This window comes from Pangasianodon hypophthalmus, chromosome 24 (assembly GCF_027358585.1).
Source record: "Pangasianodon hypophthalmus isolate fPanHyp1 chromosome 24, fPanHyp1.pri, whole genome shotgun sequence".
In the NCBI taxonomy this organism is placed as follows: domain Eukaryota; kingdom Metazoa; phylum Chordata; class Actinopteri; order Siluriformes; family Pangasiidae; genus Pangasianodon; species Pangasianodon hypophthalmus.
The window spans coordinates 9,984,282-10,272,639 of NC_069733.1; the positions used below are offsets into that span (position 1 = coordinate 9,984,282).

General features: G+C 37.1%; 1 protein-coding gene and 1 long non-coding RNA gene across 3 annotated transcripts; both read left to right on the forward strand.

The window, feature by feature from the left end:
- Positions 1-55,736: 55,736 nt before the first annotated feature.
- edil3a (EGF-like repeats and discoidin I-like domains 3a) lies at positions 55,737-236,940 on the forward strand. 2 transcript variants are annotated; one of them, XM_026931547.3, is made up of 10 exons: positions 55,737-56,257; positions 109,468-109,491; positions 126,110-126,238; positions 167,917-168,030; positions 185,665-185,846; positions 193,533-193,688; positions 194,216-194,360; positions 195,019-195,203; positions 218,224-218,379; positions 234,447-236,940. In XM_026931547.3, exons 1-10 carry the CDS (start codon positions 56,194-56,196, stop codon positions 234,594-234,596), a joined length of 1,305 nt encoding a protein of 434 aa, XP_026787348.2. In that variant the 5' UTR covers positions 55,737-56,193; the 3' UTR covers positions 234,597-236,940. The 2 variants fall into 2 exon arrangements, with proteins under 2 accessions (XP_026787348.2, XP_026787347.2); XM_026931546.3 differs by having other exon boundaries at positions 55,739-56,257; positions 109,465-109,491.
- Positions 236,941-253,149: 16,209 nt separating this feature from the next.
- On the forward strand, positions 253,150-253,750 carry LOC128317305 (uncharacterized). The gene is made up of 3 exons (XR_008300818.1): positions 253,150-253,418; positions 253,517-253,550; positions 253,629-253,750. It is a non-coding gene; the product is annotated as an uncharacterized LOC128317305 (long non-coding RNA).
- The last annotated feature ends 34,608 nt before the right edge of the window (positions 253,751-288,358 follow it).

Genomic DNA, 288,358 nt, shown 5'->3' on the forward strand with positions numbered 1-288,358 from the left:
CGAGCAGATCATTCATCATGATGAAACAGAAATTACATGCTACACTAAGCAATATAGTGCAGAGCAACTATTCCATCAACATTCAAGCCCAGAGATACAAAAACAGTCTGTGTGAACTTGGTAATATAGCAACATACCTTAAGCATTTTTCTAAGATATATAAGGAAATACTGTTGACCTGTCCTGAACTTTCCTAGAAGCTTCCTCGGTAGCAGAGCTCAGAGACTGAATAAAAATTGGTTTGCTCTGAGCAGAACTAATATTTCAACTTTTTCATTCTTGCATTACAACTCCAAAACAAAGTTCCTAAACTGGTCAGAACTAAAGAAAAAAAATATATTAATCCTGTTCCTTTTACATAAGATGTATGTAGGCCTAATATAATAAAATAGTAGGTTTGGAAAGACACTCAACCCAGCAGCCGTGTTTATATTAATAAGGACGTGTTCAAATATACTGTTTGTGCTCCGACATATACGCAGCTATGAAATAGCCACTGATAATTTATGAGTGTGTTATTATCAAAATAAAGACAAATGCAATGTTACCAATAGTACAATTATTAATAGTACAAATGCAAGTTGTCAATAGTACTAGCACAATTTAAAATTGCATAGACATACTAGCTAAACAGGTTTTTTCTTTGTCCTCATGAGTGCAGCACAGCAAACAGGCTCAGTTATCTGTCTAAGTCATTTTCAGCATGAGTTTTTATGTTGAGAAAACATATTGTATTGTAAGGTTAATTTCTGTATATGAGCAGATGACATGCTGCACTGTACCATGCTGCACTGCACATGTAATATAATACATTGAATAAAATTAAGCAAGACATGACAACCCAAAAATATTTCAAAGGTTGGCGGTAAAACATAAATAATGAACTAATGGTCTACAATAACATTATTAATTACATGTCGAACTGATGGAAACATCCAAATCTATAGGTCAACAAGCACAAGATCAAAACAGTTAGGACCATGAACTATAACACAAGGCTTAGAAATGCCCAATAATATTCAATGAGATTTTGCAAAGAGGAATGGAGAAAATAGGGCATAAATAACCAAACTAATTAAGAGCTGAACACAGAACATGTGTACACCACGGCGATGAAACCAATGATGAGACAGGAGTGGAGACAGGACTGGAACAAAAACAAATGCACATGGAGGAAAAAAAACAAAGGCAAGCAGAGGTCGTTGTGCTGAACTCACAGAGAGGGTGAGTTTGTGACATTTAAGGATGTCTGTGTTTTCTGTTGCATTTTTTTCCTAGCAAAATAATGGTTGATTCTGGTTTTCGTTTCATTCCTTGAACTGGTTCAGAAATCTACTTGGTAGAGAGAGGTAGATTGTGGTTTATGTAGGAATTTGGTTCAATTTTTCCATTTCAAGTTTCAATAATTCTGTGTGTTCAGTACAAAGCTTTTATACAAACTCAATTACAGTAAAATGCCTGCCAGGTTTTGAGTATTAATTAAGATATTACCAAAAATGAAGCAAATGGTTTGTAGACAGGATATTCTTGTAGGTTTACAATTTTATATAATTATTTCACAAATAATAGGATAATTATGATTACTTAATGAAGATGAATGAGTGATGAACTGTGACAGTCAAATTCGACAATATGGTTCTTCAGGTTAATAACTGATCTTATATGCTTTTATTATGAAATGAAAAACTTTATTTGGCCCATACGATTATGAAGTAGAGTATTTGGAATACAAGCTAAATACAGTTTTTCAAATTGTTTTTAACACAAATCAATATTTTTTTTTACACTTACAAATTTTGCTCAAGGGCCCTCCAGTGGATCACAGAATAAAAATGTAATTGTTGAGGTTCAGCTTCCCCTGCTAAGCAAATAAAGACATTTAAAGGAACAATTTAGAGCAGCGAGTAAAGTCTTCCATCATACATCATGTTATAACAGTATCCATTCCTTCCGTATCTAATGGGAAATTGTTCCAAATCCACTTGTCATGGTGGGATTCAACAAACTGTTGACTGAGTGTGAATAAAAAGGCCAGAAGACAAGAATCTAATCACAGTGTCAGTTTATGTTCCAGGATCAATATGTTATTGACCACTGTAGAGCTTTTGGCCAATATTTTAATGCGCATCCATGGCTCTGACTACAAAACCCCATGCTCTAGTTAATAATGTATCGCCTCCTCATTTACAGATAGGTCACAATTATGAAGCTCACAAGCACATAAAAGACAGAGTAAAACGTTCGTTCAGCGCTTAACACTGCCAGTGGGAAAGCCAGTAAATAATTAAAATGCTTCTCTAATGTGCAGAGGATGTTTTGCTGTGAATTCCAATAAAAGAATGCTACATGAGCATGATTGCTTATTGTATTTTTTTGGACTGCTTAGATAGCACAGCACATTTTGGATGGTATAATGGGGACAAAAAGTAAAACAAGTAAAACTGCAAAATTCAGAAGAAAAGAAGTTTAAGAAAAAAACACACACAAAAAAAAACCAAAATACATTTCTAGATGTAGACTTCTCACTTGCATCCACTGGGTCCATATATATTAAATTCAATTCAATTTTATTTGTGTCACTCCTTTTTAGCAATCGATATTGTCATAAAGCAGCTTTACAGGAATCTGGATGTAGATCTAGATCCTTAATGAGAAACTCAAAGGTGAGAGATACACGAAAAATCTCCTATAAGAAGAAACCTTGAGAGGAACCATCCTCTTCTGGGTGATAGTGCCATTCTAAACCACTGTGTACTTAAAGGGCAAACAGTAGTGAGTGTGCTGAAAGGATATTCACTATGAGCATACTATAGGTCCTGGGTGGAGCACAGGACAGTCTTTAAGATTATAGAAGAACAAATCTTCAGTATCCAGGTGAGATTATCAATGTAAGCATGACATTCGGGCATTCAAGTACAAATCTTGACCACTAACAAAAACTATATATATATATATATATATATATATATATATATATATATATATATGTATCATGGTATGCGTTTTGTGTATTGATATTCCATTAAGCAGTTTGATAAACGTTTTGTTATCCTATCCAGCCCACCCAAGCATAGAATAAATACATATTGAAATATTTTTTCACATTATTTTGAAATTCACAACCGACCCATACTGTAGCGACCGCCTGCAGAGAGTGACTCACGTCTCACAGAGCTGAAATGCTGGGTAAAATTGACCGCTATCTGCTGTGCTTGAAGTCAGATCCACGTCTAAAAACAGATTCAGAAACGTGTCTGGTGTTCGCCTTGAGTGTGATTCAAAAATGAATTCCAAATCCCAAAAATGTATCACCCGTGATAGAAACCTACAGATGTGATGAGAAAATATAGAGTTGGTGGAGTGCAAAGACATGAAGGTTGACAAAGGACATGTATGCAGAGATCATCCCACACAAGATTTTCTTAAATTTTTTTTAACATTATATATTTTTGATATTTTGAAAACCATCTTAATAATCACCTATTATGGCCTAATATGGGCATACAGTTTAATAGTTAGCCTTTTAGTACTTCTTTTTCCTGGAAACATCCTATTCTACTTTTAGAGCCAGTTCTTAGTATTAATTGATATAATAGATAATATTTTAAAAATAAATAGCCTTTGATTATGGCCCCCAGGGGCTAAAAAAATGGTCCGTGTTGAATTTGAGTTTGACACCACTGGGCTAAAGTAATAACAAGAATCAAGAGTTACATGTACTGTAGATGATGTGGTTTCTGCACCAGAGCTTTCTTATTATTTGACTTTTCTCCATTTAGCTTTAATACATTGGTATGCTGTATAGGTGGTTTGTGAGTGAATAGTGACTCATTGCCATCTGGCATTGCAGGGTTTTAGTGTGCTATTAGCATAACTATGGAAGTTTAAAAAAAAAATAAAGGCATCATAAACACAACAAAACAAAATGAAGCAAGACAAAATCCTTTGGCAACAAGCCATGCATACATTTTGAGTGATTATTGTGCAGTAATTATAAAAATAAAGAATAAAATGTAACATTTAGTTAGGGGAAAGGTATGAGTATTAAAATAATAATAATAATTAGTTAAACAAAATGTTCACAGTTGCACTGCAGGCAATGAAGTCCAGTTGAACCTGAATTAACCCAACTGGACACATCAATGATTTCCTGTCAGCAGATGCTTTAACGTATCTACCCAATGCAACAAAGAAACCGACCTTTTTCCAAATTCCACTCTACACTAAGAACCACTCTCAGTCTACGCTTTGAGTATACTGCTCTTTAAATAACCTTTGGATGTTATTTTGTTCAAGCTTAACTCTCTTTCATGGTACAGTATACAGGATAATCTATATGAGATATATGTCCCGGTCCCCAAGCTTGAATCCTTATAGATACATGAATTATTAAACACCATCTAGTGCATTTTCCTGCCATCACTGGCTCTGTATGTGTAGATTGCAGATAGTAAGTGTGGCTGAACAAGTGGTTGGGCAGTTCTTTCTTCCCTCTGCTTAACCCATTATGCTGCCTGAGGGAAGGTTCTGGTTTTGACATGTCACCTTCCATCTTGACTCCTCCATGTATTATTAATCATACACTCATACTAGAGATGAAAAATGTCACTGAAGAACTAAGGAAACTGGTATTAGTTTGTAGAAAGATAATATCCAGGAAGTTGGCATTTTGCACTGGGTAATAGGGCTTCAAAGATATACACTATATGGCCCAAAGTATGTGGACCCATTCCAGATTCCTTTTGTTGTTAATATACCCTCCACTATCCTGGGAAGGCTTTTCACCAGAGTTTGGAAAGTGGTTGTGCGGATTTGCCCATTTAGCCACAAGCGCATTAGTGAGATCAGGCACTGATGTCGGTCGAGGAGGCCTGACACTCAGTCGGCATTAAAGTTCATCCCAAAGGTGATCGGTGGGGTTGAGGTCAGGGCTCTGTGCAGGCCACCTTGGCAAACCATGTCTTCATGGAGCTTGCTTTGTGGACAGAGGCAGTGTCAGGCTGGAACAGGTTTGGACCTCTTAGTTCCAGTGCAAGGAAAGCTTAATGCTACAGCATACATAGACATTATATACAGTTGAGAGCTTCCAACTTTGTGGCAAAGGTTGGGGAAGAACCATTTACAAGTGATGGTCATGTGTCCACAAACCTTTGGCCATATAGTGTATTATAATTTATTTACTTTAATCCAAAGCAACATACCCTTGCACTGAGCATTGGCCTTGAGCACAAGCCAAGCATTGGTTGATTGGCAGTGCTAGAATTTGAACTCACAACCTTTTAATCAGTAGCCCGGAGCCTTAACCACTGACCCATCACTGCTGCAGGGTTAATTATTTGATTTGGCGATTCAAAGTGCTAGCAATTTGTACTTTGTTCTATTAAAATAGGCTGTCCTGTTGTAAACAGGACATGAATGTTCTGCAACATTTTTTGGCATCCTCATCTAAACACATATGCATGATTTTTACATATTTTAGGAAAGTTGTATATAAATATTTTCATGGGGCAAACTGAAGTAAAAATTTGTACCAGATTTATTAAAAGTTTTCTTAAGCTGATTTTCTTCATACTCATGTGCATGTGTTATAAATGTAAATATAAATGGGAATACCTAGTGTGTTGATGACACAGCTAATTTATATTTAGTGACCCCCCCCCCCCCCCAAAAAAAAAAAAAACTCTATTAAATATGTAAAATTTGAAACATATCATACACAAAGTCTTGTTTCTTTTTTTTTTTTTTAAACTAACTGTGTTTTCATGAATGCCCAATTTGTTGTGTAACTTCTCCAGCAAACAATTTACAAATACATTTATTCATGTCCAGCTTGATAAATAAAGCCCAATGTTGGAACTTGGCATACTATATATGACATAGACAGCCAATCTATTTTCTCCATCCACTGACTAAAACATCATTGCTACCTCAAACCAATCATTCACACCTTAAATTCATAATGGCAGAGTTAATACTGGGTTCGCCCAGGCCAAACTGAACACTAAAAAGGAATAAAGAGCAAGGTGAAAAAGGTTACTCAGCCATGATGGAAGCAATGGTGCAGGAATTTGTTCTTCAAAAAACTCACTGGCCTGAACAAGCCCTCTGGTCTCATTCTTCCTGCTCTGGCCATTAATCAGAGAATGGGCTCATCTCCAGCCCTGCCACTCACCCAAACGAGAAGTCGATTGTGAATAAGCGCTTCTGCTCCAAGTACACTCGGTGCAAATAATTACAGGTTGTCAGCATCCAACCCGTTCAGCCGAGTGACTGCTTTAACTAGCTGGAGAGAATCTTCAGTTTAAGCAGCTGGGCACTTAAGCTTCACTATGAGCATAGCACTTGTTGGGGTGAACATTTCTGTCCAAAGCATTTGCTAAGATTAATTTATCCAGAATTTAATATCATGTAGCACAGCAGTGGGCAATGTCCAGCTACATCAGTGGTTAAGGCTCTTTTCAAGCATCTGGAAGCCTGTGAGTTCAAATCCAAGGACTGCCAGAGAGCTAGGTCTTTGAAAATGACAGTTAAAGAAAGCAAATTAATAGATTAATAAATGCAGAACTCCAGTCCCAGAGATGCCACTGCCCTGTACAGTTTCACATTTGCCCTGCCCTGTACAGATTCACATGTAGACAAACTTTAAACTGTGCAGTGCAGCAAGCCTCCAGGACTGAACAGGTCTTTGAATGATGTAAGCGCAATTAACCCAAGAGCCATTAGCTAGTTCAATCACGGGCAATTTACCAAAGACAATTTGGTAGCAGAAGAGGTGATAGTACACAAATCCCTGACTCAAGTAAAAAAAGGAACTACTCTGGTTAAAAAAATACACTTGTATCTGAAAATACTGTGGTAAAATGCAGCTTTAAAATCAGTTTTAAACTGAGGTCAAAGTACAAGAGCACAAACTTAGAAATCTGCTGTCACACAACACATTGTACAAATGAAGCAAAAAAAGCTACAACTTTTACCCCTGCTATGTAACCTTACTGCAAATCGCGGCTAATCTAATGCATTATTCTGATATATTCTGCTCATTTTTCTTTTCTTTGGAGAAAATATATCAACCAAAATATCCAAAAAAATCTACTAGATTTTGTAAACTACAAAGAAGTTGTTCAGTGAGAAAAACTGCACCTGTACAAACAGTATTTACAGATTCTATAATAACTTTTGTATTAGTAATCAGACGAAGTTGGTTTTTCCAGCTCAGCTGAAGACGATCATCAAGCCTAATTTTTATGTTCAGAGATTAGAGATGTTCGAACATATATAAACAGCTTTCTAATGTATGAGGCACATCTCTTTGCTTTATTGCCTTTGACAGTCCTTGTCATTGACGTGCAAGATAGTGTTGGGTTTTCTCAGATGACTCTGAACTTGCTTATCATGTTCACAATCATTTAATTATACTACTTCAGCTGCATAATTTGCTCAGGAGACAGAAACTACCCCGAAATCTGTCACGGAAAGGAGCAGATGTAATATGTAGATTTTGTATGCAAATGAGGGGGAGATCATTATTGCTTTTCTCTTTCTGGGGCTTTATTAGATGTCTTTTGCGATAACAGATATTGCAGAAAATCACGAACCGTGCTCCCACCCCAGACTTTTTCATTAACAGTCTGTTGCTCTTATTGCATCATTTATTTCTGCCAAATGATAAGTCACTTTCCTCCCTACTGTGCATCTCTGTTCTTCTGTAAAGAAGTTGGTTGTTGGTTAAATGAAGTTCAGAAGCAATGCGATTGTAATATAGTGCCGTTAATTCTTAATATTCTGTCATGCTTTACACAATACCACAACTAAAGCTGCAAATCGTAAAAAAATAAAAAACAAAAAAATGGCTCTGTTATGCTGTTGGAGGCATTTTGCTGGCATAGTTATTTTGACTGATCACCTTTACCCTTTGATGAAACATTTCTCTTCTGATGGGAGTGACTTCTTCCTGAATTACTTCGCCCCCATCCACAGGGAACAGTTGCTCTCTGAATGTTTTGATGGGGATAAAAATGGAGCAAATCCCACGATTTCACCTTCACAGTCACCAGATCTCAATCTAATTGAACACCTATGGGAGATTCTGGACCACCGCGTTAGACAGCGCTGTCCACCAGTAACATTAAAATACCAACTGAGGGAATCTCTTATGGAAGAATGGTGTTCATTGATTCAGTACGGTTCCAGAGACTTGTAGAATCTGCACTAAGAATCTGCACTGAAGCTGTTCTGGCATTGATTTGTCTCCCATCTGTATGTTGAACGGTGGTGTTTGAGAGATGACTTCCAAACCCTCTCATTAAGAAGCAAACAGTCTTTGTGTACTTCACTTGCTTTGGGAACCAACCAGAAATTTCTTGCTATGAGAATAAGTCATTATTAAATATGGATTAGATGTATACTTAATTATTAAATACACTCTGAGCATGTGTGACAAATTTATCGTTAATTAAATGCCTCTTTATACCATTCGATAGACAACTAGATCAGATGCGAACGTTCAAAACAAACACCTTTGCCCCTCTTTGTTTTAATATACCCAGTAGAAGTAAATTGCAGAGAAGATCAACTGCACAGCAAGAGGATGAAGCTACTTTTAATCGTGTAATTTATTTGTCAAACACACTGGGAAGTAAATAACAGCTCTCTATTCCATCTGTGCTGACAACATCTCATCGGGTGAAGCAGCAATCAGTCGACATGGGGTCCAGTCAAAACACGTTAAACATCAGAGAAGCAACAACAGCACTTCACTTTCACTATCAGGTGACAAGCCCTGTAACACAGAGGTAAAAGTGTGTGTGTGTGTGTGTGTGTGTGTGTGTGTGTGTGTGTGTTGAAAATACCTATATTACCGTACTGTGTTACTAAGTGACTTGCAAGCCTGATTGTTTTTGCAGAGACGAGGAGATGTTAGGCTTAGTTTACAAGCCCAGTAAATCTAATCATATGTCATTAAAAACACAAACTTTACACATCAAGTGGACTATGCTCATTATGTTTAAAAAAGAGGTAAGATTATGTACTGCTTATCAGTCTTGTTCATATAGCGTAGTGGTAGAAGTGGGCCTGGTTAAATTACATCGGTGCAGAACGTGACATACAGAGCATTCGAGTGAAAGTTTGATATGCTAGTATGCAAAATATGCTTGTGACAGAATATTGATATTAGTGTTTTAGAAGGTGCTGCAAATAAGTTGCATGCAAACTTTTTTTTTTTCTGTGAGACTGGGTTGGGAATTCATGTAGTATGGTGAGGCAATGTAATATGGTTAATATGTGCAAGACCACTTGTGCTGCGTCTTACAGCTCAGACGTTCCTTGTAGCCTCTAATGATGGAAAAAGCCATCTGCCCCGTCTTTCAGTCATCCCTTTGTGCAAGATAAGTTGCTACGGATGTCATCTGGAGCTGAGGAGGCGTTGCTCTCAGACACTGAAGCCCAGAGGATCTTCTGGCACTGTAGCTTAGGGGCCAGCAGAAGACGAAAATGTGCAGACAGCAGCCATGTGCTTGCACTGTGATAAGCCATGTCACAGACAGATGGTCCAGGTCTACACTGTGGCTGACCAAAAAAAAAAAATGCTTGAGGTATGCCAGCTCTCATGGTGTGCAGCTTGATTATTTATAATGAATATTAAGAAATGAAAAAATAAAAACACAAGCAATCCTATTAGCATCATCCAGAGTAAACGGCAAGTGGCATTTCACCAAATGCAAAACATATAATTGTCATCCAATAGGCAGACGTCTATGTCCTATGCGTCTCCTATGATTTACAGTGTAATTTGGATTCCATGGCAGTGGGGACCTATCGATTCTGAGGAAGACCTATTTATAATTGCCTCTCATGCCAACTGTATTGATGAGCTCGTCCTGCCCAGCGTTTCTGAAAGTCAGGAACATTTATTTCAGAAGAGATAGTCCCTGTTTTATGTACATGCGTAATAGAATATGAATCACAATCCCCAACTGAGAAATGAGCGGATGTGCCGGTGACATTTCGGGAAACCTGTTTTAATGGTAATGACATAATTCAGCGCTTGATGAATGGCAGCTGGTTTAAACTGGCACAAAAAAAGGTCAGGAACAATGATGGCATCCTTACCTGTTCTTCCTGTTTAATTGTCAATGTGATTTGGATGTGATGAATGACTGATTTAGTTGCACCCCAGGGGTTCACTAATCTGCTAAGAAACAGGCTGAATTAAGCTATTTTTCGAAAGGGTGTTTTTAGAAATGTGAATTACACTGAGGAAAATTGCAGGAGAAGTGATTATGTTGCCAGTGCCACATTTTGACATTTAAAGTTCAAAATGGTTTTCATCACGCAGTAGATCATCACTGTTGCACTCTGTAATTATCATTTAATATTTCCAAAATCCTCAGACTTTTACAATAAATGTCACAGAGAGTGCATTCACAAACTTTGTGCACTATACCAAGTTTCCTCCAGGTTCTCTGGTTTCCTCTTACAGGCCAAAAACTTGCATGTAGTTGGACTGGCTATGTTAAACTGCCTGTAATTGTGAATGAGTGTCTGAATATGTGTGTGGGATCCACTGCAACCCTGACCAAGATAACCTGGTTACTGAAGTTGAATGAATGATGGATAATGCAGACTTAACTCCCTTAGCATTATGTTATATTTGCTTAATCCAGTGATGTAAAGCTGATGCAAAAAACAAACAAACAAAGAAAAAAAACAGGCACACTACATTCCACATCTAGCTTATCTGCAAGAAAGTGAATTTCAAAAGGATTTTGGGTATTACAAGCAAAAGAAAGCAGTTCATATAACATTATGGCTAGATTATGGTAATCCCCATTATCTTTTTCTCCTAAATGAGCAATTTATTCCTGTCACCAGTGAATGATAATCCCTTGGGCTCATTGTTACTTTGCCATTTTTACATTATGTTTGCTATGTTATTGTACTCTGTACATTTAGGATGCTTAAGTACAGTTCAGTGTAGCAGCTCTCTTATTGAGAGGATTGGTTTATGAAGCCTGAGGAGATACATTTAAACCCACTTGAAGGTTAATCTATGCCTCAGAGTCATTAGCTATGACTAAAAAATTACATCATGTGAAGTGAGATAATTGCAGTTTGTGTCAACTGCCACCCCTGGCCACGTTCTTGTCAAGTATAAAAGAACGTAATCAAAATCCTCTTGTAATCAGACTAATAATCCTTTAAGGGGCACTGAGAAAGCCTGTTTATGAAAAGCACTAATAACCAAGAGTGTCATTTACCGCTTCTCTTTTCTCTTTCCATCTTCTCCCCATCCATTCATTTGAAAAGTGTTTCATTAACAGTGTTTAATTATGCAACATAATTAAATCATATCCTCTTTTCTGGGGGAGTGACGTTGTTTGGGTTTCCACACTCTTGTTGAGATTGCCCTCGCTGAGGTCACAGAAAGGTTGCTAGCAATTTTTGTTCCATCTGTTTTTTTTAATCTACCAGAACTGAAGTGAATACTTTTGCTTGAGTGTCACGCAATAGTTCAAATCTCTTTAAATATACCATGTTGATATTGAGTGAACATACACGATATAGCACTATAGCAATAGATGGGGAAGCAATCATGAGCGTGTTATCATGTACAAGGCCACAGCCACGTGTGCTGCTTCTTTGAGCTTCACGCTGCCATGCCTATCATCTAAAGCTTTCTTTCTTTTTGTGAATAAATTTCCCAGTCTAGTGTGCCACTAAATACAAAAGGCGCATGTGGGTGGAACAAAACCCTTTTTCACAAGAAAGCCTTCATTTAGCCTGAGCAACATCCTTGCCTTAGCAATAATGCTGCATTTATGTGGCACATTAACTTATGAATGACTTTCCTTTCCTCACAAATAACAAACATTTTATTGATTTCATCTTGCACTCTTTATTGTGAGTATAAATTGTCATGCTGTCAGGTGCTGATTTTTAAATATGAACTCGTAATTGAAATTGAAAATTTGGCAAATATGTCACGTCCTGTCTGCTATTGAAAGTCAATTAATTAATTAATTATTGATTTCAGAGCACTGATTCTGTGCTGTGTGTACAGCAGAGGATCTTTCTCTTTGGTTTTCTTAAAGGCATACAGCAGAGGCTCATCGAGAAGGAGGAAATCACATTATAGTCAACTACAGTCAACAATTATCACGTACTTTAAGATTACTTGAAATGAAACTCTTTCAAGCTTCTCATCAGTATGAATATCATTACAATTAAGATTACATTGCCTCTGAACTTCATGTGTGTGGATTATTTTAGTGTAGTGGTAAGAGCTACCTGCACTTTTAGTGCTTTCAATCTGTTTGGCTATTCTGGAAAATATGAAGTTGATGAGCCAGAAAGTTGGGGAAAATTGAAACCCACATCTGTTGGCCCTTATCTCCGTTGTTTACTTATTATATCGAGAGTAAAACAGTATTTCCTGTGATAAATGAAATAAATAAACCAGAGTTCACACTAAGGGTACATACTTTTCCCAGAAAGCTATTTGAACATCCTCTAATGTCGATGTACTGTAATTGATTGAGTTATTTTGCATATAAAATTGTAATATTGTGCATTCTGTATAAAAAAAAAAGTTCTATTTGATGTAAAATCTTTGATTTATTACCTGACTGTGTGTGCGCTAATGTCTCTTCAAGTTTCTTAAGTGATGGATGGAATTCACCTATCAAATGTGGATCACGCTTAAAATAGGCTGTACAGCAAGGTATAAAAGGAGATGTAATAAAATTGATATGACTGTTTAAACTGGGCATCAGTCATGCAAATGGCCGTGTTTTTAAATAGATGATTATTCCATACGTCGTCATTTAGAGAAGAAGGAGAATTAATGGGAGCTACTAGGACATTCAGGTTAGGATGAGACGGAATTAGTGTGGTCTAATTTTATAAGTCATTAAGCAACTTCAGACAGAGGGGCAATTTCATAAATTCAAATGAGGTGTATGAGCCAATTTCGTATGAGAAAATATCATTTAAGCAGAGTTGAATTCAAAGTTATTCCATTCAGGTACTTTGTAAACACAAGAAAGCTATAGGTATAGATGGATTTTCACTTTTATATACAGTGAAGCCCTCACATTCAAAATGCTGTGTTTGTATTCTTGTCTGGTTGGCAGACACAAAGTGCAGGCTAAGCAAGTTGCCTTTTTCTAAACCCTCTGCTATCAAATAATATACAGTTTAATAATTGATTTTTCTCTACTGTTTACACCTTTACACCTACTGTTACACCTTTTTCTGTTCAGTTTGGTTTAATCCATGCCAACAGTAACATAAGTCAAATGTGCATGGATAAATACAGAAGGAGCAAGAACGAGGTAGAAAAAGATTTACATTCAAGTGAAGAGGAGCCATTATGCCATCTGTGTTTACATTGTGTTGCTAACACAGTTGGCTTATTTAAATTAATGTTTAATTTTTGTGCATTTCCATCCTACATATGACTTCACTGTTTATTGTGTATGACATCCAGTGGGAATACTGGACATGATATGTCTGTCGTTTTAATTCACACTGGCAAGGGATACATATTTTAGTGCGCCAGCTTTATGCATATCCATCTGGGGAATTTATTTCGTAGTGTATAATCTGATTTCCAGATTTACATAAGTGACTGTCTCAGCCATATACTTAACATGGTATATTAAAAAACAACAACCTTTAGCTTATTGACAAACTGAGGCTGGGGCAGATGATAGCTGCTCTATAGATATTTTCTTGATCTAATAATCTTGGTCTTAGTATGTTCTATAAATCAATTTGAGCAATCTATTAATGTTCATTGTACCATAGCACTGTTGAATTCTCAATTCTGATTGGTCAGAAGGTGTTGGTTAATTTTCTGTAATATATTAAAGCTCTTATTCTAATACATTATCATTTCTATAGTAACTGTTTCTATAATAAGGTACACAGGAACTTGTATGGCTGACACCTGAAATAAATGGATTCATAAAATGTGTGTGATAATTGATATGGTGATGTTTTCTTTGAGGAGACTCTTATTTAGCATTTGTAGAAGGAGTCTCCAGTGTCGGCGCTTTGTAAAAGTCAGAGGTGAGCCATTTCCTCTTCCGACGCTGGAAAGTCTTCATGACAGAGGGCTTTGAGCTTTCTTGGTAACATGGCAAACTATATTTTTCTTTGTCTTATTATGTCAAGATAGCAAATAAAGAAAGGCTGCTGAAGATATGACGTTTATACCTGCTATAACATAAGTAATAACTGGAATTAACTTCTTTTGTGGATGTTCCACAACATTAAATGTAAACCTCTATCCTGCTTTGCATCAGGCCTTATCATACCATCCCATCATCCCTATAACAGCACGGCCCAGCATCTTTTCCTTACCTAATAACCAAACCAGTTATGGTTTTTTCATGATACTGAGTACAATTACCATCATTAAAGCATGAATTCAATGGTGCCTGGATGGCATTTTGAGGGTATCTGATTTCAGAATAAGTAATTTATATTTTGACAGCCTTTATCTATTTGTTTTTCTCATCGCGTGTGTGAAACTACTCATTCAGTTGCAGTATTTATCAACTGCAATGCAACAAAGTGGTGATAAGATTGTTGATGGTTGAACATTGCAGGTTAAAAGCATTCAAATGAAAATGCTCTCCATCTTTCCTAGTGTACAGGATATAAGTTGTTTTGTGCCAGTTCATCTTTATGCCTCTAACCCTTTGTCCTAATTTTTCCATAAAGGTAAAAAGCATATAGTACATTCAAAGTAGTTTTGGGTCTTTTTTTGAAAATCTGTGCATTTATTCGAAATAGCAGCATTGTTTCCAGCCTGCTGACCTCAACTTGCTTATTTTATTGTTCATACACATAGGAAGAACTCGTTGTTTGGTGGGGCAGGGGTCCTGAGAATTTCTCTACATCACTGTATTGAAAAAGGTTCAAGCCATTAAGCAAATCATTAAAAACTTTTTGTTCTGCAAACATATTTACTCTCAATAATATAGGCAATGACATGGAATAGAAGGTGAAGGAGCATTAAAATGTGAATAGAATGCTTTGTTGTAATTAATCATTGATGTATAATGGAGAAACTAATTACAATAAGTCAGTGTAAAGAACTAGATTGCCCCAAATCACATGTTTCATGGTATATTCATATATTCAAGAAAGTTTCCAACACAAGTTAAACTGCATAAAGTAATCCCCACTATATATTGCTGGTATCTGTGCTTTATTGGCTTTCTTACTACTTAATAGTCCTACTGCATTAAATAATAATTTAGGATTCTTTTTGTTTTCTTCTATTAGAGTGAAAAGAGAAACTGATTGAACAGAATTAAGATCCTTTCTATTGTAAATTTAGAACTACCACCAGTTTAAGTTTATGCCATTCACATTCTAATTTACAAGTGTGTAAGAGAGTAATCATTGTACAAGGGTGTTAGCTTTTTCACTCTTAAAAGAAAAATTAAAAAAAAAAAGTTGTCAATGTTATCTAGCATGAGACGATAGAGACGTTGACTCTAAGCAATCAGTCACTTCCTCAAGTGCTGTGGGGTTAAAGGGTGAACTAATCAAAGTCAATAAATCAGGGAGATTTTCAGTACATCTGGATACAGTAGTCAATGGCATTGTATGTTTTAATGCAGTAGTGAGGCAGAGTCCATGTATTATGATTAAGACACATATTAAATGAAACAATGTAGTGCTCAGTGGTAACTGCACACTAGGTTTGGGTAAATATGTTTTCTATACCTATGCCAATTATCAGCATTTAATAAAGCGTTTGTCCACTGTAATATTCTGATTGACCCCTACTGAGTCTACAAACACTGCTCTCAGAAGGTCTTGAGGATTGTAGTAAAAACATGTAGATTTTAAGAATAGAGCCCTGGAGACAATACTAACTGCTGCAAATCGGTGACAGCTGCTGGTGATATTAGATGGGAGGGCTAGACTCAATAGCTTGCCAATGAAATTATTACTATTACTACACACACACACACACACACACACACACACACACACACACACACACACCATATTTGTATGCATATTTATTTACCTCTTACGCCTATGTCACTTCTTGCCTGTAATCCATTGATGATACTGTTTTTCAACCTCTTTCATATATTGTTATTTATTTCTTTACTCTTTTTATGCTTACTTGTTGTTTCAATGCTTGTCTTTGTCTATTTCATTTACTGTGCTGGATGTAACAAATAAAACTCTTGAATCTATTAGTGTTGCACAATGCATTATAGCCTGAGGTCTCATCGATGGTAATAAGAATGATGTGGGGAACACTAATACAGACACACTTAAGTTCTTAAAATAGGCGGCTACAATTGTGATTTCTAATTTTTTTTTTTTTTTTTTTTTTTTTTTTTTTTTTATGTTTCAAGTCTGTACTGCAATGCTGGGTTTGTGCCTTGTTTCCTCCAAATACCAAACATGGTACAGAGGAAAGTTGTAACCTTTTCATTCAAAAAAAAAAAAAAAAAAAAAAAAAACACTAAACTTACAGTTCTGGCGTCTGTCCATACTACACTGATTGGACAATGTGTGCTTAGCCTGTCTACATTTAGTTTCTTTTCCAAAGGCATTTGTGGGGTGTAACGATGATAAAGTAAATAATCCAGTGGAATTATCTAGTCAAGATGTAGCTCCTGGCACATGGATAATTGGCTTGTACTAAGTGGCTCCACGCTCCACTATTGCCTGATACACTGATCCAGGTTTATCTGAATGCATCTGTGTAGCTTTTGTGTGACTAGATCTGTCTTTGGTTGAGTGCCCTACAATACAATTCCAACCATTTAGCCCTTCTTTTATTGCTTTTATAAATGAAAACCTCCAACCTTATTCTTTCATTTACAGCAGAAACGCAGCCAAATTCTATACACTACAGGCTGCTGGAACGAGGGATTAATTTCAGCCTGGCTCGGTGCCAGTTGATAGCAATATGTGAAAATGAGTATGCAGCTCTGAGCCTGGAGATGCGTTGTTCGCTCTAATCCTTTCCTCCTTTCCACACGCAGAGGGGATGCTCTTATTTTCTGGCGGTTATGCTCACTTTTCAAGGCACATAAGCTGCTTTGAACAGCAAATTTGGGATCAAGTAGAGAAGCAAATTGCGATATCTTGGCTGCGTACTTGCATAACAGGGGGTTTTAGGTGGCCTCAAAGACTGTGACTGCTTTGTTATGTGGTGAGGAAGAGGAGGAGCATTTGATAACTCTTAAGCCACAGTTTAGAAAGGAAAGGTCTCTAAGGCCTCACCTACACAGAGTCCAGAAATATGGAAGAAATGCTGACTGGTCAGAAATGAGAGTTAGATATGACTTATAAGTTAATTCCATGCACTATGGGATTCATGGAGGAATTCAGTACTTTTCATTTGAGTATAACTTTATAACCTTAAACAGTTAGCATAATACAAACTGCAATAAAACTCAGTTAGGCTGCCACTCTGCACACTCATTTGCATTTATTTATTCATATTATCTTGTATATATTCATACTAATCATTTTCTCTCTCTCTCCTGCACTCTCTCTCACTTTCTGTGTGTGTGTGTGTGTGTGTGTGTGTGTGTGTGTGTGTGGTTTGAGGAAGTAAGGCACTCTAGAGAGCCTCATTGTGGATTTTTTTCGCTCACTCAGCGATATGCTGATGCAGTTTTGCTACACTGACTCGATAACGGTGCATTAAAATCGAAATATACTGCTGCTCTTAAAGTACTCAACGCACACAGCCCTCAACATTTCAAAAGTGAGAATTTGGAAACACAAAAGAAAATACATGTAATCCTTTTGAGACAGCTTGACTGTCTGTGTGAAGTAGGTGGCACATACTTCTTCCGGTAACACTTTCTATGAAGGCTATGTTTATAATGATCTACAAATACATTTATATCATGTTATAATATATTTATATCATTCTACATATTGTTGTAGTTATTATTTTTATAAATGTCAGCTCTCTTCCAGATCTCTGTAGCTTGGTTCCCAGAGCTCCCATGTCCCTGAGGAGACGTTATGTTGATGTGCAGTTGAAGCTTCGGCATATGACCTCCAAGAGACAGCCCTCCAGCCGGCCTCCCTGCACTCAAGAGCCAGCTCTGAGTACTTGGCCCTCTTCATCTCATAGGTGGTTTCCACTTCCTCCTCCCTTGGGACAGTGGAACACTCTTTTTTGTCTGAAGTGGACCACACCACTATGTCAGGCTGGAATAATGTTGGAGTGATCTCTTGGGAGAACTGGAATAGGCTGCCAAGGTTGACCTTCATCTCACTCCTTCCCAGGGAGGAGGAGCCTTGTCAGAGCTCTGGGTTTGGTGCCTTCAGCTCTCCCACTTTCCCTGGCAAAATAAATGTAGTTTTCTGATGGTGATGAAGCTCTTCTGTTTGTCTCCTGCCTGCTGATCTCCAACAATTCTACCAGCTCGCACAGGCCCTGCTTGTGTCGCCACTTCTGTCATTCCAGATAACACGATGATATGTTGATGTTTTGGGAGTGTTACACAGAATGAAACTGTCCTCGGGGCCAAACCACTGGTGGAGGTTGCAGGGATAAGGTAGAGTATCATAGGTGGATCTAATCAAGAAAGTGAGTTGGGCTTGTTGGATTCTCCAGAGGTCAGACTAACTAATTGGAGTACATGGTGTTCTGTGTAATCCATTGCCCCTGGCACCTTTGAGACAGCCTTGTACCACTACTCATTCCACCCTTGCCATCTCTGCAACAATCACTTGCTTCCTTTGTTTTTTTTGTTTTTTTGGGGGGATTTTCTGCAATTTTCTCCTTAATTTAGTCTTGGCCATTTCCCAGCCACCAGGCAGCTCACCCTTATCACATGACAGCTACCAACCAAGAAGGGCAAAGCCAGCTGACTGCATCTTTTCATGGTGTTGCTCATGCAACATCAGGGGGTGGCATAACATACACGGAGAAGAGTGCTATTTACCCACTTCCACATACATCAGCTCACAGGCGCCCATGATTGGCTATCGTCACTGTGATTAATAGGGTAGAGAGAGTATGCCACCCCACCCACCCAGAGAGCTCTCTTGGACTCCCAGCCACAGATGACTGTGGCATCGTCTGGATTGAAACTCGCACTCTCTGGGTGATAGAGAGAACGCTTTTCTCTTGTGCCGCTTGGAAGCCTCTTCCTTTGTTTTCTGTTGGCTTTGGAAGAGCTGACCCCTCCCTGAACCCTGCTGATGACTTCTGGGTGTTGGAGACTGTTGATCACCCAGTGCACATCCTCTTTAACCTTCCACTTCTTGCCAGTGAGCACCTAGGCATCTATGCACCGTACTAGCTGATCAGCTCCAGGACCAGCCTGATGTTTTCCCCAGATTGATGGAAGCTGAAGTGTATTCCTCCCAAAGAGGATTGTTTTGGAGAGGCACATCTTCTCCTGACAAGTCTTGCACATCTCATGCCAGCCTGCATGGTTAAAAAACTTCTTATATGAGATTGGCTTCTCATTTGCAGCTATTCTTGCACAATGACATGCCATGCATCCAAAAAGTGATGTTCTTAACTGCTTGAGTGTTGGCACCAAAAGAAAATAATAATAATAAAAACAAATGAACCTAGCACATGCCATTTTGCAACCTTGTGTGCATTATGAGCCCCTCCCCAAATGATCCTAATATCATTCCTTGGTGTGGACTCGGACCAATTGTGAAAATGCCTGAGTCTCAGTTTGAAAGGATGATTTGTGCTTTAGGTCAGAGAAACTGCATATTGTTGATCCCTGAAGTGCGATCAAAAATGTCATGGCCAGCCGCAGGCCAAAGCTCACAGGCCCTGTTGTATGTAACTCTCCTTGTTCTTCCATATAATTAAATTCCATAAAACACAATACATCTGCTTAGCTGAGGAGACAGACATTGAGCATGGCATAAAACTCTTCATAGGATTTAAGTTTGACCCTGCATTTGCATGGCCATTCCTCATGTTTTATTCTAAATATGATCCCAGCTGTGTTAGGGAAAGTAATCAAACTCTAAAATGATGCACTCTGCCTATTCCACTCCTTGGCAAAGTGCTTTTTTCTAAACAAATGTATTTACTTACACACGGATATGCAAAGGCGCTTAGCACTTTTTGTGCTCACTATTATATTTGTATGCAGCAGAAAACTATGGAATCCATTACAAGTGATTTTCATCTTCCCACAAGCAGGCATTGTCATTTCATTTGCTGCATGTATTTGCACTGCCGCAAGAGGGGAAATATATCTCACTGTTTGGCGGGATATGTCACTTTCCTCTAGTTTATGTCATGAACTAAGTTGTAAACATCTGAAGTACTATGAATTCTCCTAATGTAACATTGTATGTAGCTTACTATCACTGTACTTCCAGTGATCCCTTGGGAAAAGTCTGCAGATGATGCTGAGAAAATGCTAAAAAGCATCATTCTAGTGCTCTGTCCTTTCTGTAAGGCAATTAAGTAAACAAGTATATGGTGAATTTACACTAATATACTGATAGAATGAAGCACCTGAGAATCAAATACATGATTTCATAAGTTTTTAGATAGCCTTACCAGTGTGTGTAGCCTGGAGCTAAATCAATTTCCTAGAATATTATCTTGTAAAGCTGCGAACAGACCACATTTTAAGCGGTCCTAACATTGGCTAGGCTTGGGGGTAAACAATGTTTTTTTTTTTTAAAAAAAATCTATTAAGATTTAAGCCATGCATAGACTCGATCATTTTTAAAATCTTGCTCTTTGGTGACAACTTACACTGCGCGTATGAATCACCTGTCATGTTCAATTTATATGCTCACACTAGACAAAAATAATCAAATTTATTCCAATTGACATGCCACAATGTGAATGCTCACACTGTACATCAAACATGACCCATACAGACGGTTCTGTCTGTTGAAAATGTCCAACTGGTAAAAGTTCAGAGGTCTTTCTTTTGCTCTGTCAGCATGAGAGATAAAAGGTCAGCGGCTCTTCTGACAAAGATTTTCCGGTTCCTGCCAGTCATAGTAGGAAAATGAGGAAATATCATACAGGAATATACAATATGTTGATGCCTATCCTCCATGTGTTGTCCAAAATGTTCCTAAACCTGTGTAGCAGACAAACCAAAAGGCGATCAAGACTAAACAGTTAACATGAATCAGGCTAATCAAAACAGGCAGATAACAAAAGCTTGGAATCGCCACAGATGGAATGCTAGAATAAGATTACACTGTGTGTATGGATTATTTAAAGGGAGTACTGTGATTGCAAACAGGTTATTGTCATTGGTAATCAGATGGCTGAGAGCAGGGGATTGGTGCTTTACTGGAGGTCATGTGATAAGGTTCTGTGCTGAGGATCATGGCAGTTGACGGGTGCTATAGGATATATGGGTCTAACACCTATAGCTCAGAGGAAAATTGTTTGGGGAGTTGACTGGGGATAAATATACCCCCCCCCACCCACCCTTACTGCATGTTAAACAACACCCTGTTCCACTAGTATAATGCTAGGTAACTAGTACTAGCATACGTCACTCAAGTGTGGGTGTATGTTTATGGATATTATTGTGCATAAATCAACTTTATGTATAATAAATGTGCTTACTACATCTATTAAATGTGATTCTGCAGAATTTTCATTTGGCCAAATCATTTGCATTTGTTAAGAAATCTGGTGTTCCATGAGAACATGGGAAATGAATGCATTTGCTGTCTGGGAAAAAAAAAATTCTTTCACGAAAATCGATCAGTAGGTTTTTATTAACTAAATCTTGACCAGAACTAACAAGAATAAATTACTAATACTATTAGATTTTTTTTAAACAGATGACTAATTTTAAATCCAAACTAACTTTCCAAATTAACACTGATGAGAAATTTGCCAAAAACACATTTTATATGGTTCAACTCATACTGTAGCTTGTATACCTGGCACTAATGGAGCAGACAGTACAAAATCGATTCAAACAGGCAATAACCGAAAGCAGAGAAGCAAAAAAGTGAAAGCCGAGAGGAAAACAAAAGGCCCAAATTAAGCTCAGTGTCATGGAAGACAGTTCACAGGGCAAAGTACAAAACAAGCTCAGAGTGTGAAAAAGGCTCTAGTTCACACTAGGTCAAGTCTATACTAGACTGCAAAACAAAATCAACAAGACTTCAGTGAGCGTGCAGTAATCTGACATGTGGAGTAGCTGAACAGAGCAAGTGTTTTTGGTAAGCTGGTCGTGCTAAACACTGATGGCTACACAGGAAACAGTGGGCAATCCATTACTGTATTTCCAGAGCTCTTTAATTTTCTATATTTCTTTAAAGAAATTTAACTGAAACAACTCACCCATCTATAAAATCATATTTGCTGTATTAATAGATGAAGGAATACAAATTGTCATATTTAGAGCAGCTTAATAAATTTGGGCCAGGCACATTACTATTTGGAATAATAATGCATCATTATTATACAGGTCTCATGCACACTGCTCATGCAGTATAATTTTGGATCAGGCTAGCATGACAGTCAAATGGGGAGATAAATGAATTCTATGCTCATTTGCAAAATATTTTAATCCCATCTGGCAGAAATGTGCTCTAAACCTTCATTAAAATGATTAACAAGATGTTGTCCTCACAATACTGAGAATCATTACACTTCTGTCATGGATAAAACTTGACTGAATTCATACGAGACTGCAGTAAATGTTGTTACACTGTTAACATTTCTTGTATATTTACAGTAAATTACTTGCAACTAGTTGCAATGAAATGACAGCATTTTACAGTAATATTATTGCAATCAAGAACACTGTGGGTTGCATTGCAGCCGCACAGCTCCAGGGTCACCGGTTCAATCATGAGCTTGGAGTGCTGTCTATATGGGGTTTTTGTGCACATTCTCCCTGTGTACACATGGGTTTCCTCTGAGTTTTCATGTTTCCTCACACTGTCAAAAAACATGATGAACTGGTGTCCTATCTAGAGGAAATTCTCCCCTGTCCACCACCAGAAGTGCCCACAATGAGCATGTGAGCATCAGAACTGGACCATGGAGCAGTGGAAGAAGGTGGCCGGGTCTGATGAATCACGTTTTCTTTTACATTATGTGGATGGTCGGGTGTGTGTGCGTCGCTTACCTGGGGAAGAGATGGCACCAGGATGCACTATGTGAAGAAGACAAGCCCGCGGAGGCAGTGTGATGCTCTGGGCAATGTTCTGCTGGGAAACCTTGGGTCGTGGCATTCATGTGGATGTTATATTGTCACATACCACCTACCTAAACACTGTTGCAGACCAATTACACCCCTTCATGTCAGTGGTATTCCCTAATGGCACTGGCCTTTTTCAGCAGGATAATACACCCTGGCACACTGCAAAAATTGTTCAGGAATGGTTTGAGGAATATGACAAAGAGTTCAAGGTACAGTTGAGGTCAAAAGTTTACATACCCCTTTCAGAATTATTTTACCAAAATAAGAGGGATCATACAAAATGCATGTTATTGTTTATTTAGTGCTGACCTGAATAAGATATTTCACATAAAAGATGTGTACATATAGTCCACAAGAGAAAATAATAGTTGAATTTATAAAAATGGCCCAGTTCAAAAGTTTACATCCCCTTGATTCTTAATACTGTGTTGTTACCTGAATGATCTACAGCTGTGTTTTTTTGTTTACTGATAGTTGTTCAAGAGTCCCTGGTTTGTCCTGAACAGTTAAACTGCCTGCTGTTCTTCAGAAAAATCCTTCAGGTCCCACAAATTCCTTGGTTTTCCAGCATTTTTTGTGTATTTGAACCCTTTCCAACAATGACTGTATGATTTTGAGATCCATCTTTTCACACTGAGGACAACTGAGGGACTCATATGCAACTATTACAGAAGGTTCAAATGCTCACAGATGCTCCAGAAGGAAAAACCATGAGCCAGGGGATGAAAACGTTTTGAATTACTAAATGAAATTACAGTACTAAATGAAAAAATACGATATTTAGCAAAATAAGAAAAATGTACACATCTCCATTCTGTTCAAAAGTTTTCACCCCCCGTATTATGATATCGTATTTTTTCATTTAGTACTGCCCTTCAGAGGCTACAGAAGATAGTTACATGTTTCCCAGAAGACAAAATAAGTTAAATTTACCCTGATCTTCAAATTCAAAAAGTTTTCATTTTGTATGATCCCTCTTATTTTGGTAAAATAATAAACATTTTGCAGATTCTGAAAGGGGTATGTAAACTTTTGACCTCAACTGTATTCACTTGGCCTCCAAATTCCCCAGATCTCAATCTGATCGAGCATCTGTGGGATGTTCTGGACAAACAAGTCTAATCCATGGAGGCCCCATCTTGCAACTTACACATCTTAAAGACTCTGGTGCTCATGTTTTAATGCTAGTTACCACAGCGCACCTTCAGAGGTCAGTGGAGTCCATGCCTCGACAGGTCAGAGCTGTTTTGGTGATACAAGGAAGACCTACACAATATTAGGCAGGTGGTTTTAATGTTATGGCTGATCAGTGTGTATATATATATATATATATATATATATATATATATATATATATATATATATATATATATGTATATGTATATATGTATATATGTATATATGTGTATATATATATATATATATATATATATATATATATATATTAGTGTTTATCAAAGATAGCAGAAGTCTCAAAAAATGCTTTCAAGGATTTCTACACATGTTCATTTTGCCTCAAGCAGAAAAGAGATTTCATCTTAAAAGAATGACCTTTAACAAATGAGCATACCCAGAAACTATCATTTCAGACTTTTTTCTAACCCAGAAATGAATTCTGGCACATATCATGCTTTAGGGTAATTTGCTGAGAGGAGCACATCTTAAACCATGAGAATATGCTTTGGTGTGTGCATTAGGCACAGCCATTGGGGCAGTCAAGCAGAGCTGACAGTGTACAGAGGCTATTGAAGCATGGTACCAGGATCATGGCCCAGAGATTATTTTTCAGTGAGAGAGAGAGAGGGCGGTTCTTATTAATAATAAATAGCCTGTTTCCTAAACTTAAGACTAGAGCAGAGAGCCTGAGGCCTGGCAGCTTGATATGTAAATGAGAGGAGCGAGGCAACAATAAGCAATAAACATGCTAATTTAAACGTGTATAGCAACCACTCATCTGTGAGAGGGGAAAAAAATAATAAGTGTTTAGGAAACTTAGGAGGTGGAGGCTGATATCATATAGCATGAGTGGGTGGGAGAAAGAGAGAGAAGATGAGAAGGAGAGAGGCAGAGAGAGAGGAAAAGGGAAGTCATGTGCAAAAAATAAAAAGATTATGAGTTAAAAATCCCCCAAAATGTCAGTCATTCATAGCTAGGAGTCCAAGATAGCACAATTTGTCCTGCTCTCCAGCTGAGAAGGACGTCATTCCTCTCTCCCCTGTTGATCAGAGCGATGCTGGTCAATCGTGGGCATTTGTGAGCTCATGTACACAAAACAGAGCAGTTTCATGCATCTTCTTCTAAACACATTCAGCTCTGCATACTGATATGGGAATTACACGATTTTTAAAGGTTATTATTTAAAAAAAAAAAAAAAAGTGAGAATTTAAAGATTTTACAGATTTTCTTAGTTCTTAATTATATAACTTCTCTATAAGACCACACTGGGTGCCCATGGTGTTAGGTAGACTTGTTAAAAAGAAAAAAAAAATTACTATCTGACCATTTACACTGAGCTAAATGAGTCCACTCATTCAGAGTGATTCATCACTTTAGCCTTGTCTTTAATATGACCTTAATGAAAGAAACCATGGTACAGTATGTTGGGAAAGTATGCATTTGGTCCTGTAAATATAATGAAGCTACAGTATCTTAAGGTACATAAAAATACTCTGGTCAAGTGCAAAGCCAGGCCTGTGCTCAGGCATTGGGTGCCAAGTATTCACTCCTTACACACACACACACACCATTCTAACTACTCTGACCACTTATTTTCCACAACTCCATTCCTAATCCCATGCTGCTCATTTTGTTAGCCCTGTTCGAAGTTTACAGAGACAGGCGTTTTTACAGGAGGCTCAGTTTTAACATGTTTTCAGGTAATACATTTAGTCAATGTTAACTTATTTAGACCAATCCAGTCACATTACATGAGTGGTCTCTTCAAGAATCAAATGTTTCTTCAACGTGCATTTAAAGCTCACACCTTATGTGCTTTTTCTTAGTCTGTCGTGTATTTCCTCATGCTCTGCAGATTTATCCCTTTCACTTTAGCATCAATTCATACAGACATCACACAGACATTAAAATAAGATTATCTTCATTCCAAAACCAGGTTAAAAGCAAATACATATAATTCATAAAAGTGGGAGCACTTTGACCTTTTTGGTTATTATTAATCTTAATAAGATCCAAGATTCGCAGTTCCAGTCTGAAAGGCTTTCTATAAAACATGTTCTATATCATGGTGTTACACTGAAAATATAGCAGGTAGTTTAAGTATCACATTAAATAAAAAAGCCATTTCTACAATTAACCTACAATCAAATAAACTATCTGTGAATAATATTACTAGAAAGAAAGCGGATGAATGTAACATACATCATTTAACCACTTATCATGTTTGAGACACTGGCCTATACATTGGCCTTTATTTATAAGTCCTGTGTGATGAAGGAAATAATGTAGGCTAGAAAATTTCCAGAACAGGCTTTGGATCTACTGCAACCCTGACCAAGATAAAGCAGTTCATGAAGATGAATAAATGAATCAATAACTTAATTAAATTTCATCTCATCCTCAGACAGTCCACAGACAGGCTATGGAGAATCTGATACTAATTGTACTCTTTTCTGGCCACAAGCTTCACAACCAGGAAGATTGTAATCTGATTAGACTAGACATGTGCTTGTATGTGTGCTGATTTCTGACAGATAAATAAACATTTGAACTCTGTGACTCATTGAGCTTTTTGGAGCAAAATATTGTCACTGGACTGAAAACTTATTCACAGCATTCTGTCTGTAAAAAATTTAGTAAGAGTTTCATTTAAAGTGGTAAGCAGCTACGCATGACAGTCTGGCAAGTTTGCTGACAGGCTCTGGGAAAATGTTTATGATTAGTTGCTAGAAATGCCAATCAAATTGCCTCTTCCTCATTAAATATGAAGCATCACTGCCCCAGTACTACTCTAGTCATCCAAGAGTGGTAAACTTCTTAGACCCCAAACTGAGCAAACACAAGCTATATATCCTGGGAGAAGACTGAGTTACTTCACCTCATGGAAGTGGATTTTCAAAAATGGCACAGCTGAGGACATGGGACTCACAGCTACATGCTAAATGAGAGATTTTGGTCTGTGAGAGTGTGGACCACTCAGACACTGTATAAAATATAATTATTATAGAGTACATACTGGCCATGAGGGCACTTGTATGAGGCAAAAGTGCAAGGGTCTTTTTTTTTTGATGTACATAGAAATAAAATACTGATTTGGAATACATTTTGATAAAATAGTTGAAAATAGAAGCAACATGTCTACAGAAGTTGGATATCTGTAGAGAATCCATGAGGTAAAATACAACCTAAAATACAACCTATCCATAGCTGTAAATAGAACTGCTGTTGTTCTAATTGGTAAAATGTTTCAAATACATCTTGGTACAAGCTTTCTGGCTATACCAAATTATGTGTGAGCCTGTGCAACAACAATACACATATTATATACATGTTTCTTTGTTGCATGTGCTCAGGCACTGTATATGAGTGAAAATGCACATTCATAACGCACCGTCACAATTCATAAGCATCTCCCTGTTTTCTGTCTCTCCGTGACCTCCGCTGCGGGAACTGGAGCGCACATCATTACCTTCAGAATCTCTCTATAACACCTGAGAAACAATCTTGCTAAATGACTTGCCTGTACATCCACCCCCCTGTTCATTATCCTGCACCGTCTCTCTCTGATCGTTTACTGTGGGGCGTCCTGAAATGGATTCTGAAATGGATATTGAATTTTCACCCCTGGAGATTTTTGATGAAAAAGAGGCTGAAGCATTGAACAAACACTCAGTGTGGACGGTGTGTAAAATTGGTATTAAGTATGACCTATGAAGCCGGACCTCAACATCTAGCGCTGGATGAGAATGCCCAGGTGTCCAAGCCTTTTTCAGAAGTTTGGGAACATTTTTCATGTTATTTAATATTCATTGGACCACCATTATTCATTTCCTCTCTGTAAGCCTGTGGCTTGCATCTACTTTTAGCTTCTTTCATTCAAACAAAGAAGGAGGGTATATAAAGCATTAGGGACCTTTGATTTTCATCCCGTGATGTTTCTGTCATGCCTTTTAAATCAGGCATTCAGGAAGATGGCTGCTTCATGTACCCTCAGGGAGCACTTTCTATCATAAGTAATTGATGGTGATGGCCATGTCTCCAATGACACAGCCAACTAAATGCAATTAAAGTGCAATTCAACACATTTCCGTTCAGGGAGTATTAAGTTTTTGTTTGTGTATGAATGTGCATGATTGTGTGGGTGTCTTTTATTAAAACCTTTAACAAAAAAGAGTAAGGTTGTTAAAATCATGAACAACAGCCATTGTTTGTCTAAACACTGATGTGAGTGTAACATTTTTTTTTCCTTGTGCATAATTTAGACTTGTCAAAGTTGTCACTGTAAACTAATGAGTCATATTACACTGTTAAAGCTTAGAGCACAACAGTTTATTCAGTTTGGTGAGTACACTAGCACACATTTCATTGATGTTTATTTATTTATGCATCTTTTCAAAATTTCATGCCCTACCTTATCTCTTTCAAAATGATAAATGTACACATCCATGCTTTATTTCATGAGACTTCATTCTTGAGAACCCTTATCAAAACACACAGCTCCTGGACTTTAGGTTTTTTATTTTAACATGCAACCACTTTAAAAAAAAATGGGCTCTCATCCACTATCCACAAACAGTCACTAATACAAAAGATTTCAATATAATGATTAAAAATTCCCAACCACACACTGAAACAAAAATAATAGTCAGCTTGATGGCTGTTTCTCCTTGTTAAGAAGTCAGTGACACAAGACCCACTTATACTTCCATTCAGACAGGATTTTAAAATCTTTGGCGCATTGGACAGCCACTTCAACGCGTTTCAAAAACTTGCTCTGCCAAACAGAAACATCCAAACTACCCACCCATCTCCACTGTGATTGGCCAGTAGAGACATGGATGGGGTTTAAAATGCAATTCAATTTTATTTTTATAGTGTTTTTTTTGTGATTTCTCCACAATTTGTTCACCTTCCACTTCCCACCTATCAGCCAGCTCTCCCCTATCATACGATGAGGATGCAGGCTAAAAACAGGACTCCTCCAACAAAAGTGAGGCAGCAGAACTGCTGTTCATTCTGCATCACAGGGCAGCGTAACACACTTGGTGAAGAGCGATATCTACCCTCTTTGGAATACATAAGCTCTCAGATTTGCTATAATTGACAAGAGAGAGAGTAATGCCATCCCTTTCACCAAGAGCATGACCAAATTTGCTCCCTTGGCTACTGAAGACAGATCCAACAATAGTGCTTTTAACAATACATACTGTCACAAAGCAGCTTTTCAGAAATCCAGATGTAGATTTATATTTAGATCCCTAATGCAAGAGCCAGAGATGACAGTGGCAAGGAAATATTCCCTGAGAAGAAGACTCAAAAGGGAACCCATCCTCTGGGTTAAGCACATATAATATATCATTACAGTATATACGTGTAAAGTAAAATAGTACTAATTGTCTTGAAACCAGTGGGACCTCTGACAGGATGTCTCACACCCTCTCAAATGCACTTCTCAAACATAGTGAATGTACCTGCATTTCTTATAGCGAAGTGGAAGTGGAAGTGAAAATGTTTTATTAGCTGAGTAGCAGAGAGAAACCTCATACCTTTCATTTTCTCTTAACATGTTATTAATCTTATGGATGAACACAGAATATGAAGAGATGTAGTCAATAAAATAGTTCAACAAGTTAGGTTAGAGTCACTTTTCTCTTTCAAGTCAACACAGGGACTTAACTACAGTGTAAAATTAGGTTTCGCATTTCAAGTTTAAAACTAGCGTTCGGTTTTAATTGAGCTCTGAAAAAAGTTCAAAAGCCTCAAATCATGTTTTCAAACAAATGTTTACCATTGGACACTGCGATTCTGTATAATGTTCCTTATACTGTATGAGGCCTCAGCAAAACACAGCAACATAATCAGTATCAAAATTATAGTATTGGAAAAATAAAATATGTACTTTCACATATTATGCCTTGCTGGTTATTACTCACCTCTTCATTTGCTATGGTCCTCCTGCTCTTCTGAAAGACTCAGGGCTTTCTTATAAAGTATAACAAGCTTTTAAGAAAACATGTAAGACTCTGTAGCAATACATAAATTATCAATATAACAGGTGAGTCAATGCTAATAATAGCTCTGATCAGCCATTCCAAATTATCTCTATTTTTCATTTTTCATCCATAGACAGCAAATCCATGATCTGCCTGACTCTCTCTGCCATTGCAACACACTGACAGATCCATATTTCTGTTTTAATGGCAACATATTCGTATGGCTATGTGTACGTGAATGATATGATTGCATGAAATAAGACCAGCTAAAGGTTAGACTACCACTCATGCTACAGTCAGTGACATACTGCAGCCTGTCGGCAGACTTTCTTTTCACAAAATGGTTCCACCCAGTTGGAAATCACAATATGTATTACTTCATACTACTACAGTTATCTGATTGTGTTGGTTCTGAATCAAACATGTACAGCCTCCTGTCCAGCTCCTGAAGTCCTAAGTAATGGGATTATACTAAGTAATAAGTTGTGCTTGCATGCCTGTATCTGCGTAGGCACCACAGGGTTTGGAGACTCCTCATTTTGGCATTTGAAGATTTCAACCAAAGTGAGAGAGTTAGTATAATACTTGCTGAGATTAAATATAACAAACAATAATTTTACAAAATATAGAGATACAATTTTTAGTTTCAAGAAATCCTCAGGTCTTCTCTGAAGGCCAAAATGGCACTAAATATTCCTCTCTTTCCAGATCATCTGAAATTCAAGGTGTTCCTGAAAGAAATTCAATACTTTGGATTATTTAGGCAGCTTTGAATGCCACTAATTCCATCTGTTAGATATTAGGTAAATTTAAAATTGTTGATAGCTGTCAGATTACAAGGGATATGGTTGAGACCATGGTTAGATAAAATATTCTTACTGTGGCATTGCTGTAGCTAATGCATTTAGGTCTTTTAAATATGTGTTTGGAGTACAAACACAAGCAGCAGCAATATAATCACATAATATCTACCTGTAGTTGGTTAATTGCAGGTCAGTAATAGATTGCTCTAAGCTTAACACCTTTTTAGCTGTTAACATTACTGTTGCTGGCCAGCACCTATTGTTGGGAGTAAATGTTGTAATAGTCTCAGATTATGGCCTAGTCCAGGCACATGAAGTGATCTAATGCTACAGTTTCTCCCTCATGAACTCTTACTGTCAACTGAGGCCAATGAATAACAGGCACCAAACACTAGATCTATAAATACTGGCTTGCTGATGATTGGGTAGTTCCCTCATAAACAGTGTTTTACAGCACAGGATTCCCAAGAGCAAGAGCATCATTAGACTGGGAAGAGTAAAAGTGAAATCAGTTCATAAGAGTCAGGGAGGTTACCGTCGTTAACACAGACCACACAGTTAAACACAGGCTGGTGTGTGATAGCAGAGTTATAAAAGTAGAGTTAATATGCTTAATATAATAAATAGAGTTTATAAGCACAGGGATGGCAAGTACAAACAGGCTAGCAGCGAAGCTTCCCTGTCTTTCAAAGTCAAATAGACATGAATATAAGGTTATTTGCTCTTAACAAATATCTTAAAGTGGACTATTTTGTGCTTTTGTGCAACCAAGCGGAACAGCACCCCCAGTGATCATAAGAAAAATACACAGAATAGTATGAAGGTGTGAGGCTGGGGCTGAATTCTTTCTAGATATGACTGTATATTCATGCAGGCTGACAGTGACAGTTGTGTGATTACACAAAGTGAAATGCCCCCTAGATTTTGAGTGCATTTGGGCTCATGTTTTAATATTTTACACTTAAAGTTGAAACTAGAATGATACTCATACTCAAGTTTCTGTTACCACAATTAGCACTTTTTTAACTATACAGTATACAGGTATAAACAAGAAATTATTTATAATCGCAGATTTATAATCTGGTGTCACCCAGATGAGGATGAGTCCCATTAGGCAGCTCTTCCCTATCACACGACAGCTACCAACCAGGGAGGGCGAAGGCTATGACGTGCTTCCTCCGAGGCACGTGAAGCCAGCCGACCACATCTTTATGAACTTCTGCTCATGCAACTTCATGGGCGAGCCAGAGGCAACAGTGGCAAGGAAAAACTCCCTGAGACGTCATGGTTTCTTCCTCATGTCCTCTCAGGGAGTTTTCCCTTGCCACTGTTGCCTCTGGTAACATTTCTATTGTACTATATAAATAAAATTGAAATGAATTGAATGTTTTTCAGCCTGCTTAGCCGATTGTAACTCATTATCAGCAGTGTGAAATGTGAAAGAATGTCACGGGTGGAATTAACATGAACACGGTGGATCATTTACTCTAATTTTATTGGGAATAAATTATAAGTGCATAAACTACATACACATTGTCCTTAGACATAGTACATAGACTAAACACACGTTGTCCAATCAAAGTACAAATTACACAAAATGATAAATGACGGAACTGTAGGTTTTTTGTTTTTTTTTTGTTTTTTTTTTTTGGTTTAAACAAAAGGGATACAACTTTTATGTCTACCATATTTGGTATTTTGGGGAAACATTGCATGAACCTAGCAGGGCAATACCTAGCAGGGCAAATAACGAAATATTTATTATTGTGACCTTATTTTTTATTGCTCATGTTTTTTTCCATCATTGCAAATGTGTCATGATCATTTTTAAACAATACCTTTGTAATCTCTAGCATAACTTTCAAATCATGCAGTAAAAGAATAACATTTATATTTAGTTGTAATAAACAGACTTGGAGTGTGAACATCTGTTTTGTAACTAGAGCCAAATCTTTTTTGACCAAATATCAGTGGCTTGCATGTTCTCAATAAAACTACTAGTGCTAACCCTGTAACATCTATTGTCCAGAATGACTCTCCAGGATTCTAGGTAACTCTCAAGAGAATTTGCAAATTCAGGCTGGCATATATGAAAACCAAGTAAAGGCCTGGCCTCAAAAAAGGTTTTCAGTCTCAAGATCAAGCTTTCAGTCTCAAGCTACAGGTATGAGCAAAACCCTAAAGGTGTGGCGCAAACCACTAGGATTAATAAAGTCTAATCTATCTAAAAATCTGTCTAAGCTTGACTCAGTTTTGACTAATCTTGGTGTGGAGATTTGTCTTGGATTTGACAATAGCAGTCCTTTACTATAATGCTATATAATGCACAACACTTAATATTTCATTTTTAAGCTGTTGATGCATGTTAGATTTTAGCCTCCCATATCAGCACCAACCATCACTGAATTAGAACATTAAATTTTCATGTAATTATTTTTCAGTCAGGACTGAGGAAAGCCTTTTTAATACTGTAATGCTAAACAATATGATGACCAAAAAACAGTAAGTATTTTGATGTTATGTTTGACACAAGTATTAGCCAAGACCTATTTCTCTACTGTAATTATGACAGTACAATATTAATGCATACTATTGCCCTTTTGGCTGTGCTATTTCAAGGTGAAACATCCTTCAGAGTTAAAAGAGGAAGGGGACGTGGATATCTTGGAGCTAGATCAAAATGAAGCGCAAAATGAATTGAAAAATGGTGTTACAGAGCCTTTTAATAGACCGAGGACTGAGAGGCATGTGTGTCCATTTCTGCACAGGTATGAGCAAAAGCCTTCAAGGAGTGGCATGATCCACATAAACGTGTCATGGCTGAACTGCTAGAGGAAATTACATTTTCACAAGGGTGATCTTGTACAAATTACGATGGCTTGCAGCCACAAAGCTGAGTAAAGGGCTGGAGCACAATAAAAGTATTTACCATCAAAAGATTTTCATGAAACAGAGGGAACATTAACTGAAATTGGCAACACTGTCTATGAAGGTCGTATTCATATTTAACTAAGTACAATCACGACATGTTATAATGCATTCATAAGGCATTGTATAACGTGTTATATCTGTTCATGAAAATGGTATTACAGATCATAGAATATGTTTATAACAAAATTTATAATTCTGCTCGAGATTGCATATAAGTTCTTTCAGAAGTAAAGTTTTATGGTATAATTTCCCTAAAGAAATCCACTATACAAATTGCAGCTGGGATTCTTTGGTATTGGTGATATAATGTGTTATGAATACTAGTTAAAATGCAATTTACAATACATAATAAAAATATGTATATTGTGTAAGGCATTTTCGTTAATTATTATAATTATTATATTATATATTATTATAATTGTTAATTTAGAATTCCTTATAAATGCATTATAACATGATATGAAAAGTGTTTATAGTTTATTATAGATATGACAAGCATGAAAATTGATGAGACACAATTTACCTTGGTAAATAAGGATCTGGATTGAGCAGAACAATACTAATATCCTCACGTGCAGTCAGTGCACTGTACATCATGAGAGAAAATTGGTGTACTATCTAAATGGTGTATGGTATCACATCAGGCAGTGCTTGATCTAATCCCCACTGTAGCGTGCCTGTATGAGCACCATTTCTCAACGGAACTCTATTTTCTGTCTATAAAAGATGTGGTTATTCACTCCACACATGCAGTACGCATCCCAATCCAGAGACCTGCACACCAAATAGATCAATCATTTGCATATTCCATATCTCATGTTAATGCTTGCCCATTTATCATGTTAGACAACTTTATGGATGAGTTTTTCTTTCACTGTAATATTAATCAAGAGCAAATTAAATATGAGAAAAGAGGAAATCAAAATGCAGTAAATAAAGCATGCTTCTCATCCGAGCTCTTTTGAATAAATATCATACACAAGTAAACTGTCAGAGTAAGCAGAAAAAACAACAACAGAACTCACTGCCAAAAGTACGTTTCACCCCTATCAGCACTTTTGGTGTTTTTTTTTTATTTTTTATATATACTCGGAGCTGAATAAATGGTGTTTTCATAAAAGAGTGATATATCTGCGATGTCTGAGATATTACAAAGGTATATTATCAATAGGTACATATGTTTCAAAGTGCACTGGAATGCTAGAAGACTGAATGCTGGAAAAATTGGCTGCAGGCTTATTTTATATTAATTTCCTTTAAATAAAAAAAAATAAATATATATATATATATATATATATATATATATATATATATATATATATATATTATACTTATTATGCAGTGGGAGTTAAAATAATATATATATATATATATATATATATATATATTATTTTAACTCCCACTGCATAATAAGTATGATTAACACCAATTTAATCTCATAATCTCATACAAAATCTATAGAAAATCTAACGTGAAAGTGATTTCTTTGGATTCATTACAATAAAGTTGTAAGACAAGGCATTACTGCTACCCGTGCCTCTAACTGTAACTTTAAACTCTCATACTAGTTAGCTCATTTCAGATTGCAGTGTTATGCATTATGAATATGCAATGCTATTACATAACTATCATATCTACAGTCAGTCATGTTTAATGTAGAGGATCCTGTGAAGCTCTTTGCAAACCTGTGGCCCCACTGACAGAGCCATTTATCATTATGGATTATTCTGCACATCCCCGGCCACTTTGGTTTAATATCACAACCAAAAGGTCACCCACATTGTATATTTCATTTGGGTTCAGTGACTTTATTAGCGTGGCTTGATCGATAAAAAGCTCAGGAGGTGACAACATGCAAGATGTGATAACATTTATGTGGGAAAAAAGAATCAATTGAGGTGTTGGCTAGATAAAATGATCGTAATAATTAGGAATTCTGCCCCTATAATGCTGGAATAATATGTTGTCCATTAAGTAGGCATACAAGTCTAGTTTAAAAATTCTAATTCATTTCCTGCTAATGCACATATTACTTTATCTGAGTACTGAGAAGTATAATCTGGACAGGATAAGATTTCTAGACATACTGTATGTCTGTTATGTAAGTAATGTAAGTAGCACAATTACAAGCCACGTGGTTATCCTACACAAACACATGTCTTTAATACAAGCTAATTTCTGTCATCTTTATTATAAGCTTTATTATTATGACTCTGACTAGTATGAGAGTCATAGTGTATCAGTGCAAGCTGAGCATTAGTAAGCTACAAGGGCACAAGCTATATGTAGGCGATACCTGTGCTAGGATAACAGTAATTTACCTTAAGCCACCAGAAGTCCTTTTGAACATCATCTGTTTTGTTGTTCATGTTTGAAACTTGGCCAATACCTGGTTTCAGTCTGGTTTCAGTATGGTTTTGCCAGAGGACAACAGAAAAGAGCGCTTCCTTGAAGCGTGTCTTTATACTGAAGCAAAAGCACAAAACCTATTTTCCTCCACAGGATATAATGGAATTTTTACTGTACAATCTGAGACCACACTGAAAATCTGGGATTTTTTTTGTCAATTAAAATTGGAAATAAACAGAAGGTTTTAGAATTTTGAAATATTTCAAAATGCACACTGTCATTAAAGCAGAAAGAGGACATACAAATACTAAGAAACTCAGTGAAATTCATGTACATATGACAAAGATTCTACTTTTCACTCAAGGTGTTGTCAGTAATATAATTTGTACTGAAAATTGTTGTGTTAAATTAGACAAGAATGCAAAAGAGAATCATTTGCGCTAGTGGTCTCAGACATTTGGACATCACTTTACTGTTGTTTGTATCAGTCAGTGAATTGCTCATTGAGCTAATGAAAGTATAATCCTTCAGTATCAAGCTTCAGGTACTACAGATTCTCAACATTAACACTAACCTAGGAGTTAGATTTGATAACAGACAACTAGTTGAATTTACTTTTCAATTAACCACCAGTGATTACAAAATCCAGGGCCTAGATTAGGTTCTAGAGCCACATTTAAATACCCTTGGTTTATATCTTTATGTACATTCAGTAGGAGCTGGAATACCCCAAAATTTGCATATCTCAGTAAGGACTATGTTGGGAAGCTCTGTCCTAAATGTTTTGGGCAGAAAATATGTGCTGAATAATATCCCAGTCCCAATATTATCCCAATATTTTGTTTCCCAGTATGCCCCCTGTGCTCTGAATTTTGGAAGACCTGAACATTTAAAGAAAATTTTTTTAAAGAATACTTAACAGGGAAAATGGAGGTTGAATTCAGTTCACAAATGGTTAGTCATTTACAGGCGGATATGTGAGTATCCTATAAGACTCCACTTGTGGTAGCTACACATAGCAGAGGAGATAACAGGCTTTCTACTACTCAAAAACATGGCTTTTTCATCTGTTACTGACTCCAAGTCATTCTTTATCTCACATTACCATTGACTTTGACACAGGGGTAACCACCTCACAAGATAATACCCGTATTCTTGCAGTTGTTGACAAATTCTCCAAAGCTGCCCATTTTGTGCCTCTAGCTAAGCTGCCCTCTGCCAAGAAAGCAATCCCCATCCACAATCTGTTTTTGTGTAACCTTTTTTTCCCCCAAACGCTCTCAGTATAGTCTGCTTTGTACCTATTGATCTTTGTTCTACATTCTGTATTTTACATTTATGAATTATTCTCCCTTTTTGGAGTGTTTATTCATTGAAGGTTTACATTTAAACCACTCACACCAAGTCTCCAAATCAAGGAATCATGTCCGCAGCCTTCAGGCAACTCGACAAGGGCAGGCTATTGGCTGCACGGTTATCATTTATCAAATGTGTTTGACACTGAAACGTATAGTGGCATTTATCAAAAGGTTGATTGAATTGATCTCCGTTCTTCCTTTGTTCTTCTTCAAGGTTGGTGATAATAAGTGTTGGGGGAGGGACTAGTGCTAGTTGGACTAATGTGGCTTGATTAATAGATTTAGCCCTAATGTGTGATAGCTGGTTCATGGATGGTTCATATGTCAAGATCCAATGTGTTGTACAGCATACCTTTTCATGGTTGTAGGGATCAGGTAATATTCTGTCTTTTAACTTGGTGTCAGTTAACAGTGGTAAGTATGCCTAGGAATTACAGGTACATAAAAATGGACAGAGGAATGGGCGAGGGAGATTGGGGGAAAATAACACTATGAATAAATGTAGTGACAAGAAAATGGGAAATCTTTCATGTGAAAGCTCACTTTCAGTGCCAGTGATCTGAATGTAAATAGGACTATATATATTCAAAATGTATTTCTGTAATAGATGTTTACTATGTACTCAGAAATGCAAATGCCTCTATGGTATACTGTAAATAACAAGCCACTTTTTGCTCTATGAAAACATATGGAGGAATAATTCCTTGCTTGTACAATTAGCTATGACAAATATGTAGAAAAACATTTTGTTCTGGGTTTGTTTTCATCACCTATAGGTGATGAAAAAAGAGGAGAGGGAGAGGAAAATCGTTCACCTGTTCAGGTTTTAGCTCTTGGAGAAGAACATTGCACAGGCAATTGAACACACTTATGGAATTGAAATAGGAGAAGTTTCCCTCCAGGTAAAAGTGTTTCTGGCTCCTGCTGCATTGGTACAAGCACGGAACTACAACAGGAATTAATTCTTGATTAGTTTTCACCATTGTATAATTTGGAAGGCAGAGTAGGCTAGTCTGCTAGCAAAACACACTTTGAGAATGCTAATTCTATTGGCATTAGGCTCTGAGTAATCACAGTATACCAAATGTATACCAATATAATGACTGGACTTATACTGATAAATGGTATATAATAAATGGCATGTGGGGGCAGGGTGGGGTCTGTGTTGGGGCAAGGGACAGTGTTGGGTCATGTGGAGATGGGATGGGAATAATGTTGGGGCATGGGTGGTGGGGTTTGAGATGTGGATGGTGTTGGGGCATGTGGAGATGGGTTGGGGATAATTTGGGGGGATGCCGGGATGGTGTGGAAATGGTGTTGGAACATGCAGGGATGAGGTGTGGATAATGATGGAACGTGCAGAGGATGGGATGAGGACAGTGTTAGAACATGCGGCAATGGGTTGAGGATGGTGTTGGGACATGTGTGGGTAGGGTGTTGCTGGTGTTGAGTCATGTGGGAATTGGGATGGTTTGGGGGCATGTGGAGATGAGGTGAGGTCTGTATTGGGATATGTGGGGACAGGGTGGGGTTTCTGTTGGACCATGCAGGGATGTGGTGGGAATGGTGTTGGGAAATGAAGGGATACGGTGGGGACAGTGATGGGGCATGAAGGGGTGCTGGTTAGTCTTGTTGGTTAGTCAGTAGGTTTTGTCTTTATGTTAATCTGCTTATTTATACTGCAGTCTCATTAGAAACCTATGTAGCTAAAAAAAAACAACTTTCACAACATGCTATGATGAAGAAACCTGGATGTGATTGTAGTATATCTTTTATCTTTTGCACAATTGAAAAATACAATGGGATTTTGTTCACTGGGTACCTTCGTAGTTTATTTAGCAGATGTGTTAATGACCCAGTTCCTTGCATAGCTCTGACTTTCCCAATCAATGTGAAAGAGAAACAGCCCTTCAAAGACTGACACGGAAAAATGTCAAGTGTTCAAGTTTATGAGAAGACACAGGAAATTGAAAATGCTCTCTCTATCTTCTAGAATGCAGGGTTTGATATTGCATGAGATGCCCAGTTTTTTATCCTGAAGTAGTTACATTTCTGACATTGCGGTATGGACACAAGCAGCTTATTTATAGCCTATTTAATAAGAATGGGGTCTAACTTGGCAGGAAAGATGTAGCATTATTCTCGGAATGAATGTGCGGTTATGGCCCAGGGTGGAACACAGCCAATCTTGCTTCTGTGGTATTGATATATGGATCTTTCCCAGAGTCCATGCTAACTTTCACATCTGCTGTTATTTTGGTTGTTCTTTCTTTTATCGATTGCCTAATGGTTTTTGATGAGTGAGTCATTGTCACTGCTGAGACACGGCTCATAGTGTTTGCCCTTGCCTTTGCCTGGCTGAGGAACAGTCGTGACAGATTTGGCAACTGCAAAGTACCAAACTGATAAAGACAAATGTGTTATGCTGATGCCAATACCAATACTGATCTTAAGCACAGAGGGCAGCGCTTCTGTTTATCTGTCTAATGGGATAATTATGACTGATGCAAGGGAAGCAAGTCTTGCTGCCACATACCCTCTGTGCAAATACAGGAAACTGGTGACCTTGAAACCAATTGTCAGCTGAGAGACTCAGAGTTAATCACAGACAATCAGAGTCAGATGTTCCCCTTTCTTTGCAATATGTTCTCAAGATGTGGTATTTCCCTCCGCTTAGCTTTGCATATTCATGGTTGAACCACATCAAACAGTATGAGTCAAACCATTCCTCCAGCTCTGGCTATTACTGTTACTCTTTGGTATTACAAATGACCAATTCACAGAGTATGTTTGAGAACCCATTTTCTAGCCACGTCCCTTTCCACAGCATGGTTTAGCAGCAATGTCTAGACAGTGTTTGGCCTCTTTTCTGGGTTTCTATTCTTTCCTTTTGTTTTCTGAGCACATAAATCTTGCTAAGTAAGTATCAACAGAGAATTTACTGTCTTTTACACCCCTCGTAATGCAAGCATTTGTAGGAAAATCAAACAAAACATGGATAGCAAACTTGTCTCGAATTGATCTACTAAATTTCAAGTGAATGGAAAAGTCTGAACTGTCAACAGATCCATCGATTAATAAATGCAATTCTGGAAGTGGCCAAACTAAGATTTCTGCTTGTTTCACTAAGTAGAACTACAATTAACATGTGATAATAATAATAACAATAATAATAATAATAATAAAAATAAAAATAAAAATAAAAATAATAATAATAATTAGTCATTTTTAGTTAGAAAAGCAAAATGGCAAAAATCAGATTCACTTTTTAAACTTAACCTTTGTGGATATCTGATTAATCATGGAAATAAGTGCAATTGTGTATAACTTTTTTTTTTTTAATTATTTGGTTAAAAACCTTACTTAAAAAAAAAACATTTATTTGGCTGTTCCTGGAACCTGTCTAATATCATATTATCCAATAATCTTTTTCAAAAGCTCTTATTAGATATATTCCTGCTAAATAGAGGAAACTAAACCAAAATAATACATTTCATCCTTTACGACTCTTTTCGTATTTCTCATATATAAATTCAGCACTCTGGCGAGCATAAGGAGAGTTCTACCTCTTGTATTCTCGTCTGCCATATTCGCTCCACAGACCAAGGTAAGGAAGGAGCAAAGAGGAGCTGGGTGATGTGTTCATAACTCATGCCACTGTGCAGTAAATCTCACTTGCAGCTAGGTGCACGACTTATTGATCTGTGAGCTGGGAGGAATATAGCTTTCCTTTCTGGTTTCACCTCTGCTGATATATGGCCATGCAAGATTGTAAATGAGTCACAGAGGTGTCAAACATGTGCGTGTGTGTGGGTGTGGTGGGGGTGGAGGGTTATGGGGGACTATGTCTTGTTAAGGCTGTCTATAGTTGTAGTAGTATGACTTGCAGTAGGACTTGTAATCTTGAAAAGACTTTCATCAGTTTTATTGAGTATAAAGAAATTTCCTGAAATTTAAACATGGTGGGTCTGTTTTTTCTGACTCTAACCCTATGTTTCTCCACCTTTAATGTGATACAGCAAGCAACAAAATTCAAGTGAAAAACCAATAGAAATATTTTAGGGGGGGAAAAAAAAAAGGAAAAAACTGATACTTTATTAAAGCACATTTTGCTTGTAAAACAGCACTCACTTTTTGGGTAAGTACATCTTGATTTGGCAATTTTATTCCACTCTTCCTTGCAAAAATGCTCCAGATCTATCAAATTGCGAGGGGATCTCCTATGCACAGCCCTTATCAAGTCATATTACAGGTTTCTACAGTGTCCTTAACAACCTTACAAACAATTTCTCACTTTTACACTTTTATATATAGTATGTAGGCATATGTAGTTATTGGATTTTCCAGTGTTGAGATCACATTTTAAGAGACAGCCTAATTAAGCAACAAAAGAAGGTCATGCAAAACTGATATTGCTAATTAAATTTGGTATTTTAATACAGTAATGCTATTTTATACTCATAAAAGGTTTTGACTTCTGTGCTTATGCTTCACTTAAGCACATAAAAATGAATATTACAGCTGGTGTGGAATTAAATGCTGGTTTAAATAGAAGCTAAGTCATAAAACCATTGAGTATGAGATGACCTTTAGTAGCCATAACTAAGTTGTGTGTTCTTATTTTGTTTTGTTACGCATAAAAAAATTATTAATGCTCATTAATGTTTAAGTGTGATCATATAAATAATGCCATGCTGTAAGAAACAGAACAGAACTTATACGGCTGTTGTTGAAGTCAGGAAAATAGTGTCTTAATCCTGCACTAAGAGGGGATCTCGGGAGGTAGTAGAGCATGAGCATTCGTTTAAAAAAAAAAAAAAAAAAGGGTTTGAAAATCCCAATGTGTTGGTAAATTTTGAATGTCACACCCCCTTCTGTGCCACTCCACCCACATCAGTGCAGCACATTAATTTAAAACAGCACAAATAGCAACAATAATGAAGTAATAAATGTGTAAAACATCGTATGAAATGGTGGTGAGTTTTAGGGCAGGAAGAATATTGATGGAATGTAATTGCTTTTGTGATTGGAAACTTTATTATATAAGAAATTACTGTTGTTACTATTATTATTACTTTGTATTAATGTGGTGGTCACTGATGGAACGAATTCATATGGTGAGTAAGTTTGTACCAATTGATCAAAACAAGTGACAGAAAGAAAGAAAGACAAATGAACAAACAAACATAGATGCTAACAGAATTGACATATAAAGTGCTGGTCTCCATCCAACATGTGCAGTGCATGCTGGGTAACTAGGCCAAGGAAATGTAAACAGAGTACTGGGGAGACTTGAGGCAGAGGTATGTGTGTAGGCGGTCAAACCCGGTGGGACCAATAAACTAACATACTGGCAGCTGTCCAGAGGAACATCGTTTGTGCAGGGAGGAAGAGTACAAAGATCTCAAAAACAACGAACATTTTCTCATTGCCATGACATGCAGTACTGTTCCTGTCCATGTTCCTCGCCTACCTCACATGCAAAAAGTCAAGACTAGATAAATGCCATTAAAATTATTAATGATAAAATCATAACGATGCCCTTTTTGAAGGTTATAATCAAGTCAGATTATACACTTCACTGATTGAGTTAAGTAGCAAACATTATATGTAATATAATAAAAGTATAATTAGTATAATTCGATATTTAATTGAGCAGACACTTGAAGTGATGCAATTAGTCATAGTATATTCGCTAAGGGCCATTTTTCCTGAATCCTTGAAAAATGTTAGGATTTTAAAATTACACTAAAATGTAATTTTATAACACCTGGTTCAGTGCAAATGCTAAATGCCTTGTGAGGAATGTTCAAATGACAAACGGATGACATATGGTATCTATCTACTCCATCACTAAAGTAAATAAGGATTTTTTTTTAGATGCGTAAAGTGACATACACTGACATATTGATTTATACCGCGATACCAGACAACCAATCTGAATGCACCAGCAGGAGCCCAAAGAAATCAGTCAAACACGCTTTCCATCCACACTCAGAATTGAAAATGCAGCCCTCAGAATTGTGTAATTCAGGGACAAACATCCCAAGAGACCTAAAAAGACTTCATCTGGTTTATCGTATCATGAGAACAGATGGAAAGTGCAGCACAGTGGAATAGCACAGCTTCTATGGTTGTGATACTATGGAAAATTCTCTTCTTTTTTTTTTCAGTAGAGGCAGTGCAGACATGCCAAAAAGTTCCAAGCCTGTGAGAGTCTCAATACAGTAACAGAAATGTGTCACAATCTAAAATGAGTTGGAGTGGATGTGGCACGCTCATATCTGAGTATGCTTTGAGCTCAGGCATTGAAAGAAGTGTACAGACACGTTCCAGTGCCATCAGGGAAAAGGAGGGAAACTATATTAATGTTTGCTGTGAATTAATGCAGTGTCTAATTTAGTCTTGCCTAGCATTTTGTTATGCCTTGGGCTATTTGAAACATAATGAACGTGGATGCGAGCTGCCTCGAAGACTAGGAAAAACAGAGGTGAGAAATGAGAGAAAGTGAAAAGCCTACAAATAAGAAGTTACTTTTGCTTTTAGTTTTGGCTTCAGATGGCACCAAAGGGTGCATGACATTAAAAATAATAAAAATAATAATAATAATCATTGTAGACAACACTGGAAAAAAAAAAACTGAGTGAAATTTACTTAAAATTATTGAAGCAAATTTAACTACACATATTTTAGGTAAGGTTTACATGGCACCTAGGATTATTCTTGTAAAAAAAATAATAAATTTTACTAGCAAATTCCTTGTTGTATAAGTATATTTTACTCAAATTTAATTTAAGTGAACTATAAATCTCATCCCTGTAAAAAAAAAAAAAAAGTGCACATCATGTAAACATTATCATTACTGTTTAATGCTGCAAACCAGAAATAGCACAGCAATGAGTCTTTACAAAGCCTGAATTGGCAGAACCAAAGATGATTAATTAACTCAGCTGTGTGTGCACACAACATGCACCTGACTGAGAAACACAAAGAAAACCAGGAAAATTTTACCGAAACATTCGATCTTTCAAAACGTTTGATAATACCTTATGGCCTTAGGTCTTAGAGTTGACAGAAAATAAGATATATTGAAAACAACCCAATTATAATGCTCAAAATTAAATCAGTTTAAAGTTCTGTGAATGCATATGCAAAATGAGTTCAAAAACCATGCCCCACTTTAGTATGCCATCGGTTCAAGTAAACATAACTTCTGTTTTTCAAGTTTTGCGAGCACTTCCAAATTATTTGGAATTTTTAACCCAGTAAAGGAAGTCAAATAAATACTTTGGGTTTTCGCCACATATTTACATGAATTAATTTAGTACATAACTTAAAGCATTTAAGTTGTTGTTTCGCCTGCTCCGATTAGGGGTCACCACAGCAGATCATTGGTCCGCATGTTTGATTTGGCACAGGTTTGACACCAGATGCACTTCCTGACACAACCCTCCCATTTTATCTAGGCTTTGGACTGGCACTGAGGGTACACTCACAGGGGCTGGGTTGGTTCACTGCCCAGGAATCAAACCCAGGCCATGGTGGGGAGAGCACCAGATCCTTAGCCGCTAGACCACCAGGGACAAGTTAAAGCTTTGAAGTCATTATAATAATTTGCTTTTTCATGTAAAAATTTTTATTTTTGTCATATTTACTGAACCACTCAATCATTTTTTTCAGTGTATGGGCATTTTCAGTTATTCTGTGTATGAATAATAGAGTTACGGAAGTCCAGAAAGGCCATAGGGTGTTTTTTTTTTTTCCTAAAATTTGTTTTCTCAAGATTATAACTTTTTTTTTTCGTGATATCAGAATGCAAGATTGCCACAAGAGAAAATAGCCAGCATAGCGGTAGAGTTGCTGCCTTAGAGCTTGAGGGTTCTGGGCACAATCCTGAGCTCTAGTGACCATATGGAGTTTGACTTTACTCTTCCCAAATTCCACTTTGGGATCAATAAAGTATATCTATCTAACTATCCATCTGTATGTTTGTCAGTGCTAGACAATTTCCAAGTTAGTGTCTGACACTATAGTTATACTGAACGGGTGGTCAGGTTCATTGCCAGCCATTTTAAGGGACTGGGCCGTCTCCTTGGTTATCACATAATTTTTCAGAGATGCCGTGTAATTGGTTTGTGGGCCAAAACACAAATGGTGATCAAAATCTTGGGAAATAGGATGCAATTACTGCAGAATCACCATAACGCCAATATATGATGGTGTGCCACAGGCCAGAATGATGTAATGCTAGAATGCTACTACTACGTGAGCTTGGAAAATAAGTTTTTTTTTTTTTATCACAAGATCACAAGAAGAATAAGACATGATCTCGAGAAAACAACTTTTATCTCGAGATCACAAGAAAACTAAGTCATGATCTTGAGAATACAACTTTTTTTATCTTGAGATCACAAGAAACAAACAACAACAACAAAAAAACTCATGGCCTTTCTGTAGAAGACTGCATCCTAGACATATTCAGGGCTTGTTTGGTGGAGGAAGAATTCCTTCTGAACCACAATTCTATACTTCTCTTTTATGAATGCAGGTTTGCAAAATGGCAACAAAGTAAATCCGCTGTTTTTTTGTTTTTTGTTTTTGTTTTTTATTATTTTAATTTGGTACCACAGAAATAAATGCAAATGCAGAGCTGTTCTCATATAAGAAGATCTTTACTCATGCACACTGGCATGTAAAAAGTTGTAAAGTTTTTGCGATGCTCGCAGTCTAAGCACTCACACCACAAAGGTGAGCTCGTTACACTGCTCCAGTCTATGAAAGTCTGGTTTTATAAATTGTAGAGTGGTGGGGTCAGTAAGTTTCCTTGTTTCCTTATTCTTGTATTCTTGTAGTTCATAATAAACTTTATTGTGATGTATTGTGTTACATGAATGTCCAGAGATTCATGAATAATATTACAGTACATTAGACACATTTGAAAAAGACCTCTGACAAGCTAATAAAAAGGCTAATACTTGCAAGTATAAATGAAACCTCTGACAAGTAACTGAAAAGACCTTTCCTTGAAAGGTGATCAAACCTCTGAGCTAAAGGAGTAATTGCTTAGTAAATGTATATAAGTCCCTGATTCAGTAATGTCACATTCCAGTAAAAGCTTAGTATAAAGCTGGCTAGATTAAATGTATAATTGAATGCTGAGATATTACACTTCTGACACTAAAGGTTACTCTGTGGAGTCAGTTATATTAAGTTAACCTAATAAATTCTGATAGAATCAGATAATGAAGTTAACTATTATTGGAGTCAGGTCATTCATTAAATATTGGAGTCAGAAATTTAAGTAATAAAGTTAATACATGCAGCCTGCACCTATTACTGTCTTTGGTTTGAGGACTGCAGTGCATTAAGTGTTACAGTTTTACACTTAGTCCTACAATATCAGTAACCATAATAACTCTTTCCCCAATATCACAAAAATATAAACATGAAGTAATATTACCATCCGATAGCTTCCACTCGTGATGCAGACCATACCAGGGTTCGGTTGAACCAGGGTTTGATTGAAGTGAGCTCCAGAAATCCACTTTCAAGAGGACCAGGGATCACTTCTCTGGACTGCTGTTAGGCTATAAATGACCCAGAATCTGGAAAAAACAATAAAAGAAAAAGACCTATAGTACATTTGCTGCATAAAATATTGTAGACCATATTTAGAGAGTTTTAAATGTTCAGTTTTTTGCATAATGTTCAACCTTTCTGCAACTCAGTTAAAAATCTTTCCTTTTTATAAGTGTGAAAACTGACAAAAGCAGTGACGCACCAGTAAATAATCCACAAATTGTCCTATTATGCCTCTCTGTTGTTTTGAGATTGCTTGGTTGGAACTGATACAAAGCGTCTAATTCAAATCTTTCCAGAATCTTTGCTCACGCTATGATTCTGCTCATCACATGCTGCTGCATGATCTCTCTGCTATCTCTCTGGTCATCATGGATCCTTCTATGATATTTATGTGGATTTGATTATTGTTGAAAAAATTGACATGCATTGTATGTAGCACTGACACCACACATGAGAGCAGGGAGGAAAAAAAGAACTATTGTTATGGATAATAAAAATGTAAGAGAGAAAAATAGCGTGGATGCTTTTGATAAGCTGCAGTGTAGGGGCACAAACTCAGCCAAGCAGGTTGGCTTGTTTACATCAGTAAATGAGAGATGCTGGGCTCTGAGCTTCCACCTTTGTTTAAACAGCAGGAGATCCCAATACTCACTCTAATAAATCAAAGTCAATGGGAATGGGTCAGTGAGAAGGCAGGCTAGTTTCGTAGCTAACTGCTCTGCATTATGTAAACTAGGGCTAATGGGGAGGTCAGAGGTCCAGCAAAGGACAGATATGAAAGTTGTGCTTTCCATTGACAAAAGCTTTTTAAACACTTTTCTTCTACACAGTTTTCCTAAGGCACTATGCATGGTTCCACCCTTCCACTCCTCAATCTTATACAGTAACACATACAGTAACGTATACAGTAATCATTTAGTTTTTTGTTTGTCTTCTATAATTAGTGCATTGAGTGTACTAGAGCTTAAGGACATTTCATTAAACATGGATTTAGAATTATTTGCATTATTTTTAATGATAAACAGGCAAAATAATACAGGCCATATTTATAAGTCAGTTCTCCAAATGATACTTTAACACATTTGTAAATAACATGTAAGATGTACCTTAATATAAATTGTATATTTTGTCAAGTTTGTAAATACAGTGTACATTCTACAATGTAATATTTCAATTTCACGTTATTTTACCTAGTCCACAATCAAAATTAATGTAGTTAAAAAAAATCGGTTTCATGCATTACCTGCAATTATTACAAATGTTATTTTATTAATGGATGACACATTGTATGTTATCCATTTATAGTTACATCTAATGCTGTGGAATGATTATGAATCAGGTTCATGTTATCACATATGTTATAGCAGCTGTAAACATTCTTTTTTTTTCCACCAGCGTCTCTTTTTTCTCTAAAAAAAACAAGAATATACAGCTTGTCATGTTACTGAGAAACTGCAAAGCTCAAAGCCCTCTATCCTGAAGACTCTCTCACAGAGGAAAACTTACTGAGTGTAAGAAAGTGCTGACACTGGAGACTCCTTCTATACATGTTAAAGAAATGTCTTCTTACTGAAAACTTTATCATATCAACAAATATATGTTTTTATTGTTCTTTACTCGGTTTAAAGTCTTTCATTATGTAACTCATCCACCATACAAGTGCCTGTGAATTAGTTGTTACTATAGAAACAATGGATGTATGTATGTATGTATTAGGATGAGTGCATTAATTTAAACAGAAAATTAAACTCTTCTGAGCAATCAGAATCAGGAATTCAACAGCACGTTGGTATAAATATATTTAAAGCATATAAAAAAAATAGTTCGTTTTCTTTTTTGTATTGGCCTCAGTGAATGCTTTCAGGTCCTCTTGGATCAGCTATGGCATTTTCATATTTTATTCATTTGCATGTAAATACATGTTGTAAGTATCATTATTTCCATATGCAATACATTGCAACTTTCTTTTGTTTATGCATCGGGACATCATAGGTCACTGTGTTCTAAGCATAGGCTGTTGGTGGTTATGCAATCCTAACCAATAGCAATCTTTACACATGCATATTTCATACTTGTCAGCAACAGGTTATCAGGATCTGTGGGGATGATTTTTGTGTTTATTCTTTAACCCAGGACAGACAATCTCGTTGAGTCCTTTGGAAATGGAAGGGTCACAGCTGATTTCTGCTTCTTTTTGCTGAAAAAAGCTGAAAACTCTAACATACACCAACTTTGATTAGAGGTAGTGTTTAGTACCAGCCAGCAATGCAAGACACATCTCAGAACAGTGCACCAGAATGGTGTGTGGAATCAAACAAGTCTGCTGCCAGCACCACACCTATCACCTAGATGGTATCCTGCACTGCCTATGATTTATTGGTGTAGATGGTGATAGTGATGGAGGCCCTTCCGTATGATTGTATGACAATGTGCTACATTAATGCACTACGATATGAAGAGAGACAGAATGAGCAAGCAAGTACATATCTAGACACATTGAGATGCGTTGGTGTGTTTTTTTGTGTTGAGTGTTCAGACAGTTCATTTCTCAATGTAATTTTCCTTCCCTGATTCATTTGTTACCCGACAGTCTTTGCCCCTCCCTGCAGGAAGCCTATTGCTCTCCCATTAGATTTGTTCTGATGCCGACTTTGAATTGGCATCATGCAAAATGCATGACGGAATCATTACACACTTGCCTCAAACCACGTCGAGTTGTTGAATGATCTCAAATAGACTTCTGTGGTTTGTCACACTGTATGGCATGTAGAAAAATGAAGTACATTGAACAGCTGGAAAACAAAAACTATTGAAAGAGAGAGAGAGAGATAGAGGGAGAGGGAGAAAGAGAGGAAGACTGGTCATTTTCATTAGCTTTTGGCATTTCTTAATAACTTTCCAGCTTTGGTATTCTGCGATCAAAGTGAACTACAAGAGTGAAGAATATAAATCTGGACCCACTGACAGGGCCAAGGGGTTTAAGGGATTAATAGAAGTCCATATTTAACAGCCAGTGAAGAGAGCAAATTACTCACACCAAACTCCATCACAAATGCAGGGGCAGTTCAATGTCTTTCTCCCAGTGGTGTCTAATGCTTGCTTTATACTTCTGCATCCATGTACATGTCAACATGTGAGAACACCTGTGAACATATGCCTGCCATCATACTAACATCATGCATTCATGTGTTCTAAATGGAAAGGAAATGAAATCCTGAGTGAAAGTCTCAGATATCACTGTGGAAAAAAGAGAAGAAGCTCAATTCTCAATACCAATGCTATTTACATCAAAGATGACAAAGTCAAAGGCAAGTATGGATATTGCATATTAAAAGAGACTTATCTTATCAACCTTAAGAGTATCAACTTCCAGCTGTTACATTGCTTTGGATGTACAGCGGATGAAGGACATTAGTCTAAAACTTTGAGTACTCTGTATGCATTTCTTGCCCACATGGACTCTCCTTTATTTTGCTGCACAAGCTTGAAGGTTTATTATTATTATTATTATTATTATTATTATTATTATTATTATTATACCAGCACTTTCTGGATGCTTTGGACTCATTATAGGAGGAGGTTTGTAGTCATGTTGAATAATTAGATTAGACAGAAAAGGCTTTACTGCACATTATTGCTTTGTGGGATCAGGAGAGGCAGTGTGCAATTTGTAATTTGTGCTGGAATTTGGAATTGACACATGGTGAGTTGGCTTAATCTAATAAACAACCAAGATGCAGAAATGCTTTCTGGAAAAAAAAAAATAAGACATTCAGAGGACTCCCGAGTGGCACAACAGAAAAGAGATAGCCACACTTGTCTTTAACTTTGTCATCTTTGACCTAATAGCATTGGTACTGGTGATTTAGAACAGGAAGTAATAATTCACAGGATTATCACATTCAGTACTTTGCATCTAATCTTTTTTTCTATCGTGATATCTGAGACTTTAGTTCAGGTTTTCATTTTCTTTTTCATTTCCTATTGTCCGGAGATCACGAGTCTGAATCCCATTGATCTATGGCTGGGAGTCTAAGAGAGCAAAACTGGCCGTGCTCTCAGGGAGGAAAGGCGGCATACTCTCTATCAGTCACAGTGACACTAGCAAATCACGGGCGTCTGTGAGCTCATATATATAGAAGAGGGTAGACAACGCTTTTCTCCGCATGGGATACGCTGCCCCCTGATGTTGCATGAGCAGCAGTTTGAAAAGATGCAGTCGGATGGCTTCACATGGTTGGTAGCTGTCGTGTGATAGAGGAGACCTAACTGGAAGGTGGGAATTATCTGAGAATAAATCATGGAAAAATCTAATTGAAATAAAAGAAAAAAAGAAAGACATTGAGGGACAAAAAAAAGTCTGTGAAATCAAGGGTCCATACCTTCCTCCTCAGCCTACTGAGATTTTAGTGGTGTGCATGTCAGTCTGTCACACATACCCATAAACCCCTTCTCTGTGTCACAATGCAGATAAGCAGGCATGCTTCGATGCAGAAGTATAAACCAGCCTTAAGGAGGATACACAGTCAACAGCAGGGTGACCACCTAAGCTGAAAATACATGTGAGGTAGTCCTACAACCCTATGAGTCACTGCACACACACACACACACACACACAAAATCAATAAATATTAGCCTGTACAATTCTTACTCATGTATTTATTTAAAAAAAAAGAAACAATCCTGAATAAAACAATACCTCTGTTTCACTTCTATATTATTATATTCACAGCTTAGTTCATTTTAACATATAATAGATGTATCCATGTGACTGTGAGTGTTGCATGTGCTGACCTGATGTTGGACCATCTTGCTAGTTCTTTATTCACAAGCAGAGAGAAAATGCAAGAAAACTGGTTCTAGGACCTAAAATATGTAATGCTTTATGGTATCAGTAGTTAATGTTGCATTCAAGTGATGGCTGGTCATGAGAAGGCAAAAAAATTCAACCACAATGGTTGACTCCTTTAGCGCTTTAGTCCTTTAGAGTCTCATCATAAAACTATTACGCATACACGTAGGAAAGCACTGTCTGGAAGACACCATTCATGATTAATATTTTTTATGTCAAGTGTTTCAAGTCCGTAATCATGACGTGTCTCTTCCGGATAACAAGAATTGTAAACAAAAAGCTGTACTTGCTGCCAGCCACAGCAATTCCTGCTGTGTTCCATTGCACTTGGATATCGCCTGTACTCCTGACTTCCGATCTAAACGTGTTCCAGTGCTTCTTCTCATAAACCATGGATGCTATCAGCAAGTATTTTTGGTACTACAGGTACAAATTTTGTTCAATCCTCACCAAAGCTGACTCTGATGATCTTGAGACTGGATTGCACAAAAGCAAAACAATTTTCGATGTTCAGAACAGCTCATCGGTGACAGAGATGATCCCAAAGTAGATGTGAGTCAATGGGATTTTCCATCCAGCTATTTTAATGTGAATATGTGAAAAAAAAAGTTCTCATTGGAAACCAAGAAATGTTTTGGTGCTTGGCTGAAGTAGAAATTTTGATCTATCATTAAATATGAAATGCATGATATAGAGAATGTTGCCACAGAGGAAACTCTTGTGCTGTTTGAACATGGGAAGAAACAAAAGTTTTTGTTGATTTATTAAAAAAATAACATAAAATGTCACCTCAATCCTAACCAAGAAAAAAAAAGTTACTGAAGATGAATGAATAAACATCAAATGTCAAATCTATCAATTACACTGCTACTTTGGTGACCTTTTTCTTCCTTACGCAGGTGAAAAGCCACATATTGAAGTCTTCTCTCCCGAAACAGTTTTACATCCACTATCAGATTTTTGCATTGCCACAGGTGATGGAAACTGATTCATTTGCATTTTTTTTTTCAGAAATCAATTAAGTAGTGCGAAACGTTTGAATTAAAAACCCAGCTTGTATCATCACAGTGCATATTCACACCATTGACACCATGTTGTCCTCATCAGAAGCTGAGGAACTCCAAAAGTTTTAAACTAATTCAGCATTGAATAGTTTTTTAAAGACTTCTTAGTGCTCTAAAGAGAGGGGTTATAAAAAGATGTCCTACATGTACCAAGGACAAATTACATCCTTTCACTGCTAGCTTGACCTTTAATTAAACTATGAACTAAACATTTAAGCACTTTGCATACATTCATGATTCTTTGTGCTTCAGATATCTCTTGTCACGTTTTTGAGCTAGTCCTTAAACACATCATGTCCAGTCATTTTTAAAATCTGAGCCAGATGGTATTCCTATGGTGCCTGACAAAAGATATCAAAAGTGTTGTGACAATCAAAAGCATAATGCCGTAATGAATGGGGAAGATGCCAAACAGGAAGTGATGCCATATCTTAACATATCTCAGCTTATCTCTGATCTGATTCTCCCTGTTGACACTAAACCTCTGGCTTTGGCACTGTTGCCTTGCATTACCAATGAGCTTTAGCCGTTCTTGGTCACTGGGGATTTACATATTTTAGGTACCATTGGATTTACATCTCATAGAGTATTCTAACCTTATGAATTCAGTATCATAATATTTTGGCTACAAATAATGAATATCTTTAATGTAAAAATAATGTTTGCTCAATATCTCTGCTTCTACTACTACTACTGCTACTTCCACCACACTACTACTACTACCACCACTACTAGTACCATGACTACTACTACTACTACTACTACTACCACCACTACTAGTACCATGACTACTACTACTATCACTACTGCTACTACTTCTACTACCACCACCCCCACTGCTACTACTACTACTATTACTACCACTACTACCACCACCACTACTAGTACCATGACTACTACTACTACCACTACTAATACTACCACTACTACCATGACTACTACTACTACCACTACTACCACTACTAATACTACCACTTCTACCATGACTACTACTACTACCACTACTACTACTACTTCTACTACCACCACCACTACTCCCACAACCACTGCTACTACTCCTACTACTATTGCTACTTCTCCCACCACCACCACTACTACTACTACTAATACCTCTACTACTACTTCTACTACCAGCACCACTACTACCAATATTACTACCATCACCAACACTGCTACCAATACTACTACTACTACCACCACCACTACTACTATTACTACTACTACTACTTCTACTACCACCACCACTACTACTATTACTACTACTACTACTTCTACTACCACCACCACTACTACTATTACTACTACTACTACTTCTACTACCACCACCACTACTACTAGTACTAGTACTACTACTTCTACTACCACCACCACTACTACTATTACTACTACTACTACTTCTACTACCACCACCACTACTACTATTACTACTACTACTACTTCTACTACCACCACCACTACTACTAGTACTAGTACTACTACTTCTACTACCACCACCACTACTACTATTACTACTACTACTACTTCTACTACCACCACCACTACTACTATTACTACTACTACTACTTCTACTACCACCACCACTACTACTAGTACTAGTACTACTACTAGTACTACTACTAATAATAATTTCCCTTACTGGGGTGGCCAGAGGGGTGCCCATGCTTCATGCTAGGGTGGAATTGGCCACCCCTGACCATCCCTTAGCTACACCCATGCACATAATCCCTGGAGGTGTAATGCTCAGGCTTCCACATGATACGATTTAGATTCTTAATGCAATGATTCCATATTTAACAATACCACTGAATTTGCTGTGATAAGATTCTAGGAGTTTAATAGCCTCCGATCAATAGCTGACCAACTTTGTGTGAATGAAGCCCTGCGCTGGACTGGTTGAATTCTCCCAGTTCTTGTGGTTACTGAAGATGAATGAATACATTTTTACACATCACATGTCTGTCCATTATATCATCATCAATAATAATAATAATAATAATAATAATAATAATAATAAAACAATAATAGATTTATAATCAATTATACTCGATAGTAAAAACTGGTTCAGGATTGTTGCTTCCATTCATGTCAATCTTTTATTTTTATTTATTTATTTGTTTATTTGTTTATTTATTTAATGGATTTCTGGTCAATGCGACGCACCTTCACGCATCACGTGATTTCACGCAACTTCACGCATCATGTCGTTTCTCTGTAAGGTAAATAAAATCACTGCACCCTGGCCATCGGTCTACGCGTAGCTACAAAACTTCTTCGCTTTTCACCGCGAGCGCAGGAGAGAGGACTCGCACGTGAGCTGAACGACGCACTTCCTGAGCGCGCGGCAAACCGACGCCCTTCTCTAACGGTCCCACCACGCAGCTGCACGTGCGCGGAGGTGGAGCGAGGAAGAGCGCCGCCTTTTTTTTTTTCTTTCTTTTTTTTTTAAATCAGACACACAGCGCCGCTGCTCGAGCGCACCGGTGCGTCTTCTCTTCCGCTCTCGCGCTGGTTCTCAGTTTAAACCGCTCGCGTCCAGTCTCGCGCGCTCAGAGTCTCCGTTCTCGCGGAGGAGCGGGCAAGCCTCAAACAGCCCGGGCTCGTCTGTTATTTATTATTATTATTATTTTAAAAAGAGAAAATCTCCTTCTCCGCTCTTCACACCTGTTTTTTTTTCAGGAGAGAGAGAAACATAGAGAGAGAGAGAGAGAGAGAGAGAGAGAGAGGGTGGGCTTTAACGGACACCTGCCTGAGGTGATACACACTTTGAATTAGAACTCCGAGGAGGAACCGATTTAAGTTTTCTCATCTCCGTCTGTCTCGGGCTCGTGACTCTGTGGGACGTTATTTATTTGTTTATTTATCCATTTATTTATTTTTTCTTTTGGTCACTGTTAAAATGGGACCGGTTCTTGTCTCCTTCGTCCTCTGCGCGAGTCTTGTTGTCCCGCATCTCGCGAAAGGTAAGGCGCAAAGACGCACTCTTCTTCCTCAGCTCGCACGCGGCGTGAATGTTAATGTCACTCACTGTGTCACCAACACTGTGCGAGTTCAGCTAATTCAGCCCAGCACTGCCGCGCGCGCCATTTCAGCTGGGAATTGATTGCACTTTCCATCAGACACTACGTCTCTCGCGGTGCCGTGCAAAACATTAAACAAAAAAAAAGCTTTGAGGTTTTTTTTTTTTTTTTTTTTTTTTTGGAGATGATTTCATCATTGCTCCAGTGTGCTGCTGTAAGGTTAGGTTTGGCATTCATTTTCCAGGATACGGATGCTGCTGCTGCTGCTGCTGCTCCGGTTTGTTAAAGGCAGCACGCGCGCGCCTCTCCAAATTCTCCCATTAGTTTTACACATTTGCACGGAAGAAATGAAACTGCTTCGGGGAATTCATTTCCGCTGTGTTGGTGAGGATGTGGGACAGTCATGCTTTGGATGCTGGGACGGTGCGCGCGCGCTCCTGCGCTGCAAACGCCTCTCAGTGGAGTTGCATCCTGACTTCCGCTGTAACCTACAACTGCAATACTTTTTAGAGTAGTGCATGCATGCATCCGTTCATTTATCCATGCATTAACTCATTCATTCATTCATCTATTTCTCATTTATTTCCTTCCTTGCACTACATGACAAGGCTTTATTTTCTGTCTCTAAAACTGACGTCAGCTTTCTAGCTTATGATAGGTTAGACTACTTATATACTGTAGAAACATATCTCCATAGTATCTGCAGTGTTCTCACAAACTACTAATAGCTAATATATCCTTTTAGCATTTTTTAAACCACATACTTTATTACTTGTCATGCAGATGCAGTGTTGTACCAGATGATGCCATGCTCCTTTCAAATGCAAAGTTGTAAGCAGATACCGTGATATACTGAAGACTCGATTGAAGCTTGTATGGTTATCATGAATTTTTCAAGCCCTTTCACCTCCAGTGCATTAGAAATCATTAGACAGGTTTCAAACCAAATGTTAAATTATGCATAAATACAATCCATCAATCAATAGCAAGTATGATTCAGTGTATTTTCTATTTTGGATCTGTATCTGAAGAGACAGGAACATAAGCAGAACTGCTGTTGACATTTCTGTGCCTGCTGATCAGCTAGTTTGTTATTCCTTTTCATTTCCTCGTGATACTTTTTTCCCCGTGTGTAAATTTGCATCTGCCGTGTTTCTCTGAAGTGACAGAAATGCTCTTGCAGTGGAACACTGGCAGGACTTGAGTATTCGCCAAAACTGTTTTTTTCCCCTGCTTTTTTTTTTTTAATTTCCCAGCTTTGCAAGGTTGACACATCACTGATTCTAAAATGTGCCCACCTTCCCCAGGCTGCCAGTGCTAGAAGTTATAATTGCGAGAGAACTTGGCCCCCAGGCTGCTCATGTCTCTGCCGCTTGGAGCTCATTCTCTCTTAGCATAATGAAGTTTGAGCGTACGTTAGTTTGAGATGCACTCGTTTCTGGGGTCTGAGAGCAGAATGGAACAGGCAGTGAATGTTCTTCAATTAACTGCAGGATATTAGAAGACATTCAGAAGTCAAATGAATTGACATGATGTCGATGAGCTGATGTGTGAAGTGGCACAATATCATATCACAGTCTGTACTCACAAACAAGCTTAAGGTTAATTAACTGCCCCATCTACCTATAACCAGGACCACAGTACTTGTGGTAGTACAGGCAAACTACAACCACCTTCCCAGTTTGCTTTCTTATATAAAATAACCAAGAGCTTCATTTTCATCTTCATTTAGTATGGAAACATTATTATACTTATTGTCCATATTTTCCATGCAGACCTGGCAGTTGAAGTCAATCACTGGCAAAATTCATTCGTTAAACATCTCGTTATCTATAGTAATGTGGTTAAGTATGTTCTTCTCCGTATTCGTGATATTCTTTAGTAAAAGCTCCTTTCATCAGTTTTGTGAGTATGTTTGAGGAAGGAACGTTTATTTGGAGAAAGCTTAGTGAAAAGATAACATTTTTTTGTGAATCCATGTCTAGATTACTTGTATTTTGTCCTAATTACCTCCGTGTAATTCAGTACGAGTGATGTGAATCTGGCTGATGTTTTTGGATCACAGCTAATGAAAGCCTACTTGAATAATAAGACGCAGCTGCTGTCGCCTTCACTGCCATTTGGATGTGTAAGGAAGTTCGAAGTTTATTCAGCTGCAAAAAGAGACTGTTTTCAACTTGAACAGACTATCACAACCACGGCTGATTGATTTTTATGCTGAATATGAATATTAAAGCTGATTGAGGCAATGATCTTCCCTCTCGCGCTCTCTACATGAACAGGTTCATTGCCCCCCATCCTGCTATTGATGCTCACAACATAGCAACTGTTCAACTGCTGGCTTGAACAAACTGATTCCTGCCTAACATTTCAAGATAGAGCTTACTGCATTGGTTGCTTTAGCAAATGCCATTATGCAATATATCGAGAGCTCAGCTTGCCGTCTGTGCTGCTGATTCAATTGCATTGTCTTGGCTCACCAGATGCTTGAGGCAGACCATGAAATAACAATGCGTGATGACGAGACGCTTTGTTCAGAAAAAAAAAATCTATTGGTGGATGGTAATCAGGCTAGCATTTCAGGCCAAACCATATAAACAGTGTCATGGTTGAGGGATGCTGGATTTGACTTCCCACAGTGTTGCGGCAGCATTTCAGTAGCTTGAATCTGATAATTAGAACATGACTTTGATATTTAATAAGATAAAAGTTGAACCACAAGTCATTTATCCCTGTATCTTCAATACCCTTATAAACTAATATGACAGAACCTGTAAAAATAACAGTGGGTAGTTTCAATGCTATAACATTATATATTTCTTTTAATACTATCTTTATTTGGCATTATTAAGTCTCTAATGTGATATATTGTTATATAGAGAGGTTCTACATTAGAGGCTGCATGAACAGCGCTATCATATTGTCATTTAGGGCCGTATTCAGAGTAGATTTAAGAGCTGACAGTGAGGATTTAATATCGAAATTGCACACATTTGTATTCAGACCTCAGACATAACTTCAGACAGTTGTGCAAGCGTTTGCCTAAAACAGAGGTGTGTCTCAGTTACAGCTGATTCTGTCCTCTTGCACAGTATCGGCTTGAATCAGGAGCAGTATTAAGTCCATTGCCACTGACTGAGAGTTTGATCTAACCACTATATGTCACACTGAAATATAGTTTTGGACTGTAAGTACACTTAAAAAAAAACACGGAATACCACTTGAGATTTAAAAAAAAAAAAACATAAATATGAATATGAATTGGTTAAAGTTGACGAAAATTACTTTTTTTTTTACATGGAAAACAGCGGAGGAGATAGCATTTTAACTAAAGCCATTTCTTATCTTGATCAAATTATTTATGGGTAAAATTCTAAACAGCAAGGCATTATATTGGCAATATACTAGATTCCTATTAGATGGTTAATTCAATGCTTGCTATTGTCTCATTCACACATAATATTCTCATTCATCCATAATATTCTCATTCATCCTAATAGTCTGGTTTAGTTTTCAGTTTTAAATTGTCTGATGCTTTTGTTTTGCATTGCATTAGATTTGACAGCAAAGAAAAATAAAACTCTTCTTCAGTCCACATTTTCTATCCTTGATTTATCTCAAAGTGCTTGAGGTTAAAGGGCTTTTGAACTCTCAGATGCTTCTAAACAAGAAAAATCTGGCATCCTCAGAGGCGCGAACTACACACAGGTCGTTTGCATATTCTGAATAGGAAGCCCTGAAAATTGACTTAACGTAATACACATAAATATTGACGGAACTTTTGGAGTTAAGTCACCAACTCTGAATATGGCCCTTAACCATGTACTGCGATGCCACATTTTGAAAATGAAATCACTTCCAATCACACAATGTCAGATCTAGTTCTAGCACTTTCTTGTATTGATGCCAAAGCACAAAGCATAACACTTTTAATTTTTCATAATGACCTCCTGCTGATTGAGCACCATCGGCTTTGTCTTTTTTCTTTGTGCGATTGTGGTATTCACCATCTGGCCTCAGGCTGTTTAACTGTATTAGTACTAAAGAGTTTTGACAGGATAGTCTATGGTAGTCATTGTGTTCCCTTTCCTCTGGAGTGCAAAACCAGAGCTTTTCTGAATTTTATGAGACCACAAAGGAGCTAGAATTGAAGAGTGCCTGGTACATTTTGGTGGACAGGGTGTGCTGGTGGAGGTATCTGAAAATGCCACAGAGATAGACTACATAGAGTTTCTTTAATAATAGTGAGCTTAATTGTATGCAGGGAGCAAGGGTCAGAATGACCTTTCTAGCTGGGAAGAATGTAGAGTTTGTCTCAATGTGATAACTCACTGCAAGAAAATATTATAGTCGGTACTATATATCTCTGTGTGTCTTCCTTCACAGACTCCACTGGGTAAACAGTAGACTTGGCTATGTTGAATCAACAGTGCTTCAGTATGTTTTTCTAAGAGTTCAGAGAGTTTCTGAGCTGAATATGAGACTTATATTGGATGTTGTAGAAAAGCAGATTTCAAGCATAATACTATATATTCAAATGTACCATATGTGCTACAGTACATACAGTAATTGCTATTACAAGAGATATGAAATAAAAGTTCTCACTTTTCACATGAGTGTACAGTATGAGGTTTATTGCCATTATGACCTATTTTATATAAATTATAACCTCCATGAAGAAGCATATATTTCTCCAGACCTCTAGAGAAGATATTAACCTACAAGCTATGGTTAAATATTTAACAATTTAGAAAGTTAGCTACTCTGATTAGATCATTAGAAAGCTAGCTAGAGTTCATGGTCACGCTCTGTAATTTATGAAGTTAACTAGCTATCTACTATGGATTGCTTAGCTAGCACAAGCCAATTCAAAATGGTTTATTAGCATAACAAAACATGTATGCTCTGATGTGCAAACACCCACAAAAAACATGTAAACTAATTTACTAATGGGTAACGAATGACTGAGTCCTTAACCACACGTTGTCTGGTTTTACGTGTTTGCAGTATTGAATTTGCAACTTGGGGTGTTCCTACCTAAACAGAGGGTGGTGTTTATGCACATTATTCATAGGGCCTTTCGCACCGCTTTAGTTCCAGAACTAAATTTACAGTACTAAAGTACTGGGCGATTTTGCGCGAACTATTTCCCAGTACCATTTAAAGGGTTGCATTCGCACCGACAGTGGGCACTAGGAAGTGACGTAAGCCGGTCGACAGCGACGTCATTTGTGCGCAGCGTTCAACAACGGAAACAGAAGAACAACGTAAACAACCGGAGGATGGAGGACGCTGTGATCGGAGCTGTGTTTTTGTTGTATCTCGCGGGTTTCACAATAATGGACATGGAATGTCGACATATACGAAGAACTGTATGTTTACACAGCGTTTTAAATCATGGCGGGTGAGGGCGTTTTCGTACGCGTTTGGCCAATCAACGTGTACTTACATCACGTATAGTACTAGTTGTGCTAGTTAGACCCTGCTCCGGAGTTGGAGCTAATTTGGTCTCGAAAAAGGCAGTCCGGTACTAAAATCGCACCCAGTTCCGGAGGTGCGAAAAAGCCAAAAAGTGGGTAGTTCCACAATTAGTTCAGGTACTATGAAAAGGTTCACGCGGTGCGAAAGGCCCTAATGTATGCAGTTGACTAAGCATGAGTCCCATTAGGAAAAACCGAAAAGCAGATATTATTTTTGTGAAAGTTGAAGTTCATTGCTGTTATAGTTTTGATTGTACTCTTCTGGAAGTCTCTTATAGATGTGAAATCACAATATCTGGACCAGCACATGCAAAAACCTAATTTACATGTTGTTTCCTCTCCCTACTTTGCACATGAAGTCATTCATGCTATTATTCTATGTAAATCATCCACACCACTGCCACATTCATGCAATTTATCTTATTGCACACATTACTTAGTAGTGTGTGGTATAACGATTGAGCCAGTATACTGTCGGCTGTATGGAGCACTTCTCTGTGGGAAAACAAGACACTCCACATAATCCACACATCACACAGAGCAACTCCACTCTTCGCCCACTTAGCACTCACTCTGTCTCTATTTCAGCGACTTCTCTTTTGCTTGCTCTCACCTCCAAAGTGCTGTCATTGTTCGGTCAGTAGTCAAATTCATATGATGAAGTGTCACAGAGACTGAAATGTTGTCTAATGAATGTGTAGTCGTCTATGGCTGCACTGAATTTAACCTTAACTGTAAAAGCTACTGTCAGTCAGATTATTGGTTTAAATCATTACGTTTAACAACACTCAGCACCAGTTATTAGAACCTACTGATGTCTGTATCCATGACATAACAGGTGGGTCTATGAAAATGGTGGAAAACCTGTCCCCCAGATTTGCAGCTTTAAAATATCAACTTGTTAAACACTCACACATAACACACACTTCAGTATTAATTAGCATCTCCTTGAATGATTAAAAAAAGAAGGTTTGGCACCTTATGTCTGAAGTTTGTGATTTTTTTTTTTTTTACTTCACTTTTTAAAAGGAAAAGCCCTTCATACCCATGTCTTTGGTGTTATCATATTATCATTTTTTTTTTTTTTTCAAATCTTACAAAGTCCCTCAGAAGTTCCTCCTGGGTTAGAGTTAATAAAGAAGAGGGGCTATCACTATTTTTTAAATTATGTGCTTGTTCTGTCATTAGTGTTAGTCAGTTTAACTAGTGTTGCCAACTTAGCTACTTTGTCACTAGATTTGGCAATATCTTTATTTCAAAAAGGAGCCTAGGGCCAAATCTTGTGACTTTTTGAGCAGATGTTAGCAGCTGTCCTGGATTTGACACAGCTCTCCAGGTCATATATGAGTTGAGAGAGCAGGTTCACTTGACTTGTGTAAAGACTGATTGAGTTGCGCTTGCACAAGCCAGTGCTCCCAATGACCAATCACTTATCACCATTGTTCCCAAAGACCAATCACTGATCACCATTGTTTCCTAAAGTCCAATCATTGATCACCATTGTTCACACTGACCAATTACTGATCATTTTTTTCCCAGTGACCAATGGCATTGTTTGTCCCACCTACACATGTTTTTGGTTTTCTTTTTAAACTCTCTTCTAGACTATACTTATAAATAATTAAAGCAAGTTATTTCACTCAAAACTCTTTCCTTCATGTCTGTTTTCTGTCTACTCACTGCCACTGCTGCATTTTGTCTACATTCTTAACAGAAATTATGAAGTTTGTATCAATATTCTAGGGATTTTTGAGCTTCCATTAGCTAATTTCTCCTAAAAACATTTGGCAGCACTGAGTTTAAGATCTGTGAGTAAATGAATTTTGTCCAAGTAAAGGATTAATTCACAAAATGTGTTGATATTTGTGTGTTAATAAAGAGTAATTTGAGAGACACTGGAGTCCATTTTGGAAAAACGGGCATTAACACCAGTAACAATTAATGACATTAATGACACCAATTTTTGGCAAAGTAAAATGTAGCAGAAAGACAGATGAAGAAGCAGAAAGACAGAAGCAGATTAGAATAGGACAGTATATTATGTGCAGAAATAGTTCTATCTGTTTGCATGTAGACCTGCTTGATGAATCACGAGTCTGGCCTTTTAAATAGGGATTAGGATTATAGATAAAGTATAGATGAAGGAAAAGACAAAAAAGCGAAGAAATGGTACTGCCTATCTCAGGATTAAATGTCTAACCCTCAAAGCACAAGAAAGACCAGAACCACCCTGAAAAGGTGCTGTGTTTACCCACCTGGAAAAAAAAAAAATCTCAACTTTCAATTTGCTTTTCTATGGGATCTGAAAGCAAAATGCAAATCAACCAAAGAATCAAGCAAATGCATGAAATTGTGCCAGCAGTGCATTGTATTTTCATACAAAGGATGGCAAGATTAAAATGTGATCAAAATCAAGAAACAAGTTTTGCTAAAAAAAAAAAAAAAAAAAAAAAAAAGAATTGTATGAGATGATGTCAGCAGACTGACAATCCAGAAAAAAAAAAAAAAACCTACACAAATTAACAAAACAAAGGCGGCTGCTCGGCGACTCCTTGCTGAATCTCTACCAGTGTTTTATTGCAGAGAATGGAGAAGTGGTATTTTGTGCCAGTTTCTTCAGGGAGAGGTCCTTTTTGGGTTGTAGCACCAAGTGAATGTGACAGAGAAACCTGCCAATGTAAAACATGATGGCAGACAAACTACAGACTCACAGATTCCAAAAACCTGGATGCGATGGTTGAAACCACTATTTGCAGTGTGTACGAAGTGTGACTGCACAACCTACATACTTACTAAATCAGAATCAAATGCAGAAATAAATCACAGCGGTGCCTAGGAAAGAATAATCACACAAAGTTAGGTGAAGAGAAGAATCTTTTGCTTTAACAAAAAGTCTAAACATGATAGAGGAAGCGCATGTTTCCCAATTACAGGATGAAATTACATTACCTCTTTAATATCTGGTGACAGTAGAGCAGTAATTGTTAGCAGATAATCTGAGCAAAGTTAACTTCCACTGATTGCCTTATACACACAGACTTCAGTTAAAATTGGAATTCAAGCTGTGCGTTTTGTTGGTTCACATAAGTGAGTGACCCCACACAGTGAAGGATCAGCCTGCCATGTTCTTCTGCACCATCTCCCCAAACAGAAGCCATGGTCCTGCAGCAATTCAGGCAAACTTTAACCTAGACATGGTGAAACTGCAGTTTCCTGAGGTTTCCCCTGTTTTTTATTTATTTATTTATTTATTTATTTTTTTTTATATATAAATATGTTGATGGCCTAGCCACTCAATACACCCAGAAAAGGAATTATCAGAAAAGGAAGCTGATCTATGCAGAGCCCTATAAACAAGGTTTCCACAACACTACATGGAAAAGGAGCTTAGATGGGGGTAGGAGCTACCCTGAAAATGATGGCTGATACGTACAGTAGGTCAGAAGCTGTTCTACGCAATTGACCAGGATATTTGGTACAGAAAAGGGTGGAGGTACACTTTCAGTGTCTTTCCAGAATAAAGGGAACCAAGAAAATCCCACCATTATTAGAGAGCATTAGTAAACACCAATGACACCAGTGGTTTTAAGAGCCCTTACAAAATGTCCAGGCTTCAAGTTAATAAAAAGTTTTTGGTTTTAGTGTGTTTTTTTTCTTTATTTAAATTGGTTAGGCATGGCATAATTAAGTACAGACAGAGGCTGTACAGGGAGCATAAGGATGCCACCCCTGAATATCAGAATATATATATATATATCTCAGTATCAGAAATACACAGATGCTATTAATACAGGGGAAATAGAGGAAAGAAAACATGAGCTCTTTTAAAGAGGGAATAGAAATATCATTGCTGTAGATGGAGGGAAACCAGCTCGGCACAGAGAGACTTTGAGATTAAGAGCGACAGTGCTGACCCCAATATCAACTCCAGACAGTGAACATGAAGGTGAACGTGTCTGGAGGTCAGTAAATATATTCTAGGATAAAACTGCAAAAGTAAGGCCATCAGAATATGGTTTATCATGCATTTTGTTTTTCTACTGAAACAGTGGAAGTGGATTTCTTGAATGACCAGGATCCTAATCGACCTGGAGGAACTGAATCTCATCATTGTGGTCAATGGTGTGTTGTGAATAACAATGAACACACATATCCTGGCTCTATATTAGCAGTCGAAAGAGAACATAAAATTTGTCCAAGGAATGGTGTGAACAAGTTTTTCTGGCCAAATGGAAGAGAGAATGTTAACACTTGTCAATGCTGATTAGCCAGATTGTTTGTTTAATACCGTAACCACTCCCAGTGAACAAAAGATCAATTCAGATTGAACAAATTATTTATAGATTCTTGGAAAATCATCTACAAATGTGAATATGAAAGACTGCAAGAATAGATAAAAGTCTATCAATTCTTTTTACTTGTCAAAGGATATCCAGTGGTATATAGTTGAAATGCTCACTGGATTTGGGCCACTGAAACCTAACAGTCAGAACAATGACATACTATAGACGTTTCATCCATCACGCATTGGTTTAATTAAACAGTACCAATAGTGTATGGACCTCTGTGTTCAAAATTTATGTTTGACTTTCAAATGTTTTTCATTTTGCACTTGGTAATGGTATAAAGTAAAACATGACAAACAACTGAACTTTATATATTCATTATTAAAATATACATTTGCACATTTGGCAGACTCCCTTATACAGAGCGACTTACATTTATCTCATTTTATACAACTGAGCAGTTGAGAGATAAGGGCCTTGGTCAATGGGCCAGCAGTGGTAGCTTGGCAGTACTGGGATTTAAACTCACAATCTTCCAATCAGACGTCAAATGTCTTAACCACTGTGCTACCATTGCATTTTTTAAAAGAATTCCACAATGAATTTCATAATGCTAAAATATGTATATCATTTTTAAATGTGTTAAATTCATCGCATTTTTAAACTGGGTGATCTGTGAATTTTCCTGTACAGCAGCAGTAACACTATTTTAAGGTTGTAAGGTTTAAGGTTTTAAGGTATCTTAAGGTTAGGTTTAAGGTTATTTTAAGGCTATGCTGTAATTTGTGTGAATTAATATTACTTAGATGTGAATAAGAAACTGGCAGAAACTTGAGAACACAGAATACCAAATCTGAACATTTTCTACACTAAAAAGTCACCCTATTCTGAGAATGACTCATCTGTGTTTTTAGAAATATGTCATTTATAAACCATGTGGCTAGAAAAGATGTTCATTCACATAGTAAACTGCACAGCATTAGATCTGGCCTTTCAATGTTTAAGAAATGGAGAAAGTTTGCAAAATACAGCACGATGTCGCACTTGCAGGATATGCGGAGGAGGTGTTTGCCTATCACAAACAATGCAAACACACTATTTTATTTTAAAAATACAAATGTGCTATTTATTTTTATAATAACTAATTACGAAGTGTTCAGTCAGTGTTAGAGTGGTTTGCTCATTATTTGCTGTCTTTTTTTCCTGCATTTTCAAAAAAGAAATTGGATTTTAATGGATGATACAAAGTGAAGTTCAGCTTGCTTTTGTTAGATGTTCAAAGAGTACCAAAAATATCTGTCAATAAATGTGTTCCTTGTAAAATTGAAAAATCAACATTATTCCCTATATTCATGTAATTATCCAATCATGTGGCCACAGATACAGGTCAAGAGCTTCAGTTACCAGCTAGGTGGGCTGGTTTGAGTATTTCAGAAGTCTCTGATCTCCTGAGATTTTCATATACAACAGTCTCTAGACCTTACACAGAATGGTGCAGAAAACAAAAAAACATTCAGTGAGTGACAGTTCTGCAGGCAGAAATGCCTTTTTGATGAGGGAGGTAAGAGGAGAATGGCCAAACTGGTTCAAGCTGGCAGGAAGTCTAAAGTAACTCTAATACTCACTCTTTACACCTGTGATGAGCAGAAAAGCATCCCAGAATGCACAACACTCCAAACCATGAGGCGCATGAGCTACAATAACAGGAGACCATGTCAGGTTCCACTCCTGTCAGCAAAAAAAAACAAGAATCTGAGGCTATCATGGTACAGGTAAACTGAAACTGCACAGTTGAAGATTAGAAGAAAAAAACCCCACAATGTTTTCCAATCTTCAAATGTCCATAGTTGCATGAATGAGCAGGTGATCCTCTTAAAGTGGCCTGTGAGTGTATATTCACGTCATACACATACACATCAAAAATGTTTTTCATTACTACCTGCTGTTAGATCGTAGTAAATGTTTTTTTCAGCTGATTGAGAGTGAGAAAATTAGAAGTTTTGCTTAACTGTTTCATAGTGTTAAAGCCAAAACACCAATTCCACTTTGCCCTAGTCATCTGGTGCACTTCCTTGTGAGAAACTTGAATTGCAAATGTTCCATTTCTGACTTGCAGATTATATTGCAAATTGAATTGCAAATATTTAAATGCTGTTTCATTGTTTGCTTATGCTGTTGAGTTGTCACTTAATGTTGCAGTGTTGTATTTTACATAATGCCACATTTCCAGAAATATTGTACCTCTGGGCTACTATAGGGAAGCAATATAACTACTTACTTTTTTAGCAGGAACTTTTCTGCACATATTTTAGAATTCATAATATAAATTGTGCTTCCAGTGGCGAAGTAGGAAAATGCAAAAGAAAAAAAAAAAAACTCTTCTGAGGTCAGGTCTCTGTTGGGTGCAGAATTTCATATTATTGTGAAATATTTTGCTCTACTCCTCTTGGAGTTTTGAGAGAGGACAGGTCCAACACAATTTACATTGTGATTGTGTTAGCATGACCTTTGTGCGATAATGCTTTTGGGAAAACTTCAGAGATCACACTGACATTCTCGCCATCCATCTGGTTGACCTTAACACCTCACTAATCTTATGGCTCTGGGTCTAGATAGACTCTTGAATCATTTTATGAAGTCCCATGAGGAACAACAGGAGAGAGTGTTCCAGAGAAAAAGCTTGCATATATATAACACAGTCATTCAATATTTTTTTAGGTTAGGTGTTTCATTAAATAGTAAACTTTAAATAGTTTTGTGAATTTATAACAGCCTGATTTTTAGTACTGTAGTAAAAGATTGGTCTATATTCTTGCTACAGCCATTTGTTTTCTTCTGGGGTTGTAATTAAATATTATAATAATTAGGGACTATGCACACTTTTAAATTGCCATAGCAGTAAATTTTCTGCACAAGAACAAATTGCTCATGCATTAAGCATGGGAAGACTATGCCTAGTTTTGCTACACAGGCTTAATTTGTATGAAATGTCTTGGATTTTATTTATGTGAATTTCCCGCCGGGATTAGTAAAGTGATCTATCTATCTATCTATCTATCTATCGATCTATCGATCTAATTTAATAAAAACTCCACAGTCATGGGGAGATCTACAGCCAACCATTTGCAAAATTTGCCATGGGAGGGATGGCATTACTCTCTTTTCTGTCAATCACAGTGACACTAGCCAATCAGGGGCATCTGTGAGCTCACGTATGAGGAAGAGGGCAGATAGTGCTTTCCTCCCAGTGTGTTACTCTGCCAAATAAGCATGAGCAGCAATTCGAAAAGATGTGGTTGGCTGACCTCACGTGTCTAGAAGAAAGCTTGTGTTATGCTGACTTTTACGTACCTCAGAAGCGGGAAGTTGGAGCTTGGAAGGATGTCATTTCCTATGATCATTTGAGCTACAAAGTGGTTCATCTTTTTCTGGAACTTACAGTTGAGGAGAAGTGTCCTATGTTCCAGAGTAGTAATTCCAAGATTATTTGTTTTTTCCTGGTCGACGGTCAGGAATTACACGTTACAACCTCTAGCTGAATGCAGCATTAGCCTTCACAATCCCAAGCTGGTTGTTGTGTGATAGGGGAGAGCTGGATGGTGGGTGGGAATTGGCAAGTGACCAAATTGGGAAGAAAACCTGAAAAAAAATGGCCACATTTGAAACAGATATGTAATATTCCATATGTATATTTTTCCACCCCAGATAGGTTGGTGACACAAACCTGTTGCTGAATAACCAGATTTATGACTGTGTTGAGACTGAATTACAAAATGTATTGGTCAAAGGGTATTTTTTGACATTTGTGGGCCTGCAGTTTATAGCACAACTACTGTACACCTTGAAAATCGAACAGCAAATAAAAAATATAAAAACTTTGCAGAGTGCTGGTTTATAATTTAAACTGTAAAGCTGCAAGTAGATTTGCAGTCGTGTTTTTCTGCAATTTAGAGTAAGTCTCTACACCAAATAATTCCTAAATTATTAAGCAATATGTAAGACCTGATCTTTCTTGGAGTGGATTAAAACTTTAGCATACAGATCTTCTTACTTATTAAAAAATATGGTCTATTCTCTTTTGCAAGCTTTTCCATCCCTTGGAGATGCTGATGATTGGGAATTAGGAGAAGACTGCTTATCTGGTGGTGTTAGAGGTTGCTCTGACTTGACTGCAGTCTGGTTCTCGTAGGCAGATCTAAACTCAACTCAGCAATTATTGATGTTTGTGGCTGGATGTATACCTCAGTACACCTCAGTCCATGTAAGATATTGCAAAAAAACAGCCTCTGGCTTTTCAAAAAAGTACTTGGATTGCAATGTATTCATCATATGGACACCTTATTTTTCTACCATGTTTAATCTGAACACATAAACTTGCTAGCATTTTTAATATTGGGTTAAAAAACACACTTCACAAAGACACAGGTTTCTTTTTTCTGTCCCTCATGCCAGTGTGTGTGTGTGTGTGTGTGTGTGTGTGTGTGTGTGTGTGTGTTTGTGTGTGTGATTGAAATCTCAGCCTCTTGGTCTGTACCACTGCCTCATCAGCCGGAGTTCACAGCAGGACACGGTTAGGTTGTTAAGTGCATTAGACACACACAATATCCCAGCATTCAGCTCTGCCTGTCTCAGCCCATGCTTGTCCTCATCATCCTGTGGCCTGTTAACAGTACTTACCATGCTTTGTTAACTCTTAGTTAATTTACAGTTTACATGGCAATCAGATATGTGTGTGTGTGTGTGTGTGTGTGTGTGTGCGTGTGTGCATTTTCTGTACTATAAATTGCATTTGCATGCAGTGGAATGGTATTGAGCATGAGCTAGAGAATGCATCTGTCTCTGCACACTCAGGAACTTACTGTATGAAAGGTGAGCAGATGTGGAGGAGCTCGTTACAGGCTGCTGGGTCTGCCAAAGTCAAAAAGCTTTGAGAGCTAGCTAACCTAGAAATGTCATCTGATGAATAAGGACTTCTTCGCGAGTTGGGGAAAGTCTCTAAAACTTTTCCGTGCAACTTTGCCAGCCTCCAGAGCCCATGTGACATCCTCCACCCACCCACTCACTCACTCCTACCTATGAGTATAACACACTCCCTGCCTGTTTGCTGACAGCTTCACTTCTGTTTGGAGCCTCCAGTGATATCACTGTTAGAACACATTTGGGCTAGTGATGAGCATAAAACAGACAAACCATGGCTAGATTTTTATTTGCAGAAGAGAGAACCCTGATTTGGACGGCACCAAGATGGCAGTCACTCTGCGGATCACAACTCTAAATCGCACATATTCTCTGGCAAAGATCCATGATTACCATGCTTGGAGCTCTTATCGCCCTGAGGAGGAAAGTTTTAGAAAATTGGACACAAGTGCACAGTTTTCAAAAATGTCTCACTCTGTCAGGGACTCAAAAAATTCTTTTAGGTGATTTTTGATGTTAGATTTATTTATACCCATTGCCTTTTATTTAGAATGATGAAATCCTGAATGCTTACACATAAATCAGTGAACTGAGTCGATCTGATTACTCTTGACGATGCTTTGTTGCCTTTTCCCTTTCAGAAGACTTCTGTAGAAATATCTTCTAGGAAAGGGCTGGATTTTACTGCCTATTGGGTAAAGAACTCGCTACATTAAGCCACTGTTCCAGTTTAGTTTAATGACACCTAGAATACCGTTATATGAACACTTAGAAACAGCAATTATAGTTATCTTTTAACGCCAGAGAAACGTCTCTTAAATCTAGGCCACTCTGCTTCAGTGTTTGGCGCTCAATTAATCCCTAGATGAGTGTCCCCATATTGAAGACATCACATCTGCTTAATCACAAAGGCTTCTTTTCAGAAAATAAGAGACATTTTTGGTGCTCAGTATTCAGTGCAATTAGCATGCTGCATCATGTGGTATCTACTATGTAATTCATTAGATGGATTACAGTGCAATCCCAGAGTGAAATGAAGCAATGACTTAGAGGTTAACGTGCAGCATGTTGGTTTTACTACACAGATGGATACATTTATGTTGGGAATACAGATGTTTATGCACATGCCTTTTTGTCATTTGGTAGTAGTGTGTTATTTCCTGTCGCTGTGATTGATTTAAATTCACAGAAATGCTCATAGTGGCCATTTTGACTGTTTGAATTTGACGTTCAGTTAATGGGCTGATGGTGCTGATAGAGGTACTTTATTAAATAATGGACAGTAGGTTATTGTGTGAAACAGACACAAAAATGAAACAAAAATAACCAGACACAAAAATGACCAGTAGGATCATTATAGAATTTTATCAATTTAAGTGTTAGGAGTCAAAACTCTGACCATACCTGAAGACATTTAAGTGAATTACCAATTGTTAGACATATATACTATATATCAACTGAATTCCAACACCTGGCTTACTTACTTTATGGGAAACATACAGAATAATATTTCTAAGCTTTAAATGAATAAATTGGTCTTACTGACAGATTGAGGATGTAAAAAATAATGAGATACTTTATGTAGAAATAACAAGATCACTTGAAGTAAGGTATCAAGTCAAACTAACAAGCTATTAATTTAAAATAATGACATACTAAGTTGAAATAACGAAATATTAGGTCAAAATAAATGTACATTGAAAGATTAAGTCAAAATAATGACTTGACAAGTTTTTGACAGCACTGTGTGCTGAGCAGATGTTATAATTTTGCAGTGTTGCAGTAGCAGAAAACTCATTTTTAATATCATTTCTTAAAATGTTTTGCATGCATTTGAAAATATTACAATGCATTTTGCAATAGTCGCCATGTTAGAATTTAAAATAAAGTGTATAAGGTTTGGAAGAATTTGTAAAAGCAGATATGGCAACTATGTGAAACTGAACAAATATAGAAAAAATAGCAATGTGGTGAAATGAAGCATAAAAGGGGCAGAGAGAGATAACAGCTGCAGTGTCGGTTTATTTTGTAAGCAAAAATGGATGGAGAAGGTATATTTTGAGTTTTCTCTCAAATATGTTCGTGCTGCTGATTCCACAACCCCAGGCAAACAGGCAAACAGTCTTTCTTGCTCAAAAAATGCCTTGTCACATCAAACTGTGTGTGTTTTTTTTTAAAGTATACCTTCAGCTGTATCAGTAATATCAGTAATGTCATCAGAACAGTGGCACATCTATTGTATGAGCAGGCCAGAGAACCACTAGCATGGAAATACGTTGGATACTGGCGAGTTATGACACGTCCCCTTTGAATATATTCTGAATATAGTATGTTGATTTTTGGCAAGCAATGCAGATCTCGTCCTTAAGAGTGTGACAAAAGGTTCAGCACAGCTAGTGCTGAAAACTGAGGAATCAGCAGACAGAATGAGCTTTCAGCCACAGCGTTGTCATCCCCACTGTGTTAACACTGGTTAAGCTAATGATTTTACCTCATCTTACCTGAGAGATCAGACAGCGGTTCTTCTACTGAACAATCAATAGTCTCTCTGCACTCTTTCAGATTCATTATATGAATCAGTTTGTGTTTATGATGACCACCATTCAAATAATAACCTAGTGTCATCAAGTTATTATTGGGTCACACTGGGACAAGTATAAGACTGAGGCATGTTCAACCCCCTGAGACTTGTGGAGCAATTTGAGAGCAATAAGAGACGTCCCAGTGTTATTCATTACAGCAGAATCTTTGCAAAAGAAGAAAGCAGAGCTCTGAGGGAAACTGGCAAGATAGAACAAAAAAATAGAACAAGGAGGCAGTTAGTTATCTTTTGTCTTCTGAACCCCGGTGGTTTCTCTTGAAAGGCACTGCAGCTTTAACCACTTGCAGTAGTTCATGATAATTAAGGAAATCCTGGGTACTGAGAATGGTTGCTTGATATTAAGGCACTTATCCTCATCATCAATGCAAAAAGCCCCCTTTTTCTTGAGAAATAATATATTTATAGTATAAGATATAATGAGTGTTTTGAGTCCAGCAGGAGCGGATTTAGTGATTGGGGGGCCCTAGGCCCTAGGGGCCCTATTCAGTGTTTTAACATCGATATTTAAATTTTCATATGTTGTTTAGCATTAATAATTAAATATATATATAATTTCCATTTTTAGGGGCTGTTGGCTGCTAGGGGCCCAAGGCAGTTTCCCAACTTTGCCTAGTGCTAAATCCGCCCCTGGAGTCCAGGTTCCAAAGCTTCAACATTCATGCTATTGCCACCATCAACACTTATAGCTGCAATGCATTCTGGAACTTTGAGTCCAACATTTGCTGTCTCCACTACTTCTGTGTTGGATTTGTCATTAATATGACCTTAAATGTCATTTGTTGGCATCAACCAACAAATTAGCACCAGAATATTAAACACATCACAAATACTGAAAAATATAAATATATTTAATGTGTTTCGGGGGGATGTTTTCTTTAAAAACTTATTTTCCATTCCTGCATAATCATCTTACTGCTGCAAAGATTCTTTGCTCAGAGTTGCTCTTGTCTGTCCCACAAACAAAATTTTGTTTTGTTTTTTTTATGGCTCAAGCTCACCCACACCCATTATGTAGTAACATCTGTTGCATCAGGCTTTCGTGGCATATGCAGAATGAATAGTTTGGTATTTTGCTCTCTGGTTGTGGATTCTTCTATCAAGTAAAATGATATATGACTACATGGTGCTATACCAGATTCCAGGAAAGCGGCACTGTAAGCTGCAGTGCAAAAATAAAGATTATACAATCCATACACATTTAGTATTTTGCTCATAGTGTAGCTGTAAGTAGTACAGCCAGTTATAGGTCTTATAGAAGCTTCACCTTTTCAACTTTATGAAGTTGGCAATTAAAGCAAGCATGGATCTGTTATACTTAAACTCAAAAATATGCCAATAGTTGAATCAAATTAATTAAATATGCCAGACACTGAAGCTTAGAACTGCAGGCTACACACTTGCACAAATTGAAAGAATATGCCTTCAAATACAGACACTGATTTCACAATGCAAAGTTATGAGTGATTCTGTAGATACAGGTGAAGGTAAATGGAGACAGGGTGGCACAAGACCCAAACAGGAACCAAACACAAGCTGGTGATCCTCTAGTACCAAACATACACTATGGCATTTTTGGCTATTTCCCCTTCCTAGCAAAAAAATGATCAAAATTGGAGGTGACCTTCAGCTTCAGGAACTCAGTCAGAACCTTATAGGTATGGATGATCTGGTGGTGTGAGATGGTACAGTCTTTAGTCTAGCTCCAGAACGATGTGAGGCATTTCAATACTTCTATCAAAGTATTTGCCTGAACACAACCGTGAGGTGGTTAGTGATGCAACAGTATTACTAAAAACAAAATCCTCTCTTCACCTTCAGTATTTATGAACTGAGATCGGATGAGTGTCAAAGTCATATCATATGATTTACATCATTTTCATCCTCATCATAGCGTTTAGTGAGCCTTGTGGATGGGGCGGGGTCATCCTGGAAGAGACCACTCCCATCAAGATAGAAATGTTTCATCACAGGATAAAGGTGATCATTCAGAGTAACTTTATATTGATTTACAGTGACCCTTCTCTACAAGGGGACAAGTAGACTGTTCTCTAAGTGTACACTAGACATGCACTCGTCTGTTTGTGGTGAAGGATGACTATATAAATTTTTTCCATATCTCTGAACTCTATGTGCATGCATCTTTGTAATGAGGAATTTATGCCCTGCAACTCTATTATAATATCTACTATAATGTCCCTCTCTACGTATTTGTAGACAGACTGCTTAAAGTCTTGCTGAAAATATGATTGCACTGATGTTCTCCATCACCTGAAGAACACTTGCTATTTTGTTTTTATTTTAATATCGCAGTAATGCATGAGCCTCACCGTCATTGAATGTGCATTTTTGATCACTGTTCTTACTGAAACACAGCCAGTTGAGCAGTGTTTGTCACTGAAGCTCCTTTAATCCCGACCCAATCATGAACCCTGTTTCAAAGTCAATCTCTCCGTCCTCTAAAATTGAGGTCAGTTGGGCATGCTCAGCATTTTTATGCATGCCACAGAGCATGGCAGAATGTTAATTGCTTAATTGTATCATGCTGTACATCTGTCTGGAAACATCTGCACTCATTATGCTCCTCCAGTCATTTATTCAGGTTGTTCCTTTAATTTGTCATCCATCTGTGCTATGTGCATGGACACATTTAAAAGTACAAATACATATGTACAAATACAGACACATGCAGTATGTCACTGCTACTGCTATGACCAGAAATAAAAGTGCCCTTCCAAGGCGATTGACATGCAAGGATACACACATATGCAAGTCATTAGACATACGATTTCTCTCTTAAATTGCTGAATAATTGAGGGAGTGATGCATTAAGGTGTTGATGATGGTCTTCTGAACCTAATTGACACAGAAAGAAGAGTGGTATCAATGAGGCAAAATGCCTTTAGGAAAGGTGGTTTAAATCCCTGCATGGAAGGAGGTAAATGGGCAGGTAAATGGTTCAAAGGAATGTATGCATGTTAATGTATTATTCAGAGAGGATAAGATTTCCAGACCTATGTCTGCTAAGTAATGTTGCTGGAGGACCTCTGTAGTACTTATTATAAATTTACACAGGATAAGTGATCTCTCTATAAATCATGGGAGTGTCTTCACGATATACACATGGTCATCACAGTAAAAATTGCATGCATACTACATATACTTCATTTTAGTACAAACTGATCATTTGACCTTTATTATAAGCACTTGTCATAGGGCTTGTAGCCATGCAAGTTGCGCTCAAGCATTAGTAGATCACATGACTATACCATGTTGTCAGGCGGCAGAGACAATGGCAGATGCAGGTTAAGATTCTTTATTTTAAGCAAACAAATCCAAAATGTGGAGAAACAGGCAGAAGTCAGGTGATATGCAAACAGAGTTACTTAGGCAAAAGACAGGGACATAAACCAGGAACCAGAAACGTCACCATAAACACAATAACAAGAGAACGTATGGCTTGGTATAGACAGGGACGTGACACTGATCGTATACTTTGCAATGAACATGTGGAATGAGTGTCCTTATATACTGTGGCTGTGACTGTGTAATAGAGTCCAGATGTGTGCAATAAGAATGAGGGTGAACATGAGAGGATGGCTGGATGGCTGGGTGTTGTAGTCTTCAGCGGCCATTTTTGTAGGCCGCTCTGTCTTACCTGATGTCTCACCATTTCCAGTGTTGACATGACACATGTATGTAGACATTGCCTGTGCTAACTCAATAGCTTTCTCACTTTCTGTCATTTCCTTTTAAATATTTCTCACTCTGCATTTTAAACTCTTGCCAGTACTTGCTTTGATTTGTTTTAACTGGTAGATGATAGAAGAGAATGCTTCCTGGAGTCTCTTTATACTGAAGAAACCTCTTTTCCCACAGGATATAATGGTATCTTTAGCAACAGGTTAATTTGGATGGGATATATATTACCTGGGATTATTTCTACTGGTCATTTTATAGAAGGTAAATTACAGTGTAATATATTCAGATGTGTGCACGCATAAGACCATAAAAATTTCTAAAATCCCAGAAATACTCCAGTAATAATTATATTACCCCGCATCTCCATTGCAATACCCCACATCCCCAGCTAGTCTGAATAATCTGAAGAAACATAGAATAATCTTTAAGAAACATAAAGACCAGATCTCTGGTAGATAGTAAGTCACTGACAAGTAGTGTACTTAATTAATGTATGATTGGGGTTTGTATGATCAGTACTGGGAAAAATTAAACATTGAGTATTAATATACTGTATACAACCCCTGAACTAAACACATCCATGTGCTTTGAGCAAGGTGTCTTTTGGGCCAAAATATTTTTGCTCTGATGATCTCTTAACAATTACATTCATATGATGTACACAGTGCAAGTTAACGGATTTCCATTAAAAAAAAATCTCACATTTCACCATGGCTTGGCACCTCCTGATATATTGCTGGCCGGGAATAGATATTCCAGAGATTAATATGATTCACGCATGGCTAAGACTCCATCCATGTACAATTAATAACCTCTTTTCGAGAGGGGTGGAGAATAGCCAGACAGAATAGGTCAATGGAAGAACCCCCTGAAGAAGGTGAAACATAAGAGTGCTCTACTAATGGCAATTAGCCACAGTGTTTAATTGCCATAATTGGCTTTACAAGGTTAAGCGGTTCAGTTGTTTATGCGGAGAAAGAGAGAGGAAGTCAATGCCTGTTAACAGGACTGCATTTAGAAGCATAACCACCTGCAGATGCTTTAAAGATTATTGACAAGAATATGGGGCTTCATTTTTCTGGTCCCCATTAGGAAAACTGTTTTTTTTTCCCACAAAAACTATAGCCTCTATTTAAAAAAAAAAAAAAAAAAAAAACCTAACCAAAATAGTTCAATGGTTTTCTTTTGGTTACTGAGGTTAAGGTTAGAGTTAGGTTTTTATGTGTAGCATAGCATTAATTAGCTGCATTCATCACCTTGTCAGTGGAAGGTCCTCACAATCATAGTAAGACAAACATGTGTGTTTATGCTCATCTTTTTTTTTTTTTTTTTTTTTTTTTTTTTTTGGTAATGATATGTGGCTTTTCATCCTCTTCTTGTGAATTATGCTACTACTAATGTAATAATAATAATAATAATAATAATAATAATAATAATAATTTGTTAGACTAAACTGGCAAGTAAGTCAGGCATATTAGAGATACTAAGCACTGAGCTGCTCCCAACTGCTTTTGCACGTTGTGAATAATTCAGAAGCATGCTCAGTAGTTCAGTGTTCTGGCCCAGCTGCCATGGGTGTCCTCTCATATTCCCAGATCTGCCAGACTCAGACTAATCACATGCTCACTGATACATTTCTAATTATATCATATCACCTTCAAATGTGTTTCTCAGCAGGCAGTACTGTGTGCATGTCCATGTGTGTGCGTGTGTGTGTTGTGTTTTTGTGTGCGAGTTATATGTTTTAATATTAATGCTCTCTGCAGCAGAATATTTTTCTCTAAAGACTTCAGTATAACCCTCTGATTTATCTGGTTATGTCAGCTAACTGTAGAACTGTATAACTGTAATAAAGGTGTGATTACAAGCTGACGTACCAAAACTACATTTTAGTTTTAGCTACCAAAATGAACATTTCCAAACAATGAAAGATTTCTCCATTTCTGTAACAGCAGAGGTGGGCAACTCATAAATTCATTAGTTAGCCCTCTGGGCAAGTAAAAGCTCCAGTGTGCTTCTCAGCCCCATGTTTTGGTCAAAATCTGCTTGGTTCAGGGATCTGGGCTTGTGAATTGTCCATTCCTGTCTAGAAAATCTAAGTTGTTTTTGTACTAATATACACTCACTGGTCACTTTATTCAATAGGAACACCTGTGCACCTGCAAGTCCATATAATTTTCCCGTCAGCCAGTGTGCAGCACAATGTATAAAATCATGTAGAAAAAGATGTCAGAAGATGTCACCTGGTCTTTTTCTAATATTCAACTGTCGTCAGTTTTGGTGAACCTGTGCCCACTGTAGTCTCAAATTCCTGTTCTTGGGTGACAGGAGTGGACCCGATGTAGTCTTCTGTAGCAGATTTGCCTCAAGGTTTGATGAGAATGCATTTCTGAGATGCTTTTCTGCTCACCACGATTGTAAAGAGTGGTTATTTGAGTTATTTTAGCCTTCCTGTCATCTCAAACCAGTCATCTCAATCCAGTCGACCTCTCTCATGAAAAGGTATTTCTGCCCGCAGAACTGATGCTCACCCGATGTTTTTTTTGTTTGTTTTTCACACTTTTTCATTCTGTATAAACTCTAGACTGTGGTGCATGAAAATACCATAAGATTTTCTGAAATATTCAAACCAGTCGGCCTGGCACCAAAAACCATGCCACAGTTGAAGTCACTAAGATCACATTTTTCCCCATTCTGATGTTTGATGTGAGCATTAACTGAAGCTCTTGACCTGTATCTGCATGATTTTATGCATTGCACTGCTGCCACATATTTTGCTGATTTTTAATTTTTAATGTGCAAGTATACAAGTGGCCAGTGAGTGTATATGCTGTTTTACTTAATACATGGATTATAGATATTACTACTACAAAAAAAAAATCTGTAATACATGATATCTGGTGGGTTGCAAAATTTACATAGCAAAGCTTGGAACTGCATGCTCTTCAAAATGTATTATGAATTGTAGATATGCCACTCTGTGAAGTTAACATTACTGCACTGAGGTAAACTGAACTCAAAGTGCTGATTTTCCCACACATTGAAATAAAATGGTCTGAGATTTAGTGAGTTTGAATGTTGCAAATGTTCCAGAATTTCTGTTAGCACGACGGTATGCTGTAGAGTCCAGCCAAGAATGGTATCATGGGGCCGTAGACCATGTAAAAGGCTTGTTGATGGCAGCTAATCATTTTCACCCACTTCCGCCATCTGTCTGCATGTGGTGTCCCTTAACCATAACAAGTCGTGGTCTTTGCGACACTTGAGAATTATTTGTTTAGCCTCCATCATCTTACACCTTGCACTGGTGCAACAGTGAAATGTTAAAGGCCTCGGGTTCACACGTCTTCACAAGAGCAAATGTTTGTTGAGCTTGAGCCAAGGCTGACATGGTGGGTGGAGAGGAAAAGGGGAGATAGAGCTGGCAAGAGACTCCTCAGCATCTGAGACATCAATCATGCTGGCACTGAGTCCTATAGAAGGATGAGCCATCCTCAAATGCCACGTCTGGGACTGGTAGCATCCTCAGCAGTCTTTAAGTGGGTGATGGAAGGAGCTGTGATGGACAGCTGGTTGAGTGGGTCTAGATGCATCGTCTGTCATTGTAAAAAACAATGTGAAACCTGGGAAGAATGCAAAATATTAAATACATACTGTATCATGCATGGTAATATAAACTAGGTAACACTTTCTATGAAGGCCATATGTATAATAACCTATGTATATATTCATGACATGTTAATAAGGCATTTTACACTTACAATTACTTAAGACAGTGCATTACACTTTAAAGGAAAGATTAAAGTGCATTATGAATTTGTTAGTATTATATCACCATTACCAAAGAAACTTATAGTATAGTGCATTATGTTACAGACTGACTGAGACTTATCCTGCTTTTTTAAGTGACCGACTGTATATACATTTCATAATGTAGATTATTGACAGACAGATGATATTATAACCTAATTATAACACCTTGTGAGTGATTCTGTAGATACAGGTGCTAAGTTATAAGTAAAGTGAGACATAATGCAATGGAAATTGGGGTTGAGTTTGTTTCATATTGGTGAAATATTATGAAATACTCATAATGCATCAACAATCCATAATTCATTATAACCACTGTTACAAGGTGTTGTAATGCTTTATTCATAAGTAATTGAAACAGTGCCTTATACATACATCGTGATGCGTAATGCATGTATATATAGGTCACAGGAAAGTGTTACGGTTTATGTTCCCACCCATGATATGCATTCAGTATTGAAAATTTTTCCCAGGATTCACATTACTTTTAGATTCATTATAAAAGCATCATAAAGTTTGTTATATAGTGTAGTGCATTAAAAATTAATAGAAAGTGTTTATTATTAAAAGAATCTGTTTATTATTGAACTAATACTGTTTATCTCCAACTTTACTGTATTTATCTTTGGATCCAATTTATTTCTATTAAACCCAATGCTAAATGCAGAATGTGGGCTTTAGATGGGGTTTTGTATTATGTTACCTGTACTGAGCTGGTCTGGGGCAGCACGGTGGAGTTTCTTTGCATGTCCTCCTTTGCATGTCTGTGTTGTATTAAACCAGGTTCTCTGGTTTCCTCGCACCTCCGAAAAACATGCCAGTAGGTGCACTGAAAAACAAAAGCTCACTGAAATGACTTAATTCAAATGCGTACATTGGTTGAATTTCAGTTACATTAACACAACATGCTTTCGTACATCCAGCATGAGTTTGATCATGTGTTTTGAATAAAATTGAATTCCTCGCTCTCACCTGAACTGAGGATCAAGCCCACGATACTGCTACGCTATTCTACTGCATATGTTTTAATCATGCTTATTTAATTTTAGAGTTATACTTCCCATCAATGCCAATGTCCTTGTGAGATTTCATAATGTAACATAACATAATCTACATACTTCACTTTAGTAATTAGAAACTTGTTTAAATTAATTTTAGTGGCAGTTAAATCATGTTTTGACAAGAAACTTAATATTTTCAAGTAACTATACATAATACTGTATGTTCTCTTAAATCTGACTGACCACATATTCCATTTTTTTCAGTGTGGATTGGCTATGCTAAATTGCCACTAGGTATGACTGTGTCTGCTTGCTGCCCTTTGATGGACTGGCATCCCATTCAGGGTGTGTCCCCACCTCACAACTAGTGTTCCTGGGATAGGCTCTGGATCCAGGCAGAATAAAGTGGTCACTGAAGATGAATGAAATGAATAAATGACTTGCCAAGTATATTCTTGTTACCCAGACTTGTAGCTTTGGCTGGAAAAGGCCAATAAACATGGCCAAGAACAAACTACTTTCACAGTAAGAGGTGGTTTGGGGGCCAACCACATTTACTCGCAACTGATCCCCACAAACCAAACCAAAACCAACTTTTAAAGAAATGATGCTGTTAGCAGTGACTATATACTGATCCAAAAAGCTGTCATGCCAATCAGATTGCAATCTTTAATGATTTGGAAGCTTGTGCTGAGCTATGTGTTAAAAAAAGAGACTGATTTTCCGAATTTTGATGGTTTGTCTTTGTGTCTTGCTTTCTTTTTGTCAGACTTTAAAACAATGATTTAGGCCTAGATACATGTAACTCACAAAGCCCAAAGTGAGAACATTTGAAGTTAGTCTGTTTAGAGATAATTCCCTCTCCTCATTCACTAGTGACATGTAAACATCATCAGGAAGTACAAGCTAGCATAATGAGTCAGACATTAATGAGCCATGTTTCTCTAATGTCTCCATGTTCCAACCCATTCCTAATTAAATTTTTAGATCCCTGAAATGCAGCTGGATAAAAAGGAGACTTTGACATCAAACCCAATGCCTGAACATGTGTATTCAAAGCTTAGTTCATGTTTTATGGATCAGATTAAGTGGGGCACCAGGGTAAGAACTCTGCAGGATTTTCTTGTAGGGCAAATCTCTGCAGGACTGAAGGGCTTTTCATAGTTTGGGAAAGTTTTCAGAGGAACACTGTGTATTTGAATCTACAAGGTACTTTTCTTGTTTTAGCTCAGGATCTTTGTTTAGCAGTCTGGGAAGAAAAGAGCCACTTGTAAGACTGACTTCTATATTTTAGCATAGGCTATGTTCTGTCCTGGGAGAGGGGGTAGTTCTTACAATCATGGCATATTTTATATCTCGGAAGCTGAAAGTTGTTATGTAAACCTTCCACAGCATGTGCTATTACTCTCAGCTTTGAGGAGTGGTTTTAAATTAAATACAAAAAATAAAACTTCTAGGTTTAGTAATGTTTGCAAGGTAACTTTCTGTCACTTCCTGTCTAGCTTCCACTGCTGATCCAGGAGCCATGTACAATCATGTCCATTCTTTGCATAGTTTTGCCATCCTTTCAGTATGCTTTATTTCACGATTGCTTCTCTGGTTTAGACCTGCTGTGGTCTGTTTTATCCTATATTGCTCTATTTGCCTGATTGTTTGACCATTGCCTATTTTTGACCACTGCTGCCTGCTGACTTTTAAATAATAAGTTTGCACTTACATCCACCTGCCCTCAATTCTTGGCACATGGCATGAATCGAATGTCTCCACTGAGAAAAGCCCAATGTCTCCATCCCACAGTGAGCAGTTGTTCAGAATTGTTACTTGCTTGGAAGTATTTCAGGCTGAATGGAAACACTTACCAAAAAGGGAATAAAACAGTTGACAGACGTAGACAGTGGGTCTTCTGGAAAACTCTGAGGGTTGCTAAACAAGACTTTCCACATTTCTTCTTTAGATCAAACTCCCCAGCAGTGTTTATGTCTGAAACCAAGGAGGAAGTGGTACAGAGTGAAGCCACAGGCCCCACATTAACCAAAGCCAAGCCACACAGCTGTTATTAAGAGGTCGCTTTGGTGTCAAACCAGTCAATAGTGTGTCTTTTGAGGCTCTTAAGTTGAAAGACTCATGTGATGATGTGTGCAAAAGCATTCAAATTATGACTGAAGGAAATCTTGGTTTTGGAGAAAATCTGTGGTGAGACTATTTTTGAAGGTCTGAAGGTGGTTCTTTAGTCAAAAAACTAAAGAATAAAGCTGTTTCCATGTTATTGGCAAAAGGTCCCTTTGTTAATGTGTCCTGTCTTTACTTGCTGTCGTACAATATATCCAAAGCAGTTGCCATCCCATACCCTATTGCAATCTCCTTGTTTTGTCCCATTTTCACTTGGCGTTGCTGCCAATACAAGTGGACCGTCAGAAATGGTTTACCAAAAAATGCTGCTGTAATCATAATGACTATGATGCTCATACTGACCAACCTTTCAACACACTTAGTACTGTTACATTTTTTTGTATACAATTGTGAAAGAGTAATGATTTATAATCCCAATATCTGGTTTCGCACAGAAGAGGTTGGATTCCCTTTTGAGTCTGGTTCCGCTCAAGGGCTCTTCCTCGAGGGTCTCACCGAATTTATCCTTGTAATTGTTGCCTCTGGCTTGCTCATTAGGGATCCGAAACTACATTTCTGCAAAAGTGTTTGGTGACAATGGCCACTGTCAGAAGTGCTATACAAATAAAACTGGAATTAAATTAAAGTCAAATGGACTTGGATGTTCCTGGGTGCTTTACATGGTTCTGTACTTGTCACATGCCCTTACCAATGGAAATGGCTCTCATCACAGCAAACCTGCCTTTCATGATTAAATGCTCTCATTTCTTAATGTATGCCTGCTCCTTTAAGCCTCAAGCTTATCCAAGACTACATTCTCTTCATCTCCTTATTGGATTGTTTGCCTACAGCAGCAAGTCTCTCTGCATGTTTTATTTTCGCTCTATGTTCCCTCGGGCCACCAGATGCAAAATCCCTCCAGCTACTGTATCCAATTAGCAAGATGCTTCCTCCACACACTTTCCTCAATCATTTCAATGTAGTGTGATAGAAGGTTGTTCTTTTCTGCCATATGGCTTTGATGAGAACAAATAAGGCCCTAGTTGCCCAGAAGACTATTTCTGTTGCATCCAGTGTGAGATTTTCTTGTTTTAATATAGAACATATTCCCAAGTCTACAAAAAAGAAATATGACACATGACAAGACTTGCATTTTGAACCAAAACACTGGCCAAGAAACTCAGTTCAGCAAGTGAATATACACTCACTGAACACTTTATTATGAACAATATACTAATACTGGGTAGGGCCTCCCTTTGCTCAGAGCCTCAGTTCTTCATGGCGTGGTTTCCGCAAGTTGTTGGAAAAGTTCCTTTGAGATTCTGGTCCATGTTGACATGACTGCATCACACAATTCCTGCAGATTTTCAAGTGCACTTTCATGCTGTGAATCTCCTGTTTTACCACATCCCAGTAGTGTTCTGTTGGATTAAGACTGGAAAGGCCACTAAAGAACATTGAACTCATTGTCATGTTCATGAAACCAGTTTGAGACGACTTTTGCTTTGTGACATGGTGCATTATAATGCTGGAAGTATCCATTAGAAGATGGGTAAATTGTGGCCATTAAGGGATGCACATGGTCAGCAACAATACTCAAATAAGCTGAGGCATTCAAGCAATGATTGATTGTTATTAACGGGCCCAAAATGTGCCAAGAAAACATTCCCCACACCATTATACCACCTCCACCCGCCTGAACTGTCAACACAAGGCAGGTTGGGTCCATGGATTCATGCTGTTGGCACCAAATTCTGGCCCTACCATCTGTGTGCCTCAGCAGAAATTGAGATTTATTAGACCAGGCTACATTTTTCCAGTCTTCAACTGACCAGTTTTGGTGAGCTTGTGCCCACTGCAGCCTCAGGTTTCTGTTCTATGGCTGACAGGAGTGGAACTCGACATGGTCTTCTGCTGTGGTTGCCCATCTGCCTCAAGGTTTGAGATGCTTTTCTGCTCACCACAATTGTACAGAGTGGTTATCTGTGTTTCTATAGCCTTTCTGTCAGCTCGAGCCAGTCTGGCCATTCTCCATTGACCTCTCTCATCAACAAGTGTGCAGAACTGCCGCTCACTGGATGTTTTTTCTTTATTGCATAACTCTGAGTAAACTGTAGAGACTGTTGTGCATGAAAATCCCAGGAGATCAGCAGTTATAAAAATATTCAAACCAGCCTGTCTGGCACCAACAATCAAGCCATGGTCAAAATCACTGAGATCACATTTTTTCCGCATTCTGATGGTTGATGTGAACATGACCCGAAGCTGCTGGCCCACATTATTTTATGCATTGCACTGCTGCCACATCATTGGCTTAGATAATTGCATGAATGAGTAGGTGTACAGGTGTTCCTAATAAAGTGCTCGGTGAATGTATTCTGTGTAGTAAAAATTTATTCAGGACAGTAAAATGCATCCAAGTGTGAAATTCGAGCTGTTTCTGTTTGCTGCCACGTTATATATTGCTATACAAAGGGAGAGCAATGCTTCTGTCATTAGAGTCAGTTCTGAGCAAGGTACTGAACAAGTTCAAGTATATATTCAAAAAAGAATTCACCTCATTAACAATATTTTTTTTTTGTATCTGGTCAACCAGAGCAACAATTCAAGGCATTGTTCAATGCAGAGTGAATCATCTGAACATCTGTTTGCTTGTTCAAAGTGCCTTCAGCTTTGTGTAGTCATGCAGGTTTTATGTCAGAATAGACAGTCATAGCAAAAAGATGCCTGGACTCTTATTAATATTTGAGTTCATCTTTCTTTCTTTCTTGAGTTCATCATTACCTTCATGGCTCAGTAGACCAGACCCTTTCTTTACATTCAGTACTGTTCATTACTTTTTAGTTTGTCTGAAAATTTTAAAGCAATTTGTAATCCATGGTATGCAGCGAGAGGAAATAAGGTCACAGGAGGCTTTAGAGAGTAATGCTATCATTGTTAAATTTCTTTTAACTACATGGCTTTTCAGCACTTTGATTAATAAACCGAAACAATACTGTAAACAAACCTCTAAATAATGCACACACAACATTTATGTTGTCCTCTGGCTGTTCCCAAGCAATGGCATGGTTTCAGCTCTCCCTTGCAGAGTTTAAGAAAGCCAATCACTGCGATGAACACAGAGTAGAAATAGTTCATGGTTAATATCACACAGGTGTAAATACTCCATCATTTCCTGCTCATTCTCTGCCACTCATCCTCCCATTCACAGCCAGCACAGGACCACAACCACATTGCCACATAATTATTAATGCAGTGGTAAAGAACAGATTGGCAAATAAATGACAAAATTCTGGTACCAAGAACGCAGTGTTTGTTTTTCAGCCTATTGCTTCCAAGGATTTGGCCTCAGCCTTGGCTACAAATTTTCATTTTGTTGCATTCATAAATGTTAGCAGTTCACATGAGAAATGAACAGCTAACTCACATGCAACTGTTTCAGCTGTTTTAGGGCATGAATATAAGTAAATTTATAGAAATAGGAATCTAGCAGGGAATGCTGAAGTTCATGTTATTGCCTGGGAATCTCTGAAAGGGAATGTGTGTGAATAGTTCAAAAACAGAAACAGCATCTGAATTTATATTTAGCCGCTGTCAAGCAGCACAGAAAAAAATTGAAGTGCTTCTGATGAGTGCTTCTGCAAATGAGAAGAGGTGTGGAAAATATTTTAAGTTTTGCAATTTTCACCTCATTTAAAAAAATCCCAGAACTGCCCTTGTGAAAGCATTGGTATCTTAGCTAGCAAGGACGTCATATGTGATCCAGTCTTGACTAACTGTGCTAGCAATTTGGAGGTAATATGTCACCTGAAGAACAATTACTGTCAGGTCATCGGTTCACTAACCCAAAGTTAAGAACAGTATGATGCCTGCTTGGTGGGTTGCGAATGGAATGAATATGCACGTGATTGACTGATTCACTGCTGACTGTGAGCACTGTAATGTAAGCTTCACAGGCTAATACTATTTTCTTATATAATACTACTTTCTGCCACATTTTTTCACGATTAATAGAACAGAGGGCAGACGAGCACTTTAGTTATTTTAATAACATTACTAACAAAGATATGTTAAAATGTGGCAGTAAGAGGAAGTGAGGAAGTTTTTCATTGATAAAGGGATTGCAGTTTTGTAAATCTTATTTTGCTCAAATGAAGTAAAAGGATATTAGAACCCATATTCTACTGCTACAAAATAACCTGAACCAGCAATCCTCTAATTCCAAGAATGAAGCACTTCCAAAAAAGCAATTGACTTTGTAACTCAGAATTAGAGTTGTGTACAGTATTGTTTTTACCCCAATCCAACTTGTTTCCAACGGAATTCTGGCCATTCCAGCCCCCTCCAGCTGAAATCTTTACCCTTCTGCTCTTGGAGAAAGTTTTACCCTTCCTGCTCCCACAGAAAGTGTTACCATTCCTGCCTGCTCCTGCAGAAAATTTCACCATTCCTGCCCACTACCGGACAAAATTCTACCATTCCTGCCCACTCCCACAGAATATTTTACCATTCCCACCCACTCCTACAGAAAGTTTTACCATTCCTGCCTGCTCCTACAGGATGTTTCACCATTCCTGCATGCTCCTACAGAAAGTTTTACCATTCCTGCCTGCTCCTACAGGATGTGTCACCATTACTGGCTGCTCCTCCAGGATGTGTCACCATTCCTAGCTGATCTTGCAAAAAGTTTTAACAATCCTGCACACTCCCACAGAATTATTATTTTTTGCTTGTAACTGCGTTTGGTAATTTTAGAATTTTAGAACTTAGTTGGTTCTATTTTCCAAATGCAAACCAATTTGTAATTTATACCACAGTGATCCTAGCCAGGTTGAAGCATTTACTGAAGGTGAATAAATGTGGTAAATACATTATAGAGCTCCATGTGAGCACCCAGTACTCTGCTATCTTGACTAACATGGCCTTTTTTGGTCTCAAGCACGTCATATCTGACTCACATAAAAATCAAAAAAGCCTACTCCCACATCTTTTTTGTTGGGTCTCATGGGTCCCACATGTTCTCAGTCGCATGATGCACATCTCTACCCCAAATTCACACAGGACACGTCTGCCTCGCAGGAACAATACATAGTGAATGCCTGATCAACACTGCACGCATTATGTATTCACCACTGCATCTTTATTTTTAACAAGAAGACTAAAGCTCTCACGTACAACAGTGTCTATGAAACATGGGCAATGAGGACAGCCAAAGTTGGTCGAGCTGTAACTACAAAACACTGTGGAATACCACTGACATGAGACAGTGAGACATAGAATTAACAGCATATGCATGTTCTGTCATTACCGCAGTTTGTTATGGAACTACACGTCACACATTCATAACATTGTTGTAATTATGTTATGGTTTTAATTAAAGTTCACAGCATGTAGAAAGTAGAGGTGTGGGTTTTGAATGTACCTTAATACTGTTTAGGATTTACTCATGCAAACAAGTGAAAAAAAATACAGACATCACGTAAAATGTGTGTCTAACAAGTTTGTATGACTTGAACTGTTGGGTAACATTGAAGTGTATCTACTGTGTAGACACTGGAAAAAAAAGACTAAAAATGTGTGCAAATTTATTGTGGTTCTTTCTTTCTTCAGATTTCATGTAAGGATTTTAACAGGTTTTTGTTTTAATGTATTTCTTTGTATAGCTGTGGTTTTATAACCTTTATTAAGGTCAAATATTATCCTTTATTAAGGTCAAACAACTCAGCCAAACAAACTGACTTATTATCTGTACTGGACATTAAACACTGTTAAAGAATTGATGGCTCCCTTTATGGTACACTATACAGCCAAAGCTTTGTGAACACCTGGCCAGACTCCTACGTTTTTTTGAATGTCCCATTCTAGATTTAGTCCCGCTTTGCCGTTATTATAAATTCCAATCTTCTGGGAATGCGTTCCACTAGATTTTTGAATGTGGCTGTGAGGATTTTCCCATTCAGCCACAAGAGCATTAGTGCGGTTGGGTATTGATGTAGGCTATGAAGGCCTGGGGTGAAGTTGGCTTTCCAGTTCATCCCAAAGGTGTTCAGTGGGGTTGAGGTAAGGGCTCTGTGCAGGCCACTTGAGTTCTTCTACTCCAACCTTGGAAAACCATGTCTTCATGGACCTCGCTTTGTGTGCAGGAACACTGTCATGCTGGAACAGGTGTGGGCCTCTTAGTTCCAGTGAAAGGATGTTGTAATGCAACAGCATACAAAGACATCCTATACAATTGTTTGCTTCCAACTTTGTGGCAATAGTTCAACATATGGGAGTGAATAGTTCACCATCAGGTGTCTACAAGCTTTACTGGCTATACTGTGCATTTATGAGTGAGGTATAGCTTTAGTATTGTAATTAATACATTAATACATACATAATCTGCTCCCGTCTGTGTTTTCAGTACATACATTTAAACATGAATTACCCAGTTTAATATCTCAGTGTATATGGAACTCACTGCTCTGAGCCATAGTCCAAAGCAGCATTTACTTTTCTGATCTATAGTGCTGATACACCAAGATTTGATTTGTTTCAACCTTTTGTGTTTTTGATTCATATCACTGTGTATTTGAGGCTCACACATCATCATTAAAATGGATTTTACTCCTTTAAAGATTCCTGTCATGGACAGCTGTTGCATACCTTCTGTCCTGGCGCTGGTTGGAAAGTGTTAATTATTCAAAGCAGCAGGTTTATCACTCTCAGTAATGAGTAATGAGATTGAATGAAACATCAACATATTGAGTTTTTGGGAGGTAGCTAAATGTCACATCATTTATATCATCAGTCTGCTTTTTTGTTGACATTAGGATTTAGGAATTTGATATAATGGTTCAAAGTGCGTTTATAGTTTTAAGCCGTGGTCACACTGGACGTAAATAAAACCTGCCTTGTGCAAAAGCCCATTCACTTGGTTTTTAATTTCGCATTCACCTCATCCAGTTCGGCTTAGCTCCTCCTTAGCTTTAAACCCTGTGTATCCACCAATCTTGGAAGTGTAGGCCAAAAAAAACATGGAGCTGGAAGACTCAACAAGGCAGAACTGCGTATCATTACTGTTTCAGGACATCATGTTTTCTAAAAAGACAGTACATACATACATACACACATACACACATACATACATACATAGATACATACATACATACTGTATATACTTATTTTCAGCAACTGGTTAGGAACTAACACTATCACAAGCTAGCTAAATGAACCAGCTAATTCTGTTCAATTTACTGAGCTAACAAGCTAGCACTTAGAAGGTCTAAAGATTAGTTAGCATAATGTCACTTATGACTTATAAAAAAACTAAGGTAGGTGGCTAAGTTTGGGTGTTCACTGAAGCATTGCTTTCCTCCCAAACACACGAGAGAAATTAGAAAGTCTGACGTAAACTATGTCTATGTCCAGTGCTTATACAGATATTCAGCATCCTGGCCAAATTACCCAATCACCAAACCACAGCTCATTTGGATGTTTGGCTTCAATGATAAAAAGGGGGAAATTCCTTGCCTTTAAAACAGTTAATAGCTTACAGCTTGCTAAGGTTGTTTATCTCATTGAATAGTTGTGGTGACCAGACGGTTGAGCTCCTTCCTGCTGTCGCACAATAGGTTTCTGCCAGGTCGCTTGGAGCCAGATGTAGAAAACATATTGATTGCAAAGGAAACACGCCAATAGCCATGTATCTTTCAAATGTGTCCAAAGCCCAGCGTAAGCAGATAAAATAGAAGCCCACCTTTTCATCTAGGTTAACCCGAGGAATTATTAAATGGGTGATTCACTGCTTTTCAGTCCAAAGCACAGAACAACTTTTCATGTCATAGGGTAGCTTGTGTACAGCTGTAATAAAAGGAGCAACACATTATATATCTTCTTTGCGAAGCAGGCTGGAGTGATCATATTCTGTTTACACTTTCATCATATTGACCTTTTTTTGAGCATGATAAGCTTCAGTTACACACACATCTCCACATAGCAGCAGAATATTGTTTGTTTTTTCACTTTTTTTTTCTTGCTTTTGTTTAGGACCTATCCTTATGCTGTGAAATTGAGCATGCGTTGTAGTGATTGCGTTGTTGTCACTGATAATATTGATGATATGACAAGTACATGTATCGTGTAAAGATGCTATTTTGTGTAGCTTTTGTGAAATCTTGACAGAATTTCCAAGGTGATTAAAGGGGAATTTCTGTAACACAATATTACAGTTGTACTTACAGTAAAACACATCATGAGCTGCTCATAAGTTCTCAGATTTTAGGTGTCATATTCAATGACTAAACTTAAGGCTATATTTATTTATTTATTCAAATGAGTGATGGAATACAGTACAATATTTCTTTAAAAATCTTTAAAAAAAAAGCTCTACATATGAATATGAATGAAATCAATGATCATCTATACACATAAATATTATGCATTATATTTTTTTAGACTAATGAGCCATTCCAGAATAAATCTATGCCCACAAGGAGAGAATAAAGAATAAAACATGACAGAGCATGCTGTTATGGGAAATTAAGCAAGAACAGGGTGGTGTCATGTATTACCACCCTGAAGTTGATTATTTTCCAATAACAGCATGCCCTGAGGTGTTTTATGCCTCATATGTCTCTCAGTCCAGAAATTTGCCAAGGATTACTTTTTTTAATTTATTACTGAATGACACATCATACTTTTTGTTTATAGTTACATTTAATGTTGTACACTCATTTTAGAAAATATGAAGCATCTATTTCCAATGGTCCCAGTTTTTGTGTGGCAATGCACAAAGATGTAATGATATAATTCTATTTGGTGTGCACCGTTTTGGCAAACAAAGTCTTTTTCTTTTGAAGAAAACGAACAAAAATACAATAGTCACAAGCAACTTTTTAGACATGCTTCCTCTGAGCAAAGTAATATGTTCCAGCTGAGAGAAGCGAGTTCTCAAAGTGTGTTTTTGTGAGTGAGAGAAACTCTTGAAACCCACATGTCAACAGAAGAGCTTGTGGTTTTGTTGATGCCTTCACCCTGCACTCGGGATTTGCTGACCTGTCTCTAAAATGAGGCCAAAGCTAGACTCAGAAGCCAGAAGCAGAGCTGTGCTCTAAAAGCAGAGACTTGTGAAGCAGATATGTCTTCAGGTTTGTAGGGTTTGTGTATGGCTTCTTTATTTTGCACTTTGCTATTTTGCATTTATGGGATGTTCTTTGGGACATCATCCCATCACTGAGTTTGGTTTAGTTATTAAAAATAATTTTAAAAATGTATTACAAGTAAAAAAAAAAAAAAAAAAAGATTTCACAGATTGGAAATGTACATCAGATGTGAGAGGGAGGTAGAGACTGATAAGAGACTGATGCTCCCAGATGACTTTGCTCGAATGTTTTGCAGGATTTATGTTCTGTTCTGTGTTTTACTGACACTCAGTAACTCAATGTGCTATGGGGCTGACAAGCCAGCTTTCTCATTCTGAGTAACACAAAAGAGCCACGTGTCACCCAATTAGGCACTTCCTCTAAATTACGGTTCTAGGCGCACTTTTGAAGAAGTCATTAGTGTTACTCATTAGCATTATATAAAATCCAGCTGTGTATTTCAGTGAGTCAGACTTAACCAGCCTCTTCTCCAACACACACACCTCTTCACTCAAAATGCTAGCCATTAAATTACAACAGAATGATGGTGCCCAAGTTGTGTATTTTCTGCGAGTGTGTGATGGATTGAGGTTATGGACTGATAACACCACTTTTCTCCTTCCACAGAACATCTTTCTACGCCTCAGTTAAAACCCCGTTGTGGCTTTGTTTTTATCTGACTCATTAGCTTAATTAGCATGCCATTAATGGTACCCACATTTGCAACTAAGCAAATATAGTCCATTGAAACAGAGACTTATAGAAATGCTGTCTCGTAATAGGGACAGAAACTCAATAATGAGTGGCCGAAGATGTGTAATGCATGAATGTAAGTTTAGCTTGTAGAGGTGGAGAGGAAGACTTTTGGGATTTGTTTTCAGGATTAGCAGAGGATGGTCAATTTTATAACCAAGCAAAGACCAGCCTATCTAATTTAATGATCTGACTCAAATGGGAAGATTGCTACAGTATATCTGTTGAGAACAATAATAATAATATACACATTTGGAGGTACAGATGCTAATATTATTTTCATTATTTCATATAACTTTCTTTTTAAATCATATAACCTGATCAGCTTTCAGTGTTTCCACCGCTTGCCAAACTACACACTGAAACCAACATGGCAGTTGTTAGGAACTATTTTTATTGTTTTTAATGCATTAGCTAGGTATTTTAATGCACTACATGATGGAATGCCTACACAGATGACACAAGACCAGAGTTTTTCAGAATTTTTCATCAAAAACATCAATGAAACTGAGATAAATTACAGTTTTTATAAACTTACTAATTATCTAATTATGTAATTACAAAAGTACAATGCAGTAGGGCTGGGCAATATGATGATATAAGTGGTGGCTTAGTGCTTAGCACTGTTGCCCCGCGCCTCTGGCGTTGGGGGTTTGATTCCCGCCTCCTTTCTGTGTGCATGGAGATTGCATGTCCTCCCCATGCTTTGGGGATTCCTATGGGTAGTCTGGTTTCCTGTGTGATGAGTTGGGAACCTGTCCAGGGTGTCCACCACCTCATGCCCTGAGTCCCCTGGGATAGGCTCCCTGTGTAGGATAAGCAGTATAAAAAATGGATGGACTCCTTTTCTCTCAGAACTTTCTCATGTCTTATTTGTGTCTATTTTTTATTTCTCCTAAGGAATTTTAGGAGAAACATGTGGAGACAAAGTTGATACCTAAATGAGACATATAAGAGAATCACAACTTCAATAAAGAGCTCTCCCATGTTTCTCACAACACATTCTCAGTTTTGATTCCTTTTCTCTCAAAACTTTCTCATGTCTCATTTGTGTCTACTTTCATTTCTCCTAAGGAATTTTAGGAGAAACATGTGAGACACTGTTGATACTAAAATGAGAGATCTCTGAGAATCACCACTAAGTCTCCTGAGCTTAGGAAAAGTAACCTCTGGGCAATAAATTTTTCCTCTGGAAAAATTTTGAGCCACACTGTTTGAGCCACACTGTTACAAAAGCTGCATTATTTCATTTCCTGAATGCATACATATACTGCATTAGCAGTATTCGGTTATTAGAAGGTTTATCTGTTAACAATTCAGTGAATAGTCCAACAAGAATAATGAGTATATTGACTCACTATAAGGCGTGAATTCTTCCTGCTGGAGAAGACTTCTTTAGTTAAAGAAGTCGTGGGCTTTGGCAGTGTTTCAGATTAAGCAACAGATGCATTTTGCATTGCTCATTTTTTCCTACATGAAATCGTTTAATGACTAAGGCTCTAGTCAATATCTCAGCTAGAGTGATCATGTTCAAATATTATTGTTTCAGTTTGATACAACTTTGACACAGACACTCTATGGCCAAAAGTGTGTGGACACCTAACCATCACAATCATATGTGCTTGTTGAACATCCCACTGCAGAGTTTGTCCTCCCTTTGCTGCTATAACAGCCTCCACTCTTCTGGGGAGGGTTTTATGCTAGAGTTTGGAGCATAGCTGTGGGGATTTGTGCTCATTCAGCTACACGAGCGTTAGTGAAATCAGGTAGTTATGTTGAGTGAGGAGGCCTGGCATGCAGTCTGCATTTCAGTTCTTCCCAAAGGTGTTCAGTGGGGTTGAGGTCTGGGCTCTGTGCAGGACGCTCGTGTTCTTCCACTCCAAACTTGGCAAACCATGTCTTCATGGAGCTCTCTTTGTGCACACTGGCATTGTCATGCTGGAACAGGTTTGGGCCTCTTAGTTCCAGTGGAGGGAAAACTGAAAATTACAGAATACAAAAACATTCTAGACAATCGTGTGCTTCCAACTTTGTGACAACGGTTTGGGGAACAACCACATATGGGTGTGATGGTCAGGTATCCAAATACTTCTGGCCATTTAGTGCACAGATGATGATAAACACTTCCAAACAGAATCCTTCTTTACTCATTTATTCTGTTGAAATGGAAAAGATATAGTGTGGTTTATGAAGCAAGTCAAATTCAGACTTCTGATCTAGACGATTTTTATAGATAAAAAAAAAAAGAGAACAGTGAGAAAAACAAAGACAACTTGCTGTCCTTTTCTTTTAACACCATGCAAAGTCAAACCAGATTTGTCACTTCCTGGAGCTGCTGTTGTGTGTGACGTGACAGGGCCGTCGGTCTGCCACTGTGCTAAAAGTAGATTAGATCCATTAGCCAGATTGCTCCTGACCTTGTCTCGAACTGAAGAAGAAGACTTGGTACTGTCTGTGCTCTGTCTGTCCTCAGAGGCTCATGATATGCACTGACTCATTTTCTCATCACATAAAAATACCAGAATTGTGATTTAAAGAAGAATTAGTCACTAATTATAATGCTGTAAAAGTGCTATAAAGCCTGCGTGGGGAGAATATTGAGACTTCACCATTATTTCCCCCCTTTTTTAAAAAAAAAACAATAATGTGTTGGGGCCAGGACTGGGATTTTTACATCATATCATCCTTGTTCTTTTTTCATTCCATTATTTTAAAAATTTTATATCATTATTATTAAAACTCTCTCTACAGAACATAGCCAAACAGGACAAGTGTTAGTTCTGAAATATATTATCACATTTGCTTTAAAATCCATTTATTTGCAGATGTTCTCCCAGCTGGATATTCTTCTTCTTCCTTAGAGAAATATGTATGATATTTTTAAACATAGGCTAAAAGCTACATGGACAAAACCAAATTAAAAGATACAGTGAATACAGTGGCCATTCAGATTAATTACTATAACCTGCACTGTTTAGAGCAAGTAGTGCTTCTTTATTTAGAATGATACAAATGATTCACAAGGCCAGTGTAAATTCCTGCCCCCTTTAATTAATTTGAGTCTGTGGGTAATGATCACTTGTTTACCCATTTTATTTTAAATACAGATTGTTTCTATTCACACTTTGCTCCACCTGATTATCCCAAAGTCAGTTTAATTAGACTCTGACATTTTTGGATAGTGTTTACCACAGGTCATTTTCATTAAGTGGAGTGATACGTTTAGGTGTTTTTGAATTTCCATTTCCAAAATGTTCCATTTAGGTGTAGGTTAGATCAAATTTTAATTTATTTGTATCTCAAAATCCTATTCAGTGAAAAATTCATTAAAATTCAGTAAATTTAGTAAAACTATTCAAGTAAAACTATTCAGTAAAACTTACCAGTTCATGTCTACTAATTTTTTTTAAAGCAAAGAGTCGTCACACCAAATATTGACTTTGTTTCATTTATTACTGTTTAATGTTTACTATAACTTACTTTACAGTATTTTTTTATGTAGAAACATTAAATTTAATTATTTTTGAAGGCATCTTTGCTCTACAGCATTTCTTTGCATATTCCTAAGACTTTTACAAACTAGTCGTCTAATGTCCACAGGGCAGACATTTTCTGTGTTAATTATTAAAGTTGGATCTTTTTTCATTTTTTTCAAATTTTTCAGTGACATCCCTAATAAATGTACAGTTAACTTGTGCTAAATATATACAGTACTTGTCTAATGTTATCTAAGTTGAACATACATTGATAGATTTTATTTCACATTAATGATCTTTTCTGTTCACCTTGCCAGAAAGCGAGTTTGTGATGAGAGCAATGCAAGTTTAGATGAGAGCGTGTGAGATGGGGAAGTGGGCGGGGCTTCCAGGTGGTATCAGTTAATACTGGAGAGTTTAAAACACCTGCTCAAAGCCTGCTTGCCTCATCGTCATGGCAACGGTTCATTCCCAGGTCAGATTACGTTAGAATTTGTTGGAAAATCATAACACACTGCTCAGACAAAGGCTTGAACATATTCATATTCAGTGAAAACAAACACCGACCGATGCCAACAGACACTGACAGGGTTAACACACTGATCTGACAAAACCTGACAAACATGTCTGTTGGCGTTGGTCAGCATCTGTCCGTGCAGTGTGAACTAGGCTTAATGTGTATGTATGTATGCATGTACAGTATATACTAATTGTCTATTTTGCGTTATGTTAATTCTGGATTAGCCTCTGCTCCATTGTGTTTGTACTGTCTTTAGTGTGTCCACTGAGGCATCACAATAAGTACTGTGCACTTCCCTTAATTAATCCTATATATAAATTCTTCGTGACGTTAAATCACTGACTGAATCAAAGTCAAATTTTCTTACAAAAGTCCATGCACAGTTTGTTCAATTGTTTCCCATTTTCATATTCAACATCATACCACAAGCACAAACCCAAGACAGAATATGACAGTGGTGGCTGAAATCACTTACAACAAAGGTGTTTTCTGTGTTCTAGTCTGTGTTATGGCTGTTTGCTCATATGTGAGCCTCTAGGACGCATCATTCATATCGGCCTTCATCAATTTCTCGCCTCGCTGATATTCAATTTGTTTGAAGTATCACTGACACATCAGTTGTCTGATTTATGTTTAGTATGTGCTATTGAGTTGCTTGTTCTTATTTGTTGTAAAATAATGAAGTAGTAAATAATGGGTGAATATCCAGAAAGCTGGATTGTAAGAAATGGGATGGGGGTCCCAATAAGTGGTAAAGTAGGCACAGTTTTGAACCAAAGGCTACCTCTGCATTGGAAGATATAAAATGTTACACCATCTATTATACCACTCAGTCCATGTCCATGTCAGCAGTGTGCTCATATCCGACCGAGAAAATTGCAAACTGAGGGGAAAAAATGGCTCATGTGCAACCAAATTAGTAATACGCCAGTATTTATACACACATTTGCTTACTAGATTCTAGTTATTAGTAATTATGACTTGCATTCTCCCATAAAATAATTCTATATGTTAATTTTTAAAATTAGTTAGTGAATGACTATTTGAAGTTGTGTTTGATGGTGTGAGTTCATGGTACCATGCATCATTCAGAGTATACATGGTCATACTACTGTCTAGACAGGCTAGATGGGCATTTCAAAGACCCATCCATGTTCCCATAATCCTCTGCAACTTCTCCCCATGTGACATCCCCTGTGGTCCCCTATCTCCTGCAGACACCTTTAGGGTGGTATCAGCTCTCGGCCTTATTTTTGGTTATTACTTCCTGTAGGTTGTCACTCAGATTAAACCAATGTGTCCCAGGGCTTAAATTTATCACCTGACTGCTAGAATATCAATACGAATGAGAGCTCACTCAATAGTGATAAGTCATCATCGTTGTTGCAGTCTTCTCACCAACCGTTATCTAGGCATGTATAGTCAGCAGAGAAATGTGTTTCTAAGCAAGCCAATGCATTAGAGCTGTGCTATGACATAGCCCAGAAGGGAATTATTTATAATTGCACTACGCGTTGTAACCCAGATGAGGATGGGTTCCTTTTTGAGTCTGGTTCCTCTCAAGGTTTCTTCTGCATATCGTCTCAGGGAGTTTTTCCTTGCCACCATTGCCTCTGGCTTGCTCATTAGGGATAAATTCATAAATTTAAAATATATATCCTGGATTTTTATATTTCTGTAAAGCTGCTTTGTGACAGTGTCCATTGTTCAAAGCATTATACAAATAAAATTGCACTGAATCTCTGATTCATTACAACGTACATGTCTACATATATATGGCATGAGTCCACCTCATATAACAACCACTGCCCTTGTGCAGTCCCACTTCTTTACAAAAATACCACTGTCATTTTTTTTATTCTGACCAAGCACATGGTTTGAATAGAGATAAAGATGTAGGTGTTGTGGTTAGATCTTGATGTGGAACGTTTCACGAACATCTGACATTTGCAAGAGAAAATATTGATTTATCTGCCTGCAAATGAAAAGTTAGAAGTAGAAGGAAATTCTAACAGTGAAAGCGAAGAATTTTTCCATGCTATATATATATACACACACACACACACACACACACATATATATATATCATGGAAAAGCAAAAGCCTGTGGCATAAACAGCTTTAGCCAAGTCTTAAAAACAGTGGGGGGGTGCAGGGAAGAAAAATTAATCAGACGTCATGTTGTGTGAGCAGTATTATGATCTGATATGCACAAAAGCCTAATGTGATCTACTTTTGCATATTCTGCATGGAAAACATATTGCAGTAGCATCATCAGTTAAAGCCGATCTGTGAGCTTCTTTGTCTCTTAGTAAACATCTTCACATGCTGTAGGCTGTGCAAGTGACCAGATTCATGGTGTATGTCCACTGACTAGACATCTTTACAGTGCAAGACCAGACTCCTCTAATTGAATCAGAAGGGATCCTCTAGTAGAAAGGACAATATGATGTTTTTTACACATAGATTTGGAATTGAAATCTGACAAACATGGCATTTGTGGTCTTTGGCTCTAAAAACACACACATCTGGTAAATCTGCCATACAGAGCAGAACATGCTGCCCCATTCAGATATAAAGCAGTGTCCTGTCTCTACTCCAATCCGTCTCTGGTTTGAATCCAATGGAAATTAGTCCGTCATACAGAAATTGTGCAACTCTTCCTGAAAAATGGACAAACTGTATTGACCGTTTTCCAGACCACTTCTGTGTCCATAAATCTCTCCTTTTCCTTTTCACACATAAAGGACATTGCCTGATGGTCAACATTTTTTTCAGCCTGAATAAAAAAACGTTCAATTGGCATCTAACTTAGATTTGACTGTTGTCCAGTATGAGCAGTTACATCATGAGGTACTTGTACAGTGTGAGCGATTATTCATGTGATTTCTGGCATTGCATTCAGAGAACAAGTCATGCAGTGTGAGTAGCAGCACAGTGTAAACTCGGCTTACGCAATACAGCCTTTAACTGGTAATAAAATAATCATTACAAATTTCTGAAGCCAAAAATTGTTAATATGTACAGAACTATAGAATTGTTCTATTTACCTGCAAAAATCCCAATAAGCAATACTGCATATTTATTAGAAAATAAATGATGGTACTACAACTACTTCCCCATCCCACTTGTTAGACGGTTTGATTACTACCCTTAATAAATGCCCTCTATGCACTAATGCATTCATTAATTACTCTTCAGTAACCTCTTTCCTGGTCAGGGCTGCAGTAGAGTCCATCCTGAGAACACTGAATGTAAGGCAGAAATAAACCCTGGATAAGACACCACAAACATTCACACACACCTTCACATACACATTCATACCTAGGAGCAAAATTAGAGTACCAGCATGTTTTTGGGAGGTAGGAGGAAACCAGAAAACCCAGAAGAAAAAAAACCCATGCAGACACTGCGAAAACATGCACTGAGAGTTACCCAACCCAGGAGCTGTGAGGCAGCAATGCTACCTGCTGTACCACCGTGTCACACTCTGTGCACTAATGTAAACTTCAATAATAGCACTATCTTGACTCAGTTGAATACACATGCAGTGTGCTTTTCCACCCATTGCATTTTTTCCCATTTAATTATTTACAGCCAATTGTTGAATCTACTCTTTTTAAACAGAAAGATACATTTACCCAATCATACTATAAGCCCTCAGTAAAATAGCTTTTAAAAATAAATGCAAAAAATAAATAAGGACTGGCAGTGTCAAATGCACATTTCCAGCATGTTAAGCGCTCAACCTCAGCATTTTGGGTCTTACGAAACAAGCATGCATTATACCCTTTAAACCACATAGCATGAATATAACAACACAAATACTGATATCAATGAAAAAAAGACTTTCTTACCTGGTATAATCCAAATTTCTTCACAGTGCAGTCAGGAATTTTACAGTCCTCTCCTGATTTCATGATTTGCTCTGCTCGTCTGTTGCAGCTTGTGCCCTTTAGAAATCCAAGAACGCACATATGGCACAGGGTTGAATTGAAAACGGAGAAACTCTGTTTGCACTCCGCACTACAGTTTGATCAGTATAGTAATGTGCAAATTATATGTTTGGAAGAGAAGTGAAAAATAAAGAAAAATAATTTCATTACCATATTGTTTTATTATTATTATTACTTCATTTCATTTTTAATTAAAAAAAGAAAATCAGAGGTATAAAATTTACCTAAGTATTTTCCATAATGAAGGCGTAAAGTACCAGATCCTGTTTTGGCACGATCCGGTAACAAATTAAGTACTGGCTTTAGCCATTCCATATCAGTTGCACACATTTTTATATAACAATGTGTAAAAAGGATGTAATTTAATGTATTTACATATATATCATGCATCACTGACTGTTAATGAATTTGAGGACTGTAACTGTACTTCATTTGAGTTGGTGTGATGGATTTATGAGAGAATTCAGAAATGATCACCACAGCATTTGGGAAGATTAACAGCATGTAATGACAGAAAGATAATGAAGAAGCTCGCACTAAATATTAATATGATATTGAGAAATGAATTGGAGAAATGTACATATCTGATTTTCTAGGTGTGGGTTTTAGAGAAGTGACTCAACTCTGCCCTGTGACAATTTACTGCAATATTTCTCCTCAAAATATTCTGAATATGAAATTATTTCGATATGGGCAAGTATGTGGGTGCTTGTGTTTTTCTGAGCTCGACAGAGTTTGCTCATTAGTTGCATAAGGCAAAGGAAGCTGTGCTTAGAAAATAAATTATTATTCAAAACATTTGAAATGTGTAATACCATAAAATGGCTGTGTGCCTGCAAATCATAAGTACTGCAGTTTTGTTTTAGTGAAAAGGGAAAGTTTTTGGCTGCTATTTAAGCTCACGCCTTTAATCTGAGTTAAAGAAAGAAAAGAGTGCTTTGGTACTTTCATGCTTTCATTGCTATTTTCCTTATCTGTTATATATATATATATAATGGTGAAGAGCATTGTAAGAAAATGTTGTAATTTCACAGTGCTGTGTCATTTCTTTACAGTATTTTACTGTTATACATTATGTGTTGTGGGAAGGTATGCAGCATTGAGAGTGGATTGTGGAAATGTGCGATTCACATTGTGGAAATCAGCAACGTATTAATTGTGCATGTAAATGCAGTTGCACTGTTTGAACACCAGGGGCCCCGATCTGCACGACCCATGCAGTTGAAGTATATAGGAAGCATGCTGGTCATGTGATCGAGTTCTTTAATGGAGACCCTGCGAGATTTGCGCTTGCGAAGACTGATAGCCTGATAGCTCCAAATTGCAACGACCAACACGCATTACATATTATATGGGTACACAACCACGTTATAACAGTTAAAAAGAGCTCTTTCATAGCTTTCAGACTTCCAAAGGCTGCGGAAATCAGGCATTTTAGCCGACATTGGAGCTCTATTTCTGCTATGGAGCTCATTATGTTTTAGTCAATCATTTCTCCGGGTCACATTTTATTGACAATATTAAACCTCTATTCATAGCAATTTCTGATTTATTTATTTTTATGCTGGCAAAATGCACAGTGTTTTTTAATGTTTATGATTCAAAAATAAAAAGTCATATTTTTCTTCATCCAAATTTTGTTCAAAATATTCTGAGAAACAAAATGAATTGAAATTGTGATGCCAGTATCATGACAAGTATATAGTTACACTTCTACTGATTAGCCAGGTACAGCTAAATTAATTCATTTTAATGTGATATTTCCTCCAGAAGTGAGCTTTCAAATCATTTAGCCAAATTAACTGGCTAGCTTCCTTGACTCAAAGTGTTGACATTAAAAATATTACTTTACTGTGTTAGCTAGCTACCTCAGCTGACATACTGTTGTGCCTTTAATTACTGTTAGCTAAAATGGTTTTGAGGTAATGGTTGGTCTCAGGACCACAGTTTGTCTTTTCACTAGAAAAAGTTATGAATTACAGATTCTGTTTCAAAAAATCCAGGTATCAGCATCAGCTGCATCAGATCTTCAGTGTCAGTAATGCTTGTAGTGGCATGTGATTTATCAAGACAAAAGGTGATATTTTTGTTAAGTCACATCTGTTTTTTCCTCTGAAAATATAACACAAGAAAAATGATGAAAATCTTGTCATATAAAATGTATAAACATATAGAATTCTGTAGAATTTTGTAGAATATTATAGTAATCATCAGTTTCAATTGTGTAGAATTCTGTAGTAGTCAATGTACATTTTTTTAGTATTTTGGATTATTCATCTATTTAAATTTTGTAGGATTTTTTAGTAATAACATACATTTTGTACAATATTGTAGTAATCAAAGTCAATTTTATAAATATTTTTAGTAATCATTAATGTAAATCTTGTAGAATTTGATTGTAATCATCAATGAATTTAGGAAAATTTTGTAGTAATCAATGAAAAGTTTGAAAAATGTTGTAGTAATCATCAGTGTAGATCTTGTAGAATTTTTTAGTAATCATCAATGGTTTATGCAGAATTTTGTAGTAATCATTAATGTAAAAATTCCGGATTTGTGGACATTAATAGCAATAATCAGTGGACATTTTGTAAAATTCTGTTGAAATCATCTTTGTTAATGATGCTTTTCTCCAATATTTTGTCTCTGGAATCTCTGAGAGGCCACTGCTCATTGGGATGTATTCAACCATAATTACAGGTTTAGATTATTAAATATGAAATCTGCTTCTCAGTTAAAACAATGAGTTGGACAAGTTCCTCTCTGGCTTAAAGCTCCAATTAAGAATGATCAAAAACAGTTGCATGGCTGTCAAGGGGCTAGATCTGAGTCTATCAGCCAACAGTATGGTAAACATATTGAATTTTTTTTTTCATGAGTTGTTGGTGTTCAGAAATCTCTTGGTGCTGCAGAATCAAAACAGAGTTCAGTACTACCAGCTGCAGCAGCTTCTGACAGGGGATTTAAACTGGCTTTAGAAAAAGAATATCTCAATTAGCATCTGCTCCTGTCAGCAAGCCTGCTGTCTTAATGTGCAAATTCAAATTGTTCCCACAAGTGCTTTAGAAAATCCTCTTACTAGCATTATATAAGCAGAAAGAATTTGTATAGATGAATCCACTGCTGGCAAATGCACACTTTTAAAATTCAGTGTGAAATTTACAATCTATGAATGTCCTCTGTGATTGATTTAAATAAATAATAATTAAAAAAAAAAACATTGGCTCAGAGGCATCTGCATATACAGTACACACAGTTCGTGTTCATACATGATCCCTTGCCGCCATTTGCCTTAGTGACTCAATTCATGGATGATTGCATTTCATTTGCTATTCACTCTCAGACAAAAGGGTACTTAACTGTACCTTTCCTTTTGTACCTTCAGTATGTATCTTTTCCTGGAAAGGTGCTTGCAGTTTACCTTTAAAGCTTTACTCTAAAACCTAATTATATTCCATTTAGGCACCTTAACTGACACCATATCCAGGTTTCCAGGTGAAAGGTACAGAAAGTGCAAAGTTACAGGTACAGTTTGCACTTTTTTTTCTGAGAGTGTTTGATCTAGAAGTGGTTTAAGTATTAGAAGTATAAATTGCACAACATGTCACACAACAGAAGTTTTGTTTTTCCTGCATGGGTGGATAATGGCAAGCTTAGCCACGAATTAGCATTCCTATTTACCTTGCTTTTTATTTGAAGGAGAGCCCAGCAGGAACCCATGATCACAGATGCTTTTGTGTCTTTCAGTGAGTATGAGTGTGTGTAGTACCTTGCCTCACATCATTCTCATGCCTATGATGAGACACTGTGCTATAAGCCTCAATTGTAATAGTTTCTTAAAAGTGAGCTATGGCTATATATTAGCCTTAATTTGAATTTACCTGTTACATCAGATATCCAGGCAATCCATAATTGCAGACCTCGTTGTGTCACGAGCTGCTTTAGCTAGCGTGCAGGCTTCTTGAGAGAAAGCTTGTGCTAATCCGTCACCCAGATGTAGGAGAGCACCTAACATCTGCTGAGCTACAGAAATGTTTAGCACCATGCAGATGACAGCGCGTGACATTGGCACAGCACTGGAACAGCATGTGGATTGGCCACGGTATATACTGAATACGCTTCATCTATTTATGCAAGTAAGGCATCAAAATCCTCTTTGTTCTTTGTTATGTTGAAGGCAACACCAGAAGTTTTCCACAGATTTAAATGAACCACTTAGATAATGTTAAGTGTGGAGATGCAATAATGGGATGTTAGTGAGTTCTCTATTTTCTGAAAGAAAACGTGTCCTAAGCCATCAGTGTATATAAATGCAGTAGATCAGAAATTCTCAACTCTCGTCACTGGAAGTTTCAATTCTTTCCTGCTTCTTACACATCAGATCTAGAATATCAGCTCATTATGAAGGGAAGAAATTGGCCACAAATAAAAATTTACATGTTTGCTATCTGACATTTGGTTCTGCAATTTTGCACTAAAGCTTCAAGGTTAATAAGACTTTTTTTTTTTTTTTTTTTTTTTGTGGCATAGACCTCCATTACTTGCTACCAACTTTAGTCTCATAGTTCCACTGGAGATCTAAAGAAGAAAACTTCTCTATGTGAAATTCCCAAATGTTAAGCTGGAAATCTCAGATTGCTGGAAACACAAACCTCAGAAAACCAGCATGAACAGAGAGAAACCCTGCGTAGAGCTGGCCTGAACAAAGGACTGCTCTTTTTCACATAACAATGCTCCAAGGGGAGAGATAAGATGAGACACAGGATGTTAAAAAAGAAAAGAGCAACAGAATAAAAAAGACAGAGCGTAATATAATTCGCATATAATGTGCAGGCCAGAACTTAGTGCCTCTCAGGCCCAGTTCACAAGTATATGGAAATTTTTTAAAAGATCCTTTTCCAAAACATTTCACAAAGATTCCAGTTTACATGAACAGAATTAAAAAAAAAAAAAAAACGTTCTAATGAGCATGACGGCCAGTATATCATGAACCGTTATATCAAATTCCCCCAAAAATAACCCTCAGCTCCCATAAGAGGTACAAACCCTAACATTAATGTTAACAGTAACTTTTCATTTAAATCGGCTCATTTACTAATTAACATGGGAGATTACATTGCCAATGGGACAGGGACCTGATATTGTGTGTGTGTGTGTGTGTGTGTGTGTGTGTGTGTGTGTGTGTGTGTGTGGGAGGGTCATGTGTCTTGGCTGAAAGAGAATGGTCTGTGAATGTTGTCTGGCAGTAGACATATGAGTGAATCATCTGCATCTGTGTAGTGATTACAGAGGGATTTGGCAGGTTAAACCAGAGAGCTGTGAACTCCTCACAGCCGCATGCCATCTTTGTTCTCATGCTCTCACTGTTTAGTTCATTAACTCCTGTAACTGCATGAAATTGTTTTCAATGTTACCGCTACAATACCAGAGGGAACTGCTTTTCATTAGTAACTGTTGGTCATAGTTTGTAACTGTTGGTCACTGTTGGCATTTTTTGTACAATATTTCTTTTTATGATTTTTTTTTATCACTGAAACGTTTAGCTATAAAATAAATGTTTGCATCATGAACTCAGTGATGTGCCATAGTTGGTAACACTGTTATACCCAGTAGTAATTATAAGTAATATATGTAGTGTAGTAATTAAAAGTAATATATGGTGCATAGATGTATTGTTGGTTATTCAAGTACATAGTAATTTATCTGAAAACTACTAAGTACATACAGGTGTATATACTGTACATATGTAATGCAACAGTGCCTTAATTAATCTTAATAAATATATGAAAGAATATCTACACTAATAATAAACAGATTTCAGGACAGAGCACTTTGCACTTTCCAGTTTCTCACTAACATGTCCCACTGTATTTTATTGTCTTATTAACATCAAAAGAGAGAGCTGCTGAGGGAACGTTTATATATAACTGTTTCTATCAGTTGGGGGCACGGTGACTTAGTGGTTAGCACTGTTGCCTTGCACCTCCGGGGTTGGGGGTTTGGCTCCTGCCTCTGACCTGTGTGTGTGGAGTTTGCATGTTCTCCCCGTGCTCCGTGTACTCCGGTTTCCTCCCCCAGTCCAAAGACATGCGTTGTAGGCTGATTTGCATCTCTAAATTGTTCGTAGTGAGTGAATGGGTGTGTGAGTGTGTGTGAGATTGTGCCCTGTGATGGGTTGGCATTCTGTCCAGGTTGTCCCCTGCCTTGTGCCCCAAGTCCCCTGGGATAGGCTTCAGGCTCCCCAATGACCCTGTGTAGGATAAATGGTACAGAGAATGGATGGATGGATGTTTATAGCTGTTATGATCTAAGTGATAACTGGAACTAACTTTGTCTCTCAGACATTAAATGTAGCTGTGAATAGATAAAAAGTGAGCCATGTCATTCTTTAATTAATAAAAATGTAATCATAGGCTGTAGTATACGAGGAATAAAACACATCGGGATATGCTGTTATAGGAAAATCATCAGCTTTGTAGTTAAGAATAATTATTGCTTTGTCAATTATTGCACCAAATACTGTGGCACAAATCTAGTAGTTTTTGCGTTATTAAAGGTAATTATGGACTTGAGAATTTAACATGCAAATATGTACAAGTAATTACATGCTAGATACTGGCTACTTACCATACTGTAAAATAAAGTGCTGTGTAATTATTGCAGGTTAATAGCTCTATTATGCCTCATCATGACTAATGAATGTTTTTATACAGTTAGAGCTTGTATCAGCATCACACCTCAACAACAACACAGCAAGTGATCATTATTTGACCTTCACTGACCTTGACCTCATTATGGCTTGAGATGGATGATAAAGACAAAAACGAGCAAAAAAAACATGTCAAGAGCAGGAGTCATCAAATTCTACTGGCCCAGTGCTGTGCCATGTGCTTGGTATGATGGAAGGCGATGGTAATGCTACAGGACGTGTTGGGGTTCGTTCTGATATTCTGGTCCCAATGAGATGATTAAGCAGCTTGTGCTCATGCAGCTGATCTAAACATGGCCCCAGAATAATAACCCGGTGTGGAGTAAACACTGGGTGCACATGGGAAGGGCAGTGGTGTTTAGGCAATGCATTAACTCCTGGCAAGCGACATCTCTGGGAATTTAGAGGAGCACAGACTGTTATAATGGGATAGTTACGGTGTGGTGATGAATGCACTGTAACTTTTAATTGTGAGTTTGTTTTGTTTCTGTCCTTGGTACTGCCTGGATGAGGACAGCATCAGCTGTGATTATTATAATTATGTTTTCTGGTGGGAAGCGAAGGAATTGTATTTGATTATTAGCCAGTTTGATAAGCCACTGAACTTGAAAGGATGAATTATTTAAAAAAAAAAATTAAAGGAATGAATTGTGGAAAATAACTCTCTCTCTCTCTCTCTCTCTCTCTCTCTCTCTCTCCCTCCTTTTACAGCAGCAGAGGGGAAAGATCCACCTTCAGGTACGATATTTCCAGGCCTGCATCCTGTTCCATTATCCTAATTTAGCTCATACCTTCCTACCTTTCGTTTTGTCCTATCATCTATTTCTGTCGCACATGCCCTTTCTGCATGATGTCTCTCAACTCTATAATTTGCCATCTTTTAAAATTTCTTATTTTACATCAAAGTGTCTGTATTTTTTATGCTAATTTGAATCTCGTTCTCTTTTGCACTGTGCTATATTTTAAATGAACCAGTGATAATTGTTTTTTTGTCAAAATTTGTCTTGGCTGAGACTTTTGAGCATTTTAGAAAGTGCGGTGTTCTTCTCATATTGCACACACACACACACACACACACACACATTCAATAATGCTGTACCTAAATGGACACTTAACCTTAACTCCTTAATTTCATAAAGAAGAGTAGCCAAGGTCAAAATTATATTGTGTATCATCCTGGGACATTTTGTTCCCATAAACATACACACACACACACACACACACATCCTCCTCGCTGCCTCCCTCACTGATGCCCTTATTGTGCGTGGTCATCAATGCTGATCTTTCAAATCACTGCAGCTCTTCTTCCCTTTTCTTCATGCTCCAGCATTTTATTGTCTTTCAGACTTTTAGTAAAGCGTATCATTGCCCCCTTCTCCTCTCTCTCTCTCTCTCTCTCTCTCGCTCTTCTCCTCCCCCTGAGTTAAAGTGCTGCCTCCGTCACAGAGACCAGCACCCATTTGAGCATGCATGAGTTTGTTAAACACAAAGCGTTTGTCTCTTTATCACCGCAGTTTCACTGTAAAATCCCTGGCTCTGGTTTGTTGCTTGTTCTCCATCACTGATAGCAGATGTGACGCATACTGGCCCCCCTTTCTACATTGCACTCTGAGGACAAGCTGAAAATATAAAAGTGTTTCGTATCATTAAAAGGACTGTCTTGCATAAGTATTTGCCTCCTTGAACGTGTCCATATTTTGTAGTGTTACAATCCGGAACTGAAATGGGCTTAATTGAGATTATACGTAATGAATCTACACATACTAGTTCATAGTACTGGTTTCTTCTCTGACTAATGCCCTTCTTACCCAGTCACTGAATTTTGGTGCATGGGCTCTTTTAGGCAGAGTTATGGTTGTCTCATATTCTTTCCATTTTTTAATAATGGATTTAATGGTGCTCTACAGTCTGTTCAAAGTTTGGACTATATTATAACCCTGATTGATCTATATAGGTGGAATGTATTCAACTACCAGAACTAATTTACAGGTTTCACATCAATGAGTGTGAATACTAATTTACATCATTTTTTTAATTTGTAAAAATGTTTAAACTATATAGATTTTCCATTCACTTCAATGTTATGGGTTATTCTGTGTGCGTTTTCATGACATATGGTCCCAGTTAAATCCAGGTCACTTCCAGGTTCTAAAACTTGGGTACTTGGGTACACAGGAACTTATGCAAGCTACTGTAGTTTTCTGAGTAAACACAGCAGTCAGTCTTGTCAGGAATATCAGTGCTATACCATGCAAAAACCTGCTATTGCTACAATAATCTGCTGTGAAAAGCTGTTGTGAAAAGGGCCTTTTTATGTAATCTTCACTAACTCTCACTACATTACTCATAACTGATTGAGTGCCCTACAGTATATCTCCAATTGGCTCCATCCAGCTCGAAGCTCACTCTCTCCAAGGAGCTGATGATGTGGCTTGATGCATTTAGCATCCAGTACGCAACGGGGAAAGATCATCATCATGGATTATCATAAAAGCTCTCTAATGCCTCAGCTCCTATCAGCCAATTCTAAAAACCAACTTCCATTCATGCCGGTGTAATGGGAAATGTGTTCACAGTTTAGCATGAACAGATTTCATAATGGCCTAGAGTGAGATGCAAATTTCTGATTGGCAAATAGCTTGCTTTTTCGTGCCTTGTAGTCATCTCCGGCAGATAAGTGGATTTCTTTTATATTGAAGTCAATCTAATATTCTGTAGTCTTCTTTCTCAGTCTTTATCAAAGCTCCAGTAGCATACATCAGAGGTTTTTTTTTTTTTTTTTTAATTGAGTTTGGAGAGTAAAACATGGTGTTCCTAAGCTGCTGTACATCATCCAGAAAAAAAAATTACAGTATTTTCAACAGTTAGAGATTTCCAGGTAACATTTAGCAGGAAATTTTTGGATATATATTGGATTCCCCATATTTTGATTCCCCAAAATGTTGCCACATAGTTAGAGGCACACAGCTGTTTAAAATGTATTTGTATGCTGTAGCATTACAATTTCCATTCACTGGAACTAAGGAGCCACGTTCCATGGATGTTCCAGCACGACAATGCCCCTGTGCACAAAGCGAAGTCCATGAAGACATGGTTTGCTAAGGTTGGAGTGGAAGAACTTAGAGTGGCCTTCACAGAGCCCTGACCTCAACCCCACTGAGCAATCAATCAATCAATCAATCAGTAGGAAGGAGGGAAGGTTTTGGGGTGTTGCAAAAATTTTGTTGCCTTAAAGGTGGGTCACTGGGTTACAATTAGCTCATAGACTCACATATATGTGCACTCTGTTTTTCATATTAATCATATTGACAAAAGTCAAACTTGAACAGGATCAAGTTCCCACACAAATTTTCTGCTCTAGTTCTTAAACACTCAGTTTTTTTTTTCTTTCCAACATTAACTTCATGCCACTCATTGGACATTATGAAACCACGCTGAGGGAAGCCTTTGAATAGCACGTCACAACCTCACATAACTAAAACATGATGCTATACATTAAACATCGGATCCACACAAGCCGCATATGACAGTGTTGCGTATTATTCATTTTCTTTTCATTTCTTTGAAAATGAATGTTTGGGAAATGGCTCCAGTGGTGAACTGTACAAGACACAACACAAGAAAGACCAAACTAAACTAGACTAAAAAGAAAACACCATCAACTAGAGATTTAAACATACTGTAAGCAAAGGGGAAAAATGAAGAATAAAACAAAGCAGGGCATTTAGCTCCTTCATGTGGGTTAGCCATCCAGTGTTCAAATACTATACACAGTCATTCTCAATCATCTGAGAACATTTAGATTCAGATCAGTAGTATTTTTATCTAGGCTAAAGCTCAACACCAGCTATAAAAAGTTCTTCATTATTAAGAAAGACAAGAAAGAAAGAACACACACAAATGACCTAGTAATTCCTTGACATTGGGTCACAAAAGAATAATTTTATTAACACTTTTATATGGCCATCAAACATTTGGGAAACCTAACTTTTTTTTTTAATGATTTTAATAACTGACTGTATATGTTTTCTTTTTTTAATTAATGCTATATTTGAATACACTTAGAAATCAAATTAGTAAGTAAGTAAGTAGTGAGCATTTGATGTGCATCTAGATTAATGTTCTTCATGATGCTTGTTTATCCCTTTAACCCCTTTAATGCCCAGCCTTATTATTCAGTTACTGTTGAATTTTTGAATCTTATTGGTCAGAAGGTGTTGACTCATTTTCTGCAGCAGCAGTTCTCACAGTAGTTCCGGCTGTAATTCAAATCACAAATTTCAAAATTTGCCAATTTCCCCATTAGGGATGAATAAAGGATTATCTAATGCACTCACTCTAATATGGTTTTATAGTAACAGCTCATTCACAGGGACTTGTATTATGGACACGCCACGAAATCTAAAAATCCTAATAAATGGATTTAGTTAGAGAATTTGTTATTTAAAAATGAACGTAATTTTTAATTGTGAAGCTTTCGGTAAGTTTTCACATTTAACTTTAAAGGAGTCTCCACTGTCATCGCTTTGCAACTGTGTCACAGGAAATTCTTCAGACAGAGACAGAGGACTTTTTCTGGTTTCTCTGTAACATGACAAGCTGTTTTTTTTTTTTTTAAATTATTATTAATAACATACGTGATAACAGGATGTAACTTGTCTTGTGGATGTTCCACAGAAGTAAACTATATAAACTATAACTATAATGTTATGATGGAATAAAACACTTTGAGATGCCCTTTTATTAGAAAATAATCAGCTTCAGGGTGGTAACGGCATACAATCACCTCGTCATTGATTATTTTCCTATAATAGCACCTTCCGACTTACATAATTCCTAGTAATACCATGAAACTAATAAAGAAAGGTGTGTATAGTTAGGAGAGTAAGGAGTACACATCTGAAGCTGCCAGTGGGTTCTGGGAGTTTAAGAGTTAATCATGAAGTATGTGTGTCTGTCTGCTGAACAGCATTTGATTTGTCATAAATCAACCATCTGCTTGGGTTTTGGATTTCACATTTCATGGTTAATGTTGAGTGAGAATAAAAGCTCAATTTCTTGATCAGGCTGATTATTTAGGTCTGAATTTCCACCTGCTTTTGTCCAGAGACATGAAAATAAAACATTACTCAAAGTATACATTTTGTGGAGTTTGAAGGTATTCACACTACATGATAGTGTGATTTCAAAATTATGAATGATTCATCAAGGTCAGAATTTTAGGAAAATAAACAATAAATTAATTTTAACTTCAGAAATCAGAGTGTTGCATAAACATCTCACTGGTGCGTGAGATAGCATGTGAGAAAAGTGTATAGACACCAAACTGAATGTGATGGCAGCTCTCGCTCTGCAAGATGTTGTGGCTTGCCATGATTAATTTTAAACGTGAGCTGTTCCCATTCCATTAGGCATGCTGTAAACCATGACTAATTAAACCACTTTATTTAATCTGGCATAAGAGCTGCTGACAAACCTGTTACATTCTTATTATATGAAATGTACAATTTAGATTTTCTACACAGAAAGACAGCTCATTATCATTTAGCAAGCTATCACCTTAACGTTATCCCTATGTTATTTTTCAAGTAGTTTTGGAAACAAAAACACAAAGATGAACCAGTGTTATTGTAGGATGGACGAGATCACATTAGCAAGCAGCGATGATGCTTATAGAGAAATGCACCTGTTTTATAGGCTATATAGCTCTAAATTTCCAGCACAACTGCAATATAACAAGTGTGTTTATATATACCAGCAAATCGTTCTTCCCAACTTGGAAGCTAGCCCAATTTCTATGCATCCTTGCAGCAACAGACTGGCAAATATCACTGAAGAATAACCCTCACCATCTGAAAGATTCTGGACATGGGATTAGTGAACGGGGCACCCATATAGACATAATATATTAGAAGTAAAAAATGGCTTTGTTCTGAATATGGAGCTCATATAATTCCTTTCTCATTACATCAGAAAAGAGAGGTTCCCCTTGTAATTATGGTACTGCAAATATAATTGACTTGGAATGTACATATATAGGCTTTTTGTATTTATTACATTCTGTGGAGATGTATGATGTATTATTCATACACTTTTCCTGCTGTACTGAACCAGTCAGCTTTTTGGGGTAACCTGAACTGTTTCGATCTTGAGCACGGTGTACTGCCTCTGTTAGATGCTTCACGTTCTTCCCACATTCATGCTGGTTTCCTCCAGGTTATTTGGTTTCCTCTCACCTTCCAAAAACATGAGAGGAACACGTGAAGTGTTCCTGAGATAGACTCTGGCTCCTGATCAGGATAAAGCAGTTACTGAAGATGGATAGATGAATGATTGAATGAATGAATGAATGAATGAATGAATGAATGGGGAGCCCAGAAAATCAGTGTAAGCATGTGCATAACCCCACTCTGAATACAAGTAACTTTCCCTGCATTAATATTGATGTAACATTCCATCACCAACTCTGAATAAGGCCCTTAATGTCTAACCATGTTGGAGACAGTTGTAGACAGTCCTTGTCTACTCCTCTATATTCAGCATTTCTACTGTTTTTCTATTTTTTTTAAATATATTTTACAGTGTGCATTTGTGAACTGGCCTTTTCAAATCACAGGTTTTCAGTAGATTTCAGGCCTGAAGATCAAGAGGTTCAGTGCAAAACATTTGCATTCCTGAAACCATTTCTATGTTGATTTGAATGGATGTTTGGGGTTATGGTTTTATTGAAAGATCCATCTATGGATAATTCCTAAACTCCTGGTAGACACAAACAGGTTTTAGGCAAAAATTTCCTGGTACTTATTAGAACTCATAATGGCATTGATCTTGACAAGAATCATTATGATGATCTAGACACAAAATGCAATATTTGATAAAGTTATGTCTCAGAAAAATCTTAAGCTCTTGGCAAAGGCAAAGAGGTTTTGGGATAAAAAATAAAGTTCTTACAATAGTGGATTTTGAAACTTGACAAAATTTGGGAAAATCTTAATTGTTATATGTAGTATTATAAATGTAACAGTATTTGTGGCTGATTTTCCTGTGTGTTTTAACAACGTGGCCTCTCAACTGCATTTTTATTAGAAATGTGTAAGAATTTATAAGTAACATGAGATGACGTGTATAAAAAGGTTAGAGATGATTAGGACTGTGAAATCAAACAAATTTACTCTCATTTGGTAGAATTTTTTCCTAACTTGTGTTGTAGAAGGACCTCTTTCTCTGCTAGTGACTTGGTAATTGTTTTCTTCTGTGCCCTTCGCTAGAACTTCTTTTTGTTTAGCTGTGTATAATTTACATATTCACATAGCAGTGTGTGTGTGTGTGTGTGTGTGTGTGTGTGTGTGGAAGTACAGCATGGGTGAGGAACAGGTGCTGCCCTTATGCTCGCAGCTCTTCACTGCTTAATCACTGGTAATGTAATGTATTTGTGTAAACTTTGCAGGAGTGTTGACATTTTTTAACAGTTGAAAGTGCAATTAACATTTTCCCAGGAGATTACTGTGGCTACATTGTTTGTAATACTAAAAATTTACAAGTTTAATGCCTGGTAATGTTTGAACCTATATGACCACAAGTTCTCGCTGGGTCAGTGCCTTTGCAGAAAAACAAAACCACAAGTGCACTCAGAGAAGCCCACTTAGTGCTGAGTTTGCCATTTGACCCTTTTTACGCCGGTACACTGCATACCAATGGAGGATGGTGTTACCAAGTTGTCCATTCCTCTAATGAGGAAGGAAACAATTATATCTTCAGACATCCCCAGTCATGGAGGGCATATAAAACAGCTGGCACTTGAGTCTGAATCTCGGCTGTTGGCAACAGTTCTGCACTGCTGAACAATGCTTTTACTGGATGTCTCCTCAGGGAAAGATGAAACAAAAAAAAAAAATAGTAACCATAAGCCTTCTGAGTGCATGCAGCTTTCCAAATAGGATAAGTTAATCAAAGAGGTAGGGATTATAACTGTAAAACTAGCTTTAGTTCTTGGTCCCTGTTGTGCCTTTACTATACTAAAACATGCAAGCAGAAATTATGATTGAAACTACACTGATGTTACATCTCACCCTTTGTAAAAGTTTCAAGGTTACAGTTAGAGGCAGGGTTAATGTTCATACTAGTGACATAACCAAATATGAATAATATTATTTACAGATAATCTATTTTAGGCACACTGTTTTTTTTCCCCCTATGGTCACTGGTTTGCTCCAGTAACGCAACCTAACCACTGCTTTACTAAGCTCCAAAATAAAACCATTCCACCATATTTCTATACGAACTCAATTTATTTCTATTTTATTTATATAGTGCTTTTAACAATGGACAGCTTTACTGAAATCTGGATATGGATTGAAATTTATCCTTAATGAGCTGGCCAGATGCGATGGTGGCAAGGAAAAACTCCCTGAGACGACAGGATTAAGAAACCTTGAGAGGAACCAGACTCATAAGGGAACCCATCCTCATCTGGGTGAAACCAGATGTGGTGTGATTATGTAAAACATTAACTGTGTACGACGAAGTCAAACAGTGTAAAGTGCGTTGGAAGGATCTTCAGTATGAGCATCACAGTCATCTTTGATTTCATTAGTGTTTTTTTGCTTTAAATCTATAGTATCCAAGTGAAGTTATCCACTGAATAATGATTCAGACTTGAGCAGTAAGTGCAATCTTTAGGTCATCCAAGTGAGGCTGTCCACAGCTATCTTTAGGGTATCTGTGAGGCACCAGCCACAGCAATCTTACGGCAGTCGTTAGGCTATCCGTGTAGGGCCGTCCTCAGCAGCAGCAGTGAATGATTCTCTGGTGAAGGAGCCTCCAAACAGAAGTAGAGCATTGGGATGGATCAGGCAGGAATGGAGGACAGATAAATTCAGGCTCATCGGCATCTCAAACTGGTTCAAAATTCATGGAAGAAATATGCTTTTATTTTAGAGATGCTCCATATACCCCACTCAGATCAGGACATAAGGCATATAATTACTTGTGTCTCCAAAAATAACAATTGAAGTAATAAAAAAATTTTATATTATCTTGTACATTCATTGCCCATGTTTTTTTTCTCATTCTGAACTGAACATTCCCAATTACTACAAAATGAAAATCTTACTGGAAAATAATACATGTATTATAATGAAATGGTGCTTGAAGGACCCCATTTTGACTAGCAGTAGCAGTACATCTCAGCTTCTTAGTAGATTCTGATAGCAGGTCTAGCAAACTTGCAAACTTCAGATTTTTTCTGGACTGTAGCAAACCCCAAAACTTAAGAAAAAATTGGTTAAAAAAAAACTATAAAAAGTCGTTCCCTAATTTGGGAAAGACAATGTTTTGAAAGATAGTTAGCCTGCTTACTCAGTCGCATTAAAGAGAAATCTTGCCATAAAGGTCCACAGGGTCTCTGATTGAGATCCATTATGAACTCCAGTGATGTAGCTGAGGAGCTGTAAAAGCTCAGGAGTTCTGGTCTAGACCATGCCCACTTCCAGATTAAATATGAATATATGTAGATACAGCTATTTGGAGCACTAATCAGATACAGATACAGATAGTGACATTGCATTACACACCTACTTCTTTCCACTTCTTATTACTTTATTCTTATGAAATGTAATGGATTCCAGTCACATGACCCTTGCTGGTTCAAATCCGGACACAATACTCATGAGATCAGGTTGAAACCCCAGTTCAAACCTGAAACCTGTTGTCCTTTCCTCCCTCAAACTCTAGGTAAATATCCTTCTCTAACCTTTTACTTCTTGTAGATCCTTGCATATGAAAGAAAGACTTTCCAAGGTAAGCTTGAACTTTCTCCTCCATCCCTTAAGAGACGTTTCTGCCACTCTGTATGTATGGGTCACTACCGATTTACCTCCTTTAACAGGGTTTATGCTTTGTAAGTCATGGATGCCTCCTGTTTGCTGTAGTCAAATGTCACTGAATCTCATCTGTTTTATCATGGAAGAGTAGAGCCACTGTGAGAGAAATAGAATGTTTAAAGTGAACAGAGCCACTTGGGCATAAAAGCTTGTGCCTTTTCAGCTGCAGTCAGTATTGGGTTTAGAGGGCAGGAACCAGTGAACTGTTAGAGACACAATCTAAAGAGCCTAGTACAGCAGTCCACCATAAAAGAACTGAGATATAATCAGGCCATGCGCGTGCTGTGTAACCTTTTACGTAGCAAGACGCAATATCCAACTAATGGACCACCAACCTCTGTGAAACCTCCATGAAACTGTACGGCTGTATAGCTATAAAGTGCACAGTGCACAGAAATTCTCCATCCTGAATTTAGCTGATGCATTAAAATGAATGAATGTCAAGGTCAGCATGACAGGGCAGTAAGACCTCCAAAAAACCAGAAAAAATAATTAACAGAGGGAAAATCTGTAAATGCCTGTATCAGTGGAGTATGTAGGAGTAGATGGTATATTCTCAACACCAGAGTACTTCTGTATGGTATTATCTAAAGCTCAGACTCTATAAAGAAAGAAATATTGTTAAGAAACGAGTGAGAAAAATATAACCTTATAATGCTCATGAGCTCAAGTTAGTATTTCGCAAAGTTTACTGTCAGTGCATGATATAATGCAAAATACTATGATGTGCTGGATCACATGCTATTTTATAAGCAGCCAAATAATGTGGGTGGAAGCCATATTTGCAGTGTTTAATATGATAATTAGGACTATTTATGCAGCAATATATTGGCAATCTACTAGACTCCTATGAGATGTTTATTTCAATGCTTACTGTGTTCTTATTCAGTCTCTAGTTCTTTTCCATTGTTCAGCTGAGTATTGCTTTTATGTTACATCATATTACACTTTACAGCAAAGGAAAAAAAATCCACAATTGTCCTACTTTACTCAGCATTTTCTATCCCTGTTTTTTTTTGTGTTTAAAGGCAGTGGTCAAGACAAAAACCCTGTCTCAGATGCTTTTAAACAAGAAAAATCCATTAAAAACCTGTTAACTACACACATTAACTTTAACAGCTGCATAACCCATGTCTGAATACACATAACTTTCTCTACATAAATAGCACTACATGATTCAGAAAATTAGTTGGCATTGTAATAAGGTACATACAGCTTTCTATATGAATGATGTTTCTGGCATCTCAGTTTGAAATGCTTTGCACACACCATTCATAGAGTTAAGGGCATAGGTTTGCATCCGCCAGGGTTTTTGAATGGGGGAAGAACAAAACAAAATGTACCTCTACTTACGCTGCATTAAAAATGAACTGCAGATGTATTCTGCAATAACACAAGAGCCCTATACTGTGAGGATGCAAAATCTGTCTAGAGAAGAGAAAAGAATATGGAGGCACTCATAAAAACAGCTACAAGGTAACAAATATTATTTAATATTTATATCACATTCAAAAAGAAAGATGCAAATGTTTAAACTAATATGATTTTTTTTAACTAATATTAATAAACATCCACAATTTTGCCATTTTTGTTTTACTGTTAGAAATCTGTGCATCTGTGAAACCTAAAATACCAGATGTCCTATTTCTTTAAATTCTTGTCCTAATGGTGAGGAAACCTCTTTTGACTACATAGCAATTTCGATTAAGGATTTCTAGGACACTTAAAATGTATTTGACTCAGGTTTACACACTTCATCCTTTAATAGAAAATATCAACAATTTATATTATTTGATAGTAATATATAAAAGTCTTCATATATATTCATTGGAATGGTTTTCTTTCCTGTATCTGGATGTGACCTTGCCATTTGCTCTGCACTGTAAGTGCAGCACTCTGAGCTCCATTCATTTTGATTTGGGTTTGAGCTGACCTCTCAGTCTAAAGCTCCTGCCCGTCACGCTGCTGCTCTCTGAACTGTGCCGAAGCTGGCTAAGCTTCCTTTAGTCCTGCTGAACATCACTATGGAGGTCACTCAAGGTTACACTAATTACTACTCTGCCTTTTTCCTGGCCATTTTGTAGGTTATTTGTTTTATTTGGTATTCTCTGGAGACAGAAGGCCAGATGTACTAAGCTGATTGCGTGTGTTTTCTTTGCATTCTGCACAAAAAATCCTTGCATGTTATATACAAAACTGGTATAAAGCCTAAATGTGCAATTTAAGTGCCATGCAAAGTGGTTTGTAATAATATAACACCATTGTAGAACATTAGTGAAAGAACTAGTTAGGGAAACAGGGAAATGTCTTAATATTGCTTATTAGATCAGATTCTTTTGTTGCACAGATCTGGCAACCTTGGTCATAGCACATACGTCAGGAACACATCTATATCCTCCTGTCTATCAAAGAAATTCAATCCATTAAACAGGACTGCTGTGACGCTGCCAATTTTCCAAGTGTTACACAAGCCGCAGTCAACCACAAGAAAAATGGCAGAGTTTAATTGCATACTTTTATATGCATATTAATTTATTATTGCTTACAGAAATGAAATTTCCTTTTCTGCATGGAGTGTTTAGATGGCTCAGCGGTTAACCATTTCTTTGCTTGCACTTTAATAACCAGATCCTACATGGACATTTTTATCTGATCTTCTCAATTTTCAAACTAAGAATCTTTCAACCTCTCAGGGGATCTGTCAAGAAGTTTCTTTCTTCCACAGTCTTTATGCCTTAAACATGCCACTTTCCCAACAGCACTACAGCATATTGAACCCTGAGAAAGGTTACTCACTGGTATAGAATGATGACTGCTGTGCTACAATGAGTCTGGAAGAGCAAACCTTAAATACTGAACTGGGGATAGCCAACACTATATCATCTTCAGGAAACACAGAATTGGCAGATTCTGTGTTGGTCTATGGTTTTGCATTTTTGTTTCCATGGTATAAGACTGACTTGGAAACTAATGTCATCCTAATAATATTTTGACTGATCCTTGTAAGTCAAGCCTATTAGCAATGAAATGGAAGCCCTAATGGGATTTTAAAGGTAGATGGGAAGCTGACGTGTAGATAAGGGCCTCTGTTTCATGATTGATTGCTAAAGAAGACAGAGGACACTTGGTTGTGTTAAACCACTGCTCAGGTTTCACAGAGTCGCATCGTAGTGTGGCTCTGGCTGATTGATAAGGCTCTTTTTGTGACTTGTTGGTGGAAACGGTGCTGCCTGTGCTGGCCGACATCAATCACACAATGGCTGACACTCTTCGTTCCCTTATAGTACAAAAGGCAACAGGAATTGAAGACAAAGCTCTGCTTCATCAGCTACGATGGCTAGCGATGTCTCGATGGAGGGCACAATGGAAATATGTAGTGTGACTTACTTTGCTTGCTTGCTGTCTCTGTTTATCCATCCCTCTGTCTGTCTTTGGTACTGTGTGTCTCTGCTTAGATTAGCAGTGGCATGAATTCTTCATTAGGGAGCCTGTCAGTGTGCCTTTGTGGAGTTATACACTGTCATGTCAGAATTCAGGGGAAGTGCTATCACCATCTTCTCCAGGGTGCACAGATGCAGTAATGGAGTGCGGCCAACACCATTATACACGTTCCGTCCTGTTAATTAACCTCAAATCTTGTTAGGGCTGAGAATTCAGTGCCAAAGCTCTCAAATTCTAGTAGCGTTGACCAAAGGACAGCTTTTGCTTTGCATTCTATCAGATAATAAAACTCCCTGACTTATATATACGATGGCTAAACATACTTGTGGTGGTAATATAATTGTAATGTTTCCAAAGGCACTCTGCTTTCCATCTAGAGAGATGGGAATGAAATACACAGCCCGTGGGCTGGGTGTTGCCTGATGAAGGTTCTGATCTGCCCCACCAAATGAATTTACAATTTATATTTTATATTAAATCATCATGTGGACAATAATTAAATAAACGATTTGAGAAAGAGCTAGTCTTTGCTATTCCACTAGGGAGCACAATAGAGGAATCAACTCAGGGTCATGAACATAATTCAATATAAAGCTGTAGATTTCTGTTCCCAGGAAAATGATTAAAAATTTTTGATAATTCATGTCTAGTCAAAACTTTACTCTTTATTGCCCAATTAAATGCTCTCTAAAACATACATGTCCCGCCCTCAGAGGTGGGTCTTGCTCTACAGTACCAGCGCATTAGTACAAAGGCAGCTCATTAGCAGTAATCATGGTTTGGAGGTGTGTATTTGGCTGTGTGTCTTCCCACACATTATTCCCTTTTCCTGTCATTGCTTGGTTGAGAAAAGAAAAGGTTGGAGCTCATTTGGAAGATGTAGTTATGTCACAGACATTTCTCAGAGTAGTGTTTTGCAACTTGGGGCTTCTCAATGCTGGAATATGTCGCTTCCTCAGAGTGAGAATGTGATTCTGTCCTCATACTCTGTTAGTGTTTCACCATCAGTAAAAGCTCTCATTAAACTCCACTCGTCTTCATGTTTAGCTAGCTCGCTATGCTACTGTCAGGTTTGTTTAGACTTGGCAGGGGCATGGCATCTCTTAAATACTGCTGGCTGTTGTTTAAGTCAATCAAGCACTTCAACACGCCATCATTCTTACTTCCTCTTTCAGAAGGAGATACATCGAAATACGAAATTATATCACAGCTAAGGAACCATTTCATGGGGACAAGTTTATTTACCAAATAAGTCAATTTCATATATGATTCCTCTCAGTTCCAGGTTGTATCACTACAAAAGTTCATTGGGGGTGAAAACTTATGCATGGCACTGTATGATAAAATAATTTGGAAAATTTGGGTTCTTGGTAATGAATTGTAGTCTGTTCATCTGTTCTGATATACAGTATGTTCAACACGTGCATTCAGAATGTACTTTTCAGATTAATGCTGATAAGTGAATACATTTAAGAGGAGCTTTTGATGTGTTATTGTCACACAATGCATCATAATGCAAAAAAAGTGACAATGTGCACTGTGGAAATTCACGATTCACATTGTGAAAATTGTATTAATTATGCATGTAATGCATTTGCACTGTTTGAACACCAGAAGCCCCAATCTGTGCATCCCATAGAGTTAAAATATAGAGACACTGGTCATGTGATCACATGGAGATCACAAGGCTTTCATGGAGAGCCTGTGAGATCTGCACTTGTGAACTCCGATAGCCCGATAGCTCTTGATTGTAATGACAAACACATAACAAACTGTACTTCGTACAGTTACATAACCACGTTATAACAATTAAAAAAAGCTCTTCATTAGCTCTCAAACAACACAACGGTCTGGCATTTTAGCCAGCTTTGGAGCTCTAGTTCTGCTCCCAGAGCTCATTATGTTCAGTCGATCATTTTCCCCAGGTCAGCCACTTTGCTTATTCAATTCAAAATAAATACATTTATTTATTTATTTTTAAGATATGGTGAACCTAAAGAACATTTTGTTTACAATATTAAACTTCTGTTTGTAGTAATTTTTAATTTATTTAGTTTTATGCAGACAAAAAAAGAGCATTGTTTATCATTCAGAAATAATTTTCATTCAGTCAAACATAATAATTCTTCATTCAAATTTTGTTCTAAATATTCTGAGAACCCGACACCCCTATGGTATAGTAAACTGTTTGTGTTGTTGTTTTTCAATCCAGCCCACTTGCCAAGTATAATGTGTCCCATTACCCCTGATCTAGGCTATGTTTCACAAACAAACTAGACAAGTTCTTCACTCTAATGCTATATATTTGCAAGAATAGATGTTGAGTACACTGCACTATAGCCAGCTGTTGTGGTAGCTGGAGTTTAACAGATTAAAGATAAGAGTTAGGAAATTGCCCTGACATTGTTCCATCACAGTTTCACTACAACAGAGACAGCAATCATTGTCTGAGTGAAACAAAGTGATAGGCATGATGGGCTCCATTATTTGTACGGGATAGAAAGGTCAGTGCACACACAAGTAATGAAATGATATTGAGGTACTGGGTTCACTCGTCAGTGCTGTTCTCTTCTGGTTTTTGCTCATTTTGCTGTGAAAGCATTCCTGAAAATCAGGCTTCTGGACTGGGTGACGAGCACACCAGATTACATTCATTGTTCGCAATTTCATTCCATTTTACTTCTTATATTTCACATCATTCGGTGGAGGATAAATGCAATTACCACAGGACATTGTGTGATAATGCATTACTTTAAGCATCTGAGTGAATCTGGGCCCACAATATGAACATGAAGTCTTTGAGAAGACCAGGAGTCAGAAGAATCTTAGAAATTACTTTTCAATATATATTTAATACACTTTAGAACCTACTTTGGTCAATGATCATCAAGGTCTCTAATATAAAAAAAAGGAAAAAAGTTCAATTTACATTTTGTCAATGTTTTTATTTAACACATCAATTAAACGTCTGCTGCTCATCACTCTGGCTCGATAGCAGGACCTGGTAGTGGTTCTGTGAAAGATTAATCTGCTTTTGCCCAGCAGGTTTTGACAGCATGCAATCCACTGCAGGTGCCCTTATGTTTAAAACATTAGCGTTTTATTGATAGGCTATGAATTATGAGTCCCAGGTGCTCTTTAAGATCTACACTGACCTGCAATGCAGGTACAGTGGTCATGAGTGACAGTAAAGAATGAGGTTTTTTCTGAGATCTGAGGTATTATGTTGGATGGTTGGAGTTCTCTAGGCACTTCTGCATTTTGATTTGTGTGTTATTTTGAGCTGAAATATAAAGATATTGGCTCTAGAGTATTAGCGGGCAGAGAAAGCTCGTTATTTATTAAACAGACATTTGGTTTAGTCTTGGACTGGCGATGGTGTGTGTGTATGTGAAGTAAGCGAGATAAACCTATCATACATGGACAGTACACTCCGGCTTGGACACGATTTGCTGTGTTTTAGGGAGATGCTAGTTCAGCTTGGCTATATCTCAGAGAGTGCTAGAGGGAATGAACACTCTACGATCATAATAGTAGTGTTCCCTAGCCATCCCCCGATGACCTATACACTAACACTCATCTTTGTCCATCTCTTCCGCTGTCTTTTTCTGATTCTTATCTCCTGTTTGTGTCACTGCAGCTTATACTCTTACACATACCAGTGTATACCATGCAATGTTCGCAAAACAAGCGATTATTTAAGTTATAACAGCTATAAACACCTCACCTGCCTCCCTTTTATCTCTCGTGAAGTTAATACAACAAAAATGCAGCTTGTCATGTTACAAGAAACAGGAAAGCACAATGACCTTAAGACTTTCTTGTGTTGGAAAACTTAAAATTAAAGTTACAACCTTAGCTCTGACTGTTACAAAGTGCTAAATAAACGTCTTCTCGCAAAAAAAACTTAACAATATCAAAAATTACCCACCTTTGCAACGCCATGAGAACTGTGGTATCATTTAAATGACTAAGAAGCTAAAATGAAATCAACCAGTGCTTGTATTAATCTAACATTCATATTTGTGTTACAGGACCCTGCCACCCGAACCCCTGCCACAACGGAGGCACGTGTGAAATCAGCGAGACCTACAGGGGCGACACGTTCATCGGTTATGTCTGCAAGTGTGCGCCTGGCTTTAACGGCATCCACTGCCAGCACAGTAAGATCAACGATCTTTTAATGAAAATCTGTTGCATGGCTAATAATTTAGCAGATGGATAGCATAGTGGCTGTGGCACAACTATGAAATTATAACACACGCACACACACACACACAGCACAATTTTCTCTTTTTTAATATTAAGTACCTAGACAGATGTTCAGACTTAATTGATTTGTTCCTGGCCTCCAATCACACATATGGTGAAAATAACCTAGTTAAAGATGCATTAGGTAAGATTAAGATTCTTTTTTTTTTAAATCAATATTAGATCTCTAACAGTTACGTCCAGTAGGTAGGTTTGATGTTTAAATTATTATTTTTTTTTTTTTACTTTTCGAACCTACCCTCTTTCCCACCCATGTTCACAAATCTACACCCCAGGATCTACAGTGGCATGTGGGGTGTCTGTAAAATGACTGACAGCAGACTCAAAATCCAACAAACGGATTTTCTCAGAACATGAAAAAAGTCAAGCGATCAGCAAAGATCAATCTCAGGGCAAAATCCAGAATCACAAAGCAAAGATCAAGGCAAGGTCAAACCCAGAATATCAGTATGCATAAATCAAGGTTTGGCAAGTTCATGTAAGTATACACTGAGCAATACTTCACAAAGTGGATGTGGATGGAAAGTCCTCATATACTGTGTGGCTTTGATTGTGTCCAGGTGTGTGTGATTAGAAAGGCAGTGACCGCGAACGTGACAGAGTCCATGAGTGTTAGGAAGTGTAGTCCATGGCAGCCATGTTTGTAGGCAGTGGTGTGTTCTGGGAATTGGAGTTACTTGCTGATTATGGCACTGAGATGACACAAAGATGTGACAGTTTTTGTTAGAAATTGCAGGAATATTGAGAAAATATGAAATTTGTACCTTAAAAATTGTACTTCTAAATTGTTTTGATATCAATAAATTGTCCCATATTTACTGAAGAACTGAAATGTTCTTCAGTAAATATGGGTACAGTATTATACTTTATTCCATATTTACTGAAGAACATTAAAATTCATTGTTATCAAAAAGGATTTAGAGTTAGAGTACTTGGTGTGAAGAGTGTGCTTGTGTGTTAAATAATGGGAAATGTATAAAGTATAGTGAAAATGATGTACATATCTTGAATATTCTTTATAAAATAGTGCATGGTAGTACATGCTTATTGAGTGTGTCAGAAACCCTTGTTGGTTGGTGAGGTCTGATTCATGCAGCAAGACCTTTGTGCCTTATTTGAACAAAAATAAATTGTAATTAGGCACTGGTCTCTCAGTGCTTAAGGCTCTGGGCTACTGATTGGAAGGTTGAGAGTTCAAGCTACCGAGCCTGGGCCACTGGGCACAGCCTTTAACCCTCAAGTGTTAATCTCAGGGTTGCTTCAGATAAAAGCATCTGCTGAATGAATAAACGCAAATGGAATTGATGTGGTCTGGTGGCCACAACACAGCATGAAACAATTTTCTCTCAAGCACATTTAACTCACTGGTCTGGGGGATGTTGTAGTGGATTAAAGTCTTTTGTTTTTCCTGTAATGATGTAGTCTAACTTATGGTAACACTTTATTTGGATAGAAGTGTTGGGGAGGCTACTTTGCAATTGTAACCTGTCAAACTACAAGCTGCTCGTGATTAAAATAGCTAAGCTATAGCTAAACTACCACTTTGGTGAAGTAGCAAGTTATGCTCAAAGCTCCTCATGATTTAAAACAGCTAAACTATAGCCAAATGATGCTTTTAAAATAGCTTGTTACAGGAAAAAAAGTATTTAACCTCAGTAAAGCTTCTTTGTTAATCTGAGGGAAATGAACTGTGACATTTTCGTTTTATTGCAGCTAATTTATTGCACAAAATGCAATTTACATACTTTATGCAATGCTATTCCATAACTACTATTAGTAAGTCTTAGTAAATGGCAGTTAAAAATACTTAACTGTAAACCAATATAATCATAAAAAAGCAACAGATACCGAGAGGGCTCACTCCACTATTGTCTGTTAAGTTGGTTTCTAAGACTATTTATCTAGTTAACATTAATGGGTGCACTCTGGTCCCTATATCATTAAATGAAATAGCCGAATTTGCACATTTGCTACAGTATGAATACTAATTGTTTTCATCATTGCTTGTTATTTGATATTGGCTGATGCTAGTTATTAGGCTGATCACCTGATGCGCCGTCAAAACAGTTATTCGAAACAGCTATTTTGATATCCACTGCTTCATCGCAACAATTAAACAGAAAATACAAAACTAATACACACTAATTCTATCACTCCTGATCACACTTTCAAATTAACCAGCTAGTCAGGAGTTCCCAAACTTTTTGTGCAAACGACCCCAAATGGACAATATTAATTTTCTATGGTCTAGCTTTGACCAGCTTTGAGGATAGCCAAAAAGACTAAAATAGAATGCACACTTTTGATTTAAATGTGGTTTGTTTGAATGTGATTCCCAGTAACATTTCAAAATAGCAGCACCCCATAAAGATCTTAGCTTGAGCAATATCTGTAATATTCATTGTAAAATAAAAATAATAATAAAAAAAAAGAGGAAACTGTTTCTCATACAATCCCATTTATAATCAAGTGATATTAGTTTGGGAACTCCTGAGCAAGATAATAAAGAGCACTAGCAAAAAAAAAAGAGATAATGAACTGCCTACCTTTATGCATCTTTAAATTGGTGCTTTGGATGCTGTCAGTATGTTCATTTCCATTATGAATAGGTTAAGCTACAAAAACAAACGTGTATCTGCTGCCATGTGAATCTTTCACGCTCAGAAACGCTGACAAATATGGCCATGGATGTTCAATAATCTTGTTTTTATCACTAGTAGAACGCATCCGCTGTAGCTGTAGCACAATGTTATTACAGACAGGTCCCTACAGGCCGAGTCACACACACCTACACATGTTCTGCACTAATTTGAAGTATTAAACTCAGTTCCCGGGGGATGCACCTGTTTGCACATTGTGATTTGTTTGGTTCAAAAATAAGGTTGAACTGGTTATGTGAAAAGGGAAAATGGCATATGGTGTAATCCTGCAGTAGTTGAATAATTGACGGTGTTGACAAAAAAGCCTATAATTAAATGTTTACACATTATTAACTGTTCTCTACCACATAATTGTCAAATTGTCAAATATTCAGCTTCAGACAGTATCAGACACCAGCTTTATTACAATGAAAAAAGTTGGTCAATGTTATTATACTGTAATATAATATGCTGTATAATGCATCCAAAATGCATTATTCTCATTTAGAATAATTAATGATATATATAAATTACACACATTATTATGCTTTATGTATGCACGTGTCTATCATTAGAGTTACATTAATAAACTAACCAATTAGGATGCATAATTTATATTTCGTAATTTCATGCATTTTGTTTCTATGTGACATTTGTGGCTTTCCATAGTGTGTGATAGTGATACCAAGAAAATCCAAGTGTCTGACAAGTGTAGCATGACAAGGCTACACAGTTACTCTGTGAAAATGTGTCTTGTTACTGGAAAAGCTACATTATTTTGAAAATAGCTCAGCTACTGCCATGCTACTAAAAATGTAATTAAGCTAGTAGAATTACTCGTATCTAGCTACTCCCCAACTGTACAAACCCTGTATCAGTGAGCTGATGCTCAACAACGTGTCAAACGAGGTTTATTTACTGTTCAAAGTGTTTCAGAAAGGCATCAACAGAGTCCAGATGGACTGAATTAGAAAGTGTGCTAGGGGTAGGGATGTGTTGATAGTCTATAATACACATCAAGAGCTTTACTCTGGACTCCAAAGCAGATGAGACAAGCAAATAGTGTATAGATTATGGACTAAACTCAACAACCATGAACTGGGTCATGCAAATACAGTGAAAGGAAAACATGGACACCATTCTAGTCTATAGAGTGTGAATAAATTATCTTTTAAACATCAGTAATCATTGATTGATCACATATTCAACTGTTGACTATGTGATGGTGAAATTTTGATATTTTCTACTAGTCAAAACTAGTTCTACTAGTTCGAGGTGGAACTACAAACTACATGTGCTCCCGTTACAGTACTTGAGTACAAGGTTAACTAAACAGTACTCTTTTGTACAATTAAACCATAGTGCTTTTGCCTGAGTTTTTAAAAATAAGATGTTCAGCTTTGCTACATTTATTTTTCACTACAAATTATTCATAAAACATCCAAATTGACTTTTGAGCCAAATTTTGACATTGACTATGTGAGGAAATGACACTTACCTAGCAAGGTTTTAGACATCTTTAAACAGACCGACTGTTTTTACCACCACGTGTTTAACTGGCTCCTTACCCAACAAAACCTTTGCAACAATCCAGGTGAAATAATAAATCAAAACTTTTCCGTGTCATTTTGATGAAATATATTAATGGCATTGTAAAAGGCTGTGGTGTCACAGCATGCTATAGATAGAAAAAAAAATGTTTTGGCTGTTTGTCAGAATTCAGTCACAGTGACATCTGAGGGTTTTTTTTTGTTGTTGTTGTTGGTTTCTTTACAGTATGTGGAGTTTTGTCTACAGGATTATCCAAATAAAGTGTTACCCAACTGATTAACACCAGCCTGTTGTTCATTCATCACATCACACTGAGTAGTTTGCTGTCTTTGAATGTCACTTCCTGCTATTATGGATGCGTCTCTCTCTCTAAAGCATGCCTTTGTCAGCAAGTGGAATTGTATCACTCCAGTGTTTGTCAGTGAAGAATTATACAAAGTGCTGAAATTGCGCTCCTTTGTGGAGTGAACACTTAAAAAGATGCGTCTCAAGCACTTTATGCCGTTGTTTCACATAACTTGTATTGTGGGCGTTTATAGTGTGTTTGTATCTGTGTTTATAGCAGATGTATGTGATGAGACTTGCTATAGAATACAGCTCTCCTTTCTCAAGTAATTCAGTTCCTGTAGCTAATTCCAGCATAACAGGGAGCATTTGTTCAGTGTGAACATTACTGCATTTCTGTTGTATTGTGGGTAATCACCAACATTACAGGCTTTATGTTTTTGTGCTGCAGTGTTATTAGATTTTATTGATAAAATGTCACCTTTCATGGGCCTGTTTTAACAACCCGTTAAAGCTAGGTAAAAAGTTCATGTTTGTGCCATGTGGTAAAAAGAAGAAAGAAATAGGGAAAGCTAAAAGATGAACCATGGGGAATACGTATTAATTGTTTTTATTCCACCTCAACAGGATTATAAGTTGCTGGGAACTGACTGAGCGAAAATGCAGAATGTGGCCTGTGCTGCATTTCACCTACTGGGATATTGTGACAAGAAAACTATTAGGGCTGAGCAGTGCATTATGTCACAATGTCTCATCTGTGGTGTAATACAGTGGTGGCAAGTGGTTTTTAAAATATGGGAATGGACTGTCTGTTATGGGCAAATTCACGGGGCCTTGCATGGCAGACACTCTACATAATCTAAACTAATAATTAACACAGACAATCAAGAGAGCTGAAAGGACCCTTTTGACTCCCTTGTTGACTTGGACCTTTGTTTAATTTTTAGTCTTTCCTCATAAATATGAGCATCAAAAGACTTTTCTAAAATCAGGTCAGCATTAGCAGTGTCAAAACTGCTAGCTGAAGAAGGAAGTGAAAGCTAGCTAGCTAGACTTGCAAACAACAAATAAACAAATTTCAGAAATGAATGCATATAATCAAACAGAACTTTATACTTACAGTTTATTTACAATATTTACAAAATACAAAGCTAAAATTACAAGATATACTAGTCTGTAAAACTGTTTACTACAGCTCCAAGTGATTCCAACTGGTGCTGGTATGTTTGTTTGTCACCAACTTTACAGACTTTATGTTCCTGAACTGCAGTGTGATTAGATTTTATTGATAAAATGTCACCTTTCATGGACCTGTTTTAACAACATGTTAAAGCCATGTTCATTAATAATTCAATGACTGGCAGTTGTTTACCAGGTTCTGCCCCATTGAGAGGTCTACCAGTCATCATATGGAGAAGCTGTGCGTCTAATTGGGACAAATGAAGAGTGCAATGTCCAATAAATGTTGATATGTTTATCTGTGCACTACAAACGAACAATCCCATTCACCCCCTGAGACATACAGCATCCAGACGGGAACAATGAGCATTAATCTTTCATCGCATTGAAACGCATTAGGGGAAGGTGAATTTCCCATGTAATCTTCTAAAGGCAGATAGCCAGATGCCTTTGTGATTTCCAAAGTTTCTTTTTTTAAGTGTTCAAGAAAAAGGATGATAGCGTAAATAATCCACTTTGATTGCATTTATTACACTCACGACTGTATTTCACGTGCGCCTTCAATCATCTGAATCACTACTGATGATGTTATTGATGTGTCAGCAAAGCATTCACTCAGTGTAATCCCCTGACTCACCTGCCACTGATGCATGAATTTACAGTCTGGGCTAGAAAGAAATCAGCCCCAGTCTCACTTCTTCATACCATTCTGTGTATTTTTCTTATTACTGTTGGTGGTGCTGTTGTGCTTGGTTCCATAAAAGTCTAAAAGAATCCACTTCAAGAGATTAGTTAGGTAGTTATGAGCAAAAAAAAAAATCTTTTGGTGCAAAAAATGAAACCTTATATTGATATTCTATCTTTGAAAGGTGGAGGGTCTAAAGATGGAGTGGTAATAGCTCACAAAATTAAGTAATAAGGAGAACTGTAACTCCACCCAACCTAAAGCTTCATAGCTTATCATACAAATCGAATCAAGTGTGAATTGGTATGAATTTTTAAGTGAGAACATATTGTGAATTATGGTTTAACTGAAAATCATGGTGTTTACACGGATTGTTTTAGACCATATGCAAGTTTGATCATACAATAAACAGCCTCTGTATATTATGTCCACACATTACATTAATTCCTTGTGATTGCATTTGATTATTTACAGCTTTGATGGATAATGGTCATTGTACTTCGCTTGGTGTTTGTATGGTAGCTGTATTGTTCTCACTTTTGCCTGAAAGAAGAGATCTAATTATGCGTCTCAGTCAGTAAGTATTTTTCTCTAGGCTTCTCAGTGCAAAGCAGATACAGTCATTGAATAGAGGCAGTTCCAGGAAATTGAGTCAATTCCTTTGTAAGAGAGATATATTGTCCATTATAATGACAGGAACTACTCGTGATATCAGGTCTAATGGCCGGCTCTTGTTTCCTACCCCTTTCGTCAAAGTATAAGATGATTAGGTTTGCCGTTTCAATGGATTATTTTGGATATAATCCTTTCCTGTGCCTTAAAATATTTATTCTGTTTGTTCACCCACCAATGTTGGACTCCATCCAGAATACTTTGAGCATACTTTGAAAATGTGTTTTGAAAACAAGCATAAAAAAGATGAACATGTTGTCACCCCTTAGCAATTCAGTGTTTCCAGAAAGAAAGAGAACTTGGATAGTCCAGCATGTCTTACCTTTCAGACCAAATTCAGAAAAAGGCATTTTTAAACCCCCAAACTCGCCATTACTTCCAGGAGCAGTGGAAAAAAAAGTCTGAAAATGTCTGAAGCCAAAAATAAAATCATGTGTTTGCATAATTTCTGCAATTAAATGATAAAAGAAATGTGATAATTATTCTCCAAAAATGAATGACAACTAAGCAGACCAGCTGAGCTACTGATGGGGACAGAGAAAGCCGAGTTCATAGGATTCCATCAGCAGGAACAAACCCAGCTTTAAATCTGGCAGCTGTGTCATTAATGAAATTGACTTTATAACCAAACAAGCGGCAACATGAAAAAAAAAAGAGGGGCGGGGGACGGCCATGGAGTACTGGCTAAAAGAAAAATGGATTTTGTGTGCAAGTATAATCTAGAATATATACTAAATATGCATTTATTGCTTTGTGTTACATGTACATTAATGATTATTAGAGTCGATCTGATTTTTGATTATTTGATCTGATTTTGATTAATTGTTCCAGAATCATATGCTTCCAAGATTCCCAAAAGAAAAAGATACTCAACCCTGCAGTATCCAGGCAGCTATTAAGGGCACAGTTCTCTAGTATTTACCGTGTGCAACTTTCTTATGTCTGGCATCTGTAACTATTTGTACAAAGAAGCTGATAAAATATTTACATATCTCAAGTACAGGCAAGCATAGAGCTTATATACAGTTTACAGAGCCAGTGTACAAAAGTGCAGTAAACAAAGTTTAAGGGCTGGCATATAGCTTAAAATCCACAGAGTACAAAAGCTAGAGTAACACTGTATTATGTAAAGTTCAAATACTAGCATGGAGCAAAGTATGAAGCTAGAATAAAACCGGAATAGCTGTCTGCCTTATATTCTTTTAATGTAACGATGTCATTCCAAATCTGCCAATCTCCAGATATCTGGGGTATCCTAAATGTGTAGTAGAGAAATGGAGAGAGGGAGAGAGAAAGAGAGAGGGTGGAGAGAGACATACGGAATGCCACAATACTTCCTAACATGCATTATCATATTTAAATCATAATTCTAAGACACATGTGGGGTCAAAATAATCTGCAAAATGTTAAAATTTAAAAATAATAAGAGATCATCAAAATTTTATTTTTTATTTAGTGCTGCCCTGAATAAGCTATTTTACATAGCAGATATTTACATATAGTCCACAAGACAAAATTATAACTGAATTTATACAAATGAACCAGTTCAAAAGTTTACATACGCTCGATTCTTAATACTGTGTGCTGTTACCTGGATGATCAATGACTGTTTTTATGTTTTGTTATAGTTGTGCACGAGGCCCTTGTTTGTCCTGAGCAGTTAAACTGCCCACTGTTCTTCAGAAAAATTCTCCAGGTCCTGCACATTCTTTGGTTTTCCAGCATCTTCTGCATATTTGACCCCTTTCCAAAAGTGGCAATTTGATGTTGGGATCCATCATTTCACACTGAGGACAACTGAGGGACTCGTACACAACTATTACAAAAGGTGCAAACATTCACTGATGCTCAAGAAGGCAACATTAAGAGCCAGGGGGATGTAAACGTTTGAACATAATGATCAGTGTTAATTGTTATTATTTTGTTAAAAGATCTTATTTTTTCTTTTAGTACTGCCCTTCAGAAGCTACAAGATATTTAGATGTTTCCAAGAAGGCAAAATAATAACAATTTACACCCATCATCCTGTTCGAAAGTTTACATCCCCCTGCTCTTAATGTATCGAGTTGCCTTCTTGAGCATCAGTGAATGTTTGCACCTTTTGTAATAGCTGTGTACGAGTCCCTCAGTTGTCCTCAGTGTGAAGAGATGGATCTCAACATCATGTAGCCACTGTTGGAAAGGGGTCAAATATACAGAAGATGCTGGAAAAGCAAAGAATGTGCAGGACCTGGAGGATTATCCAGGGCAGTACTAAATAAAACAAAAAATACAATTTTTATGATCCCTCTTTTTTTTTTTTAATTATTAATATTTTGCAGATTCTGCAAGATGTATGTAAGCTTATGACCTCAGCTGTAGGTTTTGATATCCAAACCAATTTTGTCAGAGCAACTATATGCATTGTTTCTATAATATTATACACAGAATAAAAGTCAACAGAAAAGACAATAAAACCATTAATCACAGTAATGTGTATGACAATTAATTGTCAGCTAAATTTCAGAATCATGACAGGCCTATTTATTCTCAGAAACCTTTAATCACTATAAGAACAATACAGTCATCATCACAGAACAGGTGATGTACTGCATATAATATGATACCGTGTATATTGTACTGGGTGCTGCACTTAGTTTATTGACATTTTCTTAATTTGTCTCATTTCTTTTACTAGGCCATTATAAACTTTCCATTCCTACATTCCTGCCAGTAACCCAAGTTAGCACACTTATTTAACCGCATTATTTAGCCCTACAACCATTCATACTTCCATGTGGCTTTTTCTCTTTTTCACACTGTTGTTTTTTTTCTCAGGCTTACTGATATTACTGTCTGTCTGCTTTTGCCCCAAGCTGTTTAATGTTCTTATTTTTCTATTTCCTTCCCATTCTTGGCCCAGGTGTACAGATTCTAGATCTAAAGCTTAAGCCTCAGCACTTACATTTTAGCAGCTTACTCTTCTAACCATCCGCTTCAAATCCAATTTCACATCTACAAGCATTATTTTAAGCATTAGTGGAGTAGGAAGTAACAGGCAGGGAGCTCTAAAGGGAATAGAATATACAGCAGCCAGGAAAGCTGTGGTTCAGGGTTAAGTTCTTGTGTGGCATATATCAAAGTGAAAGTACTGGATGTGCTTTTTTTATTTATTTATTTTTTTTAAAGTGGGGTTAGAGTTAAGGCTTGTAAGCTTGCTGATATCCAACATTATGTTTAGATCTGAACTATTATCTGAAGTAAATCTCTAAATACATAATCATTTTATATAATAATAATAATAATAATAATAATAATAACATAGCTACAAGCAGTGATTAAGGGGGCCAAGCACTTTCTGCCCTCACCCCTTACACAGGAAAACCATCAGCCATTGGGACCATCAGCGCTTGCTCTCAAGAAGATATGCTAAATTATATAGATATACTCAAGCTGTTGCTTAGATATTGCCTGACTTTCTACTTTTAATAGCCCTCGCAAGTTGCATCTGAAGTCAAACCTTGTTTCTTAATATTTGATCATGTTGCTACATATGTTGCTATATATGTGAGAAGTTCGATGTCAATACTTAAAAGCACTGCTGAGATAAGCCCTGTTTGGCACAAATTTGTTACATGACAAATTCCAGGGCACCTTCCAGGACATAAAGAGACAGAAGAAGCATGATTGCATGTTGAGTGGTTCAAAATTTATGAGCAGTTTTACTAATTTGTGAATAACAGCGCCTCCTAGAGGGGATTTGCACAAAACTTCTTTCAGTCCCTTAGGACAAGATCTTTTTCTCATCTACAAAGTTTGGTCAAAGTCTTTCACACCATTAATGAAATATGCCAATATTTTTTGTTTGGTGTCAAATTTAATAAAAGTGGATGAAGTGTTCTTTGGCCTGCCATAGTCTCCCATGTTGAAAAAGAAGAAGAAGAAGGAGAAGAATACACCTTTGGTGCTTGGCCCCTAATAATAATGAAATGCAAACACATTTTATGCATAAGGCTAATATTCATATGAATATGGCACTGGAAGCCTGTAGAGAAAAGAGAAATGTCCTGAGAGACACTTGGCAAGAAGGTCAGTAAAGTAAAAATGCACTTCTGCATTGGCTGAATCTCTTCTAGCCTTTTTGTTTATCAGCCAGCTTTATCATATTCCATTGGAGGAAACCCATATCCAGTAACACTGCGTTATAAGATCCATCTTGGATCTAACAAGTTACTTGATTTGTAACTCACGCTTACTATACCCAGTTTTGCTGGACTTGAAAACTTGACAAATGCACCATAAAAATGTCCTCCACAAAATCAGCTCCTTGTTTTGTGCTCATAGCGTGTGACCTCCCTTGATTAAAGGACTTTGATGGTTTTTTTGTTCAGTTTGAGCTGTTGTTGTTATTATTATGCATTGTATTTTGGTGCAAAACCCAGAGCTGTGCTGTATTTACAGGAACGATAGGATGCTGTGTTCCTGCCACTGATTGGCCAGGCGAGCACAGAAAATGGCCAATTATTGTAATGAAGTGTCACGACGAGCAAGCCAGAGGGGAGGGAGTGTGTAGGTGGGTGTGAAGGAGAGGATTTGAAGGCCAGTATGTTTTCATGGTTGCCTTTTGTATGGTCTCCAACACAGTGATGTTCTGATCCTTGACCTGACTTGACTAAAATCTTCTTTAAGTGCGAGGTCAGTTTTTTTCTGACCTTGCCAAGCAACCCCCCCCCCCCCCCCCCCCAAATCAACAACAACAACAACAACAACAACAACAGTTTAAGCTATAATGTTGCACTTGCGATTGCGAAAAGCTGATTAAAAAAAGCCAGAGAAGTCTAGTGAGAATGCAGCAGCCAGGTTTGGTGGCTTTTATGTTCTAAATTTGCACAGGGAGTTTCTGGAGTGTGTACAGGAGTATGCAAATATTAATGAACACTTTGCAGAATGTGGGCTCAAACATTAGGTTTATGATTAAGGAATAAAGGTTTTGCTGTTTTATGATGTCTTGAAGAATCCAAGAAACATTTTAGAAGCTGACGTTTCAGTTTCCACTTCAAAACAATAAGCTAATTTTCACGTGTATTGAAATGTTATTTGTTATTACTGTCTTGATCACTATATCTAAAAATAGGTTTATTGTAATTCCTGCTTTGCCTGGCATATGATGAGACATACATATATTTAGAAATTTTATATGGTGTATTGCATTATGCATTTTATTTGAAAAGTGCAGTCATTACGGCTTTACCCTTGTTATACTTGATGTGAACTTAGAAGACACTGTACTCACTGATTTATAAATCTCATTGTTTCTAAATATTTCTTTATTGTTATTGCTAGCTGCTAGTTGTTAAATACTAAAATTACCAGCAGGCCATCATTCTTTGCATTCAAGCTGAGCTATTATTAATAGATTATCATTTTAATGAGAACTGCAAGCAATTTATTAATATTTACTGCAAATGTGCAATGGAAAACAATAAAACTCCGCAGTAAAAAAAATTGCCAAGAAAGTTACAGCATCAAATACAGTATATTAATTTAAAACAATTGCAGCTAGATTACTTTAAATATACATACAATTACATATTGGGCAAATTACAATACTCTTACAACAGTAAACTAGCTGTACTGGACTAGATACAGTTAAGAACTAGATAATTTCTGTTTTATGACTTTAAGTACTAAAAGCAGGATGCAATTATCCCACCTCAAGTGCGACAGTGTGAATTTCAACTAAATGGGGCAGTTGGAAAAACACCTGCTGCGTTTAATCTCAAGCCTGAACCTCAAAAACCATCTCTAGCTTTAGCACAGAAGTGTTTGGGGTGTGAACTATCCTGTCAGTCAATGCTGCTCTGTATTTAATGGCTCCATGTGACATTATTCCAGCATCTCTAACTGCTCTCAGAGCTCAAATGAGAGATGTAATTATAGCCACAGGTGTCATGGGGAAAAGAGAGAGGAAATGGAGAGGAAGTCAGACAGCTGAAGAGGCAGTGAGGTTTCAGAATACATTATTATATAGAATATAATTTTTTTATGCATCTGATGTGTATCTGTTTGAACCAAGCAGATTTGTGAACTCCATGTTTTTTTTGTTATATATATATATATATATATATATATATATATATATATATATATATATAACATATATATATATATATATATATATATATATATATGTTATATATATATATATATATATATATATATATAACATATATATATAACATATATATATATATATTGCATCATTATATAATTATTCAGTACAGTATATCATAAGTGGTAGTCACGTGACAGTGTTTGAGCTTCAATGCTTGGAAAATCATATCCAGGTGCGAAAAGCAGATTGAGAAATTGAGGCATGTGTGTTTTGCAGAGCTGATTTGTTAAAGCCATTTGTGGCAGTAGGATTTTAAGCAGTTTTGGGCTAACAATTGCCCAAAAACCGTGTTCCAGAATAGGATTTAATTCGTACCAACCAGATAACTTTATTGATATAAACAGGCTGAGTAAGATACAACTGGTTCCAAAATAAGGTACCTGCTGAAATGCCTTTTGGAGCTGGCATATGGCTTTTTTTATTGCGCGTGCAGAAAATAATCTAATTTTTGCCAACTTGTTATGATACAGTTTAACCGGTAACAGATGTAATTATGTTTCATTTGAAGCACATAGAAGAATATGTCCTAATTACAATAGGAGTACAGTGTTAGTCTTTCAGTTTAAGGCCAACTCTTGCAGTTTGGTGTTATAACACGTGCAAAAACAAACACTTTGGTTTGCCTTTTATGATGCTCAGTTATGAGAGATAAATTTATAGGCTACATACTGCGTATGTAGTGACAGATGTGTTTGATTAATGGTATAATGATGGGAATGGATGAGAAGCTGGTACATTTCAGGCTATTCGAACTCAGATTCATTCATTCATTCTTTCATTCATTTTTAACTGCTTTTTCCTGGTCAGGGTTGCAGTGGAGCCTACACTCACTTACACCTAGGGGCAAAAGCATAGCCAATGCACCTAACAGCATGTTTAATCTCAGAGACATGTAAAATGAAATGTAAAAATCCATTCACTCTGATGAATTATAAGTAGAAAGTGTGCCTCCTTTAATGCATTTAAATGACCATTTATTGATCTGACCAGTGCTTTTATCTAAATTGATTTATTGGCAGAACACAGACCAAGCGTACACCTGTCACTAGACATAGTTTCCATCGACTTAGCAGAAACAAAGTGCAGGGTTAGTGTGGAAGAATAAAGAGAGCAACTAAACACACACACACAAATTAAACTCAACACACTCCATAAAACCTGTATATTGAATAAATCCATACAGTTCCCATAAATAAAATGTTAAAACTGAGTCATGTTTGCAAGTAAGGTATGTTTTACTTTAACAATAAAAGTCTTTTTCTTTCCAAAGAAGCCAAGGAAGAGCTAATGTTTTATAGCAGGGTATTAGGTAAATGAATAAAAAGCTCATGGACCAAAGATAATTAGAAAATAGCTTAATTATTTTTGTAACAAAGCAATGAGTCAAATATTTGGTGTCAGTTTTGAGTAAGTGGTTGATTATCCCTGCCACTCTTATCCTTCTATCACTTGCACAAATAAAATCTCTGACCAAGTTTGAACTTCATTTGGTATCGTTAAATTACCATTGGTATCATTATCATTAAAGCAGAATTCCTTGGTTTCAACTCGCAAACAAGTTACTTAAATTCTGTAAGCTACAGATTCACCCGCTGAAGAAGATGTACAGAGACACATAAGCACCACTGACACACTGAAGTATCTGCGTCGTGATAGTAAAATAAGTTTAGCTTTTTCCCCCATCTTTTTGCTAGCCATGAAACGCTCCAGTGGTAAAAAATAAACTCTGGTATTGAAGTCAGGCCCTGACAGATCTCACAGTGCAATTTTCCATGCCTTCAAAACCGATGCAACCAAACCACATATTCTGGGTGGCCTGTCGTCAGCATTACAGCGAAGACCTCGTCTGGATATTCAGACAATTTCAACATTGTCCCACCACATAATAACACACAAAACCAGCATGTACACACACACAAAACTTACGAGCTCATAAATACACAAAAAGATTCTTCATTTCTAACCCTCTTACACAATGGCTGTCTATATAACATAGAAAACATGACCACAGATCCCACAGTTATATACAATCACTGGTTTAGCTTTGTCCCTAAGATTGTTTGTGTTAGTAAGTTAGTAAGCTTTCCCATGATTTTGCTCCCCATGTCTGGCGTAGTATCCCTGTTCTTATTGCACATGAGAAAACATTTCTCACTTTTACTCATTACTGATTAAGTTTTTGGTCAGCATATTTTACATAATAGAAAATTTGTGGTCTGTTTTTCCTCCCTCTCTCTCTCAGAGCATTTGATACTTTTGATGAACTACAATGATAGAATCATTCCATCTCATCCACAGAGACACACAGATAAAAGGCAGAGAAATTATACTGTAGATCTGCATGGATGCACACACATACACCACATCAAACCCAACAGCACAGCAGCAGAATGCAGTCCCCTATTGTCCTAGTCCTAATCAAAACCAAGCTTTTCCTCCTTTCCACCCAGTTACAGAAGACCATCAATCTTAATCGTGCTTACACTCATCCTCATACTTATTTCTAGACATCAAAAAATATTCCTCTCTTAATAACGCCTCAACATTCACATAGACTCTCATTAAATACACCTTGATTTCTGATATCTGAGTCTTCCTGTTGTTGTTTATTCCACGTTTTAGGGAAAATAAAAACCAAAAGTATTTAACACAAGGTCATTTTTCCCATGGACTTCCATGGCTTTGTATGTGTTTTTTTTTTTTTTTTTTTGGCAGTGGGATAATGAGAAGCTTGCTAATGAAGGCGTTGTGATTGGAGTGAACATGGTTAGAGGCTAATATGTAATAGGTTTTGCAGTGAGTGCTCTGCATCTGCAGTGCTCCCCCTCCAGCTCTGTCAATGAATTATTTACCCTTACCTGCAGCACATCTAAATGGCAGAACAGGAAGAAAGAGAAGAGCTGCAAAAAGGTTTTCTTTTCTTCAGGCATTTGCTTGACATTCTCTATTATCGTAATGAGAGATGTGAAATAGGCCTATGCACGCTACTCACTTATTATAAAGTTCTACCGGGCATCTATTTTTTGAGTTCAGCACAAAAACGTAGCCACTGGGATATACTTCAATGCGTTTTCCCATAGGTCTGAAGTAAACTGCAGTGTGTGTGTGTGTGTGTGTAGATGTGTGTTTGTCAGTTGGGGTTTGATTGATGCTGCAATGCATAGAAAGTTTGGAGGTTGTATTATTTTTGTGCATATAGTATGTATTTTTGTGCATATAATTCAAAGTTACTAGCTAACAACTAAACTCAAGTATTTCATATCAGGTCTATGGGATTCATCTCTCTACTCGCTGATTAGAGTCTAACCTATATGTGAGAAACAGTGCACTTTTTCTATTTTTTTCACTCCAAAATCAGGTATAACGCTCTATACCAACCAATCATTCCTGATCCGAACGAATAGGCCATGAATGAACCTTTAGGGGATATTTTCGAAAAAAATAATAATAACTATCAAAAAGTGTGTTTTTGTAAAGTAATAATTACAGAATCAGTATAAGAACATTTTATATTTTCAAACATTATTTTTCCAGCAAAAAAATGAAATGTTACAGAAAAATGTTAGTACGTCAGTAAAGAAAGCAACATATTGCATAACAAACCACTTTTCCTACAAAAAAACATACTGAAGGCTGCTGAGTTTTGCTGCAATAAAGAAGTGGGTGCGACAGTCAAAGTCTCCAGAAGAACTGGGACAGATTCTCCAAGATGCTCAGTAAAACTTATGAGCTAATTTTCTTATAAAACTGCACAAATTGTACCTGAGGCTATTTTTTAAAGCAAAGAGTTGTCACATAGAATATTGACTTTGTTTACCTTACTAAACTGCTTACTGCTCTTTATAGATTTTTTTTTAAGGAAGAAATATTTCATTATTTTGAAGCCATTTTTGCTTTAAAGCATTTTTGGCATGCGAAACGCTTGCATATGCCTGAAACTTTTGCAGAGTTTTATTCATTGTTTGTTTAATTTTAATAATAAAGGTCTTTTTCCTGATAGAGAAGCTTGCTCATAGACTGTTGTTATATTATAACCATAAACATTACCCTTCCTTTTCTGGCTTAATGGCTCTAGGCCTATAGCTTATCTCTGGTCTGATGAGCTGCCTTCAGCAAATAATTTACATAAATGCATGTGATTGGATAAATAACAACAGAACCATATACATCTGCAGAAGCCATATTCAAGTTTAGAAACTGAAGCAGTTGAACATATATTTTGTACATTTTCAGATTCGTCTGCTAAATACTTATAAGGGGTCTGCATTTGGACCATGGTTTGCCAGTTCATGTTCCCTGTTTAGGTCACTAGATATTATCCATTATCCATATTAATTTTCCATTTACCAGAAACACGAAATATAGATCTATAATAGCTGACAAAATATAGATCCATTGCAAGTTAGAAGAAAAATAAAATAACATTCAAATAATTATTCAAAAAATCCACACAGCTTGGGCTAGTCCTTGTTAGCTCTATCCACTATTCCAAACTTCTCTCCTCCACTCTTTCCTCTACCTGCTCATACCAACAAATGTCTCAGTAAAATTAGACTGCTACAGCAAAAGCAGTAAGAAAAACACACTTCACTCCTCTGCTTTTCCACACTTCACTTTGGCCAGGCTGCCAAGTCTGGAGCCAGTGAGCAAGTCTGGAGTTCTCCCTGAGCTGTCTGAAAGCATTGTGGGTGATAAGAAAAAAAACAATAAAATAAACCGAGCCTAGTCAGAGAGAGAGGCTGTATCTTCATCCTCATGTTTACATTTGCAAGACATTCAGTGACCTTTCTGTTTAGTCAAGCCGCACTCCACCCCGGGTGTCAATCAGCCAGCCAGATCTGCCAACTCAACATGAGGTGAAAGAAGAGAGATGCATCACAGAGCTTGACTGGATCATTTCAGCGTGTTTACATGAGGATTTGATATACAGCAAGATCTTTCTCTCCTATGCGTAGAAAACACCCTAATGGTTTTAGCATCTCCACAAGGATCTGTGTTCATTTTGAATCTATAATATTGCTATAAGAACTGATGTGCTAGTCTCTCCTCTGGGCCTTTTCTTTAAAAGAGGATTACATTTTGCTTGTTTTTCGTGCTCAGTAGCGTGCAGAATAAATAGCTAAATAGAATATCAGAAGATATCATGATGCGATTCCAGAGACAAAAACAAACTACAATGGCTGATAGAGAACCAAGAAAAAATTGAATCCTGTAGCGTAATTCCATTGTTTTCCTCTCTCCTGGGAGAGCTCTACATTCTGTTGTCTGCTTCTCCCTCCTTCTCTGTATCTCTCCATTTAATCTCTCCCTGTCTCTGTCTCTCTCTGCAGTCAAACCCTCACCTGATTCCCACTTTAACCTTTCTCTATTCCCTTCTTTAGTCTTATTTTGCTTTCTTTCCCTCCCTCTGCTCTTTCTTTCCCTCTTGCCCTTCTTTCAGCTGTGAGTAAACATGGAACTGCTCTCTTTTTCATCACTGGAGCTGTGCTGCCCCTGACTGTTCCACTATTCCTCTGGATCAGCCCTGGCAGCCTGCCAAAAGCCTTTAGTACTGAAATCTTTCCACTATTCACACCGCGACCACAACTTCTTCATCAACTCCTCTCTTCCCCAAGCAGCACTGGAAGATAGGCTTACCTCTTTGAATAACAATGTGATGAAAGATGCACCACCACTGCAACCACATAGTTCAGTAAAACATGCCCTGATTTTTATTCCTCAAGAACCTAAAGCTACAATCTCAGTGTAACCTACTGTAGATGCTGGTTTATCATTTGATTCCCATGTAGGTTTCTCTAAAAACTGATTATCATCTGAGACAAATATCACAGATAAGGAATAGGCTTCTATAACCTACTATTCCTAGGTGTGGCTGGACAGCTGCCCAGTTGTATCTTTAAGTAAAACTCTCAGAATGCAGCAGAATGCATCCTTACCAGGAAAAGAAAGTCAGATATTACTGTAGTTGTATTCAAGCTACACTCTCACTGCCTTTTCAGTTCTCTGGAATAAGAAACCACAGAACATTAGACACGCGCTATAGCCCTTTAAGTGTAAAACAAAAAAAAAAATAGCTTGATATTTTCTTAGTTCTTCTAGTAAGGCTCATTTGTGTTGGTACTTTGGTTCTTTAATGTGATTTACAAATATTTACTTGTAAACTTGTACTCAAGTGCTCTAGTGCCACCAGCAGGGCAAATCTGGACATACGTTCGCAATAAAAACTCTGCAACACAACGTCATAGAAATGTGATTCCACTTTCCTCTGATTCTTTGCGTAATGCTGACTTCAACATATACCATGATGTTAATTTCCGCCATATTGGGTTTTCTGCTATTTTGAATATTTCGAATGTTTTCGCTTCTTCTTTCACCAAATTTGGATCGTAGTGTCATGAGACCAATCTGTATAAAATTTTTTCCTCTGATTTTTATATGCAGGACAGTTCATGCACAAATGAATTTGATGGCGAGGTCACCAAACAGGAAGGGAGGCCATTTCTCAAAAACACTTTCAAATATTGACACCAAACCTGGCACGTATGTTTAGCAACATGACCTGATATTAATAACCAAGCTTGGGAGGGTTACTGACAACAGGAAGCTTGATGTTTGGCCTTCAAATTTAGCATATTCGCTTGGGAACAAACCTTGATGGTCCCAGTGGCTTCTGGTCTTCCTCCGTCACTAAGGGTGGGGCCAGAAAGTGCTTGTCCCCATAACATCACATTTTACAGCCATACTATTATTATTAGTAGTAGTAGTAGTAGTAATAATAATAATGAAAATAATAATAATAAAAAACTTCATACTGACTGCAGGTTTCACACATCAGACATGGATTGTTCATTTTATGTGCCATGTCATTTCCCTGAAACTAAGCAGATAGCATCTCGCTTACAGCAACAGAAATCGATGGACTCAATAATGGCAGATCAGACGTGTAATAAGCATGCAATATTGCCTGGGTTGCAGCAAGATGGATTGTGCTGCTTAAGACAGGAAACTTCTGCTGAGACTCATCATTCAAAAAGCAGAGCAAAGCTGTCTGGAGTCTCTGAAGTGATTAAGCTGGAATGTTGGGTTTCTCTTGCAGTACACTCTGTTCCAAAAAATGCCAGGCTGAAGTTTAGCTCAACGTCCACACTGCTGTCAGAAAAGCCTATAAAATAAAGCTTGTAGGATTAGACAGTCATTTATTCATAGTGACTATCATCTCAGATGGATTTGCTTTGTTTTGTTGGTTACTAACTATGCATTCATTTATGACAGTGTTGGTTCTTTCCACACTGATTTGCAAATATTTCATAAAAAGCATTAAATAAGTCCAGCTACCAAATATTTCGTTATTATAAAGATGATGACCAACTACATCACTTGTGCAAATATTTGATTTCTCATGAGAAATATCTGGTGTAGTCACACAATATTTATTTTGTTTTCCTGAACAGTACTCTATCTTGTGTTACAAACTTCTTAACCTAGTGAATGTTAGTATATGGCGTCATGACGTATTGCTGATAGGTTTCCTTATAAGTGCCTCCATAGATATGAAAGCTCTTCCTTATAAGACACTGACTTATGAGACAGCAAGGCATCAAGTCATCAGGGCATCTGCCTCTGTCATGGAGTCTTTATTTCCTTTTCCAGATCAGCTGTGTGGGAGTATTTTATAACCTTAATGTGGAAAAAACTTCACTTCAATGGAAAATTTCCATCGGTTTTGCCATTTAGGTCATTTTTCGTCATTGGTACTGATTAAGCACAAAAAAAATTCTACTTGCTTGTATTTCTGCCCCAAAATGTTGTTAAAGCAAGAAAAACAGCATTTTGCTTTGGAATATACAGTTCGCACTTAAGCATACCACCCTCAATATAATGAACGAAATGGATTAAAAGGATTGAACAAAATTATTCAAATTTAATTTTATTGCCAGGATGTTATAACATTATAATGCATTTTCCATTCATTTTCATCATTGTTTACGAACAGTAGGACAGTGGACAATGGGAGGAAACCACAGAACCTGAAGGAAACCCACAGTGACACATAGAGAACTTTCATTTATTCATAGGATGCATTATCCTAGTATTTCACTCGCATGTTTTCTCTGTGATTTTTCTCATTTTCAGTGTGTTCTGAGATGCTTTTCTGCTCGCCATGGTTGTAAAGAATGGTTATTTCAGTTACCATAGCCTTCATAACCAGTCTGGCCATTCTCCTCTGAGCTCTCTAATCAACAGGGCGTTTCTGCCCACAGAATGGCAACATTTGCACCATTTTGCGTAAACGCTAGACATTGTGCATGAAAATCCCAGGAAATCATCAGTTTCTGAAATACTCAAAGCAGCCTGTCTAGCACCAACAACCATGCCACAGTCACTGAGATCGCATTTTTTCCCCATAATTCTGATGTTTGATTGTTGTAAACATTAACTGAACTGTTGACCTGTATCTGCATTGCACTGCTGCCATGTGATTGGCTGATTGGTACAGGTGTTCCTAATAAAGTGGGTGGTGAGTTCATATGCCATAATTTAAATGTTTTCTAACTCACTATAGGGGATAAGTTCAGTCCTAATTACATTTAAATTAAAAATAGTAGAATGACTCTTGTATGCTGTTGTACATACTAACATTGCCGAATAGTTCTTTAATTAAAGAAGCGTATCACACCACACATCACAATTAGCTTCCTGCTCACGTTTGGCACTTCTCTTCCTGAGTAACTGAATACCCAAACCAAAATGCTGAGCTAAACTTCCTGGATGCATTGCATCAAAGCACAACATCGCAGCATTCACTGTGCAGCAAAATCAAATGCATAAAACAGCATTATTTAACACGTGTAGTGTATGATCAATACAAACCTCATCACAGCGATCATCCCTCCTTTGAATTTCATCTCTAGAGGTGTTTGGTAGAAGATTGTGATGTTGATTTTAAGAACGCTGGGTGTGTATGCCAGCTTTTCTGCAGCCAATCTGTATGCTGCTCACATTTTCTAGCATGTCTCTCATCCCCAGAGGAAGGTGACACTCGAAGCACTCTTTTGGAGTGTGATTGAGGCAGGCTTTCAAGGACCCTCTAGAAGCTGCTAAGTCTTCAGCACGGTCTTGTGGTCTTTTCCTCTCATACATCTCTCCGTTTCTCTATTTTCCTTGTGGGATCTCTCCGAGAATGACCCACTGCCAGTTTGAAAGAGCATGTTAAAGGACATGTTGATCACAGACAAGCTTTCAGTACATTTATATGCCTCGGATATAAAACACAGCTGCTTATTTATGCTCATTGGATAGTCAAGAAGCTTAAGTGCTTAGGTGATTAGGGTTTCGCCTTAAATGAACTCATTTTAAGGAAGTTTGAAGTGAATTTAATCTGAAAAGTTTAGACACATTCCACTGTTATGGAGGCGAGAGTACTGAGAAAAACACTAAATGTTTCAGCCATGTGCTTTGAGTGTGAAAATAAATATGAGCTTTTTTGGGAGGGGAAAAGGAGGCAGACACGATTGGTGTGAAAACATTTCTTCATCTCACAATAGCATGAAAAACTCAGCACCCTTTCTGTTTTTTTTTTTTCATTTAAACAATTCATTAATTTCTCCTTATACTAACAGTGATGAAAGATTCTTCTGAGCTGAGGAATGGGCAAAATTATTACAAAAAAATTTGGTTTTTTTTAGTTTTGAGGGAAAGGAAATGCTCCTTGTGTATGATTTAAAAAAGACAAAGTGCAGAGGACATTTGTCTCATCACAGCTGCATTTGTCTCATCACAGCATCAAGATGAGACCTCAATGACCTTGTTCACTTTATCTGAGTAGTAGGATCTAATATGTGTGGCAGCCTAGGAAAACCTTTCACATGATGAAATGTTGACATTGTCTGCTATATACTATACACTTCTAATTTATAGGTCAGGTTTGTGTATATTTAATCTTGTTTATGGTTCTTCTTTGCACATATTGCAACCAGAGGTATTTCTAGCATCTTGTTACCCCCAAAAGTGAAAAAGGAAAAGATTGCATTTAAAGATTTTATTCAAATTCCAACAATAGATGCCCTGTCCACCTTTACATGTATAACTCAATCTATACTATATGGCCTAAAGTGTGTGGACACCTGACCATCATACTACTGTACATGAGTTTGTTGGACATCCCATTCCAAACCCATGGGCGTTAATATGGGAGAATGTTGGAAACACATAACTGTGTAAAATGTCTCTGTATGCTGTAACATCAGCGTTGTGCTTCACTGGAACTAAGGAGCCCAAACTCTAAAAAGCAGCCCCAGACCGTTATCCCTCCTCCACCAAACTTTACTGTTGGCACTATCCATTCCGGTACGTAGGGTTCTCCTGGCATTCGCCAAACCTAGATTTGTCCATCAGACTGCCAGATAGTGAAGCATGATTTGTCACTGTAGAGTACATGTTTCCACTGCTCCAGAGTCGAGTGGTGGTGTGCTTTACACCACTCCAGCCCACGCTTGTCATTGCACATAGTGATCTTAAGCTTGTGTGCAGCTGTTCGGCCATGGAAACCCAAATGGAGTTTCCAAATGAAGCTCCGGAAACACAGGTCTTGTGCTGATATTTCATCCAGAGTCAGTTTGGAACTCTGGAACTCTGTAGGGAGTGATGCAAGATAATAAGCGATTTTTATGCACTATGTACTTCAGCACTTGGCAGCCCTGCTCTGTGAGTTTGCGTGGCCTACCGGTTTGTGGCTGAGCTATTGTTGCTCCTAGAAGCTTCCATTTCACTATAATAGCATTTTCAGTTGACCCGGGCAGATCTAGCAGGGCAGAAATTTCAGAAACTGACTTTTGGTAAAGGTGGCATCCTAATGACAATGACATGTATAAAGTCACTGAGCTTTTCAGTATGACCCATTCTAGGTATTTTATGCATTTTATGCACCTTTTAGCAATGAGTGTGGCTGAAACACCTGAAATCACAGGTGTCCACATACTTTTGACCATATAGTGTACTTACAAAAAAAAAAAAAAAAAAAAAAAATCACTGCCAAATTATAAAGAAGGGGCTGCAAAATAGGGGTCATGACCCCACCTACTACAGTAGTGTAGGAGTTCAGCAATAAAAATGGACGAATATAACCATTCATCTACATCCACTAGTTTCCTGAAATCATTGGGTGACTCTGACTGAGTTGAACAACAGAATCAAGAAAAAGAACACAACAATATGCTGAAACATTTAATGAATATGGATTTACAAGTCCTAAATTATAAATCTGGAATCAATAAAATGTAGGGTGGTCAAGGCTTGCTGTCGAAGAAATTTTATAATGTCCATTTGGGGTTATTTGCCCAAAAAAGCTAGGGAACCCTTGTTTTAAAGAATTATAAGTTTATAAGGAAATGAGTTCTCACTTCAGTTATCAGTATTATCTGCATCAGCCTCTCTCTCATCACCTGAGGTAACAGTAACATCGGTGGGGAAATTGCTGATCAGTTCACTCTTCAAGTCTTGTTCATGTTACTTTTCATATCTTTTCATTAGGTCATTTAAACATTTTGAACTTTGTCCGCTGTCATCTGTACAGAATATAAATGCTTTTCTCTGTTCTGATGATGTGACAGACGTTTTACATTACAAACTGAAATGATCAGGCTTATATCTGTTTTGCAAAGGCATTAGAATTAGAAAACCACATTCAGCTATGTCTTTCACAACATTTATCACTATATTTGTTAAACTGGCTTCTTAAACAATCTGATGCCTGCAGACAACTAAAGCTAGGTTTGGAAGTAACCCAAATAAAGCATTTCTGGGTACTTTTGCTGAAATATTTGAAGTATATTATTGGCAGATATTGGTATATTATTAAAAGAAAAAAAAACTACATTTTGGACAAAACCCAGTTTGTCATTTTTGGCTGCTTTCCAGAATTCAGACTGCCACACATCCAGTGCGAAGATTATATATTTTGTCACACTAAACCCGGTACGCAGGACATCCCCATTATGCTGCAGCCAGAAAATATGAATCTCATTGTTTAATAATTACAACAGCAGTCCTGCAAATGAGGCTAGCAATGCAGATCCTGGAAAGCCAGGGAGCTATCAAGTATTCTGCGACAGTCAGGAAACAGCAGTGAGAGGAGATTACCTTTCATTTCATTAATTAAGATTCGGGCATTAACAAATGTGACAGCGCTACGAGCTATTAACGCTGACTTATTGTAATGAGGGTCATTCTTATGTGCTCTTTAAAGCACTCACACGACAGGCTGATGAATATGCATAGAGCTCTGTTTTTAAATTCTCCATCCAGCTTTTTTGAATAGAAAATGTAAACAAGAGTAATTAGGTTTAGTCACTAAAAGGAGTTGATGGCTAATGTGGTGTTGTCATGTTCGTGGGGTTAAGTGCCTGTAGATGTGAAACTGTGGCCCACTCACTGCTGGGTTGATGATCAGATCATTGTTTAAAGTTATTAACCATGTTTAATTTGTATTCATAATAGTGATAAGGCCTGTGTAATTGTCTGTAATTCTGTTCACCACTTAGTGATATGTGTATTATTTGACCCAGGCAATCTCTTTTTATTTTATAGAAATACAAATTCATTATTAAATAGCCACTATTATTTAATAGCCAGTGGAAACACATTCTTTAACAATGTGTTCACATAATGCAATATGTATGTATGTATATATATGTGTGTGTATGTGTATATATATATACACATACACATACACAATACATACATACATACAGTAGTGTACAAAAGCCTTAGGCACCCTTTTTTTTTTTAGTACAAACTTTGTTATAGATTTTTATTTTATGACTTCTACATTATTGAGTTAGTGCAAAAACTTTTTAGATTTCCAAACATTAGTTTTCCAGCACAAAAATGTCCTAATTTTTTCACATGGCTGTATATATATACATACATACATATATATATATACAGCCATGTGAAAAAATTAGGACACCCCATGAAAATTCCAATTTCTTGTGAGGAAAAAGTAAGGACACCCCCACATTTATTTGTACTTAAAATGGCTAAAATTACCTACAGGTGTATCACATCAACAGTTGCAAATTATTAGAACATCGTTACAGAGCATTTTGAAGGAGGCTTGCCTTATTTAGACCTCAGACATTTAGTGTGGTTTGCTCTTAATTGTTGAAGTAAGAGGTATCACCATGGTGAGATCCAAAGAGCTTCCTGAGGCCTTCAGAAAGAAGATTGTTGATGCTTATGAGTTTGGTAAGGGATATAAAAAGATCTCAAAAGAATTTGTAATCAGCCAGCGGAAAATCATTTACAAGTGGAGAACATTTAAAACAACTGCCAACATGGCCAGGTCAGACCGCCCAAGCAAATTCACCCCAAGAGCAGACCGTAAGATGCTTAAAGAAGTCTCCAAAAACACTAAAATATCATCGTGGGACCTACAGCAAGCTCTTGCTACAGTTGATGTCAAAGTGCATGAATCTACAGTCAGAAAGAGACTGCACAACTTTAATTATCATGGGAGGTGTGCAAGGAGGAAGCCTTTGCTGTCTAAGAAAAACATGAGGGCAAGACTGAAGTTTGCCAAAGAACACATAGACAAAGGCCAAGGCTTCTGGCATAATGCGCTTTGGACAGATGAGTCTAAAATTGAATTATTTGGACACCATAACAGAGGGCATGTTTGGCGTAAACTAAATACAGCATTTCAGCAAAAGAACCTCATACCAACTGTGAAACATGAAGGTGGAAGTGTTATAGTTTGGGGATGCTTTGCTGAAGCGGGACCTGGCCAGCTCACCATCATACAATCCACTATGAATTCTACATTGTATCAGAAGGTGCTTGAGGAACATGTGAGACCATCTGTCAAAAAATTGAAGCTGAAGCGGAGCTGGACCTTGCAACATGACAATGACCCGAAACATACCAGTAAATCCACCAAGGACTGGCTGAACAGTGAAAAATGGAGAGTCCTGGAATGGCCAAGTCAAAGCCCAGATCTAAATCCTGTTGAGATCCTGTGGGGTGATTTGAAACGGACTGTGCATACAAGAAACCCCTCAAACATCACACAGCTGAAAGAATTCTGCATTGAGGAGTGGGGGAAACTTCTTCCAGTCGATGTCAGAAACTGGTAGATGGCTACAAGAAACGTCTCATTGAGGTTATTTCAGCCAAAGGGGGAAACACTAGCTGTTAGGGCATAGGGTGTTCTAACTTTTTCCTCAGTTGAAATACTCATTTTTGTTGATTTCTTTTGTTTAATAAGTGAAAACAAAGTGATTTTTTTGTTCTTTACATGCAATTACATCACTTTCATCTACAGGTACAAATTAAAACAAGATCAGAAATTGACATGTAGACATTTCTTAATAAAGAACTGAATATTTAATGGGGTGTCCTAATTTTTTCACATGACTGTATATATATATATATATATATATATATATATATATATATATATATGTATAAAATTCTGACCTCATTTATATTTCGTGTAATGACTTTCCAACAAGAACGTGTTTATTTTTTAATACGAGTAATTGTGTTTTTCTGAAATTAAATACATTAACTAATACCATTATAAAAAGATTTTGGTAACAACACTATCTGCATCTCAGTTATTATATATTTATTTCACTTGGTGTGATATGGTTGAAGGATGAACTGCATTTGTGCCTCTAGGACTCGTGTGTAACATACAGGGTGTTAGAAATTCAGCAGGAGACTGGGGTTGATCTCTGATGTTTACTGCACGCTTGAAGAATCTTCAGATCAGCTTTTTTACCAATACGTTTCTCTGTAACATGGCAAGCTGTGTTTGTCTATTTATTTATTTATTTTCGTTAACTTAACAAGAGAAGAAAAAAGAGAGGCTGGTAAGGGAATGATTGTAGGTACACTCTAAGGCCAAAAGTATCTAGACACCTCACCATAACACCCACATGTGGTTATTCCCCAAACTTTTGCCACAAAGTTGGAAGCACACAATTGTCTAGAATGTCTTTGTATGCTGTAGCATTACGATGATCTTCACTGAAACTAAGTGGCCTAAAACTTAACATAACATAACATAACATAGCATAACAGTGTCCTTGTTCACAAAGCGAGCTCTATAAAGACATGGTTTGCCAAGGTTGGTGTGGAAGAACTGGATTGTCCTGTACAGAGCCCTGACCTCAACCCCACTGAACAATGCTGGGATGAATGGGCAACTTGTGGCTGAATGAGCGCAAATCACCATAGCCACGTTCCAAAATCTAGTGGAAAGCCTTCCACTATGGAGGCTGATAGCAGTACAGCGGTTACAGCTCAATATTAATGCTCATTTGGAATGGGATGCTCAGTGATCAGATGTCCGCATACTTTTTCCTTGCAGTTTTTGAGATGTAATTGGGGTGGATACTTTTTTGTTTAATTAGCCTTGTTTAATTTTGTTACATTCTAATGCACAGCTTTTGTTTTGTTATATGCTGCTAAGAGTCTATATGGATCACACGAACACTGTGTCATTATTAAGGTTGAATTGTTGTACTTTTATAATGTTGAATATTTTAAGGACATGAAAATGGAAACATATTTAGGCAATGCTTGTTTTTGCTATGTTGAAAGTGCATCACACACACTACCGGATGTTGGATGATCAGCGTAAAATCGGGACACATTTTGGTGTGAATTCAACTCAAAATCAACCTGATTGTGGTGAAATCAGGTGTATCAGGCATTAGAGGTGTAGAACGTATTGAAGGTCTAGACCTACAATGCAAGGTTTGCTACAGGAATCATGTACATTTGATGAATAAAGATGATCGTGTTTTAAACAGTACATGCATGTGTAAAACAAGCCTGATATACAAACTAGAACAGTATCAGGAACAGCATGACGATAAACAGGTTACACCCAGTCAGCAGCTCTCTCCCTGTCAGTGTCTTTGGTCTGTCGTGTCATCTCTGGTACGTTATTGTGTATCTCACAGGTCAGGAACAGGTGTTGACTCAGTAGGGGTCGCTGCTGCTCGGAGGACTGACCATTTCGCCTTCCCTCTGTTCTCTCTCAGGACACAGCACTGCCAATTTAGCAGCTGACTTCCCCACCATACAACGCTATTCATTGCTCTCATTATATCCCAGCGGAGAGGCTTTTGTAGGAAACGTGTAGTAGGGGGGAGAGAAAGAGAGAGACACAGAGAGAGAGAGAAAGAGAAAGGCTAGTCAGAGGGAGACTGGGTGTTGTTAAGGGCCTGATTAAGGTTTGGATGGTATTTAAAGGTGGGGATGAGATTTGCTGGATTTTTAAAAGCCTTTGGTGCTGGAGCAAGGAGGAGGAGGAAGAGGAGGAGGAGGGGGAAGGTGATGTTTCTGAAGTTATTTTTATGTGCTGGGAGCAGTATGGGGGTGAATGCTGATTGGGAAGGAGCTGCAGTTGCATGCAGTGTGGAGCAAGACACACACACACACACACACATACACACACATTTGTCTTTCTATCATTTTCGTAAAAAGAAAATAGCAATTTTCCATGTAGGAGCTACCCAAATTTTCCCTCGAGGTAAAAACTGTCAGATATTCCTATCCTTGTGAGGACCTTTGGTCCCCAGCAAGCTGTAGAAGCATGCCCACACACACACATACACACACACACACACACACACACTTTTTGTACATTAAAATGCATCTGTGTGTCTGTATTGCACACAGATGTACACGCATCCCGTCACTCAGTGATGCTTTTTATGTGCATATAAATGCAAGTGTTCCTTCTCCCTTTCGCTTTCTTCTGCACACACATGCACACACACACACACACATCACCTACACACTTTGTTTCTTCCTTTACAATTCTTTGTTTTTACTGTTTTTACCCCCACTCACAGATCATTTTTGTGTATATCACGTACTGTATCACTCTCTCTCTCTCAATCTCTCAATCTCTCTCTCTCTCTCTCTCTCTCTCTGTAAGACACACACACACAATATGGAAACACACTATGGAAAGTGCTGTATATGCTCAGAACATGAACTCTGGTTAAGTCTCTCCTGTATCACATCTTGCTCAGCACTTTGTCTCTCAGACAGCAGACGATAGCAAAGTCCTCGCCTTAACCTCGTCTCAGACGCAAGTTCAATTAGCAAAAATTCAAATGACATAATGTCTCACAATTCACCCTTTTATTTAAATAAATAAATAATCAGCAGGGGTGGACAAATCAATAGCCCTGACGCTCCGGGATAAGGAGATTACACAGCCAGGCTATCAGTTTCAGAAGGATACTGATACAACAACTACCTGCATTTTGTTCTCCTGTCTTCAAATGCAGAGAGAAAAAAAAGTCTACTCTCGGTAGGCTTTCACAGAGTAAAAAATGTCATCTGTTCATAAATGTGTGGTGAACTGGGAAAACCCTTCATATGGTGACATTTTGACATTTTCTACTATGTATAGTTCTGAAAGCTACGGGCTTTACTGAAATGAAATATACTCTCATATAAATATAGCTCAACTATATGTTAACATTTTAAGTTCTGTTTAACCCCCAACAGTGAAAATGGGGAAAATCACATTAAAAGATTTCATTCTCCACAGCTGCACTGAAATATACCAACACACTGATTATCTAAAAGTAACTGGTATATATTGATTTCATTTTCAAATAATTTAATATGCCATTCACTCATTCATTCATTCTTCTTTAGTAACCGCTTTATCCTGGTCAGGGTCACAGTAGATCCAAAGCCTAATCCAGGAACACTTGGTGTGAAATGGGAATACACCCTGTTTGGGGCAACAGGACATCGCAAGTCACCATGAACACACACATTCACACCTAGGGGCAATTCTTACCAATTCACCTGCCTGTTTTTGGGAGGTGGGAAGAAACTGGAGAACTTGCCCCGACACAGGGAGAACACAGAATATCCACACAGACAGTATCCTGAGCTCAGGATCGAACCAGGAACCCTGGAGCTGTGAGACGGCAACACCCACTGCCCCACCATGACATCTAATTTAATATGTATTGAACAAAATATTGGAGTAATAAATATCACCTCAGAAACTATGTATATAAGTTTAGAAGCCAATTAAAAAAAATTCAGCATTGTTTTTAGGAAAAAGAAATTATGTTTTCTCAAAGTAGAGGTATCTTACAGTAGATTAATCTTTGGTTAAAATGAGATGGTTCATTTTCTGGCCAGAATTCAGATGCAGCCACATCTGGCAGGTTTTTGCAGACTTTCACACACATATATGTAGCAGGACACTCCTTAATGCTGTAACTGTAACGCAAACCACTTGCTTCTGGATCCCACTGCCCACTAAACTACCGAGGCATGGTCTGGCTGTGCTATCATCAGGAGAGGACTATCAGTAAGGACTATGGCTGTATAAATTTGACAAATCCCCTGGATTAAAGCACTCACTCATTTTCTACTGGGTAATGTCACATCCCTCTGCATGTCCCGAGTCTGTCTTAATGATCTTTTCTAGCTAACTGGCTTGTCATACCTTTAAATTAAATAACAAATTATCACATTTTAGATTTTTCAGAGCAAAATATTAGACTGGGCAAGCATATTGCAGTTTGCGCTTACAGAGTCATAGCTCCTATTAGTTATTTCTCTTCTCTTCCATCTTGTACTAATTTCAGCGTGTAGCTTGACCGTGAGTGTAGGTGTGATATGTGATGATATGTGAGATTGAATAATCTTACAGGCCTCTACCTGCCGCTTCTCATTTGCATAATGTTGACATATTAACAACTTTTTTTTCATCTCTGTTCCTGTTCTAAAAATCATCTGAGCAGGACTTTCACCTGTCTCCAGAGAAAATGAATGAGAGCTAGGATGAAAAATGTTTTGCCTTCCCTGCAATGTGAATGCACCATTAAGCTTTAAATCATGGGTGGGTTATATGCTAAATACATCACATACAGATACCTGAAGATGTTTCATGATATATCACAATATTTATTTTTGCACTTTCATTTAACCCCTTCTTTACACTTTTATCTTTTTATTAATCTTAAATCATATTATTTAATACACACTTTGATTCAGGAACTGAATTATTAACTATATTGAAACTAATAGGAATGTAAGTAATTATGAGAGTTATACTGTAAAGTCTAGATCCACTGATGGCTCCTGGAATTTTAAGAGGAAAAAGCGTGCCAAATCGATAGGCCTTATAATTTCCATATTTAAATACATTATAAATACATTGGTGCAGCAGGTAGCATTGCTGCTTCACAGCTCCGTGATCCCTGGTTTGATCATGAGCTCAGGTTACTGTCTGTGTGTATTTGTTTCTGTGTATGCATGGGTTTCCTCTGGGTTCTATGGTTTCTTCCCACCTCCCAAAAACATGTTCATAGGTGGACTGGCTATGCTACAATTGTCCTAACCGGATCCATGTGTGTGTTTGTGTGTGAATGATGCCCTGTGATGGACTAGTTCCCATCCAGGGTGTATTCCTGTCTCACACCCAGTGTTCCTGGGATAGGCTCTGGATCCTCCATGACCCTGACTAGGCTAAAGCACCTACCTGAATGAATGAATGTTTGAATAAATGTATTACATATACTAATTACTTGAATAGCAACAGGAGAAAATATATAACAACTAATAAAAAAGAAGTACAGACCCATATTGTATATCATGACATACTTCTGATTCTTTTATATTGTGCAATTTTTCACTTCCTGCACTATATATCATCAGTAGTGCCTTTTAGGCTTATATTCTAAGAAGAAAAGGTTAAATCTTCACCCTGCTGGGTTCTTTGTTTTGTCCCGCTGGGTCCCCTTTCCTACCTCGCCATCTCCCACACCACAACCTGCTCTTCTCCCAGGTGGATTTCAGACCTGCTGGAACCCCTTTAGGAAAGCTACAACCATTATTCCATCAAATTACCCTGAAGGAATCCATTTATGTAAACTCAGTGTCTCAGTGTCATCATAGCCGTATAACTGAGTGTGTGGTCAGCGAGATACAGTGGGTTAATTCACTCCTGCTGGTGACACCTTTGTTTATCTGACCCTGAGCATGAGAGTGTCAACTGACTATGTGGATTATCTTACATTCTCGTCTCAGTTAATCCTCTCTCTATTACTCTGACACACACGCGCATTGAATTGCTGTAAGGTCTAACCTCGGTTTCAGACAGAACATAAAATACACAGCGCTTCAGCACTTCAGATCAGTGTCTGTAATCAATATGTGTCTTCACACTAGCCATAGTTGTGTAGCGACACAAGAATTGTTTCCACCTCAGTTTTATTTTTTATGTGCAGTTCAGGCAGTTCTGTCACTTACTTACCACTGGGAACAGATGTAATAAAATTTGTTTAATAAAATATTTTTACAGCATTTCCGAGTTCTGATTTTGCATAAACATAAATAAATCACTGAATTACTGTTTGAAATCTCCAAAGCACAAATCAGCTCTTCGTGCATGTCCAATCGCATCTTTAAATTTGGCCTAACTCCTTTAGCCACCACAAAATATTGGCCTTTCTCAAAAAAAGAGCCCCAATCTCTGCCAAACTGGAACATCTCTGGATAAACTAAGGCTGGCATGTGGCACATAAGCATCTACGTGATTTGTTGCACACTAATTGGTCAGTGGGAACATGAGGGACTATGCAGCAGAAGCTGTTTGTATGAGAATGCAGCCAAACATACTGGTGTCAGTGCATAGGTCTAGTGTTTATGGCGTGTGAGAGCTTGATGTAGTTGGCCACTGTAAAACGCAGTCCCATCACACTCCAGCTCCTACTGAAAGCACAGCGATTATAGTTCACAGCTTTCCCTTGCCTTGCGTGTGGTCAGCTTTTAGTGCAATTGTTCAGTAGTCCTTGATGGTGATGGCTGGTTCTATCTCACTAAACAGAACACACACTAAACTCTATGTTCAGACCTTTTTATGTTGAACATTCTGCAGAAGGGATCTATGGAATCTATATGCTCATGATACAGATTCCTGAGTTTTGTCAATCTGTGATATTACCATTATATTATTCTTGATAATGTAATCTAAAAAGCCCGACTAGCAGGGCTATGGCCCCCTGTATTCAAATACAAAAAGTCATCCGCATCAGATTATTTGCTTAAGGTGTCTTAAATGGATTATTTTGGATGTTTGTGGAACCAAACGCAACAGCACCACCAGTGGTCATAAGAAAAATACATAGAATGATATGAAGAAGTGAGGCTGGGGCTGATTTTCTTCTAGCCCTAACTGTATGTTCATGCAGCCTGACAGTGACAGTGGTCTCATGTGTTTGCACAGAGTGAAACACCCCCTAGATTTGATTTCCATTTGGGCTGATATTTTTCGGCTCCCTACACAGACACTTCATTATCAGTGATTAAGGAGGCACACAGGAAATAGGCGCGGGGTTAATGATGTGAACAAGATGGATAAACTTTTTTTATACCAAAATGCCTTTGGAGAAGAAACTAAAAATAGACAGACTAAGCACACATTGTCCAGTCAAAGTACAAATTACCCACAAGGACAGACAACAGAACTGCAAGGTTAGTGTTTTTTGGTTTGAACAAAAGCGTTACAACTTTTCACTGTCTTGTAGTGACAGAAAATTAAGAAATGTAGTCATGAATTCATGAAATCAGCCCTAGCATAGCACATGACCTAGTCACACTCAAATTACTCACACCTGCTTTGTTTTTTACTAATTAATAACCCTAGTTCAGTTCTGGTTTTTTTGTGTTTCGTGGTCCAGTGTTTGTGTTGTTGCGGCTCACCTTGGTTATTTTTAGGCTCTTGAATGATTGTATTATACCACAATGTTCTTTCACTCACACTTGTTTGTTTTATGGGGTTTTTTTGTTCATGGATGATCCTGTTTTGCACTTGACTTATTTTGTTCGCGTTGTCCTCAATATATATCTGCACTTGTATCCGCCTCCCAGTCCCTGACATACAGAATACTGCATGACTTTTTTTTTTTGACTTTTAAATATGTTCGTTTTTCATCAAACTTAAAGTATATTAAACAAAAAATATATATATAAATCACATTTTAAGCTACAAATAAGCTATCTTTTCTTTTAAAACAATTTTGCCATTTATAGTATTAAGAAATTGTTTTTAAAAAAATAAATAAAATGACCATTGGTTGGGAGGGGGCCAAGTTAGGGTGGAGGCTCATAGGTATTTAAAAGTTAAAGCACCCATGAAGATAATTGGTACACTAAGGCTGCAGTGTGGTTTGTAAGTTCCTAAGTGATGTCTAGGTTATTTTCTTATTGTGAGGAATTGTACTTAAAAATATAAATTTGATATAGAATTATAGAACAAAAAAATCAACAGAATCATCACTATAATGTGATATTGGGAAAAAAATCGGTACGTTTTCCCTTCTTGAAAGCTTTCACTCGGGTGTGTGAATTCCACTTCTGTGAAATGTTATCACCCTGATTAAATCTCAACCTTTTTTTTATTTAATATTTGAAACAAGCGCTGTCATTTGTTCAATTCAATTCACATACCACGTGTTTAACATTTCACATATCTCTAACAGCCATGCCTTCACCTTCAGCACAATTTGATTGACTCCTTTCAAAACACTTATGTAGAATTAATACTCAATTTTGAATTTGCATGAGGATAATGGCTTAATGGTGCTTTGCTCTTGTCACATTCAGTAATGCATTCTTGAGTCTTCGATTGTCAGGTTAATGATGGTTAATGAAAATGGTAGCCCCTTGTGCTTGTATTAATTGAAATCTAATCCCTTTTGATTGTGACTTTTGATTGCATCCTTTTGGCTAGTGCTTGTTTTATTCTATTTCCCTGTTAGTTTTTATGGAGAAAAGTGCATTGAATTCATTCTACAAAATCACCATAAAGGATCCATTGACATGCAGATCACATTCATGGCTAATTGTGTGATTTTACTGCAAATCAGCTGATAGGTCTTTAAAATGATTCACCACGTAGAACCTGTTTGTTTGTACTCAGTTCATTCCAGTGCATGACAGTTTCTCAAACTTTTTGCATCCAGGGACTCATTTAACTGTTTAAAAAATCCATGGATATCCTCAACACACATTTATTTTTTAGAAATATACTCTCTATAAATATTATTAAATGATATTTGGGTATTTACTGGAGCCATAAAACTTTTTGTCTCTGAACTGTCTATCCACAAAATCAATGGATTGTCAATAAGTTCACATTGAAATTATTTATGACATTATTCAAGGCTGACTTGGTTTTGATTTATTGAGGTATGGAATTAACCCATTCATATACAAGTGACCAGTCTAATAATAAAATATAAATAAAAAATCAATAAATATGACTAAATATATTGATAATATTAGGGTTGCAGTTTCTGACATCGTTGTAAAATATTAACAAAATATTTAAAAACCATGAGCTTTTTTTTTTTTTTTTTTTTACATTCCATTTCCATCTGTTCCCAAGAGGAATTCTGACAGTTATTATCTTTGTTTGCACAAGCACATGATATTTTCTCAGGAATATAGAGTCATTCATTCATTCATCTTCAGTAATCCTGTTATTTGTCCTGTTATTTATCCTGTTCAGGGTCGCGGTGGATCCGATAACACTATGTGCACTATGTGCAAGGTGGGACAGTTCACCCTGGGTGGGACACTAATCCACTGCATGACACCATGCACACACGTTCACACCTAGGGGCAATTTAGAGTAGCCAGTCTGCCTATGTGCATGTTTTTGGATAGTGGGATAAAACCGGAGGAGCCAGAGGAAACCCACGTGAACAACAAGGAGAACAAACCAATCCCGAGCTCGGGACTGACCCATGAATATGGATATAAGCAAATATTACAAATATAAGCAAAAAATAAACAAGTATGTGATTTAGGAATAAAGTAATTTAAAAGAAAATAAGAACAAATATGTATCCTGACCAGGATAAAACCGTTACAGAAGATGATTGAACGATGGGTCACGCAGCACCCAGTATGCTCTCATGTTAATGAATGTTGCTTTTATTTGTCCCATGAGCTTATCTGACCCTACACTCCTACCCAAAATTTAAAAAAACTCATGCTCCTGTGAATTTTTTTGATGGGTCTAACAGGATCTCAGTCCTAAACACACTTCTAAACCATGGCATTAAGAGATGGCTTGTGAACGTATCTTCACACATCAAGCTCCAGTCAGGTGCACTGGAAAAAAAATAACTGAGAGTTGAAACTAAACTCCTGAAGCACAGTTCATTCTTGTTGTTTTACAAATATTTCCATGACATACTGTATGTATTAATGACTGCAAATTCTCCAGGACTGAATTAACACTGAAAAAGTAACACCGACTATGTTTGCTTTAGTTCAGCTAAACACAAAGGCGCTCTGTAATTAGGATTGTTGTGTATAGGATGTGAGAATTGTATAATGGTAAGACATACTGTCTGTAGATTTTGGCTCTCAGAGCAGGAACATTAGATTTATAATACTTAGTTTTGGCTCTCAAACTGAAGTCAAGGACTGTTGTATATCCATCCATGGTTTACTGTTCATGAATCACAAAGCTGTGTACAACTCAGACTGATGAATGCGTTTGGGTGTGTCAGGCCATGAACTGCACTAGTCCACGTTCTGTATTTTACAGATATTTAAACCAGCCAGCGGAGTTCGCACATGAAAAATGGAGATTTTGATGAACGATGTAGGTAAAGCCACCACGGCATGAAGTAAGTTGTGGCTTCTGAGCTTAACATCAAAAAAAAAAAAAAAAAATCCAATTCAGCCATTTCAGATTAAAGAATGACCTGTGACAGCTGGCTGTAACTGCAGAAAATTTGAGTCTGTGACATTTCAGAATAAAACATCCAAAACTGCATTTTCCATTTTGGTTTTTATAGAAAATTTAACAGCTTTAACCGTCTAGTAATGGGAACACACAGAGAGTCTAGGTTTTATGAATATTTCAAAAGGTACAGAGAAGCAGGAGAAGCAAAATGCATACAAATTCATCCACAGCTTAGAAATAAACAGGTATTCCAAACAGGAAATGATCCCAAATGCTAGTGCAGAAGCATTCTTATCATAGTTCATTATACAGTAGTTCATTCAGGTACGGGTTATAACTATTTTTTTTTTTCATTCCAATATGACTGAATATGAGTTTTGATGAAATAGCTTATATAATATTTGACGCTATTTCTATATTGCTATGTTTTAATGTTAGTTTTTAAAAGTAGCATGCCTCACTGGCATTATAATCCTGAAACCAGTAAGGAAAAAAGCCGCATTAAACACGCTGAATGTGTTTATACTGAAACATTTGTGATGTAGATAATATTTGTCCTATAAGAATTCTGGGGTGGGGGTGAGGGAGTTTGGAGGGTGGGGAGTTTTGGGGGGACAATGCTAGCATAATTAAAAAGGTGTTTAATAGTCAACAATCTCTAAGGATAATGGTAAGGTTTCACTGTTAGGTGTTATTAGCAAGTTGAAGCTTTGGATCCTATCTGTTTGAGCAGAGTGTATAGATGAGGAGGTGAGAGTGCTGGACAGATTAAAGCGCTGCTGCATCAGTCTCTGCAGTAGAGTGGCACTTCTATCAGCAGATAGAATGGCAAAGTGGGTAATGCAGAACTGTTACGTAAAGTGAAAATAGACCAACATGTCAATGAAAGAAGTTTAAACTCAAAAGGTCAGCTCAGAATTTCATTACAAAATAAATCTTGAACACTCCTGAAGATCACAGATTAATTCGTTCAGGGATTTTTCCTATTAAGGATACAGTGTATTATATGATGTAGGGCATTTTACTTTGTTGCTGTTGCAGCAAAGACGTTTTATCATTATCCAGTTACATGCTGTGCATTGTGCCGCTTACAGAATGTCTCTAAATAATAAACCTGTCAACATTTTCTTGGTGGTCTTCTCTTGGGGATCAGCATTTCCTCAGGCCTCCCAGTGAGACTGCTGCATGCTTGTTGCTCCTTGTGCCTTTCATCGCCACTCAGCCTAAACAAAGGGGAATAGGCTTTTGATCAGGTTAATTTGTGCCATGGTTTAGCAAATCCTAGCATGGGCAGGAATAGCAATGCTCCACAAGCACAGATCATAGTTGAGATAATGGTTATTTCAGCCTGACTGGAGGATGAGAAATATTTTTCTTGCTCTTTTCTCCTGTTCATTCTATTTTCTGAAATATTCTCTTCACTCTGTTGGTTTATTAGAGTCTTGTGCAGATATAGCTGCCCTTCACTGTGATTCTGTTCGTTTTATGCTTCGTCATCTCTTCCTCTCTATCTCTGTCAGTCTGTTTCTTTGTCACTTGCTGGAGATCATATATTTTTGACAGCTATTCAGTCTTGGTGCCTGGTGACACCAGCCTTGCAATGATGAAGCGTGAGGGCAAAGATCTTCTCTTATCTGACACTGACTGCTGTGAAGTCCTCACCATTACATTCAGATATTAAAACAGCAGTTTATGATGAGTGTCAGTGCCAGCATGTGTTGCATATGACCAGAATGATCCACTACTGTACTTCTTTACATCCTTCTGAGATTACAGGGACTTCACAAATGTATCCCCTGCCTTTAGGCAAAGCTCTGCTCTGTAGTTATTGTATTGAATTGCATTGTCCTCATTCTCCACACCGTCCACTTCTAACAGAAAGTAGACTAGCTATTCTTGCTAAGACAGCTTGTAAGATCATGGGAGTTAAGTAACACATCTCTTCAGTTGATTTACGAGCGGTCTGTAATAAGACAAACAGAATTATTTTTGAAGCAGCTCATGTTCTGTATTCTGAGTACCAGGATCTTCCCATGGGCAGGAGATTTAGAACACTGATGAGGAACTGGTTCATATTAACTAATATTTTACTTCTTATACTTTTGGAAATTAAATTAATTAAATACATTTACTAATTAAAAAAACCTACAAGACAGTTTAAAAAAAGTCATTTCAGCAGGACATAGTCAGAATCAGAATATATTTTGTTTTCAAGCTATCTTACACAAACCAGGAATTTGTCTCAGTGTGTGGCCATGTAAAATACTAGATAATAGATTTGTATCTAAGTACTACATACTGGTAAAATACTAAAAGTAGACAACAACAGACAATTTACAATTATGACAAGAAGAAGAAATGGATTTAAATTAACAAGGTAAATGATACACTGGCCAAAAGTTATGGCCGAAAGTTTGTGGAGACCTGTCCGTCATACCCATATGTGGACCTTCCCCAAACTGTTGCTACACTGTTTGAAGCACACAATTGTATAGACTGTTATTGTGTGCTGTAGCATTACAATTTCCCTTCACTGGAATTAAGAGACCCAAACCTGTTCCAGGATGACAATGCCCCTGTGTACAAAATGAGGTCCATGAAGACGTGGTTTGCCAAGGTTGGAATGGGAGAACTCAAGTGTCCACTGAACACCTTTGGGATGAATAGGAACACCGACTGCCCCAGGCCTCCTCACCCAGCATCAGCGCCAGACCTCACTAATGCTCTTGTGGGCGAATGAGCACAAATCCCCACAGCCACACTCCAAAATCTACTGGAAAGCCTTTCCAGAAGGGTGGAGGTTATTATAACAGCATTATAACAGCATTATAACAACATTTGGAATGGGATGCTCAAAAAGCACATGTGGGTGTGATGGTCAGGTGTCCACAAACTTTTGGCCATATAGTGTATATGCCAAAGATGAGGTATATTGGAATAGATGTATAAAGGACTATAAATAATAATAATAATAATAATAATAATAATAATAATAATAATAATAATAATGGTTGATACATTATTTTACAGATGATGCAAAAGGCTGAGTATAAGTTCTATTTGACAGTTAAAAATAATGCTGTTTTCAGATTAAAATGACAGCTCACAGAACTGAGCCGACAAAATATAAAACAAATTTCATAAGATAGAAAACTATCATACGTTTCAACGATCATTCTATCATATCATATATGGAATGTATATTGAATGGGAGGTCATGCCTTCAGGTGGTGTATCAAACTGTTAGTGGAAAACTTTTTGGCATTTTTTTACTCAGAAAATTATATTTTTGTCATTTTTAGTTGAACATTTTCAGTAGCCTACATTTCTGTGCATAATTAGGAAATATGGAGAAACTGTTCATTTGCATCATTTTCTTGTCCTTACCGTCTAATGTGTTGTTTTTTTTTTGTTTTTTTTTTGTGTTACTCCACTTAAAATGTTTCACAGTTACTGGCCCTATTGTCTAAGGTTATTTTGATTAATTACAGATGGTGTTTACCTCTTTCACTTGAGCAATCTGGGCAAATATCAAATAACAAACAGACCAAACTCGATAAACAACCACCACTAGTGCATTTAAATGAGATGGGTCACTAATTACCTCTGTGCCTAATACAACTTTGTGTATATGTGTTTTGCAGATGTCAATGAATGTGAAAGGGATCCGTGTAAAAATGGAGGGATCTGTACGGATTTGGTGGCCAACTATTCCTGTGAATGTCCAGGAGAATACATGGGAAGAAACTGTCAGTATAGTAAGTATATAACCTTTTTTTTCTGAATTTGAATTTGCTGAAAACCCTGTTCGTTTTTTTTATCTTCCTTTTTTCTCCTTTTTAGTAATAGTTCCAAGGCACTATATTAAATAAGCAGGTTATTCAGTCAAATTTCCCAAATGAAAAACATACAATCATGTGTATGTTTACATAAACAGACAGTGAGGACATTAAAGCTGATAGATTCCCCAATGGCAAACTGCAGTCATTGTGTTGACAGTTCTATCAAGACAAACATACTGGACAGCGAGGTCATGTGCCGCTATTATAGCATGCACTGATGAAGAGAGCTGAAATAACTACTAAACTATGACCTTCAGCAAGGTTATAACTAGGGGTTCAACAATTGGATGATTTGGATCGATGCCTCTATTTAACAGCCAACAACTGAATTAATCGAACGAACAATCATAAATTGATTATTCTCGATTATAATCGATTATGAATTGGATATAATGAAAAAGGACAGACAGCGGGCAAGGGACTTTGCCTATAACTCTGACACTTTTAAAATAGTCCTTTTCTATATGAATTAGTATTAGGCTTAACCCCGATTCTGAACAAAGTCGGTCACATATTGATTGGAGGCCACTAAATTATATTATATAAGAGCTATAGTGAAATATTAAATCATTGCTTTTAGAATCAAAATCAGATCACCTTATATCACTCCTAGTTATAATATGGCTAAAGGGGTTAAAGAATAGACACTGTCATTTAATCATATGATGTGATAAATAACACTATATTAGATATATGAATGTATTATATAACTTATAAGTAGGTATTATAATAGAGGTATTAAAGGGTTCAAAACTGGTTCAAAATCAATGATCGAGTGAGAATACAGGAAAAAGAGAAAAACCTTCAAATAAAAGATTTTACATTGTTTTACTGTTATTGTGTATAATATGTATTAATAGAGAGGGTGACAAACAATTCCAAAGCTGTACACGACATAAAGAAATCTTCAATATCAAAAATGTGCATTAGACATCATTTTCAGTCAGCCAATCAGATCTGACCTAGTAATAACCATATGTGTACCCATATGGACTATACAGGCTTTATTTCAACATCCTGTTGTTTTTCCAATACGTACGTGTATGTTATAATTGTGGCCAAGAATTAGAAACATTACAGGGAATGAAAACGAAAAACAAAAATGAATGAAAATTTTCATTGAAAACATGAACAAAACCACTGAAAATTGTTCCAGAGTGAAAATGTTGTTTTTTTTTATATGTGCTTAATTGGTTAATAACAATATTTTTCAATTCCTGTGTGATTTCAAGAAATCATAGCATTAATCTATCTATCAAAACGAAAAAATAAATATTTTCTAATCCCTGATCAGGACAGTAACTAGCTATGGGGATGCAGATGTCTGGACCTTACTAGTTTTGGAAGGTTTTTATTTATTTGTTTGTTTGTTTGTTTGTTTAACCTCTTATGTATTTTATCCCAAGTTTTCAAATTCAATATGGAAGGAATATCATTCTGATAGTGTAGTACACAATGTAGTGTACGATGAGGAAAAACTTGCATTCCACATCTACCCAACCAGAAGTTATGATGAGTTCTCAACTGTCCACAGAGCAGCTGAGGAGGATGCTTTAGGTTCACCCATAGTCTTAATTGACCATTAGGTTTAGCTTTCACGGGATGTGATGACCCATGATAAACCGAGACCAGGAAGAAGAAAAATTATGACTAAAAGGACTTTTTTTAATTTCATTTTTGTCTGTATAAAACTAACTAAATAAAAAAAATACTATGAACAGAGGTTTAATATTTTAAACAAAATGTGCTAGAGGTTCACCATATCTTAATCTTAAATTAGCTCCTAAAAATTTTGCTTGAATAAGCAAAGTGTCTGCCCTGGGACCATGATCACCTGAAACCTATTGAGCTCTGTAGCAGAAATAGAGCTCCAAAGTCAGCTAAAATGACCACTTTCTGCGGCCTTTGGTGTTGTTTGAAAGCTACTGAAGAACTCTTTTTAACAATTATAATGTGGTTGTGTAACCGTATAACATATAATGTGTGTTGGTCATTTCAATTCGGAGCTTTCAAGCTATCGGACTTCACAAATGCGGAACTCGCAGGCTCTCCATTAAAGAATGTGATCACGTGACCAGTTGGCTCTCTATATATTTTAACTCTATGGTTTGCACAGATTGGGGCCTCTGGTGTTCAACCAGTGCAACTGCATAACATGCATAATTAATAGAACGCTGATTTGCAGTATGTGCACAGTTCCACAATGTACAGTCACATTTGTACATGATCACGATATGATTGCGATATGATCGCACATCCCGATGCATCGTGTCAGGATGTATCAATACACCCCTAGCAGATATAGCTAATAATGCCTGGGGGTATAGATGATTTAGTTTGCTGACAGGAAGTAGGTTTTATATGTAGCAAGAGCCTCATACTTATGTGTGTATGTGCAAATTCCATATATTCCCAAGTTCACCAAATACACCTGACCCTTTAATGCACAGTACTAGAGTATATGTAAAACACATAAACCAACAGGAATTTGCTACTGAGAGAAAAAAGGCAGTACAGAATGGTTCACAATGGAACTGAACAAAACCCTATAAGGGAGCTTAGCAGCGTTTTTCTGTCTTCACTGCTAAAATCGATTGTGGGTAAATTCCATCAGCCGTTTGACCGGCATTTTTTCCTCATGTTTCACCTCTTTTGTCAAGTGGAATCTCTGCCATCTGCCTCTCTATGTGTAGCTGTTTGGCCCATCTAATCATTCGCATGGTGCAAGTCGAAGTGTGTGTCTGTTTGTTCCATAGCCTAGGTAATGTGTCTTGCTCTTGAGAATGAACAATGAACAATGACTTTTTTGAAATAACACACCTCCTTGTGATTATTATTTAAGTATTAATTAAAGCCTTTTCAAGTCAATAATGCCCAGCTCATTTTAACACATCTCTGGGTGCTGCTAGACATGTGTCACTATTCTGGTTGTTTTTAAATTAATAGAAACCAACGAATAACAGCCTTTTTACCTATGAATGAAAATGTCACTACAATTTTCTTTGACATTTAATCTCGGCCTGCGTGCTATGGCTAACCTGAGCATATTGTCAGAATGTTGGCATATTTGTGTTTTCTTCTTGGTAGCACAGCTTTTGAAATTGAATAGATATGATTTGCTCTAACATTATGATTCTGCAATACATATGCAGTCGTGATTGTACTGCATGGCTCTGAGTCCAAATTAAAGAGAAATAAAGTCAAGATTAAGAACTAAAACCATTAAATCCTTTCTGAGGTCAAGCTTTTACTTCAACTATTTAGCCTTATTCCTGTTTTCTAGAAGAAGGAATTACTTCTTGGCAAACTTCGTGCATGTGAAAAGAATAGACAACACGAACAATATTTTTATAAAACACTTGCACAAGACCAAGACCATATTTAGCAAGACCAATGCCATGACAAGTGCCATGACAATACCAAGACAAGACCAAGTATAAATATCAATAAGTCTAAGATAAATCCAAGTCAATATCCATATATATATATATATATATATATATATATATATATATATATATATATATATATATATATATATATATATATATATTTAATGAAATACAAAATTATCATTGAATTATCATAACATTGAATCTTTTTTTCTACTGTCTTTCACATATGTATATAGTAAGTATGTGAAATTTTATACCAAACAACATTGTTTAAATTGATATTGATCTGAATCTCCTGTTCACACACTATTTGTTTCATTTTCGGCATTGTATCCTTTAACACCCAAAATCAGTCAGGCATTTTGCTATTTAACCATATTTTTACCTGAGGTACTGTAAGTACTCAGTACTTTGGAGTTGTACTGTAAAAGAGTTACTGTATGTACTAGGTACTGTATGTCAATTAAGCCATTTATGAGGCATTATCTTAATTATATCTCAGTGTTAAAAGGACAAATGTACTAAGGAAAAACAGGTAACATCACCAAAATAAAAATATAAGAACACCAAGTAAATCATTAATAAGCTGTTAATGTTGGCAAATTACTGTCTAATATCTGATCGAGATAAGCATATGTGATCTTAATGAATCAGGTTTTGTTGCTGCAGAAAGTAGGGTATGACTGAGATAATAAAAAAAAGCTAGCATACGGGTGTGTAGAATAGCTTATAGTGGTAGGGGAATATCTCAGACCATCTGGCTGCGCTAATATCTTTCTAAACTCCAATATCAACCTGAAAACTTTGCCTGGATGATATTTTGGGTAACTGCGAATATCCTCTCAGTGAACACACTTGGGAGTGGAAAAGTGCTCTCGAGCTTAGGCCCAGGTGTGTATTTTGTGTATGTGCAAGGATGAGAGAGGGTGGGTAAGAGAGAGAGAGAGAGAGAGAGAAGAAGAGAGAAAGAGTGCGTGCCTGTGTGTGTGAGAGAGAGACAGACAGAGACAGAGAGAGAGAGAGAGAATGAATCAGGACAAAATATTGAGATGTTCCTGTGAAAATCTCTGTTGGTGTTCTCCCCTACCACACGCGGCCAGGCAGAAAGCAATCTCCAGATCCCTTACTTCACACTATTCTATTCATTATCTCAGTCTTCAGTGGAGTGCAGACACTATTTTTAAAGGTCCATCTTCCAGACTTTACCTTTCCTTACAACAGTAATTCAGTAACGTAAAGTAAGTAAAGTAAAGTTTGTAATTATAATTTAATTTTGTTACTTTAGCATTTTCTCTTCACTCTAATACCCTCAGCAGCATTGTAGGATTAGAAATCTATACAAAACTCTGATTCATGGCCGTGTCTGTACATATACCGGAAAGGATATATATGCATATATGAATTTGTATATGATACATATGTCAAAGATACACTATATGGACAAAGTATGTGGACACCCCTCCTAATTATTGAGTTCCAGTGTTTCTGCCGCACCCATTGCTAACAGGTGCATAAAATCAAGCTCATAGCCATGCAATCTCCATAGACAAACATTGGCTGTAGAGATGTACTGAAGAGCTTGGTCACTTTAAACCTGTCACTGTCACAGGATGCCATCTTTGCCACAACTCAGTCTGTGAAATTTCTGCCCCGCTAGATCTGCCCCGATCAAGTGCTATTATTGTGAAATGGAAGCTTCCAGGTGCAGCAACAGCTCAGCTAGGATGCAGTAAACCACACAAACTCACAGAGTGGGGCTGAGTGCTGAAGCACGTAAAAAATGATCTATCCTCTGTTGCATCACTCACTACAGCCTTCCAAACAGTCAGAATTTACTGAACCATCACAAAGATCATACATTTGTTGAATATATGTTTTATATATTTATATCTGATATAAAGAAATGTATATGAATTTTCCCATATTAATGTTGATATCAGCTGGTTAGCTTGTACATGACTGTATGTTCAAGCAGCAATGTCCGTGCATCGCAAACCTGCTGTGGTGTGATGGCTCATTCTGTGATAATATAGAAAGCACATGATGTTCAGAATGAACTAGTCACCTAATGCTAACTAGATAATAAGCTTTGGTTGAAGGGAAAAGTGCAGCTCTGCTCTAATTTCACACTGTAGGCACCACCATACAGACTTTCCCTAAGGCCCTGTGCATCCCCCTGCTAGCTCTGGCTAGCTAGCTAAAATATAGTGTAAAGAACTAAACTTTAACACCTGATCATGATCAGACATCGAGTTGACTCAGTGTCGTCCAACATAAATGCAAAACTCATCAACGCCTCCTGATATTTGCTAACATGAGTTCTGTAGCTAACTATCGGCTGACTGTCATCAACCACTAGCTTCCAAATAAATGCCTGCACCAAAACCTTTATCAGTCCTGAAACCTTTTCCCCTTTTATGGCGTAAAGTTTTCTCTCACTCCCATTTGTTTACGCTCTCTCGCTTTCTCTCTCCCCTGATTGGCTGCCGGCCGTCACCATGTAGTAGTTTTCATGCCTAATTTTGAGGCGTTATGCTGGTTAAGGTATCCAAGCTGGTATATGATGTACTAATACAAATTTCATGCCAATTCCGACCCAACACTCCGCTGACACAGTACTGACTGTGAATTACTATTATAGGATCATCAGGACCAATCACAGAAGCTCAGGAACATCAGATTATAGATTATTTTTCTGTCTCCTGACTCAGTAATCATGTTTTACTCATTTAAAAATTCCTAGTTTCATGAATCTGTTTTGCATTGGATTTCGATAGCAACATTTAAAAAAAAATGGCCATCCATGAATCACATGAAGTATGTGCATTTTTTTGAATTATAAAAATATTAATGTTGTTCTATAAACATGAGCTTCTTTTTATAAATGTTTCATAAATTATAAGCAAACATCAAAGTCATGTAGTTAAGACAAGAACAAGCTCACTGCATTATTACTTCTCTTTTTTAATCTTTTTGATAGTAGGTTCCCCAACAGCTTTTCTACTTTTTTTATTTTTTCTGCTAATTAATTTTTTTTTTTATTTCTAGAGTTTCCATTTTTGTTTTGTTCTGCACAAATTCAAAATCTACAGTTGGATGGAAACCACACTTCTTTCTCACCTTCTCCCACCATTAGCTCTGTCTTAACTCCTGGCCCAGCAGTCTGAGCTTGATGACTGCTCTAATTTGCAGAGTCTATAGCTCGGCCTGCTGGGAAATGGGTTTGGCTGTCATTGCAGCACTGTGCTGTCTTTAGGGATGACTGCTGGCTTGTGTGGCGAGGTTGGTGTGAGAGCATCTCACACAGCTCATCACTAAAGATCATCGTCTGCAGAGTGGAAACACCAACACTGAGCCTCAGCTGGGAAAATAAATCCAAGGTGATAAGGAAAGTCTCCTCGAAAGGCTTGTGCCTCATGACTTGCTAATGTTATTTGGTATTGGTGTTGCAGTGGTGTTGGAAATGCCAATTTCTCGAGCCATATTTGGTTTAAAATATTGAAGTACCATGAAAATATCAAGTAACTGCCCTTATAGAATTTAAAGTGAAGGACTGATATTGAGTTATAGTGTATAAAACATTATAGTGTATAATCTAAACACTATACCAATTCACCTTAATGCATCTTATTTTTAAAACATGCAGGTATAAGATAGCAACACTATTTAAAGTATACCAACACTGGACCTTCATAACACATTTATAAGTATTGCTTTAATATTTTATAAAGCAATAGTGGAGGATTTATGTAAGGCTTATGTCAAAACCTGTGAGAAAGCATAAAGGTTTTTTTGTCTTACCATGAAAGAGAGAAGAGAAAAGAAACCTTAGTGGACACAGTTTTTTCTGAAAATATTTTTTTTCTGAAAACTAAAGGCTTCCCTGTAATATGTTTCCATTTTGCTAAGCACAAGTTATAGCATTTTTAAGTATAGTATCGAATTACAAGTGAAATAGCTCAGGCTTGTGTAAATTTCTTTACAGCATCTATCTATCCTGCAACATGAATAAAACCTGACCTTCACTGTGTGAGGAAATTACACTTAACTAGTGAGGTTTAATACATCTTTAGGCATACTGACTGCATTTAGCACTGTGGTTTTTAAACTGGTGCCTTACCTGACATGATCTTTGCAGGAGTTGCCAGTTTAGTGTAACAGTAGAAGCACCTGTTGAGCACAATGGCCCAGTAGTACGCCATTAATTTTGCAACTACAAATTTAATGAATTTTGATTGTAGACTTTTCCAAGTTTTATGAAATTACAATAAAATATTTTTAGGTATTTAAGTTTACTAGACAGGATGAGACATGACTATCACCTTCTATAAGACTACGCCTTCTATAAAAAACAAACAAATACAACAAAATAAAATATACTTCATGTCCTGTATACATATTTAGAAACTTTATTCTACACATTTTAGTAAAACGTCTCACAAAAGTTTAACTTAGTTAGCCGCTCAGTTTGTGAGCTTGGCTAATTTGGCGCTCTTTCTTATGGACCCTAAGGATTGTGGTTCATGAGTGTGGGATTCTCTTTTATTGATGTAAATATATAAATATATATATATATATATATATATATATATATATATATATATATATATATATATATATATATATATTTTAATATATAATCTTTTTGGTAATCATTGTAAAACAAGAAGTTATCTTGATAAAAACACTATACTTGTGAAATTGCTGATAAATCAAGCTCACAGCTGACTTATGAACTCCTGCTAAGTAACTTCAGTTTAGCGACCAAGTGACCGTGTGGTAACACAACTCGTATATAAATACAGGAACATGACTGTAACATTATATCTTCATACTATCAAGGGTGGAAAGTCAAAAACAAGGTATGTGTTTTATCTTTTTTAACTTTTGACATTTTATCTCAGTAACTTAATGAATGAAGAGTAGCGCTGGTGATATCAACGTCCGGTTTTCATACTGATTTTAAAGCTATATTTGAGAAACTGAAAGTGTCCCCTTGTGGATGTATTATGTCAAAAACACCTGTATTGTAATCCTTTGAGATAGAGGGAAAAGTTGGAGACAAAATTATTAACAATATGTATTGGAATTACACTGATAAATGTGGTAACCATGCGGTTCAGCTGCCAGTTAAAGCGCTAGATAAGATTATAAACTAACTAGACACAATTCCATGTCATTTTGGTGAATATTTCTTTGGTTTCTTGAAGTTGATGTGATAATGTATGTTATAATACCTGACTTTTTTGCAAAAAGTCTTCTTTTACCCTCAATAAAAATTGCAGATGAGCCAGTCGACTTATGAATGTGGCATGACTGACAGTTATGTAGGTGTTTTGAACTGTCCAATATTAACTGACTCTCGTTGAAGCCCTGCCCCCTTTCCTCCATCTCACATTATTAATCACTCGTCTCAATTTTCTTGCTGAAAAGATGTGACCTTACCTTTTGTCAAGGTAAACAGACAAAGTTTATTAATGTGAAATAAAATCTATCAGTATATGTTTGACTTAACACATAACAGTTAGACATCTAATGTTACCTCACAGGTTTTATATGCTTTTCATAATTGTTGAGCATTGCTTTATAAAAGATTAATGTAGTGCTTATGGATGCGTTATAAAGGTCCTATAGCTATAGCTGCTATTCAAATAAAGTATTAGGATCCCTTGCAGTCTGAAAAACTGAGCCCTTTGATGTTCAGATTATCATATTATGAAAAAATACAAGCACAAAGATTAGAAGAAAAAAGAAAGAAAAATTAATTTGGTTATTGTTTTGACATTGTTGAACTCTGAAGCCATGGATTTGCCACAAAGACAAAGCCTGCTGAAAGCATGTTGTGAATAAAGGTGTCGCAAGTTCATCCCACGGCATTTCTTTGCTTTGATTCCTCACAAATCCAACTTTTGACTGAAGGATGAAAAGGGATGAGACAGAACTGTAACACATCTGATTCCTTCAAATAGTGCTGAACAATTGAGATGAATTGGCAGTGAGCTAGTGAGCGCTTTATCTCTGTAAATATTAGCAGTCAGCACCTGGTGTGTGGAGAAAGCAGGGAGCTGTCAAGCTACAAATTGAATTGAAGATGTATATCAACAGAAGGCCCTACGTGCAGTCCTAAACAATCAGAGCACAGCAAGGCGAAAGCATCCCCATTATTGGATGTGCTACAATGCTAATAGACATGGAGAGCTCTAACCTCAAGCAACATTTTATATATCCTTTCAAATTATCTATCAGTATGCAAAAATGATGATTTCTGTCTATTTGTAATAGATAATAAATCAAAACTGTTTAGGATAATGGCCATCTGAAGCCTCCAGGTGCAACGACTCTACCTGTCATATTGTTTTAAAATTTCAAGTTGAATGCTTAGCTTATTCAGAACTGTTCAGAGTTCTTCAACGCCATTTCCTCTCCACAGCTATAAAACATTCTTAGTAGGTGAAAGAAAAAAAAAACACTTACCATAGAGGTGTTGTAAATTCTTTGGCAAGTCATAGGCCATTCAACCATGAGTTCTGCTCTGAAATGAAAGTGATAAAAGGGTTATGATGTTTTATAGTGACAAGTCTTTGGACATTAAAAATGTAAGAATCTATATAATAGTATCTATGTAATAGATTTTGAGGGTGGAGTTTTCTGCTTCTGAAATTCCTTCTTTGCTTCTGTATATTAATGCATTACATTAGTGGATGAGGCTTAAAAAAATTATCTTATACCATATATCTGCTGTTAAGTTGGAGTTTGGTGAGACAAGTCATTTACTCCTTAGACACACTAACTTAACTTAACTATAAAAGTGTAATAATAATCAGAATATAATAATAAGCAGAAAAAACCTGAAACTGAATGAAAAAAAAAGAAAAGCTCTTATTCCAGTAAAGCAGTAATGAAGACCTTCACACCACACACAAAAGACCTTCAGATTCAGAGAGAAAAACTTATAAGCAACAGTTGCATCAATTTTTGAACATGAAGATATACTCTTAGGTGCAGTGTTTAGTCTGTTTAAATCGAACCCTGGTGTGTTTTCCTCTTTGGTACGGTTCATTTGCGTAGGTGAGAATACAGCAATCAAACTCAGGTGCGAACCAAAACAACTGGTCCGAGACCATCACCGCGAGGCGGTCTTGGTACAGCTCCAATCAAACACTAGCACAGTTTGATTGCTCTGAGAAAGCAATTCAATTCTGAATTGGCCTGAATACAGGAAGTGAACCAAACATGTATTGGGTGTGTATTGGGTTGCGGATGACATTTTTTCTGTAGATGTGAGCTGATAAACTGAGCTGCGAGGCGCAAACTGAGCCAGAAAAGAGAAAATAAACAGTAGATGCGATACACAAATTGCGATACACAAATTAAAAATGGTAATTTCTATAATTATTTAGTAATATATTGAGTGTGGCTATGTTTTCTCCATGCTCGAGTGATTATGATTATGATTTCTACACACACTTGACAGAGGTTTGTTTAATTTGCTCCATTGTCATATTTTTGACCAATGAATGAAGATGTTTTAAGCATACATTTTCAGCCTTAGACGATCCTCAGCCAACATTGTATTGCTTTTTGGTTCATTTAATTATGTGCAGTGAGAAAACAAACCAAACCAATTAGCAAACAAACCAAAAGTAGGTGTGAAAGAGTCCTTAGTGTAAAAGAGCCTGAGCTCTGTGCAAACAAAGCCATGAATCTGACGCTACTGAAGTTTTATTCTCAGCCTCAAAAGCTCCACCCACAGCTCACAGAGTGTCTGATATCTTTTTTGTACCATAATGCTTTTTTTGTAGCATAATTCTCCAATCTAATTGGTCAGAAGTTGTTGATTAATTTACTTTTACAGCATGGCTCTGATAGTAGTGTAATTGAAATGATAGGTTTATATTACATAAGAGGGATAAAAGACTTCAGGATGTGCTGCGTCATACCATCTCGTTGTTGATTATTTTATTATAACAGCATGACCTTTCATGTTTTATCACTTACATATCACTTAGCTGGACACAAGCTTCAGAATCTTCAAGTTTAGAATCTGGGACAATGAGCTTTCTTCAGAGAACGATTCTTGCCATTGTGTCATTCATGTCAAGATTATTCACAAATTCCTAGTTCCAATCATATTTTCTTATGGAAATATCTCATTCATAACTTTCTTATAAAGTGTAAATATGATATCAGAGGTATGAACCTTATTTTCACTGCAGCAATGACAATTGAACCATTAGGTGCAGCAGCTTGTTAGACTTCAACTGTGTGAACGCAGATGTGGAGGTGTAGATATTCTAGCCATCCAGATCACACCAGATCAAAACTCACATTTTACAGACACACAATCATTGTGTGACCTTATTACTATAAATTTATATGTTTTGTTCTTTCATAACCCAGATAGAATCTTATAAAACTAAGGTCACAATTTTTAAAGCACTGTTAACAGAAATATCATGGACATATGAAGGGGGAAAAATCACTGAAAATGAGAAGCAAAAGCAAACAAACAACAAATTGATTTTTTTTTTTTTTTACCTTTTTATCATGCAGATAAACTTTTTTTTTTTTTTTTTTTTTTTACATTTGCATCTATTTCATATTTCATGATATCAAGTATTCTCTTTTCTGCTCCATAGATTCACACATAATAACAGCAGGAAATTTCTGAAGTGCTATCAGACCTTTCATCTTCTTCTTTTTCCCTGCTGCCCAGGTGTAGCATCACTGCTATTGCTTGGGTGCTGTGTCAAAACACATGTTCATTAGTCACCACTCTCCCTAGGTCCTTGTTATTTTTCCATGCCTTGATCTTGGTTGGATTCACATTATGGCAGTGACCTGCAAGGCATTAGCACAGTGTGTTCCTGAGACAAACTAATGACTGTTGTTGACAAAGCCTGAAAAAAGAGACTTACATTTGCTGGTCAGTATATTCATTAAAAAGTTCATTAAATTTGTGCATGGAGTCAAAAAATTAGTAAAGAGATTCACATACACAGACGTCCACAGGTCATATTTTATTTATGCTATGCAATTTGCTACTTTATTTACAAAAAAAAAAAGTGGTCCAATAGTGTTACACTTTGCAATTTTTAATGGGTCTTGGTAGTGACAGTACCTTCAATTTTACAGCTGAATTAGACTGACCCTACTTTCACACTAGCAAGAGATACAGTGACAGATGACCACCTGTTTTCTACACATGTGAAAATAGTGAAAATAATGAGTGAAAAAAATAGTGAAAAAAATGAGTGAAAATAGCTAGTACAGTTAGCTTGCTTTGCTAATCTTTGCCAACATAGCTAGTCCAAAGCCTAGCATGTAACATGTAACTTAAACTTAAATATGTTTTTTAACAAAAGTGGTTTGTATAAATTATATATTGGGCTGTAGCCGATACATTTTGCCTACTACTGTTTCCCATCTAAATTACAATAAATGCTGAACGGTGCACACAAGCAACAACAGTAGCGGTAGCTACACACCCACAAAAGACAAACTACAAGCGATATGAGTGACGTGTCACTTGCTACTGTAAACTGTAAGGTGAGTTTGCCTTCCAGTGAGTGGTTTTGATTGTTAAAATCTACAATGCTGGATTTGTTTCTCGATTACGTAATGGAGGAAGATGAGCACTGCCAACAATACATGTTTGTTCAAGGATGCATTCTTTTGTCTTCATTGTGAGCACATGCACATATATTAGCACATGTAAACCCAATTTCTCTATATGTCCTGGCTCCGCCCACAGCCACTCCCATTCTCACACGTTCTAGAACTTTCTCAGTTATAAATGCTTAGGAAATGATTACAACACTTTACACATTACATTCTAGAAATTTCTAAACACAAATTTACAAGCATGACATATTAACATCATAATTTAGTCCTGAACTTTTCACCAACAGAACACATTGGGTCCACGTTGAGATTATTTATATACTTGTTTCTTACTTATTGAAGTTTGGATTAAACCCATCGAATTTAAGTGACTGGAACTCAATAATGAATATAATAATGTATAATGAAGTAAGAATTTAGAAAAAAAAAAAAATACAGGCAACCTGGCCATCCATCATGGACCCTTGGGGTAGAACCATTGTTTTACTTCATAACCATAAACACAAATCATTAGTACTGTGAATTATTTTTAGCCACAAATCTCATCTTAACCAAAAAAATAGGTTTGTGGCCAGCATATTATATCTGAAATATTGCACTTGCACTACACACATAACCCGTACAGTAAGGAAATTCCATATTGTAATAGTACAAGAGAGGCTTTGAAAGGCTCTCTTGTTATATGAATAATTTTGCAGAACAAAACAACTGTCTCTTAGTACTGTCTCTGTCTGATTTTGCCCTTTTTACTCTCTGTCTTACAGACTAGGCAAGCACTGCCAAAACCTCTGTGTCTTAAAGACATTTTTGACAAAGCTGCTAAAAGACATGATGCGGGGAAGTATCACTGGCGCCGCCACTGCTCCAATGAGATAAATGCTCCTAACTAAATTAAGCCTTAAATGATTTCATGAGATGGGCATTGAAAGTTGCAGAAAAGATACAAACAAGGTTTCTTAGATGCTCTATTGCTCAGCTCGTTCTCCTTGTGGACAAGAACAAGAGCCGCTCAGGGAGACTCAGATACTGGTGCCAAGTATCCACACCCCAAAGCACATTGCCTAACAAGCTTAAAAGAGGATAGAAGGCTACACTTTGTAGTATTGATTCAGGAGGTGATCATTTAAACTGTAATTGAATTCTAATTGAAGGAACTTACTGAATTGTAAACAGGGGAATATTAAACAGGCTGGAGATAGTACAAAGAGCACTAAAAAGGTTCCTCTTAGCTCAGTCTTTGGTTGAGGAAATCTTAAACGTTTCAGGTACAACCCTACAACTGTGGGTTTCCTTTCCAGAAGAAAAAGTTCCAGCTAGAACCCATTTAGACACCTAGCATTGATGAACCCTTTTCCCTTAACACACAGGGAGAAAATTATAGCCTTTATAAAGCTTTTTAGGAGTACTAAATAATTTGTCGTAAAGAAACCAGCCATATGAGACAATAATCCTATAACTTTACAGCTTCTTTGTTCTATATGCTTGTCTTTCGATTGAACCTAAATATAGGACATGCTATCAAAATCTAGTAACATAAAGCGTACAAGTGAATTGTAACCTGTTAAAACAAGCCTTATGACATGTTTTCATTGGACTGTGTGGTACTATAACAAATCCATGGTCCCACATTCTAACATTATTTTTATTGATGAATGGCCAATATTGTAACTATACCCATGCTGAATTTGTTAGTCTTTAAGTCAAGCGTGTCGAATAGGACAATATGAGTGTACCCAGAAAGGGTGAAGAGCTTCTTGTTCTAGAATCATCATATATTGTCACTCGTCAGAAGCCACCATTTTGAAAACACCACAGCTGGGTCCCAGATTGCACACCATGGTACTGAAAAAGATGCAAAAATAGTGCACTAGAAAAAGGGGGGGAAGCATTAGCAACGCAGGCTTTGGGAAGCTATGCCATTCATCTTCTACATACCCCACTGATACCAAGAGCTAATAAATCTGTCAGAGAACCACCATACCTTGTAACATCATAGAGCTAATAAAACAAAGTCTTCTGCATAACAAAGATCTGTATAGCTAGACTGATTTTATGAATCTTAATGAGAATGAAACCATGAATCACAGGGGCAAATATGTAGATCCATCCAAGGCTCAGGTGAACACTAAAGGATGAGTAATAGACATAAAATGAAGATTATAGAATGTCTAGGCAACAGAAATGGCAGAAATGAATGTAATTCTACATTTGAAATCATTTACTGTACAACTAAGATGTTTTTTTTTTTTGTTTTTTTTTTTTTTGTTTGTTTTTTTAAATAGTGTCCCACTAAGTATGGTACCATACTTATTATAAACTTGAAAACAAATCCATAAATAAATCTACAATGTACTACAGTTTATTGGGAATGATAGCATGCCATGGCCACCTCACGGTTACAGGGTCCCTGGTTGGATACTGCACTTGGGTTACTGTCCCCATTGAGTTTCTGTGTATGTTGTCTCCCCATGGGTTTCCTCCAGGTTCTCTGGTTTCCTCCAACCTCCCAAAAATATACCAGTAGTTGGACTGGTGACTCTAAATTGTAATAGTTTTGAATGTGTGTGTGCATGCATGGTGCCCTGCGACGGTGTGGTGTGCCATCCAGGGTTTATTCTCACACCAGTGTTCCCAAGCTAGGTTCTGGATCCACCACAAACCTGACAAGGATAAAATGGTTACTGAAGATGACTCAATAAATGAATGTTAGCATGCAGTGTAGAACATACCAGCTACCTAGAATGGCTTTTGTACCAGACTATACAGCACTGAGGTTTTTCTATAATATCTGATAACATTTGCATCATCCATCTAGCCATCCATCCATTTTCTGTACAACTTATCGTACACAGGGTCGCGGGGAGCCTGGAGCCTATCCTGGGTGACTCGGGGCACAAGGCGGGGGACACCCTGGACAGGGTGCCAGCTCATTACAGGGCACACACATTCACACACCCATTCACACACTGCAGACACATTTGCATCATGTACAGTGGAAATGTGGAAAGTCCCAGTTGGTTGGCTACATCCACATAAAACCAATTGCTAGGTGAAAGGTCGATCAAACATTAAAGCTTCTACTTTGTTGCAGATGTCATTATAACATTTTCATGACACTTTCATCATTTCAAGGAAATGATGTCACCACCCCATAATCTCCAGGGAAGAACTCCCACTTACCTGGATGCAATGGGAACAGACGCAGGTACTCAACAGGGCACTAGTTCCTGGTGCAAATTAGTACTGGAATCATGTCACTTTAAAGCAGTACAAGTACTAGTATTTGAATGACCTCAAGAAAACATAGTAAGATTAAAATTTTTGAAAATCAATCCAGGTTTTTCACAAGGAAAGTCAAAGAACCCTGTGAAAGAAAAATAAAGTCTTCAGAGACATATTAGATATATCCTAAAAGACTCTTTTCCAGTGGAAGATTTTTAAAAGAAACTGCCGTCTCCTGCTACAGTCACTGATCACACTCATGCTCAAGAGTGTGCATTTGTCGACTGGTACAAAGCGTCTGTCATTGATATGCTTGTACAATAAAACAAAACCACTCATCCTCAACAAAGTGGCTGAATTCATGTTAGGTTAAGAGCATCACCTTGGAGGACAAGAGCAAGGAAACAATCTCGATGATGATAGCTTGTCACTGAGTAAAATGTTGGCAGCACTGAGGAGCATACAAGCAAGAGAAGTGTGTTGGGAAACAAGGCAAACAAGGACTCTGGCTTAGGTGGTGCAGGGAAAATGACAGGTTACAAGTGATGATAATAGACATTTTTGTACTTTAGCATCATATAACCTGAATCTGTGCAGCAAGTTTGTATCGTCAGATCAGGATGAGGTCATTTATACACAAAAACTAGCAGCTGAACAACTGAATTCATGTGACTATTCAGGGATAGACAAATCATACATTCATTATCTAGTCTGCTGGTCGAGTAAAAGCTCCAGTGCGCTGCCCAGTGCCATGATTTGGTTACCCAGAAACCTAACTGAATAGGCTAACAAAGCGGTAGCTAACATAATGTAGTAACGTATGGAGAGCTAGTTAGCTAGTCATGTGCATTAATACAGATTAAGGGAAATAAAGTTTGTAATGTATCATGGTTGTGATACCCTTTGAGCTGTGGTGTTTTCTCGTCACTAGCTGGCACTTTGGCTATCAATACGACTAACTGCAAGGATACAGCGTGTAGTAGGTGTAGGAAAAAACTTTATTTTCCTCAGCATTTCCACATACCTTCATGTCTATAATTCTGGAAGGATCATCTGTTATCCATGCATGCTAGTAAAAACCATTCTGCGGTCAGCCAGATCGCTGCTCAGCCAATGTGTGTAGCGCAGATGTAATAACAATATTTTTCTTTTTCTTGTTGTTAAACCTACTTGTCCTACTTATAAATCTGCTTGTCCCAGGCACCTGGGCTATTGATTTGTCGAAAGCCTGAAATTCATTCTTCAACCTTCACATAATTAACATTCAGGGACAGAATGCCCTCAAATATCTTGTCTTTGTCTTGCCCAGAATGTTCCGGCCCACTCGGTATGGAAGGAGGCATCATCTCCAACCAGCAGATCACCGCCTCCTCCACCCACCGTGCTCTCTTCGGTCTGCAGAAGTGGTACCCCTACTTCGCCCGACTCAACAAAAAGGGACTGGTGAACGCCTGGACGGCTGCCGAAAATGACAGATGGCCCTGGATCCAGGTAACAGATGCATAAAATGACACTGGACATGGACAAAGCTGTGTCATCACTGAACGGAAATGAAAGTTTAGGATGTGCTTTTATTGAAAAGTTTTAACTTAGGTTATGGTTAGGGGAAAACTAATAGTAGCTTTTCTTATAATATTGTTGTGCATTAAAGTGCTCTTGTTTATTGAAATGCATATGAATTTGAATTTGAATGAATATATTTGGTGAGGTGTAACACTTAGGCTGCCTACAGATGATCAGAATAAAAATGCTTTGCGCAGGTAAAACCATTGTTTCTGCAAGGCAACACCGCCTTGGTCAGCATGCACCACTTGGATTTGATGCCTTGATGCCTTGATGCCTTGGCGCTATTTCACACTAACCTTTTCAAAGCGCAACCAATAAGATGATCCCTCATATATGACATAATTATATTGTGTGTCTCAATATCAACTATTTAACATAACCTTCAAGACATATTAATCTTCTCTAGCAGGACAGTAAACTTGTTTTTATCCAATCTAAAGTAGGTGTGGAATCACCCATAATGCCTCCACAGCTCTCGGATGAGTTTAAACCTGCTGTTAGATTGTCGAGACAATAAAGTCTCATGCGCCTATTTTCCTGTCCTCTCAACTTCTCTAATGGATGACCAAAGCCTTTTTTTCCCTTGTGATTTATAGATACATGCTGGATTTAGAAACATGCAGAAGTGGGTTGGCTCTATAAATGATCTATGTTTTCAAAAGCACCTTGATGATGTAGCACTGCTTCAAACGCACAGTAAAAACGCTTATCGGTCATACAGTGCACTTATCTTTGCAGAATGAAGCTCAAAAACACTGATAATATGTAGGCACCCTTATATGAAGCAACTTAGATATGGACCAGTATGTACATTGTATTCATTACTGCTTCGCTTCTGAAGCCTAGAGCATATCATTCCCTTGTTGTGAATTTGGTTGGCCTGGACAGCATTTCTGCCAGTGCTTACAAAACCTTACAATGCAATCCTTTTCATTTCATTTTTCATACAAAATTCAGAGTGTGTTTTCTGACTGCGTGAACGTTGTCAGTGCATCTCTGTGAGTTGATTGATCGATAGTGATGTTGTGGAACTTACAACGCAACATATCAATGCATATCATTGCTATGCCACAGTCTCTCCTCTAGATCATTTGGTATTCTTTGAAACTATCTGCAGTAGTGAACATTTGATTGATATGCTAGACAATCACAGTGGAGAGAAGTCTCACTCCATTTACTTTCATTTCCACAATGAGTGGCGCCCTGTGAAACTCTGATTCATTCCTTAAACACATCCTTGTAAAATGCACAGTTACTGAATATCCTTGATTGAATGAGAGTTTTCTGTATAATACTTTGTCTCCATGGCACTGCATGAAACAGTTTGACATAAAAGTGATCAATTTAAAGGGAATTGGCACTAAAGTTCTGCGCTCATTAAAGCTTGATTTTTTTTTTTTACTTGAATCTTCTGTTGTTTTCTTTTTTCTTAGGTCTTTATGTTAAAGCAAACTTTAGATGACTACAACATGAACATATATTATTCTATTATTATTATTAACTATTACAGTTAAAGTCTTGGGCAACACTATGATTTTAATTTAGTTTTCCATCAACTCCTTAAACTCCCAGACACATATTTCTCCCTCCTGTAATTGCACTCTTTTCCTTTTAGTTTCCATGTACTTACTGAATGTATAGTAGTTAGTGAGTTATATGCTTTAAGATGAATAACTGTATAATACGCCAGGATTTTAAGGGGTTAAAAAAATGCATTTATAAAATTTTGATTTTCATTTTTAGTGAAGAGAAAGGTTGTCCACTACTTACTACTTACTTTCTCTAAACACTAATGATTGTTAAGTGATTCTGAAACATTCATCCAATTTTAAGAGTGCACTTCTTAGATGCCAAAAACGTATTATTAGACACAGTCTGGCTGTTCATATTCATTTTGGGGCATTTTATTTTTTGACAAGACACAAGAGGCAGACTAAGAAAGGATTAATGCAGAAAAGGCTGTTTTCAAAGCAAGAAGACAAGCCTCAGAGCTAAATGTCAGTGACTTAAATGTAATCATTTCAGCTGATTTGTTATGACCTCCTGATGCCATTTGACCACTAAACTAATGCAGCTTTAAAATCTTAGTCTAGTTAAAGACTTTTTATGTGTTTAAAAGGTAGCAAGGCCAGGCAATCATAACACAAACCTTTCAAGAACTTCGAGTTTTGATTTTTATGGACTATGCACACAGCTAGGGGTTGCACGAAGTGCCACAGTCAGGCTTGTGGAAGAAAGAGGGGAAAGAGGAGGAAATGAAAGAAAGAAGGAACATCAAGTACTTATGATGTTTGTCTGGCTTTAATGATGCCATATGGGAGAGTGTTCGATGCTTTGGAACAGCGCACCATGTGAATTGTGGGAGAATGGGTAGGCAGTAATTGCAGTATGACAAGATAAATAGGAAAATCCTGTGCACACTATGGGTTAAAGTATAAGACACTAGTTATGTGTGTCTGTTTTTCTGTCCGGATTTCTTAGGGTGCTTTCACAACTATTAATTCATTTGCTTGAGTCTGAATCAGAGCAAAAGTGATATTTTTTATCACACTGCACATAATTAAACGAACCAAAAAATACCCAAACATATTAGCTGAGGGGTGAATAGGGCTGATGTACTCATATTTATTGATCCGAAACACAGAGATGGAAAAATGTAAACAAACTTTTGCTAAGTGCATGTACAAATCATAAAAACCCCCAGAGCACAGAGAACACAGAACTTCTGAGACCACATTGAAAATCTGGGATTTTTTTTAATTGGAAGTAAACAGAAGGTTTTAGAATTTTGAAATATTTAAAACGAACAAAATAAATGTTCAATATCTTGAATATTTAATATTCAAGATTCTGCACTATTTCTAGGTCCCTATTTAAATGTAGGCAAATTTGTGATATTGACCATTGTGATATTATCTGCTTTGTACAAGGGCAGATTTTCTTCATGCCTAATCTCTTCTTCTGAAGAACGTGTTTTGAGGACACTCTGATGGCTTTGATCTAAAATGGATCATTAGGTTTTGCACAAACTTGTGGGTCCATGCCAGCTCAAGTGCACAGTGTCATTACATCAAAAAGGGGACATGCCAAATACTAACAAACTGAAATTCATGTAAATATTTCAAAGATTCTACTTTTCACTAAAGTTGTTGTCAATAATATAATTTGTAATGAAAACTGAATGCAAAATAGAAGCATTTTCACTAGTGCTCTCAGACTTTTGGACTCCGCTGTATAAATAACTAGTTTAAAGTATTTCGTGTAAAACATCCAGCGTTTATTTTTGTTTGTCTGTCCAGTTATTCAGAACTCACCGCATTTCTGCGAATTATTTTGGCTCAGTTTGTACCTTGCAGGTCTGTTTAGCATCGCACCTCCCATAATACACGGCATGTTTGGTTCACTTTCTGCAGGTGGGTCAATTTAAGGTTGAATTGCTTTCTCAATGCTGTCGAACTGCTCTAGAGTTCACTTGGAACCAGAATGAGAGCGCCTCACTCAGAGGATCTCAGACCATTTGTTTTGGTCCACACTTGAATGTGATTGCTGTGTTCACACCTTCCTAAGTGATCCACAGCAAGGGGAGAAACATCAGAGTTTGATTTAAACATGCTAAATGCAGCATATGTGAAAATACTCTTAGATTACTGTATTTCATTTATTTTCTCTTTTCCCTCTCTGACTCAATGCTGCCTCAGGTGGTGTAATGCTCAATAGCAAAATAAATCAAACCAACTCCTAGTGCTGCAAATAACAACATAAATAGCGCTTATGATTTTTTGCTTGTGTGTGTGTGTGTTTAACTGAGCTGGTGATTAGATAGGGAGGGTGTGTGTGAGATTTGTGTGTGCTCTCTACATCTCAACTGTCTTGCAGACATGCAATTGTTTTGTGGCACTCATGGGAAATATCTTTTGCCTTGAAGTGGACAATTTCCAGATTATATCTCTGACATCAGGAAATTTATGATTGAAAGGGTGCTGCATTTGGGCATTTAGAGAGAAAACACAGAGAGGAGAATTTGTGATATATTCTGCAGATTGGATTTTTGACATCTTGCTGATTTGCTGTAGGCATGCATAAACACAGAAGATGAATGTGGATATGTAAAAGGTACAATAATTAAGCAACATGATAATTATATTAGTTTCCCTGCACAAGCTTAATGTACGCCCTTAATAAGGATAGAATATGTGGAGTTATTAATTAGATTCATTAAATTTGTTTATTGTGTTGTCCAATAAACCGTGTAACACAATCTGATTACTTCCTCCCAATTTACCAACAGGAGCTCTGATTTGTGGCATGTCTGTGTCATTCTGATTAATCCCACCCAATTTACCCAGTGTGGGCCAGGCTTGTGATATGGCAATTACTCAACTTAATTATGCATCTTGCTGCAGTCTACCTATCCATGTTAACAAAATGAATTATCCCAACGTCAGCCTTGAACATATTTGCACAGCAGAATATGCTCACACACTGCACAGCATTTAAAGGGGCAGGTTCCTAGATTTAGAATGAGTCCATTCTGAATACAAGAAGAGCAAAATGCCAATATCCTTAACAATCACGTAAGAACTACAACACTTCAGGGTGTGCTGTTATAGGAAAATAATCAACGATGTAGTGGTGTGAAGATCATTCTTTTCCAATAGCATTTTTTATTCCTCTTACACCACAGCAATTTGCCAAGACTAACACTTTTCATTTATTTAAGGGCAACTCATTTTATCAGTTTATATTTACATTTAATGTTGTGGAACTTCTGAGATACAAGGTAGTTCCTGTTATCACTTATGTTATAGCAGCTATAAGCAGAAGTTCCATCACCAACCACTCTTTTGTCACTCTTGAAACTAATATGACAAAAAAAAAACTGCAGCTTGTTATGTTAACAAAAGCTGTAAATCCCTCCATCCCCATCCCAAGACTCCTATATCAGAAAGTTATGGTTTTACCCTCTGACTGTTACACTGGAGACTCCTTCCAAAAGGAAAAAACTTGACTATTTCAACAATGAGACAGTTTTTTTCTCTTTTTTTAAATCTGTTTATGAGGAGCATCCACCATATGAGTCCCTGTGTAAGTTTTAACTGTGTTAGAACAAGTGCTTATAAATCTTGCAGCTGGAAATACTGTCAGAGTTGCACTGTTCAAAAACACAAAAAAAACCACCATCTTCTGACCAGTCAGATTTGATAATTCAACAATGCTGTGGAATAAAGAAAAGTATTCAGAGCATAATAACTACCATATAATATTGGTTATTTAAATCAGCATTTTTTTTTTGGTAATGTATTCTTACCTCATACCTGTAATCAAGATAAATGGCTTTTTTTTTATCTTTGCATTTGTACGTGGGTGCAGCAGACATCTTGAATGCGTTATCATTAAATGACTCATTGCTTGTTGCAAAAAGGACACAGTGAGAGCGTCTGTATGAAAGATCTCACTGTATATGGTAGTGGATTAAACACAAGAAAGAAATCGAATCACTAAGAAGAAAGTTTGACTCACTAAGAAGAAAGCTTAGTTGTTTAGGTTTTTTCTGTATGACTGTATTTCACTCATCTGTGCAGCCATTTATGCACAAGTTACTGAAGGCGTGGGTGTAGCCAGATCATGTACAATTTTATGTCCTTTTCCAATTCTGTCCACTGGCTGGAGAATTGAGATCATGACTGCTAAATATCTCTCTCGCGAATCATTGTCAGCGTGATGGACGGCTTCTGGGACACGCAGCTATTCCGTGTCAGTCATCTGTGGCCCAAACAATTTCCACAAAACTGACAAATATCATGGCACCAGATGTTTCTGATGCTCTGGGTGTGGGTGCCAGATGTATCACTAGGTGAAAGGACTCTAACATCTGTGGTCATTATGAATTTGATGCATCGCTCCAATTACTATTGCTACGGCTTTTTAGTCTTGGCCAGATAATTGGCCACTGTTGTTTTGGTTCTAAGCAGGCAATGAGAAAGGAAATGTAGATGGATAAGAGTGCAGTGAAATCAGGTCAGTTTTGTCTCCCAGAAGACTGCCACACTAACAGTCATCAAGATCATCAGATTATTTGACTCCTGGCTGCATCAAGAAAACAAAGTCTTATTAGTCTGATAGTATTTTCTGCTGAAACCTGCTGAAACAGGAGGAAAAAATGGATGGTTCAGTGGTAGTATGTGTGGAATATTTAGCAGCTCAGTCCTTGAGCTAGGAAAATGTTCTGCACGAGTCTTGGAGATTATTAGTATTTCAGTTATAGCAGCTCACATAGTCAGAAGTAATCCAGTATCATGTGATTTACTACTAAATATGTTAGACCTACTCAGTGTACCTGTAATTTGATTTTTTTAAAAGCCCCACAAGTCAAAAGAATGACTAAATAATCTCTTTCCTACCAGATGGGAATATACTCTGTTATGTATTTCTCTCAAAGTCTGCATGTTTCACATCGGGTATCCATGTGGTTTACAATCCTTGATTCATCTCTGAGAAAAAGAAAGAGCGCACCTCGCTGGTGATTTGTGTGGACCATGAAAATCCCCAGAGCCAGTGCTCATGCGCCATAAGATGGTGAATTAGCTGTCATCTGGAGCAGCTGACTGTAGCATTCTCGCACACTTGCTCTCACATCCTCCCCACCCAGCAGTAACAAATCACTTTACAGCATGAATCATAACTATCACTTTGTCCTCATTTCATAGAAGGACCAGGCATCATCTTCGTCTCCCCTCCTCTCCTCCCTCATCCCTTCCATGCACTCAAATAAGCCCCAGACAACTCAAAGACAGCTTCACCTTAGGCAGAACATCGCCTGCTCTGGCTGACTGCACTCACTTGCTGTTTGGAGGTAGACTAAATGCCTCAATACAGACTGGGGTCTCTAGGTGCTGTCTATGAGTAAGATAGATGAGACGTGACATCAAGCAGCGTGGGAGTTGTTATCAAAGTCCCATTACTTACTCTTCTGCTGCGTGCCTCTGATAGTAGCAGACAACAGTGTATGTGTTAATTCGTTTTGGATTGAGATGATGTCATATGCACGCACACACACACACACACACACACACACACACACTATATACAGTACATACTCACATTCAAATACGCAGTATAGATAGATGGTTTTGCGTTGTCTTCCTGAGTCCGCATGGGTTTCCTCCAGGTTCTCCAGTTTCCTCCCACCTCCCAAAAACATTTGGAGGAATATGTATGTGCATGGTGTCCTGAGATGGACTGACGTCCCATCCCTGCCACATGTTTTCCATGGGCATTGTGGTATGGTTCATATTTAGTTTTTATATATATATATATATATATATATATATATATATATATATATATATATATATATATATATATATATAAAAGTGGGGACCACACCCACATCAGGTTTAAATCCGAATACAGATACAGATATGAATATTTGGCTCACTAAATACAGATACAGTGTCATTGTGTTGGGACAGTGTGGGACTGGTTGTGCATGCAAACAAGTTAGAGGCCTTCTTTTCCCCTGAGCTCACTCCATTCTTCCCTCTAGCCTCCTTGGGAAGAGCACCACTGATTACCTCATCGTTACTCATCTCTCTCTCTCTCTCTATCCAGATAAACCTGCAGAGAAAGATGCGGGTCACAGGCCTGATAACCCAGGGGGCCAAGCGGATTGGGAGCCCTGAGTACGTCAAGTCATACAAAGTGGCCTCCAGCGACGACGGAAAGACATGGAGGACATACAAAGTCAAGGGCACGGACGAGGATATGGTGAGATGTGTTTTTAATTAGCCGCCGGCTCAGCGTGCCTCACACTCCACACACTTTAACAGCTCTTCAGATTGGATTTTTTATACTGTTTCGGGATGAAGGAGAGCCACTAGGGCCACCAAGGATGCTCCATCATTTTTGACTGAGCCCCTCCCTTCATTTTCTATTACCCAGCCTCAATTCCCACTCTTGTTTTATTTTATCTTTTTTATTTTTTTTATGATCTCCTCTAATGACTTTGGGAGGAAATTTTTGCTGCATCATTGTCTGCTTTTGTCAAGGATGTTCTTTTTTATGTCTATGTCATTTTGCTGAGATGAAGTTGTTTATTGGCTGTATGACAGTGAAGTATTGTTCCTGTGGTTTAGTATGACATGCTTGTATATTACACTTCTTTTATTAGTCTGTATTATAACTAATACTATAGGCCTGTTGACTAACCCATACAACAACAATAACAACGACAACACTGAAAGAATGATCTTTAATGTTAACACTGGCATCTCTGTTTGGCTGTCCATGTGCAGATATTCCGGGGTAACATCGATAACAACACTCCCTCGGCCAACTCGTTCACTCCCCCTATCGAGGCTCAGTATGTGAGGATCTACCCACAAGTCTGCAGGAGACACTGCACTCTGCGCATGGAGCTCCTGGGCTGTGAACTCACAGGTTAGTCTTCAGTGGATACTCTCACCTGGATAGATCGCCTGGTAGATTTATACCTAAGAGCTGCTGCTGTAATCATAAAGACTGTCCTGTGCTCACAGTATGCTCATACTGAACATCCTTTCAACACCCTTTTGTCTTGAACTTTTCTACACCTATATACTATAATGATTTATAGTCCCAGAAGAGGATGGGTTCCTTTTTCAGTCTGGTTCTTCACAAGGTTTCTTCTTCCTGTCGTTTCAGGATGTTTTTCTTTGCCACTGTCGCTTCTGGCTTGCTCATTAGTGATCTAAATCTACTTCCAGATTTGTGTAAAGCAGTGTTATCTATTCTTAAAAGCAATATAGAAATAAACAAATGGAATGAATTTTAAAAGTTTTGAATAGTTGAAGTTAGGGTGATGGGTAGTGTTAGCAGTTGTAGTATTGTGACAACTTTATCTATCTGAAATCTTATTAATTCTAACTTATTTTAACTTGACATATGGTTGGCACCTCGGGTTTATTTACTGCCGAACCCACTGCAACCATATACCATATAAATTGCATTGCCTAGCACAGTGTTGTTTTGTTAAATCTCGACCCCAGTGTACATCAGTTTTCAGATCTGTCTGTCACATTGGTATAACCTCTAGCTAATAAGCTGTTTAACACTATAGGATGCTCAGAGCCTCTGGGGCTGAAGTCTGGCCACATACAGGACTACCAGATCACAGCATCCAGCACTTTCCGAACCCTCAACATGGACATGTTTACCTGGGAGCCCAGCAAAGCCCGTCTGGACAAGCAGGGAAAGGTCAATGCCTGGACGGCTGGGCATAGTGATCAGTCTCAGTGGCTACAGGTATTACTATCTCTGTCTATTCCGTTCTCTCAGTGTGACTGGCAGCCCATTAACTCTCCTGGAGCCACAGTGTGACTGCCAGGTTTAATGACAGAAAGCATGTCAAACTGTGACCCAGTTGTTCCAAATTTGTCCTGACATTATGAAACCCCACTGGCTGTTCCACAACATACTAGTATATCTACAATATATCTACAATGTATAGGCATGTTATAATATTATTATTAGTGTTGATTTATTATGTTTCTCGTTCACATACATACTCACATACATATGTACATACATACATACATACATACATACATGCATGCATACATACATACACATATACATATGTACAAACATACATACATACACACATATATATGTACAAACATACATACATACATACATACATACATACACACATACATATGTACAAACATGCATACATACAGTAAAATGTATTAATTTTGCCAACTTTCCACTACAAACATATAAATTAAGTTTCTAATTTATATATTTATATTTTGGGTAATTATTATTTTAGACTTAAGTTGTGAATTAATTTAAAGTGAAATCTTGTTCAATTCACACAATTTATTTCACGCTGCCCACGACCTGCTACCATCGGCACTCACCATTCCCTGCATCACAGAACTTCATTTTAGCAATTTTTCACTGTGAGTAAATATATTGTAAATTGTCTGTGGAATATGAAATTATTAGAAATAAGTATTACTGCTGTATATGATCAGATAAAGTTTATAAGCTTGATAGAAAGCTTAGCTTATTGCACACAAAGCCCCTTTTCCTGCATCGTCTGAAAGGAGTGTTTATTATAGTATACATTGTAAAGAAGTGCTGGTTATAATGTTTCAATAAGCTTTTAATTCTACTACTAATACTACTACTACTACAGAGTACCATCATCTCACATTAAACTACGCCAGGTCAAACATGCGAAACAGGCAGCACAGGCTGTGTTATAGGAAACAGCCAAAGATGTCAAGTTTTGTTGAGGGGGAAAAACACAATCAACTGAGTATTCCCTGTGAAAATGATCACAACACACATTTCAATCTTCTTTTCACAAATAAATAACCTGGAGCTTCTTTCTCTGGAAGACATCCCCAGTTATGTCAAGATGTTCAGCAGCCAGAGAGGTAAAAGGTGTTTGAACATAGGTGCTTGACAACAGGAAAAAACTTCGGGAGTTGCTATTTAAGGTAAAGCAGTAGCACTTGAAGTAAAATTGTTGTTCAAATAGTCACCAAGGCTGATTTTTGCATGTAATTAAAGGTCAAGTGGAATAAACAACAGCAAAAAGCTCTTAACACTGTCCTCTGGGAATACTTTTATGGCTTCTATGCTGCTCTGATCAGACACCTCCCAGCAGAACCGTGTATAAGAGAGTACTAAACTGGACAGGTAAGGCATTTGCTGTTTAATTTTTTCCGTCAAAGGGCTGGTAAATCCTTTATCTACAATGGCAAAGAGGCTTTGTTAGGCTGCTCAGTCAGTGTTCATTAAAATAACTAATCACATTTAACCAGGCTGCTATCAAGTGCTATAAATCCCAAGAAATTGCAGTATTTAGAAGCTTCTTGAATTGAAAACATGGGCATTGCTATTTAAGCTTGCACAGATATCTGCAGTAATCACGATATGATTAGATCTGCATAAAAAAAAAAATCCCTGTCTAGGTTTAACTAAACTTTGCCCTGTGGAGCATATTGTATTTTATTGTTTTCATGTAGTAGTAGTAGAACAGTTACCTAGCCCTAATGAAATACATAACCAAACACAACCAGCAAAAATAAAACCAGTTACCATAAAAGCATAAAAGCTAACCGCGACATGGACATTCTTCTCTTCCGCAACTTTGATGATCAGTGTTAGCTTTCAGTTGACAATCTAATGCACTCTAATGTGGCATTTATATTGTTGCCTCCTGCTAGATTATTTTGTTACAGAAAAAAAAAAGTTATTGAACTATTTCATCTTCCCAGCTAAACTGTCTCTTGGCTAAATTGAGACTTATTGATTAGTCTTCAACAAGGACTCTAACACAAAAACTTTAAGAGCTGACTCGTGATTTTACAATGCAAAGACATTTGCTGAGTTTAACATGACATTCCCTATTTGGTCCATCAACATGTCTATATTCTAAATAAATGATAACACGATAACAAGTAGCAGAATATTGTACCAGCACAGCTGGTGGAAATTCTTTCACAGTCATGAAAATGTAAGAGTGTGAAGCAGAGATGTAGATACTCTAAATGTCATTTCTACTCCGGTTACCATGGTGAATAATCGATTATCACTGACGTTACAGAATGACTACAGGCTTGATAGATTAATTGAATTAATCAAGCTTAATGACAAATTAAGTATTCCAATTAATCAAGACAACTGCATTGCTGCAGAGGCTAAAGAAAAAAATACACCAGAGACAGCAAGCTTCTCAGAGATAACTCAGCCATGTGGAGCACAGTGTACTTTTCCTCCATGTAGTAGAATGAAGCACTTTGGCTCATGGGCCAGCTGTACGATGCCATTTGCACCCACATTCTCTACGTTACGTATTATGTTTGAAACTGCCATAATAGGCTCAACGTGTAATTCAAACCCCAGGCAGCAACACACAAAGTACACTTCTCCCAGTGGCATATTGTCTATAAGGGCAGGTGCGGGGCAGCGGATCAACAAGTGTTAATGTTCATCAAATCCTCATTCACATTTTACATGCATTTTAAATTCTGTTTGAATATTAATTACCTCTTATGAGTGACCAATGTGATTTTAGAAAAAATGTTGCTTTTTGACAGATACAAGCCAATCTTCCATTGATTTGCTGTCCTTTCTGAATGTTGCGCAATCACTGAGCAGTTTATCTCCATGAAGTTATTATTATTGTTATTATTATTATTATTATTATTGCAGCTAATCGTAAAAAGGGGAAGTGAAACAAATACTAAAGTTTGGACAATTAGCAGAAGCGAGTTTTGCATTTGATTTTCTCTGCTAACTAATACCAGGTGTAAATTAGCACCATGTGAGTTACTTGGAGCTGTTTAAGCAATGTTGCCAGATGCAACTGTCAAGAGTGTAGTCTTCCTTTTTTTAGCACACTGACTTAGAAGGTGAAATGTTTAAGGACTGAGCTCGGCTCTCCGAAATCCTGCTTGTTAAATTGACTTTATGTAAACTGTAACTACACTTTCAGGGGTGCAGTAGCTTAGTGGTTAGCACTGTTGCCTCACAACTCCGGGACTGAAGGTTTGAATCCCATCTCCGCCCTGTGTGCATGGAGTTTGCATGTTCTCCTTGTGCTTCAGGGGTTTCCTCCCCAGTCCAAAGACATGTCTTGTAGACTGACTGGCATTTTCTAATTGTGTGTGGTTGTGCCCTGCGATGGGTTGCCTGAGTCCCCTGGGACAGGCTCCAGGCTACCCTGCAACCCTGTGTAGGATAAGCTGTATGGAAAATGGATGGTACCTACACTTTCAGAAGAAAGAGAAACAAAGCATCAGTTTTAACCCTTGATTAATCTGTTTATTGCTACCTTATTTTCTGATCCTATTTTGTAATAAAAATAGGATATTCAAGTTTAAAAAAAAAATCAACGTTCATCCTATTAAAACAGAAACACCTTTCATAAATTTAAGGGATTTTCATACTTGACATTTTGACGTGTGAGGTTTTTTGGTATAACTCATGTTCTTGGTTAACAGCTGGAGACTTGCAGGTCCACATGTCTCTTTTTATCCCTTTATTGAACTATCATTTTAGAATTTAGTTCAAAAATTATCAGCATGGAAACATTTTGCCACAAGGATAATAACATTCACATATTGATAAGGAGTTTGTTGTCAGCAAACCTGGCTTATTTGCCATTCAGATAAAACCAATCAAGCCTACCTCAGCACAGCAGGAACTGATTTATAGCAGTGGGCCTGCTTCTGGATCTGTGCTGTATATCTTTAGTTTCCCAAAGGCCTTCTGTGACTGTCGCCCTTGCACGATGGATATAATTTAGCAATGCTGCATGTAAGTGTTTTTTCCTGCTAGCTTAGCACTCTATCTATTATTATATATTATTATTCTCAACTTTTTTTTACTGTCCAATATTATTGTTTTATCAAGTTTATGAAGTTCTCTTTTTAGTTAAGCATGTTTCCTTTCATGTGTCAATTTGATTGTGATAGTTGTGATGGTGATGGTTGTATCTTATTACATATGAGTGGACATCCTAGTGATTTAGTCCCTTCTGCTAGCAAGACTGGAAGAATAGGCCCTACTGTTTAGTGTGTGGATTCTAGCCAAAGCCAGTTAGATGATCTGTGGACCCACAGCAAGCAACCATGCTAGATGGAGTCATGGAAAGTTGTCTATGGGGGAGAGTGCAAAGGCAGGCATTTCTCCCATTTTGCTCCAGAGTGCAAAGGCAGGCATTTCTCCCATTTTGCCTGCATCTGGACAACAAATTCACCTAGTAGGCTAGAGGATGCCACTGGTTCCCAGGCCTCTTTCATTACACAAGACCGTGCCACAGTCACAGCAGCAGTCAGCCAAGAACGCTATGCTATACAAAAACCTTGATAGATGAAAATTCCATTATTGGAAATATCATGGCCATATCAATAGTCAAGTACTGTATCACGTGCAAAAGTCCCAGATGTTAAGCCATTTCATGCACAGAGATGTTAAACACACTGATGAGTTCTGATTGTTTTCCTCTAACATCATGGCCCATTGTGTTTTATTCCTTACTCATACTACAGTGCTGTTTAATGGCTAAATTCTGAATGGTCAGAAGATGTTAATTAACTTTCTATAACGTCAGTGTGCTTGTTCTAATATGTTATTTGTTCTATAGTAACAGTTCACACAGGTACACTTCAGACAAACTGCTTAAAAATCATGTGAAGCTATTTCTTTTTGGAAGTGTGTTTTGTTCCTTAGATAAAGCACACCAGGCATACACAGATTGACCCCCAGAGGGGGCTTGAGCCTTGCACTTTTGCTCTCAGAATGTACAAGTGCCCTCTTTACTAATTGTATTTTATATGGCCTCAGGGTGACTCACAGAACAAAGACACTCACCTGGAGTGTATTTGTGAGCTCTTTAACAGGAGCCTGTGAGCTGCACCAGTGCCCAGGATCTGCTTCGGTGAGGCACGACTGGCTCAGCATCACCCCAGGAGTATAGCTAGAGGGTCAGATTAGGTTCCGAAAGCTTCAGCACTATCGATTGGCCTGTGGATATTTTGCCTCAGTGAACTCCATCCTGTCACGGATGCACACATCAGCACACTGCTGAAGTGTGTGTGTGTGTGTGTGTGTAGACACATTTGAACTTTCTTTTCCTCTCAGTGTGATGCTTAAAATGCCACTAGTATCAGACCACTATAGCTGTATGGAATTTGTGATTATTATCCATTATTATTTTGTGAAGTTTTATTAACAGTATTTTCATCAGGAATCTTTGTGATTTCAGTTAATATTCTATAACACACAGGAAAAGGGTCTACATCTGATTTAATTATTTTACAGGGCTTGGAGTTGAAAGAGTTACAAAGAGTTGAAGTGAATTATTTTACAGGGCTTGGAGTTGAAAGAGTTACAAAGAGTTGAAGTGAATTATTAATGTTACAAGCTTAGGACAATAACCTGTAACATCAGTGTGAACAATAAATAATCAGTCTTACCTAAAATTTTCATTAGGGTGCTATGTTCCCCAACATCACTCTGAGCCATCTCATCACAGCCAAAAATAACTACATCCAAGAATGGGATAAAATCTTTAGTGTCCTTCCTTGAAATTTTCCACATGCAGACATAGTTATGCATTAAGTATAATATCAGGACATATCAATCACTGTTTAGTATATAATACAATTAAGCAATATTGCATGGGCAAGAATGCGGTTATACTGAATATCGACATGGCTGTGATTTGCCGCAGCTAATTATTATTATTATTAATTATATTAAGTATAACCGCACTCTTGCCCATGCAATATTGATTTTATACAACAGTTCTATAAACAAGAAATTAATATCGAGTAAGTGACATTTTGAACACAATATGGTTCTGGTTATTTTTGCTCCACTAGCAGAAATAGCTCCTGGAGGAACCACACTCACTTTATAACACATTGGCTAGCTGGCTAGCTAGCTCACATTGATTTGTACATTCCGTTAAAGGTGCTTCCGATAAAATGGGTGTCTCTGCTTCCTTTTCATCTTCAACTGACGAGCTTTCATATTTTAAGCCAACAGTGAAAAGTATTGTTTGCCATGTCCGCTGATGATGTTGCTAACTCTACTGTGGTAACCGTTTTGAGCTAAGAAGTGGAATTTTATGTGGCAAACACAGATGAGTGGCGTGATATACACAGTGAAATGTCGTTATAGGAAATATAGGCACTCTTTGAACGCTGCTCAACCAATCAAATTAGCGAACCAGAACTAATTGTTGTATAAACAGAAAATTAAAGCACACAATAAGTGTATTTTGCTCATTTGACATACCCAAGCCTGCATAGACTGTTAGTAAATTATAATTTTACACAGAAACACCTTTGGAAAATCAAATCTCTGAAAAATTGGCAGCACTAAAAAGTGGATGATTCTCGGAAAAAAGCTGGACATTCCAAAAAAGGAAACTCCTGGTTCTCTAAATGACCCTTCAAATCAAGTACTTTTTCTACAATTATAGAGCTCAGGGCTTCCTACTGTTGTTCCCTCTAGACCCTTTCACCTTCTTAACCTATTCATTATCAGAGCTGTTTAGTCATCAGGTGGTCATTATTCTGCCCCATGACTTTTTTCCACAGCTAACAAAGATTATGCCCCACTTTCCACTGCTGTCTTCTGTACCTGATGCTACCTTCAGTGCTGCTTGTTCTTCATCACTGAATGCAGTGACCTACACAGCAACCTAAATAAAGAGTAAAGCTGTGTCATTTAGTTTGTACATCGGCTCCCCATTAAACAGTCATATGCCAATAAAATAAGCCATGTTTTCTATGATATATAGATCACAACCTCTTTTAAAATCAAGCAAACAACACCCATTCTTGTGTTAATAAATCCGATTGACAAGTGTGGCTTAAGTAAGAAATAAATATGATGCGGTATGCCGTTATAGGAAAATAATGACTAATAAAGAATGGGGTGGCATGGAGCAGTTACAGTCACCACCAGGAAGTTGATTATTTTCTAATAACTGCACATTCCAATTGTTTTATTCCCCTTATACCATAACAATTTGTCAAGATTACAATTTTTTCATTTATTAAAGAGCGACACGTCATATTAGTAACCATTTATAGTTACAGTTAATGTTGTGAAACATCTGTAAGACAAGTTAGTTCCTCTTATAACTTACGTTAGAGCAGCTGTAAACAGTTGTTCCCTCTCCAGCATTTCTTTTTTTCTCTTTGCAAAGCCCTCTGTCCTGAAGGAAAACTACAACATGCTGACACCTGAGACTCCTTTCATAAATATTATTTAAATATCTTACAGAACGCATCACGATTTCTATGATTATACATCTTTGTTAAATACCAAGTCATTTTTAATCCATTTATTATGTGAAGCATCTGCCATAGAAATGATAAAGTATTAGAACAAGCATTAATATAAACCTGTGGTTTGAATTACAGCTGGCACTATTGTCAGAGCTGCTGTTAGAGAAAATGAATGAACACCTTCTGACCAATCAGATTCAAGAATTCAACATCACTGTGGCATAATATGTCATAACAAATTACTCACAGCTCCAAAACAATCTAGTAGTTCTGTTTCTCCTTTAAGCAAGTGTGAGGTGGTGATTTATCTCGCTTGCTTGGGTCTGTCTCATGCTGTCTCTGCAGGTTGTTATCCCCTTTAAGTTTGAAAAAAAAAAAGCTTTCCCAAGTTTGCTTGTTTTCCTTTTTGTGTACATTGTGTAGAGAAAGCCCTTGGTGACCTCACTTGTGATTTCCTGTGTTTCTGCCGTTAATTGCGAGGAAGCGTTCATTTGAACTCTGGATCACTTTTAATTGCATAATGTACTTAAATGAGAGAACAATTAATCTTTGAACCTTTAAAACTTGTCTTACTTTGTGTTCTAGTTTATTATTGCTAGTTAAAGTGTGCTACACTACAGTGTTAAGTGAATAAGAAAGTAAGAGCCCATAAAGAGGAACTGTAACAGATATTTGTTTCATGAAATGATTCCTGCCAGAAGAGTTTGACTGCTTCTGAATCGATGACTCTTAAGCAGTCCATTCAGGTGGCAGCTTCAGAGCCCTCAAGGTTTCATCACATTTAGTCAAAGCTCATATTTGACACCCAGTGTCATCTTTTTTTTCTTTTTTTTTTTTTTTTTTTTTTTAATGTTTATTAGAGATACCGGGACTGACAGTGTTACATCTTGGGCTGTCTAATTATCTTTTCATACCCTATGTTGATTGACAGCTGCTGTATATAAAATGTCTCATAAATCACAAATAGAGCAGTAGTTACGGGACGTATTGTAGCCCAAAAGTGCTGTGTTTGCACTAATTATAGTGCTTTGTGGTTTTCTAAACCTCATTTAAATGCAAAAAAACCCTTTTGATTAGTTTGATGTTTGCCCTGTTTAATTACTACTGTAGGTGATGACGTGTAATAGATGAGCCTTACTATACAGCACCAGTATGTGTTTCTGTGTTACATAAGGAATAAAACACAATAGGTTGTGCTGTTATAGGAAAATAATCAATGACGGTGTGGTGTGATGTGGCCCACTGCAAAACAGAGGACCATTATGACCCTGAAGGTGATTATTTTCCAACAACAGCATGTCTAAGTGTTTCATTGCCCTTATACCACAGTAATTTTTAAAGATTTTTATTTATTAATAAGTGACACATTATACTTTTTAACCATTTATAGTTACACTTAATGTTGCAGAACATCTACAAGACAGGTTAATAAGATGTAATAACATGTAATAAGATTCCTGTTATCATTTGCATTATAAAAGATCTAAACAGTCATTCCATCAGCCTCTCTTTTCTCTCTTTTAAAGTTAGAATAAGACGGAAAAAAAAACACAGCGTGTTGTCATGTGACTGAGAGACCAGGAAGTCCTCTGCCCTGAAGACCTAACTGTGGTGGAAAACTTACAAAGGGCTGACACCTGAGACTCCTTTCCTAAATGTTAAATAAACATCTCCTTGCAGAAAACCTGAGCATATTAACAATTATAGTTTTTTTTCTTTGTTAAATAACAACACATTTTTAAATCTGTTTATTATTGTTCATAGAGGATGTATCCACCATGCAAGTCCCTGTGAATGAGCTGTTACTATAGAAATGGTACTATATTACAATGAACACATTAATATAATTATTGTCTTAGTGTATAAACACACACACGCACACAGCATGCCCAAAAGTTAGTGGACAACTGACCATCACACTGATGTGCTCTATGTGGTTCTTCCCCAAACTGTTGCCGGAAAGTTGGAAGCACACAATTGTAAAGGATGTCTTTGTATGCTGTTACATTACAATTTCGCTTCACTGGAACTGAGGCCCAAACCTGTTCCAGCACGACAATAGTCATGTTCACAAACAGAGCTCCATAAAGACATAGTTTGCCAAGACTGGTGTAGAGGAACTCAAGTGGCCTGCACAGAGCCCTGACCTCAACCCCACTGAACACCTTTGGATGAATAGGAACACTGACTGCACCCCAGGCCTCCTCAAACACCATCAGTGCCCAAACCTCACTAATGCTCTTGTGGCTGAATGGGCTAAAGGGGGACAAAACCTGGAATGGGATGTTCGATAAGCACATTTAAATTACAGTCCGGTGTCCACAAACCTTTGGCCATATTGTATGTGTGTGTGTGTGTGTGTATGTGTGTGTGTGAGTGTGTTTGCCAGTTCCCATACACTATCTAGTTCTTCTCTATCATACAAAAGATATCAACCGGGAGTGTGAGAGCTAACACATGCTTCTGCTGAGACATCTTTTGCTTTTTTTTATACTGGGTTTGCCTGTTAAAGCCTTTTTTAGTATTCATTACTGGAATGGATATTAAACACTTATCATCTGAAGGTAATGAAAGTGAAGGACATTTTTCTTTTCTTTTCTTTTCTTTTCTTTTCTTTTTACACAGCTGTTCAAAATATGGACATGCCTGTTCCATTCTTTAAGGCTCTAAGTGGTATACTCTGTTTCCTTTTTATGTTAGACTGTAAAGATTTTTCACAGCTAACTTTATTGACTCTACTCCTTGAGCCATGAATATTGAAACGTTACTTCGGCCCAGTTCTCTGATGTTTAACTTCTGTGTTCTCGCCTTTATGTGACAAAGAGGCTTGTTTTTTTGTGGCATAAAAGCTAATCCATCAAGGCATATTTATCTTGTTTAGAGCAGCATTTCTATTACTAACCCCGTTACTATGATCTTCTGAGCAAGACAGAGACAGAAATTGCTTTTATTTCTTTCTAAAGCCTTTTTGCAACTAGCCAAAAAGAGAACAAGATCAAAGGTGACACCTCCTCTGCTAGATACTTCTAGATATGATGGGGTATTTCTCAGAAGCCTAATCTGAGTGATCTGCACTTCCAGATGGTGAGAGCTGATTAGTCAAATATGCGCATTAACACTTAACCACATAATGAAGATGCTGCCAGACAGTGCAGAATCACCAGGCTAATCTTGCCTAAGCACTGCTAGCAAGTCTAAATTCTGCGCTCTTGCTTTGTGGGTTTGATTCTGTTAAATTGGAAATGTAATTTTTTTTTTTTTTTACTTTTTTTTTAATGTACACACGCTGTGCAACTTCGCAATTGGTTCAGCACTGATTCAGCTCATATTACTCACTAACATCTTGAGCAGAAGGCTTTTTTATGCCTCATTTCTTGAGTAATGTAAATAAACATGATATTTATTTTTCCAACTTTAAAAGGGAGCTAAAGAGCATCTATTTTAATTACATATTGCATATTAAAGTTCCAAGTAAAGAACTAATTAAGATCTTAAATAGATTAATGGTTCTGTGGGGTCAGTGAAGCATCGTCAGGGCCTTCATCCTTTTTTTTTTTTTTTTTTTTGTTACAGTGGTGGAAATCACAACTCACCATTGTCAAAGTAATTATATTTATTATTGAATATTTTACAGCTATTAGCCTGTTTGAATTGAATGGGTTTAATCCAAATATCAATAACTTAACAAGTAGGCCTATAAAAAAATGTAGACTTAATGCGTTCTGTCAGTAGAAAGTCCAGGAATAAAGTGCTCTATAGCCAAATTATTATTGTAAGTTATCATTTAAATAATGAACTTAATATTTTTAGAGTTGGATTATGTTCTTCAAAGTGTATTGAGGGAGTCTGTGGGATTTATTTTAAAGTTAAAGCAGTCCTTACCAAAAAAAAAGTTTGAGTACCCCTGCTGTAAGTGACTGTATGGTGATGATCTTTAGTAACAGATGAGCCTTACTCTGTGTTTCTGTGCTATTTTGCAATCTTATCATTTTTATGGGCCTTTATCTTCTGGCTGTGAAAGACGAGCAACTTTTTCATTCTGCATTACGATATTTTTATTTTAAGTGGGTGATCATGGCTATCAAGTTCTTCTCTATTGCACGACAGCTACCAACTGGTGAGGGCTAACACATGCTTCTTCTGAGTCATATGCAGCTCTGCCATTGCGTCTTTTTGACCAGCTGTATTAGAATTAGAGGCAGAATTCCTCAATGCTGTTATCTTAACATGCTCAGGAAGGAAAAGCCGGCCTGACTTCAGTTGAGAATGCTATTGTCCTTCTTGGTCTTGACTTTAAAAATCTCCTGTAGACGTGGCTTTGGATATATATTGGATATATCCTTTGGTGTAACTTTAATGCTGCTTGACGCATCCTCCGCATCTTCCCCCCATGACCCCATGATTATTTGCAATCAGCACCACTTAAGGTTTCGAGAGAATACTCAAGGTAGAAAATAAATGCACAGCCATTGAAAACTACTTAATATAGTACAATTCCTGAAGAAAAACTATTCCAATTACAGTAACAAGAGTATTTTAATTCATTACTTTTCATTACCCCACTCCATATCAGTGACAGTGCATGACAGTACATGATAGAACTATCACCCTTAATGATAGAACTAAGCATCTTATTTTCTAACTAGCTTCATGCTTACCTGTTAATAAGCAGGGGATAAGGAGGTGTACTCAAGCCTTATGCTCCATAATGTTTCCATGGCTGCATGAAATAATATGATGATATGAATACTAATTGGTCCTCAGTGTTGCCAGTTGCAGTAGACCAGCATTTGGAGGGTATACAGTATATTACTAAAAAGGAATAGAAGAAAATTGGATGAGGTAGAGGGAGGGAAATGGGCTCATGTATCATAAGTCCAGATATGAATAAAGTATGAGAATATATTTAAGAAGAAACAAGATGTTAGACCAGTTTTAGCATCTCTCCACCAGCTGCTTGTTTCCTTTAAAATTAAATATGACATTTATTAAAAAATCTCTTTATGATACAGCACTTTCATAATCTCTAAATGGCCGATAAACTATGTTCCAAATCATGTCTTAAGATCTTCTGTAGTGCTAGCTTTCTCATATTCCACATATGACTTAAAAAGAATAGTGGAACAGCTCCCAAGATCTGGAACACATTACTCATACACATTCATCAGGCTACATCTATCACTGATAAATAAATAAATAAATAAATAAATAACTTTAGCATATAAGTAACTTTTAGTATTTGCCTTACTTTTACTGGCACATTTCTTTTTCATTACTTTTATATTAATGTCATTGTTGTACTTTTATATTTGCTTTTATATTGTCATTTTGTCTTTTTTTTTCTGGCACTGCCAATATTTTTTGCATTGTCTTTTGCCTATTTACTATTTTATTTTTGAATACCTTTTCTTTGTTTGTTTCTTTCTTTCTTTTTAACTTTACAGCTGCATTTTCTCATGAGATGGAGACAGAGACAGATGCAAATGCAGGTTGAACATTTTAATGAAAAACAGGCAAACAATCCAAAAACATAGTCAAAAACAGGCCAGGCGATCGGCAAACAGGACAAACTAGGTCAGGCAAAAAACACAGGAAACAGGGACAGAAATAGGATCGAACTAGGAATAACAAACACAGTGATATGCAAGGCTTTAACATCAGAACACAAAGTATGCTGAGAATATACTTCACAAAGAGCAAATGAGTGAGTGTCTCTATATATAGTGTGGCTGTGATTGTGTGTGAATTGGGAACAGGTGTGTGAGGTGTTAGAAGTCTGGTGACCATGAACGAGGAAGTGTGTGTGTGTATGTGTATGTATGTATGTATGTATGTATGTGTGTGTGTATGTGTATATGTGTATATTCTGGGAAGTGGAGTCCAGTGCGGCCATGTTTGTAGGCCGCGGTGACTGTTGGAAGTTGGACTTCGTGACCTGGGTTGACCTGAAAGATTTTAAATAAATGAACTTTCTTTCTTTCTTTCTTTCTTTCTTTCTTTCTTTCTTTATTTATTTATTTATTTATGTTTGTTTGTTTATTTAATCTTTCCTATACTTTCCTATACTTATAAAAATGTGAAATGTGACAAATCATAGTTCTTTTATATATTACAGTAGGCATAAACATATATTGCTTGATTTAATGTTTAAGATTAAGATGTTTAATCTGTTGTGAGATTTCCTTGTCTATCATGGATGAGTCACAGGCAGCTGAACAAATGTGCCACTCATACAGTTGTCACAGTATCACACATTCACATCATAAACAAGATATTTCTATCTTTCCACTTTCATTGCTCATTTGTCATCTGACTGCTCTAGTTTTTTTTTTTTTACTTTTCAGATAATTATCTCCTTAGCATGAATATGTGTGCTTGTCTGTAGTTGCACATACAGTATAATTATGTCCACCACTAGCACCACTGTGAAGCCAGCCTCACATATTACAACCTTCAGAAGATGCTGCTTTTCATAATTGGCCAGCGGTAATGTTGATCACAAGGCAAAGTCGTGGGCACAAATCACTGCACTGCTCATTGAACTGATGTATCACAGCCATTGCTGTAAATTATATGACTGTCATTAGTGTATCACAACATTGCTTGTTGGTTGATCTCAAACTACACCTCTGGCAATTGGGGCCTCTATCTGTCTTGAAAGACAAACTGAAAAACTTTTTGTAGATTTAATCTTACAGTGCTTTTCATTGTAATTAATTGTATTAATTGTATTCAGATTGGAACATGCAGTTTGGGCAACACTGTAGCAAAATGGGCTTTTATTTAGGTAAAGTCAAAGGAAAACTCCACCATGAAACACATAAAATATGTTTATATTGAAATATTTGTGATGTGTATGGTGATTCTGGTGCTAATTTGTTGGTTGGCGTTGTATTTTCATCATTCCAGTGAGTTAGCGGTCATCTGCCACTCTGACATCAACAGGGACTTGGCACAACTACCTAGCAATCTACAGTGCTGACAGGGGTATTAGCATGAAAGTTAGAGCTTTGGAAGCTGATCTGTTTGAGCTGAGTGTACAGATGAGGAGGTGAGAGTGCTGGCCAGATTAAAAGACTAAAGCTCTGCTGCACTGCTGTCTTTACGTAGAGATGCAGTGAGAGATAAATCCTACTGGTGCCAGTGGGTAATCAGTGGGTAATCGAATGCCATTGTTGGTAAGAAACCATTAACCAAAGTAAAAACAGACTAACATATCGATGAAAGAAACTGAAAATTAAAAAAAAAAATTCAACTCAGAATTTCATTACAAAATCAAAGTCAAGTCATATGCATATAATTTAATAACATAATTTGGCAAAAAAAAAAAAAAGAAAGAAAAGTCTCAAGTGTCCAGTGTGTTATGAATATCACTTTTTGCATTTTTGCTAATATGGTAATCACTTGAGCCTCTTTTATTTATTAATTTACAAGGAACATATAAATGATTTGCTGAAACAACTCATAGTAGGGTGGATACAACAATAACAAAGTGACCATGAAAAAAATATTGCTAATGTTGTTAAATCCAATTACTCCAATTATTTACATTTACATTATACACAAAAGGCACCACACTGGAGAATAACTCATATTTAGCATTAATTTATTAACAATTTATTTAGCATTATTTATTAACAAAATTTGACTTTATTTCTTTAAACTGCACATAATTTAAATTAAAAAATAGCAGTTCCTATAATACTGATATTTATAAGCTCACTTATTTTCAGTTCAGTTTGATAACTTATATTACACAACACCAGGATTTGTTTGTAGTTTTACTGCAGACATGAAAGACAGGAAGATCTGCATGGCTCAGTATTGAACGTCACCTGCAGTGATCCCTGAGATTCCAGCACTATTGCAAATTACTCGCTGTCTTTAGACAAGTGCAGAAGTGCAAAGCTGTGACATTAATTAGATCCCTGCAAGATTGATTTCTACTCTATAGCATGGCCCTGATTAACACCAGCAACACAGCTAAGAGAAACATGTGTTTGTGTTAATCAGGGAGCCTTTCTTAATTTCTTCAGGTTTAGGAAACAAGGCGGCAGTATATGTAAGGGAACACCTGAGCAGAGAAAACAGAATTTACATAACAGGGTGTGAGAGGAATTGTTAAATGTCTGAAACTAGAGACTGAATGAAGGTAGGAGATACTTCTGATTAAATGTCAGACATAATAAATGAAACACAACACATCATCCTCACTCAGAATGTTCATCACTGCTGATCAGGATTTACAATGCCTGTGATCAGAAGAATCTGTTAATATTTGCAGTGTCATTTTTCCAATTAGGTTCTTACAGTCTGTGTGTCAAATTTTTCACTGAGGCTATTAAAAGACTTTCACATAAAATTTTTTTTAAAAAATCAGGAAATAATCGAAAAGTTCCTTTGTGGTAAACATAGATATTAGAGAATAATGAAAAACAGAAGCCTTGATTTATTAAGATCCCAAATTTGTGTGTCAATTCCAAAATGATGTGTGATTACATGTGTTGATGTTGTTAACATTGATTAATAATGCTAATAACATCAACACATGTAATCGCACATCATAAAACAGAGTAAAGGTGATGAGACGTTGGAAAACTGTTGAAAATAAGCAGATGTAATATGTAATATGTACCTATGTACACATAAAAACACAAGAGAGCCTTTGTAACTCACAAGATTCTTCAAATGCTGTTATTACTGGTGCTTCAAATGTGCCGCAAATCTTGAATATAAAAACAGTGTTACTGTGGTAATAAGTCATTTTGAGAAATCTGATTATTTTAGATAATAAGGCTTGCTTTTTTTTTAACTTTCTCACTGGTCAGACTTAGCAAATGGTATTAATTTTTGACTTCAACTGGCAGAAATGGGCTTCTTCAAAATTTATTACCTGCCCGTCACTGTTTATTTGCACGCACAATTGTCACGCCTGAAGTGACTGTCAGGTTTAATAAGTCATATTATACAGTATGTTGTATATTAACGCACTGGCATACACGGCATCCTGTATTTTGCACTTTTAGGAAATGGACATAATTATCCTTTTAATACACACAATGTTTTCTGTAAATTCTGTGCACAAATTCGGTTGCTTGTTTTTGTCCCAGGTGATATAAATCAGCACATTTTACACACACACACACACACACACACACACACACACACACCCTTAGCAACCAGTTATAGCTGTAGGTGAAACCAGATCATATTGACTTTTCTATGGTATCATTCACTCCAACAGTTTCCAAGAGTAGTTTGCTGTTATTTGTTAATATTAAAAAATATCATTAATGCCCATTGGTGTCTCTCCCCTGGGAGAGTTCTTAATAAAACAACCCTCCAGTCTTGTCTTGCTTGTCTTGTGTTGGAGATAATAACAAATCCTTTGCTGAGTCATATACAGACTGATAATTAGTTGTCTGGCTCCCACCATATTAGTGGTTGTGTTAATAAATTAGCATGTACCACATTTTGATCATTTGCACACAACCATTCTGTAATTAGTCTTGGCCAGGACATGTATTTCTTTATAATGGTTGTTAGATGCATTCCTCACTACCAGGTGCAACCATTTTTATCAATATTTGTCCTGCTGTGCAGAAGAATCAATAGGAACACCACCTGCAGCCATGTTGTTTTGGTAAACTAACAGAAAGCTGGTGTGTGATGCTGTCTCCAGTGGATCAAATACAATGACAAATAGCGAATGCAGTTATTAAACAGACTCTACTGTCTGCAATTTTCATTATGTTATGCGGAGCACCAGTTTTCAGCTTTTTTAATTTTCATAACAAACACTCAAACAATTTAACAAAGCTTTTGGTAAATGTCCTTTAAACGTATTTATTCATTTGGTGTGTGTGTGAAGGATCTGTGAGTGAATACTTTTAGACAAGCCTCTTATCTACACATTAGTGTCCTGAAATTATTTACACAGCCATTAGAAGTACATTAATAGTGCGTTTTACTTAGTATCGCATTTTAAATGTAATTTTAATGGTTTGACCAATTATTCCTCCACTTTACTAAGTTTAATAAGTTTACTTCAGCTAGACCGCTCATTTCATTAGCCGCTAAATTAACTTTAGAGTTTGTGGAGAGGCGTCCGACTCTTTGCAATTTACTTGCAAACTTGCTTCCATCCTTATTACGTCGTTCCACTGACCTTCAGGTCCTTCCATTATGGTGAGTAAAGTCGTATTGCTGTGCTAGCGTTTCCATCTGCTTAGTCATCATCACAACTTGTTTGCTGAGGAAATCTGAAGCAGAGGTAATGGAGTAAATATAAATAGACAAATAAATCAAACACAAAAAATAAAGGTACTAAGCAACACTTACCATCATTTCAGAGTAAATTTTGAATATATATATATATATATATATATATATATAAAATTTTTATCAAGTGCAGGCTTTAGCTAGTTTCTCTTGTATATCTTGTTTATTGTGTAGCTCATTCCTTAGTAGAAAGCAATAAAATGATAAAGAATTTTATTTATTGAATTTATTGCACTTATTGAACTTATTGAATTTATTGAACTTTTCTGTGATTTTAGGAGTACCTTTTCAGCATCTCTGCCAAACGCTGTATAAAGAGTGTGAGTCTGTGTGTTCACTGACATTCAGTAACTGTCAAGCCCTAAATGAATATGAATATTATTAATATGAATATGAATATTATTTTTGATTGCAATTGACCAATAGACAAATGTTCCTTCTTCCTTCTACCCATACATGTGACAAATAGTAGAAGGGTTTGATTTATCTTGGGTTCATCACAAACACCTGACATTTTAACAGGTGTGTGTAGATTTTTCATATCCACTGTCCAATACACTGTATTTGCTTAGATCTTCTACACCTGTATGTTAAGATGTTTGCAGTAAGCTAAACATGAGCACATTAGACATATCCAGTGTGTGAAGTAAGTCTGGACCCAAAATGCCTGGCTCAAAAGTTTACAGGAACCATATGTTATTCTCAGAGAGCAAATTACTTTTGTTTTAGTGCCACGTGATGGACCTAACAGGCATTAAATTTAGTTTACTGAAGTTGAATCTCTTTCTATACTAAATACATGACAAAATACAGTATGGCTCGTTCATAGTGTTATCTACCCTGAATGTCCGAAAACAGCTTGGCTTCTTTATAAAGTGCGCATATCATTGACTCTGTATGAACCTTGGCCCCATGTTCAACTGGAGGCAAGAAATTGGGTCAGAAAATGCAAATGATTGCAAATGAGCCTTCCATGTGGACAATTAAATTATGCAAGCTTCAGGGAAGCAAGCGTAGTAGCAGTGTGGAGTTCTTTCAAACCAGCGTGCTAGATGCTTCTTTTATTCCCTTTCTATATTCAACTTTAAACTCTCATGGGGAAGATGACTTTAATCTCTTTAAAGAAATGTATCTTTATTTTTTCATTTTTTTATTTTTCATTTAATTATTCCTAATACATTTTCAAGTGACAGTAGATATATTTGCTGTCAGGAAACCCAGGGACAGACGTACAAAGAGCAGTGCAAGGAAGCAGAGAGAAGGCTGAGCAGCGTGGGTGGTGTAGTCTGTCACAGCTGGCTGGGCCCTGAGGAGGTTTTTTTTCCACTCATTTATTTATTTATTTATTTATTGCGTCTCAATTGATTTTTTTATGAGGCAGCCACAAGCAAACCAAGCCTGGCTTCACAGACTTCAAAGCATGCTCGTGCAGGGAGATTAGACCCTCAGGAGGGAGGTTACAGCACTGAGGGCAAATCTCAAGCTCATTTTCACCCTAAATCAGTTGCACTCATCAAAGCAAGAGTTACAGGACAGAATTAAGAATAGGGTTTAGGTTTTTTTTTTTTTTTTTTTTGACAGCAACCATTTATGACTCGTGCTTTAAGGCCTGCTGTTGTTTTGGTGACTAGCATGAATCATTGGTCAGGACAAGATTAGCTTTGTGTGCAACCTTCTGTGTGTAATCAAGCACTCACACACTGGCCTGACATTCCCATTCACTCGCGACCCTCTTTGTTTACCGCCGCAGCTGGTGCAATTAGTTTAGAAGTGTCTCACAAACACACACACACACACACACACACACACACACATAGGCAGACCCAGTGTGCAGAGTAGCGGCAAAAGTCCAGAGGCTTATGTTGTAATACATAACCCTTATTGACATATTATTTCAGGGGGGTTGCAGAATTTGAGGTGCTTTGTTAAGTTTTAGTAAGTGCATTGATTAAAATACAGTTTCTCTACTGCAGCTGTGGCATTTTTCACATCATCTCGTGTGAGCTGAGTTTTTGAGATTTTGCTGTTTTGCTGAAGATTTAACAGAGTAGAAATAAAGCAGGATCAGTGTTTAGAGTGTATATATGAACATATACTTAATAACAAATAACAAATAACCAGTGGTGGCTCATTTATAGCAGCAGGTGGGGCTTCATACACCATATGGCCAAAAATACGTGAACGCCTTACCATTACACCCATATGTGGTTCTTCTCCAAACTGTTGCCACAAGGATGCAAGCACAAAATTGTCTGGAATATCTTTGTAGGCTGTTGTATTAAGATTTCCCTTCACTGGAACTAAAGGGCCTAAACCTGTTTCACCATGACAATGTCTCTGTGCACAAAGTGAGGTCTATAAAGACATGGTTTGACAAGGCTGATGAGGAAAAACTCGAATAGCCTGCACAGAGCCCTGACCTCAACCCCACTGAACACCTTTGGAATAAATTGGAACACCATCAGTGCCTGACCTCACTAATGATCACGTGGCTGAATGGACACAAATCCCCACAACCTCATTCCAAAATCTAGTGGAAAGGGGGAACTAACTCTATATTAATCCTCATGGTTTCAGAATGGGCACATATAGGTGTGATGATCAGGTGTTTACATACTTTTGGCCATATATATGTATCAGCAGTTCAAATATTTTAATCTCCATAAAGCCTTAATTTAGTATTGAACTTCCTCTTTAGCTTGACCAATGATTTAAAAAAATATTGCAAGTGGACAGATATAAGCCAATGTCCTATTGATTTGCTGGCCTTTCTAGATGTTTTATAAACATGAGGAAGCATACTCACTGCCTCATTTAGTTTCCATAGAGTTATTGTTGCACCTGGTGGTCAAAATTGGGAACTGCAACAAGTGCTAATAGAGGCTCAAATTGGGCAGGAATCGCTCTGCCCCATGGTCGATCTGCGAATATTTTCATTCAGGTGGTGTATAAGTCGGTTCTGCTTGCCACTGCATCTTTTTTTAATGTTGTGCAACACTTTATTAGAGCTGATGAGTGACCGATCTGGTATGTCTCAAGCTGCAATGTGTGGTATACTCCCTAGTGTGCTGTGGACCATTTGCTTCCAGCGGACACATACCCTTATGCTTTTCTAACATGGCATAGGGGAGAGCACAATGGCTGTCTGGCTCAGAGTCACTGAGACACTTTGGTTTGAAAAAAATAAAAAATAAACATAGCAGGTTCCCTGTGTGATGTCCTTGGTGTTCATAATCACCTGGGTACAGGAGATGTATATTTTCATGTCAGACCATTTTCTTTTCACCTCACTTAATTCACATCTAATTCACCTTTTCTGTAATTCAGGTTAAGGTACTCTTATGCTGTGAAATAATATATATTTTATTGGCGTAGGCATGAGTCAAAATAACTTTGACTTCTACCACTGAAAAAGTCTGTTTTTGCCTTTCACTAATCATTTCATCTGAGAACTTTCCTTTTATGGAGTTTTGTTGGTGTCACTACGGGTGATTGCCATTCATCAACACACACACACAAGTACAAAGACAATCAGAAGAAGAAAATTCTGGGGACATTTTTAGTTTGGTTTGGCTTACACGAACATTTACTAAAAGAAGAGACAAATGAGGCCAAAATTTATGGATGACACAGGCAGCTTAAATGGTAGCATGCCTGGTAGCATTACCTGCTGGTTTGGGAACTGCACTGCTCTCAACCATAAAAACCATGCAGTGTGTAGTATAATCTGCCCAGTGTAACACTGGAGGTGATCTTCCCTCTGTCTCGGACATTCACACCAGACGGTGCCTGAGGAAGGCCTGAAGGATCGTAAAAGACGACAGCCACCTGACCCACAGCCTGCTTACGTGGCTCCCTCCTGGCAGACGCTACTGCAGTTTTATTAGGCTTAGAGACAGATTATTTTTTATTTTTTTTTTACCTACAGGCCGTGAGACTCTTGAACAACAGCACAGTGTCATAGCTGGACATTAAGGGCATCACACTTTAGCTCTTGGACTGTAATGTACAGACACTTTACTCAACACTGTATATAAGATTTAAAGTTTGCATTTGCTACTACGCATATATTTATTTTACTGTATATCTTCCATTGGACTACCTAGTGTAATATACACAGTGCAATATACTGTATACAGTATATTCTTTTTTCAGCTAGGCCTTATTTGACTGCTTTGTTGTTGGAGCTCTGTAACATAAGAATTTATAGACTTTAGCCTGTGTAAAACTGTAAATTGTGATGTGACAATAAAATCTAAATGTAGTTTGCTAGCTGAGCCGAGTCTCTGATGCACCTCAGAACAACTGTCTATAGCTGCATCACACTCTGAAACATTGCTTTCTGGATTTCTAATTATTATGACATTGAACATTGCTGGAAATTCTGAGTGAGAAATGAAGGTCTTGCGCTTTTGGTTTTAAACCTGTGAAATGTGATTGTTTTCCCTTATGTGTGAGATTTGTGTAATTTTTTCTGTTATTAAATGTAATAAAAGGAGATTTTGACTGGCATTACGAATTAGAAAAAGTTTCTCCCTAATGGGTCAAAGTCATTTATAAATGACATCAAGCCAAAATAAAGGTCAAAGTTCAGAAACTAAAATTGATTATTTCTTTTAGGTTCAAATACAATTAAAATAACTAGTTGTGGAATGTTTCAAACTGCTCTTTCATAATTACTCCCATAGAGGGTTAAACACCATTGTAACTGCGCTAGCGTTAGTCCTGCTGTGATATCATCAGAGGACACAACCTCTAACTTCTCATGGTATTAATGAAAATACAGCACCAAACAACCACGTGCACTAGAAATGCTACTGTAATAACATGACGAATATTTCAATATAATGATGTAATATGTTTCAGGGTGGACTTTTGCTTTAACTCAAATACTAGACATTTGGCTGAAAGGCTGCTGTGTGTCGCTCTTTCAGTTCTGAAGCCCAAGAAGTGCCTAAGCAATATTATTCATTATACCTCAAATAACCGAAGCAGTGTTTGCTGATTCCCTTCTGTAAATTAATTTCAAATAGTGTATTTCAAAACTCTGATGAACCTTTACAACTGAAAAAAAGCTCCCATCAGTCACACTTGTGAATGACAATGGATCATTGGGTCAAAGTCATTACATCCTTACATTTGGGATCCTTACATTTGTTCTCATTGCCTCTCTCTCTCTCCCTCTCTCCACCTCTTTCTGTTTCTCTTTCTCTCAGGTGGACATGCTTGTGCCGACCAAAATTACAGGTATCATTACCCAGGGGGCGAAAGATTTTGGCCACGTGCAGTTTGTGGGGTCATATAAGCTTGCTTTCAGCAATGATGGAGAAAGGTGGCACATATATCAGGATGAAAAACAGAAGAAAGATAAGGTAAGACTGTATCATGCATACAAGTGAAAAGTGAACTTTTACATAAAGGCTGAAAGATGCCTAAATGTGGGATCTCTGGTGAGGGATATGGCCCAAACTGACCATCTCTTGCCAAACACTATTTAGATAAAAGCCTGTAGCATTTCCAATCTCCTATAGCTGATCAGATCCATTCTAGGGTCAAATCTCAGAGCACATTTACAAACCAGCAGAGCTCTTCTTCCCTCTTGCTCCCCTTCTCTATCACTTGCATTCAGATATTGTTTACAACACCAATACTTTACAGACTTCTGTTGTTCACACTTTTCACTTATCTCAGTGCAGCGCCAATGCTGGGAGAATGACCACAGGAACAGCTTGCCTATAAATTATTTACTATAAATCTTACAATAAATAATACAGAAGTCTATCATTAGGATTTAATAATTTGAAAGAAAATGAGCTTGGATCACAATACCATGATACCGTGATGTCAAGCAAGTTCGTTGTGTGATTTTTTAAATTTATTTATTATTATTATTTTTTTTTTGATTGGAAGAGAGAAGGTATAAAAGGTTAAAATGTAATCAAATTAAACAGACCCACTATGACCATACTGCTGGGCTGGAGATGAGATCTGGAAGCTTGCATAATTAAATTGTCCACATGGAAAGCATTTATGAAGCACTTCTTCCAAGAAAGCTTACATCTTGTATAATATATACTGTAGCTCTCCTAGAGTTGGTGAACAATTACCAATATGGATTATATTCAGATAGACTGATACTCTTTAAGGCAAGCAGCCTTAGGATCTGCAGGAAAACCAAGCCCTGACAGCAAGAGTGATATACAGCTATTTATATAATCATAGCTCCTCGCACAGTATATTTGCCAACTTTACACATCCAATAAATGACATATTTCAAAGGCCATTTGTCAGACAAGAAGGCAAGAAGTTCATTTCTTTGGATTTGGGCCACTGTCTAGCATGAGGTCAGTGAATCTGCACTGTATAATAGGTTTGTGCCTTAGCCCCAAACAGTAGAACAGTGGAAATCTATTTAAACAAGGCGTAAAATATCAAAGAGAGCCCACTCAAACTGTGAGAAGATGATTGGCAATTTGGCAGGTTCCAGACTCGCACCCCAATGCTCCACACTTGCAACTTAAGCTCACGCAGAAATTTTAATTGTAGAAAAATCCTGCAGAGGTATAAAAATGATTTATTAAAAAACAGTGTGTGCTGCCTTTTAGATAAATTAGTATAGAAAAAGTTATCTTTTTCCTTACTTCAAAATGCAATGTTGGAAGTCTGAGTATAAATTGAAGCCTGAGGGTGCCAATAAGAAAAAGTGAAAAATAATATAATCTTATATAAAACTTAATATAATAGGTCATATTTAATTGTATATTTCAACATGTATTTCTGTCATTAATTCTTTATTGCACTGTTACTATTACTGTTCACTGTTTGTTTTGTGCTAAGGCCTTGGTGCATGTCATGAAATAATCTGTCAATTAAATCATCCATCAAAACCAGAGCTGAATCTGACACTGGATTGCATCAAGTAGACCGCACTGAAGACTAATCAATAGAAGGCTACTCAACATGGATTGGCATCAGTGATACTCACTCAAGCAGTTTGTAGCATTAAAGCCTGATTTAAGCTTGATTTATGCCTCCATCTAAACAGGATTCTGATGCATCTGGAAGGCAATTTAGATGGGCAAAACAGCAGCAAAAAAAACTTACCTCTCTAAAAATCTCCAAAACCAAAGCATCCACCCACGTCCTCCTCAGTGATTGGCCAGTAAAGATATGTGAATGAACATCAGGAGTCCAGAAAGAAGTCTGACTGTTTGACACCCAATTTCTTGCTGACATTTCATTTTCTTAATGTATTCCAATGGTTTTTGAACTGATGAATGTACATAGAAAATAAAACATGTTCTTGCTACAGTATGTCAGTAAAATAAGTTAAGAAGTTGATTGGCTGGAGACGCTTTTCTCTTTTAAGTCAGCGCAACAAAGCTGTTTCTTATGAAATTAGTGATTAAGGACTTAATATTAACTTGTTACTATATTCATCTATTCCAGACACTCCTCAGAACCAATAACAGTTGCATATTTGGAACAGTTATTTCTGATTTCAGAATTCCTCCAGGCAAAAGCAATCAATCTGAATTAAATTCAGTTGAAACAGGCTCTCCCATTAGCTTTGATGGATGATGTTGAAAAATGATTTCATGAAAAATTATTTCATGACAAGAACTGAATAGTGCAGTAAACAATTAAATACTGAAACAATCAAATAAATGTTGAAATAAATAATTACCTATATCCATATTTCATAAATATATTCATATCGTATTTAACATTTTAATTAATTATCTTTAATGTTTTAATTATTCAATTATTCATATAATTTATTTCATATTGTCAGTCTCAGCCATCCATTTAGTTCATGTCTAGATGTGTTTGTAGAAATTAAAATAAGAGAACTGTGAACTTTTTTGAAATGTTTAAGTAAAATAGTGTCCTTTTGGCAATTAATTTAATAAGGTTCTAAACAGAAATGTTGATGCTTTTTCAAAATTTTTAGGATTTCTTTGGCTAAAAAAGGGCTCTACTGATCTAGGTACTCAATCCCACTATGCTTGTTTAAAGCATTAATAGCAGTTGCCAATGGCCATCTGGCGCATATGGCTGTCCAGCCGGGTTCAGAGATGACTGTCTAGAGCTTTACTAAGGAAAGCAGTGTAAAGTGAAGAGTGTGTATGTTCATCAGTAGTCTTGGTAAATAACTGAAGTGATATAGAGTGCATTGAGAAAATTACTCAGACAGCATTTTGATATGCTACAGCCATTCTCAATTTTTAGTAAAATATATTACAAATTTTTAAAATATCACATTTACATAAGTATTCAGACTATTATCCTTAAATGGAAGGAATTTACTAACCACTATGACTCTCACTGAGTCAAACTAAGCAAATGGGAGTGAAGGGATATAGTGAGGGTGATTATCAAATTCCAGTAGTCTAGTAATGGAGATGGGAGAAGCTGCCATATGGGAACATCTGCAGCATTCCACCCAGGATTTTTGGGTAAAGTGTCAAGCCGGAAGCCATCCCTCAGTAAAAAGCACATGACTGCTGAGTTGGACGACTAGATTAGGTCATAAATATGAAATTAAGATTGACCTCTTTGCCCTGAGTGTTTTCCAGCAGCAGGGACTGGGGCTTTGTCAGAATTGAGGCATGATGAACAGATCAGAGAATGTACAGAGACATTCATAAGGGAAAACCTGCTCAAGAGCCTTCACTGCCTCAGATTGGGGCAAAGATTCACCTGAAACACACAGCCAGAACAAAACAGGAGTAACTTTGGGATTGTGAATGTTTTTGAGTGTCTTAACCAGAGCCTGAACATGAACCTGAATATCTCTGCAGTAACCTGAATCTGGTACCAGTACAGGGAAATTCCCCCTCATCCACGCCTCATCTACACTTCCCCAGAGACAATTTAAAGAAAATCGCAGCAGGTAGCATTGCCTCCTCACAGCTACATGTTCCCTAGTTCAATCCTCATCGATTCTGAATCCACCTTGACCCTGACCACAATTAAGTTGAATGAATGAATGAAAAATCCATGCATGCTAACATTGTAGCATCACATAAGAAGAACAAAGTACTGAATAAATGGTCTGGATACTTAACTAAATGTGATTTAGACTTGGACAGAATAAACAGAATCATTGATCTGTCTTTTTTAACATTTCTTCCTAGTGGAATAAATGATTAACTTCAAGGCTGACTGCAGGTTTTGAGAGCCAGCAGGGAGTTGAAAAGATCTTTTCCCTGGCCTTTGGCTCAGAGTCAACTCAACTGCTGTTTCCTTCTGTCAGAATCCTCCCAAGTGTTTCGCTAAACCCCAGGAGTTTTATCTGATATTGTACACAATAGCAGGTGCAGTCAAGCGCAGCAGTAAATGATTGGTGTTTAAAGCCTTATGAGGTCAGTGACATTGAGTTAATTAACCTCCGTAAAGATGTATTCCCTCTTGGTGAGAGGAAGATGTACATCAAATTAAGGTAAACAGGATCACATGCTGAGATTAGACACCGATCAATTAGCTCTCTCTCCCTATGCTCCTATCCCTTTTGGACCACTCTTTCGGACAAATTTAGCTGTTATTGGGTTGAACATCACTTCCCAATCATTGTTTGGCTTAGAAAGCTGAGTTTGATTAGCAATTTTTCAAATTCTCTAGTGTCTGATGAACATGTGAACAGACAGCCATGAGCAGCAATGTACAAGTCTTTCTCATCAGATACAATAAGTAAGTTTGAGTCATTTGATGGCTGCTTTGTGACTACTTTGATTAGACCATAATTTTCAGACAGTAGTTTCATTGTAGTTCGTAGTAATTGCTGAACAGTATCCTTAATGAATAACTGAATAATAATAAGGTGAGACTAAAGGTGAATTAACTGAATAAGATGTCAGAGAACTCTTCATATCATTTCCAACATTTACAAGTGTATCACTGTGGCCTTTTATTACCATCTAAATGAATGAATACATTTAGATGTAAAATACTAGTAATATTTTTCACCTGCAGGTAATGTTCTTTGGTGATACTGCTGTTGAAATGCTGTCATAAAATTACAGTGAACTCTAGTGACCCAACTTCATGTTACTGCCAGAGCATGCCATCTGAGAAACGTACATGGGTGTAGAGCAGTTCCTGTAACTCCAGCTATTATCTTTCTATAAATTTATACACAGCAAGAGAGATATATCAGTATTGGTTTTGGTAGCACTTTACATTAAGGTTCTCGTAAATAATATTAATTAATTATTTTAATTATTTAACATGAATAAACCTTTTACTTCAGTATTAATACACAAGTACAATAACACATTAACACAAGTAGCATTTTTAATAATAAACCAAATAAAGCAACTAATCAACACCTGCATTAAACAGTGTTTATACAATCAATGAGTAAGATTGTCCACAACAGCTGATACGAACAAACAACTAAATTAATATTTTTGCAAAATTCAGAACTGAGGCTGAAGCAAGTTCAAATATTTATACCTGGAGACCAAAGTTCAGTAAGTTGTCATCATATCAACTTATCAACTCGTTCCAACTTAATTTATGCTAATTTATGTGGACTTGATTACTGAATTCATGACTAAAAATAGTCAGTGCAGGAGTGTTTCATTAACATTTTAACAAATGTCAATTAATACACTTTGTTACTGTGTTAACAATACTTATGTTTTATTAAAGCCGAAGTGGTTTTTTAATATTAGATAATGAAGTAAATAAAGTTAGTAAAGAGAACCTGAATGTGAACTGTTACCACAATTTCTAATGATGCCACAGAAGATACTTTTGTCGGTTTTTGGTAAATTTTTCCAATGGTCCGTATTTCCTCATGATTTTTTTGTGCTCAAGAATGTAATTCAAGAGTTAACGCTGAAGCTGGACAAGACAAATAAATCTAAAATAACTTTCCATTAGAGCCACCTTCACTTTAGAAATTGTTTACCAGAATGGAATGTTTTATCATTTGTAAGCTCCTTTTTTTTTTTTTTTTTTTTTTTTTTTTTTTTTTTACTTATAGCTTTAGGGGTCATGGCCTAACACAGCCCAGCTAAAGTGAACTGCATTACATTCCAGCCTCATTACAGGTTTTTACTGACATTATCAAGGTTGGCCTGCTCTGGCCAGAAAAATAATAGCAGCTGACACTCCTGACATTCCCACTCTTGATTTAGCCACCACTGTATGTGAGAGTGTTTTAAACTTAATAGCCCAATGAAGGCAGTTGGATGCATCAATTTCCTTTACTTGTCTCTTTAGTTTTATAACTCATGACTGGTGTAAGTTAGATATAGACAGTGGAGTTCAAAAGACTGAGACCACACTGAAAATCTGGGTTTTTTCCCATTCAAAACAGGACCATTTTGGAAGATTTGGAAAAGTTTATAACAAGGAAAAAAATGTTCGATATTCACAATTCTGCACAATGTATGATTACTATTTAAATTTAAGTAAATTTGTGATATTGACTATTAACTGTTTTCCACAGAGATCAGATTTTCCTTGACTCTTATCCCTTCCATCAGATTTTACACAAACTTATGGACTCTGATGCCAGCTGTAGTGCATGCTGTAATTAAAGCAAAAGAGGGGTATGCCAAATACCATATACTAAGAAATTCAATAATTCAAGTAAAAGTTTCCAAGATTCTACTTTTTACTCATGTTGTTGCTGCTAATATAATTTGTAATGAAGAATGTTGTATTAAATTAGAAAAAAATGCTAAATAGAAGCATTTTCACTATTGGTCTCAGACTTTTATACCCTGCTTTATATATTACATGGAATCAAGAGAACTTACACTTTCAAGCATGCTGAAAAATGCTGAAAAAAAGCTCACTGAATTTGCTTAATTCAAATGTGTACATGCGAATTCAGCTACATTAACATTAATTTGTTTTCGTACATCCAACATGATTTGACAGCCTTTCTCAGTACAGCATATGGAACAGGCCAAGAGGGCGGCAAGAACCGCCCGAGCCAGCTGGCATGGAATAAAAATAAAGTCATGCTTCTATAAAGCATTATTTATGTCCTCAATAGACATTTTTTCTAATTAATGTGAATTCAAGCAATAATTATTATTCAATCACATATTAAACACCTGCTAGAAATTATTTACTTAGTGAGCTGGTTAACGGAAAACATTCACTAACCATTATGTTCTACAATCAATGCTGCATCTCTTGTAAGATTTATATTAAAATACCCAATATACTGCAGTGTTTTAAACACTTTTAACAATATTCATTAACACAGATGGCAAAAGCAACCTTCATATACTTGAGGTCACGTGTCTAGCACAAAAAGTGTGTGCACAGGTATAAATAAATATTGGTCATGTGATGGGCTCTAAAATCACCTTCTTGTTTCCTATTTACAATAAAACAGTAATTGAAGGAATTATAATAAAATATCTGTATTTTATTTCATCTCTCTCTCTCTCTGTATATATATATATATAAATATATATATATATATATATATATATATATATATATATATATATATATATATATAAATAAAACACTCACTGTCCACTTTATCAAGAACAGGTGTCCACCTGCACATTCATGCAGTTTTCCAACCGGCCAATCATGTGGCAGCAGCACAATGCATAAAATCAGGCAGATACAGGTCAAGAGCTTCAGTTAATGCTCACATCAAACATCAGAATAGGGAAAAAATTTGATCTCTGTGACTTTAACCATGGTATGTTTGTTGGTGCCGGCTGGGCTGGTTGAGTATTTCAGAAACTGCTGATCTCCAGGGAATTTCACACACAACAGTCTCTAGAGTTTACAAAGAATGGAGCAAAAAACAAAAAAAACATTGAGTGAGTGACAGTTCTGTGGATAGAAACACCGTGTTGATAAAAGAGGTCAGAGGAAAATGGCCAGATTGGTTCGAGCTGCCAGGAAGGTCGTATTGACTCATATGATTACTCTTTACAAGCATCTCAGCATGCACAAAACATTGAACCTTGAGGTGGATGAGCTCAAAAACAAGATTCTGAGGCTATCATGGGCACAGGCTTCAACTGTCCAGTTTCTGTGAATCTTACCTGACAATCTCACTCCACACCACCAGAGACTCCATCACTTGAGTACTTACCCACTTCCAGGTTACTGCACCTAATTCCCATCACTTCCTTATTCAGAGAGTAGTAGCCAATTATGCTTTGCAAAGTATTGCCATACTTACGTCTACAATTCTGAGCTGTTTTTTAATTTTTTTCTCCCTGTCGGACATTCTGCCATTCAATTTTAAATTGGTTTTGTTTTGTTTCATAATGCCAGTTCACATAATCATTTTGGATTAATATGACTGAAATATTTTGTTGGGTCTGCATCCAGGCCACAGTCCTCCGGTTGGTCCCTGCTATAGGAATTCTGAAGATACCAGTAGTTTGATGACAAATTGTGGCTTGATATTTAGCCCAATATATATGTAGTCAATGAACTGATCGATGAAACTGATCCTTTGTTACACAAAGCACCAAGAAGCAGTGGTGAGCTGCATGCCACATGAAAATTTTCTGCCATGGATGGCAGATCTCCTAGGGTTAAGCATTTTTACCTGCAAACTAGTCACAATCAACTTTGAAACACCACAGCTGCCAGAGCTGCCTCTGGGAATTGCCTGACCCTCCGAAGAAGGTCATGGGAATTTCCGCTTGTCAATCCCTGACATTAAATAAATACAAAACACAACGTGTGTGGCACAGTGCTCCCCTCCTTTCACCATCTGTGCTCCACTGTGCCACTCCCTCACACCCTCCTGCAGCTCTATGCCAGGCCTGCTGCTCCACCGGCCCTGTACCCAGCTGCTAGCTGTATGGAGATTACACCCCTCAGCCTTAGCTAAGCTTCACTTCTGAACTGCCACAAGCTGCTGAAGCTCATAACTGATGGGAAAGCACAAGCCCTGAGGGAGCCAATTGATGTGAGTGTGGTTGGCGGTGTGTGTGATTGTATGACAGTATGACAGACTCACCATGTTAAAGAGCATGTGCATATGTATGAGAAGCAGCGATGAGATGTAAAGAAAGACATAAAATGTGTGAATAGAATCAGTTGTGCAGGGTGAGGCATTAGTTAAACCTGGAAACAATTCAGATATTATTATTTAGCTTCTCTTTCAGTGTTGGAGACAGAATCAGAACCAGAATCTGTTTTATAGTATTTGCCAGGTATGTAACATAAAAATACACGAATATATGTAACATATTAACATGGAGACATCATTACTGTCTTAGAGTAGTAAAATGAATTTTAATTCATTCAGAATTGAGTTGAGTACACATTGTGAGGCGTTAATACCAAAACTGTGGACTTCAGTATTTTGACCTCCGATGTAATCAGAGATGTACTGTATGTGCTACCCGAGAGGTGGATGCAGGGCGGAGTGTGTCGAAGACAGAGATATCTTTCAGCTATGCTCAATTCTGACCTTGAACCTAAGTCTGTTTTTCTTGAAAAATACAGAGCAAGGAGCAGTATTACTGTACAGTAAGTGAAGTTCCACTGTCTGACAGTGTGTTGTAATCATATTTCACACTGAGACATGTTTTAGGCTGTATATACACTTTATGGAATGCCATTATTTTTATGACATTATGAATTAATTAATCATATGAATTGTCCCTGTATAGGCTACAGGTTCTCTTTATTTGATGTACACAGAAGAGCTCAGAGGAGATGCCATTTTAATCAGATACAATACTTATCTCAATGAGCAAATGTTATATATATTTTAATATTGATTCTTACAATAAAATTATGAACTCCATAGTGAACCGTAACCATAGTAGATGACTGCTTAGTTAGCCTATTCATTAAACCCTTGCGGAGTTTTCTTTAAAGAGTGCAGATTGAACAAAATTTGGGCAATTTATTATTTCTAAATCTCATAATATCAAAATGGAAGAAAACAAACATGCACATATTGCAATTCATGGCCTCCATCAATCTGCTTATCAATCCATATGTTCTATCACCCAATTCTTGTTTTCTGGCTTGAACCCAAGTAACTGATTGAAAAGAGTTGGTCTGGGCACAACAGAAAAATCTGGAAATATCTGGGAACTTTGGAGGTGTGAACTGCACATGGATAATTTTACTCTGAATAGGTGGCCAAGAAATCAAGTTAAGCTCCTGCATAGTGTGACTCTGAGGGCTGTATTCAGATTTGGCAACTTAAATTCAACTTAAGTACACCCTTGGGCAAATGCACTCCTGAGACGTCCTGCTTTCTTCCTTTTTGCTGCATTGAACTGTTTGGGGAAAAGCTAGAAACAGGGAAATTCACTTATATAGTCTTCTTGTACTCTAAGTTAAAATCATGATAATGATTAAAATGTTTGATGTAAAATTCAAACTAACACGTCTGAGTGAACAAAATTCTCCAAAATATCGTCTGGGATGTTTTTTTTCTTAAAAGTTTAGTCATTATTTGGTTATCTGCCACACCAGTTGCAGCCCATCAAGGGCCACAAGGCTTAAACATTTAAAGAAATCAAAGGGAAAAGCTTCCCATACTAAGATACTTTATCTATTTGTTTAATTCTTACTAATTTTCTGACCATTTTCTGACTTCTTGTTAATATTAAAAGCTTAATATTAAACCATTTTGAGCTTGGCCCATTGACCCAAAAAACACTAACGGGTGAAGTGAATAACATTGATTATCTCGTTACAATGGCACCTGTCAAGGGTTGGGATATGCATCAACTTTTTCACTTACATGGGGAAGAGATGGCACCAGGATGCACTATGTAAACAAGGCAAGCCAGTGGAGGTAGTGTGACACTACAGTATATATAAGTTATAGGCCAAACATTTAAAGGTATCATTGCAAATTTGTTTTAATTTAACAATATGGCTTCAACCCTCATTACTTAGCAGCTTATTAAATAGCACTTGATCCAGCACATCCTAATATTTTGCACAGCAGTAGAAAAATTGAAGCTTAGGAATGAGTGAAAGAGGCTGGAAGGCCACAAAAAAGTGTATATGTATGAAAAAAAAAATATTGTATTTATGTATTTACTATTGCCCTTAAATGGCATTCTATTTTTAATTTTTTTTTGTGTATTTACAGCCCAAAACATGAATTAAAAATCTCTGCCTCATATGCATATATAGAAATATAGACTGCAGTGTATGTGTCATCAGTTGACGCTGAGATTTAACACAGTAACTCGTAATAGATTATGATAGATTACCAGTGCTGTTGGGATTTTACATTTCTAAGATTTTTTTTTCCTTTAAATGCTTTTCAATCATTTTTTTTTTTCTTCTAGAGTTAATAATCTCAAAAAATTAATTTATTCTGTCTTTTGACACTGCAGTATTATAATAAATACATGTTGTCTCTGGACTATTTAGTAAAAGAGAGACAAATAAAAACAGAAATACCAGTCACCAGACCAGGATAAAACAAGTACAGCGCTCATACTACTATGTGTTTTATTCTCACTGTGTTGTAAAAATAGTTCACACTAAAGTAAACAATGAAACTGGCTATAGATAGAAGGCATTTTATATAAATACAGCTAAAAGTCATACTAACTGTAACTGAACACAATAATAAATATATTACAGAATTAGGTTCATGTCTTGCTGCTACTGACGTAAGGCATGGATTAGGGAGTTTTTTTAATTACATGCCCCATAGTAGAAAATGAGGTTTACAAGATTTAAACATATCTAAACTCTGAATAAATTGTCAGAAGCAGAAAACCACAATTGATATAAAACTGGACATTGTTCCCCAAAATGCCATTAAAATAAAAAATATATATTTTGCTTGAATAAACAGAAATTGAGAGCAATGATGCAAAGAATGTGGTGATTAACTCCCTTTTTCTGGTCTTTGTTAATATTATAATATTCATTTTTACATTTTATTTAGATGACAGTATAGAGATAATTTAGAAGAAAAAAAAGAAAATACAACTTTAGTTATAAGAATGTATTTTTGTATATTTCGGTATGTATTTTTCTCCTGAAAAGTTATTGCAGTGTACATATTTATACATAACTAACCGTAAGGATCACTGCTTTACCTTAAGTGGGTTTTAAAGGTAAAATAGGTTCCTTTCCAGGCGAAACATACATACTAATGGTCCTAAAGACATACCATTCGAATGAAAGTGAAAGAGAAAGAGCTTCACTTTGTGATTAGTATCTAGAATTTGTTTCATTTTCTTTCTATCTGCTGAATGAACCTGCAGGATATTGTTTGTTGTTGATGCTCTTGGTAATGGTTCCGGGGACATGTTGCTTGAATTAGCTTCATATGCTTCTCCTACTTGAGTGTTTATAAATTGAGCAGAATTATGACCTAAAGATGCTAAGAAGTTATCAGTGTGATACCTCTCATGGGATCTTGTCTCAATAATAAGACTTTAGCTTTAAAAAGAGAAAGTGGGAATGCCTGTCTGTTTCTAATCCACCACTCACTCTCTCAACTCACTTACGGTCTCACTTAATCTCATATCTTGTAGCACTAAGCCTCTCGGTAACCATAAAACCAAGACTGGGAACTGCAGCTTTCAGCAAAAGTGTATATCTGAAAAGCCTGATAATGAGGCCACAAAACAGGAGCACAAACATAGGATTAAATAATGTCTGCTTGATCTTGATTCAGCACCTCTTTTGATATGATTTGCAACTCAGGGATCCTGGGAGCTTGGGATTCTCACATCTCTATGGCAGCGGGGAGTTTGAGTGAAATTAAAAATGACATTACCATCAGTCATTCAAGTAAGCTTGCCTTTGTGAGGTGTTTTATTCTGGACACATTACAAAAAAATATTTCAGCAGCGCTCACTGTTACAGCAGATAGCTGTGCTAATGGGAAATGCAAGATAAATTCTTGCCAGTTTGGTTTGGTTTGACCTACAGTGGACAAAGACTTTCTTTTAGAGTCTGCACAAAGACTTCCTTTTATCTGGCTTTGCTAATATCACTACACAGAGTGACTCATCAGGTCTGCTCCCCTGGTTTCAACTTTCAGTTGAGAATTTCGTCACCTGCTCTTTGTGTCATAATTGCAGTAGTTTAATTCTGCCAAGGCTAAACCCCATTTCATGCCATTCATAGTTATTTCTATATTATAGTCAAGTGTGAACTTAGGTGTTTAATTAACCATGAAGCATAAAGCTCAATGTAATTTTCTCTCTTTATCCTATTACATTCCTTGATTTGTTATTTTTGTGTTTTGGTTTGCCCAACAATGCATAGAGACAAGCTTATACTGATGTTTAGACCTTTAGGAAATGTAATACATCCCAATTTGTATTTTATTTTGTTTTTTTCTGACAGCTAGGTTGAATTTTGAGGACATTTAGGAAAATCAGTTTGAAAACTACAGTACCAAGACCAGTCACTAATCATGATATCTATACTGAGATTTTATTACAAAACGCAGATATTTCCACATTCAGCTTTCATTGTAGGTACTGTTTAGTGTAGATTCTTTTCATAGTTTCTCAATACCACCAGGTTAAAATCATAAGATAATTATCAAGACCTTTATAAAATTAATTAAGATAGATTAAGGTTACTGTAGAGAATTGTGTTTCAAATGACCAAGACAGCATGACTTGAGTGATTTGCATGTTCAACTTGAATATATAATGTGGGGCATTTCTACCTAAAGGTGTAAATTACAGGGTAAGATCAATGCAAACAGATTACTTTGGGCTCCATGATGTGATTTACCACCTGTGTGTTGCCTCAAGGCAGCGGTTTAGGCATGGTTTAGCCTGTTTGTCTGCTGCCTGGCAGTGGCCCTGGATTGTCAGTGACGAACTAGGCCTGTCTATGTATATTACAAGAAATGAGAGCAGCACCTTCCCAAGTGGAACGGATACCAGATTTGCCCTCTAAGGTAGCCCACTTCTCAATAATGCCCACTTTGTTTTCAGAGCACCACCTGGACATCCAGAAGTTCAGCAACCATAACCTGCTGTTAGCTACATCTCTATGCTGCATTGTGATGAAGCCAGAGCCTACTACAGCATTGTACATCACCTTCACTAATTTACACACCTCTTTACTATTAGTCTTAGTAACCTCTGATTGATGAACATCATTAGCACTTACATGGATAACTACCTTACAAAACCTGCACTTGCCTAACATCCGAAAATTACCTGCATTGTCTGGCTCTCTGGTTTCTGGTATACACCTGACTATAGCATCACGTGTCGTCGAGTCTCCATAACTAGAGCACTTTCAACAGGCTTCTCAGTGATTTGTGTATTCAAACCTGTTGAATACGCAAATCAGAGAGGGATGGTGCATTATGATTATTCCAATAAGTCACAGCTCCACTGTAATTTGAGAACACTCAGAACTTCGTTTAACAAAACTATATGCCTCTCACTATCACTAACCCTCTCTAACATTACAATGTACAGCTTCAGTGTTACAATCTTATCTGTCAGACTGGCTTCTGGTCTACACTTCTCACTAATAAAATTACTACTACTGATGGTGGAAGAATATCTAAGCATCTTACACTCAACACACTGAATAAGATCAAGGTTGAACATGCAACCGTGCAAAAAGTGAGGATGTTACTTCCAGAGGATTGATTATTTCAGGCTAATCAAATGGGAGTCATCGCTGTTTGCTTTATCTGAAGCAATTCCACAGCGAGATAGAATATAAAGAATGCACAGAAATTTCAGTAGCAGGAGGGAAATTGAAAAGTAGGACTGGATGCCAAAACCAGCCTAAATGTTAACTTTCCACATTCATACATTTGAATACATTACAAACCTTCTGACACCCATTTGTTTAGAACTTTGATTGTGGATGCTTCTTGTAGATCCCTAATCTGCAAACAAAAACATTTCAGGAAGCTGATGCAAAGCTCAGCAAATGAGCTCAATGTCTCTGATAATCAATTTTTCATCACACCCCCCCCCCCCCCCCCCCCCCCCCCCCCCCCCTTCCTCTCACCAAGGCCGCAGACATGAGATTGATGCTATGGCAGTAAAGAACGCATTGCAACAGTCTGGAGAAGAATGTGCAAGTTGTATATTTGGTGTTTGTGATGCACAAAGCTGAGCCTGACTCAGTGAGGACTTGCCACAGTTGTCTTTTGTTCTTTCTGTTGATATACTTCAGGCTGTCTGCATACTAAAAAAGGAGATGGAGATGCCTTTGAAGCCCACCGGAGAACTTTGTTTTTCACCAGCCCATTTTTTTTTTTTTTTTGCTCTTGTTTCATGTGAACTTTTACCCTGCCTCTATAGGTAGGTTATATAGAGAGAGAAGTGGAAATTGTTTACTCTTCTTCAGTATATAATTTTTTTCACATATGCAAGTTTCACAACAGAAGAAACTTTTTTTTTTTTAACCTAAAAAATATTTTGATGGCCTGTTACTGGTATGCTGAGACAAAAATCTTTTCAAGCTGCATACTTTTCCAAGATTGATACGAGTGGCTTTGATATAAGTAGGTTTTTGATTCTTAAGATACATCCAGTGTATTTTGAAAACATGTAATGAAACAAAACCTAGACAAGTCTTAATAGCAGGAACCTGGCATAGTGCTTTCAAAACTGTTCCCAGGCTCCTGTATATAGCAATGTAGGAGTTGATCGAGTTGATAGAGATTGCACTGCAAGATTTTCTGTCATAGTCTGCAGTCTTCTATTTCCACAATAGCTATCCCCTAATTAATCTTCTTAAAATTGAGAATAGCCTAGGATAAATTTCACAGGGAATTTCATTGCATTCCCTATATTTTCAGGAGACCACAAGTTCAAATCCTGACACTGCCGTGACTATCTATGGCCGGGAGTTCAAGAGAACAAAATTGGGTTGCATGGATGGCATTACTCTCTACTCTGTCAATCAGAGCAATACCAGCCAATTGCATCTCTGAGCTCATGTATGTGGAAGTTTCCTTCAGTTGACCTGTGACATAGCATGTATAGAAGACAATATAAGGTGGCTGGCTTCACATCTCTTGGAGGAAGAACCCTCCCTGGGTGGTGGCTTTCGTGTAATAGGGGAGATCTAGCTAGGTAGAGCTACGAGTTTTATTTATGTACCCTGTTTGTGGTAACTATTGTGTTGCCTTTTTGGCTCGTTTTTAAGTAAAATAAATAAATAAAAGTGGGTGGGAACTGGCAAATTGACCAACTTTGGAGAAAATCAGTTAAAAATAAATGAATTTTCTAAATGTTCCACAAAAAAAAATTTCAATATATATTTGTACTGAGAAATTCCCAGCCAATTTTTGTAATGTGCACAATTCTGACACTTAATTTGACAATGTAGATGATATTCAGAAGTCTTGACTGATCTTGACTGCCTTTGGACTACCTGTGAAGGTTTGCAGTTACTCAAGTTGTGTTGAATTTCTCAGATCACCTCACATGCGTAGTACCAGTCAAAAGTTTGGACACACCTGATTATTTTTTCTTCTTTATTCTTTCAGGTATTTCAAGGAAACTTTGATAACGACACACACAGGAAAAACGTGATTGATCCTCCCATCTTTGCCCGCTTCATCCGGATCCTTCCATGGTCATGGTATGGGAGGATCACTCTGCGTGCAGAAGTACTCGGATGCACAGAGGAAGAGTAAAAATCCCCAGATCCCACTTTTTTCTTGCTTGGTACACTTCAGTGCCACTTTCAGATTCAATATAAACTTTGCTCGAGCTGTATAGAGGATATCAATTTCCAATAGAGTTTGCTTTTTGTTTTTCCTTCAAAATGGTTTGGAAAAAAGAAAGATATTGGGGGAAGTGGTTGCTGTTTTATGTTTTGTACGCTAAATTCTGACCCTAACATTATGTTTGTCTTCTTAATTTCCTGTGCTTGGGGTCATTTGCTTCAAGTTCAAGATTTTGCCCTATGTTTATAGAGTCTTGTAATTTCTGACAGGATTATGGGATTTAGCTTGGGTTTATTTCACTGTGGCTAAAGCAGTGGGATGTTAGCCACCCAGTGGGATGTTAGTGGGACGGTGTCACTTTTAAACAAACACTAAAAAAAAAAACAAATTGATATACTATGCTTCATGGACCATAATCAAAAGGCTATAACTCATAACTAAAACAAAATTGATAAGATGTTTAAAGCACCACTACTATAGTAGTAGAATTTATGTTTCCTGCTTTCTTTTTTTATTTTAACACCTTATCAAAACTACAATTACATAATACACTGATGTTGTGTAGAGGAAATATGATGCTCTTGTATTATATATTAAACACTGAATTACTGCATGGTGCATAAATTATACTAGAAATGTTAGGCATCTAATTCCCTTAACATTGTATTTTTGCTCCATATTAAACATTTATCACTTAAATTAATCACTTTGAATCTGTTTTTACTTGCATTTCTAAAAAAAAACACATTTATACCAATAAATACAAATATTGCATAAGTTAAGAAATAGAAATTATGAAATTAGTATTAGAAGTGTGGCATAAATGTAGCTCTTGCTAAATTTTTCACAGATTCATTGATGATTGGATTTATTAATACTAAAGTGCACTTCCAACGCAAAGCTACACTTGTAGGCTTGTCACACAGTCTAGTTGCACCAAGCCACTCTCGCACAAATGCCACAGGAATTTTAATGTGCAAGAGAGATTTAATTGGATATTATATTCAAAAACTCTTTTTAAAAAAGTGTTGCTTGCTAACCCTCAAAACTCTGCCACTCATAACTTTTTATAGCTCGTGCAAATTCTTACAGATGTGCAATTCTGTGAAATTTTGTTTGTTTGATACCTAAAAGACAGGCTATAGAATGTTTTCAACTGGGAAATGTTCAGGAGGATTTGCAGTCCTGGGCTATCTATAATCTCAGTTGTATTTACTTTGTTGCTGTTAAAATGTGCTACTAACTTCTATTTGTATGTCTACTTTATTGCCTGGTTATTTCTTTTTTGTTGCATTGCTCAGCTTTACTACTGTATTTTTTCCATTAATGTAAAATCCTCAGGTTAGAAGTCACAAGTCACCCCTTGGCAAATAGATATTCATCCAGTATCTAAAATGAGAATAAAAATGTGCACCCAAACTTAAACCATCAATGTACAATCTAATATACTATAAACATTATGAAGAGTTATACATAGAGTATGTTTATACAGCATTCTTTGGAATGTACAGTGATGCCCATTGGATTGTCACTGGAAATTCATAAATTTGTTTGTTCGTCTGTCTTGGGAATTAATGAATTCAGGTTTATAATGGGGTAACTGGAAAGGGTTAAACTAATGTCTATCCTTAAAATCATCGGTTTTTCTTGAATGCTGAAGAGGAGTGGATATCCCTTTTAAAGCAGGGGAAAAGGGCCACTGAGCCATGTAATGTATCATAATAATATCTAAAACCATTCATCATTGATCATTTGTACAACTTTGAATGTGATGTGTAAAACAAAAAAAACAAAAAAAACAAAAAAAAGAAGAAAAAAAATCCATTAACAATGTTTATTCACAGTATGGTGACATGAAACGTAATCATCATGTACACGTAACATATTTTCTAACAGATGAATGTTGCAAGAAGTCATATTTGTATTTGATTTATTCTGATTTATTAACATCTGTATGGAGTTATTGATATAGTAAGCCTTGTCTAACATTGCCCTGTGTTGCTGCTAACACAGGCTGTCCTGTTCAAATGACTTGTGTGCACATTGTAACAGTTTTTTGTACTTCTTGGGGGCTAACAGTCAAAGAAGATAAAAACCTTGAAAAAATGTCCATAGGCACATTTTTTTAAATAATATATATACTGGTGAGTTCAATAGTCCGGTATTTCCATTTTATGTGCTGTGAATAGTGATGTGTAAAGCTGATATCAGGATATCCCTGTGGGCCACACATCAATTATTATTATTATTTTTTTGCTTCGTTTTGTGTTTTTACCTGACAACTTTTGCAAATAAATAAATGTCACCCCCATGTTTTTGCATTCAATTGCAAGTATCTGATAAAATGTGCTGATAACATGCTGATTAGTAAAAGCTGAAGAGTGTACAAAAAAGCCATTATCACCCGTTAGTCCACTCTTTGGTTTGACAAATAAATCAAAGTCTGTGAAATAATGTGTGGGTTTTTTTTTGTTTGTTTTGTTTTTTGAAATGCTGAAATTTGATTGGTATTGTTAGTTTAATTTACGATGAGTGCGTGTAACAAAGTGATGTTCATTAATGAGCCAATTACGAGGGAGTGACAGAGTGAGGGTAATTACCTCAGATAAGCGAAGATGCCCAAATTAAATCTAATTAGAAAACAGTCTGTTTAGTGCACGATCCCATCATTCAAGCTCTTTAGCAGGGCACCATTCTTACTGCAATATTTTACTTTTTTTATTTATATTTTCAGATATGCATCAGTTCTCAGTCACCTCAAGAGGTAACACCACAATCCTAGTTGGAAACAAAAGTTTCCTGTTATTTTAACCAGACATGAATGAGTTTATATCTTAAATACAGCACAGCTTTTACAAATATGAAGTTGTTTATAAGCCAGAAATACTTTACCATGTTGTGGAGTGTGCTTCACAGTTATATAGCACCGAACACACTGCATGTTATAAGCAGCAGCAGAACAGTGAAATTTCCAGACTGAGAAGGTTATGATGTAATTCCCATATTTCCCATTTGAGCCTATTTTGGCATACTGTAATACAACATCCTAGAACAAAGCATGTTGCCTTGATAATCACTTTGATTGCCAGGCAAATATTCCTCCACCATGCTTACTTTTTTCTCACAAGCACCTCAGGAAAAGCTGTGAAATTCTACATTCAGTATATTTGGTCATATATCATTATTAGTAAGCTGAGCATGACTTGCATGTTGTCTGATGACAGTAGATCTGATATTAGATCAGGCCCAATAATATATATTAATATCTCAATAATGTCCCTGTCTGTGTGTGTATAAAACACTTTTGTGTCATATACAATAATAATTTATAACTGGAAAAGGTAAACTGTAGCATAGTGTGTGAATGTACAGATAGTTTGTGCTGCTCTCAGTAGAATCCTGTTTGATTCTGCTTTTACTACCTGTACTGTATGTACATAAAGTGTGATGTGAAAATAGATATTGCATACCTACTTAAATAGTTAAAATAATGACTTAAAATAATAACAAAATATACAGTATGTCACCATAAAAACATATGGAAAACTTTCTTTGCATCATCTATTCTGTAGTTAATTTGTATTCTCAGCTAAGTGCAGGAAGTAGAGCATATACACTGTAAGTAATTGATTACTTTGTTTATGCAGTTAAACATACTGCAGTTATGGCAGCTTCTGGCAAGGAAAGAAATTAACATTCTCAGTTTTACATAATCATTGCTTAAATACACGAGTAAGACCGAAGCATCAGAGATCATGAATGTTCTGTGTTACACTGAAGACATGTTCTGAGGTAGAAGAACAGCACAGGATTAAAATCTACAGCAAAGCCAACTGATATGTTGGTGTTTAATTTTTAAGTTTTATTAAGCTGCTACATCTTTATAGCCCTAGACCCATTTTAGCAGTTAAAACCTAAATGAGAATGCTATTTCATGTGTATTGTGTGTTGGGGAGGGAAGTGTGCGTTATCACCTATTGTTAGTTTAGATGAAATGACTAGCTAGCTGCTTAGCTTAACAACAAGCTTGCTAGCTAGCCTTGCTGACAATTGCAAGTCAGAGCTTGAAATTGACTTGGGGCATTCTTTTAACTGGATTTTAATTAATTGTAGAGTGTAGTAATTTTATAATATCCATGTAGAAATTTGTGGCAATAGATAAAATTAGACAGGCAACTTGTCAAAGAACATTTTAACATGAATATTTAAAGGTAACTGACTGCAATATTTACTACTGGGTTTCCTCTAAAAGGTCTGGTAAGCTTGCACTATTGGAAATGTTTATTGAATCAGTTTCTTTCTTTTTTGTTTTTTTTTTTTTGAGACTTACTTGCAGTGTTTGCACCTTGCAGTGTTTTCCAAGATAGTTAAACCCTTCTAAACCCTTGTCATATCCTGATCCTACAAAAAAATCTAAGACACATTTCCCAAAAATGCTAATTAGATTCTAAAGTAAAACTTGCTGAACATTACAGTCATAATCATTATAATATAATACAATCTACAATTAGCCATGGCAGCCATTTTCCAATTTCATTAACTGAATGTTTCTCTCCATATTCCACAAAACTAAATCTGAAAGCAAAAAGAGATGCAGGATGCAGACTGTGACCCATCAAGGTGTCACTCAATGTCTACCAGCCATTGAGTAGATTCAAAGCCTACTGTGACTGCTTATCAACTGCCACTCAGACAAAATGACATTAATAAATGTCAGGATTCAAAACCTGCACTTTCTAGCCCTTTACTGCATCAGTTTTACTGCTTTCAGTGATGTAAAAACATTCTCAGATCCCATGTACAAGTGAGTATATTTTGACAGGACTGACACCTTTACTATCTTCCTCTTTAAATATAAATAAATAAATAAATAAATACATGCATACATACATGCATACATACATACATACATACATACATACATACATACAAGCCCAGACTCCTTCAAATGCTAAATTCATATAAAGAATATGGACCTGTGCACTGCTGCCTCACAGTTCCAGGCAGCTCAGATTACTGTCTGTGTTTCTCCAGCTGCTCTGGTTTTCTCCTGCTGTCTAAAAACACAGTGGCTATGTTTACATGCACATCCAATTCCATTTAAGGTCTATATTCAGGTTGCACTCATATTACGAATATGATGTTTATATGAGTATGTTGCCATTCCTAAATGCCTAGCTTACAGCTAAGCATCTTTTAGCACCCATAATTCCTTGTGTACTGAACATGAGCATATATCTCCTTTCAGTGGATTTTCTGAATAAGGTGTTTACATGCAACAAACTTCTGATCTAAACAGGCATATTCCAGGGGTGGGAATCAGAATATTGTCTTAGTCTGAATCGGGCAATCAGATTGCAGCATTTACATGACTCAATACTATATAGAATATTGCCAAATTCCAAGTAATATTGGAATAATTGATGGGCATGTGAATGTAGCCACTGATAAGTGAATTGGCTATGCTAAATTGCCCCTAGGTGTGAATGAGTGTTAATGTGAGTGTGCATGGTGCCCTGCAATGGACTATAGCATTCGGGGCGAATTCTCCCTCCTCTCCTGCTGTGAGATCTCCTAGGATCCACAATTGATAGATGAATGAATGAATCAATGAATTAATGAATGAATAGATGGCTGTGAACAGTTTCTTAACTAAAACTAAACAGCTTAAGCCATGCCTAGTAATAACCTTAGCGCTATACCAGTACTCTGGTTTCTCTACAACCTTACGCAAAAAGAATATAAGGTGAATTTTTAATTAACTTGTAAAAAAAAAAAAAAAAAAAAGAAAATTCTTATCTGAGTTCTTAAATTTTTAACTGTAGGTTCTAGGTAAGGTGACCATTTTATCACCAATGAGCATTAGCATTTGGAAGGATAATTGGGCTTCAAATTCAAGAAAACCTTTTATTGTAAATAGCTGCTCATTTGTGTCACATCCGCCACAACCTCCAGTAAACTCCAACAATATTGTGCCTACAGTCACACCTACTTCCCTTTGAGGGAGCAACTGAAGCTATATATATATATATATATAATTTAGTTTTTTTTATTCATTGCTAAGTCTTGTTTTGCTAATTGTAGTCTACATTCCTAATCCTTTTCATTGTATTTATATATTCCAAATATGATCCTTATTTTGTTTTCTATTATTTACCTGTTATTTATTTTGTCATTTTGATCTTATGCTTTTTTTTGCTCTCTTTTTTTTTTTTGTTTTTTTTCCCCCTGAAGATACCTGCGAGTATCTTCACTATTCAGCTTGAGATTTTTAACATCTTGCATGCAAAGATGTAAGCGAATCCCTCTCTCTTTCTGTATTACCTGTAGGTTTGATAAAGAGAGTTTTTTCTCAATAATGTATAAATATTTTGTTTCTGTTTGGAATGCACATATTTGCTTGCTGCTACGTTGAGTAGTCTTGGCAACAGGACAACTCTGACTGTAAATCAAACACTTTGACAAGCTGTTATTAAAAATGCATGACTATTTTAGCAGGTTCATGAAAAAAACAAGTATGTGTGATCAAATCTCATGGTAAATATCATTTGGTTTGTGTTTATACACTCAGCACCTTATTACAATTTAATAAAATCTAAGATTTGTTAATGGATGCAAATGGTAGTTTTATACACCATTGCCTGTGAATTAGAAATGTCCAAATCCTGTAGAGGGTTAAACATGTAGAGAAATAATTGTTAATCCTACATATTTTTTGAACTATAATATTTTCACATTGATAAGCGGTAATCCTTCAGTTAAATTCAAAACTAGCAATAAATAAATAAATAAATTATAAGTGGGGACAGTCACCTATCCATTGCTGTTCCAAGAAGCTGCTCTTTCCTTACTGTTCCTGCTGATTACAATACCATCTGTTCCTCCCACTGCACCGCAAATGAAAAAAAAAACAAAAAAAAAAACATCTTGCTAAACACTCATGGCAGACTTTTCTGCAAGCAACCCGCAGGCAAACCACATCAGCTGCTGAGTGAGACATTACTCCATGGGCACAGTGCTGGGAAATATGTCCTAATTCTGACCAGACACATTTTTCAGAAAAACAGCCCAGGTACTAATTAAAGTCCTTTCTTCTTCACTTCATAACTATGTTTCATCATAATCTTGAGGTTTTATTAAAATAAGTAAATGCAAAACAAAGGACATAAGGACTAGGTAATAGTTAGGAAGTACTAGTCGGGAAATACTAGTCAGACAAACAGTCAGGCAAATTGGAAACCTAGTATAACCTGGGCAAGACTAAGGAAAATTGATAGACAAAGCAAGATCAAAACCCAGTGAATTAAGGAAAAACTACAACTTAGTATCATCACAGACACGATGGCTGGAGCGAGACTTCGCACTGTGTGTGAGCTTATTGAGATCAGGTGTGTGTAATTAAAAGTCTGGTGACTGAATGAGGATAGATGTAACTATGCTAGGTTGCTTGGGAGTTTCGTGACTGAATTTGGAGTTTGTCAGCTGGCATGGAGATTGGCATGGGATCATGGGTATTGTCTGCACATAAACATGACCATAAGCAGGTACAGACACAAATGTGACAATATCCACCCTGGGATTCTACCCGCCCTGGTTGGGGTTCTATCCTAGGACCACCCATCGGTTTCGGGGCTGAATAATCAGGTGAGTGGGTGATGTCATGAGGGGGGACATCCTGGGATGTGGACCTGCCAGTCAGTGAGGTACAGGAGTGTTGGCCCATTGGAGTGTATTTGCCGTGTGTGCCAGTGGTGTGGTGATATCTGCGTTTTAAACACTATGTAACATATCACATTCGTTCCCTTATAAGTGAATTATGGTTTGGGTGCTTGTGGACTCCTACTCTAATGATTTTTTAATGATCTTATAAAGACATGATGACACTTCCATTGAATACTCTTCTGTTGTTTATTTCTTATACAGTAAGAATCAATAGAATTTTGAAATTATGAAAACTTTTTAGTTAAAGGGAGATTACGTGACACACATATATTTGAAACACGCCCCCTTTTTTTGTATAGCGCTTGTAACAATGGCCATTGTCACAATGCAGCTTTACAGAAATATATAAATTTGGGATATAAATTTTAAACTTGTACATTCAGAAATTTATCCCCAATAAATAAATTGGGGAGTGGCAAGGAAAAACTTCCTGAGACAATATGAGGGGGAAACCTTGAGAGGAACCAGACTTAAAAGGGAACCATCCTCATCTGGGTGACAATGGATAGTGCATTTATAAATAAATCCCTTCTTTATCTGTGTACTACATGGACAAATAGTGCAATTGTGTAACCAGGAAATTCATTACAGTCTGTTTTGCTGAACCTATCCACTGTCCACTGATGGAGACCTGAGTGCAAAATGTGCAAAGCCATCACAATACAACTGCCTATATGAACCACAGTCCAAAGTCATCTCCACAGTCCCCAAGCAGCATCATCTCCAGCAATCCCAACGAATTTCAGGCCGTCCATGTGGGGCCACCCCCAGCAGCAGCGAGTATTCTCCAACCGATGAGAACTTCAACCGGAAGTTAGATGGTCCGGGGAGGTCTGGAGAGCAGAAGGGGTCAGGATCATTGGTATCTCAGGTGTAGCATTAGTAGCTTGACAGAGAGAGAGAGAGAGAGAGAGAGAGAGATTGTTAGGTATGCTTTTTCCTGTAATGGTTATATATATATGGACAATGTATTTTGTTTGCAGCTTGCAAGCAGGGACTCTGTCAAGACTAGTTATGACAGCATAACTAAAAGAGAGAACTAATAGGGAGAACGCATTGGACACATCCTAGTTCACCACAACACTGTATGCCTGTGAACCCTCCAGATCTGCTCCTTTACCTAAGAAAAAAAACTATTCACAACAGGCTTGACTAAACAAATATGTTTTCAGCCTAGATCTAAACATTGAGACTGTGTCTGAGCCCCGAATTCTGTTTCATAACTGTGGGGCTTTATAAGAGAAAGACTGTAGCCTTCACTATTCAAAGTACCAACAAATAGCCTGCACCTTTTGATTGTAGTAGGCATGGCGGATCATAAAAGACCAAAAGTTTGCACAGGTACTGAGGTGTGAGACCATTCAGTGCTTTATAGGTCAGTAGTAGTACATTATAATCAATGTGAAAATTGCTTGGGAGCCAATGCAGTGTGGATAAGATAGGAGTGATGTGGTCATATCTTCTGGTTCTAGTAAGGTCGCTCGCTGCTGCATTCTGGACTAACATATATACTGTATATATTCTTGCACATTGGAAAGTAAAGAGTTAAGAGAACAATATGTACCATAAGAGTTGATATTGTATTTGCTCTTAGTGTTCAATTGTCACAAACATATGAAAATTACAGAGCTGGTAGCAGGGATGATTCATTGTGATGCTAAAAGGAATTGAACTATGGCAAAAATATAGCCTTGCTGTTACAGTGTGACCACTGCTAGCTGTAGTTCATCCCCATGGGAAAAAAAAATCACTACCCACAATTAAACAGAGATAATGTGTAATATTTCAAATGTCTCTCTCTCAGTGTCTTTCAGTTTTCACTCATTTTGTTCATCGTAAATTTAATTCAGTTCCATTTTATTCGTATTGCACTTTTAATAAAGCAGCTTTACAGAAATATATATAAATCTATATCCAGTTATAGATTTAGATCCCTAATGAGCAAATCAGAGGTGATATGGTCAAGAAAAAACTCCTTGAGATGACATGAGTTAAAAAAAAAAAAAAACAGTGAAAGGAACCAGACTCAGAGGTAACCCATCCTCTTCTGAGTGAAACCAGATAGTCGGATTTTGCTCATTACATTATGAGCAAAAGATGGATGAGATGGATACAAGTGCAGATTTTATTAAAGAAAGTGCAAGCAGATAACCAGAACAGTGAAAACTAGAAACATAAACCTGAACAGGAGCTGCAAAGCAAAACGCTTAGACTATGAGCAAGACTATGGTACTGTCCATTTGGCTACACACAAACAACAACAAATAAGACAATAAGACATAGAAAAAAAGGAACTTACATAGTGGTGCTAATTATGGTGAAACAAGACACAGGTGAGGCTGATTGAGACATGTGATGTGCTGGGGCTGCTGGGAAGTGTAGTCCAGCACCGATTTCAGCATAACCAAGACATATACCGGGGTGGGTGCAGGTTTTTGTTCCAATCAAGCAGGAGCCACACCTGATTCCACCTGTTTAATCAGTTGATCTTGGCTTTCAATAGTCTCAGTGTGGCTTCTACTTGGTTAGAATGAAAACCTGCACCCACACCAGCCATTTCCGGATCAGACTGGACACCTCTGCAGTATACAGTACTACACAGAAAAGAGAAGCAGTGCTAAATGTGTTGAAAGTATACTAAATGTTTAGGATGATCATATACAGGGGGATGCAAAAGTCTGAGCCAACATTGAAAAGCTGGGATTTTCTTTTTTTTTCATATACAATTGTAAATAAACAGAAGGTTTTAGAATTTAGAACTATTTAAAACAAAGAAAGTAAATGTTCAATATCTTGAATATTTAATATTCAAGATTCTGCACTATTTCTAGGCCCCTATTTAAATGTAAGCAAATTTACGATATTGACCATGTTATCTGCAAGGTCAGATTTTCTTCATGTCTGATCTCTTCTATTGAAGCATGCTTTCTGATGAATTTGATCTAAAATGGATCATAAGGCTTTGCACAAACTTGTGAAGTCCATGCCAGCTCAAGTGCACACTGTCATTAAAGCAAAAAAAGGGACATACCAAATACTAAAAAACTCTTCATTTCATGTAAAAATTTCATAGATTTTACTTTTCACTCAAGTCATTGTCAATAATATAATTTATAATGAAAATTGTTATATTAAATTAGAAAAGATTGCAGAATAGAGGCCCCACTATATATGATTGTGTATTTAGAGTTGATGTAGTGTTAGTACTCAAATTGCACACATCAGCATTCACACCTCATACATAACTAGGCATGCATTCTTACGACAGTTACATGCCACTTATGTGTGCAGGGGAGAGTTTGTCCGAAACAGATGCATGTTTCTGTTACATGCAAATCTGACATTGAACTTAAGTCTGTTTGTTTCTTTATACTTTTTTTTTCTTTTGTATGTCTCAAGCAATATTAGCTTGTCCCTGTACGCACCACTAAAATTTGTATGTTTATATTGAATATGGACTAAGGAGATTGCTAGAGATGTCCTGGAATTTAGAGAGGGCCTTGACCAGGCCATACCTCACCAAGGTGAGGTAGTAATAAATGCAGTTTTCCATTCATATCCCTCTACAAAGGCCTAGTTTGGCTCATTTTAACTGTTCTAGAATACTGAGTAGTTGTAGGTTTTTTGGGTTTTTTTCGTTTTGTTTTGTTTTTGTTGTTATTTTTGTTTGTTTGTTTTATACAGTGACTTGTTTGAGGAAATGATAGTCAATTAATAGTTAAATGGAAGCAATGCTTAAAGACTGAATTTTATATGGACAAAATTATGAATAACACAGACTTAAAGTGAGTGTTTGGTCTAATTACCCATCCATTCTGTGGCCACATATTCTTTAGAAGAGAGGACATCCAATAAAACAAAACATGACTATTATTTTATTACAGCTAGAATTGCATATTTTATTACCTTGATTATCAGTATTTTGTGACCATATTAAATTGTCAGCACAATTAACTTGTCGCTGGTCTTTCCAGTGACTTCTGCTGTAACTCTCAACAGTAGATATAGCATTTTTCCCATCTATCTATTCTATCTTCACACTTTCTGCTGCCATTGGTATAAAATATTAGGCTACCTCTACTTGACTTTGCAAAGAAATAGGATCTAAATTGAAATAATGTAGATGGAAGACATACACTATATGGCCAAATGTATGTGGATGCCTGACAATGACCCCCATATGTGGTTCTTCCCCAAACTGTTGCTACAACCTTAGAACCACACAATTGTATAGGGTGTCTTTATATGCTATGGCATTACAATTTATTCCTACTGGAACTAAGAGGCCCAAACTGGGTCCAGCATGACAGTACCCCTGTACACAAAGAAAGATCCATGAAGACATGGTTTGCCAAGGTTCGGAATAGGATGTTTAAAAAGCACATACAGGTGTGATGGTCAGGCGTCCACAAACTTTTGGCCACACAGTGTATTTGTAGTTAAGACAAATTTGCCAATTTACCATGATAATGACAACTATGATGATTCATGCTATCTCAAAATATTTACAACACATTAAACTATTACTTACATTTACATTTATTGCATTTGGCAGATGGCCTTATCTACAGAATCTACTTATTAGTGGATTGTTGGATTGATGCCTTCTTCTCATTGTGCCATTTTAAATCATATTACTTTTTAACTCTCTTTTATTCTGCATCATGATGCATCATACTGAATCAAAGAAAACATGTGATCTACTTTATTAGCCCCTTTTTTCTATCCTCTGTGTTTTTAAAGGCGGTGGACTAGACAACTGAAAACCACATCTCCAACACCTCTTCTTAGTAAAGAACTGGCAACCTCAGAGGTGTGAACTGCATGTCGGAAATTTGAATAATTGAAATGGGCAGAAAACTTTTCCAAATAATGATGACTTATTAATTAATGTCACTAGATCTGAACACTGAATATTGAGGAGGAATCCTGGGGTGAGCATACAGCAGTCTTTATAAACACACTGGCAGTTCATAGGAAGTGAAAGTCTGGTAGACTGCAAGAACCCTACTTCTGTGAACCACTTAGTCATGAACTGGTTTTCAGGAAATACACTTTTGTTAGTATATCCAGGTGAAGAGGTGAACCATAGGTACAGGAGGTGAGTCACAAGTACAGAAAGTTCTAGATGAACAAGCATTAAGAAGCAGAAGTAGAGCACCAGGCTCAATCAGGCAATGTGTCAGGGTCTGCCACAAGCATCATCAGACAGCTGGAGTACACCTCCAGTGAGAGAGAGAGAGAGAGAGAGAGAGAGAGAGAGCAGGTTAGGTTTAGGTTTGAGCATTCATGTTAGGTGAGATTTCAGCATACAGTGGTTTGAAGGGTGTGCACTATTGACAATACAGTGGATAACCTCAAATAAAGATGAAACATGATTACTTTTTCCTGTGAAACAGAATTAGACCTTATTGTTCCCATGACACAAGTTTGTCTCCTGCTGTCCATCACGTCACAGGTAGAAGCACTTATTTTTTTTAACCCTCTCCAAGTTGATGAGAGTGCTGGAAATATATGGAGTGTATGTGTGTATACACACACACACACATATATACATAAGATCATGCATCTTTCTTTTTTTTTTTAAAGCAAGGTAGTTTTGGTACCATGATTTTAGTCAAACTCACATATTTATGTGTCAGCCACCTTTTCAACAATGAGACATTAAGATCACAAGAGTCCTATTATCTCATCCTGTCTAGTCCATTGGGAGTTACTTTCAGAACTGTGGATGGAGCTGGATCTGTAAAATGGGTCAAGCATTCATATGTGGGATAAAGCAATTTAACCTGCTCTTATATGTTTGTTTGTAGCTCCATCGATAAACAGATTCAAGAAAATTACATCTGTTCATCAACATTAATGGCTTTGTCCTGGTCAGGGTTATGATAAATCTGGAGCCTATCCCGGGAACACTGTGTGTGACCCGGGGACACACCCTGGATGGGATGCCAGTCAGTCGCAGGGCACCATGCAAACATGCATTCACGTACTCATTCACACCTAGGGGCAATGTAGTGTAGCTAATACTACATACCAGCATGCTTTGGGAGGTGAGAAAAAACTCACACAGACAAAGGGAGAACATGCAAAGCTCCACACAGACAGTCACCCAAGCTCAGGATGAAATCAGAGACCCTGGAGCTAGTCCAGCTACCTGCTATGCCACCATGCTGCCTAGATATCTACATGTAGATATTTTTAATTAAACAGAGACTCATTATTAATTATATTGTGGCGTGACATCCACATTGGAGCCACAAGATAATCTCAGTAACATATTTGGTCTAGGTTCATCTCTGTCAAAAGATAATAACATACAATATTGTGCCTTAATCATGTGCAGACTGTTGTGTAGTTCATGCACAACAGTGTCAGTAATAACCAGAAGGTAAAAGAAAAGGCACAAACATTAAAGCAGCCCTGGACTGAACAGCAGTATAAGACACAGTATAATATGTACTGGACTACAGGTAGTGTATAAATACGGAACAATGCATGCTTTGTAAATGTCATGCTAAATAAAATTCTTGAACTGACCAGTTAGTAAGGTCAAGAATTATTGTGAGAAATATCTCAGTATCTTAGGGAGTGATGTGATGTGATCGCCTCATTATTCCATCCAACAAAGCAGGAGCTTATTAAGATGTTACAAAAATAGATCCAGTTAACAATGTCCAACCACTACCATATCTTTGTCTACTATTATATTGTATTATTATTATTATTATTATTATTATTATATTAAATGCTGTAACATGTGCTCAAATGAGCCAGGTTTTGGGGTAATGGGGTAATGGGGTAATCCAAAAATCATAGTTGATGTCCATTATGAAAGTAAAAGTACAGGTAGGCAACAATAAACCATGGCAATCCATAAATCATAAAACAGACTAGTTGAAAAAATCAGCCTTAATGGTACAAAAAGGCAACAAAACACAGAAACTGCAGGGTATAATAGATAAACAAATTACTGGCTAACAGCGAACAGGTGAACACAATGGGTAACAGGACAGGACAGGGGAAGAGACAGGAACAAAATTAAACAAAGATACATGTCAAAACAAACAAAAGCACATGAAGAATGAATGATCAGCTCAGATCCATGTCACGTGTTGTGGTTGTCCTAAGTGTCCTTAAAGCAGGAATATTGTGAAGTCAAATTGCTTTGTAACCACCTATAAATGACCATAAATCACTGCTTTATCTCTCATGGACATTATCATACTGACCTACATAAAGTATGCAACTTTAGATTAAAAAAAAAAAAAAAAAAAAAAAACACAAAACACCAGAGTATCATGCATCACTGACAACAGCACAATAGCTTCTTTGAAACATGGTTGAACACTAAAAGAGAAGAAGCAAGGTCCTGCATAATGAAAGCCATAATAAAGTCCTTTAAAATACTGTTCAAGGTTTAGTCACCAGCATTGCTGTAGTAAAACATTACTTCAGTGTAAAGTAACCTTCCCTATGGCAGGCTAGCCCAGTGACAAGCTGAAAGTGGTGATTTATTGATAGATAGTGTTGTGTAATTCACAGGCTGTTTCTGTTAAACGCTACTAAATCATGTTCAGTCAAAGAAGCCTACGTCTTCTCATGTTAAATGACATGTGGCACATGGTATGACTGCTTATACAGGACAGCAAAGTGTTTGTAAAAATATTTAGGAATTAGTTCTTCCTACTATGCTTAATTGCACAGGCTGAAAATGGTGTGTTCCAAAAAAAATGCTCATAATTGAGATCAGTATTCAATATTCATTAATATTCATTCATTTATTTTATTGCCTTTGCTACTAGATTATACATATTATGACATATACCTGACCATGTTGTGTCTCTTGAATATACGACACACAATGGTTGTGCTGATTAACACAACCACTGTGTTAGCGGTCCGTAACTAGAAACATAGGTATGTTAAAAGAAATCACACACACAAACACACACACTGTTCTAGAGTGTAGGACACATTTTACTACTTAACATGTTGGGGTACACAATAAAGATAAACAATTTCCATTAGTGAATTTTCAAAAGTTCTCTGGAACTGGAAATATTAAAACAAATGCCAAAATAAATAGAAATGTACTTGAAACCCTTTCCAATAAAAAAAGGTTCTAGATTACTGTTATGGTTATGGGAACACTTGCAACATACACACAAATACTACTATTGCCTATTAAATACAGCATAATTATTGCATTATGGCACCAAGTATTCCTGTATAATCTTAGTAGTTTTCACATAAGTTACAGCATACATTAAACTCCAATAGGCAAACTGTGAACCAGAATTTTAGTTTTACCACATATTTACCTATTAAATGTTAGATAGTTATTGTGTCATAAAATACTGCATAGCCGATATGAGAATAAGAGAAAAAGTGAAAGACGTGATTTAGAGTGGCCAGCTGAAGGTCACTACCACTAAACTGATTTGTTTCTATGAAATAAAATGCAGAAAAAGGACAAATTTAAAGTTAAGTTAAATCCATATGCCTTGTACCCAATCTCCTCTGCCAGTTGGCATTGATATAGTTCATGGATTGGAGATTAGTAGGGTATTGGCGAGCATCTGAACAGCGGGATTATGGGAGAAAAGCTGGCAAAGGAAAAAGCAAGGCATGAGCGAGCAGAAGCAATGTCTGATACTCCAGCCTGCTTTACACTTTCAGAAAATATCCAAAAAAAAAATGTAGCAGAAACCTATGAAAGAGGCATGTATGACATGCTCCTGTGTGGAAGGAGATTCGGGACTGCTGTACACATTCAGAGATCTTCCGAAACACTCTCACATTCAGTTCATAATGCAGGGAGAGTGTAAGAGCTTCAGTTCAGTGTTAATGATAACTTTGATGGGTGATAAATGAGCAGTGGCTCTAACAGTTAACATCATATCTATATTCATTTAGCACAGGCTACAGACAATTTCTTATTCCAGTGACACAATTAATGAAGCATAAATAAATAATTAAAGCTTCCTGGCTACCAGAGACATTGTCATCAATATTGGTCAATTGCTGTAGCTGTTCATGAATATGCACAGACTATAATGTGGATTATTCAGAGACCAGCTATTGTGCATATTCCAGTAAGAGGGATTACCATACTCACAAGGTCCCTGAAAATGCCAGGATGACACATTTAGACTGCCATGATCATCTCTATTTGAAGAAATTAGCACAGTGAGGTTTTTTTTCTTTTGTGATTTTAGAGGCTGTGAACATATTAAGAGGTGGTGTAATAGTTTTCGCTTTCCAAGGTCAGGAGGAGAAGCTGGAGAGAGGTGATAATATGCATATTAGACACAAATCTCCAATTACTGAGAAGTTTATATAGTCACACAATTTAAATGACTTTTTTTTTTTTTTGCATATTTCTTTTTTCTGAGATTCTACAATGTTCCTGTTCAGATAAATGGTATAAAGATGGAAACGTTTTATTCAAACTGAGTGAGAAGGAAAGAAAGGGACCTGCCAAGGTCACTCAGACTGAGCCAACACTTTGTCATCTAATGACTGTAATGACTTTAATGACTTGATTTAAATAGTTTATGAAGGTTGTTAATCTTCCTTTTTCCTGCGGAAATGTGAATCATTGCCAATAAATTTAAATAGTACAGAGTACAATATCTATCTCTCCCTCACCCTTTCAAACATCTGCCTCTGATTTTCAAGCTTCCTTTTTAGCACACCACAAAAAATCTCATAACATCAACTAAAAATCCTTTAGGTGGCGCCTTTAGGTTCCTCCATATTGCAATCCAATATGAGCAGGGATGCAATATTTACGTGGCTACATTAAACCAGTGCCCTCATGAATGAACTGCACATGAATATGTCAGGCTCCTCCAGGGCATTAAAATGAAAATTAGACTTACAAATAAGGCTTAACAAAGCTAAATGTAATAAAAATAATAATTGCTCAGTTCATGTTTTACAAAGCAGCTATGTTACAACGTGCATCAAATTATCCCACTGTTTTTGCATCTAATCTTTATGCAGATCATCGATGTATTATGCAAAGGAGCTAAATAATCATGCAATGTCCTCATAAATGTTTATTGCATAAAGATAACAGGAAAATTAATATTTCTCAAGGCACTGTTTGGCATATGATTGCAAATTATAAAAAAAACTGCAGCATGTAGAAAAGGTCAAGGTTTACAGGTATATACAATTGTTTCTCAAGCAGGTCTTGTTGATCATAAGGTCATCTTAAGGTATTTTAAGCTCTCTACCCCAGATCTTCATTTAACATAAAAAACACACTCTCTCAAATCTCTCTCCTCACACATTCACTTCTCTATCATTGCCATCAGACCTCTTAATCCTGCCTATTGCTCAGTTAATTTTCAGTGGGGTGCAAAAGTCTGAGACCGAAAGTGAAAATGCTTCTATTTTGCATTCTTTTCTAATTTAATACAACATTTTCATTACAAATTATATTACTGACAACCACTTCAGTGAAAAGTAGAATCTTTGAAATATTTACATGAAATTCAAGGTTTCTTAGTATTTGGTATGTTCCCTTTTTGCTTTAATGACACTGTGTACTCGAGCTGGCATGGACTCCACAAGTTTGTGCAAAACCTTAGGATCCATGTCATGGTAGCACCAATGGGCGCAGAACTACATTACCCATGAGCCCCAGCAAGTCACATGACTCACTAAACACTCTCACCTGTATCTATTATGCCTTGTTTAACACCTTTATTTAAGTTCCAGTCTATCAGTGTCTCACCGTCAAGCTTTTGTTGTAGTTGTTGCTTGTTGTAGTGTGTGCCACAGTATCACTTATAGTCTGTTTTTTTTTTTTTTTTGCCTTGTATCTACAGTCCATGTTTATGGTCCTTGTTTTCACAATTTTGGTTGTTTTGTTTGTACTTAACATGATAAATTATCTGAACTTGCATTCCCCTCCATCTCCATTCAGTGACAATCCATTTTAGATCAAATCCACAGAAGTGTCATCTGAACACATGCTTCAGTAGAAGAGATTAGGCATGAGGAAATAAGGACTTGGATACAGTGCACAATCTTAAATTTTAAATATTCAAGGTATTGAACATTTACTTTCTTTGTTATAAATATTCCAAAATTCTAAAACCTAGGTTATTTACAATTTTTAATGAAAAAAAAAAATCCCAAATCTTCAGTGTGTTTTGGACCCTACTGTACTTGTAAAGTGAGGTCAGTTTTTTTTTTTACCTAAATTCCAAATATTTTCTGAAAGTAGAAATAATTAAAAGGCTTTATTATCAATTTCAGTTGCTGGCTCCAGGTTGTTTTTTCCTTCATTAGCAGCCATGGCAAGAAGGTGTCAGAGAGCACAGCCAAGTTGGAAAAGGGGAACTGTTGGAAAGGGAATAATGAAGCTCTTATTTAAAATAAATGAGGCAAGTATCCTGAAATTGCTCCCATTTAATTTCTTTCAACATAAAGAATGATTTAATAGATGCTGAAAGGAGAATGGTACTTTTATAATTATTAAAGCGTTGTTTTTTCAGAGATGATGGAATGTATGAGACATGGAATGAAGGAGTGAGGTTAAATTGAGATGGACAGTATGGTGTGGGTGTGCTGCTGGTTAAAAATCACAGGCTGAACTATGTGATTGACTAGTGAGACATAGCAACACTGTGGCAATAATAACACAATTTTAATGGCTGTCACTCAAGCCTTACATGCACCTGATCATACATACCTTGGGCCAACAGATAACCAGCACTTATATCTAACACCAATTCTTCTACAAGCTTCAAAAAATAGTGAACAATATTTTTATCAATAACCACATAAATTTTGTGATTTTTTTATACTTAAGTAAGGCAGATTGTGCTACAAGTTACAGAACATGGCCTACAACTACTACTACAGATATTTTGTCAGGTGCTAGACCATATCAGACACATACTCAGCTACACATTACAGAATACTGTTCACAACAAACTGCTCCTTGTTATTTTGTCAATCACTTATTTAACAAATTTAAAATCTTGAATAAGGTTTTATACTGTAAACTGAAATAAATTATATGTTTCATACATATCCCATTTCTTTATATACACTACTTACATTTACAGCAGTTGGAAAATGCCTTTGTGCAGTGCACCTATATTCATCCTAGTACAAATAGGTCGAGGTCTAAGAATACCATCAAGCTTAAATCTTGTTAGAGAGTGCTTAGTGGAGAGGTAGAACTTCAGCTTTCATATAAGCCAGAGACTCAGCTGTTTGGGCAGGCATTACACCACCTGGTTGCCAAGACAAAGAAGTGTCTTGATGGATGTTTGTATCTTTGGGGATAGTGGGTTGAGTTGAGCCATGCTAGATGCTCAAAGGGAACATGGTGCAGAGCGAGGTATGAAAAGTGTCTTCAGGTAGGTTGGGGCTGGTCCACGTTTAACTTTATAGGCAAACATCTGTGTAGTTTGTTGTTCAGAACTACCCCAAAGAGGGCATTGTCAAATGGTGTGATCTGAGGGTTCTCCATGAGAACTTGAAATGGGGATGCAACTCCCAGAATATATAGCAGTTCATGAAAACAAGAGAAGAGGATAAGTTGAGCATTGCCAACATAGCAGTACAATGAAAAATCATGTTACTATACTATAGACGGAGAATAGAAGAGGACCGTGCAGCAAGCCTTGTGGGACACCACTGGATAAGTCTGCATGGTGCAGCTGTGGATTTCTTCTGTGTATGTTATCTGATATGACCTTCCCTCCAGGTAAGAAGCAAGCTAATATATAAACATTGTGTAAAAACTCAGTGGCCACTTTAATAGGAACACTGGGCCCAGGCTCATCAAAACCATGCCTCAGATTCCTCTTCTTGGCTGACAGGAGTTGAACTCGATGCACCTCAAGGTTCACTGTGTTGTGCATTCGGAGATGCTTTTCTGCTGCTCATACTGTGTATATATAACATGGACATTACATTAATGACATCTCTTTGTGCATTGCCAGTTGATGTTTTGGGAGTAATGAAGAATATCCACTGATTTGATTTATTTATTTATTTATTTTGTCTTTTGACTTTATATATATACAAATATAAACAAATAGTATGTATTCAGAAGCATAAAAAAAGATATGTTTAAAAAATGCAATTAATAGGGGAAAAAGTATTCATCAAATTACCAATATTAGTACTTTGTTGCAGTGCTGTTGTTGGCCATTAAAGCTTTGAGATGTCTACAGAAGGGGTAATTAGCTTTTTGCAGTATTGTGGTTTTGGGTCATTCCTCTTGGCAAATCGTCTTCAGTTCCCCAAGGCTAAGAGTGTCCCGCTGATGTTCTCACAATTTCAAAATCCTTCATAAATTTTCAATGGGATTCAAGTCACAAGGCTAGGTCATGCAAGGCCTTCTTGCTTTAGGTGTACTGTTTTCAGAGAAACAGCCCCATATCATTATGCTCTCACTTCCCTACTTTACTGTGGTTATGGTGTTCTGGAACTCATTTCTGCAACCCTGCTTTCTCAAACATGAAAAGCTGAATTATTGCAAAAGAGTTATGATTTTGTTTCATTTGATCAGAGTAGATTGTTCCAAAAGAGTTCTGATTTGATGCACATCTCTGTGCTTCTTTTTTAGCAGAGGGGTTTTATGTGAAATGTAGGAATGGAGATGATTATGGTGCAGTTTATTGCTAAGTATTTTCTGTGTAACTGCTGCTTTCAGGTTGCTCTGCAACTCTTTTTGAGTGACTGTCAGCTTACCTTCCTTATCATTAGTCTGAGAGTATGTTGTGAAGTCTTGCGTGAAGCACCTGTCCGAAGACGATTAGTTGTGGTTCTATGAACTTTCCACCTTATTGAACCAACTGTACTAACAGCAATGTTAGTCTTATACTAATGTTAGTCTTTGCTATGGCTATGGCTTTGCTATAGCTCTTTTCTTTTTGTGCGCTGTTTAACAATGTTGTCCTTGAGAGCATATACAGTATAATATTATACGTAATATCTTTGGTGAACAATCTCTTTGTAGAATACATCACATTTGTAGTGCAATAGCACAATTTCTTTTTTGCATAAAGGAACAATAAAAAAAGTCAATATACCCCAACACATATCCTTAGTAAAAAGATGCAGATTATAGAGTGGTTGAGCAGCATTAAAGGAATAAAGCACTGTACCAAGGGTTCAAATACAAATGTAATATTGCTTTCCATTACTCTAATATCTTAGCCAGGTTTCCTAAAACTATCTAAACTAATTCTGTACTGTACAAACAGTGATTGTAATTTGTGTGACTGACAACAGTTCATGAAGCATTGCACTGAGATTCCAATACAAATGAAATACAAGCTAAAGCTATGTTCTCCTAAAAATAACCTTAATTGGCATTTTATTTGAAAAAAGATCAAAAAGTAATATTGAAGAGCAACGAGTCAGTAAACAAATGGATCAGATGCTTCTACCGCCTGCTTCTAACCTCAGACATCAAAGTTTTAAGCAAAACATCCACAGCACCTCTGAAACCTTTCAGAACAGCATTATGCCTCAGGAACATTGATCTCTAGTCAAAATTGTAGTGATTATAATTGATTTTGTCAAGGATAATTGTTCATGCAGAAAACCTAATAAAATATTCAGACAAAAAGAATTACAGACAACAAAGTGGGGCAAAGTTTTTTATTCTTTTACCTCTGAGAACAGACCATTTATAATGTGAAGTTTGTAATGTTTATTACTGGCCTAGGAACACTTTAAACATTCATTATAATAATTAAAAAGAAAACTGTGATTCACAAGATTACTGTGAAATTGATCTTGCTAGTTTCTTCAGTTAAGGCTTCCAATACATATACAATTTCAACAGAGGGGTGTTGAATGAGGGAAAAGGGGAAGACCATATCCTCAAACCTTACAATCTGGAACCATAGCTCTAACCAGCTTTAAGGGCAGTTATGAGGAGTTTTGGAAGGCTTGGTGTGGTTTACCTCTCACATAGCAATCTAGAGTTGTCAAATTCTGTTGTTCCTCTTTCAGCTGCTCCCTTTAGGGGTCGCCACAGCAGATCATTCATCCACCTATTTGATTTGGCACAGTTTTTATGCCAGATGCCCTTCCTGACACAACCCTCCTCAATCTTATCCTGGCTTGAGACCGGCACTGATGCACGCACTGTTGCACGCAACCCCAGTGGCTCGGGTTGGTTCCATGGTAGGGAATCAAACCTGGGCCGCAGCGGTGAGAGGACCTCTAGTCCTCCAGGGACTCTCAGTATGAAAACACTGACTTCCTGATAATGTCATAACAGAATTTAGTCTACTAACCCTGCATCCCAGGATTAATCAGCAGCAGCAGTTATTGTTTCCCACAAGTTTTGGTATACCAATAGAATTAATCACTCATTATGTTTAGCTCTGCATGCCAGTTATGCAATGCAGATATTACATAAGATGGAGGTGGTAAATATCTCACTAGTAAAAGGTACAATAGTAAACACACTTGTTTTGGTGATGAAACACATTGGCAAGTCCATTTACTGTATGACAGTTGTGAAAAGGCAAATGAATGGTAACGTATGGTGTGTTGTTAACAGCGCTTTCTGCTGTGCATATTGAGTTTATGTTCTGTCAGAGAGGTGAGAAAAGAGTGCTTCATATTAATCTTTTCTGTGCATGTATGGCTTTCTGCCAAGGTGTTGTAATGAAAGTGGATAGACTGAGGGTGTTTTTCAGAAACCGTCTAGAGTATAGGCTACCTGGTGTATTCAGCTAGAATATTGTAGCAACAAAATGTGTGGTTGTTAAATATATAATCTGTTTCATTTATGTATCATAGTGGCACACCTGCAGCTTGGAGAGACAGAGAGAGAGGAAACACTAGCAAGAAATACAAACAAAACATGTCCGTAAGATGCTGCTGAAAATATTTGACTGGAAAATGTGCAAATTGGTAAAGACAAACAGTTTTATCATGTTAATTAGGTATGTGCACAGGACCAATAAAGACAAGCTGTAATCAGGTAATTGCTAGGATGCTGATGGTACAGACACATCAGCTGGAACGGGAGTAAATGAAACGATAACTTTAAACACACGGTCTCATTCACACACTGTCTCACACTGGCTCATTCACAAACTGTGATAACTTCAAGCTTAATAGTATTTTAATGGAAGAGATGTTTGTTAGCATCCTACTGTGAAAAATGGTGGGCTCTCATCTAGACTCATGTAGTCAGGTCCTTATCAGAGGGTTACCTTTTCAGGGTTCTTATCAGTGGGTTCGTAGGTGGTGCACCCCTACAAAATTTAATCATAATAATCAAATATAAGTCTTTGATTCTGTTATATTGTGAAACTGTATCAGTGTGCATGCAAAAGGATAAAAAGCTACACACAGACATGCTTTATGTATGAATATAGCAATCTAGCCAGTTTCTCTGGGGTCTTGTACTCATCTGAAAATGTCTGGGGTTAGCTTGAATTTCAGTCTTTATTCTGGTGTTTTTCTACTGATGATATTGTGCTAAGGATAGTATCAGACTTTGATTTCTGGCAGTGACTTGAGTGGATTTTTTGAAGAGCTATTACAAACATTACAGATGGAATAATGTTTATTAGATAGGCAGCTTCTTCAAACAAAACTCTGGAATAATGTATTTGGTGCTCTGAGGCGCACAGAATTCTGAGTATCTCCTTATGGATGTCATCATAGTCCTAACATGCTCCTGCATAGGAAAACTTCTCTCTCTGCGTTACATTTTTTCCTTTTCACCATAATCATATACATGATCAGCCATAACATTAAAACCACCTGCCTAATATTGTGTAGGTCCTCCTTGTGCTGCCAAGACAGCGCTGACTCTTCGAGGCATGGACTCCACTGACCTCTGAAGGTGTGCTTTGGTATCTGGCACCAAGACCTTAGCAGCACATCCTTTAAGTCCTGTAAATTGTGAGGTGGGGCCTCCATAGCCTGAACTTGTTTGTCCAGCACATCCCACAGATGCTTGATCGGATTGTGGTCTGGCGAATTTGGAGGCCAAGTCAACACCTTGAACTTGTTGTCATGTTCCTCAAACCATTCCTGAACAATTTTTGCAGTGGGGCAGGATGCATTATCCTGCTGAATGAGGCCACTGCCATTAGATAATGCCGTTGCCATGAAGGGATGTACTTGGTCTGCAGCAGGAGTCAGCATGGGCACTCTGACTGGTCTGATGCTATGTAGCCCCATACGCAGCAAGCCGTGATGCACTCTGTGTCCTGACACCTTTATATCATAGCCAGCATTAACTTGTTCAGCAATTTGTGCTATAGTAGCTCTTCTGTGGGATCGGACCAGACGGGCTAGCCTTTGCTCCCCAAGTGCATGCCCACTTTTCCTGTTTCCAACACATCACACTTCGAGAACTGACTGTTAACTTGCTTCCCAATATACCCCACCCCTTGACAGGTGCCACTGTAGTGGAATAATCAAAGTTGTACCCTTCAACTGTCAGTGTCTTTAATGTTATGGCTGATCAGTGTATGTAACAAGACACAATACCTCTGAAATCACACCATTTAATAATTTTCCCCTACCCTGTCATTTCTAACCAAAACCTAACCAAGCTTGTACTACAGTGAAGAATCTGACTTGGTTTAAAGCACAGGTGTCTAACTCAAGGCCCACGGACTAAACCACGGAGCTTTATGAGCACGCCCACCTGTTTCCTTCGCTTGCATTTGTGCTTGTATAGAACTGCAGCTCCTCCAACTAAAATGTCCAATAAGATGTCAGAATGTTCAAAAAGTGGTCAAAAAGATTGATAGGTGTGCATTGCCTGATGTTCAGCAATTTGTCCCTGGTAAAAGCGATCAGTAAAAGGTGACAAAGGACAGGACAAACAAACAACAAAAACGTTAGGGAGCTCCAGACCAAGGCAGCCAATCGTGCTCAGCCAATCCTAGATTCAGAGCCTAGATTATTGGTGCTCACTGACAGAATAGATAATGTGTTTAAAAATAATGAACAGCCTTATATTGTGGCTCTTCAAGGCCTCAAAAAATCCTGATATCCTGGGAAGAATTTGAGGGACTTTTATCAGTGAATCCAAATAGTCTACATTCTCTCTGCAAACTGAGGCTTAAACACTGATAGCACTGGGTAAACCTGTCTTTTTAAAAACAGTTCTTCTGGTGTTTTTTCCAGTTTTCATATGAGGTATGTTGTGATAGTCAAAAAGAAAACCATCAACACAGTGCTCCAAAGTCATACCAACTGCATTATTCTTGAGATTCAGAACTAATCTTTCAGCCTGTCCATTAGCAGCAGAGTTATAATTGTCTGACCACACCCATTTTGCATCCTTGTGAAGCAAGGCCATCATATGCTGAATTATTGTGGACATTGTGTTTTGGAATAAACTTGTAGTTCAGCTGCCTTTTTATTAGTTTGGGTTATTTTCTCTTTCACAGTGTGGATACCTGTAGCATCTATGATATGACTGAAGTAAGACACAGTGCTCTGTGAGAATAAGCATTTTTCTAGCCTTGACTAACCCTGAGCTCATAACCATGTAATCATCTAAGGACCGCTTTAAAATTCCTCAGGTGGTCCTCTGTGTCCCTACCCATTATGAGGATGTCATCCAAATAACAAATTACACCATCTAGGCCTTGAAGGATTTGGTCCATTATTTTCTGAAAAATGGCTTGGAGCACTAGCAGCCCCGTAGGGTACACGACTATAGACAATAAGTCCTTATGGGTAGTATTAGTCAAGTAGCATTTTGAATTTTCCTCCAGTGGTACTTTCTGGTATGCTTGGGATAATTTTGAATTGATAATTTTGAAAAACTTCTGTGCACTATATAGTTTAGCAATCAAATCCTGAGTTCTTGGTAATGGATACTGCTCTTTTATTAATGGTGACTATGTATTTACCACATCTCAGTCTGTCACTGTACACTGTAGTCTATGGGAGAAATCATATAATCAGCTTCAAATGTAGACAGGTCTTTTTCTTTTTGCCTCTCTAAGTGCATAAGGCACTGTGCAGAACTTCAGTACAGCTTTCTCTGCTATGCAATATGGATTTGATGCCTCTGAACATCCTTATCTCAGGTTGGAAATGTCTTATCTCAGATGAATACCTTGCACACACATCATTGGCTGTTTCAGGAGTCATTCTATTTACTTGAGACCAGTCTAGGTATAATTGCTTGATCCAGTCCCTACTCATCAAAGATGGGGTATTGCCTTCAAATAACAGAAGCTCTAGGATGCTTCACTTTGGCAGCATATTTGTCGTTTGACTTCAGCTCTGATATTAACTTCTCATATCATAACCCCATTTTACTTTGACAGAAAGTTTTGAGGCCTTTGCTTTAAAGTCAGGCAAACAGTTCAGCAATGTCCATCTGGTTACTGTGCAAGTCATGCACAGTGGTAACTGCATTATTCATCCGGGTCCAGTTCTGGCGTCCCACTGAATGTAGCTAGGGACTGTTGCCATTGACTCTCAGGTGCTTGGTCCACTTGGCTCGTCTTTCTCTCTTGCCCTCCAAGCTCTAGCAACATGCCCCTTCTTTTTTTGTTGATGACACTCCATAATCATTAAATTTTCAATCGTCTGGTTTGTGTCATTTTCCTTAGCATCAGTAGTGCAGTTTTGTGGTAGCATCAGACCTTTTTGTTTGCTCTTTACATTTTTGATTGTTTTCTTATGACTTTGAATGTCTTCTGCAAAAGCTGCTGCACACTCTTTCTATTAACTTCAAACATCAACACCATTTTAACAGCCAGTGATAATGTTAAGTCTTTTATGTTTGTGGTCTTTCGGCTCTGTACTCTCAATGATCATGCAAGGATTTCTCTAAAAAATGTCAAAAATTACACAGAGTCCAGTTTCCACAAAATTGCAATGTATTCAGTTACTGACTTTCCTCAAGTTTGTTTCTTGTGTGAAACTTCAGCAATAATGTTGGTTCTAGGGACATAGTGTTTTTTCAGAAGATCATCCAGGTCATTGCTCATCTTTTCAGATGATTTCAAGGGTACACACAAGACCATTAGCAAGCTGCACGCTTTCTGTCTCACAACAGTAAGAAAGACACAGCCTTTCCCTTACGATCATTTGGCCAAAGTCAATTAGCCTCAAAGCCTTTCTAAATAGGCTTCAAAACTTTCTTCAATTTCCTATAAGTGAAAATCCTCTGGCTTTCCATTTGAAATCCATTCCTTGTGAGGAGTTGGCCTACTTTCACTCACCACAATTGTGTTGCCATTCTCACCTCTCTTCTTCCATCTTAGAGTCTCATTGGACTTGTTTTCGGTATTAAAACATCCCATCCTTGTCACCAGAACTGTTATGTCTGGTTTAAAAATGTTTTATTCTGGCATGAAAAAAAGCTTAACTGGGGACAAGAGAGCTGAATAAGGGGAACTGTTTATTTTTCACAAGCGACAACCCAAATCTTTCCCAGACTCTGCTCCTGTTTTGTCACCAGGACAGTACCAACCAGTTCTCATAAGCTTACAGCTCATAACAGAGCCACTTACATGATTCAGTTCTACATTCATTGTACTGTAATACAACATACCTTATTTTTGCCATTTTCTGCATAGCACCATGCCACTAGAAATAGATACAATATATACACTACTCACCATTCTGAGAAGGCTACAATCTTTTAGTGTCTGCATTCGTATGCTGAAAATGTCCTACCATGTGGTCTTCTATACATTGGTCTGCTGGAGCAGTAAAGTTCAGGGCAGCTAGGAGCAACAAGCTGATCAGAAAGGTGGATCCATATTGTATGTGCAGTTGGACCCGTATGAATCCGTAAGGCTGTGACAAGACATTAAGTCAGTATTTTTTTTTTTAATTTTGTACAGTTATTTTTAAAGAATATACTTCCATTTTTATTTTTCTTTTCACATCTTATCTTATCTCATCTTATCTCATGTCATCTCATGTTATATGTCTTGAATATACCATTGGTAAAAAAAAAAAGGTTAAATAGCAGATATGTAGTATCACAAAGTATAAGGGTGCACTGAGATTTCAAAGGGTGCACTGAGATTTCCTATGAATGAAGAATATGGCTATTATTGTACATCGCTAAGGACAAGCATGGAAGTGGCTTGGTTCATTTTCTTATTGATCTAAATCAGTTGTCACTGCTGACTGATGTTTTTAGATGAACCTCTCATATCTCCTCCAATATGCACTCATCTATAATTCATTTTCATAGGCCTTCAACTGATCTCAGTATCAACATCAAAACCTGGTTGAAAACAGACAGTCGGCAATATTTTACAATCTGTTTTTGCAGACTTTTTCCATTAATCACATACCAACTTGTTTACCTTTCTCTGGCCAAAAGAAGAAATTACATTTCCACTTTTTTAGTAAATGTCTGGCCTTTCCAACAGACAAAACTCATTCCCTCCCCTGTCATTAGAGCCAAGCTGTCCTATATAGCTGAGCTGCATCAGGTGACTCTCAGCATGAAAAAGGAAAAACAGCCACAGGAGCCTCTTAGGTTTCACAATTTGCATGAAAATGACATTAACGGAATTGCAATCAGATGGAGACCCAAGTCTGAAGTACCATTTTTGGAAGATGAGGTTTTGGTGCTGCCTTTAATTGAAAAAAAAAAGGAATAAAACCTTGCCCAGATAAGCAGAGCAGAGTGCTTTCATTTTCTGTTGTTTTTTTTTGTCCCCTTATTGTCTTCTCATTGATTCACCTTTTTGCCCTCTCATCACTTCTCACTCACTTGCTTTTTTCTTTCTTTATTTATCAAGCTCCAAGTCTCTATTAAAGCCTTTTTTCCCCAGAACAGGTCTTGGTTGGTATTGGTTGTTAAGGTCTGGAGGATTCTGCAAGGAAATGGAAACATGTAATAATCAAAATCCATAATTACCTTTTGTAGTCTCTAATAGCCTTTTATACATGGTGTGAGCTCAAATTGACAGATCTGGTTTTGAAAATCCCTGCTTACAGAAAGCTTTTGTGGAGGAAGTTAATAAGTCATAAGGCACATTTCCAGTGATGGTTAAATCTGCATGTGTGTACATGCATATCTGCCATGCATCCCAGTAAAATATCCTTTCATAGCCAATTTGGAATTTGCAATTATTGTATGTCAGTGTTATGACATAATAACAAACAGAATATCCTGGTATTAGGTTTATCCTTTACGAAACATAAAGCTAATTGTACACTCCAACCTTAAAAGAAAACATCACTGCACTGGAATCAGCATTAGAGAACACTACAGTCCATATTTTCTTATGAACACATGCATAATATTTCCAAAGCAAAAGTAGTGAGCAATACTCAGCACAAACAATGCAGAAATAAAAATCTGAATATATATGTTATATATACATATACTGTATAATACAGTTATTATGCCAGACATTTTCAACGCTAAAACTAATATCAACTAGTATCAGTGAGATACACTATACACTAATATATGACCAAACACCCATGTGTCAGTCTTCCCCAAACTGTTGCCACAAAGTTGGATGTACGCAGTTGTATAGGATATCTTTGTATGCATTACAGTCTCTGTAGCATTACAATTTCTCTTCACTGTAACTAAGGGTCCCAAACATGTTCAGCATGATAATGCCCCTGTGCACAAAGCGAGGTCCATGAAATTATGATTTGCCAAGGCTGAAGTGGAAGAACTCAAGTGGCCTGCACAGAGCCCTGACCTCAACCCCACTGAACACCTTTTGGATAAACTGAAATACTGACTGCACCCCAGGCCTCCTCAAACTACATCAGTGTCTGACCTCACTAATGCTCTTGTGGCTGTATGAGCAAATACCCACAGCCACGCTCCAAAATCTAGTGGAAAGCCTTCCCAGATCACAGATCACAACATACTGGGAACATTCTTTTTCAGCTAGTGTTTGTCAGCAGTGTTTCTGAAATGTTCTGGGTACTTAAAAACACAACATATTCTTATATTAAAATAACAACTATGGAATTTCCTGCAAAAGTTTCTTTTATGTATTATTTTTGTATAACTAAAAACAACTAAAAACTAACCTTCCAAGATTGTTCCCCTAAAATTTTCTTATGGGAAAGTCTTGAAGTTTATCAAAAGTCACTTAAATTTTTTTTTTTTTTTTTTTGTATACAAGCTAACATTCTGGATATAGACAGTCCATTCAGATAAACTTAAGTAAAGTAGATAGTACTCTTAGGAGGAACTTTAAGGGAACATACTCCGAGCCATACCAGGTTAGTGCGAGGTTCCCAAGAGCTTTAAATTATTTAAAGTTTATGAGAACATTTGGGAATGTTCTTTGAACCATAATGTTCAACAAAAAGCAAATGTTAAAAAAAAAAACAACCTTTTCTTTAAAAAAAAAAAAATCTGTTCTCAGAATGGTTCAGGAACCCTGGGTATTGTGATCTCCCTTGCTACACTTACACAGAGCTATCTATTGTTTTGCTGATATGACAGGAAAACTAAAATAACTACTTTGTTTGAAAGTTTGTGATATTTACTCTTTGACACTGAATGAAGACTATGAAACCCATTTGTTACTGTCAAAAAGAAAGGCTCTATATCTGTTGCTCTCTAAAAATAATTGTTAAATGTCAACATATGTACTCACTACAGGTCCAGCACCAGTGTGTCTTTTTGATTATTTCAGGTACTCCAGAGGCTTCCATTTTTCTATTACATTAATGTCCTGTTCAATGGCAAGGCTGACGAGGTCTCAAATTGGATTCTAAATACCAAAATGTAGGACCTAGGCAAATTGAATAATCTCTTCTATGGCCCCAGGTGCTTCCTTTTAGATACAAAGCATAAGGGAATAGGTAAAATCTTTTTCAAAAGCTCCTGTTAAGTGTTGAATCTACAGCCCAGTCTCACATAAATTTTACAGGAGTTCTAGCAACGATGAGTTCACTGGATTTTCTGTGAATGAAGTCAAAGAAATTCTACAATCACCAGCCACATCCCACATCTTCATCTTAACCAATAGTACATTAAATGCTAATTAGCCTGGGTAACTTCAGTTGTAATCCTGACCATGTCCAGACTGACATGCATTGAACCCAATCACCACCATATATATATATATATATATATATATATATATATATATATATATATATATATATATATATATATATATATATATATATATATATATGTGTGTGTGTGTGTGTGTGTATGTAATATTGTTTTTGTTGCTTTTTTGAATTTGCCTTTTTGGTTTGTTAATGTGTTTTTCACTTACAGGCCACCATACCAAACCAACTTTACACACACAAACAGTCTATTATAAGTCTTTATTAAGGTTTAATGGAATTAACCTATTATACTACCCTAACTGGCTGTGATAAGCAGGAAATTTTGACGTGGTCTACATTTTCAAAATGTACCTGCTGTGGAAGCTTTTAAGTGCTGGAAAATAACATAAGTGGCATTTCTGTTAATATGCACTTAATTAATTCGAGGCAAATTCCTCAGTGCTTGCAAAACAAATAGTGCTCACTTATGCCGAGATGCCATATGTGAAAGTCGAGTGGGTGGATTGCATTAAGCAGAATAAGGCTAACACATTTCTCTGTAAGCTATATGTCACACTACCAGGAAAAAAAAAATGCTCTTTACACTCACATTGAATAGATATACTGACATAATGTGCACAAAATCTGGGCAAGGTCATGATAGTAAAATAAATCAAAAATAAAGTAATATAGCTGTAGCCTAACATCTATTTTGTGTGCAATTTAACATGACATTCTGTCATCCAGTAGTTGGGTGAAAGTCTAATCAGTCTTTACAATATCTAAGTGTTTGCCATTTAGAATATCTTGGCATGGTCTTCATAAATATTTTTCTACACCCTATGCCTCTGGGTTTAAAGTTGTCTATATGTGTCTGCATATGTGTCATCACAGGAAATGTAAATTTCCGATAACAAATTCAAAAGCTTAAAAAAATTTTTTTGGCTTTGTGCATATTCAACAAAGCTACAGGGTCAAAGTGACAAAGGGTTTTTCCCCCATGTGCAATGGTAGAAACAGTCTTTGCTTGCGTGTGTGTGTGTGAGAGAGAGAGAGAGAGAGAGAGTAACTGGGTATGTGTGTACTATTGTAGATAGGTAGGCAGCATATTGTATTCATCTTCTTTTTATTGCAGACAACTTGTTTTTATTGCCCTTCTACCCAAAGTTATTTAGAAATCTTCCTGGCACATGTCAAAAACACACAATGTTTCCAGAAAAAAGGCATCAAGCCTTTAGAAGATCACAGTCAGATCAAAAAAGTCAATGCAAATTATTACTCCTGTCTGTCAGAGATGGATGTTGTCATAAGTAAAATGTAGGCACTGAGACCCTAACAAGGATAAAGTGGATACTGAAGATGAATGAATAAATAACCTGCCTGAATAACATTCTGAATTAAAGAATAAATAAAACTGTTTCTGTGCTGTTTAGGTGAAGGATATTTTACTGTATATTACATGTGCATATACAGCTGGTAGCTTATCAGCAACAGAGAGTATAACAAGCATTTTTTTTTTTTTTTGGAATTGCAAATGCTGGTCACTGTGCCTCAGTAGCTCACTTTCTGCTTTCCTGACAAGAGTCTGGCTGCCTCTCAATACAAGAAAATAGTAGGAAATGGAGATAATGAGTACTACAGCACAAAACCAGCAATTGAGCACAGTCACCAGCTTCAGCTTGTAGCAAAATGTGAAGGAGTAAAATGCACGAGCTGCTTTTTTTATCTCATTTGCAAGAATCACAGAGGTAGGGTCATGGCCAAGGTCAGAACACTGATCATCCTTTGAATCCATATACAGGGTGAACAAATACAAGGTCAAAAAATGCAAACAGGACTGCAGAAACACAAACTAGGGAACTTGAACACTTGGAAAGTGGGAAACAGAGAGAAGCACAGCTGAGACTGTTTATAAATGCAAGATATTGCAAGGACCTTGTAAGTGTCCACTCACTGGCCACTTATTAGCAACACTGTACAAATATTCGGTAGGATCCAAAAAAAGGATTTTTTTTTTAAAAGGATTGACATATCATGCCATTGTCATGTTCAGGGAATCGGTTTGAGATGACTTGTGCATTGTGACATGGTAAATTATCATGGCGGATGTAAACATTATAAGATAATTAAAGGCTGTGGCATTCAAATGATGCTTATCTTGTATTAAGAGGCCCAATATGTGCCTAGAAAACATTCCCCACACCATTATACTGCCACCACCAGCCTAAGCTGTTGACACAAGGCAGGTTGGGTCCATGGAATCATGTTGTTGGTGCCAAATTCTGACCTTATCATCTGCAGGTTGCAGAAGAAATCGAGCTTCAGCCAAGACAGCAAAGGTTTTCCAATCTTCAATTGCCCAGTTTCATGAGCATGTGCCCACTGTTCTTGGCTTACTGAAGTCGAACCTGATGCGGTCCGACTCTGTATCTGCCTCAAGGTTGTACATTATGAGATGCTTTTCTGCTCACCATGGTTTAAAGAGTAGTTATTTGAGTTACTGAAGCCTACCTGTCAGCTTAAACCAGTCTGGCAATTCTCCTCTGATCTTCCTCATCACCAAGCCATTTCTGTCCACTGCCACTCACTGGATGTTTCTTTTTTGTTTGTTTGTTTGTTTTTTGCACCATTCTGTGTAAAATATAGAGACCAATATAATATAATATAATATAAATACTCAAACCAGCCCCTCTGGCACCAACAATCATGCCATGGTAAAATTATTTCCCTTATTTTCCCTCATATTCAAAATAATTGAGGATGTAATTGTAGATGTCAAAACATGACACTGATTGCAAGGGGTTCCAAAGTTTTGAGAGTGTAGATTACCTCTTTTAGTTTCTCATTACTCCAAAAACAACAACTGCTGATGCAAACAGAGATGTCATAAATGTTAGGTACATCACTCTTGAAGTGCCTCACCACTGGAAAGCAGAAATCCTTCACTTTGATGGTGGGAAGGTGCCTGACAAAATGATCGGCCAGTATCCTATCGCTTTCTCCAATGTACAGCTGAATGTGTCTCTTGCAGGAGAAACAATAAACAACTCCTGCAGTGAGGCATGAGGAGAGATGAGTGATGAAAACATCTCTGTTAGGGCCTGTGATTTTAGTAGCTGTGCTAGTAAATTTGCATGTTGAACATCTAGAGCAGTTGGATGCAAGATTTTATTTGACGGATCATTTAATTCACTCCTGACAATCAGGTCTTTGATGTTTTTGTCCTGCTCCTAGGAGATGTGTGGACGTTCTTTAAAAGGGTGTCTCTGGATCATGCTGAACAATGTGAGCCACTTTTATTGGTGGGATGATGAGTGACCATCACAGAAATTTTCTGTGTCTTAGCAGGGGCTAATTTATTGGTCAGTGTATCTGTTCTTTCAGTAGTGCTAAGATGGGCCATGGCATGCTCTATGATGGTCTTAGGAAATCCAGCGTGATAAAAATAATTGCACATTCCTTCATTTTTTGGAGGAAGTCCTCATTCTCACCACAAATGCTTTTAAGTCTCAGTAGCTGTGAATAAGGAATGGAGTTTCTGCAGTGCTTGGGAGGGGAAGAGTTGTACTGTAAGTAGGAATGAGAGTGTGTGGGTGTATAATAGATGGTACTTTGCAAAGTAGAATCTTCTGTCTTCTATGATGTGTCTAAAAAGGTGATGCTCAAACTAGGGTGAGCAACAATTTATGTATAATCTAGGGTTGAAGAAAGAGGAAATAAAACACCGGAGATCTTGCCCTGTACATTTGACAATGACAAAGATATCACCAATGAATCAAGAAATATTGTGTATATTGGTCAAAAAAAAAAAAAGAAAGAAAACCAACAACAACTCCAACAAAGACGTTTGGATACAAAGATCTTATTTTAGTATCTATAAAACTTGGAAAAAAAAGTCATTACCATACCTAATGATCTTAAACTATCTTTCACAGAGCTCTCTGTGTTATGCAAAGACCTTACATGTATATACAGTCATTCTTTATTAGGAATGACTGTATATACATGTAAGGTCTTTGCATAACACAGAGAGCTCTGTGAAAGATAGTTTAAGATCATTAGGTATGGTAATGACTTTTTTTCTGGTTGGAATGAACAAGTTGTCTTCAAAAAATGGCAGATTTTTTTTTTTTTTGGCATAACCTACATCATTTAAAAAGTAGATAATGATGAGCATTATGTACATTCTTCACATACTTTTAAAGTCAACATGTTTGCAGCACTGAAAACAGCTATACTAAGGAAATCAGAATCCCATGGGGAAAAAAGAGGTGGATGCCAGTACTCTGACCTAACAGCTGAGTGCAGAGAAGCATGGAGGGCTGTCCACCAATGTTAGAAGCATGCAATTGTTTAGAATGTCTTTGTATGCTGTGGCATTATGATTTCCCTTCATTAGATCTAAGGGCCCTAGCCCAAACCTGCTCCAGCATGACAGTGCCCCTGTGCACAAAGCAAGGTCTATGAAATGATGGTTTGCCAAAGTTGGAGTGGAAGAACTCAAGTGACCTGCACAGAGCCCTGACCTCAACCCCACTGAACAGCTTTGGGATGAATAGGATGCTGATTGTATCCCAGGCCTTCTGACATCAGTGCATGAGCTCACTAATTCTCTTTTGGCTGAATGGGCACAAAATCTAGATTCCTAAATCTAGTAGAAAGAAAAGTGGAGGCTGGTAGCAGCAAAGAGGGAACAAACTCCATATTAATGCACATGGTTTTGGAATGGGATGTTAAACAAGCACATGTGGGTATGATGGTCAGGTGTTCACATAAATTTGGCTATATAGTGTAGCAAATGAGCACAAACTTGGGGAGAAAAAGGTTTATATCCATGGTACCAACATCATGCCATGATCAAAGTCACAGAGATCACATTTTTTTCTCCATTCTGATGTTTGATGTGAACATTAACTGAAGCTCTTGACTTGTATCTGCATGATTTTTTTTTTTTTTTCACTGCACTGCTGCCACATGATTGGCTGATTAGATAACTGCATGAATGTGCAGTTGTACAAGTGTTCCCAATAAAGTGGACAGTGAGTGTATATGAATATGTATATGTACATTTATGGATAACCAATATTTGACTTTTCATATGATTATAACAAAAGATATCCAGTTATTTATGAACTAAATTTATATCTGTACTCTAATATCACCCCTATGGTACGCATTTCCCCGTTTATGCATTAGTAGGTCAAGAGGGCAACTACATATTTCATATTTTGATGCACACACTCATAATCTCTATAGTAGGTGGTTGACTGTGCATAATTACAGCACATAATTATAATATGCCTCACTGGTTTCCAAAGGAAAAATGCTGACATTTAAAAACAGATATATCACTTATGCAAAGAAACTGGGCATCAGCAAAGTCTCTCAGTGCAACAATGGAAAGGGAGCCACTGAAAAGGGAAACTCTGGTGAAACTATAATAAATATTTTATATGACTACCCTGCTGAATCTTTTCCTATGTTAGAGGTTCAAGGTTAATTCAAGGGATGGAAATTTTGTTGACCTTTTTAGTGAAGAAATAGACATTTTAGTGTATAATCACAGTTTAAAACAAGTGCTATATGAACAAAGACTCTTTATCTAAGCCCAAAATGTAGGTATAGCTACAGTTATACACTTACCAGCCACTTTAATAGGAAAACCTGTACTCACTAACAACAATGCCATGGTCAAATTCACAGAGATCACATTTTTCCCCATTCTGATATTTGATCTGAACATTAAGCAAAGCTTTTGGCCCATATCTGCATGATTTTATGCATTGCACTGCTGCCACATGTTTGGAAGACTGGATAATTGCATAAATTAAAGTGGCCAGTGAGGCAGTGTTTATTGTATCTCCTGTGAAAGACGCAATGTTAGCTGTACATTATAGAAACATAGAAAACTGGTTGATCATTAATTAATTAAGCGATTAAGGCTATCTCCTTTATAGTGTTGAGACACTTCAACAGCAAATGATATAACATTAATGACATCCCTGTTAGCATTGCCAGTTGTTGCTATGGCAGCGTTGAGGTGAGAAATTTAAGGATAAGGAACTCATCTGCACTCCTGAAACCCTGTGGAATGAATGTTACACTTTAAACATCCAATTTAAATATCAACTGTTTTCGCCTCTTAGAGCTTCAGAAGCACTTTGTCTGCACAACCGATGAAGGACTTTGTGTGAAACGTCTTTAGAAATTTTGTGTTTGTGTACTTCAGTGCAATCTATTACTGAAGTACACTGCAGTTACTTTTTGGATTCTTCTTCATACATAACTAGTGTTAACCCAATTTTCTTTTTAACTTTTCAATTTTTTTTCTCATACTAAAATTAGATTTTTTTTCTGTTGTATGTGATGCTGCTGCTAGAATAAAGAAGGATTGAGATGTTGAGAAGTATTTCTCAAAGAAAGTATTTCAGAATACAAGTACAAAGTGCTGAAGCTGCACATCACGAGTGCTTCTCAGTGTTCTACCTGATGCCCCTTGACTTCTCCTACGTCCACTGGGCCTTGACCCGGAAAAATCAATCAAAGTCCAACATCTTTAACGAAGTATACATTTTTTATGAGAAGCAAAAAGGCTTTAAGAGCAAAGATACACAGGTGCTTCCTACTAGGATTTTTTTTTATAAAGTTGATTTAAAAGTGCTTGAAATTCCATTTAACCCACCCATATGAGAAATTTATTCATAATGGACTACAACCTGAGAATAGGATAAAACTTGAACATATTAACGCATACCATACACATGCAGTAATGTTTTTCATGAGGAATAAAACATGACTGAGAATGCTGAAAATTATGAACAGTTGGGTGATATCCAACGATGTGAAGCAGAGTTACTGTTACCACCCAAAGGTTTATTATTTTCCAATAAGAGCAAGTGTTTTATTCCTCTAGTACCACGGCCAGGCTAAGATATTCTTTTTATTTATTAATGAATTACATGTATGTTATTCACTTTATAGTTACATTTAATGTTGTGGAACATCCACAAGAAGTTCCTGTTATCACTTACACTGTACCAGCTATAAACAGTTGTTCACTCACCAGCTTTTTTTTCTCTCGCTCGAAAACAAAGATGTGGTTTGTTATATTACTGAGAAACTGAAAAGCTGTCACGAAGCTTAAAGGAAGAACAGCCTAACCTGTGACTGTTACAAAGTACTGACACTGGAGACTGCTTCCAAAAATGCTAAAGATATGTCTCCTTACTGAAAACACCATATCAACAATTACACATAAAAATCCCTGTATAAGTTGATACTATAAAAACATATTACAATGAGCACATTAATAGAAACTGTGAAGCCACAATACTGTCCAAGCCATGCTGTTATAGAAAATTAATCAACACCTTTTGACCAAACAGATTTGAGCATTCAGAGGTATAAATGATGTTAATTCTGTAATCACCGTGTTGTATATATAGTATGCAGAACTGTTATGCCTCGTGATGGGTGATTCAGCCCTGCAAAGTCATTAACAAGTAATGTTGCTTTAAAGTGATGCTTCAGTCAACAAAGATGTCATATTTGGCATCAGTTTCTTTGTCCATGCCTTTCTTTTTCTTGCATCCTTCCCTTCATATCCAGAGGAAGATTTGAAGAGGGGAAAAACAAGGAAGCACCCCACATGTATTCAAGCCGCAGTGCTTCCTCGCTGCTAAAACTAACATCTGTGCAAGTGAAAATATCTTGACTATAGTCAGATTTATCTAGTGTTTCTTATTATAAGATTATAATTAACCAAATATAAGGTTATAAAACCTATTTCTAGACATTTATACTCATGTCAAACTTTACATTTTCTTGTAAAGTTTAAAGTGAAAGTTTGCTTCTTTCTAGAAATACATACTTAAAATTAGCAAAATGATCTGCCAATAGATCCAGACTATTTCAAGCTTGAAATTAGAAAAAAAAAAGTCTAGAGATAGGTTTTAGTAACTTTTAATTGATTTGTTGGAATCTTGTTATAGGAAATTGTAAATCTGATTATATTCAATATATTTCCCTTGCTAAGATGTCATTTTTTTGCAGTGCTTGAAGCCTGACTCTTACAGTTGGTCTGTATAGCTCCCTCTGTTGTTTAGCAGTGATGTTAACCAGCAGGAAAGTGGCCACTTGAGGCTATGATGCTGTTTGTGTTTTAATTATGCAATAGCCTAATTAAAACTAAAAGCAAGATATGAACTGTAGGGATATAATGCCTTTTCTTTTTTTTTTCTCAATAAGGATTATATTCCTCCTTAGTGCAAATAAGAAATGATTATTTGAAAATCAAAAGCTATGATGCAAATCCTCATATCGATCTTGAAATCTCTGCTCCCTCAGCACTGTATAAATATTCTTGTCAATTTTTGATTCTACAGCTCTGTGGAGAGCCACAGTGAATCATGGAACCGATTTTGTCTTTGGAAGAGCCGGAGCCTTTAAAAACAAGCACTTCAAATCAATCTCTTTTAAACCAGGTTTTATTAATGGCTGTCATGTGCTGCATTGATGTATTGTTGTCTCAGCTTTGCAGTTCACAGTAGGGTTTCTTTAGCCCTTGATATAAAGTAGCAGAGACTAAGCACTTGATACTGGTTGTGTGATTTGGCTTATAGTGAAGGAGTTGAAGGTTAAATAGATAGCAAGTTCAAGGACTTGCAAATGACCATGGACCAACCTCTGTTTTCTGTGAAAGAATGTGTGCACACACACTGAGATCTGTGGATGGAGCTCCTCCTGCTGGTTTCCCTTCATCAACACATCACCCTATCTGTAATGGAATCTCTTTTGTTCAGGCCCATTTTAATGGTCTCCAAAACCTTCTTTGAAAAAAATCGGATCTAATTGGTGAGGTGAGAGGAGAGTGCCGGTCCCTGTGGACATGGATAAATGGGACATTTGCATGGGCGAACAGCAAGAAATGACTCCTGAAAGACAGAACAAATTGCAAGAATTATGAACCACAGGAAAAGGAAGGCGTCAGTGCCTACAGGATTAAACACAGAGTTACGTGTTACCTTGAGAGTAAAGCAGGGGGAGAGATAAAATACAATCACGTCCAGAACATGGTCGCTCCCTGGGGATTAATTTCACTGGAGGAAGTGTAGGAGAGAGGCACGAAAAGTCTCGGAGGCAGACGCACTGAAGTAGCTGCACTAAAGGCTCAGTTGTCCTTTGAGAAACTAGGGCTTCATGACGTGCCCCATTTTAAAGCACAGACGCAACATTTATTTCAAAGCATTTTCTTACATGAGTGGGTCATTGCTCATCAAACTTCAATTGATCTGGAGTACATTTCCTTACTCTTAGGGCGGATTTCTGTATTTTACTAGCATTATCATCATTTTCTGAGAAAACAGGAGTACAAAAAAATAGTAAGCAATCAGTAAGCAATTTTTGAGGAGCTCCTTCAGTAACTATCCTGGCCCAGTTTTGCAAAGGAACTACTGTTATTGCTCCCTTTCCTGTGTGTCTTGTCTTAACAGCATTAAATATGTTCATAAAAGCTATACATACTTACATTAAGCACTAATCTAAATTCAGAATTAGGAAAATATTAGGGCCTTGATTTAATAAAAGTTTGTGCGCATCTAAGCATGTCAATAACACTGATTTATTTATTTTTTTTTAAAAATGCAAGATATTTATTAACAGGGTCAGTGAAGGATTGCATCTTTCAAATGAGCAAAATAAAATGCCTTGTCCATTTAGCATGTATTTGCTAAAGAATATGGGGCATTTCTACAGAAAAGTGAAAAATATTTGCACTGGGCAGTGACAGCGCGAATAACTTAATTTAGAACCCACAGTGTAATGTAATCCTCAAAGTCACTTCAGTTATGGTGATACCGCATGCAATGTAATACAAACTAATACATATTTAATTAACATTAATAAAAACCATTTTGGATGGCATCGTGGCACAGTGGATAGAATTGCTTCCTCACATTGCCAGTGTCAACTGTTCAATCTGAGATTTCCTCCAGGTTCTCCTATTTCCTTCTGCTTTCCAAAGACATGCAGTAGGTGGATAGGCTATGCTAAACTGCCCCAGGTGTGAATGGGTATGTGAATAAGTCTGTGTACGGTGCCTGCAATAGACAGGCATCCCATCCAGGGTGTATTCCAACCTCACGCTCAGTGTTTTTGTGAAACGCTCTGGATCCACCACAACCATTACCAGGAAAAATTTTTACTGATGATCAAATAAAAAATATTTCTCTTTTGTCTTAGTGTCTCAAAATAATGAGATGTTATCTTGACATTATGACTCAGGTTTATTAAGTTGGTCTCATATTAGATATTTTCTGCATGTTTGAACCTGCAATGTCAATAGCATTTAAAAAGAAAAAGTTTTCTTTACATGTACATGTGCATATGTGCACACATGCTGTATGTTCATGTTGTAATTTATATTTCGTAACATGTTTCACTGTCTTTAGTCAGCATTACAGGGTATATTTGGCAAATTTCAGTTTCACTTATCTGAGCATGCAAAGGCTAATGAGAAGTAATCCTCATTCACATATTGTATCCTCTCCCAACTTTGCATGTGACATTACATATGCATTATTCTTTGTAAATCACCTGCAACACACCCAGTACAATTTGAACTCATTATTGAACTCATTAAGTAGCACACATCATTTGGACTCTTTTCACTGAAATGTAGAGCCCAGGTTTTTAACCACAGTGACTGAAAGGGTTAAGCAAGATCGTTTGTTTATAACTCAAACCAAAACCTTGTTAAGAAATTGAATGAGATCCAACCATATTGCCCTCGTTTATTGAAATCTGTATGAATTGCTCATTAGGTCATGTTGGATGTTGTGAGAATGAGATTTGTTCTACACAGCAAAATCTCTCTTAAATTAGGTGCAGCAGTATCAGTTCTTGTGCAAATGGATTTGAATGTTGGAGGTGTTCATTTCCCACTGGAGATTTTGCTGTGTATAGCAGCTAAATGAATATGTGGAAACAATGATGAATTATTGGCTGGTAAAGCCTGAGCCAACACCAACACCTTTCCTAAACAGCAGGAAGAGGTTCATTAGTTTTTATTGAATATAAGCCTCTATATACACCTTAGGACAAATTGACTAACTTAAACTTCTAGGATCAAAGTCTAGAGTTACATACATATTTTCATATCTAAACACCATTCATTATTACTTTCACTGTAGATGCTGAATAATGACTGGGGGGAAAATCCTGAGAAGAACTAAAATTCTCTTTTCTCTTTTCAGAAGAGATGTACAAAGCATGTAGCAATGCACAGTGAAACGGGGCTAATCATTCTCCAAGTATACATTCTTCACGCGTCTTTATGTTCTCTACTTTCCCTCCTCAGGATATGTTGGGCCAAACAGGATATCCACCTAAAGCTTCACACATCTCTAAGGCTTTTCTTTTCTCTCTTTCTCTCTCACTCACTCTCTCTGTCTCTCTCTCTCTCTCTCTGTCCATGTGAATGTCTTCTAGATTCAACTTATTGACATCATGGCAGTTCTTTGTGTTCTCTTCTCTATGCCCAGTGAAAGTTTGCTCAGCTGGATTTAGGAGCTTATTTACTCATGTAACTTTGACACAAGTCAAAAGCAGGCCTCTCCTAGGCCACAACCAACTTCTTTTTTAATTCCCATTCATTCCAACACAGGAAACTTTAAAGAGCATCACCCCCTTTTTCTCTTGCCTCTAAAGACTCTCACTTCATTTCAGTGAGAATGTTGGAACTGACAGAGTGCTAATATTAACCCATGGCTGAAGAATGCTGTGTGTGTATAAGACCTCTGACCCCATCTCAACACCCTGGGAAGCTTTGGGAAATGGCTTGCATGTTGTATGAACTGGGACAATAGGATTACAATGAGCACTAACTTTCCAGTTAATTACATAATATGAAGGAAAAGTTCATGTCTTTTGTACAGAGTTCTTTTGTACACGATGTGCTGTTGTAGGAAAATTATCCATGGCAGGGTGGTGTGATCCGTTACAACTAGAGATACCACATTTTCTTTTCTTTTCTGATACTGATTCTGAAACCTTAAGATTCAGCTGATATTGATATCCATCCGAATTTTTTTTTCCTTAAAAACCACTAAGCTTTAAAATGATTTTATAACTGAAGCATTTAAAAAAAATACAGGGAAAAATACTTAGCTAAAAAAAACACAACTTACACAAAAACATAGCTTTCGCACAAAAATCACATACATTACAAATATGATCAAGTATAAAGCATAAATATAATTTTAAAAAACTCCTAAAATGCAGTTAAGATTCTTAAATGTAAACATTTACAGTTAAAAAAAATCTGTTCCAAACCCAGTTCCAACGTTTTCCATTTGTTACAGGTTAAGATCAAATTCATTCTTTTGTTCTCTGATATCTGATCTGATTTTTTTTTTTTTTTTTTCAAAAGTCATTCAGTGATCTGTTTCTCCTTTTTTTTCTCTCTTGAAGTTAATACAACAAAAAGCATGCAATTAATACAAACATATCACGTAAATGAATCAACACCTTCTGACCAATCAGATTGGAGAATTCAACAGAGTGGTGGTATATTTTTACTCTAATTCCACCCTAAACAGTATTATTTGCTAGTCTCATCTCTCCAGTAACTATAGTTATAATGCGCCATATTTTCCTGATTTATATAATGTACATAGTGATCCAGGACCACAAAGTTTACTTTGTTCCATATGTGCAATCTAAAGTCAAGACCAAAAGCCTCATGTAAAGCGGATCTGTCTAGGCAAGAACAAGAGGCCCATTCATTCCTTCCTCCATACCCTCCTTCCACTGTTCTCCAGCTAAATTACCTGACAGGCTGACTAGTAAGTTAGTCTGAGCGCAGAAGAAGAAGAAAAAAAACCTTCCTTCCTGTAATTAAAGACTTCTCTAACTTTGTACTTCTGTACTTCCATGCCTGTAGCAAGGAGGGTGCATCTGTGTAATGAGAATTAATTCATTGTGTTGGCAGGAAGAACACATTATGAAACAGAACCCAGGAACCTTTTTTCCTGGCATCACAAAATATTGTGCTGATAATATATTCTTGAGCCAATTTGGAGTAAGCCTCATCACTGCGCGCTTGCCATATCAAATCTTCTGTACCACCTCTAAGCTTAAATCTATAATATATAAATCTGCTCCAGGTTTCTGATAAAATCCAGATGTCAGAATTAAGATTTCCATTTTAAAAAGTAAAGGATAATGCGTTAAATGCGTCTCAGCTTCTGCTCAGCAGCTATATAAACCTCTAGCCAAGGTACTAACACATGTTTTTAGTTAGTGATTTATGGCCGAGGGGATTCCGGTGGGAAGGCTTGTACTGACGTGTGTGACGTGACAAACGTGGACAGGCTAAAGTAATGCTAGAGAATGATCAGACTCAGGGCTTTCCTTTGTTTATTTCACCAGGCCCCCTAGCCCTGACCTCTGGCCATATGTGTGTGTGTTGTTAGCTAGCAAATTGGACCTCCCACTCATTCACTGTTGAGCCAGAGAGGTCACACGCAGAGCAACACCTAATGTGCTAAACTGGAGACCTTATTGTTTGAGAATATTAATCTGTTAAGTTCGTGGAATTGTGTTAATAGAGTTAGAGTTAGCTAGAGTTTCAGAAATGTGTTTAATATAGGAGTAGGAATAGACTTAAAACTAGACTAGACTTAGAATCAAGTCATATTTGAAGTTGAGTGGCATACACTTGTCGCTGGATTCAGCATATGAGTGTTGTTTCCTCTGACAATCTATAGACTACAATTCATACTGACTGTATTCTGGAAATTCCCTATATTTTCAATTTAGCCTCAAAACTACTGAACACTCTATAGCTTATCCCTATAATAACATTTCCACCCAACCCCCTGGGCAAGTCCCCCTCATAAGACTTACTTTTCTTCTCCCTCTCTGATTTTCCTTCTGTTTCAGTTTTCATCTTGCAGTCTTCTCTTTTGTACATTCTGTACATTTTATTTTCATCCCTGTTTTTTTTTACCTGTGGTATTCTAAAGCATCTGTTGATTCAGAAAAAAAAAAACCTTAAAGAGTTTATTTTATGTTCAGTCAAGGAAAGGAAACATCTGAGAGTGGCAGTAGACTTTTTTTTCCAAATAGAATTTTAAAAAAAAATCTAATTAACACAACAATCCTGTTGAATTCTCTAAGCTGAGGCAAGTGGCACCTGGCCATCATGGCGCCTTTGGTGACAGACCACCTAATTCTTAGGTGTGCAAAAGTATAGGAACAGATAGTCTTAAAGTAAATTAAAGTAATTAAAATTAACACTTAATATTTGGTTGCATATCCCTTGCTTGCAATAACTGCATCAAATCTGTGACCCACTGACATCACCAAAATGTTGCATTCTTCTTTTGTAATGCTTTAACAGGCTTGTACTTCAGCTTCTTTCAGTCGTTGTTTGTTGTTTTTTAAGGTCTGGATTGACTTGGCCAGGCTAAAACCTTCCACTTTTTTCTCCTGATGAAGTGTATGTTTTGGATGATTGTCTTGCTGCATGATGAAGTTGCTCCCAATTAGACTGGATGCATTTCTCTGTAAAATGGCAGACAGAATGTTTCTGTAGACATATGAATTCAATCTGCTGCTACCATCATGAGTTACATCATCAATAAAGATTAGTGAGCCTGTTTCTAATGCAAGCCCAAGCCATGACACTACCTCCACTGTGCTTGCCCGATGAGCTTGTATGTTTTGGATCATGATCCTTTCTTTCTCCACACATTGCCCTTTCCATCACTATGGTAGAGGTTAATCTTGGTTCCAGAACTGATGAGTGGTTTGCAGCTTGTGTTATGGCCTCTATATATCTGCTCTCAATGTCTTCTTTGAATGGTGCATTGTGATACCTTCACCCGTGCCCTGTGGAGGTTGTTGATGACGTCACTGACTGTTGTTTTTGGATTTTTCGCTCACAATGTTCTGTCATCAACTGTCCGTGTTTTCCTTGGCCAACCTGTTCAATGTCTGATTGTTAGTACACCAGTGGTTTCTTTCTTTTTCTGGACATTCCAAATTGTTGTATTGGCTATGCTCAATGGTTTAGCAATGGCTCTGGTTGATTTTCCCCCTTTTCTCAGCTTCATGGCTTGCTTTTCTCCTAAACACAGCTCTATGGTCTTCATGTTGGTTTATTCTTTTTTAACAAAAAAAATGCAGTCATCACAGGTGAAACCCAGGGCTCAAACCAAGAGTAACCATTCAGAGCTATTAACTGTGTAAACAATTAATCTAACAGGACACACGTGGACAACAAGTAACACCTGACAGTCACATGTTCCAATATTTTTGATCACTTGAAAAATGGTTGGGTTCAAACAAAAGGTGCCATGTTTTAAGCTTTTTAATATCATTTCCTGATATTTTCATGTCATCTCAGGAAGTTTTTCTTTGCCGCCATCGCCTCTGGCTTGCTCATTAGGGATAAATATATAAATTTAAAATTTATAGCCAGAATTTAGATATTTCTGTAAAGCTGCTTTGAGACAGTGTCCATTGTTAAAAGCACTATACAAATAAAATTGAATTGAATTTCTCAGTAACTTGGCAACCTGTTTGTTGTTGTTGTTGTTGTTGTTTTGTCTTAATAACTTCAAGAAAGAGAAAAAAGAGAGTCTTCTCAGTGAATGACAGTGAACTGGTGAGTGATAACAGGAACTAACTTATTTTGTGGACATTCTACAAGATTAAACATAACTACAAATAAATAAAAAGTACAATGTGTTCTTTAATGAATAAAAACTTCACTTCAGGGATCGACTCTAGAGTGGGAACAAGTGGAGGGAGATTAGGGCTGGAATGTTATTGTCTTACACCATTGAAAATCAAAACAGATCAAATTAATAAGATTAGAGATTCCACTAGTTTATATAATATCAATCAACAATAACACTGTATAAAACCAAAGGTAAAAAAAAAACCTTTACAACAACATATGAATCATAAAGATCAGATAACAATGATAGCTAAGGCTGACATGAATGACATACACCTGAAGCAAGCTTAGTTATAACATGAAACACAGCCATACTTGACAAACTAATTCAACAGTGCTCATTTGCAAATACAACTGAGGCTTAGTTAAAGTCACTCTCTAGTGTATTAAACAGTAATAAACCGTAAACTCACCTTGACAGCCTGCCCTAACTGGATAAATTCTTAATTCCTGGATAAAGGCCCTCATAAAATAAAGACACACATATTCTCTGAGGCTTTCATCTGTGAAAATTGATTCCTTGCTTTCTTGCTTTGAGGTGTCAAAGATTCTTACATCCAAATGATGCATGATGTGCTGGCATTTCACAAAGATTTCTGAGGATGCTCTGAATTCAGTTCAGCTTAATGGGGCCAATCTGGAAAGTCGCCCCCACCAAGAGAGTGACTTCTCTGATGTGGTAATCTTAGCCAAAGATGGCACCTAGTGTTCTTAAATATATGGATATGTGTAATAATGATACCACTTATTCTATAATATTTAATGTAGAGACCACTGGATGTGGTAAGATAACCATTAAACAACTGATAAAAAGAAGAAAATTAATCCATTTGCTAAAAGCCACATGTATTTGTTGTAGCTTTCAATTACAAGAGGAGCTTGTATTGAAAATAAGTACAACAAAAAGCAATCAGAGGAATGCCAATCTACAATCCATTTGTTGAGACTTTGTAATATAAATGGATAATATGGAGTATGGAATATAAATGGATTAAGTGTGTAATCATTAATATAGTGAAGTCTTCTGTGAGGAGCCGTTTATCTAATTTTCATTTAGCTGTTTCTTTTCTGAGCTGCATTTTTTTGTCTTATTAACTTCAAAAAAAAAAAAGGGTGGCTAATGATGGAACAAGTGTTTGTGTCACGTAAGTGATAACAGGAACTAACTTGTTTTGCAGATGTTAGCACGTTTTACCTTGCACCTCCAGTGCTGGGGGTTCGATTCCCACCTCCGCCCTGTGTGCATGGAGTTTACATGTTCTCCCCCGTGCTTTGGGGGTTTCCTCCGGGTACTCCAGGTAATGGGTGTGAGTGTGTTTGCGATTGTGCCCTGTGATGGGTTGGCACCCCATCCAGGGTGTCTCCTGCTTTGTGTCCTGAGTACACACCATTCTGTGTGACTTATTAATCTTCATAGTTGAAGTCTTCTTCTTTGAGGCCCAAGATTTTTGTGATGAAATTCCAAGTTGTAGTTTAAATGTCTTTCATCAATATGTTGGTCTATTTTCACTTTGCTTAACAGTTTCCCACTCGCAATTCTCTTCAACTGTGACTCAGTCACTGATAGTGGCACCAGTGGGATTTAGCAAAGAGAGCAATTCAGCAGTATTTTACCTCCTCATCTGTACACTCTTCTCAAAACACTTTCATGCTAATTCTGCCATCCATGCTATCGTGGTCATCATCTTGTAGATCAAGCAGAGTATTTGCCTTAACGTGTTCCTGCATTGCATTCTGGAACTTTGAGTCCAGTGTTTGCTGTCTTTCCAACACCTGTGTTGGATTTCTGGAAAATGATAACCTATTCAATGCAACTGTAACAGCTCTAGCAATGTCCACTTGTGATGTCAGTGCAGCTGACAACTGCTAACATCTCACAGGAATAACAAAAATACAGCATCAGAACAGACACTGCAACAGAGAGCAGAAAAAAAAAAATAGGCCTTTACTGGGAAAAAGACAGAGGCCGTTAGCAACACTGGGAAAAGAACTGAGATTGTGACTGACATAAGCAACAGAGCATGGCCTGTGAGAGAAAAAAGAGCAGGACTTGTAAGCTGGACTGACAAGAAAAGAGAACAGGGTCAGTGAATAATAAAGTGGAAAGAGCTGTGCTTGAACACAGGATGTGATGAGGACATCAGACAGAAGAGTTTGGACAGACACTGAGAAGGAGGAAAGCTTGGGGACTGAGTGTGTCAATCGGGAAGACTCAGATGGGAAGTCTGATACAGGGGAAGGAGGAGATACTGAGGTTTGCACATGTGTGCAAGATATAGAGGCTATACTGGGAGCTTTAGCATAGAGAGAGGTTACATCAGGAGCCTGAACAGAAACAGAGATAGTACTAAGGGCTGATACAGAAGCTAAGGCTGATCTTCGCAAGAAACGGGAACTGAGGCAGAGCTAAACTTAGATTAACCCAGAAACTCATAGAAAGATACAGGATTAGCTAGGAACAGACACAGAACCAGAGATAGGAGCAGAAGCTAGGCACAGAAGTACAAACATGACTGAAAATAAATGTAACGACAGATACAGCAATTACAACAATAACAACATAGAAATGGTCAGAATTAGAAGTGTAAAGGAGCTGGCTAAATAAACTAAGAGCCATTATGTATCTACTATACTTTAGAGCGTGAAACAAAAACAAGAACATTCATAACCTTGCTTACTAGTAAATTATGATCCAAAATACCTGTTCAGTATCACGCACAATAAAACACAAGTCTTGAAAAGATATATATCATTTTCAGAATTACTTTACATGCGGATGTCTGTTACAGTTGAATGTTTATTGAGTAATATTGGTTTAAAATATCCATTTATATCTGAAATTTCTGTTTGAACTGTCGAACTGTTGCTCTCCTTCAACAGCAACTTTAAGTGAACCAGGAGAATATATTCCAAGCAAATTTACACACGAATTTGCAAACTAAAACCATCTAAATCTCTTATAAGCTAATACTCTGTCAAGGTTTTGCACAACTCTTTCCGTATGTTTAGTTCAGTACATCCAAACATTTGACTCATAATATTTCCATCTTCTGATAGGATTCTAAGATGAGACACATGCTGTTCTGTATTCCTCTTGAGTTTTTCTTACAGTTCAATTATGGTGGTGTTTGTGCATCTTCAAAGTGCTTCACCAAATAGGTGCCACATATGTGCAAACACTGACCACCTAATTGCAAATGATAGTGCCAGTGTATGGTTACCATGATTCTTGTTTTGGGTAGCTCATAGATGAAAGGACAGCAAGAACAAATATGACTAGGTAGAATGGTTGCATATTTTTGTCATCATTGCTGTCACTTACTGTAAATTGAAGTCTTTTTATCCATAAAAATTGTAATCTGTGACCAAATGCTGGGATACAGCCAAAAAAGATGGAAAAAATAGGTATGGAATAAAAAAACTTTACATGGCTGGAGTTTATGAATAAAGACAGCTAGACACGGTCATATTTATGTTTATATTTTATTTGTTACATTTTAAATGACATGCAAATTAAAACTGTAAATAGTAGTTGCTTTTAGATAGTCAGTGTGTTGGTGCTTTTAGTGGAATTGGGATGGAAAATCCAAATGCAATTCTTTCCCTTTTGGGAAAATTTAAAAAAAAGAAAGAAAGAAAAGAAATTCACCAAGTGAAGGATTTCACCAGGCCACCACACATTAAACAAATGAATTTATATAACCATGATTATAGTAATGAGGTAAATGGTTGAAAAATTTAGGATTAGAGTTGTTTTTCTGATTGATTTTGATTTCATTTAAAGTAGTTTTAAACAATAGGGTCAAGTAAGTTCTAATATGTGTCAATAAATTAACGTGGTATTTATATCTTTCTACATATGGCAGCTTTGTCCCATATATCATGATAACAATTCCAAGAAATGTGTATGCTTAAAGCTGTATTTTCTTAGCCAAGGTTCAATTTAATTTCATTACTTGATAATGTCTCCAAGTGCTATATACAATAATTTACTAATCACCTCTTCAGCATGAAAAACCTTTCAGTTTAATTTTTCCATTTCTCAATTCTTGTTCCATTCCATTCTTCCATTTTCCATTTTCATTTTCATGTCTTGTTTGGTCCTTTCAGCCTACAATTCTAAGCCTATTTGCTAGAATTCCTCTTTGGATTTCCCCTTTGCACTGATGTTTTGTTTTAGATAAATCTTCTTGTTTTTTTAACTCACTTTTGATTTACGCTTGACATTTGGAATTGTTTGCCTCGACCTTTTTTTGTTTGTTTGGTTATTTTTTAAAAAAAAAAAAAAAAAAAAAAGGATGTTAGCTAACTTGTGTTTTGAAAGCCTGGAAGAGAACATTGCTGGTGAAATGCAATGCAGCTGAAGTCTGAAGCATGCAAGTAGACTTTACTTGTTTGAAATGCTTCCATAGTTTATTTATTTCTGAAGAGGCATACTATTCAATTCAATTATTTTTAACACTGCAGATAGATAAAACATTGTTGATTGTCTACATCATTGTTCAAAATGATGTACAGTGTTTTTTTTTTTTTTTTTTTTTTTTTTTTGAGTGAATATTCTAATACTCCTGGCTGGAGTACATTTTAAATATGTAATGACGTCAATGATGATGTCAACATGTTGATAAATTGCCAATGGTGTAAGAGGCTACTGCTGTGTGAAAGTATACCATGACTGATTCATAGCGTCACGTTTTCCCACATACCGTCTCATCAGGGGAACATTATCGGAAGCATGGGGATTGCCATTTAATTGACTGAATTCATCTCACCTCTGCTGCCAAATGTCAAGAGCTGAAAAACTGTAAACTGAAACCTGAGGGAATGCACTGGATTAGATAAGTCAGATGTCTGGAAAGTGAGTGCTTATATACAGACTACTATAGAGACTTAAAGAAGATTTGAAGGTCCATTAAGCAAGTTCTGACTGATCATCTCTTTCTGTGCCCCCTATCCATTTATAGAATATTCACATCCTGTCATCTGAACCATTTCACATAAGAACTCATCATACTTCAAAACATTCTTCCCTTTCATAGCAGTTGTACTCAAAACAATGACGAGTGATTTTCAGTAAAACCTTCGAATGGACGTTAAATCACATTGATAAGCAATAAATAACCTTTATAAAGTGATGCTGGAGAATTTAAGAAAGGCGTAGGTCAAAGTTTTTGATATGATGTAACATTACAATAACTCTCTATATGTAACTCTTCAAATGCCGTACTAAACTATACAATGATTTTAAAGATTTCTTCAGAATCTGTATTTCTGTTTCTGTTCAAGTAAATCTAATTGGATTAGACCTGGTCCTTGAACTTTTATGAATATTCAGTCTTAAAACATCCAGTATTTGGTGCCTGTTTAATTTTATGTACATAACTATGCTAAAACAGAGCCTCACTTTGTTAAGTGATTCCAAATGTTTCCCACAGCAACAATGAAGCACTGTTTAGCAAGCTTTTTTCCATCTCAAACACTTGTCATACAGCTGAATAATGGTGTCTGAGAGGAAGCTTGTGTAATGTGGCTGTGATTCTCCAAAATCCTTCAACTGGCTGCAGACATTACACTTTCATGCTTCAGTAACTCCATCATTGTTTTACTATATGTGCTGGTTCTGTAGCTGGATTACTAAAAAAAAAAAGTCTGAATGTGTGTTAGTGTTACTTTGGGGTGTTTTCTTACTATATATGATTGATGTGGAATATTAAATTGCTGACAATAATAAAAAATAATGCATTGGTAGCTAATGTACATCTTGTTGTCTACTACCCAAATATAGGGATTCTTACATTGCAAATTGTTCCAAACATTCTTAACATGGAGTATTAACAGGTTCTACATGGATCTTTTTTCAAGCCTTGTAACTTTTGAATCCATAGTTTGATGAGTCAGTTTGTAATTTGGGGAACTGGGGTATACATATCTTATCTGGATATGTCAGACCAAAAATGACTTTTCTCTCCTCAAACTTTGCTCACTGAATCAGGAAACCATTATTTCCATGTTTCTTATTTCCTGCATGCAAGTTTCATGGCAGAAAATGCTTGCTGGCCAGGGGGAAAATGTGGCTTATGGGAATACATATGTAGCACGGACTTTGAAATTTGACAGGAGTTTTTTTTTTTTTTTTTATTTAAGAACTGAGAGCTGGGGGTCTGCATGCAGGGTGGGAAAGAATGAGTCAGAGCCTGTAGAAAGACGGGAGGTTATGCGGTTCACTGCAAACGCACATGCTGGCATCCTGAAAGCACTGGCC

Coding starts and splice junctions, on each gene's coding strand:
- edil3a (XM_026931546.3), top strand. CDS start 56,194: ATGGGACCGGTTCTTGTCTCCTTCGTCCTCTGCGCGAGTCTTGTTGTC. Junction 194,361..195,018: donor CCTGGGCTGTGAACTCACAG/GTTAGTCTTCAG, acceptor TTAACACTATAG/GATGCTCAGAGCCTCTGGGG. Junction 218,380..234,446: donor AAAAACAGAAGAAAGATAAG/GTAAGACTGTAT, acceptor TTATTCTTTCAG/GTATTTCAAGGAAACTTTGA.